Consider the following 288,358-nt stretch of genomic DNA (forward strand, 5'->3'; position numbering starts at 1 on the left):
CGGGACGAGCTGAGGGGAACATATTTTTACACGAGGTCGCCCGCCGACGAAGAGCGAAGCTGCGAGCGAAACGTCCGCTCGCTTCCCGGTCCCAGGGAAGAGACCCCGTCGCTCCCCGCGAGCGCGCAGCAAAACGCCATCCGTGGCGGTGGTGTCGCTGTGACGCGAGCGCCCTCCCCTGTTAGTTAAAAGTAACCGAACCCAGAGGAGTGCTTTGCGGGGGAACTAACCACAGGGAACTAGTGCGTTGCGAGAAAGCGAACGCAGGGGACGAAGGCGTCTCCACAGGGTATCCCTCTGAATGTCTGCTGACACCGAAGTGGCAAAGAACTGAGCAAAGCACTTGTGCAGTTGGTGTAGATTTCAGTGAAGTCTTGTGTTAACTGTGACAGGCCCGCTTTATGGGAGAAGGTGGCCTTGAAAACGAATAGGATGAATAGTCTGCTGGGCATTGTAAGTACAGCACATTCTCCGTGAGACGCTGGCATATGCTGAAGGTGCTTGCACTTCAGTACTTCTTTTGAAAGGCTCTTAACTGTTTTTGGCCGAGTTACTGCAGGATGAGCAGTTTGAACGGACCCTGTCTGCACCATTTATTTGTGTTGAATAACGTAAGTGAAAATGCAGTCGGATGTGGAAGGAACAGGCTGGCAGTTACAGCTGATAATAGAGCGGATTATGTGGCTATCCAAAATTGTGCAGTCAATCAGCTGTCGGACAAAACATCCAGCGTTTGGTGTAAACGTTTTTTCTCTCGCCATATTATTCCACGGCCTTTAGCCCTTGCTTATAGTGCCAAGAGAAACAGCTCGTAGATGGCGCGACGTGCGCCCGTAGAACAGTCTCGATGCACGCGCCCTCACCTAGGATTGTATGGCATCCGCCATGTTTGTGTCCACTTCTTTCTACGCGCTTCGCCCACGCGCTTTGGAGATGAGCGTGCTGCCTCACAGAAATGTTTTGCTCATGAAGAGCAAAAATAAGTATGAAAACGTAGCTGCTGGTGAATGAACTATTGTTTTCACGGAAGTAAAATGGATGCACTTTTTAAGCTCGCGAACAATCCCAGTAACAACTCTTGCGGTCGCACATATGATGATAAACTTGTTTTACACAGTACAAATATATTACTGTGGCATGATATTTTGCACTGTATGTGCGACAGCCAGTGTACCAGCATAATTCACGCTACTTATGTTAGGGGTCTACTTCTGCCGTAGCATGAAACGTTTTTGGCGTTTTCTTTACAACACAGAAAATCTTTCTTGTAAGTGTAGGCCTGACTGTCAAAAATGAAGACGCTCGAGAGAAAGCGAGGGATATCATTGACAGAGCATGCCTTAGCGAAGTGCGCGTGTCACATCGACAGGAGACCTACTAATTTTCAAGTGCTGCGAAGCGTAACCGGGCAACATTCTATCACACCAATGCATTTATTTAAGTTTTTGGAAGAAGACGGGAGAAAGCGAGAAAAAAGCAAAATGAAGTACACAAACTGTGGCGACATATGTACAGGGGTTTCAAAATCTACACTTCACTGCAAGCTGACCCCAGCACATGTTTTATTTGCTTCAATGGCTGTCAACTTCTTTACCTAAGTTGACCTTGGTGTACGCGCAGCCTGGTTGCATGGTTAGAATGCCTTCAGCAGCTGCCTCCCATCCGCGCGGTTGTTCTCATAGCAGCTGTCCTTGAGATAGGGCTACGTGTTAAAAAAATAAACTGGGGCCACTCAAGTGTGGAAGGAAAAAGGAATGAAATCAGGCCCTTTCTCGTTGCATTTCGTGTACATCAGCTGTCGCTAACCCAGTGATTCTGAGGCGCCGCGCACATTGACTCTACTTTGTGAGCTCCGAGAATCGAAATTCCTTAAAAAATGTTTTGCAAGGAGAAAATAATCCACAGAAATACAAAACACCAGTGGCCGCCCTTATAACGCCCTTGCTGACACGACGTACCCTGAAATGTGGAGTAAGAGTACAGTGAAAATTCAGTGCACTAACACTAGAAATGCAATATTGAATGAAGACAAGCGATATAATCCTCAAGTGCAAAGTTGTCTACCATATCCACTATACCTAGGCTCACATCCACAGAGGTTAAAGAGAAATTAATCAGTCTCACAGCTTCCACATAAAAAATAAGTTTCTCACAAAATGTCCCCCCCCAAAAAAGAATGCGCAGTGGCCACATACAGGCTTCCTTTCATGCCCATTTTAAGGATTAAAAACGGCACTTTTAGCGCTAGGCAAACAAATTACGAACAGCAGCTAGCGGTTGAACGCCCGGGCGCTGCAGCCAACACGTGCTTGTATTTCATGTGTCACTGATCAGTTCAGATCAAGGTCTCTTACACCGGCCTCTGCACTAAAGAAAAAAAAAGCTATATACGTTTACACCTGCCTGTTATAAAAATTGATTCTCCAATAAGCATCTCAAACACGACTCCGGCTGATGTGCTTGTATGGAAGGTATACGCGGACGGCTCCAGAATCATTTCGACCACCTGGGTATCTAATTTAACGTGCACTGACGTCACACAGCACACGGGCGCCTCTTGCGTTTCGCCTCCATCGAAACGTGGCCGCCGCGCGGCTGGGTTAGAACGCGGGAACCCCGGTCCGGAGCCCTCCACCACGGTAACTATTTCTCTCTTTATTCACTCCCACCTCCCTCTCTTCCCTCACGGAGCACGGTTCGGGTGTCCACTGATATGTGAGACAATTACGGCGCCACTTCGTTTCCTCAAAAACCAAATTCAATTTATACGCAGCGGTGACCGCAAGTGCATGAATGCCTACACACACTAACGCAACTTGTTGCGCAAGCACTAGCTGTGTATTAGTTTGCAGTGGTAGCTAGGCAGGCGTAACTATGGGGAAATCGCGTTAAACGCTATTAAAGACTGCAGTACTTACGCTGAATTTATACCAAATGTTCGGCAGCTGCAGTTTGTCTTTAGTCAGGATGAGCTTGTTTTAAATTATTTGGGAAAGCGATCTTCTCCAACCATTCCTGGAGTGGTTCGTGCACAGTGGTACGCGACACGCCGGAATCTTGCCAGTCCTGCGGCCGAAGAAAACAGAGGCCGAGCGGTACGCTGCACCCTCGTCCCTCGCATGTGCAGCCAGTGCGGACGGAAGCGCGGAGTGGGCACAAATATGTCCGCCGTCCCCAAGGAGGCGGCAGTGACCCCTTCAAAGAATGGCGTCACCCTCCATGGAGTGGCGGGGGAGCGGGCGCACTGAGGCGCCCAACCGCAGAACCACTCCAGTTTTTCGCTTGAATAAGCCGTGTTACGCCGTTATCATCATCATTATCGTCATCATCAGCCTCATTACGCCCACTGCAGGGCAAAGGCCTCTCCTCCAATAAATCTCCAAATAAAATACTCCTTTTATATGGTGTAAATAAAGCCTCCTTTTGGGTGTGCGTTAGAGGACAAGCCATGTTCTCCCATTTGGGTATTTTTTTTTCTTAACAGTGCAGTCTGACTACGCCCACTGCAGGAAAAATGCCTCTCCCAATCTCTCTTCAATTAAACCTGTCCTTTGCAATCTACGGCCACCGTATACCCGCAAACTTATTGATCTCATCCGCCCACTTAACTTTCTGCCTCCCCCTGCTACGCCTGCCTTCTCTTGGAATCCACTCCGTTGCCCTTAAGGACCAGCGGTATGCCCTGTTCAAGCCCATTTCTCCCTCTTGACTTCGACTAGGATGTCATTAATCCGCGTTTGTTCCCTCATCCACTCTGCCCGCTTCCGGTCTCTTAATATTACACCTATCATTTTTTCTTTCCATAGCTCGCTGCGCTAAGCTGAACCCTTTTTGTTAGTCTCCACATTTCTGCCCCATAGGTGATTACCGGTAAAATACAGCTGTTGTATACTTTTCACCTCAGGGATATTGGTAAACTGCCATTCATGATCTGAGAGAACCTGCCATTTGCGCTCCACCCCATTCTTATTCTTCTAGCTACTTCCCTCTCATGATCCGGATCAACGGCCACTACCTGCCCTAAGCCGGTTTAATAAGTCTGAAAGAGGCGTAGATAGTGTGCGGAAAGCTTACTTGTGGAATTCGCATATCCTGCATTGAATTTTTGCTATTTTCTTCCACATTATGGCTTAAAGTGTACCTTTTATTTGACTGTGAAAATTATTAGCCCCGGTAATACTGAGAAATGTCTTATGGATGTTGTGAAATCGCTTCTCTGAAGAGGTACTGAGGCTCCCACCAATCAAGTTGAACTATATGCAGCTTCTCTCTGCCGCTGGATCGTTTTCATTTTATCATTGTCATTTTAACCATAACAATTTGTTTAGTGTTTTCATTATGTTTCAATATTTTTTCTAGGACACGCGTTGCGATGGTGTGTGTGCGTGTGTGTGTACGTGTGTGTGCGTGTCAATTTCAGGCTGAGGCGGCTACGTTTCCGATACAGGCAAAGTACAATAAACACGAGTGATCTAGAACTATAAGAGAAAAAAAACGCAACCCGAAATCGAAACTTGGTTTGTGGCTAATGGTGATGCTCTGGTTCACGCAGCGATGACATCACAGAGTACTCGAAATAAGCTCGTACATGCTCTGTATGGCTTAAATAGCGACTGCAAAATTCATAAAACGCGTAGTACGACCTAACACAAGCCTTATAATTTGTTGTTCACGCTGGTGCATGTAATAGCGTACGGTTACTGTTTGTGACGTCGCAAACGCAGTGTTGCCCGCAAAATGACCTTAACTGAGGCCATGAAAACAGCAAAATTTAAAATCGATTTGCTCAGGAATTAATGATCACACATATTTTAAACCTGGCGGAAAGCATAAAGACGAGGAGAAAAACATACAGTAAAAGTTTCATTGGAATACGTGCATCTCGAAAAACCCCCGGAGTTGCCCTTTATTCCTTATCAATAAGGCTTCAATTCGACGAACTATTTGCCAACACTAAAACTTTTTATACCATAGCGTTCTTCTGAGAGGCAGCCAAGTGCTTTCACCGTGTAATAGAATTCTTCTAGTAAGTATACTACTCTTGCTTTTAAAACACTTTTGCCCAACTATGTGCTTGACGAAAGTCTGATTGGACAGATGGAAACGTGGACGAAAACAGGTTGAAGCGAAGGAACAATTAAGCAGACAAAAAAAAAATAAAGTCTTAGGTGATCCTCAGTGGATCGTCTGAATGCGTTAGCAGCCAAACATCCGTTTTATCGCAGGCTCACACATTATAGTTCGTTGTATCCGAGATGGCGAATTTAGGTTCGTTATATCCAAGGTTAACACATTAAGTTCGTTACATCCGAGGTCCAGACAGGAAGGTTTGTTATATCCGAGGTGGCATACAAAGGTTCGCTATATTCGAGGTTAACTCATGAAATGTTTATTTCCGATGCGGATATTAAGGTTCTTTATATCCGGGGTGGTAAAATAAGTTCGTAACCCTGTGGGCAGGTTGCAACTGTGGTGGTTGGACCATAGAGTTTCTTACTATTACCTAGAGGGAAAGCTGGCGGCGCTGCACTTCAGCCACCATGGACGCGCAAAGCCATAGAGTTTCTTACTATTACCTAGAGGGAAAGCTGGCAGCCCGTCTATGGGAGTTTGCATGGCGACCCCTCGAGACCATTTCAGCTACCATGGGCGCTCAAAGCATCATGGGGCGGTGAGCTACTTGTTGCGGAACTGCAACTTTTGGCCAAAAAATAATAAAAAATAAAGCTGTTTGATAACTACAAACGTCCTAACATTCAATATCTTGTGTAATGATTGCAACAAACAAGCAGAAAAGCATTTAAGTGCAAAGTTTGCCCAAAATAAGAGACGACTCGCTCTCCTATTGGCCAAGTAATGAACACTACAAAAACTAATATTTCGTAATTAACAGGCGCACTTTTAAAAGTAAATATGTTTTCAAAAAAATGTTGTTGCTTAGATACTTTAAGAGGTTTTTTAATGTCATTTCGGAAAAGTGATACCTTTTATTGGCGTCGTGTGTCGTCGCGTTTTCACTACTATGGCTTTTCCACACTGCATTCGCGCGAAAGTCGTCTGCGCACACACGAACAGCGTTTTCGGATTGAAACGTCTTAGTAGTGCCACTCTGTGCTCCCCAAAAACTACGACTGTCTCGCAACAAGTAGCTCACCGCCCCATGATGCTTTGAGCGTCCATGGTGGCTGAAGTGCAGCGCCGCCAGCTTTCCCTTTAGGTAATAGTAAGAAACTCTATGCTCAAAGCATCATGGGACGGTGAGCTACTTGTTGCGGGACAGTCGTATTTTTTCGGGAACATGGAGTGGCACTACTAAGACGTTTCAATCCGAAAACGCTGTTCGTGTGTGCGCAGACGACTTTCGCGCGAATGCAGTGTGGAAAAGCCATAGTAGTGAAAACGCGACGGCACACGACGCCAATAAAATGTATCACTTTTCCGAAATGACATTAAAAAACCTCTTAAAGTATCTAAGCAACAACATTTTTTTGAAGCTATATTTACTTTTAAAATGCGCCTGTTAATTACGAAATATTAGTTTTTGTAGTGTTCATTACTTGGCCAATAGGAAAGCTAGCCACCTCCTATTTTGGGCAAACTTTGCGTTTACATGCTTTGCTGGTCGTTTGTTGCACTTCACAGACAGGAATTGAATGTTAGGACATTCGTAGTTATCGAACAGCTTTATTTTTCTATTATTTTTTGGTCAAAGTTGTAGTTCTGCAGTCGGTGGCTCACCGCCTCATGATGCTTTGAGCGCCCATGGTGGCTGAAGTGGTCTCGAGGGGCCTCCATGCAAACTCCCACAGACGGGTTGCCAACTTTCCCTCTCGGTAATAGTAAGAAACTCTATGGAATGGACCACCTGTCACTGGATACTGACAGACGGCGGTCGCCATTTCCGCTTGCACACACCCATCTAATGCTAAACTATTAATAAATCAGCTCGAGCTTACTTACTGTGCCGCTTGCTTACTTGTTCTCTTTCAAGAAAGTCGGCCAACATCAATTCCCTTCGACTCAATTTGTAACCAAGACGTAATATCGCAAACATTATCGGCGCCGACTAGCTTTCTGCTGAAAATTTCTCAAGTTTCCCGCCCCCCTGTTGCCACAGACTGAAATAAAATATAGGAAAAAGCTGTCCAGCCATATGGAGCGCGACGACCTTTAATCAAGGCAGGCAGCAGTGCTAACGTAAGAGAAACACTACCGTCTTGAAAAGGTCCCTCCTCGCCCGAAGCCTCTTCTTAGAGAATTCTTCATTTGCACTCCGTTTCTTGTTGCAACTAGACAAGCGTCAACACTCCGCCCACCTTTCTCTCAGCGCGATTCAAAGCTGGCATCGATTTGTGCCGGGCTACGACTGCGTATCACTCCGCCAACTTTCACGTCAATATTTTGAGCTCAAAGGTAATGAAGGAAGGATATGCAGTTTAGCAGCGACAATGGAAGTCTGAGATAGACTAAGAGAAGCGTCACAAGTATTCGGCTTTTCGCTGAGTTCCCGAGAGCGGACTACATGCGAGTGCGCAGGCGCACTGCGCTGCGGTCAATGGCGCTCCGCAGATTTGACCCTTTCGCCAAGATGGCCGCTCCCACGGTTTGCTTCGCATTGCAGACGACTCGGTTTGCTTAAACAAGGTGTGTTTTTTTCTGAAATCGTTTGACACCATTTTGTTCGTTTGTCTGATGGCATGGACGTTATTTTGCGTGTGGGGGAACGTCGTATGAGTGGAAAAGCGTACACCGCACCGTGTCTTTCTGAGAGTTCGATTTCTTGGCGGGTCTCAGCGGAGAAAATGAATGAGGCTGTAGTGACGTGTTGCATGTGACAGCGGTTAAGGCGACGGCTTGCGTTCTTGAACGCTACTCTGTGGTGAATTTTCGGTGACAGTGATTCTTGGTGAAACTAAGAGGTTGGCCTCAATGTGTCCAAAGTATTGAAGGAAGGCTTCAAGAGTGTGGGTGGACTACACTGAATGTAGTGAGAACTAACCACTTGTGATTTCCTTCTGGCAGCTTAAACGCGCTCTCCAGTACTGTCACAGTTAAGCCCTTCCGGCCTCCGCGTTAAAGACTGGTGAATAGCTTGCGTCCTTTTTCGAGCCATCTGTTTCAAGAAATGACACCGAATCAACTTATTTTTCTTTTCTTGTTTTAGTGTTGTTTGCGAGAACTTTTCTCATTGAACCGATAGCTGTAATAATGACACATTCTGAAGCATACGGCGTATGCGTCGTATATCATCATCAATAATTCCTGCTTTCACGTGCTGCCTGGAGCTAATTTTTTCGCAGTAGACTGAGCTGTTGGCGACATGTTGATGTGGGCGGGGAGGGTTTCGGGAATGCAGTCTTCGAGATTTTGTTTTTCGATCTCTCATCGTTTTCACAACCCGCCCGTGTCTCAAGTGCTGGTTTTTTATAGCTTTCGTTTTGCTTGCAAAGCTGACCGCCTTTCCAATACAATTAAGCAAGCAGATTTACAAAATCCATTTGTGTTTTAGTGGGCTTTTCCGCACTAAGGCGTATATGTGGTGGTGTACTCCGTTCAGGGTTAGTAGGGGAATAAAGAATGTTATACAGAAGAGAGAAAAAAACGGTGTTTCTTCTCTTGTTATTTCGACAGCCTGCTGATTTCTTAAATACTGCTTTGCTATTCATTTTTTATTTTTCTTAAAAAGCTCTCCGCCTTTCCAATATAATTAAACATTCGCAAAAACACATTGTTCTTTAGTGGACTTTTTTACACTAACGCGATGTATTTGGTGGTGCGCGCTTTTCGGGGGCGGGGGGGGGGTGATTAAGGCGAGTTCCAGGAGAGAAATGTCGGGTGTTCCTTCCAATGGTTGTCGTTTTGACAACACGCCACATACCGTTTATTATATGCTTGTTTGGTATGGCTGAATTTTGCATTCAAAACTGACCGCCTCATCAATACGCTTCAACGCGTGGGCAGAATAGACCGATTTCACAAAGCCTACTGCGCATGCGCGCGTTTACCGGAAGTAGCCAGCCGCCATCTTGGCTGTAGTCCTTCGTGGCGTCGTCTGCACGACAGCCTACATTACTTTGCGCCTTGACTGGCATTATACCCGGCCGCAGTAGCTCTCCGCCGTTTCGTTTATTGTGTTGAGCTCTATAAAGGAAACAGAGGCTCCACGGCGGAGTTTCGAGGGGTGCAATGCTAATCGCGGTAGGAGCAGCGCAGAGAGGGTGGTCAGTTGCCGCATGAAGTGGAGTGGCCGCGGTGGCGAGGCTGCGTTTGTTCCTCGAACCTTGCTTTGGAAAATGCTGCCGGTGGCGATAAAAACGCGCTTGACCGCCGCTTTCGTTAATTTTGTCAGCAGAACATTTGAACGCATAGCGATGCACGCGATTTAATTAACGTCTTCAGACAGTATTTACATTTCTTGCCACCTCATTTTGCTGTTTCAGTATTCGCTGTATTCATCTAGGCATTCGCTATAGACGTGTCACACAGCGTTTGTTGCCTTTATTTTTTCATCATAGCCCTTGATCAAAACCGGCCATGCGATTGTTTTTTTCTTATTCACGTAAACACATACATGTATTCACGACGTGCTCGGCGGGTCACCAGCAGGAAAGGTGAGCGATTCGAGCGAGCAATGCCGTTTTTCTAAATGGAGATGTGACAAATGCTTGTGTTCAGTACAAAATGAGAAAAGAAGCCAATCGGGGAGCTTTTGAGTACGCCTAATTAGGGTTTAGGGGATTTTAATTGCGTGACGAATAGTTTTATTTTGATTATTGATACACTAATTACTTTTTTATTTCGGTTAACATAATCTTCTGCCAGGGCGTCTCCCGTACGACTCACTTTCGCTATTTTCGTAGTACGAGTCTGAACAGGTTGACTGATTGGTAAACACTAGATGGCTTTCTTTATCCAAAACAACGGGCAAAATGTGGATGATATCCCGGCATAAATGGCATGTGGCTGTTACTGGAATACCATGTATACTCAACGACCAGTGAGCAACAAAACGATGGAAATTATTCCACATTTCGACAGTTTTATAGCCTCGCTTTCTCATTCCGTGAAATAAAGAAAGCATTATCGCTAGTATGGGAGCTCGAGACATCAGGAGTGAATACGTGCATCAAGCTAACATTGTGGATTCCTGAATGTAACAATAAATCTTAGCACACTTGTTCCCTTACAACCTTGCACCTGGCAGAAATCGCTGCAAAGAAGGCTTGACGACGCAGCACGAAGGCAAATCCGATTGCCTTCTTTTTAACAATTTAAGGGACTGCCTCAAAGCTGAGAGCCGCGTAAAAGGCATTTAATACAGTTCAGAACTTGAAAATTTGCCATTTGTCATTGTGCACTGATCAACAGGGACAGTACGGCTAAATGTACTGAACAGCACTTCTTCAGCTGCATCTCGTGAACAGCTTCTACGCAATGTCTTGGCTACTTTTTCTCTTCTAGAAAACGGAAAATCCGGGACGCTCTGCTTCGCACAGTTGTCGGAGCTCACGACACTCCTCAGATGAACGCACTTGTCCCGCAAATACAGCATTCACGCAGAGAAACACCGTGTGGCGACGCAAACAGGGCTGCTTCTCGCGCTGCGCCACGCACCGCGCTGACGCGGCCGCCGGCCGGAGTACCACAACTCCCAGAGTGCATCGCGGCGGCGGTGGCGTAGCGCAACTGCTTGTGAAATCGGTCTATTCGTTTATTAAGTTTGCAGGCGGCAGGCTTTTCCACACTAAACTTGTATATGTGGTGGTGCACGCTCTACAGGGGGAGACAACTACGAAGTGACGCTGGAACTGCTAACCGCCGATTGACCAAGGGCGACATGAACAGGGACTTGTGCTCAAAATAGCGACAGCAACAACAACAACAACAAAACGGAGAGGTTGTGCGTAATACGATGCGTTTATTTGCTTCAAACACGTCTAAAAAGCGGTCTATTTCTATCTATCTGCAAGCTGAGTTTTGAAAGGCTCCTTTTCTATTTCAGTTTTCTGTGCCAATACGATACGCCAAAAAATAAAGGAACCTTTCCTCCGGCAGCGCTTGGCAACAGGCGGTAACGCTGGCACAGTTATTTTTAGTTAAATCGCTTTCATCGGTAACTGTTGTTCACTTGCGCCATAGCAACCGGCGAATGTCGCCGATGTTCTGCTCAACATAGTCAGCAAAGCTGCAACTAGCGAGTTCTTTGGAGTGAAACGAAGTGAAGCAAAAATTTCTTTCTTGAAAACAGTTGGGAATTCACAACGCTAGTTTTCCGTTCCGTTACTTGAGCAATTGTTTGAGACAATTAATACTGACCTGTTTTGAAACGATTATACCTTGATAAACTGTTCGCTATCGTTGCCTGCCGGTCGACGAGCGGCAATTAATGTGCGAATGCTTTAATAGAAGATGACTTCTTGTTCGGTCGTGACGGGATGTGTTGCAGTATACAAAGAGCCACATCTCACGAGACTGGTGCTGTAGCTCCAACCCGTTTATAATTTTCGAACCTTGACAATCGCACCGAATTACCCACTCGCTTCTAACGGCAGCCTGCACAGACATTCCAGGAACCACTCTATAGAATACGAGGGATGTCTAGCTCATTGCTTGGAGCATGTAACGGGCGGAGTTTAAACTGCAGCTTAAAAAAATAGAAATGGTACTGACTATATAAATTCTTTTTTTGGGGCGAACTTCAAGAAGCCTATGCAAAACAACAAAAGTTCTTTGTGGTTTTTCTTGCTCATTAAGTAGTTAGAAACCTTGGCAATGACTGCGAGGAATACAAAAGAGAACAAAAAAAAAGACAGCTTTCTATTTGATTGGTTTTTCAAATTTTCCCTCTAATTGATTTTTCTATGCAGGGGTTTTTATTTGCAGACCACCCTTGCCTGCAAAGCGGGGGCTTTGGTAGCGAAGCATGCATGTGGATATTCTCAACTTACATTTCCGTTTAACATGGTTTTATTAGGTTCTCAGATTCTTAGTGATTTCACATTCCTATGGTACTTGAAAGGACCATTATGGTCTTTTTTTTGGTGAAACAGAATCTCCGATGTTACAGCGCTGCAAATAGGTGCTGATTTCTTTTCGATCTCCGCGAACTGTAGCGCCTAATTCTTTCTTTGCACAATTATTTTTCAATGACACTTTACAAATGTGTCACGTGTTAAGCTTTTGACGATATATTTCGGTCGCCACGTGTAGTGGCCTTTTGCTGTGTTGTCCTGAGTATCGATCAATCCATCAATCGATAAATAAATAAATAAATAAATAAATAAATAAATAAATAAATAAATAAATAAATAAATAAATAAATAAATAAATAAATAAATAAATAAATTAATCAATCGATCGATTAATCGGCCAATCGATCAATCGAGTACTCAATCAATCAAGTTCACTGACTCATCCAGTCAATCTGTCGCTCATTGTCTCATCCAGTGAGTTAAAGACTGAATCAGCCAGGACTGAACGAGACTTCGAATATTTATTTATTTATTTATTTATACATACTGCAGCGCAATTTGTATGCGCTATGGCAGGAGTGGGAAAAACACAAAATGCAAGGAAACAAAATGCAGTAAAATGAACAAAGTGAGAAATACAAAAAGTTAAAATCACAAATGAAATATCAAACAAGAAAGGAACTGTTAACAACAGAGTAAGAATACACAGCTATTATGCGTCTTCAATGGCAGTTACAAAGTTTTGAAATGGACGAGAACGAATGGACCCAGGTAAAGAATTCCAGGCTTCTATTGAACGGGGAAAAAAACTGAATTTGAAAAAATTAGCATGTGCAAAATACGGTATCAAATTAAGCTCGTGATGACTTCTTGTAGATGATAATGGTGCAAAGTTAATGTAGTGGTTAGCTGAGAGCCTTACTGAGGAATTGACAACACAATGTAAGAATTTTAATGATTCAGTGTGGCGACGGGCAGACAGCGTGGTTAAATTCAATGAGAGAAGTGTAGAAGAGGGTGAGAAATCGCGATCATAACGATGACATATAAAACGCACAGCTTTCTTTTGGACTGCTTCTAAGATGTTAATTTCGAATTGCTTGTACGGGTTCCACACTACAGCTGCGTAATCAAGAACAGGGCGGATTAGAGATTTATACAACAGTAGCTTTGTGTCTTTTGGTGAATTGGGTAGCGTGCGTCGTAGATAACCTAGTTTTTTTAGTGCTTTATTACATACGTAATTAATGTGTTTAGACCAAGACATGTTATGCGTGAATATGACACCAAGATATTTGTACTGAGAGACCCTATCCACCACACGGCCATTGAAAGAGTAGCTAAAATGGGAAACGGAAGATTTGTTACAGAAAGACATGAGGACGGTTTTGTCGAAATTAATTCTCATTTGCCAGGTACTACACCAACTACAAAACATAGCAAATGACTCTTGGAGGTGACGATGATCATTAGGGCCATTAATTACTTCGTATAAAACGCAGTCATCAGCGTAAAGACGAATGTTAGAAGAAATATTATGTGGCAAGTCATTTATATATATTAAAAAGAGTAGTGGTCCAAGGACGGAGCCTTGAGGCACTCCTGACGTTACATCAACAGCAGCAGAATGAGAAGAACTATAGGAAACGAACTGGGAACGAGATGAGAGAAAGCTAGAAATTCAATCAACCAAGTGAGGATTGTTTAGTATAGCATTTAGTTTAGCAAGAAGCTTGGAATGTAGAACAGTATAGAATGCTTTCGAGAAGTCTATAAAAATGGCATCAACTTGGTTACCGACATCGAGGTTATGTAATATATCATGAGCAAATTCTGTTAATTGTGTTACCGTACTAAATCCGCGCCTAAACCCATGCTGAAAGTTAGACAGCAAATTATTGGATTCAAGAAAAAGCATGATGTGTTTATGAATGATGTGTTCCAACATTTTGCATGACTGTGATGACAATGAAATCGGTCTGTAGTTCGACAAGCACTGTCTATCACCAGATTTGAAAAGAGGGAGCACTTTGGCTAATTTCCAAGAAGAAGGAACGGTAGCAGATGCTAAGGACTTGTTGAATATGATGGTCAGATATTTTGAAGACCACATGGAGTAACGAACCAGGAACGCATTGTGTATTCCATCTGGGCCGGTACATTTCTTAACGTCGAGGTTTAATACAAGATTTAGGATGCCATCAGTGTTTACCACAACATCACTGATTGCTGGAGAAGAAATTATATTAGTGAGTGGCGGAATGACGTTGTTATCCGGAACGAACACAGAGTTAAAATATTTGTTGAAAGCATCCGATATTACAGCCGGCTCACTGATGACGTCATTATCTAATCTGAACGAAGTGGATGCAGTATCACGAGGTAAGATGGATGACCAAAATTTTCGGGGGTTAGTTTTTAACAGATCGCGCAGGTGGACACGAAAAAAGAAATCCTTGGCCATGCGCAACTTAAGATTAAGTTCTTTTTTTGCCTTGTGAAATCTGTCTAAGGTTATGGGATCGTTGCTTCTTCTAGATCGCCTTAGTCTACGAACGCGACGAGATAGATGCAAAATGTCTCGAGTCATCCAAGGAACATTAGTATTTCTTTTCTTAGTTTTAATAGGAACAAAGCGTTGGACACAATCCTTGACAAGACATTCAAAGTAATTAGTAAGAAAATTTACGTCGTGGCTTGCTGAGAAAGCAGAGAATGTATCGAAACGATCAGCTAAAACCTCAATAATGGAATTGTCGTCAGCCCGAGTGAAGTCAGGAAAAGTAGTAAACAAATAGGGTGATTTGGAGACTGGACAAGAGAGTGAAACTAACACGCCTTTATGGTCTGAGAGCCCATCAATTACTTCACAAGAGAAGTCATTTTGGGCCAAAGTAGAGCTTAGAAAAACTAAGTCGAGGATGGAATTCAGCCTAGTAGCACTAGAAACAACCTGAGTTAGTCCAAACAATAAGGAAATGTTTATTAGTTCTTTACAAATTGTAATGTCACGACCAAATGCAGACAACGATGGCCAGTGGATGCCAGGAGTGTTGAAGTCTCCCAAACAAATAAATCTTGATGAAGTAATGTTGATCTTGGTCATGAAATTTGCGACAGCGTGAAGGACATCAACGGAAGAACCAGGTGGACGATAAATAACACTGATTAGAATACTATAATTGTTTAGATAAACTTTGCACCACAAGGATTCTGTATCAGGGGGAGAAGGCAAAACTGAGAATCGTAAATCCGATCTGATAAGCAATGCCACACCGCCACCAGTACTGCAACTTCTGTCTAAGCGCACGGTAACAAAACCTGGTGGAGTGAATTCGGAGTCGTAAATTCCACTATGCAGCCAAGTCTCCGTTATGCCAATAATATGGGGGGAGTGAACAGAAATAAGGGACAGTAAATCTGGAAATTTTTTAACAATGCTGCGAGCGTTAATATTTAGAACAACTAGCTTATCAGGACGGCCAGAGCTAAGTCAGGGAGTCGATGATGCGGCAGTCAAGGACACAGGCGCAGAACAAGCAGGATCATTGTATGCTTTTACCAACGAGTTAGAACTTTCATCCCAATTGTAACGAACCTTGTCAATGAAGACATGATCGAAACTTAACCTCACGACAGAACCGTTGTCACGAAAAGACACTGATGCGTCCCATATTTTTTTACGAATGGACCTAACCCTTGCAGAAAAATCTTCTGTAATGAAGAAGGCAGAGCCCTTGAGTTTAGAGACGTTTTTAAAAACCACACTTCTGTCGTTGAAGCTAGAAAGATTTAGGATAACTGGACGAGTATAACCTCTGCGAGCTGCACCGAGTCTGTGGAAGCGCTCAATACTGGGACAGCTAATCTTTAATTTATCAGTAAATACAGATGAGATGCTAGCCAACAATGTGTCAGCGGTTTCGTTCGGGTCTTCTGAAACGCCGTGTATTATAATGTTATTTCTTCGAGAGCGGTTTTCAAGGTCATCATTCTTTTGCATCAGCTGTGTTACTCTGGAATTTAAAGAGTTAATTTCAGCGTGAAAATCAGAAACTAGATTGGAATTTTCGGGCGTGGGTAAAGACTCTAATGCAGCCACACGTGACTCCAAAGCATCAAAGCGGCAAGCAAAAGACTGCTTAATGTCCGCGATGTCACGGGCCAACTGATTCTGCCCAGCTAGTATTCTAGAAAACATGTCAGACACCGAAGGATTCGAAGAGATTTCACTGTCAAGATTTACAGCGGAAGAACTCGCATCGTCAGCCTCCCCGAGAGTGAAACTGGAACCACTCACAGACCGGGTTAAAGGTCTGGTACCAGATGTACTGCTTTTACTGGAGTTCGCTGACTTTGATGGGGGGCCTGGATTGAGTTCCACGTCACCACTCAGGAGGAGATGACATGCGCAATAAAACGCGTGCACGCAGCAGGACACAAGATTACGTGGGCAAGGGTACAGCAGCAAGAATCGATCATCAGACCGGACGCACTCAGCGTCAGAATAGTAACATACCTGCATGAAGAGCAAGCAGTGATTTAACATGACGCCGGTGCCGCTGCAGCCTAACCCACTGAAGAGCCGATCCGCGCACATGGCCTTTATATCCTTGGCAGATGACGTCATAGACCAGCAGTGCAGCGAGATTGGTTGACCTATCGAGAAGTTGGCGAGATGACTGGCTTGCAGATATTGGAAGAATGCGGGAAACCCGAAGCCATCACACAGGGTATCAGCTGGCAAGTCCAAGGGTAAGCACACGGTGGTATCCACGTGCCCATCCAGAAGCGAAGAAGCCAAGCCAGACGAGACGATTCCGCAAGGGCCGTGGTCAGCAAAACAAGCGATGAACTGCATGAAGAGCAAGCAGTGATTTAACATGACGCCGGTGCCGCTGCAGCCTAGCCCACTCTCTGGTTGTGGAGACATTTCTCGAGTCCTGCGGGCAGCTGCGCTAAAGCACACACTGTCCAGTAACTTAGCGAAAGCATTAAAACGAAATCATAACATACTTGAACGGCGAATCATTACAACTTGAGCGCGAGCCATTTATTTTATTTATGGATACTGCAACTTTGACTTGGGGCTTTTTAGAGAAAGAGGAATTGTAGGAAATAAAAAAACAAACAAAACAAATAAAGATATCATTCTCACAAGAAAAACACGATGAAAAGTTTTATTTGCGCCTGTATTACAAGTCCAGTAAGCATTTTATTTGGTGCATGGCGTAGGGACAGCGGGCTCAAGAGGGCCGTATACCACCGACGAATAAAAGGACACGAGTAGTGTTAGAAACAAGTCCAGGAAGGAACATATCCGTTCCTCTTCGAGGGAACCCGCCGCGGTGGCTCAGTCGCTTTGGCGTTCGGGTGCTTATTCCAAGGTCGCGGCTGCCGAAATCATTGGAGGCGAAATAAAAAAGAAAACGCTCGTATGCTGTGCAATGTCAGCGCGCGATGTTGCTAAAGGTGGTTTAAATTAATCCGGAGTCTCCTACTTCGTAACACATGATGTTGGGCTAGTCGGTTCATGGTTAGAGCAGAACAGAACTGCGCGTCTTTTGTCCCGTCGTCTTCGCGCAGTTTTGTTTTGCTCCCCTACTTCGGCGTCCCGCGTAGCCCCATGTGTCACTTCGGGGCGTTGAAACTTCACAATTTAATTTTTTTTTCAGAGGTGGTTGCTTATGTGTTCGTTTGCTTATGTATATTATTCAATTTTTCGGTAGCTAAAAATGATTTCATTCTGTTTTTCTCGAATTTTTTACAATTGATCCAAATTGGTGGATTTCGGCTCATCAGCAATAAAAATAGGTTCTAATATAGCGGAAACTAGTAAAACGCACCGCAGCTCTTTGATTTACACTAAAGAGAGGTCCATTCGCGCTACCCAGGCGTACAGAGGCGGCAGCCATGGACGAAAACCTGAGCCGCGGCTACATCCAGCTTGGCCGGCACCAGAAGCAGGGGGTGCTGGGTCGAGGGCCGCAACCCGGGCCGACCGGTGCCGGTCTGGGTGATGAGCGGCCCCCTGAGGATCGCTGCAGCTGCGTCTACCTGGCGCTGCTGCTGGCCGGCGTGGGCTTCCTCCTCCCCTACAACAGCTTCATCACGGCCGTCGACTACTTCCAGGACAAGTACCCGAGGACCACCATCGTCTTCGACATGAATCTCGTGAGCTGGAGAGATGACCTCTGCTTCTTAAAGAAGCGTCGCTTCTGGCTGCAGGCTATGGATTGCCTTAGAGCTTTTTGTTGGGCTAGTGGTGCAGTTTGAATGGTGTAATTCAGAGCTAAGGAAAAATGAACAGGAGGAGAGTCGCGTGTTCTTGTCGCTCACTTCCTTTCCATGTTTATTTTCGCTGCATTGCAACTGTCCACTATGGGTTTGTCCTTTGAATCACGAACAAACGCACGCAAATGAGGACAGAGATAGAGGAAGACAGCTCATGCTGTCTTGTAGCACTCATGTTGTATTTTCCTATCTCCGCCTTCGCCTGTGTACGCTTATTCGTGACTTAAAGGAATGCAGCATCGACTGACCTAAGAGTTTCTGCGGGGAAACGGCCTCGCAGTCGGTGTCGTCGTGTGTTATAAGTGGGAACTTCGGCTTTTAGCTGCTGTCCTGGGAGAATGTTATCTTGGTGCCTTGGGACGGAGAACATACACCCTGTATGAACTTGTGATCCTACTCTTATGGTGTAGGAGAAATGGGATAAGGGAATACACGAATTTATCGCAGTGTTTTCTAGAAATGCTTGACAAAGATTGTTGCCGGCCTCTCCGCGACGTTGAGTTATTCTGGTGAAAGGTGAAGATGACGCAAGTCTTGGGCGCTACTGTCTACGTCTCTTTTTTTTTTATTTTGAAGGAGGAAGAAAGGTTGGAGCGAAGTTCAGATTCAAATGTGAACTTACCGCAACAAAAAATTAGGCAGAGACACTTGAGACTGCTCACGTGTCAGAATGCGGAAGCATTAAAGTGCCGAGTCATGCTACGTCGCAGAATGACTATTAGTCATGACTATGACTACGCGTCTTGACTGTGCGTACTTTGTACAAACTCTATATACCTTACATTATGTTAATTGTAAAGTGCTGATTCATGCTGCGTTGCAGAACGATTATGAGTCATGACTATGAATACGAGTCATTACTACGCATACTTTGTGTCAACTCCTTACAGGTTACATTATGTTACTTGTAAAGTACTGAGTCATGATACGTTAGAGAATAACTAAGAGTCATGACATTCATAGGTGTAGTGTGTTATGTTTCATAATTCATGACTATACATGTTCGCTTACATTTTGGGACGTCATACACCGTTGTTCTGACATCATCCGAATTTTGTGCCGTGGACGGCGACAAACGGCGGACAGCGGCTTTTGTGTTCATGGGACATATACTGCTTTCGCAGTAATAAATATTGTACAGGAAAATCTTTCGTTTATGTAACAAGTTGGTGCTCTATTGCATTAAGCGAGCAGGAGCAGCAAAATGATCGACAGCACTTGGTTTTAATTAATACTGTCTGCGCTTCCTGTGGTCTAAATAAAAGGCTGCGAACGTTAATTCTGCGGCAGAGATTTCGTCACGAAACACATATAGCGAGTTCCCGCTACCTGACTTTATCGCGCAGCTATAGCAACGTCTAAACCCAACAAACTGAGCAGTATCTTTTGGTGCTGTTGGCTTAAGGCGCAGTAAAAGGCGGTTGAAGAAGACACTTTGTCGAGCCCTGCGGCTTACGGCCGCTCGTTAAAGGTAACGCCGTTTCCAACGTCTTTTCTCCCGTTACAGCTATCTTGGCGCGCTACATTTCAGTTCTGGCTATAGCGGCAGACATTGCACAATCAGTGTCTACATCCTTTCTCTAAGCCACAGTCATAACGCTTGGTACACCGTGTTCCTGACAACGCAAAAAAACACAGAGAGAGAAATAGAGAGAGAGAGAGAGAGAGAGAGAGTTGAAAGCTAGAGGTGATCGCACATAGGAAGCAAAAGCGCTGTCAGGGCGCGCTCGTTTAAAAATTTGATAGCGTCCGTTGTTGTCCGGCGCGTCTGTTGCGCAACCCCGTGAACTCTCGCGAGCTTTCGTTGAGCACTCGCTTTAACGCCTGCCGTAAACTGACTCAGATGCGCGTTCTTGGAGCACTCGTTGCTCACCCGACAACGAATGGGGATGTCGCAACGCCTCTGCCGCTTGTAAACATAAAACACTTTCGTACACGATCCCTTGCGAAAGAGACTGCCGAGACAAAGAGCCCTTGCCGCTATGTTGTTGCTGTCAGCGCCCCTAAATGTGACAGATGTTGCAGTGGCTTAGGATTTGTTTGTTTATCGAGGAGGCGCGTGACCTGAGCTTTTAAGAAACGAGGAAGGTGGTATTTTTTAGAACTGCAGGGCTTAAACAACGAACTTTGTTTATAACGAATTTTGGGAGAAAGGCGTGAGGGCCGAACGACGGGGCGAAAATTCATTGTGGAACTTGACCTTCATGGATGTAAATGATACGCAGGAACACGAGAGACACGACACATTTACCTTTTGTTTCTCCATACTGGTTGAGTACACTGTAAACACGAGTACTCTGATATGGGAGTATATATATATATATATATAATATATATATATATATATATATATATATATATATGACAGAAGCCAACAGCCACTGTTGGCTTCTATATATATATATATATATATATATATGTCTTGAAAAAGGACAGGCTCTGTCCGAAACGTCGACTCCCAATAAACGAAGCGTTTCTCAATTTCGCATCTTATTTTAAACTAGCAACCAAGTACGTTTACCTTATTGTACTATATATATATATATATATATATATTTAAGGGAGTGCACTAGAGGACAACTTACTCCCTTTTTACTTCTTTCTGCTAAGAGTGTAGCAATGTTTGTACTCTGCAAGTATTAACTAGATTGCGCTAACGGCCTGGTACTTTTGGGCATACTTTGTACTGCAGAACATCTACAGTTCTATCCGCCCAGACCCTCCGCGGTGGCTCAGTGGTTATGGTGCTCGGCTGCTGACCCGAAAGACGCGGGTTTGATTCCGGCCGCGGCGGCTGAATTTCTTTGGAGGAGAAATTCCAGAGGCCCGTGTACTGTGCGATGTCAGCGCACGTTAAAGAACCCCAGGTGGTCGAAATGACATTGGTGAAAACAGCGCGAAAGAAAAAGCCCGAAGGCGAAACGAGGAAGTGACAGGAAAGAGCGCTGACTGACAACTGAATTTATTGAGCGAAACTCGCGCAATATATAGGAAGGCAGTGCCAAAGATAGTCAGATGCAGTCAACGTCACATGGTGCAAAGAGCCATAAAAGCGATAAAAACAAAACAAGGTGAAAAAGCTAACAGTGAACTGAATATCAAAAGGGGTGGTAACAAAATGAAAACTACACTCAATGACTATACACAGTTAACGTCACATGGTGTAAAGAGCCATAAAAGCGATAAAAACATAACAGGGTGAAAAGGCTAACAGTGAACTGAATATCAAAAGGGATGGTAACAAAAAAAATACATGATGACTTAAACAGTTAATGTCACAAGGTGTAAAGAGCCATAAAAACGATAAAACATCCATAGCAGGTAACAAGGGTAAAACCGATAAAAACTGACGAAATGGAATTGTGGAAAGAATAAAAACTAACTGAATGTAACAACGTATGGCTAAAAACATGCACACACCTTAACAATAAAACGATGAAATAGTGACACTCAACGATTGAAACACGTGTAGTCAACAATAAAAATTTAGCAATGTTGTTCCAAAAAGGCAAGTTCACTCCTGTACAATGATTTTGACGCGTCACTGACACATTCCAAGCCCTTTCTTTTTATAAAGAAAGCCTCCTTCAACTCCCGGGCTACGCTGTCTCTACTCCTATCAAGAACAACAGTTTCCCGTAATCGAGGCATGCATTTACAATCTTTGCAATGAAGCGCTAGATTAGAGCCAGTGCCTTTTTCAAGTGAGCGCTCATGTTCCCTTAAACGTTCGTTCAGGCACCTTCCGGTTTGACCAATATAAACTTTGTCGCATGTAAGCGGAATCTGGTAAATCACCCCTTCCCTACACCTGACGAACATGTTGGCATGCTTTACGCCACAGGTTTGCTGTCTTGGCTTTTCGTTATTTATCCTGTGACACAACGTAGCTAGCTTGCAAGGGGCAGAAAAGACTACGGGAATCTCATATTTATTTGCAACCTTTTTCAAATTATGTGCTACCCGGTGGGAATACGGGATAACGGCTGGCCTCAACCTCCTATTGCTTTCCTGAGTAACGTTTTTCTTCTTGCCTTTCCGAAATTTCCGGAGCCCTCCACTACGGCGTCTCTTGTAGCCTGAGTCGCTTTGGGCCGTTAAACCCCATAAACAACCAAACCAAATCTATCCGCCCAAAACGGAGTGTATCCGCCTGGCGTTTCCGGAACGTTCGCTCTCAACCTGCAGGTGTACATCCTGACCGCGTTCCTGGCCGTGGTGGTGAACAACCTGCTCGTGGAGACGCTTCCGCTGCAGGTGCGCATCACCTTCGGCTACCTCCTCTCCTTCGCCACGCTGCTCTTCGTGGCGTTGTTCGAGGTTCACTGGGAGAGCTTCGAGCACGACGCCGGATACCGGGCAAACCTGGTCGCCATCGCTGTCGTCGCGCTCGGCTGCACAGGTGAGGGAGTTCTGTTAACAAAACTTTTTTAGACAGTCTATAGACTGTCTATAGACTGTCTATGGACAAATCCTATAGAGTAGTCTGTAGGCAATACAAATGCCATAGCTAGTCTGCAGACAATCTATAGATTTAGAGAGTCTACAGACTATGAATAGACAAAGAGAAATATCTATAGGAAGGCAATACAGTATATAACAAGTCTATAGACTGTCTATAGGCTTCTACCTATAAAGACTATAGACTATAGATAAATCCTATAGAGAAGACTGCCGCCGCGGTGGCTCAGCGGTTATGGTGCTCGGCTGCTGACCCAAAAGACGCGGGTTCGATCCCGGCCGCGGCGGCTAGAATTTCTTTGGAGGAGAAATTCTAGAGGCCCGTGTGCTGTGCGATGTCAGTGCACGTTAAAGAACCCCAGGTGGTCGAAATTTCCTGGAGCCCTCCACTACGGCGTCTCTCATAGCCTTAGTCGCTTTGGGACGTTAAACCCCATAAACTAACTGAACTAAACTGTAGAGAAGTCTGTAGGCAATACAAATGTCATAGCCTATCTATAGACAATCTATAGATTTATAAGTCTACAGACCATGAATAGACAAAAAGAAATATCTATAGGAAGGCAGTAGAGTCTATAAGAAGTTTATAGACTATCTATAGACCATTTTTATAAGGGTTGTACGTCCACGCGTAGAATTAACGAACTGGCTCCGTAAACTAAGGCTGCGACCTCACCCTCATTCTCGTCCTCTTCACTCCCTCGCTAACCGTGGCGGCAGCCATTTTGGTAGCACCTCCTGATAGCCGACCATTGCTCTGCGTGCGAAACGCACTAATCACGTGATTCTAGCCGGCGACATGATGGCCGCTACGAAATGCTTTCCTGCGTCGTTTCTAAGATGAGGATTATATGAAGTGCGGTAATATTATTTTTAAAGAAATTTCAACACTTGCGGAAGGAGTCACTCGTTGATGAAGTGTCCCCCTTTTTTTTTGTTCAAACATTCTTGACAATAGCGTATCTAAGCAAGGAGTCTGCATAGCTCTCTTACCATGCTTTATTCGAGTGCTTTCAAGTCTTGACGTCATAGAGGTGCGGTGGTGTTGCTGTATGATGCGTGTCTATGCACCGAACGTGTATTCTCATGTGTAGCCTACCTCAGAAGAGAATGCGAGCCAAACGTTTAACGAGAGGCGCGCGCCCCGCTTCTGGCGTTTGCCTTTGATCGACTGGTTCTTTCATTTATGTTAGGCTGAAAGCGAAGGGCGTAGCGGCGAAAAGTGAGTGAAATCTGGCGACTTATCTAACCATACGAAAGCTGCGAGGAAATGTGATACAGTATATGGTTAAGTCCTCCGTAAACAATGCTACTTAAAACGTTACGAAATGTGTAGCGACCTTGAATAGCAGCGGTTTATCGGAGAAAGTGATTCCGGTCTTGAAAGGTCCTAGGAGCGAAGAATCGTGAGCACGCATTACTTTAGTGCGCAAGGATGTACAAAATTTTTTTAGACAGTCCATAGACGGTCCATAGACTTCTGCCTATAGTGTCTACAGACTCTCTATAGACAAATCCTAGAGGGGAGTCTGTAGGCAATAAAAATGCTATAGACAGTCTATTGACAATCTATAGATTTATGTCCATACACTTTTAGTAGACTTGCTTACAGGCAGTCTATAGACAATAAATAGACAACGAGAAATACCTACAGCAAGGCAATAGGGTCTATAAGAACACTATAGACTGTCTATAGGCCATTTTTATAAGGGGAACCGCGGGGAGAATTGTATGAAGAAGATTTCATACGTCTTTAAAAACGTAAATGCGGGAGAGGTTTCGATACACAAATATTGCCGCTTGTTTTCTGGAAGGTTTGCCGCATGCATAATCTGTAGCGTACACTAGATGGAAGTTCTGATTTGGGGCGTTCCGTTAGCCAAGTGACAATTTTTTCGCTGTCTTGTTTTACCGTTTCTAGGCCAGAAGTTCTTGGTAGTGATGCTACTATTAACAGTGATGATTGCTCGTTCGTCCTCTTACAACAACAGCGCTGTGTATCGTCCCTTCTTGTCCTATGGCCTTGTGCCGTTGCGCTGTTTCACACGAAATCATGTCCCCTTACAGTGCAGCAGTCCAGTTTCTACGGGTACACCAGCATGCTGCCTTCCCGGTACACACAGGCAGTCATGACCGGAGAGAGTGAGTATTCGCTCGACAGTCCAACCGAACGTCATGCCCGAGTCTAAATCACTGCGGTGTAGCAATGGTATTATCTCTAGAGTAGATCGCAAAGAGAAAAGACGGCTAGAACATTGCGTCCTACTTGCTACCTTATCCGAAAGAGCGGATCCAGTCCACCAATCGATGGGGGACATGCGGCGATAAATGTGTCTTTTGTCGCCGGACAAATGTCAACATAGCTAGAAAGAGCCAGAGAGTCGATTTTTGTCGAGAAGAACAATTTAATAGAGAAATTGAACTTTGGGGGATCGAGGCGCGATTGAAAAGATTGAGGGCTTTGAGGTGGACAGATAACAAGAAGAGGAAAAAAAAATGGTTCGATGCTATGAGGCTTAACTGAAACAAAACAATATTTGAATTAAATGTTAACAAGGCAACCGCCTCGAATCTGGCTGAGAAACTTCTGCATGGCGGAGCAAATGCCCAGTGTGCTTGTGGCTGTTACAACTCAGGGAGCAACCAGAACAGGACAAACGCAAGCCCAGCAGCCGCCGCCGCGGTGGCTCAGCGGTTACGGTGCTCGGCTGCTGACCCGAAAGACGCGGGTTCGATCCCGGCCGCGGCGGCTAGAATTTCTTTGGAGGAGAAATTCTAGAGGCCCGTGTACTGTGCGATGTCAGTGCACGTTAAAGATCCCCAGGTGGTCGAAATTTCTGGAGCCCTTCACTACGGCGTCTCTCATAGCCTTAGTCGCTTTGGGACGTTAAACCCCATAAACCAAACCATAAACCAAACCAAGCCCAGCAGCTGAAGCAGAATTTTCTCTGTTTGCGTTTTTAGTGAAAAAAAAAACAGTACTTAATGGTGTCAAACCCAACCAAGAATCTCGTGGGAAGCTTCGGAGTAACTCGGGTAAGCTCGGGTTTGTTCGGAGGAGCGTCGCACAAGCTGCAGCCAATGAGAGGAAGCTCGGGTAAATTCGGAGGAGTGTCGTGCCAGCTGTAGCCAATGGGGCAAGGGCATTGCGTCAGCTTCAGCCGAGTGGAGAGCGGGTGTGAAGATGAAGAGCGGGAAATGCGGTTGCACGCACATGCAGGTGCCAGAAAGAAGAGACTTAGAATGAACACATGCTTTCACACGTCTACTTGGTTTAACTACGTTAAAATCCTGCCACTTTTTTTTGTCCCTTCTTCCTGCTTCGCCGCCAGGTGCCGCGGGCGTGCTGGTGTCGGCCAACCGCATCCTGACCAAGGCTTTGCTGCGGGACGAGAGGCTCAACACCCTCCTCTTCTTCCTCGTCTCGGTGACGGTGGTGCTGCTGTGCTTCGTCATACACCTGGTCCTGCACCGCACCAGGCGAGTGCAGCTGATCTTGCACCATATCCGTATCAGTGAGGCGGCGCACCGCACCAGGCGAGGGTAGACGATCTTACACCATCTTCGTTTTAATGCGGCGACCTTACCGAACACGACCTCACCTCGCCAGGACACGCAACGCCTAGTGTAGCTGAGATCGAGAACGCGTTGACGCTAAATGGGTAGTTTGTCAGGTCTGGATCGCTCGCCTTTATTTATGCTGAAATATTTAAAGAAAGGAGAAATGAACAACACCAGGCCATCAGTGTTGAGAAATAATAGCGGATGATTGGTTGCTGGGCGGAAAACAGCACGGAAGCATGATAGGATGATGACCAAACACTCTCTTTCAACTAAGCTGTTGTTGCGAATCCGTAATTAAAATATACGTATCTGAACGTGCAGCAGAAAGAATAACGTACATAAAACAGATGGAACACTACTACGTGACGGCTACGCCACGAAATCAATCTCTTTCCCTGATATTGCCTGAGACGGCCTACTGACGCATTCGACACCTGCCCGTGCTATCTGTGTAGCTTCCACAATTTCCCTAGACACGCCGTTGCGGTGGCGATACGAAACGATCGTCTTTTTCTGCAGAGGATGGAAAAGTTGGCCTCGCGTCACTACAATAGACTGCCAGCTGGCCTTTTGTAGCAATGTTACAGACTTTTATGTTGTGTCCTTGCAGACGCACATTCAAACAACTGCCGGTTTGACCTATTACCTGCCACATCAGAATGGAATTTTTTAGCCAGCGCCCCGCCTAAAGGGGATGTAGGGATCTTTGTGTTTAATAGTGCAGTCAAATTTCCGCGTCTCGTCCTGTCGTGCTTCCTTACCGTGCGCTTGGAGCATGATGGCCTTAGCTGCCTATCTGCCAATAAACTTAATACAATACAATACCTACCGTTCTTCATCGCTGTATTTCTCGTGTAAAGATGGCACTAACCAACGTATGCCTAAGCCTGTTCACTTTCCAATGGGCACTGAATCTCTCTTGGACGTCCTGCGGACATCCTGAACGTCCGTAGGACGTCCAAGAGAGGTTCAGTGCCCATTGGGTTCTGTTGTCAGAGTGGGCTAACAAAGCATGAGTAAACGCTATCGGGGCGTTCAAGAGTCAGACGGATTGATGAGATCAGAAAACTTCCTGCGGACATCCTGAACGTCCGTAGGACGTCCAAGAGAGGTTCAGTGCCCATTGGGTTCTGTTGTCAGAGTGGGCTAACAAAGCATGAGTAAACGCTATTGGGGCGTTCAAGAGTCAGACGGATTGATGAGATCAGAAAGCTTGATTGAATACCGTAGGAGAAGCCTTTGTTCTGCTGCGGACGCGGCTTTGCTGATGATGATAGTGACGGTGTGGCTTGCTCCTCTTTTCGTGTCTGACCTCCCCACCACCTTCCACGTAGGTTCGTGCGCTTTTACCTGGGCCTGTGTGCCGCGGCTGGCGAGGAAGGGGCCGGCGACGGGTTCACCGACGACGCCCTGCACACGCGAATCCTGCTCGAACCGACCGAAGACGTCGGACTGGTAGGCTGGTGCTCCCTCACTATCCTCGTCCATGTTACAGCGGCAGCGACCTCTGCGAAGCCGCCTAAGGTTCAGTCCGAGGCGCTTCAGTGCAATAACTTCAGAGCGTAGTCGACAGCCTGGAACGCTCTTTCACGGTGCCGTCGAAAGAACCCAATGCCACACAAAAATCTCTCGAGTGCGTCCTTGCTACATCTGCTGGTTTCAGTGGCGCGATATTGAACGGGTTAGACAAGGGAAGAGAGAGAGACCTTTTAATGAAAAAGCAGACCATTTGGTTTATTAGGGCTTAACCTCCCAAAGCGACTCAGGCTGTGAGGGACACCAAAAAGCAGATAATTCAGCCGGCGTTTAAAAATCGCTGGCGTGCTACTCTGCGTGGGGAAGGGAATTTGGGAGTTAAAGACGGTTGGAGAGCGGTGCGGAAAAGGTAAAATGAAATAAAAAGAGACAAGCGAAGGAAAGATAAGGAGCTTATTATGACACACGTGTGAAGTAAGCTAGCAGTCAACGAAACCAAGGAGCATAGGGGAATGTTTCTGTATATATTTTTTAATTGTGGTGTTGATCAGCGGGAGATTAATAGTGTATTGTTTTATCGCAGAAAGATTATTGATTAGAAAGCAGAAGAAAAAACACCACGTGTCGCAAGTGAGATGCGGTTGTTTTTTCTTCTGCTGCGTCCGGATTATCGGACGCGAAATTCGGAGGTCGTGGGTTCGGATCCCACCGGCAGCATCTGGTTGTTTTTTATTCCGTTTTCTCATCAATTATTTTTGAGCGATAAAATAATTACAGTATCGATCTCCAAATAATTAACACCGGAAATTGAAAAGAGAATAAAACATGGATCTCCCCAGCAGCATCTGGTTGTTTTTTTATTCTGGTTTCTCATCAGTTATGAAGGGTAGCGGATCGGGATAGTTGGTGCAGTTTGACATTTTTCGAAGCGCTAAAACAACCTGGACGCAGAGGGAACATACAGGGACGAGCGCTCGTCCCTGTCTGTTCCCTCTGCGTCCTTGTTGTTTTAGCGCTTCGAAAAATCTCATCAGTTATGTTTGAGGGATAAAATAATTACGGTACCGATCTCCAAATAATTAACACCAGCGATTGAAAAAAGAATAAAACATCCCCTATGCTCCTTGGTTTCGGTGACTGTTGCCTTCCTTCATGTGTATGTCGTATGAACACCTTTTTTCACTTCACTTGCCTGTATTTAGATTGATATTAAAGTGATGATGTTAACGATGACAGCTATCTGTAGTCGATACTACTGCGGTAACTTCATAACTCGTGCTACGATTAGGACACGAAACGCTGGCTTGGCGTTAAATGTGGTAGCACACAAAACGCGAAACAACGAATTCCTTTTTTACCGTGGCGCTCATGCCCGAATGTGAAGACTGATTTCGCGCGTGTTAGCACAGAGCTGACAAGAGGGTCATTAATTAACGATCGCCATTCATTCTCTGCACTAATAATAATAATAATAACTTTATTCGCATCATGCATACATGATGCCGGAGGCCTGCGGAAAAAGCTGTCACAACGGCAGCTTGACAAGGCCACAGGCCCCCGGACCGGCAACATCACACAGTGGTCAGCAAAATATATAACTAAACACAGAAATTCGCACTAGTTATTTTGAGCATAGAGAGGGGAAAGAACATAAAACGACGGCATTCAACGCTTCAGAAAACCGCTTTACAGGTCAGGAACTATAAATTACATGCATTGAAATTCCACCATACATCGGGGGGGGGGGGGGGGGGGGGGGGAATGAATAAATAAATAATAGTCAGCATTCACAATCAACAAAACAAAAGTTATTACATTGAGACAGATAGCCTATACAAAGCATCATCAGGAAAGAGAGCATAAAATTCCGACAAGTGTTTATCGCCGGAATTGAAACTACAACGAGAAAATTAGAATTGAAACTACACTCGTTCCTCTTTGCACGTTCCTTAATCGTGCATGCATGTTACGACCACTGAATTTCCGGTTTCAGGAAAAGGCAGACGCACTAAACCACAAAAGTTTACAGGACACGAAAGCATTGCGCAAACTGACTGCTTGTAGCCAGTGCTTATGAATGCCGAAAATTTGCTGCGGCGCTTTCTACTTGCGGGCGCGATGGACCGGCGTCACTTCTGATTCGCTGTCCCCGGTGTGTCTCTGGCGATTTGAGCAAATTGCGACGGGTCACCAAGGAGGAAGGCAGGGGTTGGAGGACGTCCGCCTGTTTGCCCTTTCTTTATTTTTTTTTTCCAGCGCGACATTCTAGAACATAATTTTTCAGAAAACCGGCGTGCTGTCTCGACGCGGCACTTTTGCCCGCACGGTGCATTGTCTTTGTCATCTTTACGCGTCAACGTTGACTCGTGTTGCCGCGAGCGCCAGCGAGGAAAAAAGAAACCATACTAACTCACAAAACAAAGGATTGACGTTTGCGCAGCGGCCCGGAAGGCATCCCCGAAAACGCGACTGATGATGGCATACGCAAAGAAATACCGGAAGAGAACTCACCGCGAACTCTCTCGCGTATACATTTAGAAAGACTGAAAGCTCACATTCGAGACTGGTGACACATCGCGCATGTTCAACCTCCTTTTGTTCTATCCTCTTTCTTTGAATCTGCTATGCCATCGCGTGGAATATGTTCAGAATATCGTCTTCCACGCGTTTTACCCACTCTTTTTTTTTTCACTCTACGTACACGACGTCCCGAGGCACCGAAAATCAAGCAGTTTGCCCCCGTCGCCGTCGTTGCCTCGACACGAGGAGAGCGCGGACACCCGTCAAAATAACCTTACGGTTTATTTACCCCGCCGCTGCCCCCGGTCGGCGTCGCCACTGTTTCGCGCCGTCCGAGCGTGCGTTGCTGGTTGTTTTGTTGGGCGGCCCTGAAAAAAGCGCGGGAAACGCCGTCCAGTTTACAGTCAACGCAAGCCGAGCCGAGCCAAGACAAGACAAGACAAGCAAGGAAGAGCTTTCGGCGGCAGTTTGGGCAAATGGGATTTCGTCTTTCGCAGATTCGCCCCCCGACGGTTCGTTACATTTGCTTCTGTTCGGCGGATTCCGCTCGCCGGCCACGTTTTGTTTGTTTGTTTTTGTTTTTTTTTTCTGCGCTTTCCGTTGAATTTACGACGCCGACGACGAGGACCTGCTTCCCAGGTGGCGTTGTTCGAGAAGAAGGCGTCGAATGTAGGACGGGGGGGGGGGGGGGCTACGAGCAAAGAGTTGGTACTATATAGTGTGCTGGACGACCTGATGTAGGTTTGGAGAGGGAACAAAGGGGCGGGGTTAGTAGTGGACGGGGATGGGTTCGAGGTTCGAGTTCGGCGAGAAGGGCTGAAAGAGACGTCGGGAAAAGAAGAACGTCGCTTTAGTACGACGGCGATGCGCGCCCGTCTCTCTGAGTCCCCCCCCCCCCCCCCCCCCCCGCCCCCAACTCTTTTTTTTTGTATTTCGCAGGGTCATCTTCGCCCTTACGACCATCGCATTCCATTCGAATATTTTTTTTTCTGTTCGCGTCAAAGTGCAGGTAGACAGAAAAAAAAAACAGCATCTCTCACGATCTGCCGTTGGCGTTCTTCGTTATAACGTCTTCTTATTGTGTCTGTGTATATCTGCCGGAAAGATGCGGCCAGAAGCTACGAAGGAGATCAAGGCGCTTCGGGTAGCTTTTATTTTTGCTTTTTCTTTATTTGTCATTCTAAGCGGACAAGTACGAGCGGACCCGTCCCTCTAAAGTGCCGCCATTTCTCTTTTCCGAACTCTTCTACGGCCGCTATCCTTTCGTCCCTGAACATTACCTTTGCTTTTTTTTTTCCCTTCCCTCCTGTATACTTTCAGGAGGAATTTCGTCCTTCGGATGTTTTGCTCACACATATACGCGGCACGCACAAACGCTCGAGGGCCGCATACACGCACCGCATAGTATGCCCGGTAAAAAGCTTTTTGGAATAAAATGGCTCTTCTCCTCCTTTCCTCGAATGGCTCCGCCGGCTTCGTCGTCGTTTGAGGAAGGCGTTGTAAAGGGAAAGAGGGGAGGGGGGTGAAGGGTGGCCTCGCTCGAGTATGGATGAAGGCCCCCGCCAGATGGGGCTGTGTCCGATTTTTCCCACTGCCCGGCAGGCGCCTCTGATGCCTGGCCTCATTTTTTTTTTCTCTCTAGATTTCTTTCTTTGTCAAGCTTGGTTTGGTCAGATTGCGTGCTTTTTTCTGCTTTGTTGCAGGGAATCTGGGCGCTTGATGCGAGTTCGGCATTTCATTTTGTATGCAGTCCTTCTTTGTTTTTTTTTCTCCAATGCTTGCGCTGTCTTAACCTTTTGTCAGTTTCATTTTTGTCGCCTCCCAGTGTTTGGCGGGGCCGCGCGATTTTCGTCCCCTACGCAGCCCTTGCTCGTTTCTTTTTTTGGGACGCTTATAATTTCTAATCATTCCACACTTGCCCCGCCAAGACCCGTTTTTCTTTTTTTTTTTCCTTGATGAGGTGCAGCCGCTTTCGTGGACGGCAAGAAGAGAGCTTTTGAAGCGTTTACTTGTTTTTCGCCCGTACGGTTTCCAGCCGGGCGGCTCGCGTCATGCTTCTTATGCGGATTTCAACTTCGGCATGGCCGCATATGCGATTTATTTCTCTTTCGCCTTCTGTCAGCTTTGCTTGCATTAAACCCCCCCCCCCCCCCCCCCCCCCTGCCTCCAGTTTCACGTGTTTTTTCCGTCTTACTTTGGTGAAAAAGAACGCGGAAGGGTGAACGGCAGGTTACAGGGCCTATAAAAGGAGCTGAGTACTGACTGTTCACGCCACAAACCAGCGTGGTTTGGCGCGCGGTTGATATTCTCGCCAGTATTCAACGAGGGCTGTTTGGAAACACTGTCAATGTCAACAGTTTTATGCTGTCTCGGTCATTGTAACTAGGTAGAGATCCCCCAGGTCCCAATCTACGTTCTGTATCTACAGGCGTTCTTCTGGCCATCTATCCCTTTACCCTCCAGTACTCTGCCCGTCACGTCCGATACAGGCTGTACAAAAATGCTAGGCTTCTTTTCTTGTTGCGGAATATTATTAGGCCATCGCAAGGTCGCACAAAGCGCATTTGTCGATGTATTTCTCAGAGTCGAGTGAAGTCGTCATGTGGCGTAGAGATGTCGCAGGCAAGCAGTGAGATCTCTCGTTGCAGAATCTAGCGATTCCAGCGGGGCAGCCGGTAATTTCAATAGGCAAGGGGTGACAGAAGGTCAGGCGGGTAGAGGAAATCACGAAGTTTAAGACAATAGAAGGGGGGGGGGGGGGGGCGCAAGTGGCGCAGCACAGGGGAATCAATGGAACAGGCGTTTGTCCCGTATGTAGTTGGGTTTCTGATGCTGACGACGGCTTCATCAGCCGATGACGGAATAGTTTGAGGTTTCGCTGTATACACCTCAGCAAGGTTTACCAACAGCGCATCCTGTTCCCTCTAATATACTGCGCGTTTCAGCGAATGCTTTCAAGAGAGAGAAGAGAGCTACAGAAAGGGGGAAAGGCCGGGATATTAACCAGAAAGGTTTCTGGTTGGCTACCCTGCACTGTGGAAGGGAATGAGGGGATTAAAAAGGGAAGAGAGAAGGAACGGGAAACACAGTCACAATGTGTCAATCAAGGCAGTCTCTCGTAAAAAATAAGACAGTGCCTTGTAAGCCTTGATGGTAGTCGACTGTTGTGGCCACGGACCGAGGATCTTGGCCTCTGTGAAAGGGCGAGGATCAAGGCGGTCCAGAGCACCGCGCAGCTTACGTCTATCGTATACGAAGACAGGGCACTCACACAAGAGATGATTGATTGTCTCTTCACAGGCACAGTTTACACAAACACAAACGCTTTTAAAGTTTCCTAAAAATGGGAAGTTGTTAACGAAACGGAAATACTTTCAAGAAGTAGCTGTCAGCCGCGGCGGACGTCATTTGCAGTGAAAAGCATCTGAATGAGGTAAGAATTAACTTAAAAGAGGGCAGACACAAAATTTCGAAAGTAAACAAACCATGTGATTTGTTTCATGGGTGTAAGGAGATGGCTTCTAGCAAGTTTTAGTCGCAGGCGTTGAGTGGAACATAATTCCATATGCTTTTGAATGTTGTCCGAGGGGCCTCTCGGCATTTCCACTCACATCGAGTGACGGCAGGGTACACTTGCCCAAATTAATGTGGCGTCAACGAACTGAGTGGCTAATCACAAGAACAACTAGTGCTTGCCGGCGGCGCCGACCTCATAGGGTATATGGTAGTGCAGGTTCTCCGATCGACCGTGACATCATGGTGCACTTCAGCCCTGGGACCAATCGAGACCAAAACTGCCGGTAAAAAATCGTTTGTAATGAATTTTTAATGCTATGAACCGGAGTTTCGAGCTCATTTTCCTGATTACAAAGCCAATAGGTCTCGTTCAAGTCAAACAAACGGGCACCCAAAAGCTTTGTATCTGTATCCCTTTATTCACTAGTTACTTTTTCGATTAGCAACATTTGGTAGTTAGGGCTGTTGGGGAATTTGAAGCTACGGAAAAGACAATGGCGTATTAGTTTTTGATAGGAAGAAAAAGCCATTCTCTAAACCCCTTGCAACGCGAGGAAGTCAGGCGCTTTTTCTCCTCAGACAACCGAAACTGTGTGCTTGAGGCACGCAAGAAGCTGGGTGCAAATGCAACATCCACTTTTGACGCGTTGCTTTGCCTACGGCATCCACTTAGAGCTTCGGGTGCTATTGTACCACGCCATGCACATTATTTGCTTCGCAAGAATAGTATAGTCAAGTGCATCTACTTATATTTGCCGACGAAGCAACGGAAAGTGCATACCATGGCGCAATGAAGCAGGAAGTTCGAATTTGGCGCCTGCAGGCGTCATAGCACGTCATCAGCAGACGTACGTTTCCTTAGCAGCAGAGTTCCTGAGGACCGTATGGGCTACGTCATCAGCGAACGTTGCGTTAGCACCGGAGTTCCCGAGCACCTATGGGCTACCCCATCGGCGAATGTTGCGTTATCACCGGAGTTTCTGAACACCTTATGGGCTAGATCATCGGCGAACGTTGCGTTAGTAGCGGTGTTCTTGAGCACCTTATAGCCTACGTCATCGGCGAATGTTGCGTTATCACCGGAGTTTCTGAGCACCTTATGGGCTAGATCATCGGCGAACGTTGCGTTAGTAGCGGTGTTCTTGTGCACCTTATAGCCTACGTCATCGGCGAATGTTGGGTTATCACCGGAGTTCCTGAGCACTTTATGGGCTACATCATCGGCGAACGTTGCGTTAGCAGCGGAGTCCCTGAGCACCTTATTGCCTACGTCATCGACGAAAGTTGCGTTAGCACTGGAGTTCCTGAGCACCTTATGGGCTACATCATCGACGAACGTTGCGTTAGTAGAGGAGTTCCTGAGTATCTTATGGCCTACGTCATCGGCGAATGTTGCATTAGCACCGGAGTTCCTGAGCACTTTATGGGCTACATCATCGGCGAACGTTGCGTTAGCAGCGGAGTCCCTGAGCACCTTATGGGTTACATGGCTACATCATAGCAGCGGAATTCCTGAGCACCTTATGGGCTACGTCATCGGCGAACAATGCGTTAGCACTGGAGTTCCTGAGCACCTTACGCCCTACGTCATCGGCGAACGTTGCGTTAGCAACGGAGTTTCTGAGCGCCTTATTGGCTGTGTTTCTTCGAAAAAAAAAAAAAAACACTTGATTTCATCGTGCGGCAAAGACTTTGGAGAATAGCTTTTTTTCGTTGTTTCAGAAGCTGATATGGCATCGTCCTGTCCGGATCAGTGGCTACTACCTACCCTAAGTTGACATATTCTCTTACTACTTCCAGCACCTCGCTACCAATTGCGAACTGCTGTTCCCTTGCTAGGCTGTTGAACATTACTTTGGTTTTCTGCATGTTAATTCTTAGCCCCACCGCTCTGTTCTGCCTGTCTAGCTGATTGATCATGCTTTGCAGTTCTTGTCCTGAGGGGCTTAGCAAGGCAATGTCATCAGCGAATCGCAAATTACTCAGGTATTCTCCATTAACTCTTATCCCCAACTGTTCCCATTCCAGTCCCCGGAATACCTCCTGTAAGCAGGCAGTGAAGAGCATTGGCGAGATCGTGTCTCCCTGCCTGACACCTTTCCGTATTGGAATTTTATTGCTGACTTTATGGAGAACTATAGTAGCTAGTAGATATCTTCCAATATTTTCACATAACACTCTTCTACACCCTGATTCCGCAATACCTGCATGACAGCTCAGGTTTCCACTGAGTCAAATGCTTTCTCGTAATCAATGAAGGCTATATATAGGGGTTGGTTATATTCTGCGCATTTCTCTATCACCTGATTGATAGTGTGAATGTGGTCTATTGTCGAGTATCCTTTACGAAAGCCTGCTTGATCATTTGGTTGACTAAAGTCCAAGGTTGTCCTGACTCTATTAGCGATTACCTTAGTAAATACCTTGTAGGCAACGGACAATAAGCTGATTGGTCTGTAATTCTTCAAGTCCTTGACGTCTCCTTTCTTATGAATTAAGATAATGTTAGCGTTCTTCCAAGCTTCTGGTACTCTTGAGGTCACAAGGCATTGCGTATACACATATTACATATTAGTACATTTTTAAGCTCGTAATTTTAACCTTAAAATTTATCAACCAAGGTTAGCTCATACTACCCTGTGTATGGCGGGTCATGGTCTCAGTTGCCGCTGCACCACCATTCCTCAACTTCTGGTATTTGCTTCATTGTTTTCAAGCATTCAGAAATTCACATTTTTTGAGGTTTGAATTATACTTCAATAATATTTCTGTTACTAAAGCTATACTTCTTAAATGATTATTCTCAATGTATGTGTGGTAGTAATGAGGATATGCCAGAACTTTTGTCGCGCGTTTTCATTTCCCGGACTTTACACGCTTACAGTTCTGTCTGCTACCTTTTTGTTCTTTTCTTCACAGAGCCAAATAACCGCCTTCATACCGTTTTCACCTCTTAGCAATATGGTATCTCTATTTTCACAAGTCTTGTCAAACACTAAAGTGGCGTGATTTATGTTTCGCAAAGGCTTGATGACGAACAGGCAAAGGAGACGGCCCAGAAGCTCAGGCACCCCTTATTGTTACGTTTTATTATTATTAGCTTTTTGTGTGAAAATGTGGAACACCTTAGCTTATTACGTGCTTCGACATCTATCCTGAGACAACAACGGAATAGTCTTTGCTAGATCATTACCCACCAGGAAGAGGGAAGGGAAACGGCTTGTTGGCGTTTTCACGAGCCTAATCCGAATCATGACCCGAAGCCTGCAAAAATATGAGTTCTGCAGCGAAGCCTTCCCGAGTCACGCCGCCGCATCAGCGCATTCTCGGAGACCGGGTGCGGGCGAAAAGGATGATAAGTGCGGATTCCAGAGGGGCGTCTATAATGTGCAAGCCTACAGCAAGTTGCGACGCTACTATAGCGAGCACTAATAGGTTGTGCTAAAGTCCCTAGGTGTTTTGGTTGGTTGGTAAGCATTTATTAAATCAGTTAAGGGGCCGAAGGCCCAGATCCAGGGGTCGGCCAAGACTCCTTGGAATCTGGCAGCCTCTAGAGCGAGACCGATGAGCGTTCGTTGGTCGTCTAGGGTAGAGCTGCGTAGACGAGCCTCCCAGGTATGTTGTGTGGGTGTTGGCATGTGTTGTCGTGGACAAGTCCAGACCATATGAAGGAGGTCTGCTGGGGTATTGCAGTGTTTACACATCGCCATATACCGTTCAGGAAATATATTATGGAATCTTTTAAGATTGGGAAGTCCCTAGGTGGAGCTGCCTTAAGAAAAAAAAAATGGTTGGACCAGTCCATGCGAAATTGGTTTAAGGGAAAGGAAAGGTGCAGTAACTCTCTCGCTTTTTGTTGGACACCTCAACCACGCCGTCAGAGAAGGGAGGGAGAAGTTAATGAAAGAAAAAAGAATAGGCGCCGTATAGAGGGCTCAGGATAAACTTCAACCATCTGGGGGAGACGCTGCAGGAGAGTACTCCCAGAACCCGCCAAGGGTCTCGACAGAACCGAGGAGTGCCACGTTAGACGGCTACAAACCGGATCTGTCTTAAATCCCTCCGTACTAAAACACGTGGACCTGACATTCACGGGCAGTGGCAAATTCTGCGGGCAGTATACTGGCCTATACCACATGGTGTGGGCCTGCCAGTACAATGCACATATAGCCGCTATAAGTCTGCCAACTAGGCAGGGCTGGGAGGCGGCCCTGTCCAGCTCGGACCTGGAGGCCCAGCGGGCCCTGGTCTAGAGAGCACGGGCCGCGGCGGCGGCCAATGGCGTCCCGGAATAGCGACTGCCACCCAGCTCAACGACCATCTACACCTCCCTTTCCCAATTCAGTACAGTGTTGCAATAAATGTTTTTTCCTCCTCCTCCATCTGGGGTTCTTCAACGTGCAATAAAATTGCACAGTACATGGGCCTTCTTGCATTTCGTTTTCAACGAAACCCGGCTGTCGCGGCCGTGATTTACACCCCGGCTCAGGAGCACGACGGTTTACTACTCCGGGTGTTTTCTAGCCCTAGAGCAAGCCTCAGGTTTTTGTGACTTAAACTACAGCCACCGCGGTGGCTCAGTGGTTATGGCGCTCGGATGCTGACCGGAAAGACGCGGGTTCGATCCCGGCCGCGGCCGCAATGCAGGCGAAATGCTGGAGGCCCGTGTACTGTGCGATGCCTGTTCACGTTACAGAACCCCAGGTGATCGAAAATATCCGGAGCCCGCCACTAGGGCGTCTTTCTTTACCTGAGTGGCTCTGGGTCGTTAAACACCCGTAAACCGAATAAACTACACGTGGGACAAGCTTTGCCTAGCTCTGTCGGGAATCGCTCCTCAGTAGCGACGCTTAGATATATAAATTAAAACTCACCACTTGTGTCACAGTAAGTTCTGTGGCCTAGCAGTAGTCGGGCGCCGCTGTCACACTCACCCAGAAAAGTTTTCCCGCTGTCATCATCATCATGTGTATGCCAGTTCAGAGTAGGGAAGGCATTTTAGAATTCGGGAAGTCTGCAGACGATTTTCAGGAAGACTTTCTGGCTTGGAAAATGCCTTCAGGACTGTGTAGTTGCTCCCTCCGTGTGAAATGTTTTGCCGAGAACCGCGGGCCACTTAAAGGGACACTGAGGAGAAATTGAAGTTGGCTTGTATCGGCAGAGTACCAGCTCCTGATTACAAAAATGCCACTCATACTGACAACAAAGCTCTTGTAACGTAGAAAAGAGCAAGAACCAAAATACAGGTATCGCTGCCACAGGCCAAACTCGCAAGAACAAGCGTGATGACGTCATAGGACAAAACAGTGTTGCTAGAACCGTTGGTTCTAGCAACACTAGGACACGAGAAGCCGCGAATCACTAAGGCGCAGCCAATGCATGCGCAAATCTCCTTGACGTCGCCAGATGGCGCATCGGGACCAATCAGCGCCTTCTCACCGGCCGTAGGTGTGCTCCCGGTATTCCGCTAACTACGCTAACGGTAACAAGATACACGGTATGCTAAAGGTGTCTATTTGCAAGAACTTCGTTGACGACTTCGAGAACGGGATCCATCGTAACGCTGGCAAAACTCCGGTGCAAACGTAAGCGAAGCGACGGTAGTGACGGCCGCAATAGCCGATAGATGCCTTCAACGTGCGGCCGGCGGTAGCTTTCATTTCGGCTGCTGCTAGGCCGCTCTGCTGGCCGTCAGAAATCACGGAGTCTGCGTCACGTCATGTGCACGTCATGTTTCACGTCACTCAGTCCTGTGTCGTCATAAGAGAATCCCAAGTTTGAATCTGAGCGGCGGGAAAAAGTTTTTCAACTTCGAATCCAAATTTCTTAGAAATAAATGCATCTTTCGCTGCCGGCCAAGTGGCAACAAAGCCATGAAATGCCCAACTATCGGATTTTGCTATAAAAAAAATATTAATAGAGCTCTCCTCACTGTCCCTTTAATTCTGCCCTCTTGAAAGAGTCAAGTAGGAACACTCTCAACGGGGTGTGTACTGGGCAGCTCACAAGAGCAAGCCTTTGCTCATTTCAGTAAAGAAATTTCGGGTTCGAAGTACCCTGACTACTTTTTGAACGTCTTCTTGCACATTACCTTTTTCCTCCGAGTTTTGTTAGCATTCGATTTTCATTTGAAACAAGCTGGTCTTCCCGTTCGGTTGAACATGGTGAGTAGCTGCTTCCTCTGCTTCATTACTTGTTTCGTTCAACCAAGCGGAAGATACCCGTATATATACCTCTTATCAGGCTAGGGAGCCCTAACTGGAAAAGTCTCTTCCCCCTCCCCTCCCCCCTTACGTTTGCCCGCTCTCAGACCTATGAGATGCATGTGAGTCACGTGACCGTAGGAGTCATACGAGCCGCTGATTTGCGGCCCACACGCTCTAGACGTGGTCTGTGCCCACCTTGATGGATGACTGTTGAAACGCTGGAGTCTCTAGTCACGACATACTACACCAAAGTTAACCGTGCCCACAGCGAACAACGAATGAATCCCCGGAAAAAATACATCTGCTGCTATAACAAGAGAGAGATCACAAAGCCTCATCGGAAAAATAGTTCCCGCCCTTGCCACTAGATGGCAGCACTGTCCTGTCGCGCCTCCGCACTGCAGTTCGCTCTATGCGCGCCTCTGCACGAAAAAGAAAAAAAGAGAAAATATTGTCTTGAGAAAGGTTGGACGAAAATAGTGTTCTCGGCTTGTTCCTTTCCTTCGCCAGTACATCTACTTTTGTTCGTTTCTTTCTTTTTTGTCCTCACGCGACGAACGACTGCTCCTCGGCTCGGATGGTTCTCGGAGGACGCCGGCACGAGGGTCCTTTTGTGGGCGAGCGTCGGCGTCGAATGGGACACGAGAAGGCACTCGGCTCCGCTCTCTTCGCCGATGGCCTGTGCGAGCCATCCTCTCGTCTTGGCCCGGATCCATTCCGCGATGCGTCGTCTCCTACTCGGCTTTCTGTCTTTTTATGTTCCTTTCGCCCACCGCCCGCGCGGGTGGATCGTTGCAAGCCGCCCTCGAAGAAGAGGAATACAGCGCGCCTGCCGTAATGCGCAAGGTCGTGAAGGGGACGTTTCCAAGAGACGAAGGAACTGGCGACCTGAGTTCGGGTTTGCTTACGCAAAGTCTGTGTGGCAAGATGTTTCGTGATGCTCGCTACGTTGCCATTAAGGCTGCCCTAACGGGCACTTACGGCGCCGTTAAGTTTGGCTAACGGGCAGTAATAGGGCTAACGCGTGGGTTGCTGTAAGATTAGGTCGATTAGGTCTAACTTTGCCAGTCGCTCCATGTGTCTCCGTACATCACAGTTTTCTGAGGAGAAGCAGCGGTTTGAAGGAACGAAACAGCGCAACTAAAACGAAGGACCAGAAAAAGAGATACACGAACACGCGCTGACTTACAACTGACTGTTTTAATCGAAAAACTACATGTTAATACAATCTAAAAGTAGCGGTGTACCGCACCTAGTGATGCACATAAAGCCAGGCTCGAGTTTTTTAAATCAACTGGAAAGTTATGTGACTTGCCCACCTGCTCGCCCGATCACTTACTCGCTTGCCCACTCACTCACTCTCTGGGCCGCCGTGGTGGCTCAGTGGTTACGGTGCTCGGCTGCTGACCCGAATGACGCGGGTTCGATCCCGATTGTGGCGGTTTTTCTATGGAGGCGAAATTCTAGAGTTCCGTGTACTGTGCGATGTCAGTGCATGTTAGAGAACCACAGGTGGTCGAAATTTCCGGAGCCCTTCACTAAGACGTCCCCATAGCCTGAGTCGCTTTGGTACATTAAACCCCTCATTAAACCAAAACCAAATCATTCTCATTCACTCGCTGAGTGACTCAAACACTCACTAATTCACTCGCTTGCTGACACTCTATCGGTCTCTGACTGACTCATTCATGTATCACTCACTCACGCACTCGCTTATTTATTGGTGTGCTCGCTCGCTCGCTCGCTCGCTCGCTCACTCACTCACTCACTCACTCACTCACTCACTCACTCACTCACTCACTCACTCACTCACTCACTCACTCACTCACTCACTCACTCACTCACTCACTCACTCACTCACTCACTCACTCACTCACTCACTCACTCACTCACTCACTCACTCACTCACTCACTCACTCACTCACTCACTCACTCACTCACTCACTCACTCACTCACTCACTCACTCACTCACTCACTCACTCACTCACTCACTCACTCACTCACTCACTCACTCACTCACTCACTCACTCACTCACTCACTCACTCACTCACTCACTCACTCACTCACTCACTCACTCACTCACTCACTCACTCACTCACTCACTCACTCACTCACTCACTCACTCACTCACTCACTCACTCACTCACTCACTCACTCACTCACTCACTCACTTTGTTTTCTAGCTCTCTTCACATGTGAAAGACAGCGGGTTACAAGATCGTATTTTAAGGGGACAGAATAACTTGCCACGACTTGTCTTGGATCACATCTATTCAAAGTCATGTCCTTATTATACTCTCTCATTTTCTTCCCTATCCTTTGCGAGTGCAGATAGCTCATTCGTTTCATTAGGACTGCACAGAAAATAGCGACCAGCACAGCTTCGGGCCGCCTAATATGTCATCTGTTCCATAAACTGACCACAGTTGAAGCGTTGATGATTTGTGTCGTCGCAGGGACCGCATAGAGACGGACGGCTAGCGCTTGCACTCAGTTGTGACAGTTGAGTGCAAGCGGAGGCAGGCAGGTGGACAATAGGAGGGCCACCTAGGTCACATGACCTTGTGACGTCATCACAACCTGCTTACTGGATAGTGAGGAAATTGCCTACCATTGCAGGTGGCAGTTTAATTTGATTGGTCGCTCGGTAAGAGCAACCTGGGCCGCACAAGGCCCACCTCCGGGAGCACCTGCCATCCCGGGGCAGTGGCGCATCGCTTAACCACTGCACCACTGCGCTAGGAGCGGTATGATGACTCCCAAGGATCTATGGATGTAAAGTAGAGAATTACCTTCCGCATAAAGGTTAATTAACCCATTACGCTATCGCGTCATGCTCTTAAAGCGCAGCTTAAAGGGGCTGCGAAACACTGCTTGGGGGCACAGCGGCTATACTTCAGGTGGGTTCTTTATGTCACACGGATGCTGACTTAAAAAGAATTACAGGAATCGATGCACAGGAACGGCAGTTATTCAGTGGAGAAATTTCAAAATACAAGCAAACAAAACGCTGCCCTCAACTCGATTTTGGCGGGGCTTCCCACTCCCATTTCGCTCTCCCAATGACCGCACCTGGCGCAACCAATCAAAACAGCCTGCCAGAGCACGTCGCGGAAGTTTGCACTCCATGGTTGCCTGCTCTCTGTAACTTGTTCTTGCTGAGACTGGCAGCGTCGTTTCCATGCCAGAGCCCATGGTGGTGTATTTTTATTTTACTTGCTTTGCAGGGCTTTTATCTAAGAGAAACATGTTGTTTTTGTTGATCTAATATAAAACGCAGACAGGTGGCAAAATGTGTCTCTATTTATTCACACAATTTGCAGTATATTTACTGTTTGTCCAATCATCAAGCTCGGGCCAAGTGTTGTCATATCCGCTGCTAAAACCCGCCACTGTGTGGGGACACCATCAGAGCCATGAATTTGTTTTTGGGAGGACAATAAAATATTAAAAAACGGTATATACGTGGCATTACCGACGCTAATAGCACCATTGTTACTCACTGTATGCGATCAACAGGCAAAACAGTCAACTAAGATTGTGTTTCTGGGCCCCTTTAAGTGTCCCCTCCATTTTTTTTTTTGCAATTGTCGACAGAGAGAGAAGGTGTGCTGCTGTCGACTTCTAAACATCGCAGCAACAATATCAACACAGCTGTTTCGCCGCAGTTTTCCTCCCTCACTCTGTAGCGTGTTCGCCTACATTGGAATACGGTGGCGTAGCATGGAACCCATATAAAAGACACTTGGGAACCAAGCTAGAAATAACAGAGAAATAATAAGCACTATGCTTAATATTTTCTGGTGTTTCTCGTGGATGTTTTATTCATAACCGAACTAAAAAGCGAATCTTCAAACAGCTAGACATTTTTAAATTGCAGCCCGACTAAAATTCCGGCATATACTTTATCATAGTTATTATCAAACACTCAGTCCACACTATTCCCGAGCTCCCTTAGGCGTTCATTACGATCTAAACTCCGTGAAAGATTGCGTCATTACGGGAGCAATATCAGTTTCAATAAGTATTCATCATTACCACGGTTTTACACAGAAAACAAAATTTAACAACTGATGCTGTAAATCGCGCATCGTTGCATTGATTTGTTAAATACAAAGGCAGTTTGCATTTGGAATAATAATTCCTTCTTATGTTCTTATCCTGTATTTCTTTTTTCTATTTTACATATTGGCATCTCTTACGTTTTATTTAAATGTACTAGAGAAGATAATCATCTCCTCAGTAACCATTATTATGACAATTTTGTAACGCTTCTGAGAGTATTTCTGGTAATTTCAGCGACTTTTTTTCGTAATGTTCTTGACAGCTTTACAGGATATCTTCGACAGTATATTTACTCCCTTTTTAAATTGAAGGCAAGTGTTGTCCGAATTCTGGACTTATGCGGTAGCCACTAGGGCCTGTAATGGCCTACTGAAATCTTTCGTAAGAGGCGTGACCACGAAATAATTAAAAAAAAAATAGATGAAAATATTCGTTTTAAACGTGGTTTTCACGTGCTTGTGGTATGGTTGCTACATGAGCAGCCGATTATGCACGTTTCGTTATACGGAGTCCTCACACACTGCCACCTTTCCTAATGTGCTGTCCACATACTCTTTGTGTGTTCCGTGTGTTGATTTAGAAAAAAACTTCATTTGGGCTGGCTGGTGCGTAGTGCGTGACAGAGGAAACAATAGCGCCTACAAAGACAAACACAACGAAAGAAGGACGCAGGACAAGCGCTAACTTCATCTAACTTTATTTATTTATTTATTTATTTATTTATTTATTTATTTATTTATTTATTTATTTATTTATTTATTTATTTATTTATTTATTTATTTATTTATTGATACTGTCAGCCGTAGGCCATTACAGGGTGGAAACAGATACATATGTAACTTGAGTCACACAGCCGCAAGTATGAACAGTGCACAATTCAAAACAGTCAAATTGAAAACGACAATCGTCGCAACACAGCTGTCCTGCACTGCAGATACAGTCCTAAAGTACAAACGCTAGTGGGTAAATATTTTGGCTTACAACCATAAAATAGCAGTAGGGAAACAAAACGTATGAAAAGAAAATCAAAATTACAGGGATGTCTATTCAGGTAAGTGACGGTACAAGCAATTTTCAAATTTGGGGAGATTGTCTATTTGCAGAAAGGCCTGAGGCAGGGAATTCCATTCTGTTATTGTTCTGGGGAAAAAGGAGTATTTAAAACAGTTAATACGGGCCATCATGGGTGTAACCTGGTAACTGTGGAAGAAAGCAGCAAATATAAGCAAAATCAAGGCATGCATTGAAGCAATACCACACAAAATCAACAAAACCGTTGAACGTACGACATCGCTGTCTTAAAAAAGTCTCAGAGGTATCGCTAACACATTATTTTCCCCTGTTTTTTACCTGCAAATCTTCGAGAATCTCCCGTGCCTTAGTATCTTTGCTCTTGTCCAGAATCTTTATCTCGTGAAACCGTGGTTCACATTTCCTGCAGTGCAAGCATTTTTCCCGTGGGGAATGTCCTGCCGCTCAGTTTTTTCTGAGCACATACCATCCCTACTTAGTTTCCATATGACTAGTCCCATACGTCCAAATGCTACCGTATGAATCATATGGAGTCCAGTATGGAACATGTGGATTCGATTAAGACTATAAGAAAGCGCACGTGGGATCTTACAGACTCCATATGACGTCATGCACCCTGTATGGAAATTATATGAAATTATGGGGATGCTTATGGACTCCGTACAAAAAAAGGCCTCCACCGTCTGGAAAACTTTGAAGTAACGAGCGTTAGCTGTTTGGTTTTCTGGAATTGATATGAATGAGATTAAAGGGAGGTACAACTGTATCCACCATACTGAACCGGGATGTCATCATTGGCTCGCGGCAGGTGGTTGTTTCCGCAATGCTATTGTAGATGCGCTACAAGCCTCAATGCGAGACGTGCTGTTTTCTAGTTGCTGCCACAGATGGCGCTGTGGTCTCAGGGTGGTAGCAGACCCCAAGAAATCTAGAAACGTGATAAGTAGTTGCTGCCACAGACGGCGCTGTGATCTCAGGGTGGTAGCAGACCCCACGAAATCTCGAAACGTGATCAGTAAGAGTTAACGCTCTTAAAAAAAAAAAAAAACATGGATATCCTTATATGTTGCCATACTTGATGGACTCCATATCCCCTTAATTCCACACGAGCAGCTCGTAGAGAGCGTTTCAGTAGGGAGTTGCTTAGAAAACTTGAAGAAATCCGGGGATCTTCACACGGCACGTTTCAATAGGGCTGTAGTTAATGAAATCAATAAAATATAAAGTACGCTTTCCCGTTAACTGCTGAAACGGGCCGTTTGTGCACTGCAAGGCCTCGAAGGCGTGGAGGACTGGATATACTTCGAGCTAGGCCAAAGGAAGAATAGGCATTGCCGAAAAGCGGTCGATGTAGTTGCGCCGCTCTTAGCGTTACGTAACAGGCAATTGTGCCGAAGCGTGGGTTGCCCTTAAGAGAGGTGTAACCTCGAAACGTGTACTCTTGTGTGGCTAAAGAATGACGATAGGGGCGGTTAGGTGCCACAAGCGCAGACGGTACGCAAGACTCGACCGTAGAATAAATTACGCTGTTACGTGACTGTAGAATACGTATGTGGCCGGATGCGGCGGACCGATTCGTTTGTCGTTACTCGGTTGGCTGACTCCTTAATAGGTTGGGAGGCATTTGTTCAGTGCATTTCTGGGTCTTGTTTTAGTGCGAAAGCGCTACTTCACGAGGTTCTAATCGGCTCATCGAGTTTGTGTAAAGCTTGACCTTGACGGTGACCTTGGCAACCACTTAGCGTAGCAAGAGCCCATGCAGAAATAAAATATACCAGGTGTCCCAGCTAAACGTAACCAAGCTCTTAAAAAGTACGGGATGTCGTAGGAGTCTGAAAACAACTGAAAATTGTTTAGAGTCGCGTGACCTAGTCTTCAATATTTTTGTTCTTCAAGGTTAACTATTTAGTTAGGCTCAATCAGCTAACTTTTTAATTATTGGCTTGTGCAATAAAGTGTAGATCGCTTTGAAAAACAGTTGACTGAAACATTTCCAGAAAGGTAATATTTAGGTAAAGTACTTTTTTTACTGGCCTCGCACAATAATAAAAAGCTTCCACGCGACAACGGTGCCACTTAAACGTCCCAAGACGCGCCTTGGAGAATAAAATCCTATTTTTTCTGAAGTCCTCTCCTCGATGAGACTTAGGGTGCACATTGGAGCAGAGATGTACGTGAGCGAGCAGCTGATCACGTAATAACTTTCCTTTAAGGCCAATAAATAAAGCTGCGTAAGTCGTACCTTGATGGAAAAAGCACTACTAGCGGTTTTTCGAGGCGACCTAAAACGTTTTCATTGACACTTTATTCCTGAAGTCAATAATTAAAAAGTTAGCTAATTAAGCTTAACTAATTATTCAACTTTGAAGAACGAAAAAAATACTGAAGTCTAGGTCACGCGACTCTGAACAACCCTCAGTTGGTTTCACTGAACTAGGACGCTTTAAGCGTTATAACATATTCAGTAATATTATAAATTGATCAACACCACAAAATAAATAAATAAATTAAAAATCTCCTCTGCCCCTTGGTTTCTGTGGCTGTTGGCTTCTCTCATAGCACTATTCATCTTTTTTAAAACTTCGGTTACATTTAGGTGGGACACCCCGTATATTTCCGCGACTGGGATTCGAACCCGCGGCGGCGTGAACAGATAAGCTTCGCTGGCCACTACACGAGGGCACCATGTTATCGCCGCAGGCGATCACGCCTCGTGTTGAATTGCAACACACTCTCGCGCTGTGCATTCCATATCGCCCTCTTCATCAACATCCATCAGCGGCGCGAAAATATCAGATCAACTTAACCTCGATCAGAGCTTAACCTGAGTCTAATATCGTCGAGCCAGCAAAGCAAAACCATGAACTAATCAGGCGAAACATTCTTTCGCACGTCTACTCGGTTTCTTCGTCATAATAATCATCATCGTTATCAGTTCGACTACGCCCACTGCAGGGCAAATGCCTCTCCCATGTCTCCCCAATTAACCCTGTCTTGTGCCAGCTGCGGCCACCGTATCCCCGCAAACCTCTTAATCTCATCCGCCCACAAAACTTTCTGTTGCCCCCTGCTACTCTTTCTTTCCCTTGGAATTCAGTTAGTTATGTGTAAGGACCGTCCGTTATCTTTCCTTCGCATCACACGCTCTGTCCAAACTCATTTCTTCCTCTTGCTTTTGACTAGGATATCATTAAATTTTGTTTTATCCCTGACCCACTCTGTGGTCTTCCTGTCTCTTTAGGTTACACCTATCATTTTTCTTTCCATAGCTCGCTGCATTGTCCATAGCTTAAGTTGAACCCTTTTCGTTAGCCTCTACATTAACTACGTTCAAACGCTATCACTTTTTTCTATCCTCTGTGGGATACAGGGACAGATTCATCGACTGCTCGTGAAGAGAACGGGTGACGTTTGTTCAATGCATTTCTTGAAATTTCTTTTATTTGGGTGAGAAAAGTCGAAATTAGGCTTTCAGACTTAAAATTCTTCCCTGTGGGATAAAGAAAGAGGCGACCCCCCCCCCCCCCCCCCCCCCTTTAAATAGACTCTCTGTCGGGGGCGCGTCACTTGACTATGTGCAGTCCGTTGCGACGTCACTCATATCACAGCCATATTAAAGAGAAAGGCAGATATGAGCTTAAAACCGACGCATGTCTACAGACAGTATCCCTGTAGCAATGGGATTAAAGTAAATAACAGTCGAAACCACTGAAAATCGTGCACGGTGATTAAGCCTGCTAAATAAATGCGAGTCTGTTCCGTGCTTGTGCTTTGTGGCACTACCAACGGCTTCTGGTCGTCGTTTAAGAGGCTCTACCAAAATCATCGCTTGCTCAAGTCCGCATAATGTTGTTTGACCTGAAGCGCGCTGCGTAGACACTTGCATCCTGTGCTCCACCTACGTCCGCCGGTTTTTGGAGCGAAAGCTACACTTCTCGCGTACAAACCATGAAGTTCATGTTACGACGCAGATATGATCTTGAAGCGGCCCCAATAAGAAAACAGAATAAAATTATGGTGTTGGTGGGAATCGAACCCGGGCCCCCCACACCGCCACGACTGTTCGACTCTTGGAAGTGAATGAAGGCGCGTCTAGTGAATGCGCAGATGTCTAAGGAACGAATTTCGGAGATATGTACTGAGGCGTGTATGAATAATTCAATTATGAGCATGTGAGTAACAGACTTCTCAATTAAGCGAGTAGTGAAGTACGTTTTCGGTGACTTTCCTTCATGCAAGGCGTGCAGTCGTAGCGCCATCATGCGGCACTAACTGAAACCCCGACACGCAATGTACGGCGATGGTCCAGCAGATGGCGCGCGTCTAGTGAATGCGCAGATGTCTTAGTAACGTATCTTTGAGTTGTGTACTGAGGTGTTCACTAATAATTTAATTGTGAATGTGCAAGTTACAGATGTTCCAACTAAGCAAGTAGCGAAGTTGTCCGGAATGCACTCAACGCTAAAGACGCAAAACCGCGCCTAATTGCCCCATACACCACAGCTTTTGCTCCCTAACCAGGATCAACAGAAGTTAAAATATAGCTAGTTTTTGTCATGTCCTTAGGTAGAACTGCCACGTGCCGTGGCAGGCGATACGAAAGACAGTTGAATGCCCTTAACTACTGAGCTGAATGGATTTTAAAGTTTTATTTGATTTTTTCTTTTTCATCGCGGAAAACGCATTTCTCCTGCTTCGCTCAGACAACGACACCAAACCAAGTTACTGGCTCTTGTGCCGGCACGTAGGTCGTCGCCGGGGTCACTGGCAGCTGGAACCAAGTTTTGATGCATCCCTCTAACTTAAATTAAGTTCAGAAAAAAACCTTTCACTCTTCGTGAGCCATATGATGCTTTTTTGTACACTGCTCCTAATGATAAGAAGACAGCCTACTCCTCTGTTTGCAGCTCGTAGACGGTGGTTTCTGTCAGCGCTAAAAACGGCTGCATCGAAGGTCAAAAAGTTGTGAGGCAAAGATCCAGACATCGTGCGAATCTCTCAGCGTCTTCTTTTCTTAAAAAAAAGAAAGAGAAAATCATATACTGCTGTGTGACTTGTGTCAACGAAATGGGATGATTGGGAGTGCGGGGGCGGATGACATCGCCTCCAAGCGTAGATAACGAAGGCTGCGGCGCGTCCGTTGGTTGCGCATTACGAAAGGAACGTGGGAGAAACCTCAAACAAGTAGTTCTTTTTGGGACACAGATAAGAGCGAACGGAGGAGATAGAAGAGTTGGGTGGATGTGTGCCTTCAAGCTTTCGACATCTGTCTAGTCGAAGATGAAGAGAAGAGTACAGGAAAAAAAAAGGGTCATGAAAGGGATTCCTCTTCCTTTTCATCCCCTTTGGGTGATGAGGAAACCTCGAGGAGGACCGCGCAGATGAACTCTGTGTACATGTATTTCGATGAACGAGCAACTGTACAGGTTTTCAGCGGTGTATGGGGGGAGGGGGGGGGGGAAGAATTCGGGATAAAAGGGGGCAGGAGACGGCGGTGGCGACGAACGTTGTTGTCGACAGCGTTACCCCGTTCGCTCAATGCGTTGATAGGCTGAGCTCTTTTTCTCCGCCGTGTTCCTACCCGGTCGGCCTGTTGCCAGCGTCTCTCGAAGCTCAGTGAAAAGAAAGATGATGACGCTGTCCTTTTTATTTCGAAACTGGACGCAACACAGGAAGAGTAGACGTACATACGTGTGCGATCAAAAGACGACCGTCCATTAAATGGGGAAAGACTCAGTGAAAAAGAGAGCCGTAAGTAGAATTAGAAGAAAGGTTCACTGAGAGAGAGAGTGGTTGGGCTTAAGCTTTAGTAGGAGACAGGCTCGATGGAAACGGCCCGTCGCCCCCGGGTGCTGGTCGAACGAATGGCGGCGAAATGGGAACGGCCGACTTGAAAAGGAGGTCGGTTCGACATCGTCGTCTTGGGCGTTGAGAGGGAAAGAAGTAAAGGGACGAGCCTAGGGAAAAAAATAACCGGAGTACATGCTTGCGTCTGTTGGTGCTGTTCATGCCAGGGAAGCAGCTTCGCTCCTTTTCTCGATGTGTATAAAGTATGGAGAAATGGGAAGAGAGTGTCGGTGAAAGAAGGATCGTTAAAGAAAAAAAAAGAGAAGGAATGAAGCGGAAAGAAAAAAGAAATAAAATATATAGTAGGAGGAACGCAGCGGTACTGGCAGGCTTCGAAAGGGGGCCGAAAAGAGTGCACAAAATGGTGTCGAGTACAAAAGGAGGGAACATTCGAAATCAGTGAGAAAAGAAAGAATGATAGGAAAAGGGAAAGAAAGGAAGAAATATTGAAGGAAAGAAGGAAGAACGAGAGAAAGCGTCGGGAGCAAAATGGAAAGGAAGCACTAGCATCTGCCGAAACGGATGAATTGATGGAGTGAAGAGAAGGCTGGGGAGGGGGGGGGGGGAAGCGAAGACGAAAAATAAAAGCTTTAAAGTAAAATGCCAGATCGCACTACCAGACATAAGGTGAAAACGAGCGCTAAAAAGCTAATAAACAACGCTGCGGCAGGGGCATGCAGTTCTAGATATGAGAGAAGAAAATGTTGAAATGGAAAAATTTAGAGAGCTCATGCAGTAGACAAGAATATTTGAAGCAGAACTGGATAAAACTAAGAGGAAAGTAATCCAGAAGATTAAAAAAAGGAAGAAAAGGAAGGAAGCGAACGAAAAGAAGGAAGATAGGAAAAAGAAAATGAACGAAGTTCAAGTGAAAAGGAAGGATCCGCAAGCGGGACCTGGCGGGAAAAGCAGCCTTCAGGGGGCAGCGCGGCTGTGGGGATGCTAAGGGAAGTGGCGATAGGGAAGGCAGGCTCAGCGGGGAGCGGGTTAGAGGTGAAGTACATCTTGAAAGGCGTCGGGAGACGTGAGAGCAGCACCACGGGTTGCGCTGATAGCGATGTGGCCGGGATGCTGGAGAGAGTAGGGATGCGTAGACGGGGAAGAGGCCCAGTTTTTTCCTTCTTTATGCGCGTCCTTACTCGTCTCCACGTTGCTCCCTCGCAGCTGTGTTTCCCGTTTCTGCTGTCTTCTCCTCGCCGTTTTATCCTTTTCTTTTTACCCTTCTATCTACCTTTCTTTTGTACCAGAAGATGGGCCAGCATGCTACCCACACCTCGTTTTATGAACAAGCTCCAGCTCTCCCCTAACCGTCTTCTTCCTCTTCCCTTTTTTTTTCTGGGGAAGACATTCACTCACATACAACCTAGTCTACACGTTGTCCCTCCCTTCCTTCCTTCCTCCCTCCCTCCCTCTAGCGTGATATTCGGTCCTCCCGAAAAGATGTTCAAACAAAAAAGAAAGCATGCTTGGTGTTTTTGAGCGCCACTTTTGTAAGGGCAGTTAAAAATTTCGTACTTTAACTTGATTTAAAAATTTTATTTTTTCCCCTTCTGTGCGAGCTCGGTAACGCCCATGTAGTGTTCGCATCTGTGTATCCCTTCTTCTCATCCTCTTCTGGAGAGCGTTGTCGTAGTTGTCTTGTTTGTGTTATGCCCCGAGAATGACTACAACAGCAACAACAACAACAACAACACTTCAATAAGTACTTTCTTCTGGGCGAGTTGGTTCATAATTTCCAAAGGTAAAAACTTGCGCAAACAGTAGAAGAAGAAGGAGACGGTACAACAGGACAGAGCGCAAACTTCCAACTGGTTTATTTAGGAAACTGTACCTACATATATAGACAGGTGAAATCATATCAGAGTGATCAAGCGTAAACACGTGTGCACACAACCAGCGAAGATCCACTACCAAGCAGGGCAAAGCTAAAAAAACTCATCATGTTATCACTGAGGCCAAAAGATGCTATAAGAAGGCTGAATGAAGTATGCAGGGTAATACCAGCAACGCAGACAGATACACACACATACACATGCACGACTGGGCGCGCGCAAACAACACATGCACATACACACACACACACACATAAATAGACAAGCACACGTAACCTTGTGACAACACATATCTTGGCAAAGCCAAGTCAGACCTAAAAACAAAGTAAAACAGGCAGTCACAAACTAAAACCGATAAAACAGCCAAAAGGCTAAACCTGAGTGAATAAAATCAATTTTCTAGGCAAAAGCCGCGTCACTCATAAAAAACCAACAAAAAAAAAATCAACAACAAAAACAAGACGTATAGATTTCTAAGTAAAAGCCGCGTCAGTTATAAAAATCAACAACAGACAAGAAGGTATGTAACAGCAAGAAGCCCAACAAATCACACATATCCTAAAAAGGCTAGCTCCTTATCAAGGAGTGTTAAAGAGGTGGAACTAATACATTTTTCACCGTTTTTCGTTATTAAAAAGGCCTCAGTGATCTCTCTCTGCATTTTGGTTTTGCTACGTGCGAGAATTATAGTGCCCTCATACACAGGTTTGCATTTATGGCAGACAATATGGTCATACAGGTTGCCAGTTTTGTAACTTTCCACATTCCTCTTGTGTTCAATGATGCGGTCATTCACGCATCTACCCGTCTGTCCAATATAAATGCACCCACAAGTGAGAGGCAGGCTGTACACAACATTGGTGGAACATTCGACGAACCTAGTGCCATGCTTCTTTTCACATCGCTGAGGTTTTTTGGCCAGAACGGTACATACGCTTGACAGCTTAGTAGGCGCGGAAAAAAGTACAGTCACATCATTCCTGGTTCCAATCTTCTTCAGGTTATGGGAAATTTTGTGCAGATAAGGGATGACTTGAATCTGCTGTCTTGGCCGAGGCACTGTCGAGGCTTCCTTACTGTCATTCCTTCGTGCTTTATGTAGTATACCTGCTGTTACACTGTGGATTGCGTTGGCGGGATACCCTGCTTTTTCAAGACGATTGATCTGGATGGTGACGCTGCTTTTCAGGTTGTGTGAACAGCTCCTGGCAAGTGCTGCTTGAAGAAGACCAGCTATTATTCCACGTTTGACTAGCTTCGAGTGGGCGCTTTCATAGGGCAATAAGCTTTTCTTGCTGCGTGGATTGTATTTGTAACAAGGTCCGCATCCGGAATCGTTGAAGGTTATTAGCAAATCAAGGAACTGAATCTCCTGACGATGTGGTAATTCCCAGGTGAACTTGAGGCCTTTTGCTTCGGCGGTGAACAACCCTACAATTCTGGCGACAACGGCATCCATGTCGCAACCAGGCGTCGCTTGAAGTATGATAAGGTAGTCATCCACATACCTCAGGACTTTATTATTCTGTTCTACAAGGAAGGCTCCTCGAAACCGTCCGGGACAAGATTGAGTGCTCTAGTGAAATCAACTTCCAGAGCTCATCAGGACTAAGCACTGACAACTTCATCACCCTGCTTGAGTTTTATCTCAATTCCACTGCAATATTCTTTAACGAAAAATTCTTTGTCCAAAAAGAAGGGATATGCATAGGTTCATCTGTGGCACCGGTGCTCTGTGACATCTACTTGTCTGCCGTGGACCGACGAATGTTTGACTTCCTGACAGGCATGGGTGTACTGAAAGTCCTGAGGTATGTGGATGACTACCTTATCATACTTCAAGCGACGCCTGGTTGCGACATGGATGCCGTTGTCGCCAGAATTGTAGGGTTGTTCACCGCCGAAGCAAAAGGCCTCAAGTTCACCTGGGAATTACCACATCGTCAGGAGATTCAGTTCCTTGATTTGCTAATAACCTTCAACGATTCCGGATGCGGACCTTGTTACAAATACAATCCACGCAGCAAGAAAAGCTTATTGCCCTATGAAAGCGCCCACTCGAAGCTAGTCAAACGTGGAATAATAGCTGGTCTTCTTCAAGCAGCACTTGCCAGGAGCTGTTCACACAACCTGAAAAGCAGCGTCACCATCCAGATCAATCGTCTTGAAAAAGCAGGGTATCCCGCCAACGCAATCCACAGTGTAACAGCAGGTATACTACATAAAGCACGAAGGAATGACAGTAAGGAAGCCTCGACAGTGCCTCGGCCAAGACAGCAGATTCAAGTCATCCCTTATCTGCACAAAATTTCCCATAACCTGAAGAAGATTGGAACCAGGAATGATGTGACTGTACTTTTTTCCGCGCCTACTAAGCTGTCAAGCGTATGTACCGTTCTGGCCAAAAAACCTCAGCGATGTGAAAAGAAGCATGGCACTAGGTTCGTCGAATGTTCCACCAATGTTGTGTACAGCCTGCCTCTCACTTGTGGGTGCATTTATATTGGACAGACGGGTAGATGCGTGAATGACCGCATCATTGAACACAAGAGGAATGTGGAAAGTTACAAAACTGGCAACCTGTATGACCATATTGTCTGCCATAAATGCAAACCTGTGTATGAGGGCACTATAATTCTCGCACGTAGCAAAACCAAAATGCAGAGAGAGATCACTGAGGCCTTTTTAATAACGAAAAACGGTGAAAAATGTATTAGTTCCACCTCTTTAACACTCCTTGATAAGGAGCTAGCCTTTTTAGGATATGTGTGATTTGTTGGGCTTCTTGCTGTTACATACCTTCTTGTCTGTTGTTGATTTTTATAACTGACGCGGCTTTTACTTAGAAATCTATACGTCTTGTTTTTGTTGTTGATTTTTTTTTTGTTGGTTTTTTATGAGTGACGCGGCTTTTGCCTAGAAAATTGATTTTATTCACTCAGGTTTAGCCTTTTGGCTGTTTTATCGGTTTTAGTTTGTGACTGCCTGTTTTACTTTGTTTTTAGGTCTGACTTGGCTTTGCCAAGATATGTGTTGTCACAAGGTTACGTGTGCTTGTCTATTTATGTGTGTGTGTGTGTATGTGCATGTGTTGTTTGCGCGCGCCCAGTCGTGCATGTGTATGTGTGTGTATCTGTCTGCGTTGCTGGTATTACCCTGCATACTTCATTCAGCCTTCTTATAGCATCTTTTGGCCTCAGTGATAACATGATGAGTTTTTTTAGCTTTGCCCTGCTTGGTAGTGGATCTTCGCTGGTTGTGTGCACACGTGTTTACGCTTGATCACTCTGATATGATTTCACCTGTCTATATATGTAGGTACAGTTTCCTAAATAAACCAGTTGGAAGTTTGCGCTCTGTCCTGTTGTACCGTCTCCTTCTTCTTCTACTGTTTGCGCAAGTTTTTACCTTTGGAAACAACAACACCAACGACAACAACAACAACAACAAAAGAGGTGCCAGAAAAATGAGGGGAGGGCGGGCGAAAGCGATGCTAGGCTAGAAGGAGAACGAGCGAAAAATCTAAGAACAGAACAGCTCGTCTTGATGGCGATGCTGGAAAGGAGGAATGGAGAGGGGATGTAACGCCTGTTGAAGAGAGCGGGGTCAGGTGCGAACGGCTGCCATCTCACACACACACAACAATTCGCTGGCGGTGCTGTGGCACCGACAACGGCCCTGTTTTGTTTTTTTTTGTGTTTTTTTTTTTCTGCGCGATATGCACAAGAACATGCCAGAATTTCGCCTTCTTTTTCGCTCCCTGGGTGGCGCAGGAGTGGAGTTGTGAGGGAAACTCACCTATATATGGCCTGCTAGAATTGGCTGAGTAGATGCTGAGAAGGATGCGAAGTAGAGGAAACTGCTTAGAAAGGGGACGAAGAGGGTGAAGAAAAAGAGGATGATGATGATGATGACGATGATGAGGAGAATGAGAGAAGAGGGGAGGAGCACCATGCAGATCAGGGCCCCATCGCTTGCCTTCTGCACTAGTCTGTGCTGGGAAGTAAACAAAACGAATAAAAAAAAGCCAGATAGAAAAAAAAGATGGAAGGGAGAGTTTCGCCTTGCGAAGATAGTGGAAACGAAAGACCGCGTATGCTTCTGATGCGCGTTTCTATTTATTTTTCCACACCAGAGAAGCTGTTCGCGTGGCCTTTTGCCCCATTTCTCCCCTTTTTCCTTTTTAATTTTTTCTTCCTTTATTTCGTTGCGAAACTTTTGAGAAGAGAGAAGAAAAAAAAGGTACTTCCGGCCACGTGTTGGCTTACACGTACGGCAGTTTGCTCGCAAACTTGTACGGAACTCGCTGAGGCAACTCGCATATACACTCGCCCGTATGCACGCTCGGGGTTCGACCGGTTGCTTCCCCATTTGTTTGTATTTTTCGTTTATGTTTTTTTTTCCTGCTGAAAGTTCTGCAACTCAACTGTGCCCATCTGCGTTTGGCTGGCCTCCCGTAACGCTGCGGTCTGGAACTGGCCGTAACCGCGGGGCGCTCGTCTGCTCGTATCGAGATTCCCGAAAACGCGATTTTTGTTTTTTTTTGGAGGTGGTCGGATATTTTCGATTTCTCGCACGTGCTCTGTGAGGTCGTCGCTCCGGAGTCGACCAGAAAGAGAGTTCGCGGAAGTTCGATACGCTTTTTTTTTGCTTTTTACCAACTTCCGTACGCGTCGGCTTCGTCGATGCATCTACACGTGAAGCTGGAACGGGACCAGTGTTTAGCTCATAAGTTTGCACTGATTAGGAAGCCCGTGTAATACTCCTGTTACACGGGCGTTTTCAACGGCAGTTGAGTTGACCGTCAGTTGAACTGAACGGCAGTTAGCAGTGTTACACGGCAGCGCTAACTGCCGTTCAAATCTCAACGGCAGTTGAGTTCGACTGAGATCGGGGGTCCCAGTTGAACGGCCAACTGACAAGATGGCGTCCAACGGATAAAAAGATTTCCCGTAGTGGATTGTCTTGGCTCAGTGTATTGCGGCAAACTAAGAAAACACTCCAAATAAAACTGGTGACGCATTAAACACAGGTAGACATAGCGCGTGCGTCGAGCAGTCGAAGTGAGAAAACGCAAAAAAACGACGACGACCAGCGAACCGACCCACATCGGATAGTCTTGGCTACGAACCGACATCGTCACGCAAATTTTTGCCCAAAAGCAAAAAAAAAAAGGCACAAAATTTGTCGCTATAGGAAAGAATATGTACAAGACGATCATTTACTACACACAAAAAAATGTATACGCTATTTTCTTTACTTTCATTTCGCTCTAAAGGCGACGTCACGTGGTTAGTGTGCTAACTGAACTGAACGCGAAGTGCTTGCGTAACAGCAAGCGAATCCAGTTGAAATCAACGACGGTTGAAATACTCAACTGAGGGTTAACTGAACTGCCGTTGAAAACGCCCGTGTAACACGGGTATAAGGCTGCTGGAAGGCGTAAGCGGGGCATGCGGCTTGGTTGCGGCGTAATTGTATCGGCAGTGTTAAGGCTTGCTCAGTGATAGCGGTGATGGTTAGTAAGGAGGTTTGATTTGGCGTGCATGTAGCAGAAACGGAGAGTACATTAAGGTGGATTACTTGGATGCTCACTTTCATGGAGAGTAACGAAAATGTTTGACATCTGTGAAGCCTTAAAGGTGCACTGAAGAGGAATCTGAACTCGTCTTTTTGCCGCGGGAACTCGATCTGCACGTTCCGAGCAGTCTTAGAAACATCAATTTATTGCCCTGTGCGGCTGATTTTCCTAATTAAATTGAATTAACGTCCGGCTCCCGCCTTTTTTTTTAATTCTCCCTCGTACGGTGGGCGGAGTCGACCAACGCGTGGAGTGCCTTTCAGCCAGTCCCGTGGCGGCTTGCCGCTCTGCCATCGGCGGAGTAATACGTAGTAGTCCGTAGAAGCAAATAGACCGCGCGTATTTTTATTTCTGCGGGCTTGTTTTGCGGCTATATTATCTGCGAATGAAACTATTTATTCACGGAAACCTAAAAAACAAAATAAAGCGAAAGCAAAGCCTCCACGGAGCTGGCTGCAAGGCACTCCACGCGTTGGTCGACTCCGCCCATCGTACGAGGGAGATTTAAAAAAGAAAGGCGGGAGCCGGACGTTAATTCGATTTAATTAGGAAACTCAGCCACACAGGGCAATAAATCGAAGTTTCTAAGAATGCTCAGAACGTGTAGATCGAGTTCCCGCGGCAAAAAGACGAGTTCAGATTCCTCTTCAGTGCACCTTTAAGGAAAATAGAGGCCGAAGGATCTGAAAACAGTTCCACGCTAATGACAGCCTAGTAGAAATTGTGATGAAAAGAGCGACCAAATGTAGCTTTCTCGGACAAAAAATGCTGAACATAGGAATATTGTAAGGTACTGTTATGGAAACATTGAAGGTAATGGGCCATTGTTCCAATGAGTAGTAAAATCTTTTTAAGTTTTTCCACCGCTCGCATCGAGTAGTTATGACTGCCTTTGGAAACCAATGGGGAACGTTCTTGACGACAGCAAGAACGTTAATAGGAAAAAAGAATGTTAGCGTGCCGAAGGGAGATTTGCGGATATATTGATCGTTATAATGAAGTCTTGAAATATATGAAAAAAAAAATTGCGTTCATAAACTAATTCTTGCTGAAATATAAGAAAAAAATGTTAGCGTGCCGAGGGGAGATTTGCGGGTATATTGATTGTTATAGTGAAATCTTAAAATATGTATGAAAAAAAAAACTGCGTTCATAAACTCATTCCCGTTGAAAAATGCTTTTGGGCTGCTGGATATGCTAGCTGGAAATAAAATAGAAGAAAAGAAAGCAAAGAAACGCGTTCTACAGGATCAGACAAGCATTTACATGTGAATATGTGTCAGCTTCCTTTCAACGTCTCTTGAAGTACAATCTTACAACTATGTTCCTCAAATATAACTTTTAACCTGCTCCTAATGTGGCTTTAGGGGTTGCGATCTTACGCCGAGCTTAAGAGCGTCTTTTGCAGAGTAATGGTCAGGCCACGCCACAGCAGATATCCCAAGCAGCAAGGTAAATGACCCAATATTGGAAACGTATCGGTAAACGCCGGCCAATGTTGGGCCTATTAATCGTGTTGCTTGGGATGCAATGGCCGCTTCGACGAAGCGAGGGTCACAAAGGAGTGACAAACACCGGACTGTCTTGCGCATTCAAGCCAGAATGAGTCCTGGATTTGGGCGAGGGCTGTGGAATTAGCATAACCCTTCTAACACTCAGTACCCTTGCAAAACGTTCAGTGCAAAATGAGCAGCTCTTTTTCGCTGATTTCGGTCTAGTGCTATTTTCACTGTCGCAGCTGGCATGGAAGTGCCTGGACTACCCTATGAGACCGTTCATGCGGTACCCTCTTACAAACTTATAGGGGTAACGTGGGGACAACGTAGAGACCCAAGATGGCCGCATGCAGTCAGGCTGTTCAGACGGCACTCTGTGAACACCCTCAACGCCCTCTGGATGGATGACGTAAGGGTCGGATGTCAGCCCTATAATGATGTTTAGAAGTGGGAAACAATTAAGTTCTCTGCGCTCGCGGCTAATCGCGAAAGTGGATGACAAAACTATCTGTGCACTAGACTTGTTTTGTAATGTTGCAGTAGCGATGTTCGTCTAGGCAGTGGAGAGGAGCCTCTAGGAGTCAATAAAGACGGAAAACTGGGCGAGTTGGTGGGGATTCATACTTTCAACTGCGCAAAAAAACACGGACACAAGGTAGAAGGCATAACCTTCTGCGCTCGTGTCGTGCCTTCTACCTTGTGTCCGTGTTTTTTTGCGCAGTTGAAAGTATGAAGCCTCTAGGAGATTTTCCCAAAGCTTTTCATGTATACTTAACCATCGTCAACTGAGATAATTACAAAGCTAAGGGCACTAGAATTGAGCGCTCGACTTGTAGAGCCATTCATGTAGACCTTCACAAAGTCGAGGTACTTACGATAAATTTGGTGTCAGCCAAAATTTTCGAACTGAAACGCAGGTGATAATGTACGGTTCGTAGCTTAAGATCTAAGAAGGCCATACCGAATGTTCTCCGCTCTGCCTTGAAATCAGAACATGTTTCATGCCGCAGTCGACCATATAAACAGGCTATACTCAACCATTTGTGCACGTCAGAGATATTATGCCATACTATGTTAGGAATATTTATATATTCTATCAGATATATTGATGTACTGTTTGCGGGAAAACCGCGGTAATCTCCTGTAATGTACAGAAGGGCCGCAGTCAAACAATCTAAATTTGTAAATGGAAGCAGGCAGTATTTTCGCGGTACTCTACAGTATTTTTCCAGTGTCGCTTGCTGCGCTAAATGCAAGCGCTGTGTGCGTTCCGCGCTGCAAAACATGGCAGCCTTTCCTCGAACTTCTTATCTACGTTTTTCTGTCAAAATATAAACGACTAGACGCTCGGTGGATCCGTAATGTATCGGAAAATTGAGGAGTGGTGCTTTAGTAAGCGCTGACACGACCAACCTACGGAAACAACAACAAAACTGAACAGGTCGAAATTTCGTTTTTACACTAACGTCTTCCGTAATATGAGCTTATCGTGCATTCACTCAAATTGTTTTGAGAATAATTCGCTAATGGTGCGCACTCTTGACCATGCAAAGTGGGAACAGAGTAATTTATTGCGTCTTGCTGCTTCGGTTTATCTTGAAGATTTGCGCTCGTTTCGAAATCTCGCTTTCTTTAATTTTTTTTGTCATGTCCCGCGCTCGCTCTGCTAAAGCTATGCGTACAAGTGTTTTCGGGACATCCGTGTTATCCTGAAAAACTACAACTACTGCCGTATCTACGACCATCCTCGCTTCGTTCCGGCCCTGCCAAGAGTGCGTTCAGTTAGGCAACAACTTGCCCCGTGCAATTTAGTGAAGACCGCTTTTCCAAAATTACGGCGGGCACTTCAGCCAGTTTACGAGCTATAGCGTGTTCCCCTTCCGTTACTTCCACCGTTTTTTCCCCTTTCTTCCCTTATGCGATAGTTCGGAGCGCATCCCCGCTCCTTCCCCTTCCTCCCTAATAAAAAATGAAGACATATCCCGCGCAGTGCAGCGCGACAGCCCGGGAAGAACTACGTCTACCGGGGCGAGTTGGGGGAATGGAAGGGGGGGGGGGGGGGAGTGTTAGGGGGCTCTAGGAGGCTGCGGGAGCGCGTCTTCTCAGCCAGCCGGGCGAGCCGTGAGAACGACGCTATGCGGCCGGCACAGCTTCTACGGGAAGGCGGCGGCGATGGAACACGTTTCCTTTATGTGCGGGCGTTTAGGGAGCACCTCGTCGGCGTGCCTCCCTATGTCCCCATAGCGCTGGGGAAGAGAACACCGGGGAAGGTCTTTCTCGCCGAGAATGTGCGAACATTTTTCATCGCGCTTTGTTCTTACCGTGGTGAGGCGTATAGCGCCTCACCTCCAACCTTCCTTTTCCCCTACCTCGCTTCCCGAAGCGGGAGGATGGGGAGAAGGGGTCGAGCATTTGTCTTTCCGGCAGAAAGCCCACCCGGCAGCGGAGCCGGCTTCGTCTTCCGCACTAAAGCGTATACGTGGGCCCTCATATTTTTTGTTTTGTTTTATTTTACTTTTTGGGGAGGGGAGGGGGAACGGATGGGGAGTCTGTGCGTACTGGTCTGTGTGACGTGGTCGTTATTGGTTTTGCTTCTTGAGCCGAGCCACTGTACCGTACGCCCGTCCCACACCGGCCTTTCGTGTTATGAATATATCTAACAGAAACGGAATAAAAACAACGCGTGCAGAGTCTGAGCCGCAGCTCTCCAACCCTACTATTCGTTTTCTTAGTTTGTTACGAATACGCCTACATGGTGGCACACTTGCGACAGCCTGGTGTGAAAAAAAAAAAAAACCGAAAAATGCTGCCGATGTGTGTGCATGTAGCGGAATTTTCCCTCTTTCGTCTTGTAGAAATTTTTAACAATGTAGGTTTCTCGCTCGACCTTCCTTTTCTGCCCATTCAACGCGTCACAGCGCCACGTACAATGCCCTTCCATTTGACGCACATTTTTGACATCTTTCCGCTACTTGCCGGTAGGGGGGGGGGGGGGGGGGGGGGGGGGGGTGGAGAGGCTTGAGGGGATGAAAAATAGGCATAGATTTATGTCTTTAGGCCGTGGGGAGACTCTTTTCCTTTTTTTTTCACGGGAGATTTCTGTCTAGCGTTGACGCATGTTTTGCAGTTTTCCACGAAAAAAAAAAGAGTTGCGTTGGTGTCGTTCGGCTGCAAGCAGGCACGTTTACGTAGGCACGCGCGCTTGCGGTAAGCCAGACCCGACGCGGGTCTCGCTACATTTGCTCCAAAAGGGAGACGAGACGCGGCAGCTTTCTTTCAATTCACCGCCCGTTCCTGCATCTCGGTTTCGATGCTGTGTCTCGTAGACTTCCTCGCCTTTTCGAGACTTCAAAGGTCTTATACGATGCGGGCAGATAGAATCCCTTGCGAAATCCATCCAGCACTTGAGTTGCGTTGTTTTGAACGCTCGGCATCTTTCGCAAGAAGTGGAGGCTGTTACGACACCGGTGCTTCATGAAGAAAGAAAATGGACAGGAGTGTCTTGCTCAAAGTTTCCTCGCAGAAAATCGCGATCGTGCGTTTGCTCAACAGCCTTCCTGAGACGACTCCATGCTTACCAAGCAGATGGATACAGTGCAGCTAGGTATTCATTCGATTTTTCATATTTCTGGGCGAAGAAGGCTTGAAGTGTCCCTTTCGAATGTTTCTATTTTTTACCCGGGTCTTAGGGGTCGTGTTCACGTCGGCCTCTCCATAAATGAAACTCCGTGGCGAATCAGATGCAGTATTTCGCAACGTCTCTGTTCCTTACTCCTGGCAACACCACCTGTCGAGAGAAAGTGACGTTAGGATTCGCTGGGATTACCTGACCGTTTCAGTTGAAGTCGTAAGGCCCGCTTGCGACATCCGAGACCTTCTTTGACGTCCCAAGAGGACAGTACTCGCCATATTCGCTTGAACTAAGTTCACGGGCCATTTACTACGAAAGTTTAGCGAGAAATCGACCATTCAGCACTTACCTTTTGGGTACATGCGCGGACGTATTAAAGAGCGTTTCCAAGTTTGGAAAGATGGGCGAGCTGGTATGCGTCAATGGTCATCGCTCTAGAGGAAACGCCCGCTTGTGCAGCCTTTTCTGATGTTCGTGTTCAAAGAGAAATTGGGCCGGGCCTAGAGTTCAAACCTGGGACCGCGGCCTGTCGGGGACTCCTCTCGTGCGCGTGTTCTGACTTCGAGTCGCACGTCAGTTCCTCCACGCGCTCAACTGGTCGCTGTTCTGGTTAGCTTAGTTGCTTCTTGGCAATACATAGGCAAGGACACAGGAAACATGCACGCACCACAGCGGCAAATACGCATTCGTAGACGCATTCGAGCGCGCGTGGGTTGTATCCTCCAATGCATCTAAGTACGAGGCCGCTATAGGTAATTACCATTTCTGCCCCTCTCTGTCTTTTTACAAAGACTTTGGTATTAGATTCAGTTGACGCGATGTCGACGTACTCGGACGTACCGTTTTCGCCAAAGTAACCACGCTGCATGATTTTCTTCTCAGTCGTATATTGGATCACTTATTCCACTCTCAAAGGAAGACCCTTTTCCTCACCTTCCAAGACCTTTTGTCCTTGAGGAAAGCCGTGAATGTTCCACTATACGAGTGCTTAGCAACCCATGCTGCCTGGTTGTACGTAAGGTGGATGCTAAGCGTCAGCATACCGTGAGTGCAGAGTGATGCTGGGCAGAAGGAAATGTGCCCGCGCTATTATTCTACTGCATTTAGTGGGTCGAACTTGTTTCTTGTCTCTGTATGCACCGATTGCTGTAACCGTATTATCGATTTCCCGTTGGTTATTACTGATTGCTGCTACGATTGCGGCTCATGCATGAGGAATTGTTGAGCTATTCGTGCCAGTCCAAACCAAGGAACTATACCCTAGTGGCTTTCTTTTATCTCTTTTTCTCTCCTTCCTTCACTATTTCTTCCTTCCTTACTTCTTTTTTTTCCTCTATTTTTCCTTCCTTCCTTCCTTCCTTCCTTCCTTCCTTCCTTCCTTCCTTCCTTCCTTCCTTCCTTCCTTCCTTCCTTCCTTCCTTCCTTCCTTCCTTCCTTCCTTCCTTCCTTCCTTCCTTCCTTCCTTCCTTCCTTCCTTCCTTCCTTCCTTCCTTCCTTCCTTCCTTCCTTCCTTCCTTCAATTTTCCTTATTTCTATCCTTCCTTCTCTCCTTCATTCCTTATTTCCTTCCTTCCTTGTTTCATTCAGCTTTATTTTTAGTTATTCTGTTTCTTCATGTTTACTACATTCTTACTTAATTCGTTTCTCACCTCCTTTCTCTCACCTTTTCTTCTTTTTTTCGCTTTCCTGCCTCTTTTCTTCTTCTTCGCCCTCTTACTTTGGTGGCGTCAAGAAAATTCTGCTGCTAGTGTGTCATTTTTATCTCACTCTACTTAAGAAAAGAAGTTTGTCTTTATCTTTCGCGTTGACTTTGGTCAAAGGTGTGCTTTTAAGAAGCAAGAGGACACAGTATGCAAGGCGATTCAAGTGGCTTGTATTAGCTTAATGTTGTAAAGCGAGATAAACGAAAAGCACATACAAAACAAAACACTGCCGTAGAACCTAGCTCTACAATGCTGCTGCGTCGAGGTACCGGGGTGGGGACGGAGGGGTTGTGTGTGGGGGCGCAGTTACTGTAGGCGCGGCACGTCGTTGTTTTTTTCTGAGCACGTGGAACTATGTGCAGTAATAGCAATATTACGCAGTATATGTGCACCGTACAGTTGTTTTTTTGTGTTGAAATTATAACGACCTGTGTTTACAGTCTCAACGCCCCAAAAAAAAGAGAGAAAAGAACGAAAATAAGCTGTGCCACTTTAAAAGAAACGCTAGAAGGTGAAGCGTTGTTTACCCCGTCACGCGCATACACAGTCCGCTTTTCTTTTATTTTTCTTTCGCTTCTGTGTCGAGCTTGTGAGCCTATATTTTTCCAGCACGAGAGTTTACGACGTCTTGTTTCAAGCGAGCGACAGGAACGGGGTACTCTAGAGACAAAACAGTGCACAGCTACTTAGCTAAACATCACACTATTCTGCGTGCAAGCGTAACTACAAGGAACGAAAATATATCTGAAAACAAAAAGAACGCGCCTTAAAAAAAAAAAAAACACACACACAATCTTCAACACACGCCGAACTGTGTAGAAAAAGACAAAGCGCCAGTAAGACAAGGGTTTCCCGAGAATTCCAGCAGTTTACCGCTTGTGTCTTGGCCACTCCCCCGTAGTCGGTATGCGCTATTTTATTTGAGGCCAACCAACCAGGCGCTAGCGCTTCTCGCGGTTCGTTTTTAAAGCCGACTGCAAGAAAGGCCGACAGACAGTCGTAACCAGGATCAGCGAAACGACGGGGAAAATAAACGGCAGAAATTGAAGGCAAGAGAGAGAGTGAATCCCACTGGGAACGCGACGCTGTCTGGGTCGCAGCAGTGTTTTGCGGCTTACACGGCGACCGCGGCGAAGATTCATCGCCGGCGAACGCGCTTGGAAATCAGAAGCGATCGGCGAGGGGTCGCCAAGGTGAAAGGTCCCATAAACACTCGTCTTTGAAATAGACAGAACGCTGAGAGAGAGAGAGAGAAGAGGAAAAACGAGACAAAGAAAGAGACAAAGCGAATGCAGCGACGAATCTACGGGGTGTATAAGCAGCAACATATACCCAACGATAAGCGCAGCGGCTGGGTATATATAAAGGGAGCAATATCGGTGGTTGCCACACGCTGACCCCCAATGGCGACGGCGTAAATTTCGCGCGTGTCGGAGCATTCTGGGTGTACATTTGCCGGGAGAGTTCTGTACGGTGCTTACTCTTTTTTTTTGTTATCGGTAATGGTTGGAGTACGGGTGTCGGTAAACGTAGAGCACGTGTATGTATTCCAAGGGTATATACACGTTCTCTTCGCATATTACAGAACGTGCGATATGTCTAGGAAAAATAACGAGTGCCAGAGTGTATATCCGCGCCACAAGGGGCCCTTGTAAACGTACCTTATATACAAGCTTTGAAGCTACTTGCACGTGCACACGCGCTGCTCCTGTGATATAGACAAACAAAATGGAGCGAAAAAAATGCTGGTTTTGTGTGTTTTCACGCAAATATCTGGTGTTTCTATTTTTTTTTTCGCAGTGGAAATGGTTAGAACTATGGGTGTCGATAAACGCATGCGACATGTATGCTTGTAGGGTATTTACACGCACTGCCTTAGTGTATTATCGATCAAGCGATATGCACAAGGATAATAAATAACTGATGCTAGTGTGTACATTTCGAACGATAGCTTGGTGGCCATTTGGTGGTTTTAGCTGTAATGCGTCGACGGAGGGCTCTCGTAAACACAGACTATTTATGCTAGGAGTCTATTTACGCGTACTCTGCCACTAAATATACAATAAGAAATAGTGCCAGAAACTGGTACAGATGTTGCTTTTGAATATCATGAATAACACCTCGCGTATATTGTTGGCTTACTAGTGGGAGCACGTTTTGGAGATTGATGTGCATTTTTCAATGGATGATTGCTTTTTATTTCTCATTTTTTTTCCAGTCCAGATGCAACAACTTTAAAAAGCAAAAAGAGCAAATCGACATTCGGCTGCCTTGTGGAGGCGGTGCTTTGTGGGGAGCATCAGTGACGTCATATACAGTTTTGGAAAAACCCTCTTGGGCTTGCCGGTGATCAAATAGCGATTGCAAACGGTGACTGTGTCCATGAAACGTCTCTCAGGAGTCACGAAATAGAAGCCGAAAAATTTTCGCTCAGCTTTAAAAAAGGGTCGGAGTGTGTAATGTTTGTGACGTCAGAAACGCAGCATCGCCCTTATACTCTGACGTCACAGAACCAGTAGATTTTAACGTTTATTGGCGCAGGAAGCAAAAGCCAATCGGCTGCCTGACTCGATAGCAATGCGGAGAAAGGAAGCAAAAAAAAAAAAAATACGAGACGCTGAGGCAGCGTACGATCGAGCGTTGGCTGAAAGTTTTATTTTGAAGGAGCTAGACACCGCAGCGGACACGGGACAGAGAAAGAAGACGACACAGGGCGGTACTTGCAACTAAAATTTTATTTGAAACTTCATGGCTTTTTAAAGACAGAGGCACGTGTGATCTTACAATCAGGTAAAAAAGAAAATGAAAAGCAACAGATAACAAGACCTAACTGACAACAATGCACATGAAAGATATGCGAGTCACATTCGTGGTCACATTCTACAGAAATCAGAAGTATTAAAACGTTTTACGATGCTCATCATGCGAGTCACAATCTACAGATATCAGAAGTGTTAAAAACCGTCGACCGCATGTGGAAGCATGAAAACCACAAGACAAAAGAAGAAAAAAGAAAAAGAACGTCAAAAGGAAGCAACCCCAACCTGTTACCTGTCAAGGAAACACAGTCCTTTTGGAGGATGGAAACCGAAGGCGAACTAACGCATTCATCCGGTTGCGAGCGCAAGATGGCAATGGCCTCTACGATCTCTCTCTCAAGCTGCCCCTTCCTTCTTCCAACAATCTTGAGAGAACATGCGCGTTCCTTGGGTTCGAATCTGCCTGTTCATTGCCGCAAGTGTCGGGGTTGTTGCCCTCAGTTCAGCTAGACCCAGATTGTTGGAAGAAGGAAGGGGCAGCTTGAGAGAGAGATTGTAGAGGCCATTGCCATCTTGCGCTCGCAACCGGATGAATGCGTTAGTTCGCCTTCGGTTTCCATCCTCCAAAAAGAACTTGGTTTCCTTGACAGGTAACAGGTTGGGGTTGCTTCCTTTTGACGTTCTTTTTTCTTCTTTCGTCTTGTGGTTTTCATGCTTCCACATGCGGTCGACGGTTTTTAACACTTCTGATGTCTGTAGATTGTGACTCGAATGATGAGCATCGCATAACGTTTTAATACTTCTGATTTCTGTAGAATGTGACTCGCATATCTTTCATGTGCATTGTTGTCAGTTAGGTCTTGTTATCTGTTGCTTTTTATTCATCCTTTTTACCTGATTGTAAGATCACACGTGCCTCTGTCTTTAAAAAGCCATGAAGTTTCAAATAAAATAAAATAAAGCGGACTGTCACTGCTTCTATTCCTCATTTACATTAATGATCTCCCTTGTAACATAAACTCTAATTTACGGCTTTTTGCAGATGATTGCGTCATATACAGAGTTATTAAGGCGACCAATGATTCATCTTTACTACAAACCGATCTTAACACACTCGCCTCATGGTGTAATAAGTCCCTCCTTTCCTTAAACATTAGCAAGTGCAAATCTATGTCTTTCACGAGAAAACGCACTGTGAATCCGCATCAGTCCAGCATTGCCTCACTTGTCGACCCCGCATTATCGTACAAATATCTCGGCCTCCACCTAACACCATCACTATCATGGGTAACCCACATTCAAAAGATTTGCGCAGAAGCCTCACGCACACTCGGCTACTTACGACGTAACTTGAAGGCCGCATCCCCTGAAATAAAGAAACTAGTATACATGACATTCATTCGCCCGGAATTAGGATATGCGTCATCCATTTGGCATCCATCTCAAGCTTATCTCGCCGCCGACCTCGAAGCCGTACAGAACCGCGCCATCCGCTTTATAACATCTTCCTATTCAAGAAAAACCAGCATCACTGCACTGAAACAGTCCGTCTCCATTCCATCGCTCGTGTCACGCCGCATCATATCTCGCCTCTGTCTTCTGCATCATTTCTATTATCATCCGCGCTCACGCCACGCAAAACTAGAACCCCCCCACTGGACGTCTAGCCGCTTGAACCATAATCATAGCATCGCTCGCATCAACTGTCGCACGTTAGCACTCAGTTCTTCTCTTTTCCCGCACGCAATAGCTCTATGGAATGCCCTGCCAAACACCATTGTATCATGCACTAATCGCAAATCATTCCGTGAAATGCTAAAGGACCATTTTTCGTGAGAGCAATCTTTTCAGTTATATGTTGTGCTTGATACAGACAAGTGTCCTTGCTTTTTTTCATTCCTTAGCCTTTGTTTACTCATGTGTTAATTTTTTTTACTTGTTACATATTGTATAACCTTTTCGACGCCCCTTACCTGCTGTACATTTCTATTCCTTTTCGCTGTTATTTTTTCTTCTCTTTCTTTGTAGTGTTCTTGTCATGTTGGTACAAATCTTGAGTTTGCTCCCCCCTTATGTAATGCCCTCGGGCCTTTAAGGGAAAAATAAATGAAATGAAATGGAATGAAAATTTTAGTTGCAAGTACCGCCCTGTGTCGTCTTCTTTCTCTGTCCCGTGTCCGCTGCGGTGTCTAGCTTCTTCATGTCTCACCAACTGGCCTACACATCTACCCTCCTAAGTCTTATTTTGATTTTTCACCAACCATTTCGGTGTCAACGCGTACAGCATGAGAAGAACAAATCGTCTGACACCACTTCGAATGTGTTACTTCAGGTAATTTGGTGGTAATGGACGTATGAAAATGAAATAAATTGTGGTTTTGGAGAGCAAAGGTCGTCGTTACGAATCCCTATAATGAGCTAAGCTTTGAATCCACTTGTAATTTTGTTTTCCATAATACGCTGAATCGCTTGATACCACTCCGAATATTCTACGCCACTCAGGTAGTTCACAATCTCAGTACCAATTGTACCATCCAGTGGTCCAATTCGGCTGTTCGCACATTGGGGTATTTATAGGGAAGTATTGCTACTATTGGGTGCTGCTTATAAGTAGACGTTGCTATGGGGTCACATGATATGGTACGACGGAATGGTTCCTCTTGGTTGTCATGTGGAGCGCCACCTGTTTACATATTATGGTAGCCATATGGCCACCATAATATGTAAACAGGTGGCGCTCCACTTGACAACGAAGAGGCTGGTGTCCATATGGTCACGTGGTACGTAAACAGGTGTTACTCCACATGACAATCAAGAGGCACCATTCCATGGTATGGTCACGTGGTATATATACACTGTCGCCATGCGACGAATGCCATTGCGGCTGCCATTTTGAAACAATGCCTTGGATTTCAGGATAACGCGACATTTAGTAACGTGAGCAGAGGAGCTAACACTGTAGAATAGCCGGATAACACGTCACGCGTTATTTTGATCTAAAACAATTTTTTTGTGTGTGAATGCCACAGGGCTGTCTGAATAAAAAAAAAAATGCTTTAGTTATGCAACGGAAAATATCGACGGCATTTTTTAGAGGCTCGTACAAAATTTCGTACAGAAGTGTAACTCTGGACGTAGGGAATTGTAAGAGCGAAATACCAGCGTTCGTAAATAATGCCCGAGGTATCGCGGAATCAGTGTTTGCTTCGAAGATGTGGGTGGCTTTATAAATTGAGAGAAAAAAATAATCACCGCTCGCAAAACGTGTTTTCATTAAAACTGCGGAGAACGGGCTACCAAGATTACTGTTCTGAGGAGCATTACTTACTGCGTTCGTTAATAGTCGTAAAAAATACCCTATTTGTCATATGAAAGGTAGTAAAGTCATCTAAACAAAAAATTATTGCTAATTGCTCACAACGTGCATAATTGGGTACATAGCGCCATAAAAGGTTAATAACCGCTCCCCATTTTTCCTATGAAATATATTTTCGAGGTAAAGTCGCGAAACGGTTAAAAATCTGTGAAGAAAATTGGGCGCAGAACCGAACTTTCACACAGAAATTCAGAGAGGAAGAAAGTGGTGCAGCGCACTGTTAGGCTTTACAGACACGCTTGATGTAATTAGTGCGAAAATAATTATTCTGCTCTGACGTTAATGCGTGCGACTTTCAAACGGCAACGTACTACTCGAGGAAAAAATAAGAAACGCTGACAAATCGGCATCTTGTGCACTTAGCGTAGAGGAGAAACGTCCCAGCAAAGCAAAATATAAAAGGGAGGCAAATACAATCGAAGAGCAAATTGAACGAGTCTATCGGGAGGTCCTTAATCTCTCTCTGTCTGTTTCGAGCGACGCACAAAAATGAGAAATTAGTGTAACAAAAAAAGAGGAAAAGAAAAATACAAGGGAGGGAGGTCACCATCCTTCTTGTCTCCGGCTTCCCTAGCTCCCACCACAGTCGCTTTCCCTCAAAGTGCCGGTTCAATCGAGCGGCAAAACCCAAAGTTTTTCCCCTGTATTGGATTCGGCTTCGTTCGAGGATTTCGCGTCTCTGCTTCAAAACTCCCGAAGAAGAGCTCCTCCTAATCCAATCCTGATTGGTCAAGAGAAAAAAAAATACTATAGGAGAAGCTAGGGGAAGAAAGTATTGAAGGGGGAGGGATAGGAGAAATAGGGAACAAAGGGCAAAAGTTGGGGAGAGAAAGGCGGTGAGGGAAGAGGGGGCGAGGCAAAGACACGGGGAAGACGGGACGTAGCCCCCGGCGAGCTCTTCCAGACGCGGAGGGCTCGCGGCGGGCATTAAATAACCATCACGCACAGCTGCTCTCCAGATGTCACTAGCGTCGCGGAGGCAGCCGCGGACCCTCTGCAAGACTGCGAGAGTTGGCGTCAGCGACGCTCTAGTTGTCTTGTTGTGCTCCTTTTATATCCCAATTTTTTCCTTATTCCCCGTTTTCTTAGCTTTTTCTCGCCGCGTTATCCCCATTTTTCGTTTCCTTGCTCCGATTTAATATTTTTTTTGTCGCCGACGAAGTCATCGAACCATGAACGTTGCATCTGGCTTGGCAAGAAAATAGAAATAAATTAAGAAACCAAAAAGAAAAGAAAGAAATAAAGGGGAAAAAAACGAAGAAAGGAAGAATGGACGAATGAAGTGCGAGTTGAGTTTAGCTTGACTCAAAGCTGAACAAAAGGAGAAGCGACTTGTCCTTTCGGTCCCATCGTAGCTGATTGCCTTCCATGCCCTTCGCTTCGTGACGAAGTGCAGCGGTTTGGAGCCGAGTTCAGCCGATTGAGACCCAAGTTCGGCGGGGCAGTTTGGCGAGTGCTTGTTGTCGAGACGATGGTATGGCTTCCGGTGAGGGTTAGGCCTTTGAAAACGCTACCCGAGTTAAGAAACGAGAACAAGCCCGCCTTTTGGGCTGTTCGTCCGAGGCTTATTATAGACTGCGGCGAGATAGATGTCGCTGGAAATCAGGAACAGTGCTTTGTAGTTTGGCTGCCGACGCTTGTCGCGCCATTGTAGTATGGGGAAGGGCCAGTTTTCGAAGAAGGAAGTCCGTTGTGATGCCCAGTGAGCCCGTTGGAGAAGGAAAGTATACATTCATGGCTCGGTTTTGTGCGAAGCTCTTCTTTATATCAACGTCGGCCTTTGAGATGGCATGATATGATACTAGTCTCTGCGAGTCGTCTCTCGACCGCCGCTTTGCGACAGAGTTACTAAACATCTGATGCAGTCAAGCCATAGACAGCAGTTATCTCTTGACCCATGTGTCATTTTTATATCATTATTTACGTGACAACGCGCTTCTTTTTTAGCGGCATTGCTGCGAACCCTTGAGTGGTGTAGGTTCTTTGAGAACTCAACTTTTTACTGAAATTGGTAACTCAAATATTTAGTTCTTAAAGTCCTCATGCTAAAGGCACAAAAAAATGCGAGGACCCTTTGGCAACTAAAGTGTTGAGAGGCGAAAGCCGAGGGCACTATGCCGTGACGACTTCCGGTGGATGTGACGTCACACCGTTCCCGTGGCTATAGCGATACCCAAATTATACATATTTAGGAAATCTTAAGTGTTAATTACGCTTAATTGCACATTTTCCGTCTAATTTGACCCAAATCCGACGTTTCTCCGACCATTCTGTGACAACATTCACTATGCCGTGACGACTTCCGGTGGATATCACGTCACTTTTTTTCCGTGCCTATATCGACATCCGCGCTATTTCGGCACAATTTCGACATTTTTGCCTACAATTAATTAACTAATTAATCTACAGTCATCAAACATGACTTCTAGGTTCATTTTTTCCTCCTATATGTGAAGCAACCATTGGTTTTCTTCTACCTCTTTTAGTTCCCGAGTTAAACGCGTGCGACTCGCTTTGTTAGCGGACGACAGTATGAGCCAATAAAGGCTTTTGCCTTAATACAATTCTAGCAGTTTACTGACTAAAGTAGGCTTCCGTTAGACAGGGGTACAAGGGCCGCCTGACTGCACCCTCACTGGCAAACTTAAACGCTGAGATTTTCAGTCTCGAAATACATACGAATTCGTGGAGGCTGACGCCATCTTTCTGCCGAAAAAGGTCGCATACACATATTGCAGCGAAAAGACTGACGCGCGGAGAGGGTAAACTACAAGCTGGAAACTGCCATCAGAGTGCTCGCAGATGTTTACATACAGGATAAAGAATCCGTCCACATCGTCCTCTATAATACGTGGAGCAGTGTAACTCTATAACTATAGCAGTCACACTAGCTGTAGCACGCAATGTTGTCGCACTAGCTGGGAAACCCGGAACACTTTAACGCCTGACTCTGTGGAAAGTTCGATCCAGACAGCGCGCACCTTCCCTCTTCGTTGAACGCTATGTGAAATCAGCTGTCAACCTTTCGAATACGTCGAACAGAGCATGAAGTGCAGGCGGCCAAGCAGCGCCTTTAGACAGGTATACACCACGCAGCTTCCGACAAAGCCTACATCGTGGACTGTCCTTCCAAACCGGAGCGGCGACCGCTGCGCCTGCTGGCGGCGACGTCGTGCCGAGTCGCCGGCGCCATTAATTATAAGTTTGAGATCTGCGAGCCTTAATTGCGCGAACTGTGAGGAAGAGGTGGCGTGGGAGGTAGAGGGGTGAAGAGGGTCCGTCTCGCGCTACGCCGTTGGATAAGAACGGCGGAGTGGGAAGGAGAGGGATAAGAACGGCAGGCAACAATGAGCAGGGACGCCGGCAGCGCCACCTGGAAGGTGGCGGACGAACGAGAGACAGAGATGGGGAATGGGGAAGTAGGGACAGCAGAGGATCAAAGCGTACGCAGAGAGGGAAAGGAAGAGACAGTCACTGCAGCGTTTGGTTCGTATGCGTGCGGATCCGAGGATTTATCGCGGACTCGGGGACAGCGTAATCTGCGTGAAATTAAAAACGGACCACCGCCCGCACCGGCTTTGCGAGTGGGGAGAGGGTCTAGCTGGAGACCACATTTTTTGCTAAAGAAAATAAACTAGGAAGAAAAGGGGAGAAGGTGTGCTCTAGTTTGCAGGCAAGAAATAATTCCCGCAGGTGGAGGTTAGAGGTTATATTCCCCGCCCACGTGAAAGGATGGCTGGGCAGGGGCCGTACGGAGAGAACTGGGAAAGAAGGAAAGGAGGGTGGGGGGTAGAGTCTAAGAGGAAGGGTGAAGGAGAGAGCGAAACGGCCTGGAATCTCGAAACCGTGACCGACCGACGGTCGAGTGTCCGGTGAAGTTTAATATCTGCTCGTTAAGCAGGGTGCGGAACATAGCGGCCGCGAGCCTCCGCCGTTTCCCCCAAACTGCCCCCGGTTTCCGGTTGACCCTGTTTTCTTTTTTGTTTATTTTTGAGCCTGTCGCGAGGAACGAAGAATGAAGGGCTGGCGGGGATTTATGAAGTCGTTATCTCGAACCAATGAGATTCGAGGCACTGCGAACCTGCTATCTGCGAGTCTTTATATGTGCGCTTTTGTGTGCTTGCACTTTTATGATTGATTCCGCGCACGCTCGCCAGTATTGTTTTGGTTTCCCCAGAGGCGTCAGATTACGTCTCGGAAAAGATTAACGGCTTTCTGATGCGAGTAACGGCAGAGGAAGCCCTTCGCGGAAGATCCCAGAGTGACGCGAAAAGGGCAGACTAATGCGGTGAGGACAAAGCGGAGGAGGCTTGGGGAAAGTTTAGAAGATTAGAAACGTCAAAGAAGTGTTGTTATTGTTTTTATCGTGCTTTCTTTTCGCGCAGGCTATTAATAGATGGTGTCAACTGGTACGATGAAAAACCGCGAGGATTAAAGCTAAGTTGAGGTATGCCGACACTTACTAGTCTTAGATGGCTTTCTTGAATCTGCACCCGGTGCTTTTAAACTGGCTGGTAAATTTTCTTAAGTATAGAAATTTTCTTGCATCAGTAAATTCAGCTTACAAAGGAAGGTGTTATATTAATGCGAGCGCATTAGAGTTCACGTCAGGGGCAGAATCTTCCGTCCGAATTCATAAAATTCGCTGATTGGTAAAAAGAGGTCGCATGACTTTGACGTCATCAAAATCTGCCCACCGTGGCAGGTGGCAGTTGCCTGGACGAGAAAGGTCACGTGACCTAGTGGCGTCATCACAACCTGCCCGCCGTATTGCGAGCAACTTACCCGAGGAAGATTACTCGGAAGAGGTGGATGCAGATGAATTAATTGCTTGAGTTCAATAAAGAATGAAAAAAAAATTGAGAGAAAGAATCGGGAAAAAAATGATACATAGAAATGTCGGCACAGTCGCACGCAGCATATCCGGTACCTGTTACTGTCATGCATCTAGCAGTCCCAATATGGCGGTTGATGAACGGACGGTCACAAAGAAGCTTACGCAAGCTTCCACTGAATTTGCAATAGAAGCTGAAACAAGTGTAATATATACTGCGATTTCATTCCACTCTTAAGGTGACTTGTGTCCCCATAGTTTTTTTGGAAAACATTGTTGTAGAAAACCAGAAACACCTGGCACGCTGAACAGGGCGCTTCTGGAAAGAACAAAACCTCACTCTAAGTACCCTGTCTCTTTAGAATCGTAGAAGGCTACGTAACCTGTGTTCACTTGCTGGCAGGGAATCCTGAGCGGAGTCAAAAAGGCTTTCACGTAGTTACGGGAGGGGTCGAGCGTTGTTGTCTAACTATCATGATTACCCACCTCACCTAGACAAATAGAAAAAAACTGCTCACTCAACTGAATATTTCCCAGTGCGAACAGTTTTCAAATTTCCCCATAGCAACATGGCTTCGAAAATAGCTGGCAACGCTTGCATTTATTTATTTAGCTTTAATACAGGCATGCCGGTGCTTTAGAAAGAGTGGTTCCGGTTTCATAATAGGCAGGAAACACGAAAGCAAGAATAAAACGATGGAAAACGAATACGTGGAGGGCAAGAGACATGCATAGAATTTTTTAAGCAACTTCAATCCATGTTCTCTAGATGTTTCCGCAGTTTTATTCGTTGAATCATAAATAGGCCCCCAGGAAGCCATTCACTGACAGTCACTGGAGCCTGTTTTTTGTAATTTCAATGAAATGACGTAGTTCGTAAAGCCGATCGCTCACCAAAGAACCCCAAGAATGTGCTGATAAACGCAATAATGCTGACGTATTCCTCGTACTTTCGTACTTCGCTTTAAACCTAGCAGTTTTTTTTTCTTGAAGCAAAATATAGAATAGACAAATTTTCTTTCGAATGCCGACGCGTTTTCGCGAACCTAAGAACGTCTGTCTAGGCTTTTGTTCTGCACAGAAGGCTGATGGTTGAAGAAAATTTATATTTTTATCGAAGGAAACTCTCTCGAAATTGCTTTAACCAGCATATTTCCGCGCCATTTCACTGAGTAGGGGTCCTAACTTGCAATGATCCAAACGGCAGTTAGAACCGTAAAGAATTTTACGTCCCAGATTCCCAAGCAAAAGTTTTTGAAGCTAAGCAGGTCCGTCTTTCTGAGGACTTCGTAGTCCACCACGTTGTGTTTGTGGTTTTCTTCTGTTTCGATTTTTTTTCTTTATTTTTGGCTACATCTCTCTAAAAGACTTATTTATAGATCTCTTTTGAAAAAAAAAAAACAATGTTAGTGAGATTGGTGGAATCTGTTTTCTGCAATGGGTAATCCCTGAACGTACTGTGCTCCTAACGGTCTAGAATCGGTCTAGTTGGTGAATAGTAAACATGGCAGAAAACACCGCGTAGAGACGGGACAGGTTTGAGACAACACGTCACGTGTGCCATGTATACCACTTTGTTTCCGGGTTTTATTTTTACAGCGTCAGCAGCGTCAGCTCCAATACTCGCATTACTCAAGGTCGCGTTAGTACGAAACACAAGGTCATTCATGTGGGACCAGTGGGTGGTACCATTGGTACACAGATTATGGATCACCTAATTGGCCTAGAATGTTCGGAGTGGTATCAAACGATTCAGCGCATTACGGAGCATAAGAGTACTAGTCGAATTAAGGTGTAGCATATCATAGGGATTCGCACCGATGACCTTTGTTTCCCCAAACCGTGACTTCTTGAAACTTCGAACCTCATTTACGACCAAACTAATTGAATTAGGACATTCGAAGTGCTGTAAAATGATTTGTCTTTTTGCGCTGTATACGCTGGCGTAAAAATGTAGATGTCCGGATATAACGAAAATTTGTACCGTATACAGCGAAGGTGTCTAACGACGCAATATTCGTTCGATATTGCTAACGCTCGATACTCATACGCTGCTTCATCTTTTCTGTCTTTTTTTTTCATATCGGGGGAGTAAAATTTGGATGATATTTTTCGAGCCCGAATTCGGTTATAAATCAGGTTATTCTGAAACAAAAAATTCCGTAGCGCGCGTCTTTTCAGGTTCTCTTTTGCAGCAAAATGCAGTTTATTCCAAGAGTTTGTTATTATGCTAAACATAAGATGCCTCATTTTTGTTCCTTTTTTATAAACAACACGGTAGTATATAAACAAGCGGTAGTATGACTTCCGCACAGTAGCGGCGCCAGAAGTCTGCATGCGTAGTGAAACACTTTTTCATTGACTGATCTAGCGCACACTGGGCGAGCACGTCTTGCTTGGGCGATAAACAAGATATATGTGCAAAAGTAGACATCGAAAAACATCCCAGCAACACACTGACATGAGAGTAAAAAGCCCTTAGAAACAGTAAAAACAGTAGAAAAGCGATTTAATGAATGAAGTGCGAATAATATGCAAACTTTACTCGTAAAACACACTATACTCCATCTAATAACTTCCGATGTACAGAACGTTACACATAAAAACGCACTATACTCCATCTCATAAATTCCCTGCAGCACTATGGAAGCTAGGTACCTCCTCAGTCACTCAGTAGAGTAGGTTGAACGTGTTCCTCCGCACCTCATCGTCTGCTTGCCGTCTGTTCGCGGCGTATTCAGATATAGTTGCAAGAGAATACTGAAGACTGATGGGACATTATGCAGCTTTCGAATAGCATATGCACGCTCGCGTACGCTAAAAGTAAGCATTTTCTGGGACGTTACGCTGTTTGCCACATATGAAGACGGAGACGTAACGATAACTTCTAGATGCAGTAGACAGTTTTCCACTGACTAACTTCAGCCTAGTGGCGCCATCTGGCTGTTAGAATGAAAGTCATATTTGTCAACAAGCTGACATTCCTTCGAAATAAAAAAATAAAGCAGATTTATCTCTAATCAATTTTGCTTTAGCTGGGATGAAACAAAACGACATTCCTATTGGCCATTTATGACCACTGAACGTACTGAAAACGCCAATAGCCATGGCGAATTCACATCGATACGAGGGGGCCCCATTCGAAGGGCGTCGCCATGTTGGAAACATTATTTTAGCGCGCGAAAGAGCCCCGCACGCTGAATTCGGGAGCTTACATAACGCGAGCGTAGGTTAAGGCTATAGATTTGAAATTGCGTTTGGCGCATGCGCACTTTAAAGCACTTTATACCATATTCACATTTGCCCATTTTGTACTGGCATTTATACATTCAGCAGAGTCATAACGTCGCCTCTCCACTTAGTGTAACGATTGGGATAGAGTATGGTTATGTGGAAGACACGATTAATCAGGCACTTCTTCTAAGGTTGGGCATGGTTTCAAAATATTTGATAGGAACCTGTTAGTTTTTTATGCAACATTATGACAAAAGAAAGCACATAGGTACGTTTGCTTTTTCTAATGAACGTTCGGATAAATGTTTGGACTGATTTATTGAGAAGTGTCGGCTTTTAAAGTGAACGAAGATGTTGCAAGCGCACGCTTAGCTTTATATTGTGCAAGGTTCAAGTATGGTTTAAAGGGAAACCCCCAAGGTGGAGTAGATTTGTAATAAGGGAGTAATTACTCATTGGTATCCACCCAAGCGCAGCCATACGGCTACAAACATTTGACCCCTAAACATTTGACCAACACTCTTCCCACTTCGAGTTACTGATCAATTCGCTCTCACCCTACCATAAGCTTGCCGTCCCGGTTAGCTCAATTGGTAGAGCGACTGCTCCGGTGTGGCGGTGGTTCCGGGTTCGAACCCCGGACCAGGACGAATTTTTCTTTAACTACGAAGTTTCTGAGAAAACTGTATAGCCTTCCTTTGTAGCCGTATGACTGCGCTTGGGGGGATGCCAATGAGTAATTACTCCCTTATTATGGTTTAAAGAAGCGAATGAGGTAGCGAAGGACTGTTCATAACAGAAATGAAAACTGCACGGAACTACAGCAAGACTTACAAGAAGCGGGTTCGTTAGCATTCACTGTGTTCAGTACCTGGCTGCCGCCGCTGACAGCTGACAGTTTAGGCGCAATACAGGGAAAGCAAAAGTTGCTACTGTCTGATGTTTTTCCGTGACAAGAACTGCCATCGTCGAGAATAAGCTGCAGACTGTACTGTTTCTCTTAGAAGTTGTTTAACTCCTGGGCAGCAGTTACACGTCAGTATTAGTTCAGCAAAAAAAAAGAAAGAGAGAGAAAATACTGCTTCGTAATACGACATTGGAGGGTCGGTGTTTCGTTACAGCTTGGTTATGAGAACAGTAACTTAAATTAGCTGTTCATGCCTTGATACTCCTGCTAGCTCACTGACGGCTGCACTTGGAACTGGCTAGTTATGTTAGCAAATAGACGGCTAATTTGGTTAAAGCTCAAAGCGGAGTTGTAGTAGCGAGGACAGCGTGAATTCTCCTGACAGTTTTTTTCATTCTTTCTTCTCCTTGATTAAGTGGTACGTACCGTTCCTCCGAACACCATGAGGGTAGGGGCGGCGAGGGGGGGGGGTGGGGGGGGGGTGGGGGGGGGGTGATATGCGATTTAGAAACGCCTGTTTTTTTTTTTCTTTCCAATGGCCGCTATTTAAACCCTGGGTTTACATTAAAGCAAACTACGAGACAGCACAGCTTGAACGTATGAGCAAAAAGTTCCAGACGATGTGTGCCTCCACTTCCGTTACTTTTTTAATTAATTTACATAGTTTACCTCTCATAAAGCTGCTGTTGAGGAATAACAAGATTTTATGTTCGAACGCTAGCCATCCTTTTTAACTGAAGTGGAATACACAGTTAGTAAGGCGTTGCTTCAAGCTCAGGCAGCAGTTTTATTTGCAGAAGGCTTCTTGATCAGAAAGATGGAAGACATAATCTGCCATGGAGAGGCAGTGTTATTGCAGCTTTGCATAACACATTGTCACAAAACTTTCTGCATGTATGAATAAAATTAACCAAACTCAGTTGAAAACTATATTAGCAGCGCATTTTAGATACGTGTCGGGTCCGCTTTGTTCAGATAATTTTTTATCATAAATTATGTTGATTTTATCACGTGTTATGCTTTTTATCCTTGTTGTTATGAACTGAGTCGTTAAATGTCTGCGAAGTTCTATTCACGGCAGCACGTTATACATTTTAGCTGTTCTTTGCATAATCTGACAGCATAAATAAATATAAAACACTCTAGTTGAGTTTCGTTACGATATGCATATTACTACACGTGTCTAGCCCCAGATAGACCTCCGCGCTACATCTCCCAAAAGGAGACCGTGTGGACTACAGAGTTTTGACCAAAGATTGTACATGGCTCACTTTCGTTATTTTTCTTAGTTATCTTCCGTCCTTATGCGTCTCGACTCTATTCACCTCAGTCTGAACTAGCAGGACGACTTCTGAAATCTAGTTCCTGTTTTTTTTCTTGTTTTTTTCTTCACTCATTTTTTTTTCCCGGAGGACATTGCATATGTCTTTCAGTGGAAGAAGCGACAATGGCCCGGTGAACGAGCCCACGTTGCGAGAAAATTACGATGCACCCTCAATCTACTTGATCTCCCCATATCCGTGCTGGGTGTCAATATGGCAAAGAGAAACTGGCAGACGGCGGCAAACATGGCCGGGCTGCTGCCGTCTGGCTGTCGCGCGCAGCCGCGCGCCAGACGAAGCAAAAGAACGAGAATCCCTCTCCCTGTCTCCTCCTCTCTCCCGAAGAACGGCGACAGCTATGGTGACGACATAGAGGGGGGGGGGGGGGGGTGCGTGTCGCGCACGCGGAGACCCCGTAATCGACGACGGGCGATAGGCGACGAAGTAGACTGCAGAGGGGCGGCGTCCCAGTGGTCGCAAGGGCGGTGAGGTGGAAAAAAGGGTGAGAGGGAAAATGGGAAGGGGGCGACGAGGAAGAGGGGGAGGGCAGCGTGGCGGCTTGCAGTGAGATTACGTTGGCATGCGGCCAAGAATCACGCCCCGTTGGCTCTTCGCACACATCGTCAAAGACCTGACGGGTGCCAGTACAAGCAGGCTGGGGGAGATGCCAAGGGGAAGGCTGGCTAGGGAAACGGGGAGAAGAGACTGGAGGACGGAGGGGGCTGACAAACACGAAGAGAGGGGGAGGGGCTATGGCTGCGGTCGCGCTGTCGTCTTCGTCTTACTTCCACAGTGCAGACACGAGGGAGATGTGCGTGTGTGTGTGCGTGTGAGTATATGTGTACAGTGTCCCGTCTGCTGGCCTGAACTGCCTTCTTCCTGACTTTGCGCCTACGGGATGACGGACGCATGGGTTAGGGGAGGTCGTGGGTTTGCGAAGGGTGGTGGGGAAAAGTAGGAAGGGAATGCCTAGGCCTGACCAAATTAAAGAGGTACGTGTCACGGGGGCAAACGTTGACGCAAGAGCACCACCGGCTGACATGGTCCGGTGAGGTCGTAGAGTCTGAGTAGGCCTCCGCGGCTGACAGGGAGGGTGTAAGGAAAATATAATAAAGTGCTTGGCGCGAAAAAGAGTAATGCGACAGGACTGGCCCTTACATCACGAAAAAAAAAAACTGTCAGCCTCTGTGTACCTTGGCGGAAAAAGAAGGTTGAGAAAGCACTGAGATAAGGAACAAAAAAAAGTTGTCCAGAAAAAGTAGCACTGAACTTGAAGATATATTCTCGTAGTCTGACGCCTGCTCGAAAACAACACGAACAAGTTATATTGACCGTTTGACTGGCGTCAGTCTAACTTCAGTAAAACCTTTTGCTTTATTGTTTCATTTCATCAAAGTGTGCTCTGCAAGATGCTGGTACACATGCTTGCGTATACATTTATAGGCACAGTGAAAGTAGCAAGAGATTCTGTCAAGAAAAATGAGTAGCGGTGGCAGTTTTATTAAAGAGCCTACTGAGCTTTCTGTTTAAGGCGATAAACTGGCTTCAATACTTGTCAAGAACGTCCTTTTGTCCTCTTACGGCAGTCTGTAAGACAGTATTAAGCACGGTTCAACAATCGTAACGCCCTCTATGGTACGGCACTTGTACAACGTTGTGCCACGCCTTTGTAACGTTTTCCTCTTTTTTTTGACGCAAATGCAAATCTGTTGCCCTCTTGTTTTCCAAGACAAAAACTGGCAATAATTACATTTCACATTTTCTTTAACGCAACAAAAGCTTTTGTCTAACGCGGTACATCATGGTGTGAAGTACCCGAAGATAAACGAAGAGGCCAGCAGCAGCGATATTTCAAGGCGCTCTTGAGGTTTCCAGTGAGGCGCGGTTCTTTGTTCTCTAAGTCCACTTTTACGCTTGTTACTATTCCGAAAAAACTGCGCACGTTGTTGAACGGACTGCGAATGTTCGTTCGCTAACATTCATTCATTCATTCATTCATTCATTCATTCATTCATTCATTCATTCATTCATTCATTCATTTTATTTGTTTTTCACAACATGACGTACACATTGTGAAAGGGGCCAAGAAGAAAAGCCGTTCCTTTACGGCTTGAAAAAAATCTTGGTCCCCCTGGCATTGACGGCAACGAAGCAACACAATCCAGAAACAAATTTACAGAACAAAATGTACAGAAATATACAGAAACAAACAAAATTATAACTTGACATTTTTATGAAAGATATGGCGACAAGCTCATGGAACGGTCGGGGAATAAAGACAGTTATAATGAAACAGTGGCTAAATATCTGTACAAGGTGTTTTGTTTATGAAATGTGTGGTGTGTATTAGGGACATGCAAATTAATAAAACAACGCCTTCAGGCTCCGGAAATTTAGTCCTAAATATCCTAAAATATTTAATATCCTCAGTGTTAGCTATGCATCTTTTATCGGTGACCTACACTGCAAACCTGACTGTTGAGTCAGCTTCTCTTCATTGTGGTCGTCATTATTTTCACCACCACCACGACTGTCAACAGCGTCGTGTGTAATTTATTTATTTATTTATTTATTTATTTATTTATTTATTTATTTATTTATTTATTTATTTATTTATTTATTTATTTATTTATTTATACATACTGCAGCCCTATTGGGCTATTGCAGGGGTGGGTGTGAACAACAGTTTAGGAAAACATGGAGCACAACAATTTAGTTATTTCCCAGAGAAGGCAAACGCAGGAGGGGGCGACGTAATGGGCGGTTGAGATTAGGAGTTTGCGGGGATAAGGTGTGTTCGGCTAGGACAGTACCGGGTTGTTTGGAGAGGAGGACGCACCTAGCAACTGCAAGCTATTAGCCTACAATACGCTTATAAGACCTAAACTCGAATAATGCGCCATCGTTTGGGACCCCCATTGAAAAAAAGACATAAGAGAATTAGAAAAAAAAAACAGAGGCGCGCAGTGTGTTTTATATTTAATAAGTACAATAGAACTGATTGCCCATCTTCGTTAATGGCAGCAAATGATATTAAACCTCTCCACGTCAGACGCAAGATAGCCCGCCTATCCTTCCTTCACCAACTAATTCATGGAAAACTAGGCATCTCTCCAGCCCCCTATGTGCAGTTTTCAGAAACGCTTAGTACTCGTCATCATCATAATCACACTTTAGCACCATACTTCGCGCATACTGACGCTTTTAAATTTTCTTTTATTCCCGAGAACTGTTGGCGAATGGAATGCCCTGCCTCTACGAGTGATATCGGCTGTTGATTTTGACAACGCACTTTGTGAGCTATTTTAGATTGTATATGTGCTACAGTAGACAATTTTATTATTCTTTGTTTTACGGTGTAGCTGTATTTAGTGAATGTATTTTTCTGCCCTCCCTGCCCGGACCCAAATGAAGCCCTGTAGTATTGTGAAAAACAAAATAATAAAAAATATGAAAGAGGCCCTTGCCCTGCAGTGGACATAGTAAGCTTTATGATGATGATGAGGATCTACACCTCGATAGCCTCACAAGTGAGGCATTACATGAGAGAGAGAAGGAAAGATAAAGGTGTTCTTTGCCTAACACTACTCAGAACAAAAACTAAAAGCAGAAAACATGAAAACATAAGAAACCTTAACAAGAGGGCAACGCTTGATCTATGGAATATGAGAGGGGCCAATTGAAACCAAGATCGGCTGAGTTGAGCCCACAGGAGGACAAAGGCGTCTCTCAATAAATCAAACTTATTTCATCCTTTATTATACTGTACTGAATTAGTTTAGTCCGTCTATCGTTAAATTTCTTCGCTCTCGTGATAAATCTGCAAACAAAACGCATGATAACAAGGGGTATACATCCAGGAGAAAGTTTTGGTAATGTCAGCTTCAGACAGCTTTCCGGCGAATTTCAACCTCCGCACGAACTGCGTCCCTGTTTTCGACGCGCAGCGAAATGCGCAGCTGACAGCGCCGAAGGCTTAACGATGACAACGAGGCAGCCGGCTACCTGGCTCTGAGCCCCGTGGGAGGAGGATGATGCGTTGCGGGGATAAATCCACCCGCTCGTCACATCTGGGACTGGCGCGAGGCTCCGCACGCGTCTCGTGTCCCTGTTTTGCAGCGGGGGCTTCGTTCCCCACCCGAGGGACCTGTATCTCCCCCCACCGATCCCCGCGTTGAGATTCGCACGTGGGGAACGATCCCGTCCCCCAGCGTCGTTACTCCAATCTCCGTAATTTTGCTTTTTTTTTTTATCTTGAATTCGCTAAGAGCGGGTGACTTGACGAGACGGGTGGATACAGTGAAGGGGCTTTGCACCCGTCAGACGTTTTGCGGGGGTTGGATGGTGAAACGAAACCCCAGAACGAGGAGCCCACAGAATCTATGCACTGTATGCTAGATTAAAATATAAGAACTCGTGTGCGAAGTAAATATGCAGTGCATAAAAGCACTCACCGCTGATGACATGGAAATGTGAGATGCGGAGTGATGATATAGCTTCTTTTTATTTGTTTACTAGAGTGGCTGTTCCCGGAAATAAAACTGGCTCGTGGGGAAAGGAACAGAGCTCGTTTTCGGATCTCTGGCAGGGCTCTCTTCCAGAAAATATGGAAAAGAAAAAAATGAAACGCACGTGAGATGACATACGCGGGACATATTGGAAAAGTGATACTTGCTAATACTGCATCGCTTGTTGAAACTGTGAGGCACGTGCCAAGACCTGATTGTTTGCTTTCTGAGCACGTTTTTTTTTTGTGCTTTATTACTTCTGTCAGCGCTACAGTTGCCGAAAAGCATTGCCTTTTTTATAGCAATACGTAGGCGGTGGCGAGCCATTTCTATTAAAAGTGTGCACTAGTTCGCTGTGTGTCTATGCAGATGAACAAATGTTGACGTAAGGTCTGCTTTCGCTTTTACACAAACTACGCTTGTTGCTGTCTAAGAAGAAAGCACCGGCGGGTTTTGCACACTTTTAGTGTTTTGCAAAAGGCAGCCAGGGACGGATTCACGGAGGCATGTGATCGCCGTCCCCCCCTCCCCTCGGCCAGAATTTCTATGGGAAAACCGCATTCGGCGCCATATCCCACATATATCCCCCCCCCCTCCCCGCGCACGCACACACACACAGACATCAACACTTCCTGTCCCTCAACCTCCGTTTTCAGGAGTTTCTTATCAGTTTGCGAATAGCAACAGCCTGGTTTTTAACAGCTCACTCACGCTGTCATGGCAGCATCCCCTGACGCCTTTTAGAACGTGTACATATTTCCGTTTACTGGCTGGCCGTCTACGACCTTTGGGATGCCTTTGATATTTTTGATATCCTCCTCCGTACCTCCATAACAGCACGTGCCTTCGTTGACTCCAGCCTTACGCTCGAGGGGACAGTTTTAGGCTGGAGGTGATAATATTGTGACGAAGACGAAGCTGGCAGTGGCGCGGGACGGAGCGCCCGCGCTAGGCCAGCGGCCATTAAATCATCTCATAGCCATGGTTCACCACGTCTCATTCTTCGGCTGGCCGCCTCGTAACATTTGGTGTGAGGTGCTGGGGTCCCTTCATCGCTATCCTGGTCACGGAGCTTCGGCGTCCTGGGCCTACCGTGGACGTCGGCCGTGAGTACCTGGTCAGCGCCGCACGGCCGTGCCCCAGCCCGCCCGACCTGAACCGACCTCGACGCTCACCCCAGCTCCGTCCCCCGCCCGGACCGCACTACACGACGACCCAAGACCAGACGGACCCAAAACCCTACCGACCCAAGACCCTACCGACCCAAGATCCCACCGACGCAAGACCCCACTGACCCAAACGTGAAGACACCGTCCCCCTGCCTCTGCCGTTCGGTGCGTCCAGAGACCTCGCCGTCAGCTCCTGACACCCTACGGCCCGGATGCTTCGTGGACCGGGACTCATTCTCTCATCTTTCTCATCGTGGCGGCCAGCACTGCACGATCTTCTACATATTGTTCGATCCTTCACTCAAGACCATCGCCACTTCGCCGTCTGTTCGTCACCGATCGCGACGATCGCTCGGAGGCCCCGGGTAGTGTGATGAAGACGAAGCTGGCAGTGGCGCGGGACGGAGCGCCCGCGCTAGGCCAGCGGCCATTAAATCATCTCATAGCCATGGTTCACCACGTCTTATTCTTCGGCTGGCCGCCGCGTAACAATATGGTGGTGAGGATGTGAGACGAAAATTGGCTTCTGGAACAGGAGTCGTCTTTATGTGAGGACAAAATGGCTGTCTAACCATGCAGGGTTACTATAGCGGGGCTTTTTCTGAGAGTGAAGACAAATAAGCAGCCGCAATGAAGATACTGCAGTGCAGTTTCGTGGTTGTCACTACTGGTTCATTCAAGACTTTGCTGCCAAGATTGTTTTCATAAATGTCACTTTGTTATGAGCACCTTAAGTAAAGTAGTCATGGAAAATAGGGTGCGTATATTCAGCAATGAACCTCACCGAATGCTTGCTAGAGTTTATTTTCAAGATTACCGAGTTTGGATGCAAAGCTATGTCAAGGGTACCTTACAAAGGCTCTTTGGGGAGTTTTTAACGAAAAGTTCTCTAACAAAGAAACTTATAAAGGTCACGAAATGGTTTTTTTTTTTAGAACTGCGGTTTTCCTAGTGTATTTGCCTTCAGGATATCGTGGAGTACCAGCAAGAGAAGGCGTGGCTTTCGACAAAATAATGCGCAAACTTAGAGTAAACCTTCGATAGATCATGCATTTGTGGCACCGAAGCGTATTGAACAAAATAGAGTGCGCGTTTTTTGTATCTCGTTTTCAACTGTTTATGCGAAGCGTGCCAAAACCCCGTTCCCCGCTCTTTGTTTCGAACATATGGCTTGACAGTACAGCAAAAGTTTCAACAAAGCAAGCTTATTTTAAAAAAAGAAACGGGTTACAAGATATAGCATGGACTATGGAACATGCTGACCCATAGACCCGCTGCGCTGGCTGAGTGGGTTTACGTTCGACACCTAAGGTCGCGATTTAGAATCTCGGCCGTGGTGGCCTCATTTCGAGGAAGGCGAAATGCAACACCTCCATGTAGTATTTCAGTGCCTATTAAAAAAGCCCAGATTGTCAAAATTAACTAAGGTCACTCTATTATGAGGTCCATTATAAACCAAGAGCGGCGCCGGGTCATTAAACCCCACAAACACAGTCACTCCGCGCCTATTGCCCCACGTCACGGGTGTTCCACGGCGGTGTCTCGTTACGCGTTGGGAGTGTCAAGGGACGATTTTATTAGCCGACTGTTTCCACTGTTGTCCGTGTTTGTTCTTCGTTCATCCTGTCCACTTTTTTGTGTTGTATCATCGAGTCATGCATCAACTCGCCCAACAGTCGATTCTTCTAAACGTCACCGCACTGTCCACACAACTGCAGCGCATTTCATGCAATGCACTATACTATACTGGCCGGATATGTCGCATACAGTGGACGCCGACCGAATGCTGTTCTAACGGTTAACGAGTTCCCGTTGAGTGCACGTTGGAATAAGCAGTTTCTTCAGCTTTAGAAGTCCTTGCCAACTTTTACTGGAGCTTAGCAGTCTCGGACGCGCCTTTTCGAAGAGGCGAACCTATCCCGTCATTAAGTCATAGAATTCGTGCAAGGCAGACGTCATCGTAATGTAGACTACCCCAGCCTGCTTACTCTTCAGGGTGGGCTCAGATAGTGAAAAAGAGTTCCATGATGGGTGAGGATAGAGACTAAGAGGATAGGACGCTGTGACTGGTTCTTAACTTCTACACACGCTAATAACTAATGGACGTATGAAAGTCTTGGCTCTGTACAAAACAGACGAACTCGTATTTATGACTTGATTTGAAAAGAAAATGTAACCCAACCGAATGACTTTGCCTACTGTGAAATACGTCAATCCTATTGACCCTTTAACGTTGCTGGAGCCCCGAGTACGCTTGGATATTCAATCAGTGCTTCCTTTGTTCTATTTCAATGATGCATTTTACTTTTCCCAAGCCGGCAACAACAAAAAGAACTCGACTTATTTGCATTGCTTATCTGCATCACTGCCGCTTCGATTTCTTCGCCTCAATTGCAGCATCCACTTCTTACGTCCCCTCGGAGGCTTAGTCATATATGCACCTGATTCACTATTTCTCCAGCGCCCCTCTCGGGCTTCACTGCCCGTCTCCGCACGTCTCTATTCCTACGTCTCGCACATCCTGCGCCTCAACCTATACGTCCATCTGTTTTATGTCCGTCCGGTGGCTGGGCTTCGCGGGCCATCTTTTACCGCCTTACGACGCCCATACTGCGCGGTTCCTCTCCCCGCCTTCCTCTCTTGCATTTCGTTCCGAGGAGCCGGGAGAGGCAGAACGTTCGGCCCTGTTTTTCTTCCAGCTCCTCGCGCGCCCACACAAGGGCAACAAACCTCGGTCATAAGGAAGTGGATAGAAGAAGCACGCCGTGAGGACGGGCCGGGAGCGGCGCTGATATTGACGCAAGCCTCACGCAGCAGCAGCAGCCTCGCCAGTAAGGAAACAGGCTGTGGCTCTGATATTGCTCTCTTCTGAACGAACGCTCCTCGCTAGCAGCAGCGCTGGGTGTGCCGGGAAGGGCAGGGTGAGTAGGGGGGGGGGGGGGAGGGGAGGGGGGGAGGTTGAGACTCGGTCGTGGTGGTGGTCGAGGGGGCTGCCGTCGTCGTAAGGGCGCGTCAGTATATCACACCGTCATCTACGCCCGGGAACGTCACTTACGCGCACTCCAACGCAACCCCCCCACCCTCCTCACCCACATTCCCTAGACCAGAGCAGCAGCCTTTCCCTGCTCCCGCCATCTCCTCCCTCCTTTTTTTTCTATCTCCCGTTCGGTAACATACTTTTTCTCTTCACTCGCTATCTGGAGTATGGATCGTGCCCCTGTATAAACGCGGGAGACGCACCGGATGCATTGGAGAACGCCATCGCAGTTCCCGGCTGAGAGAAATATTCGCGTGTGCTTTTTCGGCGAGGCTGGCTGCTTCTTCGTGGCCTGCCCTGCGTTTCGCTGAGAGAGATCTGCCCCGAGGCTTGCTCGTGCCGAACCTTGGAGTGTGGCTTTTAGGTTTCTGGCATTTATCTTGCAAAGAAATGATGGAAAAATGGAGGCTCCAGGAGGGGCCTGGCACCTCGCTTGCAAAGGGGGTGATTTGTAGTCAAGATGTCTGCCCTTCTAGCCGTTCCTTATTGCCAGAGAGATGCGCCTGTCTTCCACACGTGGCTCTGACGTGCGTATCTTGTCTAGGAGACAGCGAGCGGCTGCCTATATCTGCAGTGTTCATGTAGACATTGTAAGCCTGATAGAAAGTGGTCTTTGTCTGAAAGGGGATCTTCTTTGCTGTTCTCAAAATGCTTCTTTATTTTTTTTATTAATGCTGCAAATACAGATACTCCTTCACATTGATTTACTTTGTGGATTTATTTCGGATCGTCTGATAGATTCGCTCAGAGATGTTCGCTGTTTCAGGCCCCCTTTTCCTGCTCCACCAATTTAAACGAAGGATACAATGTCGGTTCTTGTAATTATCCGAAGCACCTTGCAAATTTCCATTCCCTTAAATTTTAGTCCTGAAATACTCTGAAAAGGGAAAATTCTCTTAAACGATTATCACTGCATTTGCGCTGCCCGTTTATGCCTGTAAAGGGTACTTCGCCACAATAAATGCCTTAATGCAGAGAAGCCCAATTTGAAAGCCAAAAATTATCAAAGTAAATGGGGGGGGGGGGGGGGGGGGGGGCAGCTTGGTCTACGAATAATAACAGCCCAGTGCTTTGGCCGTAGCTAGAGGAAAGGAAGAAAGGTGAGAGAAGGAGAGAGAAAAAATAAACATGTTACATTTCCATTTTTTTGTTGCATGTATGGCTGCACCTCATTTGCCTTTCGCTAAAACGCACATAACCATGATACGAGATGGCGCTTGGTTAAAAGGTACGTTTAAAATCCTTCTAGTAACGGTATGTAGCGCTCAAGCTGAACGAACCGCTTGTGTGCAAAACGCGAGGATAAAATAGTCAGGAACTACAGTCAAGTCGTTTATCATTTGCTCTAGGGATGCCTTACTTCTTAGGTGGCATTCTGAAATGCTTTGGAGCCAAAATGACCAGTGGAACGCAGCGCTCGAAATCAATTCTCTTTCTTTCTTAACCAACAATTACCAGTACGTAAATCACATTCCACTACTCGTGAGTGTGTGCTACATTATACTTCGCATTCTGAGAGTATCTTCAGCGAAATCATGTCACGTGCTTGCAGTTTTAGGCGTCGTATGCTGGAGTGCGCCTACAGGGTGTAGTATGGGAATATGCTGCCTGGGACGAGTGCTAGGACTCCCGTTGATCGCCTCTTTGTTTAGTATTTTTCGTTTTGTTGTGTTGCTTAAAATAGTTGAGTTGGGTTGAGATGCTGTAAGCTACAGGTGGGGTTAGCCTCGCGGTTTCGGCCGACAATTGCGAGGATGACTCACCTGGATCAGAGAGTTCCTGTCAGTATCGCAAACAACAACAAAGTAAAACTTGGGGCTGGGCTAGTTGGTTATACATTCTTTGAGTTAGGTAAGTGCCAACAAAATACGAACACAAGGCGAGAGGACGACGACACAACACAGACTCTTCTGTGTCGTCGTCTTCTCGCCTTAGGTTCGTAAACAACAACGTAAAGGAGACCGAAGGCGCGAACATAGTATAAAACAGCTACTGGACCACGGGAATCCTGACATTTTCTCTCGCAGTGTCCGCGGCGTTTCCCAAGCTACTTTGCTTTGTTTAGTTTGCCGGTCTCATTCGTTGCATTTCTGTCTATTGCCGCTAGAGGGCACCACCGAACAGTCCGAATCGGACCTGTCCACGAAGCCGGGGAGAAGAGAGTCCGTGGGTCTCCCCTTAGCCAAGGACTGCCAATTTCCGGTGTTCCTGGCTAAGCTCACTGGCTCGTTTGGGCCGGCTTATCTGCACGGCCCGTTTGATGGGCGTCGCAACGCCCCGGATTTCTCCCCGCCAGTTGTGAGCGTGGGTGTTTGTTACTGCGTTTCGGCCCTTACGCCTTCACCGCCAGTGGCGTGAGCGCGTGCCCGTCGAATGGGCGACGGTGGCGCCATCGCGATGGTCACCGGCCAGCGTGTCAGAATCGGAGCAGTGCATGCGTGGGGAAGGTGCCTTATCTTTCGCCGCGTGCCATTAACATTCGCCGTAAATAACTTCTTTGTATTGCGCCCTCCTTGGTGCTTTTCGGGGATAGACGATTGTGAGGGTTATGAGATACAGATCATCTGTCGGGCGCGAAAAAAATAGACGAAAAAGACCTATACACACAGCTGTAGGCACGAAGTCAGCATCAGTGGACTGAGCGTCTGTTGGCTCCTGTAGCTGACCATGAGCTTGCTGACTGGGTAGTTGGCCGTGGTATTTGCATTTCTACAGGGCGGTGAAGTACAAAAAGTTCGCATCGTGACGAAATTTTGCTTTGTGCTCGGAGCGGTAGCGTTATGTTCTGCCTTGGACAATGTTTGGCCTAAAAGGCCCTTGTTTGTGTGCTTCAGAACCTGCCAAGAATCGCTGTTAAAATCTAAGTTACGCTGTAAATTGCACGAAGCGTTTGATTTGTATTGCATCATCAGAAAATAGAAGTGTCTCTTAGTAGAATATAGAGAGCCGATGCGCAATAAAGGAATATAATATTATACAAAAGTTTAATATTACACTAGTGATTTTGTTTCACTTTTACAGGTTTGTAATCTTAAAAATCTTGAGAGCGGCGTTGATGCAATCCGCGCAAGTGGAATGTACAGCATGGCGACATTATGTACGTGATAGAGTTAAATTAATAGACAATAGGTAGCTGCCATTGACTAATGGGCTTTTAGTTCTTAGTTTTAGGGTGCGGTATATTATTGCAAAATTGAAGGGGGTTAACATGAAAGGTGAGTGCAGCTTTTAAAACTTCTTAATTTGCATTGTGGTCCGAACTATCGAGGGTCAAATATAAGGTTTTAAAGCGCATTGAGTCGACTTTCCTGCGTTGCGTTTTGATAAAATGGCGTCGGTTGAATTTTTAATGCAGGAAACGCAGGCGATGTTTTGGTATTTTATGTTGTTGAAGAAATTAACGTGATTTCGGCGACGACACTGCGGCGACAATAAGAAACACGGGAAAGCTAACCTAATTAGCTTTCAAAAGCGTATTATGGACGCTTTGTTCAAACCACAATGCCAATTCAGAAAGCTTATAAAACTGGAGTCGCTTTCGATGTCCACGGCGTTCACTTTCGTAATATAACCAAGGGCCTTAAAACAAAAACCTCAAAAAGTAAATTAGTTCATTTAATTTAGAGAATAGTTCTTAAGTGAACTCTGTTGCGTATATTAATTATGTCCGTCTTGCTGTACAATCCACATGCTCAAACTTCACCGACGTATTTCTCAGGGTTTGTAAAATAGAAAGCTGTGACGATTAAAAAAAAAGATCACTCGGCAGCTTTTTTTTTTTGTTGCAGATGTTCCGGTCAGGGCTTGCAGAAGGTCGCAGGCATCGCGTTAATTCAACAAATTATCTCTCCCTCGGGGTCAACGCCAGTTGAAACAAGTCTGAGCAGCCCATACTACACTCTTAGAAAAAAGGTAGTAGTACTTACTAACTTTTTGGGTAGTAACTAGTTGTCACATAAGCTACTGCCGTGTTAGTAGCTGAGGTTAGTAACGGGAAGGTTAGTCAGAGTTACTAACCCATTGAGTTAGTAATGGCTGCTACCCGCAGTTAGTAACGGGAAGCTAGTAGTAGTTACTAAAAAAATGAATAGAAACTCCCATATGTTGCTAGATTCATCGTACGGTGTGCTGGGGGGGCTTGTCAAATGTATGCGTACTCGAACAATAAAAAAAAGCTTCATAGTCAATTTGACTAATTCCTGAATCCAGACACAGCTATCAGAGAGTGCTGGCCGTAAGTCACACTCTTAGGTTTAAGCTTATCGCGCATTACATGTACAAAGTATGCGAGATGATGGCACCAACAACCTTACCGTGCGCACACAAAGGTTCAGAATGTCGGAAAAGCACAAATCAGAAGGAGTCACACTCGCGCACTGCGCGTGCACAGGTAAATCTTTCTCTGTCCCGAGTGCGGAGCAGTGGGAGAGACTGCTGTCCAGCGACCGCTGTGAAGACCAACGTGGTCTGATACAGCGCGCTCAACGGGCGGCAGTGGCCAGCGGAGCCCTGGACTGAGGGCAACCGACCATTGATTAGAGGCGCACGACTTCGACACAGAAGGCTCCTGGGGGTAGAACCAAGAGATGCCCCCAAACCGCAGGAAAAAGCATTAGTGAAAATAAAGTTTCCCCTTCCTTCCTTCTGTCTTGTATACTCCGTAAGTCAGGATCTCATTTACGGGCTAGTGGCTCTTACCGGTTGAGCTAAAATACTAGCGTTAATTATAAAGTAGAGATTGTAGAAACAGCTTAGTCTACCTAACCATATGCCCCTGCAGAAAGGCTTAATTACAAAACCAATTTATTGGCATGACAGTCTGTGTCAGTTATATTATTTGACTTTATTTTAGGGTTAAAGGAACGGTTACTAACTAGGTATTAACAAGCGACCATAGTTAGTAAAAAGTTAGCAAGGGCTACATTTACTAACTGTCCCTTGAAGAGGGTAGTACATAGCTAATAAAAATAGTAAAACGAAGTCGGTGTTAGTAACTGCTACATTTTCACTAAATTTTTTTCGAAGACTGTACGATGCAAACAATGATCTGCGAACACTCGGATTCATCCTAACGGGCATTCGTCTACATCGAGGTACAGTCGCGTGCAAAAAATATTAGCACAGATCACTGGCGCTTAGAATTCGTATATCTCACCACGCGGCGCTGCGGTACGCTGACCTGCCTAACGGGCCGCTTCCATTTTTGCAGCCTAGGGGGGGGGGGGGGGGGGGACGGCAGGAAGTAAGCTTTATCAAGCGTGCACCGCCCGATCGTTGAAGTGCCGACCCTACGTGACTGTGCTTGCGGCATTTATATTGGCTCAGTTATCATCAGCAAAGATTGCTTGTTTTTATTACTGCTTTTTTTATGTCCGCGATGGTTTGTCAAAAGGAACTCGCGGGAACAATAGATGATAGCGCTGCTTTTAGCCAGTAATTCTGCTGTACGTGGCCGTACGCTGAACCCCCCTAATACTGTAGAATGGGAACGGCCCGGCACTCTCGTTATCAGCCTCTTCGCCACCCGCAGCGCCACGCGTTGTCATTCCGGCGCTCTGGTCTTCCGTCGTGTGTGCTAACCTTTTTTACCCGCGACTGTACAGCACGGAGCGCACACGCCGTATATTTCTTATATAAACAACAATCTGCGGCTGGAAGAAAACCCCCAGTGTGTGTTCCAACTTGTTCAGCCTTATCGATCCGACATACGCCTCCTCTGTCTACACTCGCCTCATTGGAGAATGTTTTCGGCGGCTAGCCCTTGCGCGCGTTAAACGTGAATGAAGGGTAACTGCGAACATAAAGGCGCACGTTTTATTGCATCCTATACGCAACCGGGTGTGGCCGGCACCGTGAACGTTACGGGCTTCCAAATTGGCTACGGCGTTTGCTAGTCCACCGTTTATTCTCTTCCCGAATACACGCGAAAAAAAAAGAACAAAAGAACTAAGCGGCTTTTATACGAAGTCCTCCTCGGTATTTGTATATGTGTTTGCTTGGGCGCAGTAATGAAGTGCTGGGTCGTTACAAGACCGGCACTGACCCCCGGAGAAAGGCATTTGGGAGGGCCACTACTGTCCTCTATCTTATTGGCTCCCAGTGCCCTCACCGCAATTTCCAATACTCCGTCCCACCCACCGTTCCTTGCCACCCTGGCTCTTTATACAGTCCTTTCTCCAGTGTGTGTATGTGTGCAAACAGGCAGAACCATCAGCCCAAGTCGTGTTCTTGAAGAGCCGGGTTTACGTTACACATTTGATCAGCCCGGAGCCCCTTTTTTCCCTCTCTCAATCTATTTCCTCCTATCCTTACTGCGGTTCTTTCAACGCTCGCCATTGGTCCCTGAATGAAAGCTCTGCTTGTTTGCTGTTTTTTTTTGTGTGTGTGTGTGGGCGAAAGTTTTTTTTTCTCCCCACTCCGGCTAATTTCGCTGCCCGTGCGACGGTAACGACGAGTGACCACCTCGTTTTGAGGATCCTCTTCTTCCCTTTTCCCCCACAAACCTTAAGATCTGCCATTGCTTTGTGGCCTTACATTACCTTCGGGTTACCTTATTCCGTTTGTGTGTTCAGCGCATACAACTCGGATGGTGAATCCTTGTCGACGCTAGTCTCGGTACGCTCCAAACACGAAGTAGCCTATGTGAGAGTAAAAAAAGGAGTAAGATTTTATCTAGCGCACTTTCTTTTAGTAGCAGCGTATTCTGCCCATGCCCTAGGGTAGATAAAAAAATACACAATAGTCACGGTTGACAAGGCAAAACGGATTCGCTTTTCAAAGCATGCGAATTTGTACAAGTCACAAAAATTTTAACCGACTATTCCGTCTCCTGTATTTGCTATTGGGAAGGCCTGCGGCGCCGAGTTTAAAAGCCCCCTCCGAATCAGCTAACCGAATCAAGTTAATGGGCCTTGCGGGGGAATATACCTCCGGTGCCAAGAGTGCGCATTTAGCATATTTAGGGATCGAAATATACACCGGGACTTGGGCAGCGTACCCTGCACTTAAAATAAGTGCGGTAGACGACAGCGAGCTCCATTTTTACCCCCATATAGGCTAATTGGTCTTTGGATTGTATAGAGATGCTCAGGCGTTTTTCGGCGGGACTTTATAGAGTAGGCACCTCAGGCGCTTCACTTCATTTCACTTTATTACCTTAAAGGCCCCCAGGATTGGTAAAAAAGTAAGTCTTTAATGCCTCATCGTTGTCGACAGAAGGTTGTCAGCAGAAGCTTGTCAGCAGAGGGGTCGCGCTTTTCGGTTGGTCGAAATGGTTATGACGTCCGAGTGCGCGGATTCGAAGTAATGAGGTCACCCACGGATGCCTGACGCCCCCTTTTGGAACAGACGACAACTAGTAAAATAGTTGTCGTCCGCTCCGACAGGGGGCGTAAGGCGTCCGTGGGTTACCACAGTACATACCTGATTACTGCGAACAGAGCCATGGATTCAACCGAACTCATCGAAGCAGAGAGAGAGTCGTGCTAAAGAAGCAGTCAAAGTGTGTAGTTAAAGTGTGTAGTTGTAATGTGTAGTCAAAGTGTGTAGTAAAATAAAGCACTAGTACAGCACAAACAGTCTCGCTGCCAATGCCAAACAGTGCGCCAGGAAAGGCTCTCGCCTTGCAGCACTTTAGAGAGCCAAAATGCCCCCTGAATTTTCCTCAGGACTGGGGCGCGCAGTAAATAGTGCCTGCATAATAGAGCATTCATTCAAATATTACTGACCTTCTAAAAATTCGTATAAAGTGTAGCATCGCACGAAAACAGCTATGGTGCACCCATGCTTGACTTCAAGGACACACGACAAAGGCGAATATATAACTCCCTCAGGTTTTATTCATCCAAATGTATTTTCGAATGATGTCTCGCAATAGAGACTATTTTCATCGCAATTGTAGGTGTTTCTAGCGTTTAAGTTGTTACTTTATTTCCGCGTTTGTTTCGAGATGAGTGCGAGAGAGCTTTCTTAGGACGTCTACGCGCGCTGAAAGCGTGCGATGTTTTTTTTCCAGCAAGGCGAACGAATTCCTGTAAAAACCTTGGCTATGTTCAGCTGAATGGTCTCTCATAAATATGAGCCGGAATAATTACTAATGCTGTGCTTCATGGACGCCCACTGACAACTAGTCAAATTAGGTTATGTTTATTTCATTGTAATAAAAGCAGTTTAAAATGTGAAAAGCGCGAGGAGGTTCCGTTATGTGCTGCCGAACTTTATCGCACAAGGATTTCATGACCATAAGTGGCAAATTCTCAATGTGCAGTGGTGATCGCTTGTTTCGAGGTGGGGATGTCATTATTACAGCTGCAATGGAGAACTATGCGGCATAAACTCTGCAAAACGTACCGATTAAATTGTCGCCGCAGAAAATGAAAGATATTCTTACGGGGCATGGGAAAGTAACCAGACCATTGCCTTTTGCAGAACCGCTTGCTTCTGGTCATCATGGATTATGTACTATCGGGGACAAAAGTAGTATACTGCATTCGGTGGGAGCCGAAGCAACGAAAAACTGCGTTGCAACGCCATCTACGGGCGGCATCAGGGATCGAGAGAGCCAGTTACGTGACCTTTATTATCAGCAGGCATGTCGCTTGGCTCGTTACAATGTTTCATGCTTCAGCTCGCCAAAACGCCTCAGTTTTCCTTTGCTCCAGCTCCCGCCGCGTGGAGTATACCATTTTTGTCCCTGATAGTACATCGTGCTCTACAAGCTGCGACATATGTCGTCACTCTCGATTTGCAAGAGCGGAGATCTGTCGAACAACAAAGCCTGGCACTACGGCTGCTTGCAGCTTCGAAGTTGGAGTCTTCTATTTTTATCCGAGCGCCTCCTTTAAGCGGTGGCGCCACGGTCAATACACGGCCGAGCCGTGAACCTACCGCATCGCCGTGGAGGCACGTCGTAAACCTGTAATCGACCTGACGCTGCCTTGATTAGATCGAGCGAGGAGCGTGTCCCGGCCGCCAGGGCTCGTAACGCGTTGGCCGGGGCGGCGCTGGCGTCGCTTGTTATGTCACCCCAGGGAGCTGGCGCGGAAGCCGTGTTCAGGCAGCCTCGAAATCCCGGTGATTGATGGCGATGCGGCCGCCTGCTTCCTCGCTCGACCAGTGGAAGGGCCCGAGAGGAGCGTGCTTGGCTTTGCGCGGCTGAAACATGGTTGCCAGACTTTGCCGCTACATCGCCATTGTCTTAGCGGCGGCCGAAAGCGGATCTGTGGCTCGGCGGTAGTTTTGGTGTGTTTCCATCTGAAAAACAAATCGCAGTGGTAGAATTTATTTGTTGGCTGTGTGGCCGTGGAGAAGCCTGCGCTTGGCTCCGAGTCTGATACATGGTTGCCACGCTCTTTCGCTATCGCAGTATTTTTGTTTATTTATAACGAGCATCGTACCTCACACCTTCCTTATGCGTTTTATCAACACATTGATACACAAACAAATAAAACCAAACAACGGCGTCAGAAGGAGCTTCTTACCATGGCCTTGGCATTGTGCCGGTAAACATCGCACTCAGTCATTTCCCTGCCGGTATCGCTGTGTGAAATATATCGCATGGGCTTGGCGTTCGCTCGCCTTTTCTCCCAACTGTCTCGCGTATCTACATTTGTGTTGATACTACTTGTGCTGAGCTGAAATCGACTTTTGCGGTTTCAGGGTGTCACGTACCGTAGTTATTCGAGCAGTAAGTGTGGTCTAAAACGTGGTGAAGGGACCCTTCCAACTAACCAGTGCTGTTCTCCTCTAGCACAGTTTGTGATCGGGGTTTTTCCCAGGGCAAAAGTTTTTGCTGCTCGTTCGATACGTTCAGCCGTGACATCTGTTATCTTTTTAGACGAATTACGAGGTACAGTCTTTGTCAAAAGTTTAGAGCCCAGGGGGTTTACTTCTTAGCCTTGCAGTGGGTCTCCTGAAGCATTCTGGGAAGTCCTACCCATTGAAGGAGGCAGAACCAGAAATTTTCTTACCCAGAGGAAATTTGGTGCGCTGCAGATGCAACACGAACCACACAGTGAGGCTCAGAAGCAAACCCCCTGGGCTCCAAACTTTTGACAAAGGCTGTACGCGTGCGTGTTTTAGACGTGACTTTACTATTGGTGCGACCGTTTTACATGACGGTTCATTGATGAAACTGGCTCAATAAAAATGAGATGACGGAGCCTGCTTTAAAGTTCCGACGCTTATAAGTTGAAAGCGTGAGTAACTGTAGCGTTTTTCAATTGTTCTCTACCAGCACTACAGCGGCACTGTTGCAACTTGAGCGAAACTTAGGCATTCCTTTCACTCACTAACTCATTGACATTCACTCTCCCATGGTTCATAAATCACTCACTAACTCGCTTGCTCACTCGCTCACTCACATTCACTCTCACTGACACTCACTCATTAACTCGCTCGCTCACTCACCCACTGACCGCTCGCTCACTCACTCACTCACTCACTCACTCACTCACTCACTCACTCACTCACTCACTCACTCACTCACTCACTCACTCACTCACTCACTCACTCACTCACTCACTCACTCACTCACTCACTCACTCTCACTCACTCACCCACCCACTCCCTCACTCACTCACTCACTCACCCACCCACTCCCTCACTCACTCACTCACTCACTCACTCACTACTCACTCACTCACTCCAATCATCCACTCACTCGCTCACTCACTCACCCACCCACTCCCTCACTCACTCACTCCCTCACTCACTCACTCACTCACTCACTCTCTCACTCACTCACTCACTCACTCACTCACCCACCCACTCCCTCACTCACTCACTCACTCACTCACTCTCTCACTCACTCACTCACTCACTCACCCACCCACTCCCTCACTCACTCACTCACTCACTCACCCACCCACTCCCTCACTCACTCACTCACTCACTCACTCACTACTCACTCACTCACTCCAATCATCCACTCACTCACTCACTCACTCACTCACTGACGCTCACTCACTCACTCACTCACTCACTAACTCACTAACTCACTCACTCACTCACTCACTCACTCACTCACTCACTCACCCACCCACTCCCTCACTCACTCACTCACTCACTCACTCACTCACTCACTCACTCACTCACTCACTCACTCACTCACTCTCACTCACTCACTCACTCACTCACTCACTCACTGACTCACTCACTAACTCACTCACTCACTCACTGACGCTCACTCACTTATCCAACCATTCATTTTCTTGCTCTCTCCCTTGTTTCGAGAGTGCTTGTAGCCCGGCTTGCGATACACGGAGGCAAATTAGTAGATTGACCCGCAGCTACCACCTCGCTGCAAGCACCTTCATGCCTGCGCCCCCGCACCGAAGCCAGCCGTTAGTGACACAATAAGACGGGAAAGCCCCGGCCCAGCGCTCTGTCCCCCAAGTTCCCACCATACTTACTCACTGCATTCCTTCTTTGGCCCTTTTGTTTTGCTTTATTTTTCACATGCCACGCGAGACTAGAGAAGGAATACTTGCGTGCGCTTTCGTTGTTCTTTTTTTTACCACGGGATTATCACTTCCTTTTCTGTATTGCTTCGCGAATGTACAGCCTCCGGGTTGCGGAGTGGGAGGGATGAGGGGGGGGGGGGAGGCAGCTACGAAATGGTGGCTCGGGATGGGGTTGGTGGGGGGAAGTGGGTTGGAGGGTACGGCTGGTCGCTGATGGATAGTCCCGGTCGGGCGCGTTGGCGCCCAACGTCGGGTTCCCTACCGTGGCACGCGCGCTGTACCCCAGGAGTGGCATTAGTTTCTCCTCGAAGGCCCGCGGGCAAGAATGCATTTTGTCGGCGGTTGCCGCCGCCGCTGTTGCTGTTACTGCAGCCGCTTTGCCCGTCGTTGCCGGGGCGCTGATTGATGGCTCGCGGTGCTGCCGCTGCGTGCCGCGGTGTCGAGCGTGGCGCTGCCTTCGCTTTGTGCGCTTGTCGCGGCTTTGTTTTACAATCTTCTTCGCGTCCTTCATCCTTGGTCTGTTGCTTTGTTTTAGGGATCGCGTTGTGGCTTTCGCGAATGCCGAGCCGTTTCGGGACACTTTTGTTTTATATTCTCTAACAGATGAGTGCTAGGCTTTGTTCTTGCTCGTAATAAAACCCTCGATGTCTGGCATGTAAAGCGTTCCCGCGGCTTCTGCGGGAATCCTCGATGTTACGTCAGAGGCCCAACCTTTGGAATGCTTGCTCTTTTTTCTAGTGGCATTGAAGGCATGCGAAGTTTGGGAGAGAAGAAAAAACAAAATAAGCACGAAGTGAACTCTTAGCGGCACCATGCAAGTTTGCGGCCGATATACCTACTCTTATATATCCTCCTAATATCAGCGGTAGAGGGGGGGGGGGGACACTTCAAGGCCTATGGCGTAACTTTTGTTTTTGAGACGAAGAATGTTCACTCTCTTTCAGGAGTTGTTTCCCATGCGCCATCTTATCGAATTCGGAGGCATCCTGGTGAGGATGATGCGTAAGGGTAGCGCTGGCGAAATTTTTAGTAGTACTGCGCTAGTGAGAGCTTTTATCCAGTTGCTTGCAACAGCAGCTGAGAAACGCCGTTTCCGTAGAGAGTCTCCGCCACCGGATAAAGCAGAAACACTGAAGAATATTCGAGATGAATTTATTTTAGATTTTTATGATTGTTGTACGAAGGCTTTTATTTTTGAGAAGAAAAATGGTGTACCATCGAAATGCATGTTGAGGTGATTTCACTGCTTTTACAGGACTCGGTAACTTAGACTTTAAGTCAGCCCATTTCACTCATAGTTTATGGATAATTTGCCCTGAGGTCAAATTTTTCATTCCTGTTTCACGAGAGCTGGTATTTTCTGTAAGTGTTGTAATGAAAGTTAAGAGATTTAGCGTTGTTTTAGGTGAGATTTATAGTATAATGATCTGTAGGAATACACTGCGGATATTTTAACATCGTAGACATTATAGAAATATATCTGGTAAGAAACAGAGATGGACGTTTTGCTATGCCTCGCACTGCTGTTCTCCGAAGCGAATGGCATCTAGGAGACTGTGTTGTGTCTATTGTGCCCCAAACTAGGTTACAAAATATAATATTAGACAGTACAAACTCGGTATATAAAGCCTTATTTCTATCCCTACTAAAAGACCGGGTCGAAAGCACGCGTGTACCATGATCTGAGGCGACATATGGAAGAATGTATTCGACGTATGCATTACAAATTAAATTGTTCGAAAAAGTAAGTCCCCGCATTTTTCGCACTCTCTACAAGCTCTATAGGTTGATTACTGAATACGACTTTGATAGGCCGTGCATGTTTTTTTGGGTGGTATATTATTATTTATTATTTATTATTTATTATTTGCGTGTACTCGCCGGTAGTTCGCTTCTGCCCATAAATTTGTTTGCACAAGAGCAGGGCAGAATGAGCTTTATGCATGGGTGCATCCATGGGTGTATGGGGAGCGCGGCCGCCGCTCTCGCTATGGAGTTGGTATATTGACTCAGTGCAGCCGAGACAAACTTTGTCGTTTGAAAAGGTCACGTGTCTGAGAACTTCCGGGACATTCGGCGATGACTTTTGGCTGCTTGTCTGAAGCACCTTATCGTAGCTGGCTTGTGACTGTTTCCTGAGCTCAGAATATACCCAGCTGTGCGTTGGACAGCTGGGTATATCGTTGTCCGATATATTGTGCGTTGCACAGCTGCAGTAACAGAAAGGAGTAAAAACAGAAAGGACTAAAAAGGGAGTAAGCGGTCCTTTAGCGCGAACTCCTTTATAAAAACGCGTGATAGCTTGCACCCTTTTTACTCCCGCATAGCGTTAGTGACTCCAGGGCACCCCTTGACGTCATATGACGGTGCTCTTCGCATTCGAGACTGAAAGTTGGCTTAAAAACTTCCTGTATAGCTGAACAGTACGCTTGTTTCCCAAAAATTAACAAGGGAGGGGAAAACCTCAGGTTGCTTGAGCCAACGTTTCGACAAGGGGACTTGTCTTCGTCTGGTCTAGTCCCCTTGTCGAAACGTTGGCTCAAGCAACCTGAGGTTATCCCCTCCCTTGTTCATTTTTGTGATCGCAAAGCACCATCAACCACACCCTCTCTCTACCATGGACTCCAGTACGCTTATTTGTTTTTAAGTTTGGCCTCTCTTTGGCACATGTTTTCCTTAATCGAAAGTCTTTCATGTTGTTTTTTTTTTCTTTTCTCGTAATGTTATGCTTGCGTGTTTAAGTTTATTCTACGGAATTGGAGAGACATGGGAGAGGCTTTTGCCCTGCAGTGGGTGTAGTCAGGCTGATGATGATGATGATGACTTAGCCGTTACTGCCTTCACACCGGGCTTAAGATGAGTTAAGTTGCCATTATCATTGGGGATTAATTACTTAATAGCATCCACCCAAACGCAGGCATGCGACTACGGAGGAAAGCTGTACATCTTTCAGAAGAAAAATTCGGCCTGGTCCGGGGTTCGAACCCGGAATCATTGTATGTCCGGTGCAGTTGCTATACCAATTAAGCTAACCGGGACGGCTAGCAGATGCCAGGGCGAGAGCGAATTGATCAATCACTAGGAGTGGGAGTGGTGTTTATTTTTTTTGAGGAATCCCCCAAGGTGAAGTACTTTTGTAATAAGGAAATGATTACTCCCTCACTGGGAGATGGTCGCCTTGGGGAATACACCTAAACATCGGGATAACACCTTTCCCAATTAGAGGTATTGCACAAATCGCGCTCGCCCTGGTTGCCTTAATTAGCAGGCCGGCCGCCCCTGTGAGGCTCGAACTCAGGACGCGGAGGAATTTTTCTTTAACTATGAAGCTTCTATGCAGAATATATGCCTGCGTTTTGGTGGTTGGTATGAATAATTAATTCCTTAATGAAAATGGCTACTTGGCTCATCCTGAGCCTGGTCTCAAGGCAGTAACGCGGCTAATCAGAAGATATAATGTAACAATGTGATAAAAGCAATCACTCCCATTTTACAAATCTATTCCACCTTTGAGGACTCCGGTAAACATTGCAATTATCAACCTTTTTGCATTAACTAACCTATAAAATCGTATATATTACGGAAATAAAACTTATTCATTCCTACCTTCAGTTCATAGCGTACTGATGCAAAAGGTCGCATAGCGTCATTACTAGGCCAATATTTAGTGAATTAATGCCGATGATTACTATGAATGAAATGGAGCAAAATGAAACTCGACAATGTTTTGTGAGCTAGTTACTTTAGTAAACGTAGCGTAACCATCTGTGACGTCGGAATGAAATGAACTGCTTCTCCTACATTACGCGCCCAGCACGTGGGGCATGGTCGTTCTCTCGATTACTCTCATTTATCGTTTCATCGAGTCCCCACAGGCGGCGCTGCGTGACGCATGCGCGCACCGTCGTCCCGCCCTTCGCGGCGCCGCTTTTAACGCACGTGGCCGCCGCAAGCTGGCGCCACTAAACGTGACCCGGCGACCCCGCTCCACGCTTTGGCCTCTATACAGCGGGTGGGGCCCATCGACAGCAGAGTGAAGGATGGACTGCTTCCGAGTCTCTCCTATTACTACTTCCACCGCTCTCCCTAGCAACCCGCCCATAGAGAAGCGACGCAGCGATGACTCCGCTGAAAGCGGCGACTCCGCCTACGCAGTCGCTTCCGTCCACGCGGATTTCGAAGCGCGCTTGGATGAAGGCAGGCTTTTACATACGCACCAGGATATACGACGAGGCAGCTGAATGGACCGTGCATCACTGATATGGCGGCGGGAGGTCCGAGTGGGTGGTTACTGGGATGAGAGGCGACGCTGGGGAAGGGGGGAGGAGGGGCAGGAACGCTGCGTTAACCTCTGGCGACAAGTCTCGACCATGTTTCATAGCGTCGACTGCTCGACGCAGCGAGTCTTTATATGGCCTCGTCTTTTTCCGGTTGATTTCCATGCTGTGTAGATGGTGGGGTGCGCGGAGCGATGCTCGTCTGTGGGATCTTTTATCCGAAACTTGGTAATTGCGTGCAGCATATAAATGAAAGAAGGTCTTCCTTCCGTTATGAGCTAGCCTAAGAGAAGGGCTCATTCGCGTTGGAATATCTTTTGCTCGCTCACAAGACAGTGTCCACTAACATATCACACCATTATTCGGTCATGATTGCCCCAAAGCGTAACACCACGCAAGCGCGTCATGACAGTTTTATCCTGCCCAATGCAAATTGTGTGCACGCTCGCCGTTGCGAGCTAAAATAGAAATCAGCATATTTAACGTCATCAGAATTCTACAATGTGGAACAGCTTGCATCGAGTCTTATACTGCGTCAAATATTCGGTTTTGCCTTGTTAAGTCTTTTGATTTTGTGTTATTGCGAGTTGTCTTTGTGAAATTCAGTTTTAATTTTGACCTTGCTGCTATCCAAATTTCGCACGGATATAGATCCCCTACCAACAGCGTTTGGCAGCTTAACGCCAGAAATAAGCTTTATAAATGAAAATGATATTAAATTAAATAAATATATTCATGTGGCTAATTTCTGCAAAGATATGGTTTTTGTGCCTTCAGGTAGTTAGTTGCCTGTAATATAGAGAAACGATAGCCCATATAGTAAGCAAAAAACATGCGCGGCAAGTCAGTCGAGCGTTACACTCAAATATTGGGCCGCGATTTAAAAAAAAAACTAGGAGCATAGGAATTAATCGAGAACTCCGCTACTTTTATGAACGGATGTAAACTGCAGCGTTTTGAAGAATTTCGCAACACATTTGCACAAGCAAAACTACAGAAAGCACCAACATTACGATGGTGGGCGTGCTCTTTGGACTCAGCTGAAGGCGACTTTTTTCACTTCCAAACACTGGCAGGCGACCGTCATGCAGCATAAGCCGCTATAGATGGCGAGGCATTGGAAGAACACTGCAGTCTAGATGGATGTCGTTGGGTGGGGATTCTGTAGGTGTGTTTCACGGGTATGGACCAACAGTTCTTAAGGTTCAGCTCTTAAGGGTCAACTTGCTTGAGCACTTTAGGATCAGCGTTGTTAAGAAAGTGCTCATCCAACCTTTCTCCCCATTCGGGAGTCTCTGATGCCTTTCTCCCCATTCGGGAGTCAATCTGTCGGCGCAGTGACGGATGCGCATTTCTGGTCTCCCCATCTCCCTAGGATCCGGTGCGCAGCACCCAACTATACAGGGACGTGGAGCGGCTGCATGGACCTCGGCGGTCGTGGCCGCTCAAGCGCAACCGTGCCGCATTGTCCACCTCGACCACCGCGCGCGAGCGTGTGAAACCGGTGGGGCATAGTAGGGGATAGAAAAGGGAATGGGGGGGGGGGGAGTTGAGGGGTGTAGAATTGAGCGGCCCACCAGACATAAGGATGGACGGGGGTTGTAGGGCTGTGTGTTAGCGGGTTGCGGGGGAGAGGGGGCTGTCACGGAGATTAAGCGTGATTGATGCGAGCACGTGTCCGCGAGTGCGTATACCCTCTCCCCCCACCCCATCGCCTTTCACTCCCTCGCTACTCCCACTGTACCCTCTCTCTCCTTCACCACCCATGCGTCTTTTCAGAGATCGGGGCCAGCGCGTTCTTTGAGAATGTGACCTGCTGTGATTCGCGTGTATTGTCGGGCCAACCAAGAAGGATGACCTTATCGAAGTGAAGTATCGGTGTTTATTTTTATTTTCCGTTTCCTCCTTTCCGTTTTTCTTCTTTGCTTAGCATGCCGGCTGAGCCTTTGGTCATTTCCTGGCTCTCTATAACAGGCCGTAACACAGGAATGTTTTGTTCGCGCAAATCTCTCCTCAAAACAAGAGACTTTCTTTCTGCACGAAATCTTCAGTACGTTGGGTCACCCGGCGACCTCCGTCTCGCTGTATGATCCTTCTAATCTTTTAAGGGGCACAAACTGCGTTTGTACCGAATATTTAGCTTTACTGTTGGCTCAGTCGTTTCCCACAGGCACCTACGTGATGATTGAGAGAAGGGAAAGGTCATTCGATTTTGCAAATGCGGTAACAAAAATTCACCGTTAAATTATCACCAAATCTTGCTTACGAGTGTACCCTGCGAAATAATGGAGCATATAATCCACTCTGAAATCACGCAGTTCCTGGACGCTAACAAATTCTTCACCCCGCGCAGCATGAATACCGTAAGAATTGTTCCCTCAGCGTCAACGTTGAAATTCGTATGTCATCTTGACAAATTGTAATAAAACTTGGTAATTATTGCATCTCTTATGTAGTGACCTGAAAGGGGCCTTTAAGGTAAATAAATGGAACTACATTAAAAGGCATTTGGCTGAAATCATAAGCTCTATGAGGAATAGTGGTTTCGTTGGGCAGCACAAAAAGTTCTAGACAATGCCTCTGGATGCTTTGGGAAGAGTGCATTGACTTCTTTGCATTGCCAGTCAAAAAAGTTAATCGTCTCTTCAAGCCTCATTAAAATTTAACCAGGAATTCGTATACAGTTGGAAGGAAGTTCATGGATTGTCCTTTAAAATGGTTCTGAATAATGCTGCCCATTGGTCTGGCCCGCCACCTTTCAGTTGTTGGGAGCCTCTGCAAATTGGGAGTCACTCCTTTCTCAAAGTCCTTTCGCCCAACACCCACGGCCCAGGTTGCACCGAACATTAATGTTAAAACAATATGGTGCAAGTGGCAATACTGTTATGTGTTGCATTGAAACGTTCCAACATTGTTAAAGATCAACAAATAACGTCATATGTTGTATTTGAAAACATTTTCTTAACATAAAATGTAACAATATTCTAGTGCTGACTTTTAAATGTAAAAGTTGTATTCAAGAAATTACATATGTTTTACGTTGTATCTTGAAAATTATTTGACAATCTAAACAAATACTGTTTTGATGTAGTCCTGTAAACATCATTATAATCCTTAAATGATATCTTAAAACAAGATTACAATCATGTTTCAAGCACTTGGTCTCAGAACTTTTCCACCGTTCTTATAGTAAGGATGTTTTCAACCAGCACTACTTTACAACTAAACCTCTTCGAACATGCCTGCCATAGATTACGCGTCCAGCCCCATTATTTCTTTAGAAAACTTTGCTTAATACCCATTCGCCACTATCACTCATTAATCACAACTAAGTAATGACTATTTCAGCTTCACTCCATGGTATTCGTTCGGAGTTTAGAGTATGAGTTGTCTGCTATGCTCTAAGTGTCTCCCTCATTGTTGATCCTTGCAAAGCATTGGTTGAGTAAGGCGCCTTCACAAGTAGCGAGTCTGAATGCTCGTGCAGGGTTGCTTTATCATTTTCGACAAAGATGCATTTATGTGCTTAAAAGTTTAAATAATGTTAAGAGAAAGTAATTCCAGTGTTTATTTCTTACATTACAGAAGCGTTAGAAGAAATTGGCATTAGGAACATTGAATAACCGTTTAACCAAAACAAAAATGTCACGTTGTTGTAATGTGGCGGTGCTACCTGGTGAGTATGTGTCACGATGAGAGAGAGATACAAAGATGACGGAAAAACAGGGAGGTGAACTAGACGACGCCCAGTATGCTACCATACACGTGGAAAGGGGAACGGAGGAGGAGAAGTAGAAATGGGAGAGAGAGGAAAGGAGACCACTTTTCCACGTGTCCGTTGTTGCCATTACTAACAGGATACACAGGGCACACACTGAAAGTTCACAACCTTGCACTCAGTCCTGAGTCCTTCAAGAACTTGAAACTGCCTTCACAGCTGTCCTCTGCAATGACGGTTTAGTCCAAGGACCCAGAATCTTGGCTTCAGTAAGGGGACGAGGATCTAAGCTGCGGAGTGTTGCAGCCAGGATGACACGCTCACGCTCAAACCTATAGGGCAGTCACAAAGCAGGTGCTCCATTGTTTCGTCGCGCCCGCAGTTCTCACATGCAGGAGAGTCTGCAATTGCGATTAAGTGAGAGCAGGTATTTGTAAATGCCACTCCCAGCCACAGGCGACACAACAGCGTAGCATCGCAGCGGGAGAGGTCGGACAGTGGATTTAGTTGAAGTAAGGGGCCGAGGTGGTGTAGACGGCATGCGGAATTTCCAGGGGATGACCATGGCACTAATATCTCATTTCGGCCAAGCATTCGCAGATGTCTTACTGCATCGGCTCTTGTCAGGGGTATCTGGACATTGTTTGTACTGTTTGTACTGTCATGAGCCGATATAGCTGCAGCGTCAGCTGGCAGTGTGGACGCAACACGTTTGGGACATAGCAATAATAAAAAAAAGAACAGTAGTCGACGGAGCCTCACTCATTTAGCGAACGATTCGTTCTGACCTTCGTTAGGGCCTGTATAACTGTACGCTTGTCAGATTGTATGCAACAGGCACATCCGAGCAGCTAGAGCTATCGATAATGCAAATTTCACTTTCGAACGATCAACGTGTAAGAATGCTAGCTTGAACGCGCATGTACGAACCGGGTTTTTCATGGAAGATGCTGTACAATTTTTAAAAGCGAGTTCTTTGAGTTAGAAAAGCATTTCTTTCTGCACAGCATTGTAAGCGGTGTAGCATATTACACTACAGCTAAGACCTGCTAGACAGTAGGCTGGTTAACCGATATTGAATAGTTGACTTTTTAAATAGCACTGTAAGTCTCCTTATTTACTGAGATGCATGTAGCCCAAACCATGTAGCCCACCGTAAGTAATATCCATGTAAGTTCTTAGAATTTTGACAACGCAATTACCCTAGGCGCTGTGGCGTAAGAAATTTTGAACTATTTCGACAAGTTACCTGTAGTGGAGGGGTCGCTTTGCTTGCATCATGAAAGTGCATGTAATTTGGAGCGATGTAGACAAAATTTGCGCCAAACTGTCCCGCGCGTGAAGCGGAAAGTTTTCAAGAGGAAACTGTTTTCTTCAAATTTCGTTAATATTCAAAGAAAACAAACAATGTTTACTCTTGAAAATTTTTCGCTTCACGCGTGGGACAGTTCAGGACAAATTTTGGCTACATCGCGCCAAACTACATGCGCTTTCGAGATGCAAGAAAAGCGACCCCTCTAGTGGACGTAACTCGTCGAAATTTTTTTTTACGTCAGAGCACCGATGGTAATTGCGTTGTCGAAATTCTAAGAACTTACATGGATATTACTTGCGGTGGGCTACACGCATCTCAGTAAATAAGGAGACTAACAGTGATAGTTAAATAGCTATCTATTCAATATTGGTACAGCAGCGGTTTCCTGGTCGTTTCAGCATCCGCTTAACATGCGGAAGTTGTGAGGTTCGATCCCCAGCGCCGTCGGTTACCCAACGGCGGTACAATTGGTACAAGCTTTCCCCTGCCTGGTACTCAGCTTCTTTAGGGTGAAATTGCTGGGAAATGGGTCGTTGACCCCACATTGAGTAGACGAAGTACTTTTGTGCCATGGCGGTTTTTGGCCAGAGATGCCCTTGCGCCATAAAACGTCATCATCATCAAATTTGAGGAATAGAGAGAAAAAAATCAGGAAATTGTTCAGTGACATTATCATTGTTATCTCGCAGGAAATTTAACGAGCTCTGGCCTGAAACTGGCTGTTTGTCGGCTCTCCGCAAACTCGACAGCTGTGGGTTTCCTCGGCACCCGCAGACGAGCTGAATGCGTAATTACTGCGTTCAGGGCAGCACCACATTTGTATGCACTCAAATTTAGTAGGAGCTCAGATTTACGCCGGAGGCTTAGGGTGCACGACGGGAGCCGACGGGGCGACGTTCGCGCTTTGTTTTTTGTTTTATTTTGTCGGGAAGCGAAGAATAGGGTTACTGCACGCTCTAGGGAACCCAAAGCCTTCTATTTACACCAGTCCGCGCGTGTTATTTCAACGACGCCACCGTTTTTCTAAACATTACTTTCCCTTTCTTGACTCGGGTGGGGCCTCTGCTTTGACGCAGAGCTCTGCTGCCACCAGAGCATTTAGGTGTGGGTGTTTGATTTCATAATTCCCCCCGCCGTCCGGGGTATACGTGGATAAAAGAGGATTAACGCCGCAAACCGGAATTGCTCGGTGATCTCGTGGCTGGGCGCACAACAAACAGCGACTACTTTCCTCAGTCTCGTACACCCTCTTATCCTTCTCCTCCGCTGCAACCGCCTGTCAGCTCCCTTTCCTCTCTAAGCTCCATTACATCATCGCGGCATTTTAGGATCAACGCCCGGGGTATTTGGGGACGACACTGATTTTCCCTCTCCCTCGTATCGTGCCACGCGTTCTCGGGCCACTTTTATTCAGTTGTTTATGCGGGCTTGCGCGAACAGAATAAGCTTAGAGCTGGATGGGGAAGAGGTTGGGGAAAAGAAAGCGGGTTTGGGGAATGCGAGGCATCGGTTGGGAGGGGAATTGTGGAAAAGTATGCACTGCGGGAACCTGGAAGCTGGGGAGAGGGAACAGAGCTTGGGGAATGCGGGACGGGAATTCGGGAAGAAAGGAAGAGAGAGAAAGGGGTGAAGAGCGTGGGGCTGCAGAGGAGAGGGCCTGAGAGGAATGGCAGGACAGGTCCCTAACGCAAGCAGAAAAACGCTCTTTTTTGTCGACCGCAACCCCTCGCTTCCCGGTTCGTGCGTCGCTTCCCTTATTTTCCTTTTGCAATTCTTCGTCGGGCGCCGTGGGACCTCGCCGCCGTGTCATATCTGCGGCTTGACCCCTCCCGGTTCTTTTCAATAGGGAGGGTGCGTTGCCAGGTTCCCAAGGGGGGAAATAGGGAGGGGGGAGTATCGTCCCATTCCCCTCCTGTCTCTCCCTAAATCGCCAGAAGCGGTGATTGAAAAAAGGGAAGGTGAAAAAACGAAATCAAAATAAAAAAAAAGTGCTCAATGAAGGGGCACAGCCACGCTCTTTGAGTTATGGAGTGGTTTAGGATTCGAAAAACCTCGGGAGCGTCACGCTTGGGGGACCACGCTTCCCCCGCTCAGCCGGCCGATTGGCGGCGGGGGCTTGCGTCTGTTGTGCAACCGTGAAATATGGTATCGCGAAACTGCTAGCCTGCTGTCAGCCTGCGTATGTGCAACTGTGTGTGCGTTTGTTGGCGTTCGTGTGCGTGCGTGTGTTTCAGTAAGTGCGAGCGAATGTCTCGTATCCCTCTCGGGGCCTTTGTTTCCGCCTCGGGTCTCGATCATATTTCCCTTCTCTCTCCCCCTCCCCCCCTTCTGCCTTCCTTCCCGTCCCGTGAGCGTTTTTTTTGTCCTCCCACTTTTCTCCCGTTTTAAGCCTCCCTATGACCGGTATTCCCTTCGTGATTCCAGCTGTGACGTGGTTTGTTATTAATGACTTTGTTTTATTAAAAAGGCGGTGGTGCGCCGTGCCGTCACGCTTGTTCTATCCAGCTACTGCCCCCCCCCCTTCCCCTCAACCCCTCGTCATGCCTCATCTCCCCTCCCGTGGTCCCGTTTTTATTTTTTCGTTTCATTTATGTAACTGTGCGGAATTTCTGAATGCGTGGGTCAGTGCGTAACCTGTTGTGTCCCGCGGCGAATGAACATTCGAGAGGGCCTCTTTTGTTGGCCGCGTTCTGCGCGTGCTGCGACTGAGATCAGAACATGTGGCAGATGCGAAACCCTTTCGAGCAGCACCCGTTCCCCTAGGCGGCCACTCTGCATATCCCCCATCCTCCTACTTTTTTTTTTCTTCACATGTAGTCACCGCTTCAGGCGGCGGCCTGGTGCTCTGCACTTGTGAAGTACCCGAAGCAAAACGCTGGGACATGACTATTTAATGCACTCGCGCCTGCGCTAGGTGTGAGGAAAAGGACGGTAGAGGATCAGCGGAGAGTGTAGGCTGAAGCTCGACACGCCGCCCTGAGTTATGGCCGGCTGAACAAGCACTTTGTCTCCTTTAATGTGACAGTGTTCTGTTGTTCTGTTTACGTTTGAAAATGTCTGGGCTCTTTTTATACAGGTAGTTCGAAAAACGCTGCCGTAAATCACGCCTAACCCTGTTGCTTCTCGTATGCGCAGCTACAATTTAGTTGAATTTATCGCCTGCATAAACTCCTGTAATATCTTTAATAACTTGCACTGCAAAGCTTGAGATTACACCCCATCTTTCAGCAGTGCGGTAGTGTGAACAGAGTTTTAGCTCACGCCCGACGGAGCTTTAGGAAGTATACGCGATGAGTGAGAAAGCGACTGTGTGCTTCAAGTCGTCTTCAGCACAAACGTGAACTGGAGGTGGTGGGAAAGCAGCGCTTGCCTAAACCAACGTTTATACATGCGGACATGCTGTACATTTGTCTGGGCAGTCGAAGACAACTGCTCTTGCCAAGCTTTGGTCAGCGGGTAGAGGCTGTCGTCCCGATTCTCGTTCACGTTTGTGCTGCCAGCAATTTCCCCTCCTTTGTTCTCTTTTTACCGACACCTCACTTTCAATTGCATTTCTAGGGAAAATGGTTGCGAAATGAAATGGAATAACGAACACAGATTGGAATCACTGTTTAGTGAGGTGACCTCAGTTAATGTAGTTTGCGTTCTTCAAAAGTTTATTGTTCTCAATGTTTTTGATTTTATCAGTTTTTTTCTAATTTGATTTACATTTCAGAAGACTTTTTCGTCCTCTATATTACTGTGCCTTTGTAATGCAACGGACATGTTCAAGTAGTCGGCCTGTTTGTAGTTACGCGACAAAGAACAGGCCATGAACGTCTTTTTCCAGAGTGATATCCGGTAATAGGAATTAATTATCTATTCATGTAAACTAGGCGCTGGGGATACTAACAAACATTCGAGTATAACTACGTGGAAAATTTTCCGCGAGCTTATTTCCCTCGAAAATGCCATATGACGGTACGTTAAGAGCTCTGAGCGTTTGGGCAGCACAGTCAGCAGAACTACTCAAGATGTTCTTCTGCTCTCAGCCTGCATTCCTTAGTTTCGTAATCCGGTCATTTTCGGGGCATTTTCGCTAGCGCGGCCTTTATAATTAAGGACCATGAATTCTGATGTGATACCCATCATGGAGGAGGTTTTTGTTCTGCAGAGAGTATGATAATGCAGTTAATGATGAATGTTTCGCCGTGGACCTCCATTACCCACGGCCATAATCGCGTTTTATCATAAATGATGATGGTGATGCGAATGCTCGTTCGAATGTCATTACAGCGAAGAGGCAGGCCTTGCGTAAGAACGGCTGAAACTCCGGCGCCCGCACTTTTTGTTTCGCTTTTGGAAAGAAAGAAAAAAAGATGATGAACGTGACTAAGTAAAGTAGTCAAACCTTTACTTTTAATTTGCAGACACTGCAGATTGCAATGTGGGCGAAGCTTGAAAGGGAGAAAGGGAGAAAACGCCCTTATAAAAAAAGTTTTGGATATTCTATAGAGTGTCTATATACTTCTGTGTATAAAGTCTATAGACTGTCTATAGACAAACCCTAGAGAACAGTGTAGGCAATACAAATGCCACAGAGAGCCTATAGACAATTTATAGATTTAAGGCCATATACTTTTAGTAGACATCTGTTTGGTTTCTGGTTTGGTTTCTGGGGTTTAACGTCCCAAAGCGACTAAGGCTATGAGAGACGCCGTAGTGGAGGGCTCCGGAAATTTGGACCACCTGGGGTTCTTTAACGTGCACTGACATCGCAGAGTACACGGGCCTCTAGAATTTCTCCTCCAAAGAAATTCTAGCCGCCGCGGCCGGGATCGAACCCGCGTCTTTCGGGACAGCAGCCGAGCACCGTAACCGCTGAGCCATCGCGGCGGCAGTAGACATCTGTCTATAGACAGTCTATAGACTATGAGTAGACATAAGGAAATATCTATAGGAAGTCAATAGAGTCAATAAGAAGTCTATAGACTGTCTATAGACTATTTTTATAAGGGCGGGTTTCATCTAATACTAAGCCAGGATGTTAAAATACAGGATGTTATCTAACGCACTTAAACGGAGCTTCCTTGTGTGCGCGGGAAACTTGAGTGGTAGAATGAGTAAGTTCGCCGAAGAGATAGGGCGTGTCGAGGTGAAAAACGGACCAAGGCGTGGGTTAAAATTCGAGGTACGCACACAGAAAACTGATCGAATTGAGGGGAGATCAATTGGATTGACGCGGAAAAAATGTGAAAGAATTTTTCCTTTCACTTATTCCAATTCTGATCCTATGCCAACTGTGTCATCCCCCCATCTCCCATTGTATCGTGACCGGTCGTTTGTCAACTCCGGCTGTTCTCATTACGCAAAACGTGTCACACTGATAGATCGCGGCGTGTCCTCGTACCACTACTGGCGCAGGGATGTAGTCGTTATGCGATGCGACATTGCGCCGGTAGGTGGCTGTTTCAAAATGGCCATCGCAAGGGCTTGTGACAACTAGGTTGCTCTTCGCGGGCATTGCGGAGAAGGAATACCTCCCGCAAGCTTAGTTTTTGCACACAGCGTTCGTCGGACGGCTGTGTATAGTGCACATATGTCTGCTATTTTTTCAGCCATTTTCTCCTTAGGTGACGTCATTTTCGCTGATTCATCCTTAGTCCCTCTTCAAGTAGAGAGATGAGGGGGGAACAGGAGGACGGTTGGAAGATGGAGAGAGGGAAATTTTTTCAAACAACACGTGGCACCTCTCAGCGCTGGCGGGTGGAATCTTCACACAAGCCGCGTTTACATGAATGCGATAGAAGTCGACTCTAATCCACTTTTTGAGGGAAAGTGGAAAAACGTCGAGGAAGAGATAGAGAACGAGTCACGTCTTTCCTTCTCAAAACCTGTCCTCAAAAAGTTTTCTGGAGTCTACTTCTGTAGCATTCATGTGATCGAGTCTACAGACCCTGACTCCGGGCAAACTTAATTGATTGATTGATTGAGTGATTGAAAGTGTTTTATTTTTTTAAGGAAGGCACAAGGCCACTGTGGGGGGTGATGGAAAAAGAACGTTAGTCACACTCGAGGTACGAGTAGATGTATTTCGCCTCATGTCTTTCCTAATGTCGTCGCGTCAAAAAAGGAGCTGGAGAGCGAAAGCAAAGAAAATGAAAACCGAAGGAAAGATGTCTAGAGCCCGGATAAGCTACTAGACCTGATGAAGTTCAAGGACAACGAATACATTCCCTATATACATTCCCTTCTTTGCTCGTGCAGCCGCAGGCTGGAACGGCCTTCCAAACAACGTTGTCATCATCACCTGCCCACGACTTTTCACTGATAATGTACGAGCTTTCCTGTTATTGTGAATTTGTGTTTTTAATTCTTGCAACCCCTTATGTAACACCCCTTTTTGGGGACCTTTAATATAATAAAATGAAATGAAATATATCAACAACGAGACAGGTATTAAGAGCATGTGAAGAAAGCTGGGGATATTAGTAGGAAAGCTGCAGCTATAGGTTATGCGTACGTTATGCTTCTCTCATCTATCGCAAGAATGTTTTCTGTGTAGTTCGTCGAAGCTCTGACATAGGGTGACGACTTTGGCGACGGTGCGCAGGTCTCGCGCCAACAACATCTGAAAGGCGTCTTCATCAATTCCCTTGAGGATGTGTCTGATCTTGTCGGCTTCGGTCATGTGTACGTTCACCCTCTTGCACAGGTCCACGACATCCTCGATGCAACTCGTGAAGTTCTCTCCTATCTGCTGCGACCGCGCACGCAAGCGCTGTTCGGCACGAAGTTTTCTGACAGCCGGGCTGCCGAACACCTCTGAGAAGTTCGTTTTGAAAACGGACCATGAGGTAATGTCCACTTCGTGGTTCCAATACCACAGATTTGCCACGCCCGTCAGATAGAAAATGACATTGTTCAGCTTGGTTTCCGCGTCCCATTTATTGTATGCGCTAACCCGCTCATACGATGTGAGCCAATCTTCAAGATCATGGTCGTCCGTGCCGCTGAAGATAACGGGGTCCCGCTGCCGGAGAGAACCAGCACAGACGACGGCGGCCGGGCTCACTTGTACGGCTTGGTGGGTCGAAGGCATCGCGGTATGGGGTAGCGTTCGGCTGCGGAGTTCCAGGGCGAGATGATATTCCCCAGCACCTGCACCAAATGTAAGGTGGGATTTGTGCAGCGAAGCTTCACAACGGGAGCAGGGCTAACAGCAGTCCGAGGTCAGGCAGTGGAGCCAGGAGCGTGCACCAGGCGATGGCAATGCGGCTCGCGCGTATGCCCGTCATCTTCCTTACAACTGCATAAAAAAAAAAAACGGCGGCAGACATTGCGTGTATGCAAGCAACGATATAATGCCGATTAGCCTGTGAAGAAATCTGAAAACATTTCTTAGCAGAGGCACGATCGCGGTAATTCCTGCTGTTGAATGTTTTCCGTATGCTCGAATCTGTTGGAGCGTAGACGGTCTTCCACAAGGTCTGGCTGTAAGGAAAAAGTATTCGCAGAAGAGAGTAAATCAGCAATTAGGGATCCGGGGCACTTCTAATGCTTCCCCCGCGCAACGAAAAAAGAAATAAAATGAAAAGCAAAAGACGAGCACAACTAGACCCGAAACCTGGGGCACGAAGCAGGCCTGGTTTGCTATTTTGTTTCTCTTTTTTTCTTCTCGAAGCTCGATTAATGCTAGAACCTCCCTTCCAGAACCGTTAAGGCTTGAGTCTTAACAAAAAAAAAAAAAGAGCCGAGTATTCCTAAGGCCGCGGACTCATTACGAGAGGCGAAGCGAAGATTAGACCGGTTGGTCGTAGCGGGTTCTCGGAAGAGAGCGCTTTCTCACTCCTATTACTTTAGTCTCCAGAGGTCGCCAGCGTATTTCGTGAGTTTTTTTTTTTTACTTCTTGTTCCCGAATTTATTTTAGTTTTGTTTATCTTTCTCGTTTTTGCCGATCTTGCGTCGCTATATTAGGAAGCCGCTCCCCTACTAATCGCAATCCCGGCATTTACTTCGCTGTCGGCGATTAGGCCTAGATTCTATACTCCGTTCGGCTCATCTGGACAACTTTGAGAACCTCGGAGAGAAGAACTTAAGAGGCAGTGACTTGCGATTTGGAAAAGTTGTTCTTGGAACCGAGAAGTGGTGTCATCTTAACCTCGGTGTGTCTCAGAAAAGAGGCTTTGTGAATCTTTTGTTCCGTGCCGAAGTGTGATACTTCCCACTTGCCTTCATGTAGACGGTGTTTGAAAGAAGAAAGCGCCGGTGATGTTTTGAGTGGCTAATCACTTAATTAAAGACCACACAGAGTTTTAAAGAGATTGTTTTCTTTTCGCCTGCTTTTGCGAAGTCTTTCTTCCTGTCGAAGAGAGAACAATAAGAAAGTTGGCTTTTTAGCTGAAATTATGGTTCATTTAAGGAGCGCTGGTTGCGTAATAAGCGGATACAGGCAAGCGTGCCTAATTAAAAAAAGCGCGGTGTTGTGGACAAAAGGACGTGGGATAGGACGGAGCGTAGGCTTATTTTGTTCTCTTCCGTCTTAGGGATATCGATTTTGGTGGTCGAGGCGAAAGAACCCCTGAAAGAGTCTACTGAGAAAGGCTCAAACGAAAGGCTTGTTAGGATAAGAAGGGTTACAGATAATTCTTGTCATTCAGTCATTATTTTCGGTTGAGTCAATGTTGACTGCCTGATTGAGGACGGTTGATCCATCGACTGAGTAACGCCTTTGTTATCACTAGGCAACGTGATCAGCTGATGAGAATTACAGGCTTTAATGGCGTCCCGAAAGTAATCGGCAGTTGCTTTTTTTTTTGGAGATGAATAATGATATGTAAAAAAAGTTGCACATCAGGGAATATACAGACGGAGGTCCCAAAACACGAAGGCTGCATGGGGATCTCCTATCACTAAATGTAAACAATACTATGATCATAAACAAACACCACATTAAAAGCAGTTTTCTGTAAAGGACAAAAACAAACGTATGACAACGTATAACTGACGTATGATGGAAACAAGACAAAAACAGCCTACAAAACAATTAAGATATTGTTAACTAAGAGCCAATATAAGGCAAGTATCAATCATTGCAATGTGTGTTTAAAAATGCCGAAAGTTAAACGCTTAGTCTTATCCAGAAGCTTATTCCAAATTGCTAATGCGGTGAAAGAAGTGCTTCGCTTGCCGTAATTAGTATGCAGTCTGCGGAGACAATAAATTTTATTAGCGGCGAATACCGCTGAATTACTATTAATAAGCTCCTGAGTTCTGTACAGTTTCACTAGTAAAAAATTCCTGTTAGCTTTGTAAAGGATCACTGAGAGTTCTTATGGAACTTAGGTTCTGATAGGCATTACGGTGATCACGAAGAAGGGAAACGCGTTACTTCAGTGTGAGCTGAAACTTATGATTCGGATGGCTTGATTTGGGTTATGCTGTAAAGGAGCTAAATGATTTGTATAAGTGTTTCCCCATGATGTAATGCAATAAGTAGCGTGACTATGAAGAAAAACGTAGTACAAGGAAAGTGATGTTTCCTGAAAAAAATAACGCTTTGCTCTAAGTATTATGCTTATGCCATATGAACATTTTTTTTTATTTGTGACTTATGTTTCGTATACTTCAAGTCAGAATGGACAGCAACACCAAGAAATGCACAATCGCTAACCGCATATATTGAAGGCGAAGAAATGTTAATAACAAGATTATATGGCAGGACAATATATGGGAAGAAAATCGACGTTGGTTTTGAGGAATTTACTTGCAAGAAGTTGTGACGGTACCAGAGAAGGACGTCGTTAATAGCGGTGTTAACTTTCATCGTTTAACAAATGCAATGACCTCTAAGTGGTCAGTATAGTAGTGAACGGGTTGTGGGGTTAAATCAATAACGTGAATAGAAGATATCAATGTTTAGATCCTTCAGGGACGCGTCGTCTATATTCTATAAACACATGTATAAACACCTTGTTGTCTATCAGATATGTAAACTTTAATTAGGTCATTGCCTATTCTTACAAGCATAGATAAAAATAGAGTGAATAATTTAGTCGGACGCCTTCCTTAAACCAGTAAAAAATGTACCGACGTAACTTTATGAGTAAGTAGCGATCTTAACCTCTTCAGTAAAAGACAGCAGAGTAAGGTTAGTGAAAAACCGAGAACGTAAGCCAGAAAGATGGGGAGATATAAGGTTAAATTTTGGTATATACCTCTTTAGACGGGATTTAATACAGTCTTTTTCTTTTTACTACTTTACTGCGGACTGACAGTATGAAAATAGGGCGATAATTACAAACGGAACTTCTGTTCCTTTTCTGAAATGCAGATATAATCTTGACATTTTTCTAATGGGGCTAGAAATACCCCCATTTTTTTAAATCGAGTTGATGACCTGACAAAATGGCTGAGAAATGATTTCAGCTCTTCATTTTATATGGACGGATACAATAAGGACCTGTACTGGTAATTTTGAATTCTTAATTTTGTAATAGGAAGCTGAGTTTTTGTACACCATATAAGAAGTAATGTGTTGCGCTGACTTATTCGTAAGTTTTATTTTTATTTTAACGTCCATTATTCATTAGGAGGCAGCTATGACTGCAGGTGTTTTGGTTTGGTTTAGTTAGGGGGTTTAATGTCCCAAAGCGCCTCAGGCTGGGGGGGACGCCGTAGTGGTGGGCTCCGGAAATTTCGACCACCTGGGGATCTTTAACGTGCACTGACATCGCACAGTACAAGGGCCTCTAGAATTTCGCCTCCATCGAAATTCCAACGCCGCGGCTGTGATCGAACCCGATCAAAGTGGAGGTATTTTGACTTGTAACCTTGAGCGGACGCCATTTACGAATACCAGATATGAGCTACAATGAAAAGTACCGACAATTTGTGTCAGTAAGAGAGAAATATAGTGTGAACATGGCAGGCTTTGTCTGATAATGAGAATTTCAGGATCATAATCACCAAGCTTGCAAGCTGCATGAATTCGTGTGGCGCAATTGTACAACTGTTCTTCCAATAAATTACGGAGGGCGTATACTTCTTAAACTCCATCCGCCTTTTATCCCATCAAGGCATGTCGAGACAGAAATAAACGTTTACATCAAACACCCAGTTCTTAGTACCCACAAAATAAAAATTCTACCTGCCCACGTAGCCACGGCGCTCGGCTGCTGAGAACGTGTTCGCGGATTCGATCCGAGTTGCAGGGACTGCGTTTCCATTGAGGTGAAATGCAAAACCGGCCATGTATAGAGGATTCGATGCAGTCTAACTAATAAACTTTTCGAGAAGTCAAACTACTAGCAACAAGCTTTTCCTGTATTACGAAAATTAGTTCTCTCTTCTATGCTAAGATTTCCAATTAGGGTAAAAGCCTTATCATAGCCTATAATTGTTTTACCGCAGCAGGAGCTCCTAGTGGGTAGAGCATCCGACTCGTATACGGGAAGTGCGGGTTCGATCCCCAGTGCCGCCGGGTACCCTCCTGGGGATACAATGGGTACAAGATTTCGCCTGGCCTGGTGCTCGGGTTATTTATTGTGGAGTGCTTGCGAAATTCGTCTTTCATCCAACCCTGTGTGGACGAAAGTACTGTGTGCCATAGCGCTCTTTGGCCAAGTTTCCGTTGTGCCATTAAAATCCACCACCACCTCCATGGTCATCACCAGCATCGGGCAATTATATTTTGCCAGTAATTATAACAGTTGGAAATGAATATACGAGTTCGAAATATGAATATATGAAAACAAGGAGCTAGCTAGTGACCGACGGACACATCAAACTGCTATTTGCTCCCGTTGTCCTTCGACCCTCTATATGGGATCATATGGCGTCTTTCTTGCTTTCATGATTCTTTTGTTATAAGTTTGCTCAGAATTGGAATGCGTTGTATTTTTATTATTTGTTTGTTTGTTTGTTTTGTACACAGTGTCATCTGCATGACAATGTATGCTTTGCAACTGTATCCCCCGTACAAAAATGCCCTCAACGGGCGCTGTAGGTACTTGATAAATAAATAAATAAATAAATAAATAAATAAATAAATAAATAAATAAATAAATAAATAAATAAATAAATAAATAAATAAATAAATAAATAAATAAATAAATACACTGAAGTTAATTGAACTGGAGACTTGAAGTTTAATCAGTTTGCCCGTGTAAACAGAATCAGTCGACTAAATTAATTAATCTGGCTGGTGTGCCGCCGCGGTGGCTCAGTGGCTATGGCGCTCGGCTGCTGACCCAAAAGACGCGGGTTCGATCCCGGCCGCGGCGGCTAGAATTTCTTTGGAGGAGAAATTCTAGAGGCCCGGGTACTATGCGATGTCAGTGCACGTTAAAGAACCCCAGGTGGTCGAAATTTCCGGAGCCCTTCACTACGGCGTCTCTCATAGCCTTAGTCGCTTTGGGACGTTAAACCCCACAAAACCAAACCAAAACCAAACTAATCTGGCTGGTGTGGTGCGCACGCAATAGCAATGAACTACTAGTACTGATTATTGTACTTGTTCGTCAATACATCAGTGAACATCAGCCTCATCAATTTGTTCAACTCCCAGGTGGACATGCTGGACCCGCTGGAGTCCAAGACAGGGAAGTACGGTGTTCTGTCCCTGCGAACGCCACCGGCATCGCCGACCAGCACGGGAGGCGGCGCGGACTCGGCCTTCGAGTCCAGCGACGTACTGGACCGCTGCTTTGACGCCGACGACGAGGACTCGCTCGACGCGAGGCGGTACGTGACGGGCACGGGCAAGGGAACACCCTTGTCGCTTGCTCTTTCTGTCGTTTCGATGGTCACAGGTTTTGAGGGTAACTAAAGAGCAACAGAAAGGTTCCCTCTGCGTAACGCAATATTGAGCTACCCGTATTCGTGATGGTGTCCCAGACACAATGAAGTTATAAGCGACAGCAGTAGTGACGTCATGTGCGTGCTGCCAGAGAAGGACAGTACTAAGGAATTGACAGGGGCCGAATTACGGAACACGCTTAATCTGAAGACAATCTCAAAGAGGTGCTCCTATTGGTCGGCCTTAATTGACCGCGGTTCGAGTGTGGTTAATGCGAGCCAAAAGAACCGGGGGCTTTGAGATGGGGTTTGGACTGACTTCAGAGAGCGTTCTGTAATTCGGCTCCTGTTTATTCGTTATCATGTTGCTCGTTTAAAGCAGAGTGCATTGGACGTCATTGTATATTTAATAAACACAGGTTGACCGACTCACCAACAGAACTACTCAAACACGCAGGACTACTAACCCTTCAAAACAGAGCAAAGCTAGCGCGCCTTAAAACCATGTACCAACTCGTACACAATCAATTAAAAGTCGACACTTCAAGATACATATCACAATCACAAACGCGACAAACACGTAATAAACATATACACACTCTAAACGAGTTTTCATTCCGTGCTGACACTTTCAAATATTCATACTTCCCTCGTGCTATACGCGAATGGAACACCTTGAACACATCCATTGTTAGTAATCCATCATTGAATTCCTTTAGCACACGTGTGGAAAATCAGCTACTTATATCCTAGTATTTATTGAGTTCATATATGTCATTACGAAGTTATTCCTTCCGTTTTTGTTTTCACTTGTGGTATTATTGTCCCCAAAATCATGTCACATGCTCCTAATTCTGGTTTATTTGTTATACGTATCTTCTAATGTATAATCTCGTGTCATATTTTTTATGTACTTTGATTAATTACCATTGCTATTTTTTTGTGTGCCTCTGTGCTTTTGAATGCCCTCCCTGTTACGATCCCTGATGGGATTGACAGTATCGAATAAATAAATAAATAAATAAATAAATAAATAAATAAATAAATAAATAAATAAATAAATAAATAAATAAATAAATAAATAAATAATTGTGTCGGACCAACCAGCGTGGCACGATTTCATGACGTCATGCGTAACGTCACTGCATTCTGACCAGCCAGCTCGGAGCAGCGTTATACCAACGCCGCAGGACCGCAGTTAAAAGAGTTATTCTACAGTTATTCTACAGTGCAGTGTAAGTAGGATGTACCGCTAAAAAAAAATTCCCCTTAACCAAGTGACGCCTCTAGCTTCTACTGTCTGCTGTTGCTGCATGGAAGGCAGTAATACGACAGAGCGCGTATTCGTTTCAAATGTAGGCGACTTTCAGCCCTTCGTAATTGAGACAATAACTGATATCCGACACACATTGGGATTTAAAAGCAGCCAAGGTTTCATTAGACTGAAGGACGCGGAGATAAGAAAAAGAGATTAGATAATTTTCGGAAGAGAGCGAGAAAGTAGTTTCGCCAGCGGGAGAAGAAAACTGTGACGACGATTTCGATCAAGGAGCGTCAAGATTTGTACCTATCAGCTAGGTGACGGCTGTCGGCGCACCGATAAAAGGGGCAAGCTACTCAGTCTCTACATGTTGTCTGCTTAAAGCACTTCCGCATTCAGTTTCCTAATCTCGATGTCGCGTGCTCTAGTGAGAACACAAAGCAAAGAGAACAAGAAAAAAAAAGGACACCAGTTTTGCCGCGTTCATTGAGGTTTTCAGATAGAGGAGCGTAAACTCAGTAAACACTCAGCGTAAACACGGGAGAAAGCGCGGGACTAGTCTGTCTAACGCAGTCAAGCGTCAACTATACGAAGCGTGGCCTCAGAAGTCACGCTCGTGAGTGGTTTCTGTTTGCTTCGGTACCGTCCTGAAGTGCTCTGACGTTAGTGTCGGTGACGTTGGCGGAACTTTCGACCTAATAAGCTGGTTAATTAGGGGGAACGAGAACGACACGTGCACAAACGAACTCAGTAGAAATGTAGAAGCAATTTCTTGCTCTAATTTATTTTTTGAGGCGACTTTCTGGTGCACTAATGGTTCCCTGAAAAGAAAAGTTTATAGCAGCTGTATTTAACCGCTACTCACGTACGGGCCTGAAGCGTGGAGTGTAACGAAAAGCGTTTAACTTAAATTCAGGACAACGAAACTAGCTATGGAAAGAAAACTGATAGGTTTAACGTTAACATACCGGAAGCGGGCAGAACGTTGAGGGAACAGACGCGGGTCAATGACATCCTAGTCGAAATCAAGAGGAATAGGAAATGGGCCTGGGCAGGGCATGTAATGCGAAGGCAAGATAACCGCTGGTCCTTAATGGTCACAGACTGGATGCCAAGAGAATGCAAGCGTAGCAGGGGGGGGGGGGGGGGGGCAGAAAGTAATTGGAGAGATACGGGACATGCCTTTGTCCTGCAGCGGCCGTAGTCAGGCTGATGATGATGATGATGGTCGTCGAAGCGCATCCCTAGAAAGCGTCGTAAATTTATCTGGGAGAACATCTCTACCTTACTTTATGCCGTCTTAGCTCTCAAGACGGACAATTCGAGCGGATAACGCGAATCGCATTGCTTTGACTTTTGTTTTACTCCTTTTTTAGTAGTCAGTGCGTGGTATACAACCCACAAACTCGAACAACAAAGTGTTTTTTACGAATGAAAAGATCCCTGTTACTTTTTTTTTTCACTTCTACAGCCGCGGTGGCTACATCACGGATGACACCACTCGTAGTCTCTGGAGCGGCCGCCTGTCGGCGTCGCTAGGGGGCTCCAGCGAGGCGGGCTCATGTGGCGCCCCTTCGCGGCGAGGCTTAGCGGGTTCAGCGGCCGGCGCCGGAGCAGGCGATGACGATGGAGCCACCTCGATCCGGAAGGGCGTCAACTACCGGGTCCAGGACGTGGTGGTGCGCATGCGAAAGAGGGCCCACGCCAGGCCGTCCAGGATCTGGAGCGGCGTCAAGCGTGAGTGGGCCAATCGAAACGCTCTTCAAACCAGACGACACCAAATAATCGAACTGGATATAATTACAATAATAATAATCTTTATTTTTCCACCAAAACCCTGTACAAGGCGATACAAAGGCACACGTGGAACACACACAATGCAAATGTGAGAGAAGCCAACAGCCACAGAAACGAAGGAGCACAGGGGATTTTTTAATTTTTTATTCTTTTTTGTGGTGTTGATCAAGTAAGAATATTACTGAATATGTTTGTTGCTTAAAGGTAATTGATTAGAAAAGCAGAAGAAAAAATAACCACATGCCGCCGGTGGGATCCGAACCCACGACCTCCGGATTACGCGTCCGGTGCTCTACCTCTGAGCTACGGCGACGGCTGTCAAATGTTCTGGTTTCGGGGGTATTTATGTTTACAAAATAACCTAACCTTGAGAGTGTTCATCAGCGCCACCCACGTTCGTAAGCGCGGACGTGGAACGTCCTGAGTTACCGCTGGTGTGACGTAGAACGTCATCGAACGGCGAGGGTGGAAGCTGTGTGAGAACCCTCTTATGCTACCTATGGCGTCAAGGCTGCCAGAACCGAGGCCCTCGCTAAGCAATTGTTTATGACTAGAAAACGGTGAAAAAAAAAAAGATATTTACATTCATAGCAAACAAAGTGGCGTAGCTCGCGAACCGTAGTGCAACGCAAATCAGGCGCACTTTGAAGAGGATTCTGGAATGACACCAATGTGGGATTGTACTAAAAGTTTTCGAAGATGCATTTCTGATCTCGAGTTACTGATCTGCATTGAAGTGGGAGGAGCAAAACGCTTTCGAGGCTTTGCTTGTATACTGACAATTTTACAACATTTGGTTTTGGCTTTAACTGTATAGTACAATCGATCATCACTGCAAAAAAAAAATGGTGTTAATGTTTATTGGCACCCTTGTACTACTATTCCTGAAGCAGTTACATCCTTCAATGGCTGGTTAGTCGGCGTCACTTATGTTGCGTCATGGCAGCTTGCTAAGACTTCACTGGGTGTGAAGTGCTATCACTGACCGATTGTCTTCAAAAGAAAACCTTACGGAGGGCACTCAGACTATTTACTTGCCTGAAAGGCGAAAGCATTGTTTTTTCTTGTTTTTTCCTTTTTTATTTTTTTTAGTGCAACAGCATTCATACGCTCACCAACACCGACCAAGAATCTTCTCACCGTACGTACGTCCGACTTTGTGCTGTTGCCTAGCAACCCGAGTTACTACCCGACCTTACCGGAGTTACTCGGGTAAGCTCGGGTAGTAACTCGGGTACGGTCGGGTAAGTTCGGACGAGCGTCGTGCCATCTGCGCGAGAGGTTGCTCGGGAAGGGCAACGTGCCTCGCACAATACCTACCGGAGGGTGTGATAGAAACAGCCACCTGTCAGTGCAGGGGCGCATCTATTAACCGCTGCGCCACTGCGCTGGTAGTGGTATGAAGACTCGCCGACATCTATGAATGTTTAGATAATGACCAATTCTGCATATATGGGCTGTAACCAACTAAAGATATCGCGTACTACACGAAAGGCGTAGCTTAAGCGCCCCCTCCAATTCAAGAATCAACCCCTGCTTTCGCACGTCTACTCGGTTTAACTACGTTAAACCCCCACCGATTTGTTTATTTTTTTCTTCCCATCTAATGACACACCTAATCATTAGCTTACAGTCGTTAGGCAACGCATATACTAGGCTCGCCTCTGTTCGTCAAGAAGCAACGCGATTTTGTGGTATATGGGTTGAGTGCTCGCCTCGAAATCTCAAAGCCGTGCGTTCAATTGCTCGCACCTTCTGAATAAATTTTCTTTTTCTTTCAACCACGGTGACGTCGTCTGGGTTTTTTAGTGTCGACAGCGCGGGTTTCGTTCCCGAAGAGCTGTATAACGCTTTCGCATTACAAAAAGAGAACGCTGTATCCGTGTAATCGGTTGTTTTCTCAGGACGGCGAGCCCTAAATCCCGATCACGTAACATCAGCACCAGCAAATTGCAATACCATGCCATGTCTTCCAGCGTAGGAGTCTGGAAGGGTCAGACACGCGCGGAGCCCGACTTAATGCCAGTCACCTTTCCGACGAATTGCGGTTAATTCCGAGGACGTCTATCGACATGGCGCGTGCAAGATCAACAACGAGACGGGCGAATGTACTCATCCCCGTCTTTACGACCCACGCCGAGAGGCTTTTTAGCCGGTCGCTGGGTGGCGTGGCTTGTCCAAACAACGCCTGCCCGCCTCCTTCCTCCGTCTGTGGCCGAAGCGGAGAAGTATGCGAGGAGTTGGAAAGGGTGCGATAGAGTGGGGGAGGGATAACACACACTCAAGCCGGTGACGAGGACACCGTAGGCGTCCCTCTCAATCGCGCCGGCTTGCGTCGATATCGATATGCGCAAACAGCGGGCGGAGTTGAGAGGAAGGCGAGCCAGCCGGGACAACTCCGGCAGGCGTCCCCAAAGAACGTGGAGAGGAGGTGGAGAGAAGGAGACGGGAACGCCCGAGTACGCAGATGAGGCCCGGCCGCTTCTGTTGCTTCATCTTTTTGCCTGATGGCGAGTGCGTCGGCTACGCCGTCTGTCGCGCTGGAAAGCACCGTCTTCGTTCGAAGCAAGCGCTGAGACTTCGGCAGAAATGGCGCTGCGGCAAATGGAGGGAATGCAAGCGGAGGAACGGAAAGGGCGGCAAGAAATGCACCTACCGCCCCGCATCGTGGTCTCCGGAGCGTAACACCATGGGGAGCGTAGTATAAACAGCTGGAGTTGTTTATGTGCTTGTTTATTTAGTTTTTGTTCGCTGAACGTCGGTTTCAAGGCTTCGTTCAGAGTGTGGGATTTGAGTAGGCAGTGCTCTTTGCAACCTGGAAACTTACGAATTTAGTTTCTTTTACCGCGTGCCGAAGAACGTGATTATGCAATGAAAACCTGTTAATTTGAACTAGCCTAATTAGGACTTAGGGGTTATTGGAAAGAAGGTTTTCATGCCGGCCGTCAACACAATATGTCAGTGCACGTTAAAGAACCCCAGGTGGTCTAAGTTTCCAGAGCCCTTCACTACGGCGTCCCTCATAGCCTGAGTTGCTTTGGGACGTTAAACCCCAATAAACCAACCAAAAATTTTAAAACTTTCCTTATTAGAACCTCTCGTTTTTTTGAACCGATGTTTTAGCATCGTCAGCACCAAGTACATTAAAAAATTTTCTCCTCAACAAGAAGTTCGCATAATTTGAAGAAATTATCGGTACCATTTTAGCGCTATTCATCGATGGTCGACTGTAGTGACATTTCCTCGTTTACTACTCTTTCAGTGAATTAACGCGTTGTAGTTGCTTCTCTGTAGTGCACTATTTGCGGTTTTTATTGCAAAAGACGAATGTCCATCGGCTTCATTCAGCCTTGAAATCAAAGGCAATGCTGCGTCAAGACAGCATTTGTTTATTATGTACAATGTTGCGAGATGAACGATCGACCAGGTGCTCTCACTTGAGCTCGCTCAGATTCATACCGATATGCGGGCTGGAAATCAGGCTCGAAAGTTCAGGGACTTTTTTATTTTTTTCACGCCACGTGTGCAACTGTCTTGCATTTACCCGATAGTCTTTGTCACCGGAGGAGGAACTACAGCTTGGTAGACACAGAAAGCACTTTTACGATCCCGAGTACAAGTAAGCAACTCCAAGCCCCATGAAAAGCGTCTCCCCTGTTTTTTTTTGGCATATTGGTTGTTTTTTTTTCTTTAAAGTTTAATATTCCAGCCACTGTGCCCTAATATTAGCGGAAAATTTCACCTCCGCGGAACGTGCCAGCTATACCAACCTGTTTCCTCTGTTGTCCATGCGTTCTCGTAACACGTCATGAACCACCGCCACCACATCGTCATCATCATCATCCGAGTTTAGTCCTGAGCTGTACAAAGGCCGTTCTTGAAACACATTAAGCGCTAATTCGTTTAGTACGAGGCTGAGAGACTTGTAGCAAGAGCATACCGCGCGCCGCCCATAAGCACGCTCTGATTGGTCCCGGCGCGGCAGGCGTGCCCGCAGCTGGCTGGCACCTGGCGCCACCTGTCGCCCTCAGGGTTCTCTGCGCATGCGCAGTGACTCACGATGGGCGGTAAGCTGTAGCGGATTGTTTTTATTATGGAAGACCCGTCAGGTGCCTTCCCGTGCTTTGCACCGTGCTTGAAGAAGACGTCACTTGGTTAGCTGTGAATTACTCTTCCTTCAGGCTGGAAGCAGTGCACGTAAATGCGTACATAGATGTTCGATAACCTTGGTGTCTCACCAATGCGAAAAAATGCGGCCCGTGCACAGACGCGCCAAGAGATGGCTACTCATAGATGCACTTACACGTAAGGACATACAGAAACGCACGCACGCACGCACGCACGCACGCACGCACGCACGCACGCACGCACGCACGCACGCACGCACGCACGCACACACACACACACACACACACACACACACACACACACACACACACACACACACACACACACACACACACACACACACACACACACACACACACACACACACACAGCCCCGACGCGGTAGTTCAGTGGTTACAGCGTTCGGCTACTGGCCCGAAATACGTGGGTTCAAACCCGGCTGCGGCGGCTGAATTTCGATGGAGGCGAAATTCTAGAGGCCCGTGTACTGTGCGATGTCAGTGCACGTAAAAAAACCCCCAGGTGGTCGAAATTTCCGGAGCCCTTCACTACGGCGTCCCTCATAGCCTCAGTGGCTTTGGGACGTTAAACCCTAAATAAACCTAAAACCTAAACCTAAACAAACGGTCATCTGCAGAAGGACCCACAGACATGCACGCAGACAGGAGCGCTGCGAACGGGCCGAGCTCAGTGCCACACGAGACACGAGAGAGAACACGCATCGCGTCTTCCTTCGTCGCGCGGTTGCCTAGCAACCAGAAGCCGCGTCACACGAACGCCGCGACGGCTTTATCCTCTCGTCGCACTCGCAGAATCTCAGCCCTTCGCCGCCGGAGGGTGACGGGGTCTTGTTGGAGGAATTTAGAAAGGGGGGAAACGGCGGGCGCCCGGGCGTCCATGCAAATTGGCCGTATTGAGTCGCGGACACGTGCGATGGCTCCGTGGTGCGCAACCCTACATGCATTCGCCTTGGAAACGTTGCCTTCCACTCCGCCTCCTACCTCAGTCCACCTCTCGATATCCTCTTTCCACATCTCCTTACGCCCACCTCTCTGAAATACCGGCGGTGTGCGGTTTTTAGACGAGTCGTACGAACTGCCGCGAGAGGAAATGCGAAAACGGAGAAGAAGCATTCCTGGTCCGTGCCTGTACGGCTCCCCGAGCGACCGTGAACGTGAATTGCCGAAATCCTTGTTTGGGATCTGTCTGGATGCTTATGGGAAAAGCTTGGCCGAGCGTCTTTCAATGCAGTGTGCTCCCCGGTACGGCGTACTGTATGCAGTTTAAAGCAACGGACGTGGATTGAGGTGGTTGGACGGGTAAGGTTCGCAGAAGCTCCGCTCTATAATGAGGTGTTTGTAGGCGACACATTCCAGGGGCGCGGACCCACTTAATTATGCCTGGAAACGGACGCCACCGGTCGCCTGTTTTATGAGCGTAAACAGCGTATTAAGCACCCGGATTACGCTTGGGTTAGGAGATTTCTTTTTATTTATTTAACTCGTTGTTTCGTGAGCACTTGTACTCTGGGGGCTTCTGGTTGGTGGACCTTTCACTCGAGTCGCTTTTGCACAAGCGCATTTGTTAAGCTAGCCCTCCGCTGAGCGGTGTAATGTTCATGCGCCGCTGTTGTGCCTGAACGACGATAAGGCTATTTAACGGCTAAATGGCATTCAGAGGGCCCTTCTAGGATCTATATTGAATGTTTTCGCATTCGTACTGGTAAAAGTATTTTTATTACTCACGGATGTATGTCTGTGCAGGAATAACTGTTCCCTTCGGCTGCCTCAGTATGCATAAAGGCATTAGTGGTTTACGGAAGCAAGTCTAAATTCATCATCATCATCATCAGCCTGATTACGCCCACTGCAAGGCAAAGGCCTCTCCCATATCTCTCCAATTAACCATGTCATTGTCCATTTGAGGCCACAGGTTCCATCGCAGCTCATGAATACAGTTTATGGTTTATGGGGTTTAACGTCCCAAAGCGACTCAGGCTATGAGAGACGCCATAGTGAAGGGCTCCGGAAATTTCGACCACCTGGGGTTCTTTATTTAACGCGCACTGATATCACACAGCACACGGACCACTAGAATTTCGCCTCTATCGAAATTCGACCGCCACGGCCGGGATCGAACCCACGTCTTTCGGGTCAGCAGCCGAGCGCCATAACCACTGAGCCACCGCGGCGGCTCATGAATAGAGCAATTACTTAATTGGTGCGTCCAGAGTATGACAAATTATCTTCTCATTTTAAAAAAAGTTTGGCAGGCAAGAATAAGTTCTGTCCTATTCTGCCGCATACACACCAAAGTAATTTGGTGGATCAGTTAGATTCGTAAGTATTAGGTCACTGATAGTCTGCTGGGAAGTAGTGTACAACGAATTGCGGTTATACTTCAGTCATCAGAAAATAACTACCGTTAAGGTATGTAGGCTGGAAAGACAGAGTGCAGACAGTATTCGTTATAAGCAGAATTTCGATAAAGCAGGGAAGGCACCAAGAATACAAGAGCGTGTATGGTCCTGCCATGCGCGGCTTACAAGATGTAAAAAATGCGGTACGATATTTCAGTGAAATTTGGTGAGAAAACACTCAATGCAATCTGCTGTCCAGGACGGACCGATGAACTCGCTCTCAAGCACAAGAAAAGGAAACAAAAAGGGAAAACCTTGAGGCAGCGAGCAATGGACGGACAAATCACGTCGTCGCGAGGCGTCTCGTCCACTGCTTCCCCATTACACGAGTTAGTATTCCTGCCGTTCTAGTCCGAGCAAGACGCTTCGCTTCCTTTTTTCCCCCTTTGTCCTGCATCCGACCACATCCTCAACCATGTCTCGTATTACTCGCCTTCCCGACAAAATAAAGAAGAAAAAAAAAGGTGTATTCGGCATTGCATCGACGTCCGCGCCAGGCCGAGCGACCCGACGACACGTCTCACTATGGGCCCCAAAAGAGGCCCTGTTCCTCTCGGATTATTCTCAGGCCTGCATTCGGGAATAGACGAGGGTTCTGGGGAAGAGGTCTAGGGATGCCTTTTCCCACTCGGAAGGGGACCGTGTTATCGGTACCGAGATCGATGCGAACACGGTGGGGGAGGTGCCGTCTCCCTCCATATAATATATACACACAAACACTCCCACGCATGCCGGCAAAACGCCACCGAGTGAACGGCTCGATAAATAAAATAGGCGACGCAGATAAAAATAAGGCGAGAACAGAGAGGGAGATAAAGGAGGAGATTCAAGCGCCCTCTCGCGCCGTCGCCGGCGGTATGTCCCGCGCTGAGTCGAGAGTCACGTACCAGCGTTTTCCCTGGTGATGCGCCGACGATGTTTTGAGAGAGTCTTCGTCTCTCGCGGGATTCGCGCGAAAAAAAGGGGGAAAGGAGAGGCAAGGCGGAAGGTGGATGGGGAGGGGGGGAGAGAGGGTGGTTGAAGGTGTGTTTGGAGAGCGCTTGTGCGTGAGCGGGAGCCCGTCGCCTCTGCTTTTGCCCCAGCTCCCGTCCTGCTCTTTCGAAGAGCGATGCGATCCTTTGGCGACCTCTGATGCTGCCTTGCCGGTGTACGTGATGCATAAGTAAACCACCTCCCCCTTTTTCCTAACTCACTCCCTCCTCTCCTTGTGCCTCTTCACGCCGTCTCTCCATCGACTCTTCGCGATCGGTGAGCGTGCGCAGAAGAAAGGTGTTGTGTCTGTCGGTGAACGAAAAAAAGAGAGAAATAGAGCGATGATGAAAAAAGAAATAGAAACGAAGTTCTTTCGAGGCCTTGCAGGAAGAGCAGTACTTTTGGCGCAGGCCGTTTTCGCAGTGCTGCCTCGCTTTCTTTCTTCCTTTCTTTCTTTCTTTCTTTCTTCCTTTCTTTCTTTCTTTCTTTCCTTCTTTCTTTCTTTCTTTCTTTCTTTCCTTCTTTCTTTCTTTCCTTCTTTCTTTCTTTCTTTCCTTCTTTCTTTCCTTCTTTCTCTCTTTCCTTCTTTCTTTCTTTCCTTCTTTCTTTCCTTCTTTCTTTCCTTCTTTCCTTCTTTCCTTCCTTCTTTCCTTCTTTCCGTCTTTCTTTCTTTCTTTCTTCCTTCCTTTATTTCTTTCTTTCTTTCCTTCCTTCTTTCTCTCTTTCTTTCTTTCTTTCTTTCTTCCTTCCTTTCTTCCTTTCTTTCTTTCTTTCTCTCTTTCTTTCCTTCTTTCTTTCTTTCTTTCTTCCTTTCTTCCTTTCTTCCTTTCTTTCTTTCTTTCTTCCTTTCTTTCTTTCTTTCTTCCTTTCCTTCTTTCTTTCTTTCCTTCTTTCTTTCTTTCTTTCTTTCCTTCTTTCTTTCCTTCTTTCTCTCTTTCCTTCTTTCCTTCTTTCTTTCTTTCCTTCTTTCTTTCTTTCTTTCTTTCTTTCTTTCCTTCTTTCTTTCCTTCTTTCTCTCTTTCCTTCTTTCTTTCTTTCCTTCTTTCTTTCCTTCTTTCCTTCTTTCTTTCCTTCTTTCTTTCTTTCTCTCTTTCTTTCCTTCTTTCTTTCTTTCTTTCTTTCTTTCCTTCTTTCTTTCTTTCCTTCTTTCTTTCTTTCTTTCTTCCCTTCTTTCTTTCCTTCTTTCTCTCTTTCCTTCTTTCCTTCCTTCTTTCTTTCCTTCTTTCTTTCCTTCTTTCCTTCTTTCCTTCCTTCTTTCCTTCTTTCCGTCTTTCTTTCTTCCTTCCTTTCCTTCTTTCTTTCTTTCTTTCTTTCTTTCTTTCTTTCTTTCCTTCTTTCTTTCCTTCTTTCTCTCTTTCCTTCTTTCCTTCTTTCTTTCTTTCCTTCTTTCTTTCCTTCTTTCCTTCTTTCCTTCCTTCTTTCCGTCTTTCTTTCTTTCTTTCTTTCTTCCTTTCTTTCTTTCTTTCTTTCTTTCTTTCCTTCTTTCTTTCCTTCTTTCTCTCTTTCCTTCTTTCCTTCTTTCTTTCTTTCCTTCTTTCTTTCCTTCTTTCCTTCTTTCCTTCCTTCTTTCCTTCTTTCCGTCTTTCTTTCTTTCTTTCTTCCTTCCTTTCTTTCCTTCTTTCTTTCTTTCCTTCTTTCTTTCTTTCTTTCTTTCCTTCTTTCTCTCTTTCCTTCTTTCCTTCTTTCTTTCTTTCCTTCTTTCTTTCCTTCTTTCCTTCTTTCCTTCCTTCTTTCCTTCTTTCCGTCTTTCTTTCTTTCTTTCTTCCTTTCTTTCTTTCTTTCCTTCTTTCTTTCTTTCTTTCTTCCTTCCTTTCTTTCTTTCTTTCCTTCCTTCTTTCTCTTTCTTTCTTTCTTTCTTTCTTCCTTTCTTCCTTTCTTTCTCTCTCTCTCTCTTTCTTTCCTTCTTTCTTTCTTCCTTTCTTCCTTTCTTCCTTTCCTTCTTTCTTTCTTTCTTTCTTTCCTTCCTTCTTTCTTTCTTTCTTTCTTTCTTTCCTTTTGAATTCTTTCCTTCTTTACCTATATATCCTTATCACTTCGTTCCTCCTCTTTTCCTGATTTTCTTGGTTTTGTTTGCTCTTGCTGTTTATAGAAAACAGGTTCAGAAAAAAAGAACGGAGGGTTGAGGGGGGGGGGGGTGGATGGGGAGCAGGTGATAAGGAGAAAGTAGTGATCGGGAGGAGACGGTCAGTCCACAAATGAGCCATCGAAGAGACCGTCCGTCGGCTGTGCTGGCGCTGAGAGAGTTTTTCCTTGCAGGTATGCTGGCAAAGCTTCGGTGTCTGCCTGACGATCGCTTTAGGTGGCACAAATCACGTTGGTGCATTTACAAACTCGTCATTTTGTTTCGAAGCGAAGCCCCGAAATGGTCACTTTGCTATAGCGATAAGGGTGAGAAATACTGAACATAGGGAAAAAAAGAGAAAGTTATCTAGGATTAAGAGCGATACAAAGCTAACTCAGGTGTAAGATTGGGTCCATGCTAGAAGGAAGTCCAAAATTGATTTCATGTCGTATTAGTAAAGAGTGCATAGTAAATGGTTGGCACGGATTTTTTTTTTTTGCTTTCAGTTAACCCGTACGTCGCATGAAACGCAGTGTTGTGAATTTTCATTCGTGCCAGTTAGAAGGGACCTTTTAGTTAACCTTATGTTTCCTTTCATAATGAGCGATTTGAAATACTTATGACCGCAGGCTTCTAATCTCCGCCGAATTTTACTCTTCCGCTAGGATGTCTGTCAAACACGGGACAGTAGGGGGGGGGGGGGGGGGGGAAGCGGAGGAGGGTAGCTTGCAACTAAAAACTAAAGGTAACGAGCATCAGGAGCCTCTTCATGGCGAACTTACTAGTCATCTCTCTAGCAAGCTTTACGTGTTGCAAAGACTCGAAAATTAAAACGAGAACCTGTCTCAGATAGTGGGCTCAAGTTTTGAAGATTTGCAAGGCGGGCTTATAAAATAAAGATGAGTTCGCCTGACGGGAATAATATTTATGCACTTGGCTCACATTAAGTGCTTCCCTTACACAGTGCACCCACTCTGCCGCTAGTATTTCTCCCGGATATTTTTCTGCTCCCATTAAAACTTGAGTACTTATCTTAAGAGCGCCAGTGCTCTCTGTTGCTCGTTTCTTGCCATGTGCACTATTTTTCCTAATGAACTGAGCTTCGTTTAAGATGCACGTGCCAGTAAGATCAGAGTTAATCTTTCCCCAGAGTTTATTTTCTACTTCTATAAAAACAGGCGCGCTTAGTTTCGTAATTTACAGTAGCTATTTCGAACGACAGTTTTGTGGGGGCTAGTTAGCGTAACATTTGAGTACGTCAAGTCCCTGCGCCACTCCAGAACATCCTGTAAGAAAGAGCCACAGAAAAGAGTAAAACGCTGATGCAGTATATGAGCATCGAACGTTAGCAATATCGAATCGAATCGAACGTTGGCAATATCGAGTCGAATCGAACGTTAGCAATATTGAATATCGCGTCATTAGCCACCTTCGCTTTATCCGGTACAAATGTTTCGTTATATCCGGATATCTACTTTTTAATACTCACGTATACAGCGTTTGAAATCATATTTGCTAGCGCTTAGTAAACACACGGGACAAGAACACAAATACACAGGACAGACGCTAGTCTTCAACTGCCGTTTATTCGAAAAACAATCAATATATGACATCTCAAAAATAGCTGAACTCACACATGCGCAGTTGCAACGCCACGCCTCAGGAACATGATTTCTTTTTTTGACAGATTAAGAGACGGGATGCTGACGCATTTTGAACCTTCACTATCAATGCACATAGCTTCAAAAATTTCACGTTGCGCTTGAGTTTTCATTGTACCTAGAATGATTGTTTCTGGAAATATTGGTGTGCAAGGTACAGGGTCAAGGTCACCGGGGTACCGTTCGATAAAACAGCGTTTGCAGTGCGCAGCGAGATTCCCCCCCGCCGATATGGATTCCGTTGCCAAGCGGTGCTCTCTCAGTCGTTCATTTATGCATCTTCCCTATTGCCCAGTGTACGCCTTGCCACAAGTGAGCGGGATTTTGTAGACAACACCGACTTTGCATGGAACGAACTTCTTTTGGTGGTTCGTAGTGCACACTGGCTTTCTTACCTCGCCGTTCACGAGCGGGCACAAGCGCACAAGTTTCCTCTTGGCAGTCAATGCAAGATCGACGCCACACTTCTTCGCCACCTTTTTTAGACGGTGCGACATACTGTGCACATACGGCATAGCCACAAGTTGAGTGCGTCGTTGGGGATCTTCGCGGTTTTGTTGCCTCCCAGATCTCACTTCCTTTAGCAGCTTTTCTGCAAACGCTATTTTATCGAACGGTACCCTGGCGACCCTGACCCTGTACCTTGCACACCAATATTTCCAGAAACAATCATTCTAGGTGCAATGAAAACTCAAGCGGAACGTGAAATTTTTGAAGCTATGTGCATTGATAGTGAGGGTTCAAAATGCGTCAGCATCCCGTCTGTTAATCTGTCAAAAAAAGAAATCATGTTCCTGAGGCGTGGCGTTGCAACTGCGCATGTGTGAGTTCAGCTATTTTTGAGATGTCATATATTGATTGTTTTTCGAATAAACGGCAGTTGAAGACAAGCGTCTGTCCTGTGTATTTGTGTTCTTGTCCCGTGTGTTTACTAAGCGCTAGCAAATATGATTTCAAACGCTTTCCAACTAGCCCAAGTTTCCGCCTTAATAAGTATACAGCGCAATAAGACAAATTGTTTGACACCACTTCGAATGGCCTATGTCAATTAGCTTGGCCGCAATGCATGTTTGAAGTTTCAAGAAGTCATGGTTAGGGGAACTAAAAGTCGTCGGTGCGAACTGGTGTAGTGCGCTACGCTTTGATTCGACTAGTAATCTTATGCTTCGTAACGCGCTGAATTGTTTGATACCACCCTGAACATTCTACGCCAATTGGGTGGTCCATAATCTGTGCACCAGTGGTACCACCCACTGGTCCCACTTGAATGACATGGTGTTTTATGCTAACGCGGCTTGTAGTGGCCGAGCTAACCCTCTATAAAGCAACAAAGCGCATGCTTTGAGCACAAACCAGATAATCTATTATTTTTTTATTGTGTTTCTGAGTCTCTTACCTGTTTAGTGTGTTCGCTCATAACTTTTCCTCGTGACGGCTGGAACGGACAGTTCCTCGTTTGCAGTTCAGTTCACGACTCTTTCGCTTGTTAGTCTGAATCTTCCGTTCCTGTCTGCATCTGTCTATTCTTAATGTCTCCACCTGCTAAGTAGCGCGAGTACTTAGTGTGCTAAAGAATAAACCTAACCTAACAACCTGCTCTGCACTGTAGAGAACCACTTTCGGATGCCGGTCACGACGGAGGTGAGTTCTGAGGACATCGTCAAGGGCTCTCCTCTGATTCCCTTTGTGAGGCGGCGAAGCAACGGTTTTGATGGTTCTTCACGCTAACCTGAAAGTTCGGTCGCATTAGTGCGTTCCTCGTTTCGTTAAAACGATCATCTTTTCATTCTTTTCAACCTGCGCCGTCCTACATAAAGTGGTTAACTAGAACCCAAGCCTAACCAGGGCGAGGTTGGCCGTTCCCTATCTGCGATTCCATTGGACGGATCTTTTGTACGTCTCGCTTAAGTAAGGTGGTGTTTGGGAGAGGCGTACTCTTCAACCTGCGGTGGTCAGGACCCGTTAGAAAAAAAACAAAAAAAATATAGCAATGGCTAAGTAAAGATGTGGGGGCCCCTGGTGAGAAATTTTAAGTGGGAAGAAGCATTCACATGTTTCTTTTATTTTTTCCTGAACAGAAAAGAACGGCACTGCGTAAATAAAATCACCTTCCATCTCAATCACTTGTTCAAAAAGTTCTCCATGAATCCGCCCCTGAGATGGACATCTGTGCTGTCTTGAAGCAAAAGGCCGGTATAGATCTTTGATGCTATGGAAACCTAGCGTCGCTTTTCCTTGCAAGAGCTTGGAAATTTTATAGCATTTTTATGAGCATTTTTATAGCATTCATGAGAAGTTTGCTCAGAGATTTACCGAGCGCTTAGTTCGAATTTGTTACTTTTTTGTTCTTGTTATTAGGATTACTAAAATGCGTGGAAGACTGCGTGTCAGATAGTGCACATTTATCTTCACTGCGTTCATTGCGAGTCGTTGCTGTCAGCGCATATTTTGGGAAAAAGGTGAGCAAATAGTATACGGGAGTGCGAACATCTAAAAAAAAATTGCGCCTCTCCCGTAACCGAGAGTAGAGTAAGCATGAAATGTTTACGGGCCTAACACAGGCTCCATTGCACGGCATAATCAGCTGTGACGGTGGCGGCATTGAAATCCAGGACGATGCAGAAGCGTACGCGGACACGACGAGACGCAGGCCTGACAAGAATGTATATGCAGCGCGTTCGAATACTCCGCGAGCGTGTATACATCTGCCTGCCATAGGGGGAAAGGGCTTGAAGGCCAAGCGGCCGGTCTTTTACGTGCGTGAGTGTGGGACCGTAGCGCCATCCTTGGGGAGGGAGCGAAAGTTTTCCGCCGAAAGCCCTTCTCGCCCTCTTTCTCCAAGCGGCCTTCTCTCAAAGCCCCTAACAGATCACGTATGACAACGAAGTGTATTGTGGCATGTATGTGCTTTTTCCACGCGTTATTAGAAATCTGAAATTATAATTTCTTGATGCACAGCTCGACTGATATCTTGATAAACATTGAGAATACACTGGCAGCAGTTATTTTTTGTGACTCGTTTGGAGAGCAACCGGCGCTTGTATGCCGGGCGCGTAGGAGGGCTTAGAGAGTCTCGTTGAATCTCGTCAAGTCTCGTACGGTGCCCGGATGTTCTCGTTTCAGAGCCCGGATGAGTGGAATTCAGTGCCCGGATGATGGCTCTCGGTCTTGGCGTGACGTCACCACAATGCCGACAACGGGAGCTAAAAGCATTTCATGCTTAAAAAAAAGTGTGTGATTAGTAACGGGAGAATAAAGGGGAAAAGACTATTTGTATGTAACGATAAGGACTCTTCATTTTCAGGCTTACCTTTCCCTCACAAAAACTTCTTTAGACAATCTGTAGGCTGTCCATAGGCTTTTGCTAAGAAAGTCTACAGACTTTAATACAACATCCTTTATGCAGCCTACAGACAATTTATAGATTTATGTCTATACACTCTTAGTAAACTTTTTTTATAGACAGTCTGTAGAATATGAACGGACAAAAGGAAATGTCTATAAGAAATCAATAGAACCTATAAGCAATCTTTAGAAAGTTTATAGACTGTCTTTTACAAGGGTTAGGTTACGTATTGTCATATTGTCCCAAAAGGAGCTAACACGGCTCAATGCTTCCAGAAGGAAAGATTTCTATAGGATATAAGCACGAATGCATAAGGGCAAAACTAAGGCCTTACCGTGTGATCCTATATGCGGTAACAATTTAACGCAATCCCTCTGCAGCAGCTCGCATTAAAAATTTCAGCGCGTCTCTCCAAGCACGCGGTGCGCTTACTACCTTTACCCACGCTAACCGACGTGGACCTTCATTAAAGAAAGAAAAAAAGCAGAATCAGAAGCTCGGGCCTAACGATAGCTAACAACTAAACCCAGTGCTACTCTCCCCATTCGCCTTTTGTTTCATTTTTTTTCATGCGCAGTACTGCAAAGGAGACAGCCGAACAATAGGTGACGAATGTTCGGTCCCAGTTCCCAAAACCTGGGGTGGTCGGGAGTCGCCTGTCCAGAGTAGGAAAGCAAATATTAAGAGTAAAGAAAAAAAGAAGCTTCTTGGCTGTCCTGGCGGATAGTGTTTCTTGTTAGCGTGAAAGCACTCACCGACATTTGCGGGATCAATTCTAAGCCTGTGAAAGCACAATGAGCTTTCTGCCGGCTCCTCGTTCCGCTGAAATTCACGTCTCGTCGTTCTCTTTAATGGCTCCGCGCACTATGCGGGTATCGTGCTATCCCGTTACCTCGTTTTTTTTTATCTCCTTTATTTCATTTAATAGGAACGTTCTTAATGCAGATCAAGCTCTGAAGGCGTGCAGCGGCTCATTTATGCGGACGAAGGCGTATCGGTGGCTCAGTCGGGTATATTCGCTCGTCTGGAGTGCATTTCTCTCTTCTTTATATGCCGAGATTAACTATTGAAATGCTTAACCAGAGAGACTGGTAAGAAGCTTTTCGCTCGCGGGAACGCGGAGAATAAAGAGAACTCCGCTATCGGTCGTGAAGGAAAGAATTATCGCTGCCGGTTTTGTGATCTTTCTTTGTTGCTGGGATATAGTGCCTGGAGTATGTATTATCGAAGAAAGACAAAAAAAAAACTATTCTCTTACTCGCATAGTTTAATTTTTGAATCAATCTTTGTTCGGAGGCTGAGTTGGAAGTTTAATTAAGATGTTTTCTAGCCATGAACGAGACTTTGTTTTCAGTGCTATATTTGGAATTTTTATGAAACTTGGCACCAGTAGATACGTATATTTGTAAATGCATTTTCGAGAAAAAAATTACAGGTGCATGCAATTATATTGTGTGTGGGTGATGGAATAGCATTGCAAGCTGTTCATCGCTTTGCAGGAAGTGACTTCATTTCCCAACAGCCAAACAGCGAATTTTGTGACTCTCGACACTTTTTTTTCTCGGCGAGGCTTCTACGCGAAAGCTTCAGAAGCCTCATCGAAACGAGCCTGATAGATGAAACATCAGATGCCTAGTCACTCGGCGATCATCACGGACGCGTTGGTGGTTTCAAGTAAATTGTCAACGTGACGTCGATGACGTCATCAGTATGACGTCATCAGTGGTTTGGGGAACTTATAAAGTCAATGATTTGCAAAGAGGCGAATCAAACGAGAAATGTGGACGGTCACAGTCTTTGTTAGCACGGTGCAGCTCAGCGGTGCACCATTCGTGAGTGCAAAAGTTAGCTTTGTCAGCTTCGTCTTCCTTCCTCTTTTTCTCCTTCCTTGGAGCTGGCCGCTTGGGCATCAAACCCCAACTGTCTGTCTCACAGATTAAGCAATATCGGGGCAGATCATTAGTCATCAGCCACTAACATCAGTAATCAATTAATGACAATAATTGATGTTCCTACTTAATGACACCAGTTAATGATGATCATCAACGAGGGTAATCAGCTTGTTTAATCAATGAGACTAATTAGTGAGAGTGACGCCATCCATACGTGTGATGACGGCACGCCTAGAACCAATCACAGTAGACCAAGAAAAAAGACACATCGTCGAGTGGTAGCGTCGGATATGGAAGAGTGGCGGTCGGATCTTAACGGAGTTTGTAAGCAGGTGCAGCAAGGCGTCGACTAGGAGCCAGCAACTTCGCGGCAAACGCCAGTGCTTTCGCATTTCTCTAATGCAGTCTCTGCAATAATCTCTAAGTTTTTTTTCATGCATACGAAACGTTTGTCTGTGAGCTTTGGAGATGGGAATAGCTGGTAGGCGCAAATGTAAGCGTTGGGCATTGAAAACAATGCCTATTTTCAGTCAGTATAGTAAGTAAAAAGAGTAATATATTTTGGGTTTTCGGATGCCTTTCAGCGTTAATGCAGCTGACAACGCGCTCTGGTTTAAGACCCATGTTTTTTTGTTAAAGAAATTGATCGTATTTTTAACTGTTTTGTCGTTTGTTCGGCAGCAAGAGACGAATTCACTGCTCCAAAAATCGAATTTGAAAATGAGATACCCTTTTGCCGCCACTAATTTCAAATTCATGTCTTCAGTGATGAAAATAACTTCGTGATCACCATCCGGAAGTCAATAGCGGTATGGGCTAGGCTCAGAGATCGGTAATAGAAAGCGGTGACGTCACCGCAGGCAGTTTCTAAGGGTCCGCTTGGTGGGGATGCAAGCGGTGACGTCACCGCAGTTAGTTCCTAAAGAGTCCGCTTGGCGGTGATGCCTATATTACATATGTTTTTACCATAAAAAAGCCCTGTCCTCAGAGAATGTATCCTCTTTGTCACCAGAACGCGTCAACCAATTGTTATATTCCAACTTCAATACGTTCTCATTGTCCCATAAAACCCGGTACTTAATGTATATACATGAGAAAATACTCTGCACACTTATATAAGTGCAGCAGATTTAATTTTAGCACGCATCAAAGAATGTAATTACCACACCGATGTCTGGAAACTTTGTTTAGCCTATGTGCGACAGCGAAAACTTTGATTAGACAATGCGCGGATTTCGCCTGGCTAGAATAGCAAAAAGCGTGTTTAAACAAGGCCATCTGCTCTACATCACATATCCTACGTAGCGTTAACAAGCAGAGCAGTGGTTCCTGATTTAGGGCAGAATAGATGAACACAATTAACACCACTATCATCACCATTACAATAGTTACAATCGACACCATCATTAAGGTTGTCGCCATCGTCGTTTCGTTGAGTCCACTGCACGTAACTCTACCCGGTGACATCATACTATAACATGGTCAAATGTTTAGGGGAATCCCCCAAGGTGGAGTAGATTTGTAACAAGGGAGTAATTAGGTGGATTGGTGAGCTAGTTGGTTCATGATCGTATATTTGAGCAGCAGAAAGTGAACAAGGACGGTGAAGAAGCATACAGACGAAGACGATGGTTATTAAAGGGAGTAACTACTCATTGACGCCAACCCAAGCGCAGCCATACGGCTACAAAGGAAAGCTATCTCAGAAACTTCGCAGTTTAAAGTTAAAGTTTAACTTTAAAGTTAAAGTACAAAGCTTTCCTTTGTAGCCGTATGACTGCGCTTGGGTGGACGTCAATGAGTAGTTACTCCCTTATTATACTATAACATATTTCTGCCATGTACAAATCCGGCATGCGCATCAGCTCAGTGTAATGCTATGTACTCGAAACTTTCTATTCAAGCCTTAGAGTTTAGCGATGAAGTCATTGCAGCTTGCGCTTTGATTTTCACATATTTTTGCTAAAAATCGATATTAAATCAGGTGGCATATATCCAAGCGCGCTTCGATCTGCACTGTCTTCCGCCTAATCTGATTACACAAGACAGTACTCCTTTCCTTTTTACTTCACGCTCCCCGCCTTCGTCAATAAATTCGCGCCCGAGATTTTCCTCCCCACTTTCAAACTTTTAACTGCGCCACATCGATGACCGCTTGCCCGTGTATCGCTGGATGGAGGGGGAGAGATGCCGGGAACCAGTTAGACCCGGAGGATTCAAATGCGTCGTTTTCTTCATACGAATTCGCCTTCTTTTTGTGAATTTGGATGCAAGTTTGGCTTCCTTTATTCCCAGAAGAGAATGCAGATGTCGGGACATGCTCTTCACTGATTGCTTCCTGGCGCCTTTTGTACTTGATCCCTTTTGGGGATAGGTCCCCAATATCGGGGGCGAGCAAAGGTGACTGGCTCTGGAAGTGCGAAGAGGGCCAGATAAGCTGGCGCGAAAAAAAAAGGGAAAAGAAATGGGCATTAAAATTGGGGTGCCGCATCTCTGAACGGGTAGTAGGAGTTTTTGCTAAGAGCAGCTTGGAGTGTAGAAAGGTAAATAAAAAAAAAATATAGGCTCCTTTCTTCCTGAAAAAAACAAAAACAGAGCTGGGACTGAACATGGGGCTTGAAGAGACGGGAAGGCTGGGACGCAGGAGAAAAACCCATTGGGAAATCAGCAGGAGTTACACGGGAGTCGGGGGGGGGGGGGGGGGAGGCGGGCGTTCACGGACAGTGCTTGGGGTGTCTCTCCTCCCCATCGTCCCCTTTTTCCTCTTTCCAACCCTTGTCTCGCGCCGATATCGTCATTGGGGGAACAGGAATGCTGAGCTTGGGGGCGGGGTTGCGATCGGTAAACAAATAGGAAACAGTAAACTGCTGTTCGGAGGATACAACACAGATAGGCGGAGTAAAATAAGTATAAGGCCGGGTACGAGAGACAAACAACAAATATTCTCGAAGACATCGAAACAGAAGAAAAAGCCGACTTGTTTCTGCTCTCGGGGCTGGAGGCAGTTACACCCCTCCCGCGTTTACGAACATAAATGGCCGCCGCTTACGGCACAAATATACGAGCCCCTTTACACGGGGAGAGGACGGAAAGGGGGGGGGGGGTCCCAGTTATGAGGCAAGAGTGCGGAAAGAATGCTTCGTATCGAGGCTGCGTGACGGGCCGGAAAAGGGCAAGAAAGGAGGAAGAGGGCAGCCAAGAAATAGAGAAAAAAAGGGAGCAGGGTGTCCCGTTTTAGGGAGAGGGCGCCTCCTTACTGCCTCGCCTGGCTTTTTCTTCACTTGTCTTCCGTTGAGTCACCAAACGCTTGCTGCGTATCGGGACTTGCGAGGACGCCAAGGAAAGGCGCGAAAAGACAGAGGGGATAAGAAAAGGAATAAAAGGAGACAAGATAGGTATAATAATAGGGAAGAAAAAAGCCCAGTAGAAAGAACATAGCACTTTGGTGTGCAAAGACACAAGAGTAGACTGCCGTTGTCTACTCGAGCGAGTAGACAAAGCCTTTCCGGACATGGTAGAAACCTGGGCGAAATAACGATTGAACACAACACGCAAAGCGCGGCTAGACGGCCAGTAAACGTGCCGGAGATGGCAGGATGTGACAGGGGCCTACCAATACCTCCGACCTCCGGCATTGGAAACATCCTCCTTCGCACTTTTAGTGTCTCCTTGTATCTTTCTTTTAACCTCCCCTCTGTAGGCTCCGCAGAGACTATTGACTTAAGAGCTCGAAACACCCCGATTCCTATCGGATACGGCGCCGAACCCCCGGCCGCTTACGGCGCTGCCGACTGATTGGCGTGCTCGGGATTCTTATTGTTTGTGTCCCGCCACCAGAGTCACTGGTGTCGGCGTGGGGAGTAGGGACCGAGGGGTGGGCTAGATGCCGGATGTTGAAGAGACAGGCGTAGCGGTAGCCTGCGTCCCACCGTCGATGGCGCCTTCGGAAACGGCGGTCCCGTTAAACGCCAGTTCCCCGCTAAACTGCATCACTTTTTTCCCCACTGTTGCTTTTTTTCCCCTCTATATCCTGGGATTGAGGGACTCGGGGAGGGAAGCGCTGTCTGCCTGTTGCCATGGAGCGGAAGAGGTCGTGAAAGCGACGTGCAACTTCTGGCACTGCCGATTTTGTTGTTGTTGCCAGTGGGAAGTCTGGTGATGGGAAGCACGAGCTGGCATCAGGAGCAGCGGGCACGTGCTGTGATTGGGGCCACATGGGATTCAGAACTGGAACGGTTGGGTGATATGGGCTGAGCCATGGATAGCATGTTGAAAAAAAAAAAGCAAACTTTATGAAGTATTCGAGGAAGAAGACATAATTAGGAGTAGTACGATTTTTATCCATGAATTGCCGCCCTTTATAACGAAATACAAGCATTTATAGTAGATGTTGTTGCTCGGCTGCTGTCCCGAAAGACGCGGGCTCGATCCCGGCCGCGGCGGCTGAATTTCTTTGGAGGAGAAATTCGAGGCCCGTGTACTGTGCGATGTCAGTGCACGTTAAAGAACCCCAGGTGGTCGAAATTTCCGGAGCCCTCCACTATGGCGTCTCTCATAGCCTTAGTCGCTTTGGGACGTTAAACCCCACAAACCAAACCAGTAGATGTTGTCGTCCAGAGTAGGTGTATGCACAAGATACACCGAGAAGATAACGCGTAGAGCATTCTAGGACGGCTCGTGGCGGTAGCATAGGCGCGACTGGCGTTTACATGAATCCGACAGGGCCAAGTTGAGTCGAGTTGTTGGGGTACTGGGTCCATGTAAACCACGTCGAGTCGGGTCGGAGAGTCAACTGGACTCGACCCCTCAACTCCGCAGCAAAAGGGGGTTTGGCTGGCATCCTCCTTCGCAGATTATACTTAATCCTATTTAACGCTTGGTTAAATCTTTGCGAACAGAAACGAGAGCCGGTTTACTACGCGCGCGGTCGCGCCTCGCAGGGCGCGCCACGAGAGTCGAGTCGCTCGAATCGAGTTCATGTAAACAGACAGAAGTCTAGTTGGGCTGACTTTGCTCAGCTCGATCCCCTGACTCGATACTCGGCTTTCGGGATCATGTAAGCGAGGCATATTTATCTCTAGAAAAAAAAAAACGTGTTTAATAATAATGTACCTCTGCTGCCGACTCGATTACGAATAGTATTGCTAAAAAGCGAACCAAAAGCGATTCGAAACATGACAGAACCGATTCCACCGCGAACCGAATAATTTTGTGCGAATATACGTACAAAGCGAATAATCGTGCGATACAACGAGGGTTAGAGTTTGGGGCTGATGTCAACAGCAAATAGTAAAGGACGCCGATATCTCGCATCAGTGTAGTGTTCATTGAACCTGCCTTATACCTACCTTGTCGGTAAATCTTGGCGGCCGTGTATGAGCATTATGAACCCTGCGACTCGAATGGAGTGCGGCTTGTCGCGGCGCTGAACTCTAAATGTCGCAGAGGTGGATCTCCGCCGAGTGCTGTGCGGGGTCGTAGTGGGCCCTATTTTGGACACAGTCGTACAGGAAAAACTTCAGCGAGCCTTATTTAAACTCCTAGCCAATTATTTGAAAAGTATTTTAAAACGCAAGAACATATTCGACTACTTTCGAATAATTTAGAGCGTGCACGATTTGAATGTTTATACACGAATCGAAAGCAGTGTTGCCCACAACTTACGAAGGAGCGGTTAACCGACCTGAGACGTGCAATACAGACACCTCTCACTTGGTTCCTCCATGATATAAGCTACTCGGTTCAGCGCCCACGCTGTTAACCGTGCCGAGTTCACAAATCTTGAGCACATTAATGAAACTGAAATGTTCCTGGCGTCTCTCTGATGTGCGTCCGTGCCTCGCTTTCTCCGTAGAGGGTGCAATGGTACCTCGGTAGGGGCTACGGTTGTGTCAGCATTGCTGTCGCTTTAACCAACCAAAAAATTGATCATTTTCTTCGTGACCAGCGCCGTTTTCATGGTTTGTGGTATAGAGATACGCAATTTTATGCCGTGATTTTCTACCTTTCGACGTGAAATTTCTTCCGCTCTTCCCGACGTCCGGTACTCATGTACCCTGTTCAGTTTCTCATGGACATAATTGCGCAAGCCGGCTCCGTGAAACCCCATGCGCTACCCTCCTACAACCAGCTGCTCTCCTTCTGCACTCTCCTTCTGCGCTCTCCTTCTGCGCTCTCTTTCAGCGCTCTCTTTCTGCGCTCTCCTCCTGCAGCAACCAGCAAACTGCGCGAAATGAAAGCAACAGCCAGCATCGTCCCGTCATTTGTACACAAGTTTCAGCAACGACAGTAGCAAAGTACAGTAAAGAGGGCAGCGCAGCGGTGGGCTTCGGAAGGCAAATGACTGGAGGTCAGCTGAGGAGCGCTTTCACCTCTGCTTTCTCGATCCATGGACACGCGCTCTGGATCTCAGCGGACAAAGAAGGTGCGGAATGAATGAACCGCGCTGTTGGATTATATTGATACGACAGCACTAGAGCTGTCGCCACACTAAAACCCCGCCGATGTCTGGAATCGCAAAGTTCGCTGATTGGTCGAGGGAAGTCACTCTACCTTGTGACAGCACCAGAACTTGCCCTGATAGGCAACACTGATTGGTGGAGAGGGGTCCTGTGACCTTGCGACTTCGTCACAACCCGACCACCGGATTGTGAGCGACCTGACGATTGTGGAAGACGGAAATTTTTGGTAGGTGGAAAGAGGCCACTTGACCTTGTGATGAAATGCCATCTTGCCCTAGTTTTCTACCTAGTTTCTAGATAGCAGCCTAGATAGAGAATCGGAATAAAAAAATCTTGAAAAAAATCTGATATATTCAAATGTCGGCAAGCCACAGCATAGCGGATGCCTGCTACTGAATGCAGCTACTCAACAGCACAGGTGCTATAACAACAGCAACAGGGGCTACGGCCTCGTGTGGCTTCCAAGCCTTTAGTCTTAAGCCACCCGCAGGGATTCATCTATTGTTTCCTGCAAATAAAAAGCCAAATCAATTCAATTGAATTCAGTATTGCAAATAGATGGTTTTACTGTGGTGCTTTGTACGACCGGCCTTTTCCAACGCGTTTCCAATATTGCCCCTTGCTGCTTGCTGCTTGGGTAGCAGTCTGATTTTGGTGGTTGTCTGAACATTGACAATTACAAAGAAACAGATGCAAGTACTCACAAAAGTTGCAGAAGAAGATCCAACAAATGTGAAATGCATGCTATCGCATTCTGTTCTCAAACGGACTTAAACGTACATGACAATAGTTTTTTTCGATTCCATGTTCCAAATTTAGAGCATTCGCACACCCCTACGCTTCACTCCTCCAATGCCGTTACGTGGCCACGACGGCAGCGCGCCTGGTTTGTTCATTTCAACTGCATCGAACAACACGGAATTCCATGGACGTTACAAATATTTAAGCCCCATTTAACCTAACCTAGCAACCAGCCCAAGGATGTTGTGTGTCACACGGCTGCTCCATCCAGGGCTGGCAGGCAGCGTGTTCCAACCTGGGTGTGTGTGTGTGTGTTCATTCCCGAAGTGAGCAGCACCCACCCCAGTCAGAGCACGGGCCGAAGGGATTACAAAACGGCCCAGGTTTGCCTTAGGGCAAGGGTCGAACCCGGACCGGCAATGTTGTTCCTTAGTGGCCAGGCTTGCGCCAAGTCTGTTCGGTGGAGGGTAGCGGGAGTTCCTACACCGTCCCATTCTACCGAACAGATGTCTGGCGTAGTTTCGGCCAAGCTGCCGGGGAACAGCGGCCGGCTAGCCGTCATGGATGCATCCGTGAACTTCAGCATGCCTTTGCCTTGGACTCTGGCAATCACCTTGAAAAGATATTGTCCAGGTCAAAGGTACACGGCCTGCGAAGTGAAGTCTTGGGAGGCTTCAGGTGAACCTCGTCAAAGATCCACAGGGTAGGGAGGGTTGAGGCACAGTTGGTTTGGTTTATGGGGTTTAACGTCCCAAAGCGACTAAGGTTGGATACTGTAATAGGATCGGGAGAAGGGGGCGGGGGAAAACGCATCCCTTTTTTTTGTGGCGTAGCTGTGCAGCAGAAACAGAGCTGAAGTAGAATCAACAGGAGACGAACATTATAATTTCTTAACGCACATGACTTTAAGAGGGACGTTTAAGAGGATCGAGCACAGTCACGTGACTCCGACGATACAGGGTCATGCAGCTGCAGAGCAGGGGTAAAGTTATCTTCAAGCCTGCTTCAAAAACAAAGCGATCCCTTGAACTGGTGCTCCAATGTCCCAATGTATTTTACGCCTGGCTGCTGCTGGTGAGACGTTTCTTTTCACAAAAGAAGAGGGGAAAGAAGTAGAAGGGCTGTCGATGCTGCTAGGGTGGCATTCCTAGTCCTGGACGCCACTGGGTCGCGCTGATTCACCTACTAGTTGGACTAGCTGGAATCTTTGATGTCTCGTGACAAAGGTATACAAGGTATGCGGAGACATGGATAGTCCCGACCCCACGGTTAAACACGGGTAGAGAACGCCTGCAGTTCACTCTTCCGTCCCTGCTAAACGCGTATATATATAATAATTTTGACCTTTTCAGTTCGTCAAACAGGTCTTTGCGTGCTTTGTATGCTAGCATGTAGGATTTTTGTTTTGTGTTTTTTTTCTTCTTTCTCTTTTTTTTCTTCGCTGCCATTACCTGTGTCTACCGAATGTGAATATTGTGTCAATATTGTATAATGTTCTTTCGTTTTCTCTTGTACCTACTCATTATTGTATACTTGTTATCACGCTTTGCAACTGCCTTTTGTATTAAAAACCTTGCTGTCAAGCTGCTGCCAAGCGAAAGGGGGCTGCGGCTTAGTCAAGCTGTTTCTCAGCTTTTTCTGCGCCTCCGCTGTCTGTATCTTTACAAGGCAGAAATAAAGAATTTGAATTTGAATTAAAAACCTCATGGCGGGTCCTAAGAGTGCCGCCGTACGTTCGCTGATTACTGACACGGAAAAAGTCTGGAGGAGACACCTAGCCTTTACCTTCAGGGTATATCGCTATAGTGTTAATGGGCTAATGCCCATATGAGCGGAATTTCGTCATCCTCTGCTTTACATTCATGGATCCCTGGGAGTCCTCATGCCGCTCTAGTGCAGAGACGAAGCAGTTAGGCGATGCGCCGCTCATTTGCGATGGTAGGTGCTGCCATCGTGGAGCTTGTGAGTCACAGGTTGCTCCTGCCGAGCAACCTCTCGTGTACAATTATAAATTTAACTGCCACCTTTCATGGTAGGCGGTTTGCTCACAGTCCTGTGGGCAAGTTGTGATGGCGCTACAAGGCCACCATAGCGGGTTGTGCGAGGCCGAGCAGAATCTTGTCCCTTAGGTTCGCCATAGGGTTGCCACCCTGGGTGGATAGGGTGAATACCTGTGCTATCCTAGCCCGGTCAGTTTTTCGCTCACAACGCCGATGTTAACGGGTCCTGGTGTCGATGACTGCCTTCGCCACTCGCGTCGCACAGCGGTTAACAGTCTCTTATGTAGGCAATGGCAAATTCCGGTCGCTTCCCACGGAGTCTTGAAAGCCCCACCTACGTACGTCGCCGAACAGTGACCAATGCCAGAGGAGTCGCCGTGGTGGCTCAGCGGTTATGGTGCTCGGCTACTGACTCGAAAGACGTAGGTTCGATCCTGGTCGCGGCGGTCGCATTACGATGGAGGTGATATGCTAGAGACCCTTTTTACTGTGTGATGTCAGTGCACGTTAAAACCCCCAGGTGGTAGAAATTATCCGGAGTCATGAACTACGGCGTCCCCATAGCCTGAGCTGCTTTGGATACTGAACCCGTAAAACCAAACCCAAACCGATGTCAGAGGGTCGAATGGATTCGAGTCTATAGGGCGCCAGGCTTTTGTCTTGATGTTCCTTCTCGGTGGCGCCGCTATGACTCATAGTGAAGGTGCAATTAAGTTTTAGTTTAGAGTACCAGCGTGGGGCTAATTTGACTGCAAAAGGTTCTGTGAAATGTTATTCATCTGGAAAGTGTGGGCTATTATTAGATCCCTGGATTTCAACCACTTGAGAATACAGAGAGTAAGTGAGGCTAGTTGTGTTATTAAAAGTCAGTCACCGCACACGCTGTTTTTTGTAGCGAGAGCTACACAACGCCAGCTCTTCGAGCCTTCAGCGTGGCACCCCTTGAGCTCCGTGACCTTGAGCCGGTTGGTCACGTGGTGCGGAGCAGCTACTGCTGCCGGCGGCACGGCACGCCGGCGAAACCGAGCTGCACCAGCTGTGCGCATGCGCCGTGTCGAATGGAGGGGGGGCGTGGAGAGGGGGAATTGTGTTGCATCTGTATAAGTAGACGGCTCGGCGGAGCTCTCGAGTCACTCCAGGTTTAACCAGAGCTAAACCGCAGCCAATTTTTCTTCATTTAGAGTGACTGGTACACGTCGAATATTCCTCCCCTCGCAGGTGGCGTGGTGGCCCGGTACCAGGTCGGCCGCAAGGTGTGGCCCTACATGATCAGCATGGCGCTGGTCTACATGGTGACGCTGTCCCTGTTCCCGGGCATCGAGAGCCGCATTGTTTCCTGTCGCCTGGGCTCCTGGATGCCCGTGCTCCTGATGGCGCTCTTCAACGCCGCCGACTTTATCGGAAAGGTGAGTGGAGTAGGACACGCTTGTCGCTGATTGGGTGCCGACTGTGGATGCGTCGAAGCTGTTTGTGGACCAGATTATTCACTCTTGACATCTATTAGTGAGAGCATAGAAAAGAGATAGGGTCAAACCTCTAAATTCGATATCTCGGGGAACTCGGCTAATGGTTTGAACATCCGTCTCTTATGCGCAAGGTGCAGGGTTCGATCCTCAGTACCGCCAGGTACACGCCGGTTATCCAATGGGTGTAGCCTCTCCCGTGACCTAGTGCTTGGCTTCTCTCGATTGAAATGCTTGGCATTGAAGAAGCATAGCTTGTACTTCTGTTTGTGAACGCGCCCTTTGCTCTGGTTTTCCACTCACCATGCACCAACTGGCCCAACAAGCTACGCTGCTTCAATGCTATGCTTCATTTTGGGCATCTCTCTACATGTTCAGCCTCCTTCCGACCAGGCTGCCTTCTGCGGCAGCTCCATCGCCTACCTGTCCTGCAAAGCCCGGTTTTATTCCCACTGCTTAAAAAAAGATCTTCCACCGCACGACGTCATTAGTTTGTTTTGTCTTCCAGCATTGTCCTGTGTACTTCTCCTCCTTGTGAACGCGTCCTTTCCGCTGGTTTTCCACTTAAAATGCTTGGCAAATCGGTCGCGGACCCCACCTTATGTAGAAGATAACTCCTCATGCCATGGCGCTGTTTGGCCGAAATAGCCCTTGCGCCAATTAAAAAAGAAAATGAACAGACGATTACGATAGTCGGTAATGAGAAATTTGAGCGCAGCTCTTCACGCATTTTCATGCCACCCGCCCCTTCTGGCAAGGGGCGTGGCGTGTTACGCTGCTGGCAACCCTTCCGGGATCTTCCCGTGGCTGCCACCTTCCGGTTGCCCATTCCTCCGCTCTCGGCCTGGAACGAGGCGTTTATAGTACCTGCCAACACGCCATCTGCCACACGCCTATACAACGCCATCTGTGAGGTGGCGTGTTACGCCGACTACGCTGACGACTAGAACGCGGAACACAAGACCGGGCGCCTAATAATTGCGCTCTAGAACTATGATCATCATCATCATTGGGGAACTCTGAGCGCTCACAGATTAATTGAAGCAATAGAAGCGGTTGTGGTGCCCGTTTGAAAAATGCACTGGTGTAGTCATATCGTCTTCATCGCGGGTGTACAAACCAGATTCTCTCTGCATTAGCGTAAGCCACTGCTTGTAACTCAAAACCCAGTGCACATAAAGGCGCAATAATATGTCCTAAAGAAAATCGCGATTATCTGGAAGTCAGTCTAGAGATAGGTCTTTCTGATGAGCAAAAAGAAGCATAGTTTGCATGGTGCTTTTGAACGCAGCTGCTACTAAACTGAAGCAATGTTCAAGTCTGTTTGGACCTCACAAGCGCTTGCTCCAGAACTGCCACGCCTCCGAGGCTGTCGATGGTGCCGTCTCGTCTGCACTGTCGACAGCCAAAAAGCAATAGATTCTCCCTACCTAGCGCGTACAAGCCGTGAGGCGCGCCTCGTTCCCATGATAGCTGGTTTCAACGGCGCTTTACGTTCCAAACGGTTGCCAAATCGCCTGCGCTGCTTCAGCCAATCCGTGGTCGCTTAAAGGAATGTCTCCCTTGAGGAATCGCAGCCAGAAAATGGCTCCAAGTTGCTTCACACCTTAGCGAACTCGCCAAGGAAGACGTCTTGTTAAGCCAATTCACACTTTGGTCGGCCGCTCTCTGTATTGGCGTAGCTTTGAGATTTCCGTCGCTATGGCAACGGCGACGTGATACATCGTGAGATATCAGAATGAACTCACAGTATGGTTACCACTGTGCACCGGGAGATTCAGCGGCAACTCTTCGCGGTAGTGAATATAACGTCGTACATTCATTATTATTTATTTCATTCCTATTGGAGCGTGCGTGAAGTCACTGCGTTTTAATTAGTCAGCGTGGCTCGTTTCAGTGACATCATGTGTGACCTAATTGCAGTCTGACCAGTCAACCAAGCGCGTTGCTGGGACGTCATGCGTGACGCCGCTACGTGCTGAACAAACCGCGTGGTGCGGTCTTACGCCGACGATGCGGACGCCGGAGAACCTGAAAACATGCCATTAACAGCTTTCGCTGTAAAAGCGAAGCGCATTCACACACGTAACCGTGCACAGATGAGCCCACGGAAGTTTGCGGAGTCCGCGAATTTCACTAAAGACGTTTAATTTCTTGGAAGCCTGCAACAAAATGGTGGGCTGGAAACTCGCCTGAACCACCTGTGGAGCACATTCATGAATGTCAGGTTACGCGTCCATCCAGTGTGAAAATTTGCAATTTTCTTGGGCTTTTACGCGTGTTCTGACAACTTCTGCGGGCTCCTGTACGTAAGTGCTCATGTGTGAATGGATTTCGAGCGTTGTTATCTCAGATAGCTCCTAGCTTGCGACAATGCATTTCCAAGGCTGTCAGCCAGCGTTGGCTTAGCGGCGCCAACTGCGATGGAACTCCACTACAGAACACCAGTTCTCAGTAAAAGAAGAAAAACAGAAAGAAGCAAACAACACTACCTGCACCACCACCACCGACCGCGCCGAAAAGTTCGCTCGGGTCTCTGCCCCGGTCGTAATAGATCATAATGACAAGCAAAACGAATCATCTGGCCGGCGAGCCAGCCAGTGACGGTTTATCGCGGCCGCAGTGAACACTCTGAACGAGAGGGGGGAGGGGGAGATTGGGGGAGAATGTGCTAGCGAAGGGACTCCACCACTTCCAGGTTCCGAAGATGCGCGGCGCGCAAGTGTGGCAGAGGCGAAGAATTTCCCCGCCGCTCGCCAGTCCGAGATTAATGAGCCGAACGGCAGAGCCGCCGCCCTTGCTGCATTTCGCCCGGGCTCTTGTAATATAGCGCCGCCACTGCAACTGCCCCGAGTGTTTCTTTTTTTCCTTCTTCCTGAGAAGACGAATAAAGAACAAAAAATAGAGAAGAATGAAGGAGTGTGGTTGCTTTCGCTTAGAAGAAGCAGGGTAGTTCGGTGGTCCGTGAAGGATGACCGGCGGGAGTGGGCATTCCTCGGCACCTATAGAGCACACAGACGTGGCGCGGCCTAGCGGCAGAAATGTGCAACGTTTGCAGGAGTTACGGAGTTGGCGTCCTGTGCTCAACGAGCTATGTGCCTGCACAGCATGCACGCTCATCATCATCATCATCATCATCGTAATCAGGCTGACTACTCCCACTGCGGGGCAAAGGCCTCTCTCATGTCTCTCCAATTAACCCTGTCCTTTGCCAGTTGCGGCCACCGCATCCTGTTGCGCGTTGTCAGAGCCCATATCGGTCGTCTGCTCTCCGGGGGTAAAGCAGACGACACTGCAGCGCAGGCACTTCATCTCAATAATCATCATCAAAACATCACTAACAACAGCACTATCATAATGACCATCATCAGCAGCAGCCGCAAAAAGCGGAAGTTTGAGCGCCCCTTCAGGACACAGGCAAAGAACCCCCCCCCCCCCCCCCCCCCCCCCCCCCCCCCCTTGTGGTCTCAATCAAACCACACTGACAGCACGAGTCCAGCACGCTTCGTTAAAATAGCTAAGGAACAAAGAACACGCTGGACGTGCTTTGTTAAAAAATGGCGGTACTTTCTCTGGAGCATCGATACGGAGAGGCTGCGTTATGCTTCCTAGCTTCTACCAACGCTGCACGGTTTTTAGACGGCCGTGATTGCACTTCGCTCAGGAAGCTTCGATGTGGAAGGAACCGGCTGGAACCGCGAACGATGTTACGAGTGTAATCTAAGCATTGGCACTTACGAGATGAATGGGACTTGGGGACTGCTCTTATTAAAGCTAGATGAACAAGATCCCCGACTTGCTCGCTACATGGGGCATCCCGTAGTATGGACGGAGTGTTTGTATTTTACTCGGGAATGTTGCCGGTACGGAGCTCAGGTACTGTCGGAGCGTGTTATGGATTAGATGTTGTGTATCCAGTGAAGGAAACTGTATTGCGATTCCTAAACTCGATACGTGAGAGAATTACGTTGCTGTACATCGATCTTCTCCTTGCAGCTCTTCACCGGATTGGTCGAGGGATGCACACTGTGGTGAAGGCGCTGGAAAATTTTTTTTCAAGGCTCTCAGCATGCGCGTATGAGTAACCAAATTAAATGAAATATGTTTGGTGCTCATTAAGAGCGTTTTTTGCCGTAACTTGGAGGGCTTAATTGGTAGCGTTAAGTTGATGTAGCATTCATGATAATTAGGTATCTTTATTACTTGAAAAATAAAGATCTTGAATACCACCATCTGCCGGGCTAGTTGGTTGCGATCTATATGTATCACCAGCGCGAACACAAAACAGGAAAGAGGCGAAGATAGTACAGAGCGCTGTACTAGATAGTACAGCGCTGTAGATAGTAAAGCGCTTTGTACTATCTTCTCTTTCCTGTTTTGTGTTCGCGCTGGTGATACATATAGATCTTGTGTTCCGTAATTAGTCCAAACATTTTTTTTTTTTCATTTCATACTGTCAGCTGCGAGCAGGGAAAAATGCTGCTTGTGAGCCTGGCAGTGACAGTAAGGATAGCTCGGATGAACTCATTTTGATGCCTGCAACGTTGCAAAGGAAATTCTAATTTTCGTCAACATATTGCTGTGCATTTACCATAACAGGCAGCGGTAAATGACGATGCCAAGGAATTTACCGAGAAATATATTGTGTTACTTTATTCCTTCTTGCTGTTATTAAATCTTTCTGTCCTTTCTCCATTCTTTTTTTATCCATTAACGGCCCTCCATGCTGTCTTCGGCTCTCCAGTGCGCGGATAAAACCCTGGGAATGCACTCATATCGTAGATACATATTCATATCATACAATCCTTGACATGCGCACAATATTCATCATTCGCCCACTTGTTCCGCAAAGGATGTCTGGAACACGTGTCGACGCATTGCCCACTCGGGTGCATCTATATGCATGCATGCAATTCGCGCTTACTGCGACGTTTATTTGCACTGCTCTCAAACGGCCAGCTGGGGCCAGGCCAGACATTTTTACGAATACCAAAGGCAGCTCGTGGAATACGTGAGCTGTTTACGACATTACCCGCCGCGAATCTGGTTGTGCATAACTCGACCTGACCAGCAGACTGGCATTGTCACGCTTCGCACGGATTCCCTGCGCTCTCGTTGTTCTGCATTTCTTCCTTTTTTTATGCTTTTATGCGAAGCATACTACTTTAGCTACCACTTCAGCCCTTCACCGTGGTTATGCGCCTCCAAATCACGTGATACATGACGTCACACCACGTGACACGATGACGTCACGACAGTAGAGAAACGGGGGCCCGCCTGGCGCCGTCGCTGTGGTTGTGCGCCTCCAAATCACGTGATACATGACGTCACACCACGTGACACGATGACGTCACGACAGTGGAGAAACGGGGGCCCACCTCGCGCCGTCGCTGTGGTTGTGCGCCTCCAAATCACGTGATAGATGACGTCACACCACGTGACACGATGACGTCACGACAGTGGAGAAACGGGGGCCCACCTCGCGCCGTCGCTGTGGTTGTGCGCCTGCAAATTACGCGACACGATGATGCTTCGCATTCTCCAGGCTTAACCAAGTTAAGCCTCAGCCATTTTTATTTTCCTTCCGGCTTCACACTAGGCACCGCGCAAGGAGAAGGGAAATGCAGTCGTTTCATGCTATCTAGAATCTTGGCAAAAAAGTATATGCTCTCTCTATTTTGACATAATGGTGTGTTTGATTTACGCCAGCTGTGCTGGATTTGGAGCTATATGACTACGATTTCCAACTGAGGGGACGTGTTTGGTGATTTCACAAGCGCTGTCGGCGCGTTGCGGATGATTCCTGGTTGTGCTGCTATTTAATCAAAACGCCGACGTTCATTATGACCCAATAACCTTGAAGTTATTTTTGAATATCATTTTGAATTAATTTTGAATATTATTTTGAAGATAATTTTTAATGAAGATCGCACGCGTGTCAGCTGTTCACAAAGGTGGCTCTGTGGATGACTTGAACAACTATAGGCCAATTTCAGTTGTTTCGGTGTTTTCCAAAATTTCCGAGCACATAATAAACAAAAGATTAACCGCTTTTCTATCCCTACAAAACTTAATTACAAGCGAGCAGTTCGGTTTTAGGAAGAACAAAACAACAGAAACTGCATTACTCTACATCAAAGAAAAAATCCTTGAAAACATGGAAAAACGAAAGCTTACCTTGGGGGTATTTCTAGACTTCAAGAAAGCCTTCGATTCTGTCCAACATGACATATTACTAACAAAGGTCCCGTTTTACGGAATCCGAGGTACAGCACACATGCTCATAAAAAGTTATTTGTCTTGCAGGGAACAATATACAGAAATAAATGATACCAGATCTAACCAAGATGCTATTAAATACAGAGTTCCACAGGGATCTATTCTAGGCCCAACATTATATTTACTCTATATAAACGACATTGTAAACATCCCAGGCTGCTCTGAAATCGTATTGTATGCAGATGACACAAACGTATTTTTGTCAGGTTACGACGAAAGCTCCGTTGTTAAAACAGCAAATGAATGGCTTCGCCATTTAAATTCGTGGTTAAGTTCATGTAAGTTAGACCTAAACATAAATAAAACAAAATACCTGATTTTCAAACCTAAAGGTAGCAAAAGAGAACAAGACTTCAATTTAAAATTCCGAAATAGTGTCATAAACCGAGCCACGACAACTCGCTTTCTGGGTGTTACCTTCCATGAAAACCTACTCTGGGACAAGCACATAGATGCTGTCAGAATTGAACTCTCTCGTGTTGTTGGAATATTAAATAGGTTACGATACTATTTGCCAATATCGGGAGAAAAACAAATTTACCACGCCCTCTTCCATTCTCGCTTAACATACTGCTTTCTTGTAGGGTCAAGTACAACGCAAAGAAACTTGACTTATCTACAGTCTCTCCAAAACCGTTCAATACGTGCTATTGGAATTATTCCGAAAATGGAAAATTGCTCCCCACAATTGAAGACTTACGGTATACTGGATATTAGTAAGCTAATGAAATATAAAATATCCCTCGAAATAATGCGCCAGTATAAGTTGGACAGGTCAACATTTGAGGCTAAATACTGTAACAAATCTACCCCCTATGAACTTAGACAAGATACAGTGCAAATACCCAGATCACGTACGAACTATGGAGACCATAGGTTGAGCACACAAATTCCAAGACTTCTGAATCAATATCCTGCCATCTCTGAAATACTATCTGCCAATCCGTCACAACGCAAAATCAAGAAAACAATGAAACTTATGTACCTTATGGAGGTATAGGTGAAATTTCCATGCATCATATGTATCCTGTTTTTTTGTACAAATGCAAATACAGTCTAGCCCGGTTATAACGAAGTCGGCGGGAATCGGAAATCACTTCGCTATATCCGCTATTTCGTTATATACGGACTACGAAAAAAAAAATGCTAACATCGGCATACCGATTTATTGCCGCTGAAAGAAGTCGTCCAGCGTCCCCTACAACGCATACAACATCCATACAACAGCATACAACGATCCGCGATAACGATAAAAATGAGCCACGCTTCCAACATGCACAATGCTGCCGCGCTTTCTCCCTGCCTTGCGCACCGCGGCACCGACATAAAACAAAGCGCGCGCTGCCACCCCTCTTGCAGACTGCAGTCCAGCCGTGGCGCCGACTGCCTGGGAGAAATAGAGAACCGCGATTGGCCAAGACGGCCGCTCTCTGCGACGTCATCGAAAAAAAAAAATCGTCTCTGTTCTTTTTTATTTTTCCCCTGCGCGGCGTGCTCTACCGCTTTACGCCATGACGCCGTTCAAGGACGGCGCAACACGAGGCCGGCGTGCCATGCGATGCAGTGAAGCAACCTTTCGCTCCGCAGGAGAGCAGACGACGCCACGAAAGGACGCCGTCAGCCGATTTTGCTCTTATTTTCGCGGAAAAAATCGCCTCAAGGACGCAAAAATGTGTTGATTGGCAGATTGTTTTTCGGTTGGTATTAAATCTCTTCGTTATATCCGCTGACGCGCAATTATTTACTTCGTTAAAACCGGACCCAAAATGTATTCAGAATGCAAAAATGGGAATGGGAAAATGAAATCCCTTCGTTATAACCGCTATTTCGCTATAAGTGGCTTCGTTATAAACGGGCTTGACTGTATTATTTTAAATGTGTAAATGCAATTACGCTATTTCTTATTTTGTCTGATTGATTTTATTTGTGATGTACATAGGCTGGCATTTTCTTTGTTTGCATTTCAACCTATTGTATCTTCTTGTCTCTTGCAAATATGTTGTACATACATGGTTTAAATGCATTGTCTATAATTTCAGTGTTACGATCTGTTTGTATGTACTTTTTACACGTGTTTTCAAACCCTGTAAATAGTTGCCTCTGCTGTCAAGGGTGGGATGGCCTCGTCAGGCGGGAAACCGCCTTTAGCCTACACACCCAGGACAGAATGTTTTGTGAATTTTGTCCCAAATAAAAAACTTACTTGCTTACTTACTAAATTAATTGCGAAACATAGCAGCACAGACGAATAGTCTGATGTCGTCACTGAAGGTTACCATGAATAATATATTCTTTTTAATAGCACGGTAGCATTCCTGAGTCTCTTTAAAGAAAAATAAAATTGTTTCGAACTAAACGGTTCTCTTGTGGGAGCAAATTAGAACACATACACCACTCGAAAGAAGATAATTGTAAAGCCGAAGAGGTGAAATAGACGCAAAGTAATAAATACATGACTTCAAAAACAAAATTTGTAACCTGGAGCATTGCTGTCGAGATACTAGTTTTCATTTTGGTTGATTTTTAGATGCCAGGTATATTTCTTGAGATAGCTATTTTGATTTTTCCATGGGACCCCAAATGCCCCTTCAGCTATCATTTTTGTACGTTAGCGTCAATTTTGACCTTGTTCGACGTATTTCAAACTTGTTTGCTTCTAAACTAGGCCACAACTGGAAGGAGAAATGAAGGAAAGGAGGAAGATGCAAAGAAAAATAAAGAGGGATGTAAATGATGAAAGAAGGAAAGAGAGAAAAAGAAAGAAATGAAGAAAGAAGGAAATACAGGAAGAAAGATGGAAAGAAAGGAATAAAGAAAGAATGAAAGAAAGAAAGCAAGAAAGAAAGAAAGGAAGAAAAGAAGGAATGAAAGAAAGAAAGAGAGAAAGAAAGGAAGAAGGAAAGAAAGAAAGGAAGAAAGAAAGAAGGAAAGAAAGAAAGAAAGAAAGAAAGTGAGAAAGGAAGGAAGAAAGATGGAAAGAAAGGAATAAAGAAAGAATGAAAGAAAGCAAGAAAGAAAGGAAGAAAGAAGGAAAGAAAGAAAGACAGAAAAGAAGAAAGTCTTGTTTCAACGAACAGACTAGCGATTGCTTTCGAGACGCTGTCCTAGGTCACTTCACGGAATGAGGACTAGTTGCTCATTTCCTGCGCCCACAGCAAATCAGAACAGGCTACATTGTCTCCAGTTACGGGTGGCTACGACGTATGGGCCTCTGAAGTCGTTACGACTTTATCGCGTCACGTTAGGGTCGTATACGATCGGTGATGGAAACGTAGCGAGCCCTATTGCGCGGCGTCTCGTCGATGCTTGGCATTTTACGTGCTCAACAGCACGTCATGAGAGAGGGCGGGCCGTCTGTCCGCGTTACAGCAGCAATATGCGCCCGGTAAACTTCTTTTCAGATATTCTCCTTTAGTAGTAACTTAAGCAGCACATGCAATTGGTCCAAGATTAGGTTTGGTTTGGTTTATGGGGTTTAACGTCCCAAAGCGACGAAGGCTATGAGAGACTCCGTAGTGGAGGGCTCCGGAAATTTCGACCACCTAGGGTTCTTTAACGTGCACTGACATCGCACAGTACACGGGCCTCTAGAATTTCTCCTCCAAAGAAATTCAACCGCCGCGGCCGGGATCGAACCCGCGTCTTTCGGGTCAGCAGCCAAGCACCATAACCACTGAGCCACCGCGGTAGAAATGGCTGGTTTCACTCTGCTGCTCAGTAGGACCGAGCTATGCCAATGCATTTCCAATATTGGGCCAATTAGCCAGGCTGCTAGGGAAGTGTTACAGATGTGGATGTGGGTGCACAATATAATAGTGGCAGTGTAGTAAAGCTGAATTACACGAGAAGGAAATCACAAATATGTCCGCCGTGGTGGCTCAGTGGTTATGGCGCTCGTCTGCTGACCCGAAAGACGCAGGTTCGATTGCGGCCGCGGCGGTTGAATTTCTATGGAGGCAAAATACTAGAGGCCCGTGTAACGATGTCAGTGCACGTTAAAGAACGCCAGGTGGTCGAAATTTCCGGAGCCCTTCACTACGGCGTCCCTCATAGCCTTAGTCGATTTGGGACGTTAAGCCCCATAAACCAGAACCAAACCAAATATATGAAGCGGGCCAGGAGGTTAGTGTAACAGGTTGGATGATAAGAATTACAAAGTGCAATGTGCACTTGGATTGTCGAATGTGGACAACTTGGATTCTTTTCACGGCATGCTTGAGCTTGAGTTGTGGAAACCAAGGTAGAAATGCGAAAATACAAGCTAATACGGAAATCCAAAAAAATTCAGGGGGCACTTTGACTGTCTAAAGTGGGTAGAGGCGAAAGCGTTTTCCGCACCACTTTGACTGCTTCTGTGGCACTGGTGGCGTCACATGTAATTGAGTGCGAATTACTAAGTGACGGCAAATCACTAATTAATGGTTAATTACTGATTTGTGCCTGGATACTAATTAACTGCTGATTAATGACGCTTCAGCTTCGCCTTTAGGAGTGCGACGCGACAGCGTGTTGTAGCGCTGCCAGGGAGTCCACGGAACGCCACCACCCGTTCGGCGCGATGTCTTGCCCTTTGAACGCTTTTTGAGGAAAGGAAAGGGCGCAGTAATTCTCTGTCATCTCGGTGGACACCTGAACGGCACCGTAGAGGAAGGGAGGAAGTGGAGTGGAAGAAGAAAGAGGGGCCGTAATGAAGAAACTGAAAATTGTATTTGAGGAAAGGAAATTACGCAGTACCTGTCTCACATATCTCGGTGGACACCCGTCGAAAATCAGGGGGACGCTTTTTTGACCTAAAGTGTGGTCACTGATGTGTGGTTAAGATGTTAAGCTTAGCCTCTAAGAGTGGAACGCGGCAGCGTCTTGCAACGCTTCCAGGAGTCCATAGAACGCCATCGCCCATTCGGTTCTATGCCTCGCTAGTCGGCAAATTGGTTTTTGAGGAAAGGAAATGTATGTGTCTGTCATATCTCGGTGGACACCTAAACCTCGCCGGAAGAGAAGGGAGGAGGATGGGAGTGAGCGAAGACACCGTATTCACTAGACACACCTTTGTTCTTCCCAAACCATCGAGCTGGCATGGCGGAGTGGATAGCATGCTGGTCTCACACTCCGAAGACCGGGGTTCGATTCCCGAGCTCGAGCAATTTCTTACTCGGTTTTATTTATTTATATGGCCTGACTTGAAAAGTTAATTAGGCTAATTGAGCAATTAATCAACTAACTAAGCTCAGTCCCACTTACTTGGAGCATCACTATACTATCCCTTCAATTGGTTGCCTGGCTACTAGCCGAAGTACAATTGGCCCTGTTTGAAATTCGCGCACTGTGACGTCACGACCGTTTCGACCAACTGAAAAGCGTGACATTTCTGTCGACAACTGCTGCTTACAACGACGAGACATTAAAGGCTTTCGCCTTAAAAAAAGAAACGAGTCAGTGTTGTGGATGACAGATAATTCAACAGACCTCCTTTAGGGCGTATTGGCGAGAGAGTGCTTTTTTTTTTAAATTAGCGGCTTACTGATATACCGTCTTTTCGAAAAGTACGCATCCTAACGGGTTTGCTTAGCAGGCACATATTGGTGCCCTTATGCACCCATAAAACGAATAGATCTTCAAATCTGTGGACAAGAATTCTTACCTTACGTAGGTTTGAAAAAACTTCAGGTCTGCCATAAGTGTTCTGCTACATGGCTAAGAAACAAACCGTGCTGTCTCATTACTATGGCTGAAACGGTATGCCTAGAGGTATGACATGAAAGGAGCGGATACCAGTTCGAAATGATTCTGCGGCTGCTTGCGAAAGCGAGCAAAAACTTAGTTTAACGCTACTAATTAACGCTACTGAATTCCCTTTCTTGGCCTCATTTGCCCTCACTTCCTTTGCTTTTTGTCGCTTGGTACAAGTGTGCTGCTAGTTACTAACGAGTTACTAACTGGAAACCGAGTTAATGACGAGTATTTCCTTGGTTCTTACACAGCTTGTCGCCCATTGACAGCTAATTAGCGCGGAAGCTTGCCTACGTTACAGTGCATAGGTAGTACACTCGTTTTTGTAAGGCCAGCCTACGTTGTACAGCAACTTCAAATTTTTAAGCCACGTGAACCTAAAAATGCCAGCGGTTCATTTCAGAAACTATCTCGCAAAAAACAATTGATCTTTTTGGGAGCTGTACGGTTCTGGAGTCGGCTAATTAGGGGCCAAACCTTCAAACCTGTGTACAAGTTATACTGACACTTGAATGGCATCTCAGCCTTTTCCAGATGGCGCTTCCGTCGCCATATATCACAGCCAATAGTGGTTGTTTGTATCATCAAGTTCACGCTTCAGTCTTCATCAACGATGTTGTCAAAGACGCAACCTTCTCGAGAAAAAAGGCAACTCGTCGTCTGGGTTACTTTTAAGCGTCAAATACATTGCAGGATTAAAGAAAACAAGTGAAAAGTCGCATGCGAGTGAGGAGCCCAAAGCGGCAGACGCAGGAAATAGTGACCGAAGAGTTGCAACCACTCTCCGCTAGGGCAGCGAGATGGCGCTGATGTCGCTACTCCAAGCCTGAGGCTTGGTTTCATTCAGGGTGTCTGTCGTTTAAACTGACCATCAGACGAGCGCGGGGGCAGCTCACGAATCTAGGACACGCCAAAACTGGCTTTTCGAATAAGACCATGGATTGGTCGAAGTGAAGAGGAAGAAGTGGGCCTGGGCAGGGCATGTAATGCGAAGGCAGGATAACGGCTGGTCCTTAAGGGTAACGGAGTGGATTCAAAGAGAAGGCAAGCGTAGCAGGGGGCGGCAGAAAGTTAGGTGTGCGGATGAGATTAAGAAGTTTGCGGGGATACGGTGGCCGCAACCGACAAAGGACAGGGTTAATTGGAGAGACAGCGAACAGGCCTTTTCCTTGCAGAGGGCGTAGTCAGGCTGATGATGATGATTATGATGTTGTTGTCCAGTGCCATTGCGCTAGCTTCTGCATAAGCGTTTCGATGCTTGTACGGGAGAGGGTTTAGAAACGAATTCGTTATTGATATCGCGTATAACGGGGCCTGGAATTTCGAGCAGCAAACAAGACACAGGGAAGGCACCGAAGCGGGATGCATATTTTTCGTCTGATTTCTGTTTTCCCGAATTCTGGAAAAGCGCCAGCGAACGGAAAAAAAAAAAACGGCCAAGTTTCGGCAGGCATGCATGATGGGCTCGCTTCGCGTTTGTTAATGTCGTGCCCTACTCGTTCCGGCGTATAACGGTTCGCCGCCTCGCCCTGCACGTTTTTGTCGCACTTTTTCACTGCTTTGTAGCTGCGTCGAACTCGTGTTTGCGTCGCTGTGAAGCGCGCGACGGCGTCAAATCGACCGTAAAGGCATCAGCGAAAGACACGTCGGGCCGCTCTAGCTTTTGTCCCATGCTGCGCCGAACGCGCTCTAATATTTATCGCCGGGTCAAACTGCCGAAGCCGAGCGCTGTGTTGCGCGCGACATTTTTAGCGCTTTGTTCCGCGGCATGCCGATTTTGTGTTTTCGCTTGCTTTTTTCTTTTTGCATGTTGCCGCTAGAGGAAACAAATAAAAGTATAGAACGCTACACGTTCGTGGCATTCCTACATCTCTTGATTGGGCATGACGCGTTGTCGTTGTCGGCGAGAGTATGGCATGAACATTGCTGTTCTACAGTATACTCGAAGTGCGTGTTCCCAAAGAAGCCTTGACTTCCCGTCGAGTGGCTAGATGCCGTTCCGGTTTCATGTATAAAATATAGTGTGAAACGCTTACAGAGGGAACGTTATCACAGCCCTGAAATCGGCTGTATACGCCGTTTCCTTTTTAGGTTCTTTTTTTGTCATAGGCTTTTCCAAGCCGTAGCTCTCCTTGTTGGGAATAAAGCGTTGTGTATAGAGTTCCTGCTTGGAATGTTCCACTCGATGGATCTAAACTCCAACTCCAATATAAGCTTTATAACAGTGAAAGCGCTTGGGATGTGGGTGTTGTGGCAGCATCCCAGAACTTTAACCCATTGCGAAACAAGAAAAAAAAAATGAAGGAATGAATGCTTTATTTGCAAAGCAGCGATGCTTCCAGTAACGACTAGTGTTTACCATGTATGCTTATTGCCAAAGATTTTTTTATGTCACACCCACGGGCCCACGGTCTCAGGCCCGATACGGTCCCTTGAGAAATGAACTGAACTGGATTTACATCAGTGTGTTTTGCGCACTGCGTGTATAGGGGGGGGGGGCGGGGGGGGGGGGGGGGGGGGGGGCGGGCGGTCGCGGTCAGAACTGCAGCCCTGTCCGCGGCGCACTGACGCATGCATTTTAGAGAGATGTATGCCAGAGCGGAAGGGAGCTGTGGCGTTAAGCGCTTCTAAGATGCAGTAATTTTGGTAGTTGTGGCGACGAGGTTATGCATACAGCCTTCGTTGACTATATAATGGTTAAGGAGAGAGGGGAAAGGTATTAGGTATTGAGGATGTTTCAGTGCGTTAGCGCGTATAGTAGCCATTTCCCGCATTTAGCCATTGTGTGTTTGTTTCTCTGAGGCTTGATTTCTGGCAGGTGGCCAAACCTGCCCACCGGGCTTTTATAGTTACCGCATTGTATCCATGTATCGATGTGGTATCCATGATATACATGCGGTAACCAGCCTGAGGTGTATCCGGTGGTAACTGGGTGGTAACCAGGTGAAAACCTGGAGTGGTAACCGGGTGGTAATCCGGTGGTAGCTTCGGATGGCAACCTTGCGGTAACCGTGCTAGCGCACATATTCGCATTTAGCCTAACTACGCAAATCGGCTGCCATTTTAAAAAAAAATGAACTGCTGACTAGTTTGTCGTTGAAACAGGAAATGTGCACTTTACTTTCGGTGTTCGAATATGGAGCGCAATGTCTCTGTTTGGAATCCCGGCCACAACAGCGGCGTTTCGATGCCGGCTAAATAGAAAGACGCATGTGTGCGGTGAGATGCTAGTGCAGGTTCGATAGCTCCAGGGGGCCGAAGTTATTGCGGAGCCCTCCACTACGGCAGCTCTTTTTAAAGCGAAAGCTTTACTAGTCTTATTCAGTCAAGGTCATTGGCGTGATGCCTTTTACCTTGAAGTGGAGAAGTGGAGGTATGTCAGCGACGTGACGTACCACGTGACTAGCCGCAGCAGCTAGTAGCCGCTCGCCGCCGCCGGCGCCTCGCCAGCTGTGTCCGCGTGACTAACTAACCACGTGACTCGCCGTTCGCTTGAAAGGGAAACGGCGCTGCTCCTGCGTGCATGCATACACACAGCCGCCTCGCAGTTTCTCGCTATGGATGAAGCTAGTCGGCCGGGACCGTCGGGACGGTTTCGTAGAGGACGGGCTGAGTCTGATCATCCGGCTGATGTCGCCAATCATGCTAAGTATTTAGCTAGAGCTAGGCAAGTTAAACGTGCCAAGCTAGAGGCAGAGACCGACGAAGAACGGGAGCGTCGACTGGCTCAACGGCGATTGAAGGATGCCGAAAGGCGGCAGCGAAGAGCTCTGGTGGCAGCCGCTGTTGCTTCTGCCTCTGCCACGACTTCGGCTTCGGCGATGGACGAATAGATTGAAGTTAACCTGGCTTAGCAACACAGCATAACCACGCATAACAAAGCTTTCGGTTGCATAACCGGGCTTAGCAAAGCTAAGCCGCAGCCATTTTTTTCCCTTTCTTTTTTCACTACCACATTCATTCCTTATCTCACGGCACGGTTCGGGTGTCTACCAAACAGGTAGATAGTTACTTCGTATTTGCATCCCTTTATCTCTGCTAGACACAGAAGTAAGCCCACTGGCCTGTGAACTTTTGGGACGGGCTGTGCATATGCTGATACGGTAAAGAACATCTCTCTCGGGGGCGTATCGCATCTCTTTGCTTATTTCAGTGTTCTCTTGTGCGCAAGACAGGCTTCGTATGGTTCCTTCAGCCTTTTTTGTATTGATTGAAGATACCATAGCGCAGCGGCATACATATGGCGGTTCGTATTGAAGCCACAAGGCTCGCTTGCAGGGTACACCAGAACACAATCATGTTTCCTTTTTTTTTTAGAACAGCACTAGCTAGCCATGCGCAATAGAAGATGATTAACACAGGGGGATAGTTTGTGCATGCGGCGACCTATTTGAAAGCTACAGGGGCCACGCAAAAACAAGGCAACACATGAGAGCACACAAACGAATACAAACAAGCTCTGCGTCCCCCGTAGGTGTAAGTTCGTTAAGTGCATGCACGGTTTCGACAGCGGTTACTAAGTGCTTTTGCTGGTCCGTGGGGTCACCGAACTTAATCACTTTCGATCGAAGCCTCTCGCTTCGCTTGCAACGCAGTGTATACTTCGGAGGCTGGTCATGTCGTAAACGAAGGAGGCCATGCGCTGACAATTAGGGAAGTATTGAGAAACTTCTGCTATGGTTTAATTTAGTTAAGCTACGTTCCGTTTTGCACAAAGTGCAAAGTGCAAGAGCGAGTAGTATGCGTCCTGCCGCGCCGATATTGCACAATGTACCCCACTGGTTAAGCACGGGTTAATGGTTTTAGTTTAATGTGATTGGAATTGTTGGCATCTTCTCTTGCCGATATGTCCACGGCACTGGTTTCCTGAGTAATGGGTGGAAAATCATATGTGTGGAACTCAAGTAGTTAAAACAGCCCAGCACTAAGTCAGGCATGCATGAGCAATGAGCAACCCTGCAGTCCTTCCCTAAAAATACCTGTGGATATATACACAAGACTACTAGATATACATCGCCTTGTTGTTACGAGCAAACACCACACGAATCAGAATCACAATCAGAATCATTTTATTTAGCATCCTGACGATGTTGGGTGCGCCGGCAAAAAGCCAATGGAAAGGCTTGACGAGGCCGACGCACCCCACAGAGGCATTGCAGTGGTACATAACATGGCACTTTCGGAAAACAAAAGAAACAGAAATTACAAATCTGGTATTAGGTGTTAATTATTTAGGGCTTCTTATTTAAATCCCATGGGAGAGTGTAGCTGAACATTTGACAACCATAATTTATTCGTATCTTTGGTACATACCATTTTAATGTCGCTCGAGTAGGGTATTTTGGTTCTGTGCATTGCAAGGCTGACATCTTTATCACTGGACAGTTAATTTTACCAACACAGGCTTTAATGGTGCGCGGTGCAGAATATGTCTGCTCGCATAGCAGTGGCAAATGTGCGCTATAGTTGATATGAAGATCGCAGCTGCACGAAATTGCTGCTTATGAAATATGTGCACGAATTAGAGACTTGTAGCCATATTTTGGAACGATTGAATTTGTTTGGTGTTTCATCACTTGGGCCTTCGCTATTGTTCGCTCCTTCCGCTGACGTAAACCATGAGAGATGACGTCACGCGAACAGTAACAGAAACAGGCCCATGATGCCAAGAATCTTGCAAAAAAATAAACGGCCTGATGCCCATGCTGGAATGGGCGACCGGCGCCGACGTCGACAAACGACGGAGCACTGCGAAGCGCACAAATGAACTGTGAGGTAATTGGTACGTACAGGTGCACCAGAAGTAAAATGGAGCACGCGAGCTGTGGCCGTCGTGGGATGGATGGATGGATGGATGGATGGATGGATGGATAGGAGCGCCCCCTTTGAAACGGGGTGGTGGCAATTGCCACCATGCTCAGCTTTTCTTTCTTTATTTTTTTTTTGTTTACTGTGTTGGCAATTCTCATTAAGATTCGCCATCATCTCTACCTACGGTTTCCTACAATTCTAACCTGATGCCACATCTCTGCTTTTCAGCCACCAATCGCTTTTTGCTAACTTCCACTGCAGAAAAACTGCGTGCCAGCGCCCCCTATCAGCTGATGCGCAGCAGAAAGCGACGGGGCGTCGGCACATCCGCCTGACCCACCTCGACGATCTATGCTCGCCTTGTCGCCGGCACCAGCGAAGCCACGCTGTTACCATGACTGCTCGCCAGGGGCGCCTGCAATGCTTCAAGCAATGGCTTATTGTTTGCCCGCATCGTGCAGAAAAGCTGGCCTTCGGCGCGTGCGCTTCATGCTTCGCCAGGAATGGCACCATTTTCAGTCTGCGTGACCGCCGTGGTTTCGCGCTCACTTGGCAGCGAGTTTGTTTGGCAAGTGCGGTGTCGAAATGTCGCTTGGCTCCGGAGAAAGCAAGAATAGCATGCATGTATGGCTGAGTTGTATATGTGATATAAATAAATGCTCAAAACATAACAATTCGAGGACGACTCAAGGAGAGACAACCACATTTTCTATGGAGATTTGTTTAACTTTGTTTTCTGAAGTGTAAGATAGCCAATCTGTGCTGAAGCAAGTGGTCTCTAATTACCTCACTTGCTTTGCCGTTGAGCATTCATATCATAAAGACAATTAAAGGAGCCAAAATATGCATACTGTTTTTTACTTCATACCGCACTTGCGAAAGCGATGCAGAAGCGTTTATACTCCAGAGCGCAAGCAACTCGCCGCCGAGTGAAGCGCGTACCACGGCGGTCACGCAGACTGAAAATAGTGCCATTCCTGATGAAGCAGAAGGCACACGCCGCCGAAGGCCAGCTTTTCTGCACGATGCGGGCAAACAGTGGCCGCATTTGTTTTTCCAGCCCCGGACTACTTGCTGACAGGTCTCGGCTTCCGCTCTGACAGGAAACAGCCTCATGGTCACATGACCTACTTGCCATAGGCTGCTTTCGAACTCGGCGCCAGAGCCGGGCTCCCCCTCGGTTACCGTACAAGGACGCTGTCATCTGCTAGCAGACGACGCAAGCCACGGCCACCACGACGCCGAAGCAACGCCGTGCGCTCGATCATGATACTGAGTCGATTTAAAGACTGTACTGTCAGCTTAGCGTAGGTGCATTACAGAACTCAGCTTCGGAGGTATGCTCGCCAGTACTGCTTGCGGCGAAGTTCGCACAAAGTAGCCCAACTCGTTGCGGATAGGCAGATAGACGAAAGCGTTCGCCAAAATGTTGACAACAAGCTCTATAGCTGCTCCAGTATACGAGTGGTTCACCTGCGATGCTTTCAGGTAAGCGTACAGACAGCATGTGGCAAAACAAGCGAACAAAAACCTCTTGACGACACGAGCAAACAATACGCGCTCGCAGCTCCGAACGCGCGTCCGTGTGCGGTAGATTTCAAGAAAATAAACGAAGATGCAAGGACAAAAAGTCTTGCGATGGCTCAGAGAGGAGCTACGGAACTCATGTGAAGGTTTAACGCATGATGTCGACCTCCAGGAACACGAAAAGCACTCAAAATGCACACGGAGTCTAACTTAATATGGCTGCCAGCGCGGCGCGCAGCTATCGTCTGCTGCCTTCTCAGCAGCCCCAAGGAGCCCGCGGACTGCCATAGGCTAAAAACGAACGCTTTGCTATGGCGATGCAGGCAGGTGGGCGGAGCTTTCGGCTTCCCGAGAAAAACAAATACCGGACTCGAGTCCGCAAGTAGTCCCGGACAGTCCGGGACTGAAAAACAAATGCGCCCAGTAAAGGCTCGCATGAAGCACTGAAGCGCCCCTGGTGAGCAGTGATGGTAGCGGCACGGCTCCGCTCGTGCCGGCGATAAGACAAGCATCAGATATCAAGGTGGGACAGTCGGATGTTTCGATGCACCATCGCTCTCTGCTGCGTATCTGCTAATAGAGCGCGCTGGTACGCAGTTTTTCCTAGTGTTTTCCCAGTTCGGTCATCGTTCGCGTACTCCGTTTTACTTTTGGCGCACCTGTACAATGCGCTTTAGGGGAAACCGTCAAAGCGGAGTAAATTTAAAGCGAGAGCAGTCGCTTATCAGCATCCAATTAAGCACAACCATAAATTTACAGAGGATTTCACAGAAGCTACGCAGTTGAAAAAAATATTCGTTCTGACCCGGGTGTTGAACATGGTACCACCACTTATTCGGTGCATTCGTGTACCAACTAAGATATCCAGGACGGCCAGCAGGTTATAGGGCGAGACAAAATTGGTCAAAAGTTGCTCAGAAAGTGGGAGTGGTGTTAGTTCATTGCTTAGGACAATGCCCCCAAGGTGGAGCAGATTTTAAATAAGGGGCCTCCGGGGTGGCTCAGTGGATAGGGTGCTGGCTGCTGACCCGAAAGACGCGGGTTCGATCCCGGCCGCGGCGGTCGAATTTTCTTGGAGGAGAAATTCTAGAGGCCCGTGTACTGTGCGATGTCAGTGGACGTTAAAAAACCCCAGGTGGTCGAAATTTCCGGAGCCCTTCACTACGGCGTCCCTCAAGCATGAGTCCCTTTGGGACGTTAAACGCCCCATAAAGTAAACTATACTATTTTTAAATAAGGGAATAATTTTTCATTAGCATCCATCTAAGCGCAGTCATATGGCTACGGCAGCCATACGGCTGTGCCATGGTTGTGCGTCCTAATGGCGGAGTGACACAGCCTAACTGCTAACGGAAGGGATTGGGTGGATCGCGGGGGCGCCGGGTCATCAATGGCCTTGTTTGTTTCGCTACCTCCTGTTGCTGTCGTCACAAGTGACGTCACGAACAAGTAAAATGAAAGGGAAATACAACTTTAAAATGCGGCCCTGGCCTTTTCGCGCACAGAGCCCGTAAGATGGCACGCGCAAATCTTATAAAAATGGTCTATAGGCAGTCTATAGACTTCTTATAGTCTTTATTGTCTTCCTATAGATATTTCTTTTTGTCTATTCATAGTCTACATACTGTCTATAAGCAAATGTCTACTGAAAGTGTATGGCCATAAATCTATAGATTTTCTATAGTGTGTCTGTAGCATTTGAATTGCCTAGAGGCTGTTCTCAAGGATTTCTTTATAGAGAGTCTATAGACTTTGTAGGCAGGAGTCTGTGGACAGTCTATAAATTGTCTAAAAAAATTTGTAAGGGAAGGACGTTTTGTAGGTTTTGGGAATGTGTCCACCGCGCTTCCGCTCTTGAATATCTTCAGGTTTTATTTAATCGGCATGTCTTTCTTTCCTGACGTATGTGTCTACGATGGCAGTAATAATAATAATAATAATTCTTTATTGCGCCAAATATTTAAAAAAATGTACAGAAATCCGGCCTGCCAAAGCCTCATAGGGCTTGAGCGGCAGAGCCCGACAGGCAGCGGAACCGCGCAGACATACACACAGGCAAAAAAAAAAACACATTCAAAATAACGGACATCAAATTAGTATGACGGTGAGAACAAAATAGACACAAGACTCATGTTACATGAAGGAAAAAAAAATCCTCATCAGATTAAATCGCAAGGAAGAAAAACCAAAGTGGCATAACAATACCTCAGATCAGTGCAATAAATACAGCAGTAACCAATGACATCACAAGATTTACTTGACAGGTGGTAAAGCACATGCATGATGTCGTAAACCCTCTAATTAATGTATCGCAGCATCTTTTTTATTTTGTATTTAGTTTTTGCCCGGCGAACACTTGGAGGTAACCTGTTAAAGTGAAAGGGAACGTAATAATCTCTTAAACGCCTTCCATATCTTGTAGACCGTCGGGGAATACAAAAAGGTTCCTTCGGTCGAAGAGACCGTGTGGGAACATACGGAATCTTATAGTCACTAAGCCAAAAATGTTTGAGGACGATCGTTTCCATCAAAAGGCGATCAAAATCAGGTAGAGAAAATACCTTAAAGAGATCAGAATTGGAGGAAAGGCCTAAATCATAGCCGATATTTTTTAATAAAGATCGTAGGAGAGAATTAATCCTGCACTTCCAGCGAACTGCACAGTGACCATAAAGCGTTATGCCATAGCGCAGTATGCTATAACCAAGGGCGTTTACGATAACTTTGCGTATAAAATGGCATGATTCGTTCTTTTTAACGCGCAAGCGGTAATGGTTGAATTTTGTCTTGAGAAATCACAAGGAAGCATTAAGTCAGCAGCGAAAAGTAGCAGACAGATGACAAGTTTTTATTTTAATTTTGTTTTGCAAGAACAGATAAGTTACACTGGGAAAAGAAAGTTTCGTTGGAAGCATAATTTTGCCTTTTATTGAACCAAAATATTCCCGCTATACCGCTGATAAAATTTTGTGAAGAGTGAGTCATATGTAGTGGACACTTATCGCAAGCCGCGGCTTAGCGTTGAAGATGACTTCGTAAATGGAAACAAATTTCCTTAAACTAAAGTGGGTTTCCGTTAATGTGTCTAGGCGGCAGCCCTCGGCCTATATTAAATTAAACTAGTTTGTCCCCATTGACAACACCATGCAAACGTGATGTCCTACTGAGCAAGGCTCCCGACATTTTGCAGCATTATTTGGGCATCTCGTATGCACGGATTGCAAATTTATTGTGTACGCCCATCTGGGCTCTGACGCACTTGAGGATTCAATAACGCTTTTATGCTCACGTTAACGACGACTAACGTTAAAACTCGGCTTGTTTTCGTCATGACAGCGAAGCCTCTGTAAAAGAGCTTTCTCTAATGGTCGTTCTTTAAAACGGCTACCTTGTCTGACATATTTGTTTAATTATAAAAGGTGCTATCTCGAAAGACACGACCGTGGCAAGTGGTACGGATATATTTTTAGGATCACACAAAAAAACCTAAAAAAACATATCACGTAAAGTGTCGCAAACAACAACGGTATGTATTACAGAGTGGTGCTTTGGCATACAAGATCACAACATATAATATTGAATCAATGTGAACAAAGTGCTGCAAAAGGAAAAATGAAATCAGCCATCGGTGAGCCACCAAATAAGGCAGATGCGCCTCAAACAATGGCGAAGAATAAGTACATTAACAACGAAAATAGGCTAGGGCAGTTCAAAACTCTAGCCATGAATAATCTGATTACCTTTCTGAATCTTTGTCGTAATATGATTTCTTATCGGTTTGCTTTTTTAAATTTTACTAAAGATACAAGCACGCTAAGCATACAAGCTAATCTTAGACTTCATCATGCTGTCGACTTCCTCTTTTATCTTTTTTTGATAACATATATGCCAGCATAGTTAACTGCCTGGTGAAGTGATCACGACACACAAATATTTCTCTCAGCGTGTAGATCACTATTGATAAGTTGGTATTGAATCAGACGATGCAGGGTACATTTATAAGTTCTTTTTTGTATCATGCGTTCATGAACTGGAATGATCTTGCGGAATTTTAACTATAAGTAATCATTCGTTGCTGCTAGCAGCGTTAGCTAGTATAGCATAACGAGACACTTCCCTTATAAAAATGGTCTATAGACTGTCTATAGACTTTTTATAGACTCTATAGACATCCTATAGACTTTTACTTTTGTCTATAGACAGTCTATAGAAAATCTATAGACTAAAGTCTATAGCTGTCTCAATTTCCTTTTGCCTATAGACTGTCTATAGACTCCCTATAGACTAAAGTCTATAGCTGCCTCAATTTCCTTTAGTCTATAGACGGTCTATAGATTCTCTATAGACTTAAGTCTATAACTACCTCAATTTCCTTTCGTCTATAGACGGTCTATAGATTCTCTATAGACTTAAGTCTATAACTACCTCAATTTCCTTTCGTCTATAGACGGTCTATAGACACTCTGTAGACTAAAGTCTATAGCTGGCTCAATTTCCTTTTGTCTATAGACGGTCTATAGACTATCTATAGACTAAGGTCTATAGCTGTCTCAATTTCCGTTCATCTATAGACGGTCTATAGAGTCCCTATAGACTGAAGTCTATAACTACCTTCATTTCCTTTCGTCTATAGACGGTCTATAGATTCGCTATGGCCTAAGGTCTATAGCTGCCTCGATTTCCTTTTGTCTATAGACTCTCTATAGACGAAAGTCTATAACTGCTTTAATTTCCTTTCGTCTATAGACTCGCTATAGACTAAGGTCTATAGCTGCCTCAATTTCCTTTTGTCTATAGACTCTCTATAGACTAAAGTCTATAGCTGCTTCAATTTCCTTTCGTCTATAGACGGTCTATAGACTCAATATAGACTAAGGCCTATAGCTGCCACAATTTCCTTTTGTCTATAGACGGTCTATAGACCAAAGTCTATAGCTGGCTCAATTTTCTTTCGTCTATAGATGGCCTATAGACTGTCTATTGACTGAGGTCTATAGCTGCCTAAATTTGCTTTCGTCTGTAGACGGTCTATAGACTTTCTATAGACTACGGTCTATAGCTGCTTCAATTTCCTTTCGTCCATAGACGGTCTATAGACTGCCTATAGACTACAGTCTACAACTACCTCAATTTCCTTTCGTCTATACACTGTACACTATTAGATAGTCTGCTGTCTATATACCAGTCTATAACAATCCTAATTATATCTAACAATGTTCGATACACTGATTTTCGACTAAGTATAGAACAATGTCAATTTATTTTTGCACTGCATGCTGTGGGGACCTGCATCTGGTGACCGCAACTATGTCGGGTGTCCTCCACCTCCTTCGCTATTACGGAAATTAAAAAGTATTGCGTGAGGACATTACAACACCCTCCTGTATATAGTTTTCAGGAGCCTTGACAAGCTCCATTTCGTTATATCGTGACGTATATTGTCAATACAATTAAATATTTAATGCTAACAAGTAAGCCGAGGAAAGGCAGCCGTTCTTCGAGTAAGGGCGCCGCAAACTGTACTATACATCGAATGAATACGCTGTCCCTTAAAGGAATCGCTCGAAACAATTCCATTCCATCTTTCGATCGTTACTGTCCAACGCGCTGAAATCAGAAACATTTTATCAACGCTTCTACATTTCTCTTTAAAACGTGCTGAAAATAAGGAGAGAAAGACGGGTGTGAGAATTTAAGGAAGCGCCCATCCCTTAGAAACATCTCAGAATAGTCTCAAAGAGCCTGGCCCTCTGTGCGATTAACATCTCCCCTTTATACCTTTGCAGTTTGTATTCACCGACGCAACAATCACAAGTGCACCGAAGCAACAATCACAAAGCCAGTATTTTTTCGTTCCTACCCTTGCACCTGTTTCTTCGGAGCCGATGAGACGCTGATGTCGAGCATATCAGTTTTCTAAACACGAACACACGCTAAAAAGACGTTATGCTATGCAACATTTTAATTATTATTTGATAATTGCACCACATACTATTCGGTGGGAGTTGCGGCGCGTATACGGTCAAGCAGTTAGATTTCGGTTCTGTTTTCACGAAAACAATAAGGTTTTTAGAGGGTAAGCGAAGAATTTACGCTTATAAACCAATTGCCTTCTGTAGTCTTGGATGACAGATCAAGCTGCACACGGCAAGAGTGCGAGCTATAAAGATACGACCGTGAAATGGGTTTCTGTTTCACGTTTTACCGTTTTACCGCGAGATGGCGGAAAATTATTCGGGCTGCAAACAACCCTGTGCGTGGCTGCTGCGTCGGTGGCATGGTCGGTGGCGTCGGCGTTTTTTTCGCGGATTACGTTTTCTTCAAAATCCAGCTTCATCGTCCGCTTACGGTAAGTCTATACGTTTATATTTTATTCATTTGGTCTCCTAAACCACTCTAAGCAGAGCTATGTGTGCAGAACAGATTATGTGCGCAGTGAGAAACGTCCTATCTTCGTTTCTAAGGCGGAAGCCATCGGGTTCTCGACTAATGCCGCTTATCTCTGTGCCGCTGTCTTTACTAACGCGCGGAAAGGCAGTCTGTGCGATGCCCTTGATGATAAGCCGCTCCTCGCGAGCTGTCTACTAAATTTTTCGTGTTTCAAGGTAGATGCGCGGCCAGAAATGTCATTTAGCCTGTGAATGACGGCCGAAATGTAACTGTGCGTCAGTTAGCGCCGTGTGAGCTCAGTTTACTTTGCACCTCCGAAAACGTACTTACATACACTCTCGTTCTGTGGTGGATTACATTTATTTTCTAATCTTTGTGTTATCGTCTGTGTGGACCTTGGAGTGCTGTTCTTTTTGAGGTGTGCATTTCTTGCTACGTATGGACGCTCGCTCGGTGCGCGTCGTGGACGCCGACGTTTCAGCAAAGGTGTCTTGTAACGCTACAGACTGGAGCGCGAGACGTTTGTCAAAGTTGTAAACAAGCGGCGCTGGAGGAATGCTTATAGTGTGATGGTATAAAATTCATTGCCGGCGCGAGTGCTCAAACACCGCGAAGAACCCACGAGCTCCATCCCGTCTCCCCTTCGTTGCACACGTACGGATTCCTCCATGTCTGTCATCAGAGCCGTTGGCCGCCGCCGCTGGCCTGCGGGCACTTCATTTTGAAAGCTGGGTAAAGGTCGGCTCGACAAGAGGTGGCTTACATTTCGTTCCGAGTGGTTCGTTCATGAATCCCGCTCACGCTTGCACAGATTTCTAGAATACCATTTGCGCGAGAGGCAAAGTACGTGTTTCTGATTTCAGACTGCTACGTTACGAAAGCGCCGATGTAATTCGCCGCTTATTTGCACCTAAAATTAAACTAAGCTCTCGTGTTATTATAGCTGCGCCTGTTGAAGGCGTTAATTGTTTCATTGAAATACTTCCTACTTTGAGCGCGTTCAATGCATTAGTTGATTTTTCCAGCAGCGTTGGGTTAGGCTACCTCAATGCAAGAAACACACCTCTTTACTGCGCTCTTGGGTCTGCACTTGAAGGAAAAACTAAGTGAATTTCAGACGGTATTTTATCGTGGCAGTAATTTGTTGTCTCAAATTCGCGACTGCTTTTGAAACGGCGTAGCTGCAGCCTCTGTGTGCTGTATGAGTTTTCTGAATAATGAGCGCGGCATGGAAGCGCTGCAACCCGCTTGTTTCTAAGAGCGCGCAGATGTATGAGTATGCTGTTCCATCTATGTGCTTCATGTTATAGGCGCAAATCTGTGGTGAACTGGTTGCTTCTGCCTGCTGGTTTTGTATAGCTTGTGCCCGTTTGAGTATCGGCTTACGTACACCCGGCCAAATCTTTAACTGGCTCTGGGGTTGCATCGATAAATGTACCTTGTAAAAAAGGTGCCTTTTGGATACACTGCTGGCATATTCATGTTGTAATTTGACACGTGAGATGGCATTTCATAGTTTCTTTTTGTTAATATAACGTTTGAGTGGAGTACTTGCGTGTTTAGATCAAAGTTATCAGAAATATTCATCGTCTGCCGCTACGAACAGCCGAAACAAGCGGAATACGCAGGCATGTTTCTGGTGGCGCATTTGCACTTACTCTGGGTAAACGACTTGTCCGCCATGAAAGGAGTGGTAGTTTACCCAGAGGATGAGGCCATATGGACCAGATTCATTGCTGCGTCTGCCGCTTGTTTCAGCTGTTCATAGTGGCAGACGAATATTTCTGATAACATTGATCTAAACACGCAAGTACTGCATTAAACATTATATGAACAAAAAGGAACCACGAAATGACATTTCACTCGTCAAATTACAGCATGAATATGCCATCAGTGTAGCCGAAAGGCACCTTTTTTACAAGGTGCATTTAGCGATGCAACACCCGAGCCAGTTAAAAATTTGGCCGGGTATACCAGGCTTCACGCAGGGTATTTTGAAGCGCTTCTTCTACAGCGGTTATAGGAATAAATGCTGCAATATTCTCCTTTTTGGATCCCTGTGTAAGGTGCACTGAATCTGTATTTTATGGGGCTGGCATTCTTAACAGCTCCTTGCGAGTCAATGCAGATATGTGGCACAATTGTTCGAAGTCTTCTGTTACAAATAATGTAAAAGGATTGCCATACAGAAATCAGTATCAGTACTGGATTCAGAGTATAGAGTGCTCCAGGGATTATGGGTCTTTGTTACAATGTTTTATGAAGACACTTATAATCTGTCGTGTATTTACTGAAATGAACGCGCCGGCATAATAGCTCAGTGGCAATCATGTTCGTCTGGCGACCTGAAAGATGCAGGTTCGATTCCGCCTAGGCGGTCCCATTTTAATAGAGGCAAAATGCTAAAGGCCTCTGTACTCTGCACAGGTGGCCGAAATTATTCCGCAGCCTTTCACTTCAGCGTCTTGTAGCCTGTGTCGACAGCCTTGGGTCTTTGAACCCCATAAAGCCAAACCAAAAGATCAAGATTGCCTTTCTAGAATGGCATAGCCAGGATATGCCTTGCATTGTAAAGCACATGTGTAGAGATGGAATGGGAATTTTTTTTTTCAGTTCCTCTGTTATTTTTTTCCTTTGTGCTGTACAGGTGAACATGCCCGGATGATTGACTGCATACAACAGGCCGCAAGAATGCTTCTGAGGAAACTAGCCGGACTGTTACTTTCAACATTTATGTTACTGTGGTGCATTCTTATGGTCCATGTATTGCATATTCCCAGCCTGGATAGCTTGGAAATAAAACTAAATTTGTAAGTATATTGATTGTGTCATTTGTGAACTCTCTCTGGTGACCTTTTTCAACGGTTGTAGACTGTCTATAGGCAGTTTATAGATAATGGTCTACTAATAGTTTAGTAGACAGAGGTCTATAGACTGTCTATACACAATGGTCTATAGCACTGCCAGGCCACACACCTGTGGAATGTCTATAGACAGTCTATAGACATGTCTACTGGACCAGTAGACTTTTGTCTGTAGACTGTCTATAGACAGTAATCTACAGGAAGTATATGGCCATAGGTCTATAGGTCATCTATAGTCCGTCTATAGACAAGTGTCTATAGACGGTCTATAGACAACTCTATAGGAAATGTATGACCATAAGTCTATAGATCGTCTATAGAATGTCTATAGACCCGTGTCTATAGACCTATAGACTTTCAGTAGACATTTGTCTATAGACTGTCTATAGACAAAAGTCTACTAAAAGTGTATGGCCATAAATCTATAGACTGTCTATAGACCAGTCTAAAGGATTTGTCTATAGACAGTCTATAGACTTCATAGACTAAAGTCTATAGACAGTCTATGGACTTTCTATAGAAATTTTTATAAGGGTTGCAATCTATGATAATCTGCCGTACCTTTCTCTTGTTATGATTGTCAGCTCACAGCTCTAGAAATATTTGTAACGGGGAAATGAATGATTAAAAATAAATAAGTAATTGGTCGGTGTTGGAGCGCCTTCCAAACAAGAAATGGCCTCGTGTCTGGAACCAGCAGTTTATCAAGCCGTCGCGAGTTCGGAAACAGATGGGGACAGCGTTCCCAGGAATCCGTCTCCTCTGCTAACGCAATTATGCGGCGCACTCAGATCTCCCTCGTTTGGGGAAAAAAGGGAAGAGGACAACAACGAGAAGAGAGTCGGCGTAAGAAATCCAGGACACGGAATCCCAAACACGAAGAGATCCTCGCTGCATCTTCTTTGAGAGAACTCCGTGTGTTTGTGCACACGTGCACTCATGCGGTGCATTTATTTTCTCCCTGGAGAATGAGCTTTATCGTAGATGCGCATTCGCGTATAAGGATGGAAGAAATCTGTTCCTGCTTTTTTGGGGAAGTATCGTTCGGCTTCCTATTTCCTAGTTCAAGGATAAGGAAGAAGTAAAAAAAGTGAAATAGAAGGGGGGAGTACGAAAAAGTTGACTAAAAAGGACTTGGAAAGGGCAAACATGGGTAAAAGGATGATGGCTCGGAAGGAAAGGAAGAAACATGTTGTTTTCTTTTTTGCTTCAGCTTCCCTGTACAGGATTCCCTAATTCAAGATTAAAGAGAAAAAGAAGTAAAAGGCATAAGAGAGTAAAAATGACTCCAAATAAAAGGGCCTTAGAAGGGGCCAGAAGGGGTAAAAGGGCGACGGCTTGGACAGGAAGGAAAGGGGATAGAGGTTTTCGGTCTCCCGATGGCCGAAGGAAGTCGGGCGGCCCGTGGCTTTGAGAAAGTGAGAGAAAGAGAGAAAGAAAGCGCCCGAGAGTAAGTGCGCTGAGAGCGCTTTTAAGGCGCGAGCCCAGGGCTGCTCGAATAGGGGAGACGCGACGGGGCGCGGCATGCTTCTTCCCTTTTTCCCTTTTCCTTTCCCCCTCGCGGAATCACCGATGCGTGTCATGGGATGCCGAGCCTTTTATCCCGCTTCCACTGCTTCTTCCCGCCAAGACGACGACGATGGCGACGCTGTGAGCACAGGGCGGATGTGTGTCGAGTGAGATCCTCTCGGCTCTATGGGAGGCATTTTCGCATAGCCTTTACCCCCCCCCCCCCCCCCTCTCCCACCCCTTCCCAAGTCTCCCCCTTCATTCCCTTCCCCACTGACCGATTTTTCTACGGGCGAGAGCCCGGCGGCGCTGCCGAAAGCGAAATGCCACGGCACGAATCTGGCGTGAATCCCTTTTTTCCCGTTTCTGTTTCTTGTTACCTTTATCGTTTTCCTCTTAACGCTTGTCATATGCGCTTTCAGCTTCCGCCTGTTTTGTGTTTTGCATTTTGTTTAAATGGCGTTGGACGGCAGTTTCGTTCAAGGACGTTATGGTCCGCCTCCTCTTTCTGCCGTTGGTGATCCCGTGAACGCGATGGGCTCATGATGTCTAAAGCGTCCGGCCACTCAATGTCGAGCCTCTCGAAGCACTTTTTTTTTTCCCCGCTCTGCTACGGTCGTTTTGGTTTCGCGTAGGTCGAAGCCTTCTATGCTGCCGGGATCAGGATCGGCGGCCTTGAAAATCGGCAGCCAGTCGCTTTTCGTGCAATCATCGACGCACTGCGGATGTGGTAGTCATTTTATTCCGCATTTGTGGCGCTGAGCAAAAGTTGTATTTGTTGATTTAAAGAAAGCGTTTGATACCGTCGATCACGCTATTATGCTCAACAAGTTAAACCATTATGGATTCCGCGGTGAAGTCTACCGCTTACTATCTAGTTACATTGAAAACCGTCAACAAGCTGTAATTATGAATAACATTATATCATGCCTTCAATATTTAAAGACAGGGGTTCCTCAAGGATCTGTTTTAGGGCCCATGTTATTTTCATTATATTTGAATGACTTGCCGAAGGTCCTAAGTTGCTCGGATATTTTAATGTATGCAGATGACACTGCGATCATAGTTACAGCTGACAACCATGAGGATCTAGAAGCAAAAACAAACACTGAATTGGAAAAAATTTCAAGCTGGTTTTTTTACCAACAAGCTAACAATTAATTCAAGCAAAACCAAATATATAGTATTTAGCTCAAGAGGAAAAGTCATCCATAGCAACCAAATTAACATTTTTATTAATGACCACTCACTTGAACGAACACACTCATTTAAGTATCTTGGAGTCATTCTAGATGAACATCTTCACTGGAAAAATCAGATTAACGCCGTCTGTTCGAAGTTGGCCTCAGGCTGTTACGCCTTACTACAGGCCCGCGATTGTTTTAACACACAAACACTGCGTACCCTTTATTTTGCACTTATTAATAGTCATTTAACATACTGTATAGAATCATGGGGTTTGACATACAATACTTACCTTGATCCTATCCGGCGATTACAAAAACGGGCTATCCGAATTGTAACACAAAGCTAGTATACCGAGCCAAGTAAACCACTTTTCCAGTTATTAAATATCCTTCCTTTTGACCTTTTGCGCTCTTTAAAGATAGCGGTGTGTGTAAACAACATAGTCAAATATAATCAACCTTTCAATGCCTCCCTGTTTCGCTCATCTTCTCGACTCACAAGAAACCTTACACATAGTAACTTTAATCTACCACCGAATTATAACGTTTACAGCGAAAGATTGGTGCAGTTTTCAGGAGCCAAGGTTTGGAATGCTTTACCCCCAGAAATAAAACAGTCTCATGAAACAAATAGAGCATTGCGAACATACTTTATGAGCCTTATTTGACATATGTGACAATTGTCTTCGGTTTGTGTCTGTTGTACCATGTTGTTCATGAAAGATTTTTTTTTTCTGCTGTAAAATGCACATTATTTTATTTTTTCCTTGTTGTATGATGTATTTGGGTCTTTCGCCGTGATTTTGTGCTTTTCATTTTTCACAAGTGCTGTGTCATTGCCTTCATATATTTTGTTTCTGAACCCCACACTAGCCTCTGGCTATGGGTTCAGTCAGTGTTTTGGTAATTTGTATGGCAAAAGTAGAAATAAAATGAATGAATGAATGAATGAATGAATGAATTGTTTTGCTCTGTCAAGGCTGTCGAATTTGCTTGCGAGGTCTTTCGAGCGTGTTTTTGTTTAAGTGATTGTTTTGAAATATTTGCTGGGATACGGTGGCTAGAGGCGGGCTCTGTTCTGAGCTAATGGCTACCGAGAAATTTTGCACTGCAGTGGATGGAATACTGCTGATGGCTAATGCGATAAAAGTGACGGTAATAGCGATAAAGGGGCTAATAAAGCCGGCTGTTTAGAAGCGTCGTAGAAATTTAATGTTTGCTCTTGTGCAGGTCATCGTTAACGCTGCAAAGGCGTCGATGAACTACAGAGAGGATGCGTTACGCTTGCACTGATTCCTCGCGAAATAACTGCGCTAAGTTTCAAGTGCAACGCATGAGCAACCCATTGTGTTCAGAAACGTACCGCAATTACACTAAAATATTTTTAATTACAAATCGTCTCATTAGAATTTTCAGTTTATACGAACTCACGCTTTGGTTCCGCCAACATCGCGCATATTAAAGGCAGCCTGGTTGCGGGCTTTTCCTTATTCAAATTTTGATAAGTTTTAAATCCTTTTGCAGTTCGAATGATTGACTGTATATTACAAACCGTGGTCACTGGAGGCAGTGCTGTCAATCCCATCGACAGAATAGAAAAATTACGGCCATCACCGCGGAAGCAGTAAACCAATACAAATGGGCTGCAGCGGTGCTGTATGCTTAGATGTGGATTTTCGAAAGCCTTAAAAAGCTCTCGTTTTATACTGAAATGCACACTGTAATATGGTACCTTTGTAGTCGGCCTCCCAGGTGATAGTTGGATGTACAGTCGTGAGCAAAAGTGGAGAGATCGGCGCTTCGGCGGCGGGAGCAGTTGCGGGGCCGCCCCACGGCGCTGCTATCTCGCCGCGCTCGCTCGCTGCGAGAGTGCCTCGAGTGACGACAAACTTCCCCCTCGCTCTCGCGCGGGTGTTTATCACGACTGATAAATTCCTAGTGCGGATTTCGGCTACTCTGCTGGTGAACGGTCGCGTCGACGAGGAGTGTGAAAAGAAAAGTGTGTACTTCCCGAAGGGAAAGTAGCCGAAATCCGCACTAGGAATTTATCAGTCGTGATAAACACCCGCGCGAGAGCGAGGGGGAAGTTTGTCGTCACTCGAGGCACTCTCGCAGCGAGCGAGCGCGGCGAGATAGCAGCGCCGTGGGGCGGCCCCGCAACTGCTCCCGCCGCCGAAGCGCCGATCTCTCCACTTTTGCTCACCACTGTACATGTATCTCGAGCGAGTTCGCTTAGAACGTCCGTTCCTATAACGAGTGCTCCTATAACGGGCGTATATCTTAACAGAGTACACTGTGGGGCCAGTTGGTCATACATAATCTGAACGAACAAACGTAGCGTTGAAACAGGACACAGAAAGATGAGGACAGGACGGGGCTACAACTTACAACTGAATGAAATTGATAAACGAAAGACACATCCCTTCTCGAGCAAAGACACGCATGCGCAAACTTGAAATAATGGCAAAACTGTGATAATCTAGAAAAATCCGGTAAAAGAAAAAGAGACGAAAAGGGGAGGAATAGCCACCGCTCATGAAGGCTGTTTACAATCATTAAGTGCGTCTTAGAAAGTTTCTTTCTTTTTCCACGTGCATTAGCAGTGACACGTGCATTAGCACACCATCTATTTATCTAATGGAAAAAGAAACTTTCTAAGATGCACTTAATGTTTGTAAACAGCCTTCATGAGCGGTGGCTGTTCCTCCCCTTTTCGTCTCTTTTTCTTTTACCGGATTTTTCTAGATAATCACAGTTTTACCATTCTTTCAAGTTTGCGCATGCGTGTCATTGCTCAAGAAGGGAGGTGTCTTTCGTTTATCGATTTCATTCTGTAAGTTGTAGCCCCGTCCTGTCCTCATCTTTCTGAGTCCTATTTCAACGCTACGTTTGTTCGTTCAGATTGCGCATATCTTACTTTGCGTATCGAAAAAAAGTTTGGTTTGGTTTGGTTTATGGGGTTTTAACGTCCCAAAGCGACTAAGGCTATGAGAGACGCCGTAGTGGAGGGCTTCGGAAATTTCGACCACCTGGGGTTCTTTAACGTGCACTGACATCGCACAGTACACGGGCCTCTAGAATTTCTCCTCCAAAGAAATTCTAGCCGCCGCGGCCGGGATCGAACCCGCGTCTTTTGGGTCAGCAGCCGAGCACCATAACCGCTGAGCCACCGCGGCGGCTCGAAAAAAAGTGGCAGTAGCTGAACCCAGCTCAGCCGGCATATACAGAGCGAAAGCACTGTTAGGCATGGTTAAACACCGCTTAGCTTTGGTTCACCTTTCTGTTTTCAAGACTTCAGGGAGAGCAAATCACGTGGCTTATCACGTGCCACAAGTGCAAGAGTGAGCGGCCAATCGCAAGAGCGAATCACGTGACACATCACATGCCCCAACTGGCGAGGAGGAGAGGCGGACGTGACTACCATGCGCGCAGCTGTGGCGACGAAGGTGAAGACGATCGAGGCACCTGGCATGCGCCATTTTGAACATACGGCGTGTCCTGTTAGAGGTCAAATCTAAGAGCCAGATGACCTTCAGTGCCAGCATGGGAGAAGTAGAGCTTTTCGCTGTAAAAAAATGCTGGTGGATAAAGCGGCGAAAAAAGCAGGCGAAAGTGTGAGAGAACGCAGTGCATGGACACTGGTGATAGCAATAAACTCGTGTTACGCTTGAACGATTTTAAATCGCGTAGTATGCACACATCTACTGATGCCCCTGCGGTGTATAATAGTATTCAGCCAAAGCATACGAGTTATTATTCTGGCAGTTTTTCTTTTTCCGACTGTTTTTTGCCTGCGGCTGTTGATAAGTTTCTGAGTAGCAACGATCCCAAATCTTCTCCAGTTTTTCTACAAATGTTATTTATAAGTTGTAGGTTGATACGTCTTTGTAGCGTCAATTTCTGCTTGCAGTTGATCCCGTAATGTCAATGCAAAAATGTGTCAAGCAGATTGTGAACTTGTCTTGAAGACATTCCCAATTTTGAAGTGGGGAGTTCCGTTTTTATAATTTTACCAATGTACTCGTTAAAACGGAAACTGATACTTGTATGCCTTAAATGGTTGCTTTTTTCTTCAGCCGGAGCAGTGTTTGCCATTGTGAAGACAAGAACACTGGAAGACGGCTATCCTTGCCGTATGATGACACACAGAGAAATGCTAAGCCTCCTTTGACGTCCTGCCAAGCCGAGGGAGGTCTTGAAATGGTAAACGTCAATAAAAGTTACAAAGGCTTTGACGAGAGCGGGCGAAGAAAGAAACCACGCAAAAGTTTGTACGCTAAAGAATACGAGTTTCTTTTCGGATTTCAGCTCATTGGCACTGTTGTCCTACCCAGTGTTTTTTTTAAACGTTTGTTTTTTTCATTTCCAGACTTCCGACTTGACTTTTTTCGTTTCTTTTAACTTCTTCAGTTTGCAAGGATCCAAACCGAATTACGACAAGGCCTGAGTACACAACGCCACTGTCAGCAGGCTTAGGCGGCCGAGCTAAGGAACGGTCGGAAGGGACGCTCTTGGGGAGTGAGAAAGGGGAGTGATAGAAAGAGTTAAAAGAAAAGTCGCAGGCAAGAGAGGGAACAGAAATGAAAGAAATGGGAGGAAACTGTGTCGGCGCGGTGGAGGAAAAGGGCTGGGAGAAAGCCGTCGTAACGTAGAATGCTTCCGCGAAATGCAAATCTGGATCGTGTGTTTTCTCCGGGGCGTGAAAATTTTGGGCGAGGGGAGCGTGGGGAGCGGCATCACCGCTTTTCCCTCTCGTTTTCCCCAAAAGAAGTAAAACCGAGAGGGCTTTGCTGAAAGCCAGTATAGCGTCATCGTTCGGCAGCGCTGATACCCGGGGAAACAGAGTTGTCTCGCGCTTGGAGCTTTGGCGTCGTACGCAAAAATAGAAATAAACAAAACAAACATCTCAAAGCATCGTCTTCCCTGAGGAGCAAAGGGACACAAGGCCGGAACAGCGTAAACCGATTTAGGGAAATGTTTTTTCTCCGCAACTGTTTTCTCGCCTTCCCTATGCTGCTTAGCATTTTTATCTTACTCCCCGTCTGCCGCTGCTGTCGCGATGTTTTCGTTTTCACTGGTAGTTGTTGCGCCGGTACATCTCCTAAGCTAAATTTCGGCCTGCCGTCTCCTTTTTTAGGGACATTTTTGAGATCCCAGGGAAGAAAAGGGTAGATGAGTGCAGACGCCGAGGTGCCGACGAAGGGATGTGTTGAGGATGCATTACACGGGGCTTTGAATCTGATACGGCGTTCGTCGCCGAGGAAAATGGGCCAGATAGCGAGGCACGGAATGCGAGGGAAAGGGTGTTACGGAGACTTGGAGGTAGGGAAGAAAGGATGCGCTCGATTTAGCCACGCGCAAACAGGGGAAGGAAAAGGGAGCGGCAGGCAATGAGTGCATGTAGGGAATAACGTTCACGCGCATGACGAAAAAATAAATATTGCGCTGCTTAAATGGAATGACGGTGCGGAAACTGTATTTCGGAGAGGTTTCTGGTGTGACGCCATAGCGCTTGGTGAGAGAGCTTCCAGATGGCGGAAATACGAGTTCAGAGCACTTTTTTGTCCCTCTAAAAGCATTCATTGCACGCCTCCAAGTGCTGTAGTGATTTGACGCAGTCCACACGAATTCCAGCATCAACGTTCTCATGGTGCAGATCTCGAGAGAACCTGGGGCGCAAGTACGTTATGTTATGTTGTTGGCTACATGAGAGTTTATAGATATTTTCCTCGTGTTTTTATTTCAAGCCATTCTGCTAATGTGTCTAACCATGGCCTAAAAACAAACGCCAAACTATCGATGAATCGATTGATCACAGGAAAAATGTATCAATCAATCAATCAATCAATCAATCAATCAATCAATCAATCAATCAATCAATCAATCAATCAATCAATCAATCAATCAATCAATCAATCAATCAATCAATCAGTCCGAGTAAATCTCTGATTTCACAGCTCATCAAAAAACTTCATAGTCGCAGAAACGGACGCATCTTACTATTAGTAATGAAAACATAAATTCAGGTATCTGTTGAGCTCGTAGCACTTTGTGCTCGCAAACCCGCCATTAAAAAAAGAAAATAGGAGATTGTGAGTAGCATTGTTATGTATTATCGGCATATTTTATACTGCACCGTAAGGAACGTGCATTTTTTCATATCGTTGCAGAAAGAGTACTACCACGCTCAAAACAACCTTGATCATTAAAAGACAAGGTCCCAATTCTGACAGGATGTCAGAATTGGGATCCTGGTTCTAATTTGCATGCGCCGGTAGTTGAAAAGTGCATACAACATGAGGCTGTCAGTGTAGACACAGCACGAAGTTACTCCACCAAGACACATAGTTGCCCTAACTAGACCGAAGATCAAAGAAACAATAACTCCTTACTAAGCCTGAAGATGAGTTAGTAATGACCAGTTACACGCTCGAGGACTTCAAACTCATCATTATGCTGACAAGGCTGGTTCTTCCACACGATCGGATGGGCTTCGTTGAAACCTTATTATTTTTTTTTTCATTGGCGAAGCACCGATCTTGGGATGCCAAGCGGCACGAAATAACGAGATATGAGCGCAGGCAAACAGCGATTTGTTCCCGAAACTAGTGCTGCCGACATTTTCAAACAACGCGTTTCCCGGGATTTCTATAATGGTCTTTGGGGTGAGCTCTCGTCAGTTCATTCCTCGAAGTTGCGTGCCCGGATGTATTTTAAGAACGATGACGTCATAGGGCGGTGAATGTTTGACAACGCTTTGTACTAGAAGGTGCGATTTCGTGTCGCCCACTGCCACGCTGCGTTTATTTTTGAGCGCTTTGATGTAGTAAACAGCTGAAGCATTATTCGCTCATGGCAACTGAAAAAAGTTAGGCTTACTCGTGACAAGACTGGCTGTTCTTTATGAAAAATAGGAAAAGGCATGAGCGTCTAGGTTACCGGCCGGAATAGAGAATAACGGAATGGTAAAGAATAATAAGAAATGATCGTTTATAAAGAGAATGATGTGATAAAGATAGCAGGCGACAGTCGTCAAACATCTAAGGAGTGCTGTAATGGCTCAAGAATGCGCACAACTACGTAACTAGTGGCCTGCTTGAAGACATACATCCCCAAATATAATGTACGAATTCGAAAGTGGTTGACAGTGAACTGAAACAACCTACACTGTACATACGAAAACGCCTATACGGGAGTAAAAAATTGCGAGGACACTTTGGCAACTAAAGTTGTGAGGGGCGAAAGCCGAGGACACTATGCCGTGACGACATCCGGTGGATGTGACGTCACACTGTTTCCGTGGTTATATCGATACCCAAATTATATATCTTTCGGGGATCTTAAGTGTTAATTACGCTTAATTACACATTTTTCCATCTAATTTGACACAAATCTGACGTTATCCCAACCATTTTGTGACAATTTTCACTATGTCGTGACGACTTCCGGTGGATGTGACGCCATATCGTTCCCGTGGCTATATCGACGTCCGCGCTATTTCGACGCAATTTCGACGTTTTTGCTTAAAATTCATTAACTAATTTATCTACAGTCATCAAACTTGGCTTCTAGGTTTATTTTTTCCTCCGCTATCTGTAGCGACCATCGATTTTCTTCTATCTTTTTTAGTTCCCGCGTTAAACGCGTGTGACACGCTTTGTTAACGGACGGCAGTATGAGACATTAAAGGCTTTCGCCTTAAAAGAGACTAAGCTGTCCTCACGCGCACACATTTTTGTAAAAGGGAGTGCGCTAAAGGACAACTCATTTCCTTTTTACTCATTTGTGATTACGTTGGAAGACTAAGAGAGGTATCTGTTTTAGTTAAGTCACACGCTACACTTGTGAGGAAGTGCAGCTGACAGTTGTAAAGGAGAGGGTGTTATCTTGCTTCATCCGCACCGCATGTTATCGATGGTGACTGGAGGTATGTGTGATGTCCCTGTGAGCCGAGCTTCATCTCCTAGTAGGGAATAACCTGCTGTTCCCTCTTTGTATCGAAGTAGCTTAGGTTAGGTTAAATACAAAATTTAGTTTTTTTTTTCACCTTGAAAGAGAAGTACGGGGCTAGTAGTCATGCAAATGACCTCAAAACACCAGGGCAGGCCACCGCGGTGGCTCAGTGGTTACGGCGCTAGGCTGCTGGCCCAAAAGACGCGGGTTCGATCCCGGCCGCGGCGGTCGAATTTCTATGAAGGCGAAATTCTAGAGGCCCATGTACTGTGCGATGTCAGTGCATGTTAAAGAACCCCAGGTGGTCGAAATTTCCGGAGTCCTTCACTACGGCGTCCCTCATAGCCTGAGTCGCTTTGGGACGTTAAACCCGAATAAACCAAACCAAACCAAACCAAACCAAACCAAACCAAAACACCAGTGCGTAGTGTTAATTGTTCACAAACGATTTTCTACTTGCAGTTTCGGTCTCGGTAGGCACCAGCCTTGAAGTACCCCTTGACGTCACTGTTGACCGGCCAACCTGGACTATCGCAGTCCTGATGATATCAGTGTCGCCAGGAAGCAGTGGTTATTTCTGTGCACAGCCACTGGGTTCAGTGACGTCACAGTAATTTGGGCAAGTGCACCTTGCTGTCAGTCGATAAGGGTGGAAACGCCGGGTAACATCCAAAATCACATTAAATTATGTCTCACTAAACGTCTGCCACTGAAAATTGCTAGAAGGCATCTCCTTACGCCACTGAAACAAATCGTATCCTTCATTTGCTTTAGGTGTTTTGTTTTGTACGCCTATAGTGAAAATCGATGCCATGGCTAGTTACAAGTTTGTTGAAGTTGTTCCGGCCATAACGAAGGAATTTATTGATGGCAAAATTGATTTACAGTCTTTCCCTCCGCTGGAATCAAATTCGCGATGTCTACGTCGAAAACGACTCCATGATCACCGCCTGCAAGTAAACGAAGGTGTAGCCTATCCTCTGAGATCCGCGAAAAATAGGTGTCGACGCAGCGCCGTTTACTTGCGAACTCGGCCGGCGGTGGCGCCACCTGCATTTTAATTTTTCGCCTTTCCTAGTATAAAAAGCTTCGTTTAGAGTGTAAGTAGCATCTTTGTAGTTAAATTTCGGGAATTTATCGATACTGGCGAAATTAAATTTGTCCTCAACGTTCCTTCAACAGCTCAGCGGGGACATTCTAGCGTCCATGCAATTTGTTAAGGGGTGAATGCATAGTACGCGGAAGAATAGAGCGTTAGGGTTACGAGCAACTATCCCGAAACGCTTCAGTCTCCTCGTTAGCCTGTCGTTCCTACAGTGCTTTTCAAACCCCACCGAGCGGCAGAGTCATCCTTGCGTGGAAAGCCTGGAGAAATGCAGTGTTTGGTTCGAGACGATTCCTTACGAGGCACCCTTAGACCCAATGGCAAATCCTTCCACGTTCCGTCGACAGGCAGGAAGAGCTGCCGGGCACGGGTTGAGGATTTGAGGAAGGAACGCTAATGTTGGAACGGCTGCGGCCTTCCTTCAAGTGGGCGCGGCGTCTAGTCAGCTTCACCCCCCCCCCCCCTCTTTTTTTTTAGAATCCTTACGCTTTTCTCTGAGCTACAGAAGAGCTTGGGCACAGGGTGACCCCATTATTTTTCAGTCCAAATTTTACTCGCTTTCAACATCAGTCTGTTTTCTAAGATTTGGATTCTTCCTCTGTCGCAACCGAGCTCTTTTTCTGAATTTCCTATATAGGGACCCTACCCTTTCTCAACCTCTCCTCTGTGTAACTGAAACCTTACTTGTGACCTAGCAAGAAGTTAGAGACAGATAAACATTACTTTATTCGAATCATATTCTTAGCCTTTGAAAATACGCTTGCTTTACGGGGTCGATATTCCTAATGGTTCCGAAAAGAGTAAGAGTCTTCATTTCTCAAAGTACCTATTGAGAAACCGTACACTTTTCGCGTGCCAATCTTTCACAAAGAACGATCTTGCTTTACCCGGTCCGTGCATGAGCATTTTCAAATCACGGAGATTTTCGGGTTGCACTGAAGACAACTAGAAGTTGGCGTACATCAACTGATCATAGTCTTCAAATGAGAAAGGGGCCATTTCACAGAAAACTGAGCTTTTAAAAGCTAGAATATACAAAAACATGAGGTTCAGGCATCACGCCCATGCCATTATTAATAACATACTACGATAACTCCAAGTACGTCTTTGGTTTCGCATGACTGAGCCTACAGCACGCTGGAGCCCAGTTCCAGACTGAGATCACGAAGTCCATAATTCCCGGAACATCGTCATCAAACAGTTGAATCCGTATGTCTGCAAAAATGTTCAGTTCTCAACTCCAAAGTCTCTTAACCACGAAAGGGAAAGAATCGAAGTTTGCTACCGACTAGAAATATATGCATTATTCTACAGTTTTCGTAGAGGTCCGTATTTTATCCCCTCCAAAGCGCGCATTTTTCTCAACGTAATCATGCAAAAACTCAGCCTTTTTCCCTAGCCAACCTTTTCCATCGTCACAGCTCGTTGTTCCCTATAGGGTATACCTCCTTAGTTTTCCCCAATCGCGCTTGCTTCCCCTTAACACATTAAACTAATCCGGGTTCTCCCAAGGTTCCCAATGTCGTCCTTTTCCGAAGAGGAACCCCACCTCTTCCCGAAAAAGGGAATGGGCTCCCCGCTTCCCCATCGACGCGGCCGTTGTAGTTTCCCCGTGTGATGGATCCGTATCGCAACAACGCCGCAACGAACGTGTTTTGCGCCCCATTCCGGCGCAAGAATCGGCCGTTTTCTGCTCCTTCGCGCACGAAACGGCCCGGCGTCCGAGTTGAGAATTACTTCCGCTTTCTTAGCCGCCACGATGAGCAGCTCAGAAAGCGATGCTTCCGTCTTACGCCTTATCTGATACCACTGCCGTTGTCTTTTGTTTGTTTATTTGTATTATTGACGGATACCCTCAAGGCTTACCGGGAGCACTGCAGAGGTGGCGGAGGAAGGCATTGTATTTGTGTGCGTTGCGCTATTTCTTTTCTTCCCTAGACCATTCCTTCCGCATCTCTACATTTCACCAGACGTTAGTCCCTACGTGTTTATTTCTTCACCTTATTTTGTTCGTTTTACGTTGCCAAGGCAATGAGTAACAACTGGATTCCTCATTCTCCTATTTTGCTCCCTATCTCTAACCTCCGTACATTACTGCGTTTTCAGTTATTTCTATTTTTTTCCTTTTCTGGTTTTTCCTTTAGGTCCTTTACATTGCGTGGAAGTTGTTTGGTGAGTGATAATTTCCGTTTTGTTTTTACCTTGCTTACACAGCACTACACTCGAAACGAGCTGAAGGAAGCATCGCGCGAGATGAGATATATTATAAGAGGGATGAACAGGCGGCGGGCTGGGGGAAGTTACAAGAATTGGGCGTTGCCCGGGGATTAGTGGCTGGATGAGAGGATAAGACCCCTTTGTGCGGGGATTGACGGGGGAAGCGAAAGGAGATTCCGAGCCGGCGTGATATGTCGAAATTGGGATTATGGGGAAGGAGAAATGGGAACAAAAAGGGAAAGCGTATTGACGAAAGGAGGATGAAGGGAAAATGGGGAACGCTGCTGGTGGAAGGGAGAAAATAAGGAGTGCACGAAAAGAGAGCCAAAATTCAGAGTCTCGCAGAGCCAATGCCGGGACGATATGACGCGGGTGAGATAGAGGCTCGAGAACAATACATGGACGGTAAGATTAGCTGGGGCCCATGGCGTCCCGTTTTCATTTTGACGAGGAGCATTAGCCAGGGAGAGAGAAAAGCGAAAAAAAATATATAAATAGAGCTATGAAAGCTCTGTCTCGTAGAAATTGGCTCGGAGATTACTCTAAGGGCACACCCCAGACTCTACATCTTTTTTATCCGTGCATTGGTGTCTTGCTCTTGATATGGGCATTGTCATAATAGCGGCATGTACTTAATTGCTTTGGCTCTGTTTCATTTTCTTGTTAATCTTCCCGGTTATTAAATGTGCGGTGCAAGAAAAACAATTGGGGTTCAGAGTATTGCGGGATTATAAGATTTGTAATTAGTTGCCAGACCGTGCACCTGCCGTTTTTACAGGTGCTTATTGTACCCTTTTCTCTTTGGTATTTGCTTGTTTCAATGGCACGGATCATGTGCCTCCTCTAGGCTTACCATATTAAAAAAAAAACAGTAGCAGCCCATTTTAATCGCTGAAAGAAGTAAGGTTTTAACAGACCCTCGCTAGCAATGCGTGGTTCCAATTTTTTTTGTACTCTTTCCAATACATCTAATGCGTAATACTTAAGTTTTATACTAAACAAAAATTTAGCACCGATGAAAGAAAAGTTAACATTTTCTTAGTATACCGTGCATGTCGGCAAGATGGGCTTCCGGAAGACATATTTTAAACTGCTAGCTAAAGAGGCGGGATACGGGTAGGACCGCTCTGAAGTAAATTACTTCTTCCATTATTTCCCTTTGACGCGTTGAGCACTTTGAGAAATTTCCGTTTGAAATTTTTTCTAATTACAACAGAGTTTTGTGTGGTTACTTCAGAGAAGTACTATATAACTACAGACTACAGAAAAGTAATACAGAAATTCCTATAATACTACAAAAATACACAAAACAACAGAAAATCTGTCGTTACGGTAAAACTACAAAACAGTGTATTGTATTTTCTGGGACACTGTTCTGTCATTTTTTTTCCAACTGGGATTGCTGTTCTATTTTTGCCGCGCTCACAGTAATTTTTCAAATTAGATTAATAGTTTAGAATGACTCTGTTTCGAATCTTTTCCTCTATGCTCTTGTCCTCCATCAACGCACAATTTTCCTGTGTGTTGGATAGTGAGAGCAAACGCGCATGTTCTAGTTGGGAGAATGCAGCAGTGGCCAAATTATCTGACACATCAGGAAACCAACTGCTCTATATGTGTCGGCGGTGGCTCAAATCCCGCTCGGGGATGTACCTTCGTTCCTGCATCGCTCCATGGAACGATGGACTAATGTCGTCCGTTCGGCGGAACACCTCTATAACAGCTCTCGCTGCAATGATGCTGATTCCGACCCCTGTACATAAGCTCGCAGACTGCGGTGGGAAGAAGACATTACGCGAGGCTGCAAAGAGTTTGATTTTAATGTGTTAGCATTAGAATTTTCGCCAAACCAAAACCCTATCGATATCTCCGAGGCGAAATTCCCTCATTGGTCGAGAGGCGACACGTGACCTTGTGACGTCATCACAACCTGCTCTGAGGAGAGACCCTCATTGGTTGAGAGAGGTCACGTGTCGAGAGGTGACACGTGACCTTGTGACGTCATCACAACATCACAACCTGCTATGAGGGAACACCCTGACTGGCCGAGAGAGGTCACGTGACCTTTTGACGTCATCACAACCGCCCAGCACGGCAGGTGGTTATTAAATTAATAACTAGTCGAGACATGTCATGCGTCCTTGTGACATCATCACAACCTGCCCACCGGTTTGTGAGCTACCTAGTTTATAGGCAGCAACCTCGATAGAGAATCTAAATAAAAAATCAGGAGGAATGTGATATATGTAAATTTTGGCACCGTCATAGCGTAGCGGATATCTCCTACTGTAGCTAGCAGCTCGAATATGGCAGTTGATGGAGCGGAAATGGCAAATAAATTGACACAAACATGCGCGCAATTTGGAAAAGAAGCTGCGACAAATGTGAAATCTAGTGCTATCGCAACCCACTCTTAAGGTGACGTAATAACCGTCCCCATACTTCTTGTGCAAACTCTGGAGGCCCGACTTTACGCGTCAGAATCTGTTTTTCCGCATACTCTCAGCGAAATGATCAAATGCGACGCGGTATTTTCTTCTTGCTTCTTGAAATAAATTACCCTCTGGTGGCTCATTTTTTTTTGCCTGCGGTAACATCGTTATATTCTCCAAATGCGTTCAAAACGTTGTCTCCCATATGCGAAAATTTCTGGAAGCACGCAATAAGCCCTTCGCCTTGGTTAGACGAAGAGTTCCTTCTAGCAAGCTGCCGGCGGATTCTTTATGAAATTGCCACCTCGGATGATTAAAAATAAAGGCGTGCTTCTTTTATCTGTTCGTACTCTTGTTATTTCGCTTCGTCTTGGCTACGCTTTGGCTCGGCTCGTCTCCGTCGCCCTGCTCCTTCGGCTCTTCTCGGAATGCGTCTAGCAGCGGGAAAAGAAGAGGCGAAAATTGGATTGGATTACTGCTTGGATTCGCAGACTGGGAAGCATGCCTGGCAGAGCCGGGCGCCAGACACGAGGGGTCGAAGCAATCATCTCCGGAGTTTCCAGGAACAACTACTATTTCGCGACTGAGGTCAGCGTTTTCTTTTTATTCGATTTTTTGCTCTTTCTGTTGTTATATAGCCATCGTTCTTTTTATGTAATTCTCTTTTTTTTTTGCAGCGCAGCATTCGCGCGCTTCAATTGGCGCCCAAACTGCTTTCGCCGCTTATTGCGACACCTCGTTTAATACGATCGCGAGTTTAGTTCGACACGGATTGCTTACGCTTGACGGGATAGGAAGCCGGGAGTTAATTAGGCCTAGCCGCGCCACTTAAGAATACGCGCGTGTACCTTTCGAAAGCGCCTATCAACATTCTAGTCAGTTTTCCCGGTGTTCAGCTCACTTTTAATAGAGTGCACATTTAAAGTAGGCGCAGCTCTTTCAGAGCAATTTAAAGCATGCAGAGCGGTAGAGCTTCTTGTCGCAATTACACTCCCGCTGGAACCTTGTTCGTTTCGCTCAGTGTTTCCCCACCCTGTCTATCTGCGATGAACGTGGCGGTAACTTGGGAAACTATTACTAAGCAAGGCGAACAAGGAATTACTACATATGGTATGGAACGATATGGTATGGTATGGTATGGTATGGTATGGTATGGTACAATGTAGTATGAGGTGGTATGCTATGGTATGGAGCCGAACAAGGGATTGTTACATAGGGTATGGAATGATATGGTACGGTATGGAATGGTATGGTATGGTATGGTATTGGTGTGATGTGGTATGCTACATATGGAGCAGACGGCTAAATTCAGAGGTCGTGGGTTCGGACCCCACCGGGGGGGCATGTGTTGCTTTTTTCTTTTAATTTCTCATCAATAATCTTCAAGCCATAAAAATAACACTTCAGTTCTCCAAGCAATCACACCGCAAATCTGGAAAGGAAAACATCCCCCATGCTCCTTCGTTTCGGTGTCTGTTGGCTTCCGTCATTTGTGCTATAGGATGGTACGGTACGGTATTGTACAATAAATTGCGAGGACACTTTGGCAACTCAAATGTTGAGAGGCGAAAGCCGAGGACACTATGCCGTGACGACTTCCGGTGGATGTGACGTCACACCGTTCCCGTGGCTATATCGACATCCGGGCTATTTCGACGCAATTTCAGCTCTTTCAGAGCAATTTGAAGCATGCAGAGCGGTAGAGCTTCTTGCCACAATTACACTCCCGCTTGAACCTTGTTCGTTTCGCTCAGTGTTTCCCCACCCTGTCTATCTGCGATGAACGTGGCGGTAACTATGAAACAATTAGTGAGCAAGGCGAACAAGGAATTATTACATATGGTATGGAACGATATGGTATGGTATGGTATGGTATGGTATGGTATGGTATGGTACTGGTATGATGTGGAATGCTACATATGGAGCAGACGGCTAAATAGACCCTTTACAAAAGTTAGCGCCATCTAGCGAGAAAAACATTAACAGCGCACGGCGGCCATGTTTGGTTCAGTCCGTCCGCGCTCTCCGGAGTTCTCGGAGGACAGTTCACTGTACCCGGAGAGTACGCGCCAACGTGAGCCCTCGTGGAACTCGTGCACGCACAGCGAGCTTCATTGGAATTCCCGCAAGTGATTGCGTCATTTGTTGGCATCACAACAGTCGGTGCTAGCACCAAGCTCCATTCGGAATGCCAGCATGTTGCTGCGTGCCTTTCTGCAGCCAGCGCAGCGTCGTTGACGCGCACGGAAACAAGGTGTGTATACGACCGTTTGTTTGCATTCTTGATCGGCTTTACAAGTGTCACTTGCAGCATGTCAGGCATTACGGCATGTACCTCTGACTGGGAGATAGCTCATAGAACGCGATCGCGATCACCTGAAACAGCGAGGTTGTTTTGCGTGCAATGGAGCCTTGTGAACTTCACGAAAGCTGGTGCTGAGATGGAAAATGACACTGGAGAAGGAGCAATACATGTGTAACGAACGCTAAAGCTCGAATAGATCCGTTGGAGCCTTTTGTACGTGGATTGCATTCGCCATTGTCTATTTGACTTATTACAAGGGCATGATTACCGAAGCTAGTTTTCAAACCATTGTGTGAAATGGCCGTGCATTGTGCAGATGGCAAAATGGTTGCCTAGGGCGCCCAAGCTGCCTGTTTCACGCTACAAAAGCGCCTGCCAAAGCCGCGGCGTCCTGTAAAGCAGGAAAAGATGAGGCATCACACGTGTAGCGTCATGCTCACATCCTGCCCGTTTCAAAAGATGTTATCGCCTGATGACGCGTGCGAAGTCCGGTACGCGTCCAGAGCGCGCAGCTCAGGTTTGTAGTCTGTGCCTATGAATACTTGCCAGCTCGATCCACAAAATAACGAAGCTTGCGTTTCACTCTAGTGGGTTTTCTCGAATCCCATGATGGTTTCTTAGTTGACAGCCACCCGAAAAGTCAGTTGGTTTTGTAAAGATGACGATTTCTTGTTTATTTTCTCTTTTAGAAGACATTTCAAGCTTTAACCTCATATGCAAGAGCTGAAATGGGCAGCCTCGGGAAAAGGCAACTGTGCTGAAATGATAAGGAATTTTAAAAATCAGCTATCACCGCGCCATGCCTGCTTCGCGCAAGAGTTCGTGTGATCAGATTTTCCAGTATTGCTATAAAGTATAGCATCCACAGCTATAATGTGGTGCTTGTTGACAAAACCTGTTTATTATTTGTGCAGGTCTCCTTCCATGGTTTCCCAAGCAACCCGGCTTTGAGAAAGAAGTAGATTATTGCAATACGCAGAGATGTGGGGAAAGACTTCACTATAACGCATCACACCACGCCTCGGCTCTCAAAATATGCCTCTAGCCGTCGCTGGCACAAACCGTCAGGGACAAAAGAGAGGTCCCTAGACCAGGAAAGGACTTCGCTTGACATTGAAAATCCGTTCCACGCACAGTACACTTGGCGACAACGTTACAAGCACGGACACAACGGCGGGCACTCACGGACGGACACGGAGCGGACGGACGAAGCGATCCAAAGATGGCCGCCACCGCGGGGTCAGGCGAGGTCAGCGTGCCTGTCAGTGTTGCCAGACCTACTTTTGTAAACCCTCTATTCGGAGGTCGTGAGTTCGGATCTCACCGGGGGGCATGTGGTGGTTTTTTCTTCTTCTTTCTCATGAATAATCTTCAAGCCATAAAAATAACACTTTAGTTCTAAGTAACCGACACCGCAAATCAGAAAAGGAAACATCCCCCATGCTCCTTCGTTTCGGTAACTGTTGGCTTCCGTCAGGTATGCTATAGCATGGTAAGGTACGGTATTGTACAATATGGTCAGGAATGGTATGGCATCACACGGTATGCCACGGTATGGTACGCTGCCCTATGCTAAGGCATGGTACCTTTATAAAAGTGTCTATAGTCACTTTATAGACTTCTAGTAGACTCTTGCCGCCCTATATATATTTCTTTCTGTCTATACTTAGTCTATAGACACAAGTCTACTAAACGTGTACGGCCATAAATCTACATATTGTCAATAGACTGCCTACAGCGTTTCTATTGCCTATAAACTGTTCTGTAGGATTTGTATATAGAGAGTCTCTAGACTTTATAGACAGAAGTCTATGGACAGTGTATGGACTGCCTAAAAATTTTTTTTTAAGGGTATGATGTGCTAAGGTATGAAATGGTATGGTATTGTAATGGTTTGGTACAATATGGTACAGTACGGTACGGTATATCACCGTGTGGTATCGCATGGCATTTAAGGTTTAAAGTCTCGAAGCTGCTCATGGATTATGAGATACTTCCAAAAGAACCGCTTCGAATTAATTTCTGCCCCCCAGGGTTTCTACAACGTGCGCTGACATCGCACAGTAGACGGGCGATTCTGCTTTGCTCAGGGATAAATCTAGGGGTAAGAAACGGAACAAGGAAAGGCTTAGATCCTAATACGCTGGCATTGTAAACGCAACATGGAATATTATCGGTAGTGTCCAGGCGATTTAACCTGAAGACCTGGAGAGAAGGATAGGATGACTGATTTTCCTTGTTACTTCTCCTCTCGATCTTCATCGAACTCACTGTCGACAGGCTTGAAGATTTCCCTATTGCTTTGCTTAAGTTGGCGTTTGGTCCCTACGCCGCAAAGGCATATTGGATTCCTTTAAGAGATCAATGAAAAAGGGAAACGGATGGAGGCTATCCTTTGTGGTGGCAGGAGCGTCACCTTATGGAGCACCTGACCTCTTACAGCAGCAGTGGGGAAGCAGTGCGACAACGGGGGAAATCCCGATCACGTTGTGTGAAACACGCGATTATAAAGAGTGGCTCCGAAACAGTCTAACCCCGTCTTCTTTATAAATTTTCCCTTCTCTCCAACCTCTTTCCCTTTCTTATTGCTGCTGTGCCATCCGTTTTTTAATCTTCTCAGAAAAAGACTAGGCGCTCAGGCCAGTGAGGAAGTGAGTTGGGATGAAGAGGGATGGGGGCAAGCGAAGGAAGTGCGGAAGCTGGGCAGCTACCCCAGGCCTCGGGGCTACACTGTCAAGAGGGGAAAAAGAGGAAAAGCCGGAAGTAGAAGCGAAATGGCGGAAGTAATATAAAAAGACAGATAGCTAGATAGATAGAGAGAGAGAGAGAGAGTGAGGAAAACAAGGCAAACCTCCAGGACTGATTGAAGTTGAAGCGTTGAAGCGAGAAACAAGAAAGTTCGCAGGAGAAGTCGCATAGGAGGCGGCAGTAAGGCAGGGTAAGTGACTCGGAAACTTGTAAAATGAAGAAAAAAAAAATAAAACACAAAATAACGCAAGCTGTCAGGAACGGAGCGGAGCAGCGTCTCTGTAGGCACCGCGGCGCCGAAATTGCCCGCCAGGTAATCACGCGACAGAGAGGGCGCGTTTAGCCGAATCCGCGAAGAGCCGAAAATTAGAAAAAAATAGCAGGAAATGAAAAGAAGTCACGAAATAGAAAGTATAAGTTAAAGCTTTGTGTCTGGAAGCGCCTGGAACAATGTAGCGTGGCGAACAGGAAAAAAAAAATCAGAAGCTCTTGAAGAATCGTAGTATAGACGACAAAACAGCTCAAAAGACAGAAAAAAGGATGTCTCCGCGGCTGAAGAAATTGGGTGAAACAAGAGAAAAACAAAAGTAAAAGGATAAACGACTAATCTAGAAACGTGGAAACGGCGACGGTAAGGCTGAGAAAAGCTGTCGGATATTGCCGGGATACTCGGCGGCAGCTGCCGTGTTTACGCAATAGGCACTCGTTGTGCCATCTTGGCTCTTCGCTCAAGATCGGATTGGTCTGGGCGGGAAAGGGGAAGAGGGGAGGGTGTGAGAGACGAGTGGCTGCAGTTTTGGAAATTGTGAAACAACCTTCGGATCCGCCGAAATTGAGAATAATCTCGGACGTAACTTTTCGTGCTCGCGCCCGGACTTTACTCCCCCTTCTTTCCTACTCAACAACTGGAGCCTCATGCTTCGGTGCTGTAAAGGTTACTGCTCTCGCTGATGGGTGTGTCCCAATAATATTGCCTTCCGCGGAAGCGCAAGGCCCGACGGCCCACTCAAAACTTTCTATTCCTTGCAGGTTTCGGCCTCGCCCCAGTGGACACCCTTTTTTTTTTCGACTTCCTGTGCTTTGACGCTTTGATTTTTTTCTCCCAGAGCTCCGTGGGGAACGTTGCTTCGTGAAGACAACTTTCGTCACTGTTCGGAAGTGACCCTTCAGTTCAAAGGTGGAGCCACACGTCTTCTTCGCTGCTTCGCTTTTTGCGTGTGTGTTTGTGGCTGTTAAGTTTCTTCGCGACTGCCTATGTTTCTTTTTTTTTTTTCTTATGAAAGCACTCCATCTAGGGCCGCCTACTTATCAGCCCCGGCTTTCTTTCTGGCGCCTGTCCGCAGCTTTCTTGACGCAATACCGCACGCACGGCCGACTTCGCATCAAGAAGCTCCTTCGATAGAAAGTCACTGTCTGACGCCCCCTTTTGAGGGCGTCCTCCTGTATATACTGTTCCTCAGCCTTTTGGTCCGGCTTCGGCTTGGCTCCGAACGGCTCCTGATCTTTGCTGCTGTTGCTGCCGTCGTAATGAAAGCAGCGGCCGTCGCGTTATTGGCTGCGTTATTTACTCTCCAAGAGAAAGCATAAGGAAGACAAGCTATCGCGATACTAGCGCCATCCCGTGGCGTTCCTTCGGATCGTCGCCCGCTGTTTCACAAAGCAGCGACATTGTTTCAAGTACTCTTACTCCGGCGAACCTTTTATGCGCTTTAGCGACGAGCTGTCGTTAGCTGAGGAATTTTCTAGGTTTTCATCGAATCTCGTCGCTTCCTCTTCCTCCTTCAATGTGCTTAAATATAATTGTTATGACGCTTCTGCTGCTTTTCTCTGAGGTACGATTTGATTTTCGAACGATTACTTGCAGCTGAATTAAAATGAAGTGAAGTTTATCCTCAGATTATTTCACGAAAGCTGAACACGCTAAAAATGAGGGGGGGCTGGGGGTGCGAAGAGGCAGAAAACGATTAGTGTGCTTACAGTATTAACCATTGTCGAACAAGATAACAACGACAGAAATAAAAGCAAAATATTGCAGAACATGCTACAGTGAAGAATTTAAGTGGGGCTTTTTTTTTTGGCACAATAGCAATTCACAGTTATGAAGCAGAAAAATAGCAACTGAACCTTCACTTTCGACAATGCAAGCTTCAGCCAGTGCTTGGAAACGGGGACGCTAGTTGTGTTTTTTCTTTGAACTCGAATTTCTTACAAACCGCGTTCCATGGCTGACGAAAGGAAAGAGTAACTGGAGAGCCTTTGTTCTAGACTTACTTAACTTACGGTAGCTTGCCTTTATAATGGCAATTTCTTTCGACTCTTCCACTCCCCTCTCGTCCTCTCTGCAAGCTGCAGACGCGTTGTGGACATCGGGCATGCGCAGTAGGGGTATTCAGACCTTCAGACTGGTCATCCGTAGAAGATCAGAGTGACCATGCTTCTTGATCACTATTGCTTAGCTATCAGCTGTCGCCAAAACATTCATACGGGTCGCTGAATGTATCAGTGATGAAAATAAAAAAAATAAGACTCTAAATAACGGTGACAGTTTATGGTTTAGTGGGGTTTAACGTCCCAAAGCGACTCAGGCTATGAGAGACGCTGTAGTGGAAGGGTCCGGATTAATTTGGATCCCCTGGAGCTCTTGCACGTGCATTGACATCGTACAGCACATAGGCGTCTTTTTCGTTTCGTCTCCACCGTAGCGCGACTACAGCGATCGGTCCATCGTCCTCGACGTCAGCAGCCGAGAGCCCTAACCACCGAGCCAGCGCGGCGGAGTTTTGAATAAATTAATTTCTTGAATAATCTAACTATAACCTCTAATGAAACATATCGTACGGTAAATGTCGCGTTGATAGAAGGTCATCGCCTTCCTTCTTTCGGTGTCCCACTCGCGTAATTGCCAAAATGGTCGAGTCAGACACTCTAAAGACAAATATAACTACATGGAAGTGAAAAGGGAGTAAATTAACCTCTAGCGCACTCTCCCCTGTAAAAGGGAGTGCCACAGTGGTCCAGACCCTTTTTCCAAGCGTCTCACCCTAGAGAGCAGAGCACCAGGCCTGGGGAAATCTTGTACCCATTAGAAAACCGGTGGGTACCCGGCGGCACTGGGGATCGAACCCAGCACCTCACGAATGCGAAGCGGATGCTCTACCACAAGGCCGCCGCTTCGGTCAAAAAACAACTTACTCCCTTTTTATTCCTCTCTGTTGAGAGTGTATCGTTCGCATCGGGCTTAGCTCGTGTGTAACTCTCCTTAGCACAGCGTTTCCAGGGCTGCTGGTGACTGATCTCGGCATCGCTCGCAGGTGCTGGCTTCTGTCCGGTACGACTGGTCCCGGGGGCAGCTGGTGTGGCTCTCGTGCAGCCGCGTGGTGCTGGTGCCTCTGTTGGCGCTGTGCGCGATGCCACGCTGGGACCAGGGGAGCACCACGTCCGACCTGTGGGCCATGCTCCTGTCCGTGGCGCTCGGGGTCAGCAACGGCCTGCTCGGCTCTCTGCCCATGATACTGGCCCCGAGCAGGGTTCCCGACGACCAGAAGGAGCTGACCGGTACTTGCACACCGTTCCTTTAAAGGGGCTCTGAAAGGGGCTGCAATAAAGTTACGGTATGCCTGGGGTGTTCAAGCACCCCGCTTCACGAATATTGTCCAGCAAGAATTTTTTTGACGCGGTTTGTAGAGGCTGATTTATATGTAGTCAAAATTTGAATTTAAGCGTCTTCACGCCTTTCCCGCTTATCTCGTATCTTTTTGCGCGCTGGATGGTCGAGGCTACTCCGCGTGCCCCACCTCTGGGGAGGAGCTTCCTGACCACCGCGAAGCTACGCGACTTATTGGCTGCGGTCATGGTATCTTCGTGACGTCTGAAAGAATCTGACCAATAGCCATCTCTCAACTTGTATACGCAGGTGCGAGCGACGGAGGAGGGTGTGAGCATGAAAAGGTTGCCGGGAAGAGCTCGCAACTTTCGTGCGTGATTGTGGGTTTTCTGCTGCGTTTAGAAGTGTACTGTTTAGCTTAAGGGTTCGTGACAATACAATGGAAGTGATTGAGAAGGTTGGTGTGGTCTCCTCCGAAGGTATTTCAGAGCCCTTTTAATAATGCTTGAAATAACATTATACGGTTACATTTGGACTTTTTCGTGTTTGGTATTTCGGCTTCCCCCATCGTTCCGTCCACTCAGGTGCGCAGGTAAACCTCTGCGAAGTCCAGTATCCTCCTTCATTGCACTTGTGCCAACACAGTGCACAAGTGTACCTCTGCGGACGTCATCTAACGGGCCAGAATTCTTTATACAGTTCGCGCTGTAACACATCGCCTACAGTGAGAGCTCACGGCACCAGTGCGGGCATAGGACCACCTGGATAACAGAGGGGTGCTCAAGCATTTACGAGCTTTGATAATAGCCCCAAATATCAAGTAGACCTTCATATGACCTTCATCAAGGGAAGTTGCTACCAGCAAAAAATGAAACTTGGACATCAAAATAAGGTCTTAGCTGGCGGAAGTTCAACACAAGCGTGGGTTAATGTTACTTCGAAGGCGCGGAGACTGCCGTTTAGAAGTGTCAATAAACGTCGACTGTATTTTTTTCCAGGAGCTGAAACGTTTGTGGTTTTGTGTTGGCATTTCAGTTGTCTTTCTGTTGTTACATTTCTTTTTTATAATACCTGCTGCATAAAGGAATGCCGTAGTGAATTCCATGTAGGAAGATGTAGCATGAATTAGAGTACAAGCTTTCTTAAAGCTATCATTTAAACAGAAAGTGTTGAAGATTTAGCCGTTCGGTAAAGTCAGAAGCAGCCTGCAACCTGACTCTGTGCCCTGCCGAGAGGATGCTGGGCACTTAACATAGAAGTCGTTTCGTCGTGCCACTGAATCTAGAACTGCGTATTTTCACTGCGTGATGCCGTGTCCTTTCCTGTCTCCTGTCGAAACGTTGCGATCCTGGTGTAGTGCAGCATTTGTCAAAAATAAAGTCTAAGGGGTTTCCATTAGAGCCATGCCGCATGACTCGGAATGCATTCGTTCTAGATCTCTTGAAGATCAGTAGAACTTTAATCTGCTCGCTTCCTTGAACTGAGGCCTCTATGAACGCTACACATCTGAAAAGAAAACCCACGAAATTTTCATTTTTTCACAACGATTGTGCAGGTTCAAGTGAAAGAGCGTGTTGTAGTGGAACAAAGTAACTTGATTTCACAACTTCTCTGAGAGGTAGGAAGTTGTGTAGTGAGTAAAAATAAATTTGCATAGAAGAGTTGCATACGGAAAAAGTGCTGTTAGTAGAGTGAAGCAATTTGGCTTACTTTGTCCTTCTGAAATAGCGCTATGTGTCTATAGGCGTCATTACTACGCATAAGTGCGTGTGCGAGAGTGCTAGTCGAGGAGCGGAGTCAATGTCGACTGAAAAATTGCCGTCTTTTCGGACTGTTCACATTCAGGAATTTTCTAATGTTCTTCTCTGGTATGGTATGTATGCTAGCTCCCACTTTGTTTCTGTGTTGCCATTATGCTACAGTTTTCATGATATCTCAACGTGGCACTGGGCTTGAGAATCGTGCCTACATTTATAGATACATTTGACCTAGTGGTTACTAAAATGTTTCTTGATAAAACGCGGTAAGTGGAGCTCTCTGTCAGCGGCTTTCCTGTATCCTATGTCGTTCTGCCTGTGTAGTTGTTTAAGAAATTGCAAAAAGAAAGCTTTTTGTTCTGTCTGTACCGCTCGTGTTGACTTTGAAATTTAGGTGAAAGGCTGATTTTTTCCTTCTTTTATCATGTGAAAACTTTGTGCTAATAAGCTTCAAGTCAGTCTTCAAATGATTAAACCCTTCTCTCCGTAGTTTTGGCTTAGTTGACTGACAATGCAGCGAGCTATCAAAAGAAAAATGATAGAGATCGGAAGCGGGCGGAGTGGGTGAGGGAAAAAACGCGGATAATTGATATCCTAGTTGAAATCAAGAGCAAGAAGTGGGCTTGGGCAGGGCATGTAATGCGAAGGCAAGATAACCACTGGTCATTAAGGGTAACGGAGTGGATTCCGAGAGAAAGCAAGCGTAGCAGGGGGTGGCAGAAAGTTAGATGGGCGGATGAGATTAAGAAATTTGCAGGAATACGGTGGCCGCAACTGGCGAAGGACAGGGTTGATTGGGGAGACATGGGAGAGGCCTTTGCCCTGCAGTGGGCGTAGTCAGGCTGATGATGATGATGAATGCAGTCGAATGCTGTGCTTTCTTTTTCAGTGTTCGTGTAGGTGAAAAGTGTTTAAACCTCCCTTCCCTCGTTTCAGGAAACATTATGACACTTTCGTACAGCGTGGGCCTGACCACGGGATCCGGCCTGGCCTACCTGATTGTATACTTGATTCGAGGCTACGACTTCGGGCCGACCTGCAGCGAAGACCTGCCAACTACGCTCACCTCAGCTGCACTGAACGAGACCACGACGCATTGGTCAACTGCAGTGAATACCTTAACATCAGTAGTTAGCGCTGCTGGAAATGTTACCGGACATATGGACACGTTATAAGAGCTTGTTCGCTTCGTGTTCGAGGGGTTTCAAAGGGACTGTTCGTATCGTGCTCGCCGTTTGTTTGCAACCTGTCAACTGTGAAGGGTATCTATGTTGAAAAGTGTTGGTGTTAAGGTTTTGTCGCCTCTGTTAACTTTGGCTTCGGTGGCTAAAGTGATGACGCGCAAAAGCTCAGGAAAGGAAGTGAGCGAGCATGGTGAACTTCGTGTGCGAAGTTATTTGCATTTACCTAAACGAACAATTAGAAATATGCAGCCGAAAGTTCTGTGAGTATGCACATGTGATCTACCACAAGGAGATGTACGCGCCAATGAAAAAAAATTAATTGCCGTTTTTTATGCATCCTGGAAAAGATATAGGTAGCCTAGCTGTAAATGTATGGATTACAGAGCGCACTATCAAATCTCAATGAACACGCCCTTGGATGCAAATAAATTAATTTCTTTGACAGACTTACTTCGCATAAACTTTTGAGGACGGGACACATCGCGACATGCAGCTATACCATGGCGGCTTTTAAAAACCTTCCCACCTCAATCACTGGCTCGTTTGCGGAGAAACTGCACACGAAGCTTGCACATTGATGTAAGTTGTGACTTCTAGTTCGCTTGACAACAGTAGTCACCTGGTAGCCCGGAGCGCGGACAGATGGCGCCATCGGCGGAATCCCGGCGTCGGATGTTTTCGGCCCCTCGATTCCGCCGCAGACGATTCTGGGATTGCATTATGCGCTGCAAACTAGGTATGTACCGTTGTAAGACTTACTGCAAGGCATAAGTTACAACAAAGTCTAAGCTCCGGGCGCAGTTTCACCGCGAAGGAACCAACGGTTGAGGCGAGAGGAGGTTTAAAAGTCTCGGCAGTAAAGATGCATTCGAGGGTATATGTATAAGCTCAGGGAATGCTTAGTGTCACAACTTTGCGAAGTCACACAGCTGCTTCTTGTCTTTCTGATTACTTTCTTTTTCTGAGATTAGCGTGATTCTGACGACACTTTCGTTAACTACCACTAGGCTGCGCTGGCGTCGCTGATGGTGTCTCACGTGTGTTCGCTGGCACATGTTCGGACTGTACCTCGCTCATAACCATGGGCTGTGATAGTTTTGCTACGCTCTTTTGATTGCTTAGTAGATCATGCTATCAGTTGCTTTTCGGAAATTTTCATTCGTTTGACTGTCAAGCACTCATTATAGTCGCCGAAGTGGCAATCTAATAATGCGCGTGGGATCCAAGAGAGAAATGCGAAGGCAATATCTCGCTTTTGATGTTACTCGAGATGCTTCCCGCTTGAATGTGTAAAACGTTGTGATACTGATCGTAATAACTGCTTTTGAATACTGCGTGCAATTAATTAACGTTTCCAGGCACCTTTACTTTTGCTTGTTGCGGCTTGCACGTTTGACACAGAATCTCGTGCGCCAACAACTCAGGCGTTCTCTTTGTCATGACGAAGAAAACGCCCATAAGTCGGTCATCTGAAATGGCACAGGATGAGAATAGTAGTGGTGGAGAAAAGGAACGGGTGGGGCGACTAAGCTGTTTTCTAGTCTTCGAATTGGAATTAAGAGAGACCTTACTCATTCGCATGCACCGGACCGCATCCATACGACCTCAGAGAGAAATTGCACATCTTTATCACCATTCTCGCAGTTGAACAATTTCCACTTCTTTCCCAAGTATGGTATTATCAACAGGTGGAAGCTCACGAAATTCAGAAGCGCGCACACGTAGTGGTTAAAGAAATACATTTCATCCTCACCATTACCTGATTGGGAACACAGACTCTTTTACAGTGAATACTGAAAGCGCTAACTAAGGAAACCTTAAACTCAAGTTAAGCTGGTTAGGAAAGCAAGAATATACAACACCATCGAGCTCTTCACTGAGAAAAGGGCAACGTGTTTTCAGGGATACATACGTTTTGCTTCCCTTTTAATACCACTTTTTTAATTTAGATTCGTTCGTAATGCCTTCTTCAAAACACGCGTGCACAAAACAACAGAACAGAGCAGAGAAAGGTTTCTTTCTGAAAGAAAGAGTTCGTGGAAGCGAATGACTGGTAATTAATGGTAAATTGCAATAGCAGCCTTGTTCTTCGAGCATGCTGAAGAGAAGTTCTGAAGCGTTGCTTCATACCGAACGCTTGCAAAAGGTTTTTCTGTACGGTGCCTATTTCTAGACGGCGTGTTCACTAGCGTGCTAGCGGCGAACCTTGGCTCACAATTAATATTGCTCTCTGATAGCGGCGCTAGGGCTGCTTTAAGCAGAAGGCAGGATTAGGCTTACATTCATTAGTGCCTGCTCGGTAAGTGCGCGGAAAATCTCACTGAAGTGAACTTGGAAGCCCTTCGGTTACGCCGAGCATCTCGACAAACAAATAAAAAGGAGATGATGCCCTTTTAAGAACGGCATTCGTATGGATTCTGGTGGGGCGGTTTCCCTCATTTTCAGAGTCTTAAGCAGTGAATCTTCTCATATGGCTTGGTCGGCTTTGCAGAGTCTGGTCTGTTTTCTATAGCAATGATAATCGCTGTCTGCTCCTCGGAATATAAGTCTCTAAAGAAGGGACCGAGTTGGTCCCGAAACGTTGGGCAAAATTAAAATATTGTTTGGCGTCAGTTTTTTTCTTTCAGCTATCAAAAACCCAACCAGACGGACCTCCGTCGAAGATGTTTTCGTTCAAGTAATGCGCTGTTAACTAACCTCTGTTACTATGGTGCAAACTTAAGCTGCATTGAAAAATACACTTTATGCACGGTAATATTCCACATGGCTGCATATTTACTTCCTTTACAAAATTCACGTTGAATAAGCCCGCCGGGTGGCTTGAATATTGACCACAGGCCAGCTCGAACAAGGGGCGAATTTAGAGGCATCCCTTAAAAGGCGGTGTTGGTGTTGGCCCTGTTTTCACGATGCGTTCAGTGAAATTTCTTAATCAAAGGAAGAGGAACGAGGCACCTTTTACATATAAATTTACACATAAATAATTTTGTACGACGCACCCCCAACACTTCTAATGCGCCTCTCGTTTGCCCTGGCGTCTTGTTTGGCCGTTTGTCTCGGCATACTTGTAACAATACGCGTCAGTGATGTAGAGTTTATTACGTTGCCTATAATATTTCTCGCATCTTTCTCACACTAGAGTGAACGCTATGAGAGTTGGGCGTCAGCTTACTCCACTTTTCACTCCTTTCTATTAAGAGCGTAGCTGTGGGTCAGAACCCTTATGAAATGGTCTATAGACAGTCTATAGACTTCTTATTGACTTCCTTTAGTTATTGCTTTTTGTCGATTCATAGTATATAGACTGTCTATAGAAAAAAGTCTACGAAAAGTGTATGGCCATAAATACAGAGATTGTCTATAGACTGTCTATGGAATTTGTATCGCCTATTTTATTTATTTATTTACAGAATACTGCAGGCCCTTCTGGGTCCTAGCAGGAGGGGCAATACAGTGCAAAATGAATATACAAAATAAAACACTGAAAGAAAATTCGAAACACAAAGCAAATAAGTTAGATGGCGTCAATCTCCTATTTCTTCAATGGAGTCAATGTCACATAGTGCTGTTAAAGGTAAAGCATTCCATTCAGTTACGGTGCGGGGGAAGAAGGAGTATTTAAATAGGTTAGTTCTGGCGGTCAATGGAGTTAGTGAATCAGAGTGGCGATGTCTTGTTGGTCGTGGAGCGGAAAATGGCTTGACGTAGGGATCCGGGCACATTGACAACTTGTTATGTTTGAGAAGGAAAAGAAATTTTAATCTGAGAATTTTACGTCTTACCAGCAATGTTTGAATTCGGTTTGCTCGCATTATGGCAGTAGGTGAGTCGGTTGAACGGTATTTTGAAAAGATGAATCGAATGGCCTTGCGCTGGATCATTTCAAGCGCTTGAATGTTAGTTTTAGTAAATGGGTCCCAGACAATGCAAGCGTATTCTAACTTGGGTCTGATTAATGATGAATAGGCTAAAAATTTCAAGTCCGCAGGAGCATTCTTCAGTTTGTGCTTGAGGACACAAAGTTTACGAAACCCTGATGCACGTACGTTACTTATGTGTTTGTTCCAGCTTAGATTATTAGTTATCGTCACGCGAAGATATGGATATTCAGTTACCTACGAAAGTGGAAATGATGGAAGAGCGTAAGGGTATAAAAGGCTGTTTTTTTTCTTTTTTAATCTCATAAATACGGTTTTCTGAGCGTTAAGTTTTATGTCCCACTGGTTCTCTAGGATTTTTCTATAGACAGTCTATAGACTTTATAGACAGAAGTGTATAGACACTCTATAGACTGTCTGAAACTTTTTTTGTAAGAGAAGTACAGATAAAGTCCCGGAGGAGTCAGAAGTATGGATTTTAGTACCGCGGAGCTGCTTGCCAAAGCCAGCCTTTTAAGCATGCACCGCACTGTTGCTGATGACGTCACCATCCCGCAAGATGAATAAGGTTATGTAAACAGCCAAGTTGAAACCAGACGAGCCCAAGCAGCACACGTAATGTGGCCAAGTTAATCGGCCCAATATTGGAAATTGATGGTCTCACTCTGGTCCATTGTAGGACCGGAATTTGCCAATACATTTCCAAAATTGGGCTGGTTATCTGTGCTGCTTGGGCGAGAAGCCACAAACGCGCACACAGACACACAGTTATATGCCAAGTTAGCGCTATTAAACACCGTGCTAGAAAGAGCACCACCTAATTCAAGTCATAGCCCTGCTGCAGAATGGCCTTCAGGTTCTCGCTGTGGTATTTCTAGTTCCATTCATGACCTTCATTCACAGCGAGAAAGACTTCACTGATGCCCCAGCTTACCGGAGTACAATCCGGGTTCTTAATGGGAGATTTAGAGTCGAGCGTAGCATCGGAGCACGTCCTTGTAAATCCGAGTATTCTCGAGGTGAACAACGCGCGCCAACCTCGCTGTTGCCGTAACCATGGAACGACTGTATTCTGGCCTTTTCTTGCAAAGCCTGTAGCTATAGCTGTCGCCAGACGTCGTTAAATCTATCAGCGTTAGTGGACAAAGCTACACCCGACGCCGTCGTTGCGCTATAATTCGAATGTCGTTGCACAACCGGAACTCGAACAACCCACATTGCAGCTTTGTGAAACCCCCCCCCCCCCCCCCCCCCCCCCCCATCCGAACGTTTCTGTATTTCCAGATATATGTCCATGGCCGAGTAATGTTTCAGAATCCAGGCTCTCGGGTATATTTTCCGTTGTGTCGAAGTGTTCTTCCTACCTAGAATAGTCTCGTTTCGTTTGCCACACTCTGCTATTCTTGTCGGCTATAAATCCGGCTTTGCACCGCTAAGGCCCTGCTTGGCCGACTTACCTGTTGAGGGGATACGCTACCTAGACGCGAGTAAGAGCCTAACGGCTGAAAGGTTGCACAATCTGCGTTTCTCTCTTGCGATAAGAAATTGAGACGGCTTAAGTTCGGCCGAAACTCGGTTGCAGAATCTTCCTCGCTATGGACTTGCACATGTCGAGCTCCTTGCGTCATACTTGCCAACGAAAGACATATCGTTATGTTTGTCGGCCAGAGGGAATGAAAGTCGGCTACACTCGGTCAGTGCGAAGCTGAAAGCATGACTCGAAAGCTTGAAAGTCGTGACACGTGGGCATGCTTCCTCTATTCCGATGGAACATGTGTGGCCTTCTAAGTTTAGGCATAACTTGTCATCTTTAGTGCCAGCGAATGCCTACTGTTGTGAGAAAAAAAAAAAACGAAAAGTCAGAGAGTAAGCTACCAATTTAAGCTCGCTTGCCTCACAGCGAACTCGCGATCACTCGTCCGAAAGATTCGGACCCACTTTGCGAGCCTAGGCTTCAACCGCGAACAGCCCGATCGCCAGCTCTGACTTTGGCATACGATGTACCTACTGGAAAAAGGGAACGCAGGTGCTTTCTGAATACTTTTTTGCTGGAGAGAGGGCGCTAGCAGCGGCGACAAACTGTCGCGGTTTCTGGTTTTGAAGGGTTGTCGCTGGAAAGTAGTCGACTTGATATGGCAGCCTTGCAAATATGCATATTTGCAATGTGCAATATGCATATATGCATATTGGCAATATGCAATATGCAATATGCATATTGGCAATATGCTATATGCATATATGCATATTCCAAGTATGCAAATATGCAGACACAACCTCTAACTAGAGCTTTTACGCTCACGCAATAGTCGATAACATATATAAGGCGGCCAGTTTTATTTATGTTCATTTTTTGCAACGAAATTATTATTCTACGACAGAAGGAATGATCCGAAGAGGGGATGCCAGTATCTACTCAAATCACGTTTAAATAGTAAATTCCAGCAGTTTTTCTTGTTTTTTTTTTCTGTAGTGATTTCATCGCACTACTGCATTTAGTTTAAATCCGTTAAACCAGCAAGCCAACGGAATTTTCGCACGTTAATGAACCCCGGGTGGTCGAAATTTCCGGAGCCCTCCACTACGGCGTCCCTTATAGCCTGAGTAGCTTTGGGACGTTAAACCTCAATGAACAACAAACCAATTTCGTTTGAGAATAACACTTAGATGGCGGAGGAGCTTTTATAAACGGCTGGGGAAAAGCACGAACAAGAACCAACTTTTTGTTTGAGCTGCTCTCAGCTCATGTGAAGCAATCGTGGATGTCTTAGCGTACGCTGCGGGAATGAACAAAAAAAGTAATTACGAAGTACTTTCGCGTTCGTACTTTACTTTATTCACTGCAAAGTATTCCTGGTTTCGAAACTTTATGTCTACTTTTCGTCGACGGGGCCCGTATAACACGGCCTGGACTGCTAAACTTTAAAACGTGACGACCCACCTACGCTATCTTGTTCTCTATTACTCGCTAAACTCTCGGACGCAAAGTGTCACTACTTTCGCTGACGGGCAGCGAAACAGCTTTGCTTTTTACGAAGCGACGGCCGCCCTTCTAATTAAAGCGTCCAGAGGTGTGCGCGGATGACGGCGAGCGGTGACCTTGGGAAGACCGGTTTCGGGGCTTCGGCTTATCGGTGACCCCAATCTCGTATCCCATTTCCCCCCCTTCATCATGCGCTCTTTTTATTTAGGGGGAAAAAATCTCGCAATATGTGATCCCCCCGCTGTGAATGAGGCAATCTATAGTTGCGTCACCGGCTGTCGGCCTAATCCGGATTGCACGTGCCTGGTTTGAGGGCGAACGCGAAAGTCTGCCACCGAAGCTCCCTCTGTCGGGCCGATGAGAATGTCAGCTGCCTCTCCCTACATCCCGCTGACCTTCTCCTGTTCCTTTTTCGCCCATTTCTTGCGAAAACCCAATGGCGCTACTCGAATAGCAAAACTGCTTATTTTAGAGCGTTCGTTTTTTTTCTTCTGATCGATTATTTACTTCTTTTTTTTCTACATTTTTTTTTTATCCGAGAGCATAGTTTGCACCGTCAGGTGTGGAGGCTTTTAACGTCACTGTCTTAGTGACACTTGATTCGTTGCCCTAAGCGTTACATTGGAAGCATGGTTAGGCCTCAGAATATATGCAGAGCCGCGTTTTGATGGAAGCGAAACGCAAAAAGGCGCCCGGAGCCCTCCACTACGGCACCTTTCTTTCTTTCTTTCTTTCTTTCTTTCTTTCTTTCTTTCTTTCTTTCTTTCTTTCTTTCTTTCTTTCTTTCTTTTCTTTCTTTCTTTCTTTCTTTCTTTTCTTTCTTTCTTTCTTTCTTTCTTTCTTTCTTTCTTTCTTTCTTTCTTTCTTTCTTTCTTTCTTTCTTTCTTTCTTTCTTTCTTTCTTTCTTTCTTTCTTTCTTTCTTTCTTTCTTTCTTTCTTTCTTTCTTTCTTCCCTTCTTTCCTTCTTTCTTTCTTTCTTTCTTTCTTTCTTTCTTTCTTCTCTCACTCCCTCCTTTATCCCATCCCTTACGGCGCGGTTCGGGTGTCCACAGAGATATATAAGACAGTTACTGTGCCATTTCCTTTCCTTAAAACAAATTTTCGTTTTCAAAATCTTGCGAAAGGTGCACCCACCTGTAAGACACTTTTCTTGAATTTAATAAGCAACTTCGAGGGACGAGGACATGTCCCAATTTCGGTGAAAATTTCTTACGAAATTCTGCAGCCGTCGTTCCGAACCGATAAATGAAGGTGATCGATCAATAAATGAAAGCGAACGAGGGAAACCTTTGCGGTCAGATGTAAAAAGTGCTTCCTTGCTTACTGAGGCATGTGAATGATCGGTGTACGAAATAAATTGGTACGCTGAAGGCGAAAGTGAAAACGACAGATCCCAAGCGTATAAAAGTCACGGTTTGGCACTCACACCTAATAACGCGAACTTTTACAACATAATTCACGTCGTCGCATAGGTGACAGTTGAAGGCAATGTGTATATTGGTGCGAACCGCCGTTCGCTCCCCATTTCGATAGAACAAAGCACGCGAAACTCACCGTGCGGACTGTTAAGAGAAAACGTTTACATTTCGGTAGAGACGCAAGGGTCTGATCTTGCGCAGCTGTTAAACGTTTCTTTAAAAACATTTGAAGGGCAGTGCACTAAATAATTTACGTTCGACTATGAATAATGCAGACGGTTGATCGATCGTACTAGCCGATGCCGCGGGTGTTGTCTGAATAAATTTTGTAACTGCTGCGGTCAGTCAAAGTAGCTTTAGTTTAGAATATTTACGACACCCGAAAGTGGGCCGCCTGATCGGCTAAAGCTCGCATGCTTAACCAGTTCCCGGAGAGCGACACTGCGGGCAGGTGGTAGGGAAGTAAGGTGTATATTGGTCGCTGTTGCATGTGAAACGTATAGGCCTATGCTTTGTGTTAGCGGTCTGGTGATGACAACTTATTTGAGTCGCTGAAATGGTCAATTAAACGATGAAATGAAATTTCAAGTGCAGCTTAAAGGGCAACTGCATAGGTTTTAGAAATCGACGATCTTAAAAGGGTTAAATGTGTGAAACTTGAAAGTAAAGCATGCAAAGTCCTTTCGGGCGAGCATTTGAAATGGTGAAGTAATCGCCTATTAAAATTGCGACGGCCTTCAAGCTTCTCCGCAGCGCACAACGCCAAGCGGCGGGCGCATGATGACGTCATCGAAGGTATCTGTACATTTACAACGCACAAACGCTTGGTTTTAAGGAAAAAAAAGCAACGCCATCGAAGGCAAAGCCTGCCGAACTTTGGCAGCATCCAACGAGGCACGCCATGCAGTGTGTGGCTGACGACAGCGGTAATTTAAATCATACCTTCCGTGACGTCGCACTGAACTTCCCAGAACTCCTCCATTGCTCCGAGGAGAAGCGCAAAATTCAATTGTCGATTACGTTACTATTACAAATGCTAGTGCAAAAAAACTTTTCATGCTTTTACAAGCCATATAGATTTGAATCCTTTAATATCCTTTAAATCCTTTAAAGTGTTGCAGTTGCCATTTTAGGGTTTGATGTTTGGTCAGCATCAATCGCGTGTGCTTGCAATGTGGTATGTCTGTGTGCATCATCTGTTGTACTGGTTTGTTCTTACTGTAAGAAGGACGCGGCACTCTACCCTGATCTGTATGCATTTAAAAGCATTTATTGTGTACCTGTGGTAAGGTCAGTTCGGATACAATGAGAATATTGCCGGTATCATATTCTTGACTGAGAGAAAAGCACGTGATCTAGTTTCAGAGCCCTCTACCTTACATATCAGCCCACTTCATATCACATTCCGAAATACTTATATAGTGCGCCCGAAGTATGTAGTGAAAAAATTAAGGCCAGAATCAGTGGGGGTGGCGCTATTACAAAGAAGGCTGACACACGCTAGGAGCGCTGCTGTCACAATTAGTAGGCTTCTCCTGCATCAGCCTAGAGCTGTCGTGAACTCTAAATGCATTTAAAAACATGCTTTGTCATGACTGCGAGACATTCAGATGTTACGTAGTCAACGAAAGGCAAATGTATTTGTGCCAGCACAAACTGCTCTCAACGTTTATTTTTTCCCAAAACAACAATCTCTGCAGCGGTTGTGGGGTGTACAACACAAAGAACCAGCGCTTTATTTATGGCAAAAGTAAAGAATAGTTTTGATAGTGCTGATAACTCTCGTCAGACCTCTAAGAACAAAAAATCGAGGTGCAATTTGGCAATGGAGAAGGCGACCTAAGTTTTACGCGTTAACGCATTCAGGTTTGCACTTTAACCTTGCGAACGCAAAAATGTTTAGAGGTTGCGAACGGAGCGTGACAACATCGTAGACATCAAGGCGGTTAAGACAACAAGCGGGTAGCTTTCACCTTAATTGGCGCCGCCGTGCTTCTTTTTTATGAACGCTCCGGTTTTACGGCCGCTGTTTTACAAACTTACGGAAAACTCTGCCGAAGTAACTGCTCATTTTCCACAACACTGCGAGGGACATTTGCATCGAGAGCATGGACTACTTTACCAATTGCGGGACGTCACCACTCTAAACATTTGTCTTGCTTTCTTAGCGCGGCTAGTTAGACGCATTATATTTTGTTTAGTAAATAACGCTACTTCGAAGGCATTATTGAACTTAGACTATTATGTGCGTGATTACCGAGGCTATTAAAATAAGCTTAAGTTTTGCCAGACCACAAAAGAAAGAGGATGTTTTTAACGCATTGAACGCATTGTTCAAGGTCACGGTTGTCAAAACACTGCAAGGTCATTCAAGTGGTGGAACCAGTGGGTGGTACTACTAGCACACATTGTAGACCAACTAATTGGCATAGAATGTTCGTAGTGGTATCAAACGGTTCAACGCATCACGGAGCATAAGATTACTCGTCGAATGAGAGCGTAGCTTATTATAGGGATTCGCACCGACGACCTTTGGTTCTCCAAACCGTGACTTCTTGAAACTTGAAACGTCAATTGCGGCCAAACTAATTAACGTGGGACATTCGAAGGGGTGTCAAACGATTTGTCTTCTTGCGCTGTATACGCTTGCATAAAAAAGTAGATATCCGGATATAAGGAAAAGTTTGTACCCGATATAGCGAAGATGGCTAATGACGCAATATTCGTTCGATGTTGCTAACACTCGATACACATACGCTGCCCAGCGTTTTGCTATTTTTTCGTCGTTTCCTTGCACAGATGAAAGAACAGTTGGACGTCGCTTGCAACTGCTTTCGTTCTTCATTTCTCTTCCCACTGTTTAAATCTGACACGGGGAAAGAAAGATTATCGTGTGCTGCTGCTAAGACGGCATTGCAGCAACGCTTGTTCACTGCTGAGAGAATTATTGCGCAGTCAACGGAGAACGCGAATTGTTGATGTTATGTCGCTCACACCAGAAAGGCCTCCATGGTGGGGCTGATCGAGTTCCTCAGGGTTCTGCTGTGAAATGTACACCGCCTGTATCACGCGATGTTGATGTTTTCGAAAAAACTGAGCATGCAGCTATCTGCTGCCACTATGCATTGCATTGTTTCCTTTCGGTGTTTTTATTACTGCTTCAAGCACTTTTTAGTGAGCTCTAAATAAGGTGCATTAACCTGACACCTGCACTCGGTCGACCATATCCCAAGCAGAACAGGTAATCAACCCATTATTGGAAACGTGTTGCAAAAGCCGGTCTTACAAAGAACCAGAGTGAAACCATCCATTTGCATTTTGGTGCCGATTATCTGTTCTGCTTGGGATAACACCGGGTAGGACACTAGGAAGTGTTCCCCAAGGATGTTAGCTTACTACCTGCAGCCGGTAGGACAGCGAAATTTTATTTTTTACTTTACAAAGCGACTAAAGCAGTGATTCGCTATGAAGATATTGTACATATTTGTTATTTCATGCATTCTCTTGTTATTGTTTTACTGCTGTCTGTCATCGCCGTGCCAAGCCGCTACGGGAGATGGGAGCTTTGTCAAGCCGCGTGCGCGGCTTTTTTTTCCTTTCTCCTCAGCCATTGTACATGACTGAAATAAATGCACTGAACTGAACTGAAGGTACGCCATGGTAGACAGCTAAGGATAATTTCGACAACCGGGGGTTCATTGAAATGCCCTGACATCGCACAGTACACGGTCCTTTAGCATTTCGCCTATAGATCGAAATGCGACCGCCGCGGCCGGGATCGAACGCGCCACTTACAGCGGAATGGAGAGAATTATGGATACCCCCGAATAAGTTTTAGCGACAAAGAGTGAACAATCATAAAATGTGGTGGTAGTGGCTGTCCACCATGTGAACAAAATTCAGCCATAACATTTAGGATTTTGCTGCGTGCATAAGACGTCGATCATACCCCTTTCCTGTTTTCCCCCCTTGCCTTTTACCTTCTTAGCTCCTTAGTGTTGCCTCACTTAACTTGGATACAACTCAAGAACAATGCGGCATTTCCCCGTTAAAGGATCCCCTTCCAGCCAATGGCGTCGGCCGATTCTCAGGAACCTGGTAGGGTGAGAATGCAGGGTGTGGCAGATTAAAGGAAACAGTTCCCTCCCTCCATGGTCGGAGATAGTGCCCTCTGTACATTGTCTCGCCCCTCCCTGCATTGCCAGGCTAGCAGGGCCATCTGAATCGGCCGACGCCATTAGCTGGAAGGGGGTTCCCTTTGAGTAGGGAAAAGCCGCTTCATTCTTGAGTTGTACCCGACTACAGCCATGTAAGCTTTAATCAAAACAGGCAGTTTTTATGTCTCCACTTTCTCCTTTATGTTTTACTGAAATAAGACGCAGAAAATTGGGATGTAACGAATTATGTAGCACGTTGTTGAGCGCTGGCTGCTACCGGTTCTAAAATGGATAAGGATGGAATGATAAAATTCACAGAGATACCTAAATCCGTTGCATTTTGGCAGTGTGATAGCCTTAACGACTGCTCATGCCTTTACCGGATGTGACATCACTTCCCGGTCTGATGACGCCATTTTCCTCCAGCCACGTCACTACTCTCCAGCCAATGGGCGAATTATCCCCAGCAGCACAGCTAATCGGCCCAATATGGGAAATGTATTGGCAAATGTCGGTTCTGTAAAGGAGCAGAGCGAAGTCAGTCATTTTGCAATAATTGGCCAATTATTTGTGCTGCTTGGGATATGACCGACGACGGAGTTTGGTCCTACGAGACTCTAATTGCTATTGCAAATAAAAGTGAAAGCAAGGGTTTCGAAAATCGGAACCATGAGCTTCTCAACTGAGTCAAGGTAATTTGGTGCTCTGAGCGTTGGCAAGTAAACATCTAAAGTTAGGTTCATTTATTTCAGGTTCCAATGTCACTGGAATCCTACGCACAGAGATCAGTTGCTGCTGTATACAAGCATCACTCACTGTCGATTGCCAACAAGGGGCGATGCTGGACTCAGTTTTTTTTTATCCTACAATTACGGAACTAAGAATCAAAATCCGGCAGGCACCTACGGCCAGGTTTTGGGGATTACCAGATTGTGGCGGCCACTAAAACCGGAGCAGCGAATTGTGGGCGCCACCTTGAAACATTCTTGGCCACATCAACGTTTCGCACAGCTAACGGTAAGTGGCGGGACAGTCCACTGAGCTCTAAGTGTTAACCAAATCAGATCACCCATTTTATGCCCTAATGCTTTATGAGAAATTTCGCGACAGGTATTACCTACGCTGCCCGTCTGACCTCTTGCATAACTGAGCGACCGGACGAAGAGCACGCAGAAATGCCGGCGTGTGTCTCTGCGTGGACCTCTAATGAAGCCTCCGGCGCCGACCACGACTACCACCCCCGCGACGAAAGGCGAGAGGGAAATTCTGCATCCGCTTAGGTGGAGAGGCGGGCACAAAGACGCCCCCAAGCGAGGGGTCGAATGCGGAGAGAGAGAAAACGGCTGAAAAAAGCGAGAGCGTGTTGTCGGATAACCCAACGCAGCGCGCAAAGTGAGGTGAAAGGTGTATAATGCAAGCAATGTAAAAGCATAAAAATATCATTAGTGAGTCGTGAAGCCAGCTGAAGTAAAGCGAAGTATAAATGGAGGAAATGTAAAGCGAAATATTATTAGTGAGTCACAGAGGCGAGCCAAAGTAAAGCGAAGTTAATTTGCACAACTCTCAGGCATTGTGATGTGGCAAGAAGCATCAAATAGAAAAGCGCCATACTAAGAGCGCATTCTGCTGATGCAGTTCATCGCATTAGACCATCCCAGCGTTTGCCAATTTGTTTTTGTCCTTGAGCGGAATCTGGCGGCCATATTGCTTAAGATTAGCTCATCGCTACCTGTGGACACTTCACGCTTAACTCAGTTTTCTTCAGGCTGCACACGTAACTGATGCGGTACCCGCATCCCTGCGTTCCTGGGGCGCCTTTGCCGTCATCCCGACTGGCCAAGAGCGGCAAACAAGAAGGCCGCTTGGTGCCCGGAGCCCTTGGACGATGAAGTGCAGTCATGATTGATACGTTCGTACCGTACTCTGCGGTCCGGCTGCCGAGCTGCTGCCCGCATCGGCGAGAGGGCCATTTGGCAAATTGCTTTCGCCGACCGCTCGAGCAGAAACAACAGAATGACCACCGACGAGGAGGCACAAAGACATTCGCCGGAGAAGCAAATGCAAGCGGGCCCACGGTGCGATGCTGCGCTCGGAGCAGAAAAGAAATGAAAAAAGATGAAGGAGGACCCAAACGAGAAAGAGCGCTGGGTGGCCACGAATTCATGGCTACGGCCTGATGAATATGTCTTCGCGAGTTGCGCGGGGGAGAGGGTTGGAGAGGGGGAAACTACGGCGAACATTTGCTGGGCCCGCATAAACTTCGCCCGGTCGGTGTCCCGGTAAAAGGCGAGCTTGGTCCTTGCCCTGGTGTTATGCAAGATGGAAGTGGGATCGAGAAAAAAAGAAACAAATTTGCAGAGACAAGAGCGAAAGGCTCAATGCAAGCTCAGTAGAAATGCATACCAGCTGACTGCATATGGAAACCCGTGTATTCCGTCGAGGCTATCTACTTCTTCGTCTACTACGTAGTAGTCAATATTTCTTTTCTTCGAAGGTTACCTACATAGTATCGATAATACATGCTCAGCTCTGTGCGGTCATGCCTGTTGTGTACGCTATGCGTGGCCATGTTTTGGTGTTCAAGTTTTTAAAAACATGGCAGCTGTTTATTGTTATAAAGGTAAACTCGGACCGCGAAGCTTATTAAGGCGAGCTTTGCAGTGCGGGTGCAAGAGTGATTTGCCATACAAGCCCGGCAATAAATTTTTGCATTGAAAATTATACTTTTTGCATCGCGCAGAGAAAAACGAGGAGAAAATGTCTCGGGTAAGCCGCTGGATTTTTCGCACTGAAATTTCTCACAGAGGCGTCGTTTGGTGGTATTTTTTTTTTACACAACGTTTGGGTCGGGTAATTGCCTGCATCGGCGAACGTTTCCACTGTATACGGCGATTCCGGTCTAGGAGAGACAGTTTCGTAGAAGCTGTACTGGCAGCGCCATCTCTTGCCGCTGAAACGTTGCAGAACGCTCTTCATTTCGCGTCTCGCGTTCGTTTGCTTTTGTGTTTCTACTGCGCCAATTCTGTCCCTCAAAACCAATGCTCAATTTTTAATGTAGAACTGCGCAGAGGCTTTCCTCGTCGTCCGCATGGCCCAACCCTTACAAAAAAAAGTTTTTGACAGTGTATAGTGTGTCTATAGACTTCTGTCTATAAAGCCTATAGACTGTGTATAGACAAATCCTAGAGAAAAGTCTATGGGAAATACAAATGCCATAGACAGTCTATAGACAATCTCTAGATTTATGGGCATACAGTTTTAGTAGACTTTTGCCTATAGGCAGTCTATAGACTACGAATAGACAAAAATCAATATCCATGGGAAGTCAATAGAGTCAATAAGAAGTCTATAGACTGTCTATAGACCATTTTTATGAGGGAAATCAGCATGGGATTAGTGTCCATCGAAATTCCTGCTCCTAAACTGAGTCGCTCGGCCGGGGGCGAATTCCTAAATGTATCGATTTAGGAATTCAGCCTTCAAATCGCAGCGGAGATGCCCTGGAAGCTCACGGACAAGAGGGGCTCGCCTACTCAATCCACAAATCAGAGATCCTTGCGATCCGCCCACGACCACATGGTTACCCCTTCGACATCGCTGTCGACGGCCAACTCACCCCTTCGGTACACTGCCTATGTTTGGCCGACCTCGCGACGCCGACGCGAACGCTGATCACACCATACACTTCTTTAAGAAGCATAAGAATTGCGAGGACACTTTGGTAGCTAAGTTGTTGAGAGGCGAAAGCCGAGGACACTATGCCGTGACGACTTCCGGTGTATGCAACGTCACACTATTCCAGTGGCTACATTGATACCCAAATCATAGATCTTTCGGGGATCTTAAGTGTTATTACGCTTAATTACACATTTTTTCATCTAATTTGACACAAATCCGACGTTATTCCGACCATTCTGTGACAATTTTCACTACGCCGTGACGACTTCCGGTGGATGTGACGTCACACAGTTCCCGTGGCTTTATCGACATCCGCGCTATTTAGACCCAATTTTGACATTTTTTCCTATAATTAATTAACTAATAAACCTAAAGTCATGAAACTTGGCTTTTAGGTTAATTTTTTTCCTCCTCTATCCGAAGCAACCATCGGTTTTCTTAGTTCCCGAGTTAAACGCGTGTGACACGCTTTGTTAACGGACGGACGACAGTATGAGCCATTAAAGGCATTCGCCTTAAAACACAGGTCGCGCCTATCTCGTAAGACGCCTGGAGCAACTACGGCCGGGGGAACAGGAGACCCCGCGCCTGGTGTCGTCAGCCACTCGTCGTCAGCCGCCTAGCATACCACCTCCCCTACCGCACTTTTTCAAATTCAAATTCAAAACTTTATTTCCAACGACTCGTTGGGGGTCATGAGGCAAAAAAGCTGCCATTGGCAGCTTGAGGGTGCCTGATGCCCGTACAAGGCAGCAGCATATAGCCAACACAAAATCTGAACACTTTCACATAAATTGACTCATCGAAACACATTCCAAACACATCAAAACACAGCACAAGAAAGTATACAGTACGAAAAACATAAAGGCAATGAAAATACATTGAATACGATTAGCTGCACAAAAACTGGGATGAGAAAAAAATTTCACGTGTCTGTTTTCTATTACATGCGCTTAAGTCAAAATTTGCTGACAGTAATTTGTTAAGCAAGCACGGCAAGTTGTGCGTGAGCGACCGTAGCATATAATTTGTACGTTTGCGTGGTATCAGCCATGTCTCAGATCCACGGGTGCGACAATCACTTTTCTGTTTCTGCAAATGCGGAAGAAATTTTATGAGGCTCTTAAACTTTTCATCGGAAAATAAGTATGAGTACAGTAGACGGAACTCGTAAATTTTTTCGACGCTTATTATGTTATACCGTGTGAACAATGGTGCAGATGAATGTAAATAGGACACATTTGCAATCCAACGAAGTGCTTTCTTTTGAAGAAGGAGCAGTGTTTGAATATTTGTTTGTGTGGTTGTGGCCCAAACCAGTGTACAGTAATTTATGTGCGAGGAATACAGTGCATGATAAATTTGAAGTTCTGCTCTATCTGGAAGAAAATGACGGCACCGTGCTAGTGCGCCGACTGACGTAGATAGTGTCCTTGATAATGATTGAATGTGATGATTCCACGACATGTCAGCAGCAAAGGTCACGCCAAGAATTTTATGTTTCTTAACAATTTCTATGGGTGCACCCCCAAGGACCAACCTTTCTTCTATCTGTGCTTGCTTCCCTCTAGCCATGAATAATATGGCCTTAGATTTATTGCCATTTATTTTTAAACAGTTCTTACTTGACCAATCCCAAATTATTGCAAGCTCTTTTTTGGCTTCTATTAATAGTTCGTCTACATTTTTACCGGTGAAAAAGATGCTCGTGTCATCTGCGTAGAGCACGTATATTGCATTGCTTTCCTTTTGCACGATATCGCTAACATAGATGTTGAAAAGAAACGGCCCTAAAATACTTCCTTGTGGCACGCCGGAAGTTAGTAATCTGTGTGATGAGTCACATTCAGCGATAGAGACGCGCTGCTGACGATTCAAAAGAAAGGATTTAAGTAAAGCGAAACCAACTCCTCGGACACCATAACTGAACAGTTTGTCTAGTAATATTTCGTGGTTTAGGCGATCAAATGCTTTCCTATAGTCAATGACTTTCACATTCAAGCACATAGAAAAGCCCAGAAGCATCCTCCAGAAGGTGGTGCACCATTCAGTTTCCTCAAAAACCAGTTTTATATAGTTTTATACAGTTTAATATAGTTATAGTTTTAATTCCAAGTTACGTTGCTGTTCTGCACTCGCCGCTGTTCCTATGATACCGTCGAGAAATTTCCGTGTTTCGTGTCCTATCTTCAAAGAGTTGCTTCGACTTAGCTGCGACGTGAACTAGAAATTAGTCGTAATGGCAACAACAGCCACAATTACAATTAAACAATTCGGCTCTATTCTAAGCTCCATGGTTATGGCTAAACGGTATTAATATTCTTCTGTTCTGTCAGAAGCATAAACAAAAAGTATGCGCCATTTTCGCCAAACTTCTCATCCCTCTATATCTAGCGGTTCTTCTCGAAGATAAAGTTACAAAACCCCTCCTTGCAGTCTACAGCAAAAAATAAAGTGACCCTGACGCCACGTTAATCTTTTCACTAGAGTCAGCAATCAATTAGCGGCGGCGATTAGGTCGCATAAAAAATTAGCCCTGTTAAGTCAGCCGCTCAGCGGGAGCCGAAACTATTAGAATAATGCGGTTTATCGAAAGAAACTACTACAAGACAGCAAGGAAGGGTGCTTAGGGAAGAAATAAAAAATATAACGCTAGTCAAATTACACCAGAAACAAAATAAAAACGCGAGAGCGTAATCTGGGTCGGAAGAAAAAGAGACGAGAGCGCGTCATCATCGCAGTGGGAAAGCCAATCGCTAAGTGGTCCCCTCAGAAGCCGAGCTGTCTTCTCTGAGAGCCGGACTTTTTTTTTCGGAGGAGAGCACTCTGGGTCTTGCACAAAAGGCGGGCTCCAGATACGCCTCCCTAGGCCAACTCCATAGATTCCTTTCTTTTTTCCACTTATCTTTACCATTCGTGGCCACAATAATTATTCCTGGGGGCTGCGTTACTCCATCAGAGCTGCGGAAGCACGACGTCTTGTCCGGGTCTTTCCGTCCCGGACTCCGGGGTTCTTTGGGTAAAGGGAAGTTGGGAGGAGGTGGAGGGGAGAGGGGGTCGTTGGATCGCTCAGCGGGCATCAATCTTTCAGGTTCAGCCTCGTCTGCTGCCGTTGAGAGAGATTCCCTTTGGCGAAGGAGTATGGCCTTCTTAGTGACGGTCATTAACAGCCTCGGGTTTCTGCACCGAAAGTAAACTACTGTTTACTCCTCTGATTGCGGTTTCACTTATCTAATGTCTCTCTTACTACTCGGCAGGATTTTTTTTCCTTTCGGGTAGCAACGCTTCGCTGATCACGTAAAGAAAAGGCCTTCTATTCTCGGTCTCCTCTCCAAATGTTGCCTTTTTATTTTCTGTTCGACGTTAAGAATTCCCGCGCTATAGCCCATGCAACCGCGGCTTAAGCTCCGGCTAATGGTCTCGGTTTCTATGCTTAAGGAGGCGATTTGAACTCTTCTTTTATGATGCTTAGTGTGGAGAGAACCAAAAAGAAAGTAAATTCGGTAAGCTTAGACTAAGTTATGCTCCTCCTTCAGAAGTAGGCGAACCGGCAGTATGCGAACCGTGTATGGACGAAATGCGCTGGTTAGCTGTTCTTCTGGTATTTCGAGTAGATCACGTTTTGTTGTTGGCGATAGAGGAATGGCTTGCGCGTGCCGACGTCACACTCGTCGCTTCGGTGGCTAGACGACGGCTGTCGCGGCGCCATCTTTTTGGGGCCATCTCTCGGCCTCGACGCCGGTCACTGATAGATTTTCGTCAAATAGGGCTTGTAAAGCTTCCGCCTCAAAATTAGGAAGCCCTCCATTATGCCCCGATTGCGTAGTGCCCAACAGAAAAAAGCGATCACGCCCCAAATACGACAAAAAATTCTGTCGTTTTGTCATAACCAAAGATTTTTGTCTAGTAATGTAGTATATTTCTGTAACGTTGTGTTTTAACGCGACCGCGTTAATATAACCATGTCGCAGAAAATCCGGCGTCGCCACCGACGTCGACGTCGTTGGCCATGAGAAAAAAAATAACCTAGTGGCAGGTGGGCCAGATAGACCACGTGACCTTGTGACGTCATCACAACCTACCCACCGCATTGTGAGCAAACTGCCCACCGTGGCAGGCGTCGGTTCATAACTGAAAATATGTTTTTGAGTAAAGGAAATGGCGCAGTATTTCCCATATCGGTGGACAACTAAACTTTGCCGTAAGGGAAGAGGTACAGAAGGGAGTGAGAGAAGGAAGGAAGAAGGAGGTACCGTAGTGGAGGGCTCCGGAATAATTTCGGTTAGGGTAATGATTGCTCGCGAGAGGTTGCTCGGGAAGAGCAGCCTGGGTGTCTCAAGCTCCACCGATGGCATCACCTGCCATCTCAATGCAGTGGCGCATCGCTTATCCGCTGCACCACTGCGCCAGGAGTGGTACGAGGACTGCAAGTGATCTATGAATGTAAATTAGAGAATGGCTAATTGTGCATACATTTGCATTGACCTTTTATTAGTTATCACGTCGCACTAATAAGGCGGAGCTTTTGTGTCCCCTCCTGTTTCTTCTCTGGTTTTGTGGCTATATACTACAAGGGACAGCGCAATACTCTATAACGATTTGTTGTTACTTCAAAACTATTGGGTTAATTTGGGGGGGTTTAAAGCCCGAAAGCAACTCAGGCTATGAGGGACGCCGTAGTGAAGGGCTCCAAAAATTTTGCACACCTCATGTTCTTTAACGTGAACTGTGTATCTGTTGCCACTAGAAGCTCGTAGCCCAAAAATACGAAAAACGAAACTGTTGTGACGACAGAAAATGCTGCGTTGCGTTTTTCGAAGGGGTGTTATTGCGTTGCGTTCACTTAGCTAAAGCTCACTGAACTCGAGGCTATGCACACCGGTGACGCTTATTAAGCTTTGAGTCAGCGTTCGACAGCATGGAGAAGCAGATGCTCCCTAAAGCTTTCCTTAGGGAGAGAAGGCCCTACGAAGGCTTAGTTAGTTCACCTTTGGAGATACCGAGGAGACAGCCGAGCCTGTTTTCTTCCCCCCCCCCCCCCCCTTTTTTTTGCTCTCTCGGGTAAGGCACGTGTCGCATCAATCCACGCTTTATTCCGACGAGCCTCCGCACTCCCTGATGCGGGCAGGAAATGAAGATCTCTTTTCTTTCGTCGTTACCAACCGCCCGTGCGCCCGAACGCCTTCGAAAGCTCGCGTGGCCATTGCCGCGGTACAGGTTATTTTTAATCTGGGCGCCGACGTTTGCGCTGCATTGGCGTATGCAAACTACGGCCCTAATGCACAGTCATCACAAGGAGCACTTCTTTCCTTCGTTATTATGCGGCGCCCGGAGATTTTAATGATGCCGACACGTGGCGATCTCGATTGCAGGTCTTGCCATTTTGGATGCGACGCCTGAGTGCCAGGGGCAATCTGGGGGATGAGAATGTCGGTGAATGCAAAGGTTTGGGATCGACGAGGACCTCTTTCAGCGTTTTTCTGGAAATACCTCACTGGGCGAACGGAGGAGTCGAACGTTTAATGCAGAATGCATTTAAGGGATGCTTCAAGAGGATTCCTGTCCAGAGCTTTTGAGGGCAAAAATTATTAAATTTATTTGTATTTTGAGTTTTCATAAATAAAGGGAAGAAATGCATATCAGGGGTTGTTCGTTGTTGTTTCCGTAAACTTCTTTGTAATAACTGCAGTATAAAGGGGTAATTTACAAGTTTCTGCTTACACTTAAAAGGCTTTGATGTGAGCCGGGATAACCATGTGTTAGTGATCCACTTTTTGCAAGGAGAAAATTTTGAAGTACACGCCTTGAGACCTGGAATAAATGCCTTAAGGTGGTTGCAATGAATATCTTAGTAAACTTTTAGCTCATCCGTATTTAAAGGTGTGATTTGAATGTAGCGGATTACCTTTGAATTACTTCGACGAGATAGGTCACACGATGCTGGAATAGAAAAAATTCTAATTTCTATCCTTTTTAGACGATGACTTATTCATCATTGCCATCATCTTCGCTCTATCATGATCATTATAATTGGTGGCGGCTCGCCTGAACGAAGTGCATTAAAAAAAAAACTGGTTGTTGAAGAAAGGAAATGACGCAGTGACTGTCTCAGTTCTCGGTGATTGGTCATCTGGAAATGAAAGGTGCACTAATGTCTCACTAGTACTAGATGGACACTTAAATAGCGTCGTCAGGGAAAGGAGGAAGGTGGGATTGAAAGAAGAAAGAGAGAAAGAGGTGCCGTAGTGAAGGGTTCCTGAATAATTTCTACACCTGGGGATCTTTAACGTGCGCTGATGTCGCACATCAAATGAGTGCCATTTTCGCTTCGCTTCCATCGAAACGCGGCCGCAGCGGTAGCGTTCGAACCCTGGCACGCAAGCTGAGTGGCCGAGAGCCCGAACTACTGAGCCAGTGAACGTATTTCGTAATAGGTCTGGGTTAGGTTGCGGCATGTATGTTCCTTAGACCACCACCGTGTTTCTTAGACCGCCGTCATCGTCGCTTCGGCGGACCCGGTTGCTGAGACACAAGTCTTTTGTTTAAATCTTTAACTTCACATCTTTCAACTCTTCTCCGTGTCCACGGGGAATTGAGACAGTTACTATGCCAAAATCACTGATAAGGCAACAGCGGAAGGAAAGCGTCCAAATACGACGCAGTACAGAAATACTTTGCTTCGGCACCGAGTTCATTTAAACAAGTTCGCGAAACTGACGACTTGTCGACTCCTTGCGGCCATAGTTTAGTGGACTGAATTCATGGCATCACATTTTATGCCTGGCATGGTGAGTATTAAATCAAACGCAGCTCATAGAGACATTCTGTATTTTCGGAAGGCGTTGACTGACCTTGGTCAAAACCGAACGTAAGATGCATGCGCGAACCTGCAAGGTACGGTCGATCACCTTCCAAGCTGGGCAAAATAGATGTCAAGATCCTCAAATATGAGCTTTATATGCAGGCTGCTCGCGCGAATGACGCCAGGATCTAGGTATTCAGGCCAACAAGGCAGGAGTCATCCGTAAAATACCGAGAATCAAATCTGCGAACTAAGCAAAACCATACATCGGGTAATGGTTAAGTGTTAGCTTCATATGCGTGAAAAAAAGAGCGACGTCGCGAGGTGGCGTGGAGAGGACTGCAGTAGTTCCCCCTGCGGCTTAACGGGGAATATTCATGCCAACGACGGCGACTGGCTAGATGGACGACGTCCACCTGATACGTGCTTTCATTCATTCAGTGCCTGCACGCTGCGGCTTAATAAACGCTCCTGTAATCTGTCACTTCGATCTGGTTTTATGTGGGGAAACTATGCCAGAATATTAGCGCCACGAGTGATTCTGCACCCGACGGGCAGTCGAGGGTCGATCCGAAACTTGCTTCTTTATATATATATATATATATATATATATATATATATATATATATATATATATATATATATATATATATATATATATATATATATATATATATATATAGTTCCTCTGCAGGACTAAATGATGTCGCAAAGTACAAGAGTTCGCGGTGGCAAAGACAATTATGAAGCATTTCGGATACAACTCGTTACAATAAATGATTGCAAAGTATTAAACAACACTATGTAAACGATTTGGGCTTGAAAAAGTGCAACACACTCGAAGAAAACGAGCTCAGTAACCTAATAACTTATGCGGGAAATAGTAAACCTGCTGGCTCGCTAGATAAACAAATACTGAGCGCGTACTCTATAGTTCAGTAATGAACTTAGTAAGAAGCCATTCAGCGAGCTATTTAAGAGAATATTGAATACGCAAATAAAAACCTAACTAAATAATTGACTGGCCAACTAACGCAAGAACTCGATAACTCTCTCAACTGCAAATTCAACTCTAGTTCTTCTTACATTGGCAAGCGTTCTTCACGCTTTTTGAAGAAGCCGCGCATTAAACCGGAACCCGCGATCCTCTATTTTACTGCTGTCGTCATGGCTCGCAGAATCGCGCTGCACACGTTATGCTAATTAGTCGGCTGATGCTATGCAGCGTCCTGCATGCTGAACGCAACTGCACAACCTGAGTTCATGTCGCGGAGGGAGGGAGGCGTCGGGAACCCGCTATTTTCTGTCCTGTCCGCTCCTCGCTGCTTCTTCTCCTGACTCTTTCTTCTTTTTTTTTTGCTTTCCTCGCCGTTATGGTTAGGGATATCCGCCTGTTTCGCCCCAGTTTTCGCTCAGTGCGACCCGCCAAGGCAGCTCGTTCGCCTCGCGCGGCCTTAATCGATAAAACCGGCTGTTCGTAAGTGGCGGCAGCCGGCGAGCCACGCCTGGGGGCGCTGGCGTCGCTTCTAGCCCAGTGGTTCAAACACATATAGAAGCACTCGAGAACAAGCGATGATGACGCATGTCCTTGAGACAATTAATTTCGATGCCGGCGAAGGACGCCGGCTGCGCTCGACTTGTCCCTGCTGTTGCTTCCTCGTTTGTTTCTTGCTTTTTTTCGTTTATTTCCGTTTGGGGAAGTTTTGAGGAAACATTTCCGGTTCGGTGGGCTAAAATCTCTCTTATCGAGCTTCGTGTGATCTGTGCAAGAAAGAAAACGGGGCAGAGCCCGAAATGTATGCATCGTTTTTCAATAAATTACACTTGAATGCGATTGCACTTGAAGAATTTGGATAAGAGAGACTGGCAATTGAATTCCATTTCAATTTTGTTCCTGTGATGCCAGCTAAAATTTCGTCTTGTGTAAATTCCGAGTAAAGGTAAAACTTTTTCATGACAATACGTGCATGCAGACAGATTTGCTGCCTGATTAATTCTTTAATTCATTTGGTTTTATTGATACGAATCCATATGATCATTTATTTTATCTGAGCAGACTTTATTCAGTTAGCAGATGCTGGAGGACATCATCATGTCTGTTCAGATACGGTAGCGAAGAAGACCAATATTTTTTCGGGAATTCTGGCTTTCCCTTGAGACCCTTCCAAACAGCAAAAGCTACTCCAGCCGTCGCCTGTTGTACAAAAACTCGGACTACGTCAAAAACATTAGGTGGTACCGACTGAGGCTCACGTGACCAATAACGATGGGTAAAGTTAGTGTTATTATATGCACACATTTAGTAAACCAGACTCGCGCATAAATGATGAATCTGTATGGAGGGGTTGTTCGGGTCTCCCCTGTTTTGTTGCCCCGTGTTTGCTCTGCTCTTCAGTGCATACAGGCAGAGAAAATGGAGTGAAGTGATTCTAATTTCCACGGTTACCACCATGTTCCGAGTGGCGCTGAGCACTTAAATTGCCGCGGGAATTTTGAGTGTTTGCTACATCTACTGACATGCTATGACCGTCGGAAATCCTTGGTCTGAGAGGAAGAAAAATTTTATAAGTCCGATTTTCCCACGAGGAGAAAGAATCGGTCATTATAATCACTATTGTCGCACAGTGTCTCTCGGGACGCTCTAGTTATTCCTAAATTACTAGTTTAAAATATTCCCTTTCAGTTGCGCGTTGCACGATACTGGCTGTCAATAGATGGCGCTAGTTGCGGACGTCTAGGAAAGTTGAGCACGGCAAAAAAGATTTGATGATTTTGATTTTAATAATGCAAGCGTTGCTTAGCAACGGTTACCATGGTAACTTGTCTGCCCGGCTCGATTGATAAACAAACGGCGTTTTTCCCCCATAATTTGCCCCCCCCCCCCCAAAAAAAAAAAAAAAGCCGCGCACCACCACGGTAGCGCTCGTACCCACTGGAACCCATCGGCACCCGACGGCACAGGAAATAGAACCGTCCACCTCCATATCATCATCATCATCATCACCCTGACTGCGCCCACTGCAGAGCAAAGGCCTCTCCCATGTCTCTCCAATCAACCATGTCCTTTGCCAGTTGCGGCTACCCTATCCCCGGGAACTTCTTAATCTCATCCTGCCACATAACTTTCTGCCGCCCCCTGCTGCACATGCCTTCTCTTGGAATCCACTCCGTTACCCTTAAGAACCAGCGGTTGTCTTGCCTTTGCATTGCATGCCCGGCCCAAGCCCACTTCTTCCTCTTGATTTCGACTAGAATGTCATTAACACGCGTTTGTTCCCTCCATCGACTTCCGGCCTCTTAACGTTCATTTCTCTTTCCGTAGCTCGCTGATAGAGAGAAAAGAATTTTAATGAGAGGAGAAGGGGAAGAGGTCGGCCGGTGGTAACATGGCCCTGGCCTGCTACTCCACACTGGGGAAAGGAAAGGGGAGGAAACGGAAAGTGCGAATGAAGGTTGATGATGGAATAGTACAGTGAGTTTCATGGGTGATGACCACACACACACACACACTGGCTGACACTCGCATTGCGGTGAGTAGACGCACGTAGAGTTCATGTCTTCTTTGAAACGAATTCAAGCGCACAACAACACGCACACAAGAGAGGAAAGACACAGGACAGTGTCTTTCCTCTCTTGTGTGCGTGTTGTTGTGCTCTTGAATTCGTTTCAAAATAAGCTATGCACCATCTAGCCCAAACAGAAGTTTTGTTAAATTCATGTCTTCAACACACACACCGGCGCATGTCACTAACACATACTGGAGTAGGGGCTCCATGCAAACACCGATGGAAACCATGTAAACTGAGTAATCCAGGTAGGTAGTGCACAGGCGGTCACATACGGGTATCCAGGCCTGTTTCAAACAAAAATTAGAGCACTGCCTTTGTCACGCACCACCAATCAGAACGTTTCGCCCTGGCGCCTAGAAGAGTTCGCTGCGTAGTCCATATTCGGGGCGGACAACTCGAACAGCAAGGCCACTGCAGTTGGGCGTATATTAAACTGCTACGACAGGAATTCGCACTGACATTTCAAGAAACACTGGAAATGGTCTCTAAAACATGACATCTTTGAAGACGTTGGTCGGAGTTTTTGGAATTTCTGCTGGAGGTTGGCAACCTGAGAAATGTCTAAGTTCGCATTCTCAATCGATGCTTGAGAGCGGTGCACCCACCCCAACGCAGCGTCATCGATTTCGACTACGCGCAAGGCCTAAAACTAGGTCCCCTGCTTCTCCGTTACGCGTGGACCTCCCTACGCTCTGGCGATGTCTAATTCTTGCAACCTAAATGGCGGGGTCAGGGCCCGTGCCCGGTGAATGCAGTTTCTTTGTAACAGTTTCAGCGATCCTAATGACCCTGCCTGCATCCTATTAGGGAGCACTCTCGTTAGGTTCAGTCTAGCGGCTGGAGATGTTTTTCGCATCGAGGCGGTCGAAAGCGGGGAATTTAGTTGGGGTGGGGATCGAATGAGGTAGAGGCGAGTATTTCTGGACAGTGTCTCGGAACTGAGCGCATTCGGAGGTCGGAGTGTGGATACTTGCAATGTGTGTGCCTGCGTTTTCTGCAACACCAAACCGCTTCTAATTTGGAGGAGATGGGGTAGCTAGGTTACATAAAAGTACTATAGTTGGTTTGCAATTCGATTGTTGGCAGAAATGTGTGGTGCTTTCTGACGGACGAACGAGAATTTTCGATCCTTTGTGAAAATTACATTGTGGCCTCGTATTGCATTTGCACGAGCCGGAAGCTGTGAAGAAACGAAGAAACGATTCTAATTCATTTCGCCAGATGCTTGCGACGGGGCCCCACTAGAAATCATGAATACGACATTAAATGTGACCCCGATTACTCCCTTGGTGTCTTGTAATCATTAATCTGCATTATCCCAGAAAGTTGGCGTGGGTAGGTCTCCCCAAAACAGCAGCTTCACTCTCTCGTCCCCCCCCCCCCCCCACCCCCTTCCTATTGGGGTAAACCGCACGGGCATATACATGGTTTGCAATCTGACACTGTTTGAACCTAGTTCGGAAGTTCGCTTATTGTCTCGCCACTTACAACGCTAAGTTGAACTGCTTAGGGCTGATCAAAGCATGGACGTGGTAGACCGAACTGAAAATCTCTTCGCGCGCCATTAATAGCGGGGTGAGCAGCCGATAGATGGCACCTTCATCCACTAACCTCCAAAAACTTACCGCTGAATATGATTCCATTTAACTTCTATATTCATTCACTGCAGGGACGGTGCATCTAGGAATCTATGTGCCCTTAAAACGTACGCGGACCGAAGATGACATCTCAGATGACGTTTCGGATACATCGCAGTTCCTGTCATCGCCACTGCCGTGCCTTTTGAGACGGGGCCCGTTCTCCAGAAACGTAAGCGTCGGTAGCTATGGCTTAGTGCAGGAAAATATATGTTGCCAGGCTACTTCTTCCGCCACCTGCATAGCGGCTGTGGAACAGCAGTTCCCGCGTTTCGTTCCAGTTGACTTTTATCTAGACTCAAGTGGAGGCAAAAACTAGGCAGGAAAATGCAATGGCCGCGTGCACAAGCGTTCCTCTACCCATGCATCACATCATCACATCACATCACTTTATTTTCCTTAAAGACTCTTTTCCAGGGTGTTACATAAGGGGTGGGGTTTAAAAAGTGCAGGAATCAACAGTGCTTGAAAATGATGATAAACATGTTATGGCAGCAATCGGCCAGGTAATCGGCCCAATATTGGAAATGAATGGTTTCACTCTGGTCCTTTGTAGGGCCAGCCTTTGCCAATGAATTTCCAATATTAAGGCGAAAGCCTTTAATGGCTCATGCTCGCGGTGTCCGCCCGTGCGCTGGAATCGTGCTGTGTGGCCTCTCCTCCGCGTAGCGTCGCAACCTCCTCCCCTCCTTAGCAACCGGCGCGCCGGTGGGGGACGCAGATGTGCATAGCAACCGTGACGTCACACAGGAGTGGCAGAACGAGCCCGCGCGCGTCGGCGGTGGCAGATGCACCGCCGCTCCTTCGCGAGACGTCTCGTTGCAGTCGGGTGAGTGAGACGCATGGCTCCGGAGCGGCCCAGTGATTCCGCGCCAAGCGGTTCGGGGAAGCGGCAGTGGGTTGACTACAAGGCTTTCGCCAAGCACACTTTAAAATTTTTAAAGTGTCTTCGTTATGGTTTTTGTACCGATTACCTGTGCTGCCTGGGTAGCTGGACTTGTATTGGCTACCAGACATGTTTTCGTTGCAGGACAGCGCCACCCCTGTGTGGTTCAGCACTTTCTTCAGAGGCACCTGACATGGTAGTAAAGGTGGTCTCGAAATTCGGCCCCACATCAAGAGAATGAGCAAGACGGCCGTGGGCTGTGTATTGCGAGAGCACGCTAAAAGGCTCCAGGTGGCCTAAAATACTCCCCAGTCATCCACTGCGACGTCTCTTTCTCGCTTTATAAAGCGATAGTTGTTAAACACTGAGGACAACTTCAAATAATTTTTCAGCGTGAAAATTGATTGTGCGGCTTTTACTGGCTGTCTTCAGTTTTGCTTGGCACAAGAAGGCGCATTCACGCCCGAGAAAATTGGCTTTAAAAAATCTTCCCACGAGTCGGTTAAAACTCGCTGTGACGATGACATTGATGATGCGAAACATTTATTTCGATCTGCAAGAAGTTTGCCCCGTTCGGTCGCGGCACTTAGTCCAGTGCTCCACCAGCGGTTGTCCTGATCTTCTCCTTGCAGAAAAAGACGACACGCGACAGTTATGTTTTTAGTGGCGGTGAAGCAAAGCCTCTGAGATCAGCACTATAAAATCTTACTTGCGGATTAGGCCTGAGATCGCGACACCCATGCTTCGTTTTTTAAAGCGTAAGTCATACTTGCCCCATTGAGAAAAAGTCCGTCTCTCTCTCTCTGTGTGATATGACTCCTCGATGGTACCCATAAAGGATGGCGTCCTCATGCGAGGTTGCTCGAGAAGACCAAACTCTGGATCCCACAATCTCACCACCAGTGACAGCACCTGCCATCTTAGGGAACTGGCGCACCGCTTAACCGCTGCACCACTGTGCCAGGAGTAGTATGAGGACTGCGAGGAATCTATGAATGTTTAGAATAGAAATACTGCTTCCACATATATGGGACTTAACCCATTAGCTATCGCGTCATACGTTTAAAGCCTGTTTCGCGTGCAAGCGAAAACGCTAGCGAATCCAGCCGCCGCGGCACAAAAACCTGTTTTGTGCCGTCGCGGCGACCAGCTGCGAGGTTACAACAAGTTGGAAATTTTCGCTGCGACGCGCTGCTCAATCGCTCATTCGCTCGCATGCGAACCAGCTTTAAGGCGGCGCGCGGGTCGTAGTAAGGCGGCGACTGCGTTCACGAAGTTAGCGCGCTTATCAGAAGGGATGCGGCAGCGTCGCGGTGCTGGCTACGTAAAGACGTGCTGAGGTAGAATTGCAAACTGCGTGGCATCGGGACACTTCACGCGGCGCCTGCGTTCACTAAATGAGCGGACGGGCTTACGCCTTTTCACAGGTAAGCGGCGTTAAGAGTCTCTGCCAAATTTTTCTCACTGCTGGAACTAATATGCATGCTACTACAGCCCCGTATTAAGGTGAAAGCCTTTAATGGCTCATACTGTCGTCCGTTAACAAAGCGTGTCACACGCGTTTAACTCGGGAACTAAAAAAAGGATACAAGGTAACCAACGGCTGCTTCAGATAGAGGAGGAAAAAATCAACGCAAAGGGCCAAGTTTGATGACTGTAGATTAATTAGTTAATGATATGCAAAAATGTCGAAATTTCGTCGAAATAGCGCTGACGTCGATATAGCCACGGGAACGGTGTGACGTCACATCCACCGGAAGCCGTCACGGCATAGTGTCCTCGGCTTTCGCCTCTCAACGCTTTAGTTGCCAAATTGTCCTCGCAATTTTTTAGATTAACAACCTCGAAAACACTGAACATTAGTCCATCCACCCGCTTTAGTAGCACGTATTGATGATGATGGTGATTATGATTGTGTTGGTGATGAATTTTTATGTCGCAAAGGCTGCTTTGGCGAAAGTGCGCCATGGCACAAAGTATGTTTCGTCTACACAGTTTGGGGTGAAAAGCCTATTTCCTGACTCACCTCATACAATCCCAGCACCTGGCCAGTAGAAGGCTTGTACCCAATGTTCCACTAGTGGGAACACATTAGCCACTGGGGTTCGAACCGCGAACCTCCTCCATGCGAGGCGGATGCCCAAATCATAAGGCCACTACTCCGGTAGAGCAGCAAACATTCGTTGCCTTAATTAGTGCATATCTGCAAGTCTACATCGCCTGGCCTAAATATTGATTCGGCCAGCACGCTGTCCTTTCGTTCATACATCCGTGGAATAACAAGGCGAGATGAAGAACAAGGCGGGTTAATTCGATGGTATTCAACACGAAATTGGACACGTGGGGCGGAGAAAAGCTGCTTACGCCCAGCGCTTTCGTAATTGAAGAAGGAATTGTAATCGCATTAGGCCCTACAATGACCTCGGCGAAAAGACGACGTGTATAGAAAAGCGTTATGCCGGATCCTACCTACCGAGCGCTCGGAGCGCTTCGTAATGTCTCGTCTTGCGTTTTTGAACTTCGATTTCAGAAAGTAGGGGTTTTAATTTCTGCTCCGAACAACGCTGTCGATTTTATTTGGAAGCTGGAGGATTTTATTCTGTCGGCCGAGTCAGCGTCGATGGCAAGATAAATTGGTATTCGGGTCGGGGGACAAAGAGAGAGGATTAAAAAAAAGAGAAAGGAGTGGAAGTGCGAAGAGAAATTATGATCTCCTTCACCATGTATTCAATCAGCCCAATGTTGATGTTCCTTTTTGTGATGTTGGAGTATTTATTCAATTACGACTGTTCTCTTTGTTCTCGCAATTTTTTTACACTTGTTTTTGAGTAAGGGGTTCTGCACGATAGTTTTTGCCACGTTACAGTTCATGCTGTGCTCTGTGTTTCGCACCAAAAATTGGCTGCGGCTTAGCTGGGGTTAAAACCTTGGAAATTGCGAAAGCAACGAGGAGAGAGAGAGAGGCGATGGAGAGCGCGCGGCTGCGGCGGCGGCCTCGGCACGCTAGCAATGCGCCGCTACTGCGCATGCGCGCCAGATGTGCGCCATGTGACGTCACTGCTCCTCGCGCATGCGCAGTATGGCCTTTCGTCAGCTCCGCGAAAGGCTTGGCGACTCGTGTAGTGTTGCTTTCGCAACAAAAACCGGTTATCACCCTCTAAGCTAATTCATCTTAAGTGCGCAGTATAAAATTTTAAACTGACACTCGTACAGCTTTCTGGGGCCAGCTGATCAAGGAGCAAAAGCTTTGTTGTGCCGATATAGCAGAATTGCACGAAAGGTGAGAATAAAAGGGATTAGCGACAGCGGCGTCATTGGAGCGCCGAAATCGCCGATCAGGCGTTCCCAAGTTTGCAGCATGGACACGGTATGGAGAGGGGGGAGGAAGCAGTCTTTCTCAAAAGCATCGCACCGCTATTCCTGTGTCGAGTTGCCGTTATCGCACCGCAGACGCTGGCCAGCCGTTCGTGACTGCGCACATGGCATTCTTGACTGCTCGCCTAAGAGAGCAAGCCTATCTTAAAAGGAAAGAGAGAGAGAGAAATCAATGCGAAGAGATAACTGTCTGTCTGTCGGCTTAGCCCACCTAATACTGAAGATAAGTAACAGCCCGGCACTTTGTTATCTCCATGTTCGTCGATCGCAGCGCCTCGGTTTGTCGTCTGCGGCTCCTGTGGACTGTGATTCGTCCTAATCTTTTTATGCGAAGCATATTGCTAGAGCTACCACTCACGCCGTCGCCGTGGGACCCCCACGTGACACCGTGACGTCACACCACGTGACATCGGATGAGAGAGCCGGCCTCCACCTCGCGCCGTCGCCGTGGGACCCCTAGCCGTCACGCCACGTGACACCGTGACGTCACACCACGTGACATCGGATGAGAGAGCCTGCCTCCACCTCGCACCGTCGCCGTGGGACCCCTAGCCGTCACACCCGCGCATTCCGGCGCATTTCGAACGCGCGTTCACACTCGGTGTAGGTGAAACGCTCGCTCCACCGGGCAGGCAGACGCGGCTTCCGTGGCAATCCAGGCGCTCACCCAACGCGCGTCTCGGGGTTAGTCGGCGTTCCGCTGTAGCCATGCCGTTGTCTTCCCCCACGACGAAGGCTTCTAGTGGTTGTATTAAAATGACCAAGTATTCAACCAAGGAAAGCCATGTATTACCAAGCCTAGCCACTAATATTCTTCGCATTCCCCAGGCTTAGCCAAGCTGAGCCTCAGCAATTTTTTTTTACTCGCACCTATAATTCAGAGAGAACTATTTTCATATTTATTACTTGCATTGGTTACGTTCTTATTCTTTTTTTGGGCCGTAATCTAGGGAGACGTCGTACTCTTAGCATTAAAAGTAGTAGCCATAGTAGCAGAAATAGTGGCAGCAGTAGTAATAGTAGGTGTTATATCATGGTCATGAACGGCAGTTATCAATAACCCTCAAGAGAAAAGTATACAGCAGCTGTATCTTACCGGTACTCACCCATGGGGCAGAAACGTGGAGGATAACAAAAAGTGCTGTACTTAGGTTGTCGACAACGCAGCAAACTGTGCAAAGAAAGATGTTGGGGCGAATGTTAAGACAAAGAAAGGGCAGGGAGGTTCAGGAAACAATAGCGGGTTAATGACATCTTAGTCGAAATCAAGAGAAATAAGTGGGCTTGGGCAGGGCATGTAATGCGAAGGCAAGATAACCGCTGGTCCTTAAGGGTAACGGAGTGGATTCCAAGAGAAGGCAAATGTACTAGGGTCGGCAGAAAGTTAGGTGGACGGATGAGACTAAGAAGTTTGTGAGGATAGGGTGGCCGCAGTTGGCACAGGATTCAGAGGTACGGGATAGGCCTTTGCCCTGAGGGGGGCGTAGTAAGGCTGATGATAACGATATTAGAATGCGGGAGTGATATTTCGTAGCATATATGGTGGTGCTTGTATGAGCATCAGTATTATTTACGAGCAATCATCATGATCAATTATGCTTTCTTGATGACTTGAAGAATTTAAAAGTAACTGCCAAAAACAAAAGGTCTAGAAAGAATTGTGGTAGTCTAGTTTTTAAAAAAAATTATTGCAGTCTTCGCTCCTAGGTAACGTGATTGTATTCTGCCTAATGTTAATTGAGCATTCTTGTCAATAACGGCTGGCCTCCGAGAATCCTGCATCCGTGGTCATGTCACTTATTTTTGAGTCGACAGGTGTGTGGGAGTGGAGAGGAGGCAGCTATGATTATGACTTCATCGCCCCGTTGCCCATGAGAAAGACGAAAAATTTTATTCGGATTATCTATATTTGCACGTCAGCTACCGGTCCCAAAAAATTGTGCAAACTTCTCTCTATCCGTCCCATTCCCGAAGCTAGAAGAACACCAACAAGTTATTTGCAAAAGAGTCGGCCTTTCGAACCGCTGTTTCGCATACGTTGCTCTCTCGCAAATGAGAATATTTCGCAAGTGGTGGTCGGTCGAGATGCCTGGCAGGCGAAAGTATATGAATAATCGCCCGCTGCATATTTCCCAGAAAACGGCTAGTCCAGAAAAGGCAATGAACGAAATGTCTGCAAAGCACGCATGTTCGGCGGCCGCGACAAAAAAAAAAAAAAGAAAGAGTCCTGCGGGCATTCCGTCAGACTGGTGCGGCTCGCATATATTGTCCGCTTTTTGGACCATTTCTTTTATTTACCTGCCTTTCGGCCGCAGAACGATCGTCAGTATACAGCAGCTCATAACGCTTTCTTTCGACATACGTCCATCTTTCCGCTGTCTGCTTAGCAGTTTTGCTTTTCGATTCTCTCTTTCGCTTTCAGCCACTTTCTTCGTTATCTCGTTTCCACGGGATCGCACGTTTCAAGGAATTTACTTCTCTTTAATAAAAATGATTTCTCAGCTCTCGAGGGCTGCTTCGCGTAGCTGGTCCCATAATTGCAACGCCAGCCTTGCCGGGGGGGGGGGGGGGGGGGGGGGGGGGACGATTGGCTTCTTCTTTCAACGTCTCTGACTTCCTTCGTGGGGGAGGAAAGGTGGCGGAAGAGGGGCTAATTTAGGCCCGAGACGGACGCGAGTGAGAGAGTGGGAGAGACAGAGAGTAAGCACGTACGGCCCATCGGCGACTACGCTCTCGCTTCGCTGACCACGAATCTCATTTGCTGAGGCGCGCTGCTGCCGTAGCGTACAGCTCTCGTCCCATACGTGTCTCCTCGTTTGCCTTGTCGCCGATAGAGGGGGCTCGACGAGGCGCTCCTGTCGCGGTGGATTGTCATATCGAGCACCGGGACCACGTGACACCCTTCCCGATGCATTTGCATTCACTTCTCGAGGCTCGGCAAATATGCTTCAGCCGGTCGCAGCAGATACTGTAGCCCCAATTTTTCTTCTACGGTCGGGGGGTTTTGTTAATGCGGCCTACTTGTTTTTGTTTGATTTATTTTTTTTTGTGCGCGCGCGATCCGTCCGGTCCTCTCATCGTATATACCACGCTGAAGGGGACTTGCTAGCTTGCATTTGCATAGACGACGGACGTGTATATATCAAAACCGAAGGGACAAGATGGAGAATGGGGGGGGGGGGGGGGGGGGGGGGGGGGGGGGGGCTGAGGACCTTGAGGCTCTTTTACTGTGACAGGGCAGATTAAATGTCAGTGGTCGGTTTTTATTCATCTTTATTTTTACGAGTGTGCGGTGAGATGGGCCTCCCCTACGGTTGTTTCTTTGCTTTCTACAGGCGCACCGGAAATTTTGATTGCTGGCGAAGTCTGCCGTCATTTCCACTTCACCGCTGTGGAGGGGACAGTGCCGGGATGTGAAGAGGGACGTATCGGTCTTTACATTAGCCTGCGGTCTTAGCTTTGTGGCATTAGGTTTTACATTAGTGCGGAAAACATTAGGGCAACGTAGGTCTGCAAAGAGCGAGTCGGCGTATGCGGGTTTTTTGAGAAGAGGAGGATGGGATAGGCGGCAAGGAAATGTAGTGAACGGTCAGCTCCTGTTTTTTTCGCGTCATTCGTAGATGAGGGCAGTGCTTTGGAACTAAATACGCGCAAAAAGTGGAACGTTGCAAGCGGGGAAATGAGATTCTACAGGTGTAGTAATCAGTGAGAATATTATGCTTGTATTCGGCACAGTGTATAGCTTTTGTTATGAGAACGATGTGAGAATCTTCTGCGGATTAGAATTTGGTGGTCAGCATAGATTGTACTCTGTTTCATGACAAGTGCTAACTTCCTTTTCGTCATATCTTGCAGTAAACTTGCGCTCAGAAATTATCTTGTAGTTTATAACCCATAACGCTTCCTTTCTGCTTCATAAAACATACTTTTTTCACTCTTATGAAGTGCATATATTACATACGGTGTAGTTAACAATTCAGTTAGATTAAATTTTCTTTTATTTTCAGCATTTCACAATGTTGATGGTCTCCCAGGCAAAAAGCTGTAGCAACAGCTTGACGAGGCCTGGAAGCCGGCGGCAGGCAACAATGACAGCAGTGCAAAAAAAATTCTGTACAAGATATCAATTGCTATACTTAAAGAAACAGTCACATTTTATCTAAATCTACAAAAATAAGAGGTGTAGCAAAATGAGTAAAAAAAGACATCGAGTTATTATACAAAGACTAGGCCTAACATGCATATGATACTGCAACAAAACCGATAATTGCACATATGAGAGGTTAAACTACGCGTTACCATTTTACGCCAGAAACGGCAAACACGGGTCACTCCAGAAACATTGAACGTAAAATTTCATGTTATTCGAGCGTTATTGAAACTAGACAGACTGATCTTATTTAGTAACACTGGCACTGTATACCTTAATGACTGCAGAAGGTAATTAGTTCGGTAGTATGGAATCAACCATTTTTCAGGGGCACGTGTTTTAGAAATATTGCAGCGCAACGTTGCACCTAAGAGTGTCATTAGGAATTCTGTCATTAGGAACAAGGTCTCATTAGGAACAAGATGACACGTTCGCAAGGCTGCATACCGTTGTATTCAGAAATAATATGTCTGGGTTTGGACGGTCGTGCAGCTTTCGGAGTCCATTTCGAGGATACAAACTTGGCTACCTTAGCAGAAAGTAACAGCGCGGACATAGGGCGATAAAGATGAACAACACGTGTGTCCGCATTGTTTCGTTTCTTTCATGTCAAACGAACTAGCCAGCTGCATCCGTGACTACTTCAGATGCTATGCAAACCCAGTGTAAAAGTTTAACAGGGTCGGTCCCAAAATGAAAATTTTTTTTTTCGCTACGGCGATTTTTTTTTTATCGCGAAGTCACCAAATGTCGCGGCAGAATTGCCTCTGGCGCAAAATACTACAGAATATTGTGTTGTCACTACGAGAAGATCTGGTTCCGAAATACCTCACGAAGCCAATTTTGGCAACAGCCTGTCGTTTTTTTTTTTTTTTAAATAGGGTGAGAAACATGAAGTTACAAATGAGCTCAGTGGTAGGGCAGGAGAAACTAGTCAGTGGAAAGTCACTACTTGAAGAGCGGAAAGACGAAGACACGGAACGACGAGGGCCCCCCAAAAATGACGACCCGCCCCTACTTGGTAGTTGCTGAGCGCCTACGGGCAACACGAGCGTTAAGAATTCGCGGCTCTAGATATGCGCAGCTGCTTTGAATGATGATTGGCTGATCGCTACTACTACACCTGGTGGAGCAATAATAGTAATTTTCATCATCGTCGTCATCATTAGCAGCAACAGCAGTAGCCACACAGTTACGTCTGACGCATGTGTCTTACATTCGCATTTAGCTAACTTTTTACACTGCTAGCTGAGAAGCCTACTAAAAAAGAAATTCTAGGCGATACTTATACCCCTGTCAAGCGCGCAATATAAAGTGCACTTACGAAGAGTGTCACTTGCTAAAAGTGCACCCTAGCACAGCTAAACGGCGCAGCATAAGTGCACTCGCCAAAGTGCGCACTCATGCCGGAGTGCATTCACAGAACGCACTTTGAGGGCTGAGTGCGTACCCTCCCCGGCAGAGACTTCAAAGGCACAATATGTATAGTGGATTAAAAAGTACTTACGAGTTTATTTAACATGCTATAACACTGTTTTTTTTTTAGAAAAAAAAAATCATTCGTTATAGCTACAAGCGAAGCAACAAAACAAAGAAACGAGATCAGATGCAACATCGCTGCCCGTCGCCATCTTGCTTGTTGCCGCAATTATGGGTAGTCTTGGCTGGTCTTGGCTTTTCTCCTATCTCTATTATTTTCCATCGTTGAAAACTGTTGAACCTGGTTTTATTGGCTCTATCACATTAAGCAATCAATTATTATGAGTCTTTTTTTCTTTTCCATCGACCTCTTCAGAAATTCGGCTCATTTTCTGTCGCCATTTCTTTTTACTACTAGTGCACTTTGCTTTCTCGTTTAGCATCGAGTAGCCTAAAGTGTTACTCGGGATGCCGAAGCGCACTCCCCGCAAGTGCACTTGTGCGCTGGACAGGGGTATTAAGCTCCTCCTTTACGGGTAAGACGGGATAAAATTAATGGTTTAATGCTCATATATGCGGAACTGGCCATGCTGGACTTTAAATTGGTAGATCTCTGGGAGTACTACACCAGTCCTGACGCAGTGGTGCACAACGTTAGTGGTGCAGCGGTTAAGCGATGCGCCACTGCCCTGCGATGGCAGGTGCTGCCACCTGGTGGGACTTGTGCAAAACAGGTTGCTCTTCCCGAGCAACCTCGCACGACCAATCATTAATTTAACTACCACCTGCCAGAGTGGTTAGTTTGGTCACAATCCGATGGGCAGGTAGCGATGACGCCACAAGGTCACGTGACCTTGGTGCCCCACCTAGGTTGGTTCTCCGGGGATTTCTTCGCTCACAACGCCGACGTTGCCGGATTTTCTTCAGAAAGGGAGCCTCGACGGTACCGCGTTAAAAAAAAATACATGTCGTACTGGTGACTAAGCGGTGCTAGGCAAGCAAGCGGCTATCGCCTCCAACTATCCAACCGAATGACGCATTCAGTTTCAGCGCATAGTTCAGAAAAAAATTGCTAATCAAAGTATCGCATTTTGACAATAATCAGTTTATCGTACTCCTTGTGAGCAAGCAGAACTTTCTGCTGGGCTAGTTGGTTCATTGTGACATAAGTGAAACAGCGCGAGAGAGGAAGCCCGAAGGCGAAACGAAGAAAGGACAGGAAAGAGCGCTGAACTGACAACTGAATTTTATTGAACGAAACTCGCACAATACATAGGAAGGCAGTGGCAAAGATAACTGGATGCGAGTTTCGCTCAATAAAATTCAGTTGTCAGTTCAGCGCACTAAGTTCGTTTCGCCTTCGGGCTTCCTCTCTCGCGCTGTTTAACAAGTTATGGCTCCTTGTTAATGATCTTCCATATGCCTTCCCTTATAAAAATGTGGTCTATAAACACTCTACAGACTTCTTATGTACTCTATTGCCTTCCTATAGATATTTCTTTTTTCTATTCATAGTCTATTCTATTCTATTCATAGACTGTCTATAGACAAAAGTCTACTAGAAGTGCATGGCCTTAAATCTATACATTGTCCATACCTGTCTATAGCATTTCTATTGCCTATAGACTTTTCTCTAGGATTTGTCTATAGAAAGTCTATAGACCTTATAGAAGTCTATGGACAGTCTATAGACTGTCAAATTTTTTCTAAGGGTTGGGAGAGAGTGTTCGTGCGTATGGTAGCTCTAATAGATACCATCCGTTTCGAAAACTCCCAAACCACGGCAGAGTTGCCAGCGTGGCTTCGCCCGCGTTTCTTGTCAAAACAGCGATGAAAACTGCTGCTGCAATTATGCGATAGATAGTGTGGACACCTTCTCGAAGTCTTAATTTACTAAACGAGCTGGTGGAAGCTTCCCCTGCGTCGCCATACCCACACAGCTCACGAGCGTTTTGGCACAGCAACTTTTAAGGCGAAAGCCTTTAATGGCTCATGCTCGCGGTGTGCGCCCGTGCGCTGGAATCGTGCCAACTGTGTGGCCTCTCCTCCGCGCAGCGGCATAACCTCCTTCCCTCCTTAGCAACCGGCGCGCTGGTCGGGGGCGCAGCTGTGCATAGCAGTCGTGACGTCACACAGTAGCGGTAGAACGAGCGCGCACGCGTCAGCGGTGGCAGCTGCACCGCCGCTCCTTCGCCAGACGTCTCGTTGCAGTCGAGTGAGTGAGACGCATGGCTCCCAAGCGGCCCAGTGATTCCGCGCCAAGCGGTTCGGGGAAGCGGCAGTGGGTTGGCCACAAGGCTTTTCGCCAAGCACACTTTATAATTTACAAAGTGGCTTCGGTAATTTTTGAGCCATATGGTACCATACACACCCTCAATAACGATTGATAAGCTTTTCGATGACAATCATGTTATGCCCCGCAGCAAATGCGGCAAGGTATAGCCTCTGAAGTCGTCTTTTTACCGTGGGAACTCGATCTACACGTTCCGAGCATTCTTACGAACTTTTAATTATTGTCCTGTGCGGCCGATTTCCATAATTTAAATCGGATTAGATATCCCGGCTCGCGCCTTTTTTTGGACTTACCGCAGACGGTAGGAGGAGTCAACCAACCTTTTAGCTAGTCACGTGGCGACTTGCAGCTCTGCCATTGGCGGAGTGATACGTAGCGATCGACGAAAACAAAGAGTACATGCGTATTTTTACTTCTGTGGGCTTAATTTACGTCTACGTAGCCTCTCACTGGATCTATTTATTCACGGAGACCTAAAAAAACAAAATAAAAGCGGAAGCGAAGCCGCCACGCGGCTGCTTGAACGGCACTCCACGCGTTAGTAGACTGCTCCTACGGTCTGCGGTAAGTTCAAAAAAAGGCGCGAGCCGGGACGTTTAATCCCATTTAAACTATGGGAAATTGGCCGCACAGGACAATAATCCGGAGTTTCTAAGAATGCTTGGAACGTGTACATCGAATTCCCGCGGTAAAAAGACGACTTCAGATTCCTCTTGAGTGCACCTTTAAAAACTGTTCAGAAAACACCCCAGCGACACCGCCCTGTTGCCATAAGAGAGTGCGCTGGTAGCTGAAGCTTAGTGAGGATTTTTTAAGTTCTCTTAAAACTAAAAAGGATGCATATCCGGTAACGGAACACAGTGAGGGCCTTTAGATAGTGTTCTAGCTGTAAAGAATTATATTTTTGTGTTTTATGACCGTTAGTACCACCACCTTACAATGGCCAGATGCGGAGCTTGGCTAACAAGCAGAGTCTGCATATAGGGCCGCTTTTTATTTGCGAGACTTTTTCTCTCATTGTCATGGATATCATATATCGAGGACACTCAAAAAGAAACCTTTGTTGGACGACACGTGGAAGCAGTTCGAATCCACTTAACCACGCAACCAGGGCAGAGCCAGAGCCCATAGAAACCTGACGAAAACAAATGTGGAATGCACGGGGCCGACATTTGTGATATACGGTTTCCGCTCGGTGGAGCAGGTTCACTGGAAATCTGAATTGTAGACGAGGGCGCTGAAGGGCGATCGTTTTTGCCGCTTCCCCGAACCAGGTCATTTGCTTTACCTCCGTCTGGAGAAGATTGCGTAAGACTCAACTAACATCATCGAGACTGGAAGAGGGCTGGGTTGGTCTTGGCCGTCAATGCGTTTTCACTTTGCAGTCGTCGAGCCTTCTCCGTGATATCGGTTACTGTGCACTTTTCAAAATAAAGAAAAGAAATTCCTAGATTTCACTGCGCTTCCATGAGTGAGAAAATGACATGAATGGATGAACCGCCCCTCTCTGCGAAAACCACCTCACATGATCAGAGGCTGTACACCGTAGATCACGTGACAGGAGATGATACGTTTTTTTGCCCCGCAGATTATCACAACAATACGCTGCCCTCAGGGGTGAGAGAGTGATCACGTGAACTGAAAGAATTGGTCACTAAGCTTTCTGTAACAACATGCTACCATCGCCACTACAATTATTATCACTACTAACAATACCACTACTTCTACTACTTACTGCAAGTGCAATCACTACCAACGTCACAGTTCATGAAGATAATGAATTTTTATGGCGCAAGGGCATCTGTGTCCAAAAAGCGCTCTGGCACTGGGTGTTTTCGTCTACTGAGGTTGGGATTAAAGACCGATTTTCACAGCATTTCATTTAAAGAGACGAGCACCAGGCCAAGAGAGAGTTTGCGGGAGGTCGGGGCTCGATCCCCAGTGTCATTGGGCACCCACCGGGGAAACAATGGCTACGAGCTTTGCCCTGCCTGGTGCTCGGCTTCTTCAGGGTGAAAAGCTACCCTTCCAACACCTACGACACAAGTCGCTGTCGTGCGACAGACTATACGACAGAACTCTCTGTCGCACGACAGACTCTTCTGTCGTGCGACAAACCTTGTGCCACGGCGCTGTTTGGCCACAGATGCCCTTGCTCCATAAAAAATCATCATCATCATCATCAGTTTGTACCGTTTTATCACCGATGGTTATTCGGCGGCACTGATGATCGGACCCCACACCTCCCGTATGCGAGGCGGATGCTCAGTACCTCTATTACTACTAATGCCTCTATTACTACCGCTGCAATGTACGGGACCCCTATAACGCCGCCACACAGTCGCGTGTTCACTCGACAACGAATTAGTGCCGGTTTTCTCTGTGGCATTCGGTAACTCACTCCGCCATCAACAGAGCAAGCAGGAAGTACTGTTTCTTTATTGAATCATTCCTCACTTTTTTCTCCGCACCTTAAAGCCGAACATTTTGTCGTACACAACTCACTGAGTTTCTTTTCGTGTCCCGCACTTCATACGTGACATACGGGCCTCCCCGGAGTTTATTCTGTTCACCGCTGTCCTAGAAAAATAAAAAGTGCATTAGAAACAACATGCAACGCATCACATCACTCTGAAGCTGCTAGTCTTGGTGCGTGCTTGCTTACCCGCGATTCCTGGGGACAAAAGACCAGTTTTATATTCCCACTCCACATCCACGCGCGCCGCACGGAAAAGCACGTCGTCCCGTCGTCGTAACGTTATGCGCGCACTTTACGTCGTAACAGCGGGGAGCGCGTGTTTTCTTTATCGCATTCGGGGAGCGCGTGTTTTCTTTATCGCATTCTTTTCCTCAGTATTTTTTTTCCCACAACGGCTGGCATGCAGGCCTTCGATGTAGAGGGAGCCCTCTCTTATGCACAGGCTGATCCCGTTATGCATATTAGCTTCCACCCTGCGCTCCGGGGTGCCCCCTCTTTCCTTTCCTCTCCCTCAGCTCCCCTCTCTTCTTGCCTCTCTTAGTGCATCGCTCCAGTTGGCGTGGCAGCGGTGGTGTCTGCATATTTCTCTCCACTCAATCTTGCGCGGGTGACAACGCGAAAGAGTGAACGCACAACATTTAGATGAAGGAAAGAGGAGACGGAAACAGAATAGCGAGGAAGAAAGAAGGAAAAACGAAAGAAGCAATGTTCTATCGCTTTATGCACTTCCCCCTTTTCGGCCTGTCCTGCACTTTTATGTCCTGCGGGGATTTGAGGAAAATGTTTCGTTTCATTCGGCAGCTTCTTCTTTCTTAAAGTTTTTGTTTGTTTGTTTCTTTCTTTCTTTTCATGTAGCGTACCATGGGGGCTGTCATAAATGCGACCACCGTGTCTTCCGCTTCTGCGGTCGAAATTGGAAATACGCGGGAGCTTTTAGCGTTTGCCTCGTTCGAGATTTAAAGGAAGAGGAATGTCTGCGCTGTGCGCGCGCGGGTGAAGATGTCAACAGCCGAAAATGATGGCGCTGTGTTGAAAGGAGAGATAAGCAAAAAAAACGCAATACTGTGCAGACTTCTTTTAGACGGTTCGGGGAAATATTTTCGCGTAACTCTCCGCATTTAAAATGTCCTGCGCTTCTAGGGAGCAAAACGCTTCCTTGATCTCTCTTTCAGTGTTCTTGTCTTTACGAGAGACGTGGTTTGCTTTTTATTTCTGTTCAGGTTAAACCAAGAGCCAGAAAATCAAGTTTGTTCCCCTGCTTTTGTTTACGCACCCTCCCCCCCCCCCCCAATAAATAAATAAATAAATAAATAAATAGACACATGCAATGCTCTCTAGCGCGCCGGGTATATGATGGGTATATTCATGAATATAAATAAAGCAATATCAGTAAAAATGTCAGCCAAGGAACAAGAAAAAATTCAGGGGCACTTTGGCTCTCTAAATTGCTGCAAGACGAAAGTCTTTCTTGGTGCACTGTTTGGCGTTGACTGCGTCATTGTTTATGATGTACTAGTGTTTGATTTGACCACATACTTTGACTACACATTACAACTACACACTTTAACTGCCGACTTTGGCTGCTTCTTTAGCGCGACTCTCTGCTTCGATGAGTTCGGTTGGGTCCATGGCTCTGTTTGCAGTAATCAGGTATGTACTGTGGTCACCCACGGACGCCTTGCGCCACCTTTCGGAGCGGACGACAACTATTTTATTAGTTGTCCTCTGCTCCAAAAGGGGGTGTCAGGCATCCGTGAATCCGCGCGTTCTGTTGTCATAACCATTTCGTCCAACCGAAAAGCGTGACACCACTGCTCCCAACCTTCTGCTGACAACGTTCTGTCGACAACCTTCTGTCGACAACGATGAGGCATTGAAGGCTTTCGCCTTAATTGCCTTAAATGGGAGCGGTTAGAGCTCGTGCATACCACAGGACAGTGCACAACTTGAGAGCTGTGGCTTTTATCAAAGCCTTTCCGAGTTTATCGCAACGATTACTTGTAACTGAAGTCCCGAATTTTGTGAAGTGGTGTTAGATTTGGTTAGTTGAATGGGGTATAATCTAAGCTGCGGTTTACGTTATTTTCTTTGTGCCTGTTCTTATGCGATAGCATAGAACCCTCAGCGAAGCAAAAACCTGGCGCCGTCCGGCGCCATGCAGAGCACTCCTGATTGGTTCGCAGGCCAAGACGTCATCGATTACGTCGCTAGAGCGCAGAAATCGAATTGGCTGAAAAAATATGTAACGTTATCGGCCTGACAGTGACGCGACCAGACCGCAGAATGCCCATTGGCTGGAGGGGAGTGACGTAACTAGACCGGCAGTGACGTCATTAGACCGGGGTCATCTTATGAGAGGAGCTGATGAAGAGCAGCTTGGGTCTCACAAGCCCCAGGAATAATTTCGGCGAAGACACAAGAGCCTCGAAGAGCCTCGAGAGCCTCGACAACACACAGCGGAATTTCTTGTTCCTGACTTTTTTTCTCACCGTACTTAAATAAAAGCCTCATGGCGACGTTTTCTCGGCAATCCGGGAAGTAGTATTTCAAACACGCCGGAAATATGAACCTAGTCTGTCTTGAAGGCGTTTTCACTGCTCCATCACAGTAATGACTACGTATCTTCAACATGCGGTGTTTGTTTTTAAATAAATTCAAAGGAAAATCCACCATTTACCGTATGCCAGCGCTAAGTATGTGCGACAGACGATGACCCCATTTCCATACGCCACAAAGCCTCCTGCGGACAGCACATGAGCGTAGGTCCACAACTTGCCAAGCCTGCTGGATGTTTCCAGCACAGCATAGATACTCTAAAGGAACGATGGTTCAAGCCTAAAAAGAGTTGCCAACGCAAATAGCCGCAGGGGCAACTGAGGGATTCATACAGAGGAGAGGTAATGTTCAGCGCCTCCAAACCGAAGAGCAAGGTTTCGGGCTATTTGGTAATGCATTTAAAGAAAGAACTGCGGGAAGAAACACGGACACACGAAGAGACGACACACGCACGGGCGCCTCCCGCTAAAACGGGCCTTCTCTGTCGAAAGACAAGTGCTATGCCCCTTGGAATATGCGCATTTGCTCTCAGTACTGAAAAATAGGTGGGGTGCCTGCCATTTACTGAAAGCGTCTTTCGCTGCCGCTGTTCCAAGACAGGCGCTGTGCATTCACACATGCATATGCTCACACACTCAAACACACAGTTATGGTGAGAATATTTTTTGCCATTGTTTTTGCGTTAAAAATCGACTTGCGCCAATGAGCTGTAGGCTGCTGTTTGGGCAGAGAGAAACTAGCGACGTCATTTTACTTTCTTCGAGTCGGCTGGTTGAAGGGGAAGTCCGGAATAAGCCAAGGAAAATAAGGTTGACTTGTATACGATAGCGATGTATGGGAGCTCCCTAAATTCCACTGCTATCCACCCGGCCACGTACGGTGATCGGCTTCTTCCAGCAACACAAGACAACATGGCCGTCGCTCTGCTCTTGGCACCATAGCGTATTTTGTTTCGGAAGGCCCGGGCAACATGCTTTGTGACACTCAGCGGCTACCAAATCAGCATCTGCCTAGGACGCCGCGAAAACTGTGGGGCCACATGACCGCACTGGTGACTCAGCCAAACGCGCATAAAGGGTATGCAATAAACAGTATTTCAATCAATCAATCAATCAATCAATCAATCAATCAATCAATCAATCAATCAATCAATCAATCAATCAATCAATCCGCTAGACATTTCACAGCCCAATCATCACTTTCTTTTCCTAGAATACTGTCGTGAATGTTTTCTCTGTCTTCACCAACCGTGGACGTAGAAGAAGGCACAACTGTATACATTTCAGAAGCATGGCGCTTTGGGCGAGTTCTGTAGCTTTATTGTCAGTAAGAAAAGCTATCTCGACACAATATAAGCCACGGGTAGATTAGCGAGCGTGTGAAAAAGAAACGTCAAGGTAGGAGCGAGTGTGCTCTTGGACATTTTGAAAAGGAGCCGGCGACGAGATATGAACCTTCAAAGGAACGGTGCTTACAGATGATGAAATAACAAAGCTCACAGCTCCAGCTACTAAGCCACAAGATTAAATGGTGAGCTAGCGCCGGTGATATGCCTTTCCTCCATTGGTGTGTGTGCGCTATTGTTTATCAAGATGCCTAACTAACGTTCGTATTAGTCATTGTCATGCAGAGAAACGAGGGTTGCTATATCGGGCTCAAAACAAATCAGGACTCACCGGGGAATCAGAACTCAGTTTAAGTGCAGTAGCTCAAAAAGAAGAACCGAACCAGCAGGGAAAGTTTGGATAGAGATAAAGAGAAAGAAGCGACTGGAAGACGCAGAAATCCGCACCAGAGTGAGCGCGCGTGCAGAAACAATAAAGGAACACGCTCACTCTGTCAGCGACTAATGCAAACAGTTCTCACAGCTCAAGGCGATGGCGTGGGGCAAAAGCGAAAATCAGGACGCCTCGTGTGTGTTCGCCTTCTGCCGCAGCAGAGAAACGCAATCTCGGAGGCAACGCACGTCCCTAATTGGGAGTCCCGGGAAAAACAGCCTCCGCATCCGCCGCCAGGCGGCGCGCGAGTCAGTGGCGATGCAATGCAGTTTGATGCCGCGACAGACAAACCGAGGGAGCGTGTGTTTTTTTCCAAATAGTTTTGCTCGGTGTTTGGTGCCAGTGGCTTGTTCGTTCCTTACTGCGTTCTGTTCTAGTTAGTTTGCCGCGTTCTCGCCATTCCAGCTTCCAGTGGGTGGACTGCATCTGCCGGCACGTGCGGCATCAGCATTCAGAATCTGCCGATATGTATATACGGACGCTTGCCAGTTGCACGTACAGCGTTACCAATAAAAGATAAGCGAAAAACAGTTTTCGGGCGTCGCTTAGAGGAGAAACTTTATTAGCTCGCAGCAGAGACGAAATGAGGGACTCCGTCTTCAATTAGATGCGGTCTTGTTTTTTTTTTCTGTTTCTTTCCCTCTTTTATGTAGGCGTGATTTCGCTCTAAGTAACAGAAAGAGTGTGCGTGTGTGGGGGGGGGGGGGGGGGGGGGGAAGGGGGGCTGTTCGCGCGACGTTCTTTCTTTCTTGTGAGATGAGTGTTTCGTGCTTTATTGGACGGCCCCGCGTGCTCAAAAACAAGTTTCGCCTACGCACTTTTCTCCCGCCCCCGCCCGGGCGCCATATTGTTTTTCGCCGGGAAAAAAGGAGGGATGCTCGATGCGCCTCGTTTATGATTTCTTCGAACTGCGACGCTTATGTCATAGTAACGCGGATTTAGGCACCTCGCGAGTGTAACTCTCTCAGTCATGCTAGTGACAGCGTTTTTCAAGAAAGTTAGTTAGCGGGTCAACTTTTCCGGACCGAGTTTTGCGTAGTGAAAGCTACGTGAAATCACGTGACACAACGTGATTACCATGTGACTTTGTTAGTGCCTCTTCCGACAACTTGCAAGATCAAAATTTATGGCCAGAGTTCAAGATCAACGTTCCAGGTCAAATTTCAAGATCAAAGGTCACGGTCAACGTTAAAGGTCGAACTTCAAGCTTAAAGGTGATCCACTAAGTGGAGCAGACATGGTTAGGTGTATGCGCATAGCAACACTAGCCATGACTTATCTCAAGGGTAATCATAAGGTCATTCGGAGGCTCACGGCGAAATGCGTCCGAACTGTAGTAGTGTAGCTTTCGCTATAAAAACGAAAATTTCCGGGGTGGAAGCGCGGCTCGGCACATCCGGGTGACCGACCTCGATAATCTTATGCTCGTCTTTTCACTGGCACTAGCGAAGCCGCGCTGTTATCATCACTACTCGCCAGGGGCGCTTCAATGCTTCATGTAAGGGTTTATTTTTTGCCCGCATCGTGCAGAAAAGCTTTCGGTGGCGTGTGCTTTCTGCTTCGTCAGTAATGCCACCATTTTCAGTCCGCTAGACCGCCGTGGTTCGTGCTTCACTATACGTCGAGTTTGCTGGCAAGTGCGGTAAAAATTTTGCTTGGCTCCAGGAAACGCATGAAAAAAAAAAAAGAATAGCATGCATTTATTCGCTGCGTTGTCTTTGTAGTATAAATAGATGATCTAAATGTAACCGAGCGAGTATGACTCGACACCCTTACTTTCTATCAAAAGTTAACTTCGTTTTCTCCTGTCTAAGAAAGCGAATTTGCGCTGAAGCAAGTGGTCTTCAATTAACTCACCTGCCATGCCGTCGAGCATGGCATGGCGAGACAACGGAGCCGATATATGTATGCTATTTTTTTTATACTGCACTGGCGAAGCCGATGCAGAAGCGTTTTGTACTCCACAGCGCAACCAAATCGCCGCCAAGTAAAGCGGGAACCACGGCGGCCACGCAGACTGAAAATGTTCGCATTCCTGACGAAGCAGAAAACGCACGCCGCCGAAAGACAGTTTTTCAGCACGACGCGGGCAAACAAAAGTTGCGAGGACACTTTGGCAATTAAAGCGTTGAGAGGCGAAAGCCGAGGACACTATGCCGTGACGACTTCCGGTGGATGTGGCATTACACCATTCCCGTGGCTATATCGATATCCAAATTATACATCTTTCGGGGATCTGAAGCGTTGCTTAATTACACATTTTTCATCTAACTTGACACAAATCTGACGTTTTTACGACAATTCTGTGACAATTTTCGCTATGCCGTGGCGACTTCGGGTGGATGCGACGTCACAATGTTCCCGTGGCTATATCGACGTCCGCGCTATTGCAACGCAATTTCGACATTTTTGACTATAATTAATTAACTAATTAATATACGCTCATAAAACTTGTCTTCTACGTTCATTTTTTCCTCCTCTATCTGATGGAACTATTGGTTTTCTCCGTCTTTTTTAGTTCCCGAGTTAAACACATGTGACACTACAGTACGAGCCATTAAAGTCACTGATCTCCACTAGGGGAGCTGGATGCCGCATCGGGCGCCCGAAAGTGAAGCCACTGGAAGTAAGGGGCCTTGTCCCGGAAGTCAGCCTTTGGCAGTGCGTGAAATCGGACCTCATCACGGTTTTTCAGTTCCAGTTTTGTTTTCCCACTTAGCATTTCGTCTTTTCGTCGTTCTCGTCTTTTTACATGACAATGCCTACCGGTTGCGCCGTCAACTGAGCTAGGAGACCAGCGAAGTCTTCGGGAAAGATGTTTCAAAAATAAGGGTCCATTGCATCGCAATGGGACGGCACTAGCAGACGACAGGACGTCGCTACACGCAGCAAGTGTGGAGCCTCGTCTACTCGGCTCGGTGTCGTCTCGTTTGCCTAGCTTCGCCAACTCTGCTCTTTACTGTGATGCTTGTTCCCACGCTCAAGCCCAAGTTATGCTATCAGTGGGGGATAAATATAAGAAAGAATAGGTTGAAACATCCACCAGGCAGCTTACTTTGCAGCGATCATTTTACCGAATTATGTTTACATCGAACCGGAGCGAGGGCTAGGCTACTATCTTGTGAGATGTCGACGCGGTGTTCGGTTGGTTCACATTAGAGCCTCCAAAAGGTATGGCTTTTTCGACGGTGCGTGTCATGTACTGTTTCGTATTGAAGCAAGTTGAGCCTGAATGGGCTTTAATTCGTGGAGCTTGGTGCAGTTGACATCTAACAGCGCTTCTCACGCACACTGCAGCGTTCGTCTTTCTTGTCGGTCGTTCCTCTTGCGCTGTGCCTTTTCTTTGCTGCACGAAAATTCGGTTTTAAGATGACCTAGCCTCATCGTCATTCCCCTACGTCTCCTTTACGCTCGGAAGACAAGAACCAGGCAAGAATATAGTGTTTAATGCACGTTCCCCTTTGCCGAGTCAGGGTGAGAGCTGCATGCCTGTTTTCTTCGGTTTCTCTGAAATTACAGGGTTCTGCACACAATGCTCACATTTCTCGCGTTCAGCTTGCTTGTTCCTTTCATATAACAGCAGACATTACGCGAGAACAGCGCAGAAAACTGAGAACGAAAGGGCGAAAGACGCGACTTTTTGCATTGACTTTTTGCACGCGACCCGTGCATTGAAATACACGGCAGACACCCGACTTCCGAGACAAGCCGTCCAACTTCCGGTGGCTTCACTCGCGCTCGTCTTGGAAAGCGGGAATGCGGCATCGAGCCACCTAATGGAGATCAGTGATTAAAGTCCTTCGCTTTTACACACGCTTGCAAGAAGTACTGAAGCGCCCCTGGCGAGCAAAGATGGTAGCAGCTACGCTCCGCTTGTGCCGGCGATAAGACGAGTATCAGATCATCGGGGTGGGTCAGCCGGAGGTGCCGACGCAACCCTCGCTCTTTGCTGCGCATCTGCTGATAGGGGGCGCTGGGACGCAGTTTTTCCCAGGTCGACCACCGTTCGCGTGCTCCGTTTTACTTTCGGTACACTAGTACTGTGCACGATTACGACTTTAATAAGCCTTCACGTGTGACCAACTGTATCATCGATAAAGCCGCACAACTACCAGAGAGAGATCGGCAGCGGCGGTAGCCTTGAGCGGCTGCGCTAAAGACGGTTCTATCGTCTACTACAGTTCCCCACGTTTTACTTTTGCCACAAATCCAAATAGAACTTCACCGGCTATGATACTAACTGGACAGCGTGCGATGCGGCCTATCTCCGAGATGCGGAAGGCGATATAAGCGACACGATTCTTCAAGCGGGCCAGAGCTGCTGGCCTGCAAGTTATCGTATCGTGGTCGGCACGCCCCCCCCCCCCTGCTTACATCGGCAGCGGCGGTAGCACGGAGCGGCTGTTCTAAAGACTGTTCTGTCGTCTGCTGCAGGTTAGTGTTGCTTTTTCCTTGACCGTCCGTTGGGTTTTAAGGCGAAAGTCTTTAATGGCTCATCATTCCGTCCCTTAAACTACAGCTGTCAATAATCCCTATGACGTCATCAGTGGTGTCATACACCGTAGCCAGAGAGCACTGAATTCATTGTGGCATAGTATGTCGTAACCATCAATGAGTAATTAGCCATTAATTAGTACAAATGATTGCATATTAGTAATTCAATTGTGTGTTGTAATTAATTCGTATTCATTATTAAGTCATTAATTAGTGATTATAAATGGATCATTGATTGGTAATTATTAATTAGTCATTAATTGATAATTGGATCACTAAATGATTGGTGGTACTCGCGTGGCTGCTTACTGAGCATGCGCGCCTTGGGGGCGCCACCATCGTGTGGCGCTGACATTTCAGCCGACCGAGTCAGACATCTCCTTTCATTCGTAAACAGTATTCAATCAACAGAAGAAGCCGAAGTGGCGCGAAAAGGCTTTCGCCTCGCGCACTTTAGATTGTCAAAGTGCCGTCTGAATTTTATTCTCCTCCCGCCGCTGCCGAGCGTCCAACACTCAGTGTACCTTGCTGTGTGCGCCATTTTCGATGAACTCTTTTTATTTCGCTATGAATGGCTCTAACAATGATGTACGGCATGCTTAGCATTATTCATTGCTCAAGGTCGCTTCATGCAGTGCTCGACATGTGCTTCCTCGTTTCGCTTAGAAAAATGTTCAGGGGTGACAGGCGCGGTGACTAAAAACAAAGGGGAAACATTCTTTCAGTCATGGCAGTGTCCTGCGTATTATTCTTGGCGCCCTTAGAGGGACGGGTAGTGGTAAGGAAAAGCGAACCTTGGATAACCAGCACGTTTCGGCTGCAATCCATGCCAAATTGGAAAACCTAGAAAAACTCTCAGAAACGATTTATGACATCGAGAGGGCTGTCATATTAATGTGAGACAAATGCGATGAAGTGCTGCAGACAGTTGCTAAGCACGATGCAGAGCTGAAAAAAACCGCCATCGAGTTTAAGTTGTGGAGGGTCGTGATAACTCTCAAGTTCAGCAGCTCAAAATGAGAGTAAATGATTTGGAATGGTGAAGTAGGCGCCATAACTTGGTTATTCGTGGTGTCCCCGTTTTCTGAAAATGAAGACCTGCTTTCAAAAATCATTGAAGTTGTTGGCTCAGTAGAACTTCCTAACCTCAGTCCGAATGAAATGGAGGCCTTGCATAGACAAGGATCGAAGCCAGATAAAGGTCCGGGGATAACTGCCCGCTTTAACCGAGTGCAACAGAAAGAAATGTGGCTTCAGAAATGTCAGAAGTTGAGAGATTCGCAATCCGAAGTGTCTGTCACTGAGAACCTTATACTCAACGCAACAGATTGCTTTTCTTCGCTTCCAAGAAATGGGCTAAAGAGAATGGGCATGAATACAACTGGCGCACCAATGACAAAGTGTTAGTGCGGAGAGCTAATGGAGAATTCTTATAAGTCATACGCATTGAGGATGACTTAACAAAGCTTGTCTCGTGAATTTTTTTCTTCTTTTCTGAAGTGTTTTCCCGAAGGAATCAGCCTTAAACCACCATGGACGGCTTTTCTATACCAAGTGACCCGACTATGACTGCTGCGAAAGGAACGGTATTGACACTTTTGCATATTAGCATGCAATCTGCGCGGGGTAAACAATAAATTTTCTATGAATTTTAATGAATTTCAATTTAATTACACTGTAATTATGGTGACAGAAACATGGCTGCACCGTCATGAGTGTTTTGCTTTCAAGAACTATCGCTCCTTTCACGTGAAGCGAATTTGTGGATGGGGCGGGGAACTGGCTTATTAATGCTTGATCGCATGCACTGTGAGAAAGACGATAAAAAAACTTCTTTGACAACACATTATGAAATCCTTTCTGTACACACTGGCAAAATTCTGTTTGTTGGGGTGTATCGCCCTCCAGATGTTAATATTGGCGAATTTTTTGGTTATAGGGAGAATGTCTATGAATTTGCTCATGCTCATGATTATAGTATTTTTGTGGGTGGCGATTTCAACATTAATATGAATGAAAGTTCTTCGCGTCACACACGTATGTTGCTTCTCTTAGAATTGTATTTCCTTCAAAGCATGGTCAGTTTGCCCACGTGTGTCACTCCTTCCTCAACTACAATGCTTGACTTGCTAATTCTCAGAAAGTAGACTGTACTTTTATCAGCAGGTTGTTTTGAGAGCTCTCTCAGAGGCTATCTTCCTCATTATGCGACCTGTAGCAATGATTGAAAGTCAGGGACAAAATTTTTCAAGGCGCCGGAGTGCCGTTCCAAAGCTGCCTCTGGGACATTAGGCAGCGCGGTGCGCGCGTCGAAGCTGCGCTGGGCGTTGACTAGGCTTAATACGATCTAGGCATCACTGGCAAAGGGACAATTCCTAGCTCTTGGATAAAACGCCATCAGGAGCAATAACGCTTGCCAAACGGCGTGGCATCCGTTCGTACAGGGAACGGACCATCTGTCGGTCACATCTGTGACAAAAAGCACTTATCAGTGACATTGAAAATAAAATGATCACATTAGTAAAATCTGTACACTTTTCAAAAGCCTTCGACAGAACAAATCATAGTACCCTTCTATTAAAATTTTTGGTTTATGGAATCGAAAACAAACTGGTAAACTTTGCCGTCAGTTGCCTTAGTAACCACGTGCAGTGTGTCAAAATTGATAGTTTTCAGTATGCTTACAAACCTGTTAAGCGCGGGGTTCTTCAAGGAAGCTTGCTAGGTCTTTTGCTGTTCACCATGCACGTTAATGATCTCGTACATATTGAGAATGAAGTTCAATACGTAATATATGCTGACGACGCTAGCATATTTCTTACTGGCTGTAACGTCCATAACTGAGTCGCAAAAGGAAATGAGTTATTAAATAAAACTACACTTATGGTCTATAAAAAATTCTCTCCTGATCAACTTAGACAAAACTGAAGCTATAATTTTTCGAGCCAAAAGCATGACTTATAATGTCAATAATGCTATGAGACTGGAGTTAGTGAAATACAGGTAACTAACTCAATTAAATCCCTGGGTGTCTACTTTGATGAGTTCATGCTTTGGGATGCGCAAGTTGACCATCTACGGACTAAACTCTCTAGAACATAGGAATTCTCCGAAAACTGCAATGCATGCTGCCTATTAAAACCAAGCTTTTTTCTGTATTTCTTTTGTAATCTAATATATGGTACTGTACCTTAATCTGGGGTAGCCCCACAGCTACTAATAATAACGAACTTTTAGTCCTACAAAAAGTGCGTCAAAAGCAATAGAAAATGTGTCTACCTTTTCTTCTGGTCCTTTATACACTAAATATTTAATAATGAAACTTACCTCGTTTTATGATTTCCGCCTCCTCCAAGTGTCAAAATCTTTTTCGCAATGTCGAGCGCAATTCATAGAAGAAACCTTCAACGTGCGTATAAACACACATCGCCATCTCCTCGTCATCATGAACTATAGTATGTACCACGTCTTTACAGCAACTACAGATTTCAAACATTAAATTATTATTTGCCTACCTTGCTTAACCGATTCGGCCTACACAATTATACGGATCGTTTTCCCTCACACAAACAAATAAAATCTTTATTTTTGTGAGTAACTATTAAAGTGTCGGCAATGTTTGAGTGACAATGCATGACAGTGTAAGTAATCTGTATGTTTCTATGAAGGTGCGTGTACTCTTTTAATATATAACGGTCTTCTGTGATATTGTTCATTTCTTCTTTGTTGTAATGGGGAATTATGGAAATATTTTTTTAATCTAACGTCTCTGTGTTATCTCTGCGGCCGATGTAGCTTAGGAAAAGGGCGCAGTGTCAAACAGCAACACTGTGGCTTTTTTCCCTCCTGCTCAACCACGTGATACACATGTCTGAAAAAAAAAAAAACCTTGAAACCTTGAAACCCTAAGTCGTAGGTATGGATAATTTGCTGAAAAAGGCAGGAAGACCTCGGCTGACAAGTAATCACAGTGGCTTCAAATGATTGTTGCAGTTAGACCCTTGTGGTTGGTTGTGTGCTTGGCTACGTCACAGGACTGCGCCAGACAAAAACTCGTAGTTATTGATGCGAAAGCATTATATATCTCTGTCGCGTCAGCAAGAAGTGTCCTCAAAACCTGCCTGCAAATTTTGCCCCCGCGATTATGTCATTTCTGAGATAAATGTGTGAAAATGTGGTTGAGAAGATCTTGCCGTGGGAAAATGTGGTTGGTGAGGTGTGATTACTTAATTAAACGCTAAAACACGCGAAAAAATACACTTAGACGTCAAAATAGCCATGGACGTCAATATAGTGCATGGACATCAGAACATGTCTGCAAAATTTGCCCCCGCGATTACGTCGTTTCTGAAAGTGAATGTGTGAAAGTGTGACAAATAGTGTGTGATAAAATGTAGCCATGGGAAAAATTTGGTTGATGTAGTGTAATTAGTTACTTAAACGCTAAAAATGCGAAAAAATACACTTAGACGTCAAAATAGCCATCGACATTGTTATAGTACATGGAGATCAGAACGACCATGGACTTCGATATAGTATGCCGACATTTTGCTTTCGCATTGCTCCAATGCGGGTCGCCGTAGTGATCTCAGTTTTTTTCTTATGTGTGACTATAGTTAAACAATTGCCGGCCAAAGTAAAGCTAGGCTAAGCCTACTTGTAGCCAACCACCACCTCTACCTCTCAAGTCTGGTTCACGCTGGCTGGTCTATGCTCGTTTTGACTCTGTGGCTTAAGACAAGGAATACAAACAATCAGCGTCGTTCGTTTTTCATGCCTATGAATATTTTGCATGAACGCATGCAGAGGTATGTAGACAGTTCCATTATTTTGTTGCCTTTCGGAGGGGGGAGGGGGGGGGAAGCCTGGCGAATAATGCCTGAATTGTGATATCAACGACGCAGACTCGCCGATACCGAAATCACCGCTCTCTCCTTAAAAGCATCACACCACCAACTTTCCAACCTTTTCAGCTCATGCCAGTGTCCTTGTTCCGACTGAAAAGCAGCAGTTAAGTTCGCGTAAATACGGTATGCGATATGAAAGCCAGCGGGTCGGCCGAGCGGAAATTTTCGCCGCATCTAAAGAGCCCTGGAACTCTGCTGTGTGCAACACGGAGCAAACAAAAACTGTCTCCAACGGTGCGTTCTTCGCGAGGCGTTAGAGAAAAAAAGAACAAAAGGGACTGCAGCGGAAACTAGCAGAGTTGCGAAAAGTGATACAGCGAGTGCTGTTAATGAGCGCTCGTGAAGCGCCCTCTGGTTTTTGCTTTTGCCCGCAAATAATTCGCTCCTTTGTGGCGTCGTTAAACTATTCCGCCTCTTTTGCCGAGAGCGAGCTCGGCAAGGCTGCGCCAGAGTGAAAGCGTACGGCGTGCAGCATGAAAATTTAGTGGGACCTCCTGTGGTGTCCGCTTGCAACAGTTCCCCAGGGCGAGCGGGGGAAAAAGGGGAGAATAGGTGGAGATTCGAGCAAAAACTTTAATGCATGACGTCTGGCACTCGGGAAGGAAAGGCCTTTCTGCGGGGACCTCAGCGCTAGCTGTAAGTGCGAATCAGATTCATTCGTTAGTTCGGAGTACTGAGTACTCAGTGAGCGCATAGGGCTGTAGAAACAATATGCAAGCGCATTTATTCGGATGAAAGGCGATAAAACAATGACGCTATAGACGAGCAACAAAAGCAGCGGGGCAGCACTTTGAGGCGTTCTCGTTAGGCTTCCCCGCTCTGCATAGGTCTGCGCACTCACACACGAGTGCACTCATTTCGGCTCCCTCACACTCACGGTCTGTGTGCGCGTTAGTGCGAGTGAGCTGATGTGAGCGTGGATAAGGATGAACGTGAATGTGAGTGAGTGGATGTGAGCGTGTATGAGTGGATGAGAATGTGAGTGCAGATGAGTGTGAGTAGTTGTGAGTGAATGTGCGCAGGTGTGAGTGGTTATGAGCGATGGGTGGATATGGTTGACCAGGAGTGTGGGTGAGTGTATGTGAATGTGAGTGGAGATGTGTGAGTTGTTGTGAGTATATTTTAGAAGATGTGTATAGTTTTTAATAATTACGAGTGACGGGTGGACCTGGTTGGACGTGAGTGTGAGTGTATGCGAGTGTGAATAAGTGGGTGTCATGGGAGTGGTTGTGAGCGATGAGTGGATGTGAGTGATTGTGAGTGGTGAGTGGACTGATTAGCTGTGAGTTTATCTGACTGGACGTCAGTGCTGAGTCCTTGTGAGCGGTTGGGTGATTGCGATAGCGAAGCTTACCGCGTGTGTTTTGGGACGACGGTATCAACTTAGCTGTTTTTTTTTGTTAATGTCGAGGGCATTTCAGGCCGAGGCAACATGCTTTTGGACGACCGAAGCAGAGGGTTACGCTGAAGCGATAACGACAGCCTTTTGTTCGTATTCGCCTCACTAATTTAGAGTCTCCTAGAGCGCAGGCCCTTCGCGAGTGCAGCGATCCGCTATGCCTGTGCCGGGCCCTTTGATCGAATTTAGCAGTGCCACTGTTAGAAGAATTGGTGTCTCGCCTAATACACGACTCAGCCTCATATTACGCAGCGTTCCAATGCTTGCTGCTGAAACAGCGATTGTGCGCTAATCGATCCTAATTAGCGTAAGGTGTAATCCCGAGCACTGCAGTGTATGCCGAGGGGTTTCTGTATCCGGGAGTGTGCTGTTACATACGAGGTAGCATGGTCGTGTGCCGGAGAGGGAATGAGGGACGTCGAAGACGCGGCTGCTGGAAAACGAGAATGAGAGAGGACTTTATACAGGAATTTACATATTTACAAGTGAGCTGCATGAACGCTGCATGACGACAGCTCATCAGGAGACCATTCGATGACAAAGAGCTCCTCGGCCGTGTCGCTGCCGGGGTTTTTAAGAGTTCCCTTCCCTAGGGTCCCTAGATGGGGGCCGGGCCTGCAGGCGAAGGAAGTTCTCAAAAACCCCGGCAGCGGCACGGCCGAGGAGCTCTTTGTCATCGAATGGTCTCCTGATGAGCTGTCGTCATGCAGCGTTCATGCAGCTCACTTGTAAATATGTAAATTCCTGTATAAAGTCCTCTCTCATTGTCGTTTTCCAGCAGCCTCGTCTCAGACGTCCCTCATTCCCTCTCCGGCACACGACCATGCTACCTCGTATGTAACAAACTGGTGGCAGCGGTGGGATGCTGCTACCTCGTCCTTAACAGTGCATAGTGCCTACAGCACTGCACTGCCTCTAGTTATTTGACCGGACCTGGCCGGAGTCGGCAGCCTCTTTCATTGCGGTCAGAGGGAACAACATACCTGTACAGGGCCACGCATCAAACAGGCTCAGTTGAAGTCTACAAAAAGACGTGAAGACCAAGCGCGCTCTTAGGTGATGTCAGAGGTTCTTGTTTCTATTATGTATTTCGAAGTGCCTTGCGACGCAAATCGAGTATGCTCTTTTTTATTTGTTTTTGCAACATAAGATATGGCGTTGTCTTAAAGGTACTTTAGGTTCGGCAAGTTCGGTATGTTCGGCTAGGCTGGTCGGTCGGGTTTATTACAGTCGGCCAATGAACGAATGAAAGAATGAATACATGTATGAGTCGGTCGGTCGGTCGGTCGGTCGGACCGCCGTGGAGGTTCAGTGGCTAAGGTGCCCGGCTGCTGACCCTAAAGATACGGGTTCAGTCCGGACCGCGGCAGTAACATTTCGATGAACACAAATTGCTAGCGGCCCGTGTACTGTGCCATGTCAGTGCACGCTAAATAACCCCAGGTGGTCGAAATTATCCGGAGAACTCCACTACGACGTCCCTCATAGCCTTATTCGCTTTGGGACGTTAAAGCCCATAAATCAAACCAAACAAAAGCCAGACAATCAATGAATCATTCAATAAGTCTATAAAATAGTCAGCCAATCAAAACAGCGAACTTTGATAGCATTCAGGAGACAACTTCCTTGCAGGACGACAGTTCCTAATTTCTGCTCGCGAATAGGAATGGTACTAACTCAGCAGAATCCCACGGCTTCCTAATTAACAGAAAAAAGTGGCACATATGGGCAAAAACTATTAGTGCTGAGCTTCTAATTTGAACTGACACTTCTACTGCACTAGGCCATGTAGGATAAATGCGAGGTCTGACGTAAACACGGCCACAAAGGGGACATCGGTCCTTGAACGCCTGATAGAAGATCTCGCGCGAAATCAGCCGTGATTGAAGGCACAAAGGAGACAGCTGTAATCCTCGGGGGCCCGTCTACTCAACTGACTCCGGTCAAGAGGCGCGTCAGTGGGAAAAAAAGGAAGAGACAAACAGTTAGGGAGTTCAGGAAGGGACTCACCGACCAGCCAAGCCAACGACAATGCAAGCCGACAGCTATGACCATTTTCCACATAGACGGCCCCATCCCTACCCTCTTCCTTTCTGCCGAACCTTTCCCTGAACCTTTCCCTTGTCTCCCCCCGTCGTTCTATCGCGTTGTTTTTCTTAGGACGGTAGGAACTGGACAGGAAAAGGAGGTAGCGCCTGACGTAAGCAACCGCAAAGAGTGCAGGAGTGTTCTACGGAGACTCCCGACTCCACCTGCGCAGCGTTCTTCGTGTTTTGAGAGCGTACGGACGAGTAGCTGCCTCTTGTCAAGACGAACCCAGAAATAGGGAGGAAGAGGAAAAGCCGGTGATGAAACAGCCTGACCGTGAAATTGGCAGCTCGTCAAAAGGGATTCCTCCCTGGCCGTATCGGCTGGCCGGCGCCCGCAGTTCCTGCGATCTCTCTGCACCAGGAATGGCCTTCTCTGTCTCATTGCTCCGTTCTGCGCCGATTTTGGTTCAATCGCACTTCCTTTGTGTACGGCCCCGCCTTACGTTCTCCTAAGTGTACACCGGGCCTTTGTCTCGACCCAGGCAGGCCTGACATCGCCTACCTTTCCGGCGTCGTGTATTATTGGCTTCGTATTGTTGCCGTGCCGTTTCTTCAGCCGTCGTTCTGCGCGTATTCTTTTTAGTTTTTTTTTTCCTGCGTCTTTCTTCCTATCTCGCTGCGTTCGACGACGCTGACTCTCTCCCTGATCGCCCGCTTCCAGGCGAATCGAGCGCGCTGCTTGTTCTTTCGCTGTCGGCTCTGATTGGAGGGAGCATTGGACTGCGACTAATGGGAGATACGCAATTAAGCGTATGCGTCTGCTCTGTGTTTTATTTTTTTATTTTTGTTGCTTCATCGCCCCCCCCCCCCCCTCCCCCCTGGGCCCAACAGAAATCCTTCGGTCGCTTTGTTTTTGATGCTGCTTCCCCGCCTGTGGTGCGCATCCACCAGTGAAAACCGTCCCGGGAAGAGATCGAGACTAGGAGTCTGTCTGGGTTGCTGTTAATTATTTGCTTCGTGTAGCGAAGCACGAAAAGACGGCTGCAAGAGCAAACATGAAGCGCAGGGAAAGTGGCAGCTCTGGGTACAGGTACACGAAATTAATGAGACTACTAACTCGTGAATTTCATTTGGGACGCATTTAATAAGACAGCTTTTAATCAGAAATGTTTGTCAGGAGGATCCCTTCGGGATGGAATGCAGCGCTTGCGTCATGTATATGCAGTGACACCGCACTAATTGCTCGAATTTGACGAATGACGCTTTCGTGGCAGCAGTAAACTGTGAGAAACAGCGGGGAGTCTTCTCGAACAGCTGTTTGCTGTCTAGGGGCCTGCAAGGAGATAGCAGCCCTGGGAAGTATGAACTTCGGTTTACTGCAAGTATTGTGAGCATTGCGATTGAGAACAAAAAAAGAAATGAGGCAATTAAGTATGATTGCGGTTAAAAAGGGTATGGCTACCTCACTAATTACCGCCTTCTCGCTAACCATTAGTTGGAGTTATTCACTTTAGGGAAAGCTAACTTTTTTTCTTTTCCACTCCATTACTGCTGCTTTCACTCTGGGCCTGAATTTTTGAAGGTTTAGGTTTAGGTTTATTAGGGTTTAACGTCCCAAAGCGACTCAGGCTATGAGGGACGCCGTAGTGAAGGGCTCCGTAAATTTCGACCACCTGGGTTTCTTTAACGCGCACTTGCATCGCACAGTGCATGGGGCTCTAAAATTTCGCCTTCGTCGAAATTTGGCCTCCGCGGTCGGATACGAATCCGCATCTTTCGGGTCAGCAGCCGAGCGCCGTAACCACTGAGCCACCACGGTGGGGCGAATTTTTTAAACATATAATATTTATACTGAAAACTGCGCAAAAAACGAAGACACAGAACGAGAAGGCACGACACGGGCGGAGACTATCAGCTGAAAAAGATAACCTTTTTGGCCAGTTATCTTAAGGCTTGCAGGCGATATGGGTCTTTGGCGTGATATCAGCGTGACCGTTAAGGTTGTCGTGGTTTTGTTTGTGCGCAGTTTTTTGAAAGTGTAATTGACGGTCGCATCACGGTGCACGCGAAGGGATAGTGGGTGATTGTGTTTTGGGTTGATTTTTGCGGTTGTTGTTTGGTTTGGTTTGTAGTGTTTAACGTCCCAAAGCGACTAAGGCTATGAGAGACGCCGTAGTGAAGGACTCCGGAAATTTCGACCACCTGGGGTTCTTTAACGTGCACTGACATCGCACAGTACACGGGCCTCTAGAATTTCTCCTCCAAAGAAATTCCACCGCCGTGTTTTTGTGCTTGTCTCACTGTGAGCAGAATATACTTATATAGGCCTCTTCATAGGAATAAAAATTCAGTTGATAGTCTGCGCCCGTGTCGTGCCTTCTCGTTCTGTGTCTTCGTTTTTTGCGCAGTTTTCAGTAAGAATTCCTACCAACTAGCCCCAGTTTAACGTTCTTATATAATATTTGACCAATACTTTAAAAGGCTCAAAGAAGGCTGCTGTTATTGCGTGCAGGCAGTTGTGCTAACTCCAAGGTGCAGGTTTACGAAACAAATTAGTCAATTTCAATCCGCGTGTTGAAAAATATGACTGACGTTGTGTACTGATGGCCTAGGACGCGAGGGAGCTGAGACCCGTGCCAGTCACTCCTGTGCCTTTAATACCAGCTTCCATTCTACAGCGATGAAGATAATAAGTATGCAAAGACGCGCCAATATGTTTATCGCTGATCATCAATACACAATCATCATCAGCTGAGTAAAACCATCATGGGAACCAAAGCAGTGTGATGGTCATTCCTGCTGTAATATGGGGTGGGTTGAATGAAGGGAGGCAGCCAGGACTGAAAAAGTTGTATAGCTTTCGTGTACGGCCGTATGACTGCACTCACATGAATGTCATTGAGTAATTGCTCCCTAATTCCAGCCGAAACTCACTGACCATGAGAGCTGACCATGACCAAAGAATAAAAGCGGTGCACATTTTTTGAGACCATGGAGAGGCTGTGTACAGGGTAGGACCACATACTGCACAAGATAATATGACCGGGAGATAACTGCACACAAGTAAGCCACAAGCAGACTGAAACCGAGACTCTGATTTCCCAGTAGCTTAAAAATGTTCTGTGCATGGCAGGGTAATGATAGACATGCGAAATAGTCCGACCTTTCAGTACATATCAGTCGCTCCCTCTTTTAACTAGCCGCCGCGGTGGCTCAGCGGTTACGGTGCTCAGCTGCTGTCCCGGAAGACGCGGGTTCGATCCCGGTCGCGTCGGCTAGAATTTCTTTGGAGGAGAAATTCTGGAGGCCCGTGTACTGTGCGATGTCAGTGCCCGTTAAAGAACCCCAGGAGGTCGATATTTTCGGAGCCCTTCACTACGGCATCCCTCATAGCCTCAGTCGCTTTGGGACGTTAAACCCCATAAACCAAACCAAACCAAACCAAACCAAACCAAACCAACCCTCTGTTAACTACCTAACGGCTGCTGCTCATCGCCGCCATCGATTGCTTTGGTTTATTGGGGTTTAACGTCCCAAAGCGACTGAGGCTATGAGGGACGCCGTAGTGAAGGGCTCCGAAAATATCGACCTCCTGGGGTTCTTTAACGTGCACTGACACCGCACAGCACATGAGCCTCTAGAATTTCGCCTCCATCGAAATTCGGCCGCCGCGGCCGGGATCGAACCCGCGTCTTTCGGATCAGCAGCCGAGCGCCGTAACCATTGAGCCACGGTGGCGGGGCTCGCCGCCATCGATCTGAACCCCTTCGCGAGACAGCAGACAAATGAAAAAGCAATTTTAGCCACGTTTAATACACTCTTTTGTACAAGCTACTCACCGAAACTGCTCAAAGGCGCTTCCGAAGGCGAACTAACAGAGACAGTCTGGTTAGGGAAGCTACGAAAGGAGAGTCTTGTGGCATATGTGTCACGGATGTGAAGAAAGAAGCTGACCGTGTTCAAGTGTGCGCCTGTAAGCGCTGACTTTCAAGCAACCTTAGGAACTACTGGTAATCTGCCCAATATTGAAAATGTATCGGCAAAGGCCGGTTCTACAAAGGACCACAGTGAAACCATCGAGTTCCAATGTTTGGCTCATTACCTGTGGTGCTTGGGACGTTTTATCAAGGACGCACTCATCTATACCTACTTTCACGAAAAACCAAAAAAAAAAAACAAGCGTCACCGCCCCATCTATGCACATCTGAAAATAAGCCATCCAGGTATGCAAATTCACGGCTGTCTGGCGATAGGAAGGGTCTGTTCACTCATGCAGCCTCAATATCGCTGTGCAGTCGTGAATTTGCATGCCTGAAAGGCCTATTTTCATATCTGCAGTGATGAGGCGGTGACTTTTCCTCTTTGCTTTTTGGCGAAAATAAGTATAGATGGGCGTGTCCGTAGCAAAACGTTGCTTCAAAGTCAGCGCTGGTGGTGTCTACTTATGCCATGGACGTCGTTTTTTATTGGCACTGCGTTATAACGAAAAACCCATATGCAGTTATCGCTTAAACAGGAAGGCATAAAAGTGAAATAGTTAAAGGGACATCAATTGAAGAGAGAGAGAGAAAAGAAAGAAGGGAAAAGAAACAAAAGAAAAGAAAGGAAAGAGAAGAGAAGCAGGAAAGAAAGAGGGAATGGCCATGAAGGAGTGGAAAAAAGGGAAAAGTGAAATGATGGAACGAAAAGGAAGAAAAGGAAAAAAACGAACGAAGGAAGAAAAGAAGAATGGAATGGAATCAAAAAAGAAATGAAGGTAATGGAGAAAATATATGATAAAAGAAAAGCGAAGGGAAATGGTAGAACCAAAGAAAAAAAGAAGGAATGAATGAAAGGAGGAAGTAAGAGAATGAAGGAAAGAAACGAAGGAAGAAGTAAACTTCGTTTTGGTTTTATGGGGTGCAGCGTCCACAAACCACTCAGGCTTTCGTCCACCTGGGGTTCTTTAACGTGTACTGACATCGTACAGAACACGGGCCTCTAGAATTCCACCTCCATCGAAATGCGACCTGTACAGCCGTGATCGAACCCACGCCTTTCGGGCAAGTATCTGATCGCCATAACCACTGAGCCACCGCGGCGAATGAATGTAATGGAGAAAATAAATGATAAAAGAAAAGTGAAGGGAAATGGCGGAACTAAAGAAAAAAAGAAGGAATGAATGAAAGCTTGAAGGAAGAGAACGAATGAAAAAAATGAGGAAAGAAGTAAGCTTGGTTTTGGTATTATGGGGTATAACGTCCCCGGGACAGGCTTTCGTCCACCTGGTGTTCTTTAACGTGTACTGACATCCCACAGAACACGGGTCCACAGCACTTCGCCTGCATCGAAATGCGACGTGTACGGCCGGGATCGAACCCACGTCTTTCGGGTAAGCAGCCGAACGCCATAACCACTGAGCCACCGCGGTGGCTAGAAAGAAGTTGTGAAAGGATGGAGGAAGAAAAAAAGGGGGATTAAGGGAATGAAAGAAACAGAGTGATGAGGGAAGGAATGGAAAAAGCGTAAAAAGGAAAGAAGGAAAAGTAGAAGAAAGGAGGGAAAGGGGATGAAAAGGAAAATAAGTATAGAAGGGTGGAAAGAAAAATCAAGCGAGGGATTGGAGATGAGAGTGAGAATTAAGAGCACCATTCTCTCATTGTTCTTTCATTTGGGTCGCAGCCGGCTTCTTTTCCTGGCCGAGCCATTAGAGACCGCAGCCTGTCAAGGAACAATTAGCGCAAGGTTGCGGTGAGCCGGCACTAAGGAGGTCTGTCACGTCGCCCGGATTCCCGCTGCCATTACCAGTTCGGCAGCTCGCTACACGGAGGCGCTAGTGGCGAGCGTAACACTAAAAGAGCGCGCGCGGCAAGAAACTTAGTTTTGTGGCTAACGCATCGTCGTCTCCGCCGTCTATTCGGGGTGCTCAGCAAGAAAGCCTGACGTCTGAACGTGCCTTGCTGAAACTTTCGGCCCCAGATGTGTGGCAACGCCTCCGCCGAATCGGCTGGGCGCAAAAGCGGCGACGTCTGAGGCGGTTGCCGCAAAAGTGCGAAGTCTTTAGTTGGTAATGAGCCGAACTGTAGCCGTCTCCTTTGCTGCTGCTGGTTGTGCTAGTACTGCAGCTGCAGCTGGCACTGCTGAAGGAAGAAATGAAGTGAACGAGCTCTGTTGTAAAGAAAAAAAGAAGGGATGATCTTAGCCGGTTGAAGTAAACTCGGCGTTAGGAACGGTTTTTTTCCCTTTGCCGTTTCTTTCTTTTGCTTGCTGCCTGGTTAGAGCATCGAGGTCTGTCAGAGCAGTTAAAGCACCGATTGGTTCCCTGATTGCTTAAGACATAGGCGGCAGTTTGCTCCTGTCGTCAGTTTGACTCAAACCATCCCTGATTGCTCTGTTATCGTAGAAAAATGGAGGTACTATATGAAAAAGAAAAAAAAGTTGAGAACTCTGTGTTTGTTACGACTATAAACCTTTAGAGAGAGCACTGTTTCATAAATTCAAACACCAAATTTTCGCTCGAAATCAAAGGGGAAAAAAAGGATTATTTTTTTTTTTTCAACTGAACGCACGTCTGACCTTTCAGTCTTCAGGAATGCTCGCCAACGCTACATGGGTGCCTTGCGTTCCGCCTCCATGAAAATCAGGGTCTAAACCACATCCTCGAGCTCAGTAGTCGAGTGCCTAACCACGGATCATTCGTCGCGAGGCGTAAAACAGCGATGCTGATGATTACCGAAATGCCAGCGATTATTTGTGCAATGTTCATTGATTCCTTTGCAAGTTAGTTTTTTCTTTCAATCTCTTTCGCTTTTCTTTTTCGTCGTTCTTCACTCTTTCTTTTCTTTCCGACGTTTTAACTTTATTTCCCTTACTTCTTTCCCTCTCCCCTTCTTTCTTTTGTTATTTTGTTGTTTGTTTTCCTCGTGCACATTCGGCCGGAGACTGGCTGTCGAGAAATGCGTCATATGCACAACGCCACGTGGTGGGGAATTCTTGAGCGCATGCATATACCTACGGGACCACTTGTAGTCGCGCGAATGCGGTAACTCTCTCAGCACCTGCAAAACAAGACACGCCATGCTTGGAGCATCACGCGAGGCTAATACCACAAACCAACCGGCGGCGGTTCGATGCTCTGCCCATCGTTTCCGAAGCGCGAGGCTGAGTGAGCACGAATGCTTGGCGTGCAGACGATGGAGAGCGACTTCCGGCAAATCTATTGATATGAGTAGAGCAGCGCGGTATGAGTGGAAATCGATTAACTGTTTTATGCCACATAACTAAATCGTTTGCGGCGCTTTGAAAGTTTGTGGCTACTAGAGCAAAGAAGGGGAGAAATGCAACGCCGAGACAAAGAATATCCCCACTTTTCTCGCGTTAAGAATCATGGACTTTGGAAGCGAATTTCATTCCAGGTTGCGCGGGCTAACTCTCTTCGCAACAGTTTTTAATTTTCTTTAATCTGCACTCTTGCTGCTCCTGTGACAGCGCACAGTGCTGTTATAAATTGTGGCTGCTTTCTAAGAAAAAATTGGCGGGGGCTTAGCTTTGGTTAAGCCTGGTAGGTTGCGAAAGCAAAAGCGCAGCGCCTCCAACTAAAGCAACGCAGTGCGCCGCGTCTACAGGTCACCCGTGGCTACCGGCCGCAGCTGCGCGACGACTCAAACGTCTTCGATAATTTTTTTTATATTTTGTTTTTGATGTTGTGGCGACTGAGAGAAAGAAAACATAATCTACATCTGGTATGACGTCACAGCGGCAGTAGCGCCACAGGTGCGCGGCGCGGCGTAACTTCAGCCGGGCTCTCTGAAGGAGTTAGTTGGTCGCCCATATTCACTACGCTAAAGGTCAAACGTAACTGCGGACGGGTCACGCGAAGGCTTGAAAGTGCGAGTAGTATTGCTTTCGCAACCAAAACTGGCAGTGGCTTAGCTCGGCTATGCCAGGATACACGTAGCGAAAGCAGGCATGCGACACAGCTGGCGAAGCGAGCGGAGGCGAGCGCAACGACGAGGCAAGCGCTGTGACGTCATACCAAACAGCGGCGGCCGCTCCGCGGCAAGGCGCGTGGTGTGACGTCATGCCAGATGGCGCGGCGAGCACGCGGCGTCCACCAGCTGCGGTGGTTGTCAACGCTGGGCTCAAATGTTTTAACTTTAATCCAAAACTGGTGTACCGCGTCCCGCGTTCAGTTAAACCCAGAAAAGTGTTCTTATGTTTTGTTTTTTAATAGAGCTCCGGCGTTACACAAGCGTAAGCCGACTATTCGACTAGACACTTACAGTCTCAAGTGTGAACCGAGTATTAAATTATTAGGTGTTGTCTTTGACTCTTACTTAAGCTTTATTCCCCATGTTAATTATTTGCAAACGAAAATTCTTGCATCTACCACCAAGCTCCTTAACTGGTTCCATTTCCATTTTCGTGTTTCTCCTTCTCATATGCGCCAAATTTATCATCAGGTTATTCTCCCTACAATTACCTATGCAGCCCCAGCTTGGTGGTTTCATTGCCCCCTTTCTCGGCTAAGAGATCGTGTTTTATCGCTTCAACGAATTCCCCTTCTGGCTCTTACTGGTGCCTATCATACTACGCGAACCGCTGCTCTTCATGTTCTTGCGAACGTTCTTCCTCTGCCTATCTATCTGGACCAGTTATGCGCAGAGTTTATGCTTTTCACGTTACGTCAATCCGTAGTGTACGGCAATACTTTTTATGATCCCTCTCACATTCAACCTTTATTTGATCCCTGGTCAGACCATCCCTCATTAAAATTTAAATTTTCTTTTGTTCAACTTAGTTCTCAAGAAGCTGTATTCTTTTCTTGTCAACGTGCCCTGCATATTTACACTGATGGGTCTTTCACTCCTCGCTTAGCTGGTGCAGCATTTGTTGTTCTTAGTTCAACACAAAATATTGTCCATGTACACCGTCTATCTTTAGAACCACCCTCTAGCGCCTAAGCCGCTGAGCTTGTAGCCTTTCATTCTGCTGTTGTTTATGCTATTCACAACCCTCCCTCTACGCCTGTTCATTTTTACACTGATTCTCTATCTCTGCTTTCTGCGGTGTCTTCTGTTACTTCTTACAATCCGACTATTATTGCAATTAAGAAAGATCTCTATCGTTTGTCTTCTTTAGCCCCATTTCTTTTATTTCATATCCGGGGTCATTCTGGAATCTTTGGAAACGAGTTAGCCGACCAAGCATTGTGGGTTTTTTGCGCAAAAGACACGACACAAAGGAACGAGGTAGACAGGACAAGCGCTTACTAACAACTCAGGTGTTTATTGACATAACATTGCTTAAATACAGCAGCTGCTCTTATCAAACACGAAAAGGGAAAGAAGAGACTTAGCATACATATATCATATCAGCACAGATCCCACCATCGCACGAGTGAATGCATGTTTCGAGCTCTAATTCTGCGCAAGATAACTGATTTCTTTTTTTGAGAGCAAAATTGAAGGATTGCTGACACACGAGTTACCCGATTTTCCTATCTCATTGGCCTCAATTATCTCTCTTCCAAGTTGTGTCTTGCACCGGCGCAGTACTGAAGTTTTTTCGAGCGCGGGAGTGCAGTTGCGGCAATTCCGAATATGGTCAATCATTTTGCTACCTGACTTGTTCTTTACATCTCTTGCGTGCTCCCTCAGCCTTTCATTAAGGCACCTGCCAGTTTGGCCAATGTACTGCTTACCACAGGCAAGTGGTATCGAGTACACAACGCTCTTTTTACAGGCCACGAAGCGCTGCTGGTGCCGCTTCGAACAAGCGACGGCCGTATCCTCCGCATTCACTCTCTTGCAAATCCTGGAGAGTTTTTCAGGAGCGTTAAAAACCACTCTAACACCAGCCCTAGCACCGATCTTCTTAATATTATGCGAGATTCCGTGAATGTACGGAATGACCGCCACTTTCTTCCGGTCAACTTGGTCGGGTTTGCTGGCTGGTTTCTTCAGCAGGTTCTCGGCAGTTGAAGCCAGCAAGGCCGTCTGGCAGCCTGCGCTCGAAAGGCGCTGCAACTGGATGTCAAAGCTGCGTCCTACCAAATGCAGGCAGGACTTGCTCAGAGCGTTGGAAAGGCACGATTTCACAATGCCTCGTTTCACGGCTTTGGAGTGTGCCGAGCTGAAGGGAAGCAGGGGCTTGTTGCCTCTGGGTTCAAAGGCCCAACATACGTGTTCACTTGAAAAATGAAGCCCTATATCTAAAAACCTGATGCAATTATCTTCCGGTAACTCGTGCGTCAATTCTAATGGTGCTAGGCACTCTGAAAACGTCGTTAGATGCTTATGTACACTAGCCGAAAAAGAATCTTTGTCACAATCCACGAACACAATGAAATCATCAACAAATCTAAAAACCTTTAAAACGTTAGTGTCGCGAAGGCAGTCATGCAGCATCTTGTCACGTGTCGCTAAAAAGATGTCACTAAGACATGGTGCTAGGCACGATCCAATGCATACTCCTTGTTTCTGAATGAATGTCATATCTTTCCACTGCGCATACGTGGAAGTCAGGTACATTGTTAACAGTTCGATGAAGTTGTCAACCGATAAACCTGCATTATTTTGGAAGGCTGTTGCACCATGGCTGTCAATACAATCGCGGACATTTTTTAAGAGACAATCGTGAGGTATGGAATAATACAAGTCCTTTATATCTACTGACAGGGCTGACATGCGTTTGCTGTTATTTGATTTTAAGAACTCAATTATTTCGTCTGAATTTTTTACCCTAAAGGGATCGTTAATTTCTAAAACATTCAGCTTCTCTTGCAAGAACCTAGCTACGGCTTGCTGCCACGACCCCTTTTCGGAAACAATCACTCGGAAAGGGCATGCATCCTTGTGTGTCTTGCCACTGAAGAACATGTTTAAGGATAACTTCTCAGCTTTCTCTACAGAGTGCACTAGCCCATCCAGCTTTAACGTCTCGATAAACTTCATTGCTTTTGTCTTAACTTTCGCGAGTGAAAGCTTTTTACACTCTTTGAAATTTGTAGCGATCGCTTCTGAAGCCTTCTGAAGATACATAGTTTTTTCCAGGACACAGAAGCCTCCCTCCTTATCGGCCGGTACGATATTCAAGGCATTATCCTTCAGGTACCGAATGGTCTTTTCAACAGGTAGGGTCCTAGTTGACGACCTGTGACGTTCGAGGAAGTCAACGCCTTCGGATACACACCTCTCGGCTTCAGCCCCTGAACGTCGCGAGACTTGCCTGACCATTTCCAGTAGTTCAGCTGGAGACTTCCGAGGTTCGGTGGCGAACTTTGGTCCGAGGCTGAGTACCTGCTGGGTCTGCCTTGGAAGTGACACGTTCCCCAACGTATGAACGTTGTTCCCAGGTCTAGCGTTCACTTTTGGTACGCACCGTCGAAGGAGCGGAAGTGTTCGTTGCCACAGGAATTCTGTAGTACTGTTGATCATCACGCAGAATTGGCGCCATTGCGATGAAGCACTGGAAGGCTGCGTGCACTCTTGTAGCCGAATCCACAGAAAATCCTTGTACAGACGGCACTGCCTCTGGTACTCCGAGCGCAATATTTTGCACACTCTCCTTCCGTGCCCGGGATTGTATTGACAGCCATGGTGCAACAGCCTTCCAAAATAATGCAGGTTTATCGGTTGACAACTTCATCGAACTGTTAACAATGTACCTGACTTCCACGTATGCGCAGTGGAAAGATATGACATTCATTCAGAAACAAGGAGTATGCATTGGATCGTGCCTAGCACCATGTCTTAGTGACATCTTTTTAGCGACACGTGACAAGATGCTGCATGACTGCCTTCGCGACACTAACGTTTTAAAGGTTTTTAGATTTGTTGATGATTTCATTGTGTTCGTGGATTGTGACAAAGATTCTTTTTCGGCTAGTGTACATAAGCATCTAACGACGTTTTCAGAGTGCCTAGCACCATTAGAATTGACGCACGAGTTACCGGAAGATAATTGCATCAGGTTTTTAGATATAGGGCTTCATTTTTCAAGTGAACACGTATGTTGGGCCTTTGAACCCAGAGGCAACAAGCCCCTGCTTCCCTTCAGCTCGGCACACTCCAAAGCCGTGAAACGAGGCATTGTGAAATCGTGCCTTTCCAACGCTCTGAGCAAGTCCTGCCTGCATTTGGTAGGACGCAGCTTTGACATCCAGTTGCAGCGCCTTTCGAGCGCAGGCTGCCAGACGGCCTTGCTGGCTTCAACTGCCGAGAACCTGCTGAAGAAACCAGCCAGCAAACCCGACCAAGTTGACCGGAAGAAAGTGGCGGTCATTCCGTACATTCACGGAATCTCGCATAATATTAAGAAGATCGGTGCTAGGGCTGGTGTTAGAGTGGTTTTTAACGCTCCTGAAAAACTCTCCAGGATTTGCAAGAGAGTGAATGCGGAGGATACGGCCGTCGCTTGTTCGAAGCGGCACCAGCAGCGCTTCGTGGCCTGTAAAAAGAGCGTTGTGTACTCGATACCACTTGCCTGTGGTAAGCAGTACATTGGCCAAACTGGCAGGTGCCTTAATGAAAGGCTGAGGGAGCACGCAAGAGATGTAAAGAACAAGTCAGGTAGCAAAATGATTGACCATATTCGGAATTGCCGCAACTGCACTCCCGCGCTCGAAAAAACTTCAGTACTGCGCCGGTGCAAGACACAACTTGGAAGAGAGATAATTGAGGCCAATGAGATAGGAAAATCGGGTAACTCGTGTGTCAGCAATCCTTCAATTTTGCTCTCAAAAAAAGAAATCAGTTATCTTGCGCAGAATTAGAGCTCGAAACATGCATTCACTCGTGCGATGGTGGGATCTGTGCTGATATGATATATGTATGCTAAGTCTCTTCTTTCCCTTTTCGTGTTTGATAAGAGCAGCTGCTGTATTTAAGCAATGTTATGTCAATAAACACCTGAGTTGTTAGTAAGCGCTTGTCCTGTCTACCTCGTTCCTTTGTGTCGTGTCTTTTGCGCAAAAAACCCACAATGCTTAGGCACCAACTAGCCTGCAAAAACATACTCGCTAGCCGACCAAGCTGCTGGTAGTGCCGGCCAGTTTGGAAGTTTATATATTTCTACCCTTTCACGCCGTTGCGTTCGTTCCCGTTTGCATCATTCTTCACTTCTTTTATGGAGCATTTTTTGGCGCGAGAATAATGGTGGCACTGAACTATTCAACTGGATCCCTGATACACTTAACATTCCCCTTATTCGTCTTCCCAGGAATCCTCTAATAACGTTACTTACTGGGCTTGGTAGATTTCCGTTCTATTTTAAAAGATTTGGCCTGTCTCCGTCTTCAACTTGTTCCTGTGGATTGTTATGTGAAAATATCCGTCATTACTTCCGGGACTGTTCCGTTACTGCTTCTTTAGTTTCTCGTTTAAAATCTCTTTGCTCATCGGACATCACACCATCTGTTTACCCCTCCCTTCTCCGAAACCCTGCTGCTTGTGCTCTTCTCCTTCAAATGGTTCACCTCATAGGTAGTACAATTACAAATTATTCACGCTGATTTCTCTCTTTCCTCTAATCTCTCTTCCCCAAGCTTTGCACAGCGGAGCGCCCCGTGCTCCTTTATTGAGCATAGGTGGCTTTGTCGTGGCGTGACTGTGACTGTGATTACGTCCTTGACTGTGTGACTGCGACTCTGTTTTGACTGCGTGACTGTGACTGTGTCCTTGACTGCGTGACTGTGACTTCGTTTTTTTTTCTTTTGTCTTGATTATGTTTTTATTTTTCTGATTTTTATTTTGTGGCCGGCGCTCAGTGCTTTCTTTGACTGTTACGGTGACAATGACTTTGCAGTGACTTGGGTTTTCTTTTTTTATTGTTATTATTTATTTCGCGGACTGCACGCTGTGCTTTGGCTATCTGCCTGCGTCTAACTTATTATGACGAGACTTTTGTTTTCTTTTCTTATGAGTTTTTTTTAGTGCTCTGTTTTTCGCTTAATTTTATTTTTCTTCTTTGGAACTTTTAGTTATTTTTCATTTATTTTGAATTGGCGCTAAGCCTGGCACAGCATTGCTGGTCCAGGCATCCTCTCTCTTTCTTTTGTGTTTTTTTACCTCTTTTTTTGAGAGGACCAATAAAAGGGTAAAAGGCAACGGCTCAAGGTCGGTCTCTGTGCCTCCTCGGAGCACCGCCACAGGGAAATCGCAAGTTCGTGACCAATGTACCTTTCGCTACAAAAGGGATTGGAAGTTGGGCATTGTACACGCCGAACGCGTTCCTTGTTTGTTCGTTTCGTTAACGCGCAAGCGCTTCCTTATAAGGAGACTGAAGCGTGTAAGAAGAATTGAACTACTAAGAGTGCCGCTGTAAGCAGGTGATGCTATTTATTCTATTCCACTTTATTATTCTCGCTTCTGGTCACCGGCTCAAGTGACGTCACAATACAGCTGTCGCCAAAACTTGCCATTAGTTGTGTCGAGTCGTAAGAGGGGCATAAAATGCGAAGAAAAAATATTGTCCCGTACATTTCAGGTTTACAGGTTTGTGCTGCTGCTCGTCGACCAATTTAATCGAAACCGTAAAGAAAATAGATAAACACATAAGTAAGTAGAGTTTAAATGTAGATAAAAGTCGAGTGGATTGCTCAGTGGAGAAGCTCTGGTACAGTAAATTTCATTTACTACCTCGACGTCGGCCATCTCTTGAGTTTGTTACTGTCTACTGCTTTCCTTTTGTACTCACTGCGTGCTATGTATCTGCTGTATCTTAAATTGGTAGAACAGTATTTGGGAGTAAATGAATAAAATAAGCAGGACTGCCGCGTAAGTAACTTCGGCAACCTGGACATCTCTCACAAGCACCAAAGTTTCAGTTCACGGCCATTTTCGAGTTCCGACTCCTCTAACATGGTGCCGCCAGGCCGAAATTGAAGCCTCCGGACCCAAACGGAATAAGCCACCATGGAAGTATAATGGGGGTAGTGTTCAGAACCATATGCAACATAGGTCGCTTGCTGCAGTAAGCTTCAACCGCGCTGAATTCTACTATTAACGGTGTCACACGCCACGACGAATACATTTCATGGATTGTGACACATACGGTCATTAACACAAACCAAGCATTTCGTATCGTCCCTCGTAGTCAGTGGGGACCTCAAAATTTGAAGTGTTGCGCAACAAACATGAAAGGAAGGGGTGAAAAAGCGTGGTGCGGCGAGGCCATCGTGCGGAGCGTCGCTGGGTTCATCTCTTTCGTGCCGAATATTTTCGTCGCAGTCGCAAACGGCATAGTAATTGCCTCATCAGCGGCGATGCTCCTATTCGATTCTCCCTCTCGCATATCGCTCGACATCTTCTCGCAGATGGAAGGCGAGTTTTCGAGAGCCGCCGTTCGAAGAGCGTGCGAGAAAGCTTTTTTTTTCGTTTTCGGGACAGCGCTAATTGCGCTTTCGTGCGCAACTGCGTGACCTGCCTAATGACTTGCGCACTCGGTGATGACAAGATATAACGGCGCCATAGCACTAGCGTGCGCTCTCGGAGTCCCAGTTGCGGCCAGCTCAACATTGCCGCATTCACCCGCGCATAACCTCGCATTAGATTGTCGAGCATCTGGGTCATCTCATCCATGGTTTTGCACCAGATGCGCAAGAAGAGTGCACGTATGAATGTATGCAAGAAGAATAAATTGGCTTGAAACCACGTGAGACGTCTTGCCTTCTTACAAGACCGATGGACAACAGCGATAACTTTACCTGTTCCTCTTCCTTCCTTCCTTCCTTCCTTCCTTCCTTCCTTCCTTCCGTCCTTCCTTCCTTCCTTCCTTCCTTCCTTCCTTCCTTCCTTCCTTCCTTCCTTCCTTCCTTCCTTCCTTCCTTCCTTCCTTCCTTTCCTTCTTTCTTTTTTCCTTCTTTCTTTCTTTCCTTCCTTCTTCCTTTCTTTCCTTCTTTCTTTCTTTCTTTCTTCCTTTCCTTCCTTCTTCCTTTCTTTCCTTCCTTCCTTCCTTCCTTCCTTCCTTCCTTCTTTCTTTCTTTCTTTCTTTCTTTCTTTCTTTCTTTCTTTCTTTCCTCCCTCTTTTCTTTCTTTTTTTGTTTCTGTGTTTCTTCCTTGCCTTTTTCCTGCCTTCTCTATTTCTGTTGTTTCTTTCTTCCCTCTCTTTTTTTCAATAATTCCTTTCCTATTGGCACAGCTCATATCTTACTTCTTTTATATTTCCTTCAATCTCCAGTTTCTTCCCTCTCTCTTTTAACCGTTCCTTCCTTCCTTTCATTTTTCCAAATGACATGAGTCCTACACAAATAGATTTTGTCGGCGGGCTCCAAGTCAATACAATGCCACATTTTCATTACTCTGACGTAATACGCACGGCTGTCAACTCCGATCTACGTCTTCCACGGATGGTTAGCACAAAACTTCTCCTGGCCACTGGTACTCACAATACAGTGATCGAATTATAGAGGCTAAACCCACCAACCAATTAGTCCACCTGAGTCGCACAGAAACAGGGCAACGCCTACTGCGACAGGTACGTCTCAATCCACCCATTCCCACCCCAACAAGTCCTACACCTTGCATGATTTCTCTGCGCACTCAGGATCACATATATCAGAAGACCCTACCGCGCAATATGAGCGCTACTCTCCATCAGGGTAGGCGGCAGGCACGAGCGAGCTATTACACGAAAACATACAGCAACCGCTCCGATATCCTTTATGTCGACGCGGCAGAAAAATTGAAACGAGGATATTTCACGGCAGTCGCAGCCTATGAAGACGGCACAGTGGGGGCCGCCGCCACTATCCGGACTAATTCGCCTGCAGAGGCGGAAGGAGCTGCCATCGCACTTGCTCTGGCCCACTCCACCATTGACAAAAACGTAACCGAAATTTGCACAGATTCCCAGGCCGCGTATCGCCACTACCTACCGTATTCTTACCACGGCCACCTCTCTCGACCGAACGGTTACTCTGTCGTGGGTCCCTGGGCATGCCTCGATCCCCGGTAATGAGCGCGTTCATGCGCTGGCCCGAGAACTCTCCTCCCGGACCCCGGAGGATCAGGCACCCAACCCCGCGAAAGAGGCCCCATCGGTCCTCTCTAAATATCATCAAATAACAACATTCTACAAACACAGCCGCATGACACTGCCACCACCCCACAGTACCTTGTCGCCCTCATCTAGCGCCACATGGCGACAATTACAGACAGGCTGTTTTATTTCCCCCCACCGTCTTTCATGCTTTCACCCCACCTTTCCACCTGAATGTACCACCTGTGGCGTGCCCAGATCCACACTTTTCCATTACCTTTGGGAATGTCCTTCCCCAAAGGCAGTATCCCCCATCCCCAATCCCACTCATTCTTCCTGGGAGGCTGCTTTACGGACCGCTCAGCCCGCCGGCCATAAATGGCTGGTGGATCGGGCTTTACGTGAAGCACAAGCCCGTGGACTTCTGGACCAGTAGGGGACCACCCTGGAAGATTTTTTTTTGTGTGTAATAAAGTTGTTTCCATCCATCCTTCCATTACTCTGACGGGCCCCGCGTTACTATAAGTTATGACTGATATTCTGCTTAATCCAACTCTAACAACAGAGCTACTTCACTGAAAACCTTTCCGACGAATCATTACCTCTCTCTAAACCTCTCTACCGAGACTTCTCTCACTGCGAAAGGAGTATTAATGTCACAGTGCGAAAACGCCATCGTCTGTCTATAGCCACAGAAACTGAACGCTCCACTTTCGAGAAGCACCACCCACTTGCTACCTCTCCACCCTTTAGGTAGGGCACTGCCCACCCATCCACCCACCACCTCCTGCGACCCCCCTTTCCACCCTCCTGAA

General features: G+C 46.3%; 1 protein-coding gene across 1 annotated transcript; it reads left to right on the top strand.

The window, feature by feature from the left end:
* The first annotated feature begins 17,885 nt into the window (after window positions 1–17,885).
* Window positions 17,886–210,690, top strand: Ent3 (equilibrative nucleoside transporter 3). The gene is made up of 10 exons (XM_089588345.1): window positions 17,886–18,146; window positions 22,455–22,668; window positions 24,795–24,869; window positions 26,060–26,207; window positions 27,626–27,746; window positions 123,665–123,840; window positions 126,627–126,892; window positions 153,853–154,040; window positions 207,466–207,709; window positions 210,452–210,690. Exons 1-10 carry the CDS (start codon window positions 17,886–17,888, stop codon window positions 210,688–210,690), a joined length of 1,932 nt encoding a protein of 643 aa, XP_089444471.1.
* The last annotated feature ends 77,668 nt before the right edge of the window (window positions 210,691–288,358 follow it).

Source organism: Amblyomma mixtum, chromosome 4, assembly GCF_055824585.1.
Source record: "Amblyomma mixtum isolate Tamu chromosome 4, ASM5582458v1, whole genome shotgun sequence".
In the NCBI taxonomy this organism is placed as follows: domain Eukaryota; kingdom Metazoa; phylum Arthropoda; class Arachnida; order Ixodida; family Ixodidae; genus Amblyomma; species Amblyomma mixtum.

Coding starts and splice junctions, on each gene's coding strand:
- Ent3 (XM_089588345.1), top strand. CDS start 17,886: ATGGACGAAAACCTGAGCCGCGGCTACATCCAGCTTGGCCGGCACCAG. Junction 26,208..27,625: donor CTGGTCCTGCACCGCACCAG/GCGAGTGCAGCT, acceptor CCTTCCACGTAG/GTTCGTGCGCTTTTACCTGG. Junction 154,041..207,465: donor CCGCCGACTTTATCGGAAAG/GTGAGTGGAGTA, acceptor CATCGCTCGCAG/GTGCTGGCTTCTGTCCGGTA.